The 258333-nt window shown below is 45.1% G+C and overlaps 3 protein-coding genes and 1 long non-coding RNA gene across 14 annotated transcripts; 2 read left to right on the forward strand and 2 right to left on the reverse strand.

Annotated features, from left to right (window-relative positions):
- The first annotated feature begins 834 nt into the window (after positions 1–834).
- CHIC1 (cysteine rich hydrophobic domain 1) lies at positions 835–37040 on the forward strand. The gene is made up of 6 exons (XM_030210424.1): positions 835–1028; positions 15791–15845; positions 23832–23987; positions 32945–33001; positions 33252–33311; positions 36513–37040. Exons 1-6 carry the CDS (start codon positions 874–876, stop codon positions 36561–36563), a joined length of 534 nt encoding a protein of 177 aa, XP_030066284.1. The 5' UTR covers positions 835–873; the 3' UTR covers positions 36564–37040.
- A 13460-nt stretch (positions 37041–50500) lies between these two features.
- LOC115474705 (pre-mRNA 3'-end-processing factor FIP1-like) lies at positions 50501–103542 on the forward strand. Of its 4 annotated transcripts, none has more exons than XM_030210328.1 (16): positions 50501–50630; positions 57483–57522; positions 61588–61672; positions 62221–62318; positions 64587–64645; positions 66211–66321; positions 69431–69561; positions 73743–73870; positions 75610–75715; positions 80209–80425; positions 90501–90527; positions 91953–92010; positions 92316–92371; positions 93722–93884; positions 100571–100759; positions 102325–103542. In XM_030210328.1, exons 1-16 carry the CDS (start codon positions 50555–50557, stop codon positions 102443–102445), a joined length of 1665 nt encoding a protein of 554 aa, XP_030066188.1. In that variant the 5' UTR covers positions 50501–50554; the 3' UTR covers positions 102446–103542. The 4 variants fall into 4 exon arrangements, with proteins under 4 accessions (XP_030066188.1, XP_030066189.1, XP_030066190.1 ...); XM_030210329.1 differs by having other exon boundaries at positions 64587–64618; XM_030210330.1 differs by lacking the exon at positions 61588–61672 and having other exon boundaries at positions 50580–50630; positions 62097–62318.
- LOC115474703 (ligand of Numb protein X 2-like) lies at positions 65784–198172 on the reverse strand. 8 transcript variants are annotated; one of them, XM_030210326.1, is made up of 10 exons: positions 198085–198172; positions 158500–158969; positions 140414–140640; positions 132052–132251; positions 128734–129102; positions 127274–127456; positions 124245–124407; positions 121449–121674; positions 88519–88645; positions 65784–65934 (listed from the first exon to the last, which is right to left on the reverse strand). In XM_030210326.1, the coding sequence occupies exons 2-9, from the start codon at positions 158886–158888 to the stop codon at positions 88549–88551; spliced, it is 1854 nt and encodes a 617-aa protein (XP_030066186.1). In that variant the 5' UTR covers positions 158889–158969; positions 198085–198172; the 3' UTR covers positions 65784–65934; positions 88519–88548. The 8 variants fall into 8 exon arrangements, with proteins under 8 accessions (XP_030066186.1, XP_030066185.1, XP_030066179.1 ...); XM_030210325.1 differs by lacking the exons at positions 65784–65934; positions 88519–88645 and adding exons at positions 113696–114700; positions 116631–116789 and having other exon boundaries at positions 132052–132248; XM_030210319.1 differs by lacking the exons at positions 65784–65934; positions 88519–88645 and adding exons at positions 113696–114700; positions 116631–116789.
- LOC115474706 lies at positions 111358–113121 on the reverse strand. The gene is made up of 2 exons (XR_003942891.1): positions 111894–113121; positions 111358–111828 (listed from the first exon to the last, which is right to left on the reverse strand). It is a non-coding gene; the product is annotated as an uncharacterized LOC115474706 (long non-coding RNA).
- Positions 198173–258333: the final 60161 nt, after the last annotated feature.

The raw sequence follows: 258333 nt of genomic DNA on the forward strand, positions 1-258333 counted from the left end.
CAAATTGTATTTATTTATTTATTTTGTAGCATTTGTATCCCACATTTGCAGGCTCAATGTGGCTTACATTTGCCGTAATGGCGATTGCCATTTCCGGGTAACAGAGTACAAAAGTCGTTGCATTAAGGTGCATATATACATGGTAAAGAAAAATACATTGTGGTAGTGCATATTGATTCCTGCGTGAGGATTGTAACATACATTAGGTCATCGACTGTAGAGAAACCATATTCAACATAAGGGTTTCTTTTGTTAATGATTTTAGAAAGCTATAATATGGTGATTTCCATCCCTAAAGAGCTCCTTTCTACCAAGTTATTTTTGCAATTATGTTAAAAGAAAAAGCAATATATTTACACCTTTCTCACACCTACTTTGCGCTCCTCCATTAAGAGGGAAGATACAGCGTCTGCAGTGCTCTGACAATTTATGTCACTTGATAATACACTGTGTGGTTACAGGAAAATAGTTTTTAAAAAAATAGCTAAAAAGCTCTCACTAAAAAATGTGCCCTCATACGTTCTCTCCTCACACTCTGCTTCTGAGTTTGGCAACTATAAGAATGTCCCGCGCGCTTTTCAACGTTCTTCTACTTCGGGGCCAACGGTCTCCACCAGCACGTGCACCACCTGCACCAGTGCGTTCTAGCGCGCCCCATTAACAAACCGCGTAATACCAATAAAGTTTTCTAAGGCTGACAAAAAAAAAAACACCAACCAAAACAAGTGTTGGGATTCGTGCGCAGGCGCAACGGCGTCCACAACAACTACCAGCAGCGCCAGCTACAAAAGTCTCCCAAGCAGATGAGCGACTTTTCTCGCGGCCCGTCTGTGCCTCAGCTCAGCTTTGTCACGCGGCGCGCCCGGTGACGTCATGAGCGTCCTGCTGCCCAACATGGCGGACTTCGACACAATCTATGAGCTGGACGAGGAGGAAGAGGAGGAGGTGGAGCGGGTGGTGAGCGAGGAGCGGCTGCTGCACTACACGCCGGACCCGGTAGTGGTGCGGGGCGCTGGACACATCACGGTGTAAGCGGAGGGAGCCGAGGTGGCCGCCGCCGTGCGGTTGTTGTGGTGCTGAGGAGGCGGTGTTTCCTACTAGGCCGTAGGGCTGGGCTTTCCTGACTGACAGACAGTGGCCCTGAAAGAAACTCTTTAAGGAGCGCCCTCCCCTCGCCCTTCTCTCCCTGTGTCTGCTGCCCATTTTTTTTCCCTCTCTCTCTCCTCACCCTCTTTCCTTCTTCTCTCTCGGCTGTGGCTAGGATGATTTTAGGAAAAAAAATGAAATCTGAGGAAAAAAAGTTAGTGACCGACTTCGATTTGCTACTTTGTAGCAGAGGAGTGTGGTAGCCGTGTTAGTCCACTCTTAAGGTTATCAATAGAAATCAAACAAAATAAAACGTGGAAAAGAAAATAAGATGATACCTTTTTTATTGGACATAACTTAATACATTTCTTGATTAGCTTTCGAAGGTTGCCCTTCTTCCTCAGATCGGAAATAAGCAAATGTGCTAGCTGACAGTGTATATAAGTGAAAACGTTCAAGCATTACTATGACAGTAAAATAGATACTATTGGAAATTCTACATGGAATGTTGCTACTATTGGAGATTCTACATGGAATGCTGCTATTCCAGTAGCAACATTCCATGTAGAAGGCTGCGCAGGCTTCTGTTTCTGTGAGTCTGACGTCCTGCACGTACGTGCAGGACGTCAGACTCACAGAAGCAGAAGCCTGCGCGGCCACATTGCTGATCTACAAGGGCCGACTTCTACATGGAATGTTGCTGGTGGAATAGCAACATTCCATGTAGAATCTATAGAAATCAAACAAAATAAAACATGGAAAAGAAAATAAGATGATACCTTTTTTATTGGACATAACTTAATACATTTCTTGATTAGCTTTCGAAGGTTGCCCTTCTTCCTCAGATCGGAAATAAGCAAATGTGCTAGCTGACAGTGTATATAAGTGAAAACGTTCAAGCATTACTATGACAGTAAAATAGATACTATTGGAAATTCTACATGGAATGTTGCTACTATTGGAAATTCTACATGGAATGTTGCTACTATTGGAGATTCTACATGGAATGTTGCTATTCCACTAGCAACATTCCATTTAGAAGGCTGCGCAGGCTTCTGTTTCTGTGAGTCTGACGTGCAGGACGTCAGACTCACAGAAGCAGAAGCCTGCGCGGCCACATTGCTGATCTACAAGGGCCGACTTCTACATGGAATGTTGCTGGTGGAATAGCAACATTCCATGTAGAATCTATAGAAATCAAACAAAATAAAACATGGAAAAGAAAATAAGATGATACCTTTTTTATTGGACATAACTTAATACATTTCTTGATTAGCTTTCGAAGGTTGCCCTTCTTCCTCAGATCGGAAATAAGCAAATGTGCTAGCTGACAGTGTATATAAGTGAAAACATTCAAGCATTACTATGACAGTCTGACAGGGTGGGAGGAGGGGGGTGGGTAGGAAGTATGCATGGGGACATCAAAGCATATCATTGATATTCTAACAGGGTGGGTGTGGATAGGTGAGGGGAGGGTGATCAACAGAGACATATACAGCTTTATGGTTTATAATGGGCTAGGAACCCCAGATCCTTGTTAAGTCCTTTCTGTTGGGTGTTTGATTTCTATTGATAACCTTAAGAGTGGACTAACACGGCTACCACACTCCTCTACTTTGTAGCAGAATCACAGATTGTTGAAAGATGAGAACTTTACTACCTGCTCCCCGGATGTTTATTGTTTGATATGTGCAGTATTAAGCTTTTGTCTTTCGTCTTGTTCTTTTGTTTCCTGGATACTTCACATTTTGGGGGGCATAGAGTATAAGAGTCAGCTAGATCTATAGGTGCACCCAGTACAGACCACAGTCCACAGAGGGTTAATTAGCATTGTGTTTGGCACCGCCATTCATTTAGAAATGTTGGCACCCATGGTGTACAGTCAACAGTTTTCTTTCCTGAAGAAACGGTGTGACTGAACTGGTACTGTGTAAAACATTGTCCTCTTGTACCCTTTAGGTAGGTATAACCAAAGCAAGCGATTTCTAAGCAAAACAAGAAAAAAATAAGTGTTGATTACACTGGTACTGCACCAAAAGTTATGGAGGTCAATGATCAGGGTATAAATGGAAGTTTAAGCTTAATATAATTGTCTAATCTGAAAACAAATGTACCGTGCACTAGTAATATGTCAATCAATTTGTACAGTCCTCAGTCTCAATGGTGGGGGTGAGAAAATAGATAAAAACAATAACAAACCCAACACCGTCAAATCTGAATCAAGGAGCTTCTATATAAACAGACTGGTAATGATTTCTTTCACTAAAGTCATCTTCAGTCTGATATATCTTTTATTCTTATAAACTCTAAAGCTGTGTTTTTTTTTAATTAAAAAAAAAAGACATTTAGCTTATGTAGCCTGGTTAGCTGAGTGCTGTATCGACCCACGCCAACATGGCCCATGTTTCATCATACTGCGTCAGGACTGGTCTCAATTTTATGCCTCAGCATCTCAAAATCTGTTTATCCAATTGGCCATGTTGGCGTGGGTCCGTAGAGCACCCAGCTAACCAATCTATGTAAGCTAAGTGCCTTTTTATTAAAAAGTTTTGAAAAAATAGTTTAATAAGAATAAAATATATATATGACCAAAGACGATTTTAGTGAGTCACAGGGTGAGTGCCTTGTGTGAAAGAAGTCACTGCTGAGATCTGTTTATATAGACGCTCCTTGATTAAAGATTTGATGGCGTTGGGTTTTTTTTTTATTGTTTTGAGCCTTACTACTACTTAACATTTCTAGAGCGTTACTAGGGTTACGCAGCGCTGTACAAAATAAACAAAGAAGGACGGTCCCTAATCAAAGGAGCTTACAATCTAAAGAACGAAATGTCAAGTTGGGGCAGCCTTGTAAACATAAGCATGTACATGTCTGTTTAGTATAGTGGTATTTTTTTTTAATGGGACTGTATTATGCCCTGAACAACTTTAATACACACATATGTAGCATTCTAGACATCTAGTAGGAATATATAAATAAGTTGTAGTAGTAATATCATGACCACATAAAAGATGGCAGACTTGTGATGGAGGTGGTCATGGTCCATTCAGTCTGCCCATCTTGTTTACACTTGTAACTGCTGCGCTATGCAGGTTACTCCTCTCGTCTTCCCCCCCCCCCCCCCCCCCCCCCCATGCTGTTCTGTTTAACGTTGTCATAATTACAGCAGGGAGGACACTAAGAAAAAAACTATTGTAGCTGCATTTAACTTAAAAATTAAAATTTTGACAAATAGTAACATGTCGGGAAATAAAGACTTGCACAGTCCATCTAGTCTCCTCCCCAACAAGGTGGCCAGAAGTTGAATCTAGCATTCTGCGTAGGTTCCACTTCTTCATAATTAAAACTGATATACTTAATGTCTTCTGGCCAATTTTGGGTCACAGACTATAGAAGTCTGCCTGGCACTGGTCCTATTTCCCAACAATTGGAGTTGCTTTCGAAGCCCACCCCAGCCTTCATCCTGATCTGATTTTTGCCATTTATTTATTTATTTATTTATTGCACTTGTATCCCACATTTTCCCACCTATTTGCAGGCTCTATGTGGCTTACAAAGACCTGTTATGGCATAGCCATGCCAGGGTAGAGAGTACAACAATTGGTGTTACAAAAGAAGACAAGGAAACAAGAAGATTTGGTCAAGCAGTTATAGAGAGATACATTCAGAGTAAAGGTGGATAGGTGTTGTGTTATAGTTGGTTATGTGTTCTCGTGGTAGGCCTTGTTAAAGAGATAGGGAACCAAGCCGTAGAAGTCTGCCCGACAGACTGAAAGGAGAATGTCCAGTTTTCCTCAGAAGCAGGAGGTAGCATACTTGTGGATCGCGCACCATATGTAGGCCTGTTCAGCTGCATACCCCACCTGTGATGTGGCCAAAGAGTTGGGCAAGTGATCCATCCACAGTGTTCGGACAGAAGACAGCTTAAAACCAAAAACATCCAATAAAAGCCTAGCTATGAGGAAAGCTATAGTGAAGGAAGAGGAGGAGTGGGCCTTGGACCATGACTCAGGAAAGAAGCTGAGATTAGTGAGGGGATGAGAGAAGTTGCATCTGCTCAGCTCTCACCAACAGTGAAAGATTTAATAGAAATAATTACAGACAAAATAGAAAAAAAAAAAAAAAGAGAGATTCCTGGCTCAAAATTATTGTTGATAAAGTGAAGGCACAGAGCAAAAATTAACTTGATTGCAAATACTAGGAGATAAATGTCAACAAGATTGTAAAAAAAAAAAAAAAACTACTAATATTTGATGCTGGACTATCAAAACCTAAGGGAGCAATTCTGAATGACGGACAGCTTATGGTCTAATTGTTTTAGAGCCTAGTTTCATCATGAAGCCATTGTTTTCTTCTTAATAAGTATTTAAGGCGGCCTTTTAATAAGGTGCGCTAGTGTTTTTAGTTTGTGCTAAGTGCTGAGATGCCCATAGGAATATAATGGGCATCTCGGCGTTTAGCAGCAGGTCATTTTTAGCGCACCTTAGTAAAAGATCTTCTAAATACTTAAGGAGAAAGGCAGTCAGCTTCCTATATGAATTCATGTTTGGTGAGGACATCTAAATCGGGTAGCTCCTCTTTAATTAATGCTTTTTTTTTTTTTTAACATTCAACATCATGAAGATCATATGTACGATACTGAATGTTAATTCTAAGCTGGTTTATGCAATAGTTATGTACTAATATTTGATATACCGCAAAGCCCCACCCCCATACTGATCATACTTCTTATATAAGTGTGATTTTTATCATTTGCTAAAGGGGAAAATAGTTTATTTAAGATATTGTTCTCATTTAGCCTAATAGGTGGAGAAAAATTATGAGATTGCTCATCAATTCTTGGGCAATACAACCACTCCTATTCTATTTGTAGATCATCTCTTGCTCAAAATCTCTTCAAAAGTTTCACATCAATAGCTGAGCTATCCATTATCCTCCGGATTCTATATATGGTGACTAAAGTTGTGTGCACAACTTAATTGATTAATGAACCAATCAGCACCATAATTGTCTGCTAACAACAAATTATTGGCTTTAGTTGGCATCAGTTGTGAGTTACGCACACATCATATTCTGTAACGCTGTGCGTGGAACTCCTGTAGGTGGAGATTCTATATATGGCACCTAGATTTGCATGCTGAAATCCAGGTGCATTCTAAAACTACGCATGTAACTTTATTGGCTCAACAAGCCAATCAGCATTTTTAACAGCACTTAAGCAATAATGAGCACTAATTGACAATAGTTGCAAGTTATGCGCACAACTCGGTAAGCGCGTTCTATAATGAACTGCGCCTAAATGGTGAAGCGTGCAGTTCAAACGGGGCATGTTTATGGGCATTTTGTCAGTTTTCTAAAATTTACACACATAGCTATAGAATACAGCGCAGTTTGCCTAAGCTCATGCCAGGATTTATTTCAAGTTTTTGTTGGAGTAAATGGACGTGTGCAGATTTAAGCATGAAGATATCGACTAAACGTATTCTGTATACCATGTTTAAATTTTATAGAATACATTTAGGCAAAACTGAGTTCCGTGCGGCTTTTTTAAGCGCCATATATAGAATCTGGCCCATAGTGTGTAATTTGATGGGAGTGTGGACAGGGGCCTTTCCAAGGGCATTCCCAGAATTTACTTGCATTGTTAAAGAATAGACTCGATCGGTGCCTGACAGGAGCCGGCATTTACACCTGCTTTCAGCTTAAATTTTTCAGCACCATTTTTTGGTGCTATTTATAGAATCTAGTCCTATAATGCCAAAATATTTTGGAAAGTTTTCTTAAATATTAGAGGAAATACATTGTAATAGTATCTTTTCTACATTGTACTAGAAAGAAATCTAATTTTCCACCCATTGAAATATATTTATTGGCCTTTAGGAAACATTGCAGAGCAGTCAATTACTGCTGACAAACAGATCTTGTAGTAAAATAGAAATCTAAATTTGGGAACTTTCCATTTAAAGTACTGTTGCTTGCATGTATTAAGTGTTGAGTTGTTACTCTCTTGAAATAAAGTGCTCATTTAAAAAAAAAAAAAATTAGCTGCTTTTAAGTGGAATTTCAATTTTGAGGTCTATAGTATTGGTATGACTTTAAAATCAGAACCCTCATATGATGGCAAGTTTTAGAATATTGTAAAAGAATAGCACTACTGTGGTATATTGCAATTGTTTATATAGTAATTTGATATCGGCTTGCACAACTGAGCATAAGTTCAAAAATGTTGACATCAAGATGAAGAACAGTATGAGTATGTTTGTAGTCTGACATACAAAAGTTGTGTTTTTAAGGTCGGCTTTTTTAAGGGCTGTGCTCTATGCAGAAGCTCTTTCCCTGGATAGAATTGGCTGAAATTTAGACTGGAGATAGCAGCAGATCACGTACATAGACAGGATCAGGATTCAAATATTGAAAGAAAAAATTTTAAGATCTCACAAACACAAGTTCCATGTGGCCACATTGTGTTCAATACTGGGCTGCATCAGGGACATTTAGGGCCCTGTTTACTAAGGTGAGCTACCGTTTTTAGTGACTTAGTGTATGATCATTAGTGTTCGCTGAAAATTCTAGCATGCCCTCAATATAATATTTAATAAGTATAATCATATATATAACACACAAACTAAATTAAAAAGAATAATCAACATATATAATTCTTATTAAAAGCAAATCCACATATTTATGTATTTATTTATTTACAGCATTTGTATCCCACATTTTCCCACACACAAGCAGGCTCAATGTGGCTTACAAGACAATAAGAAATAGGGTTAGGTAAGGAAGGAGTACATGTGTAAAATAAGGTACAAAATAAGAAGGATTGAAATTGTCCTTTGAGGCAATATAATGTAGAGTCTATTGTGTAGCACCAGTAGGGTAGGCTGTACAAAACAGGTCTTTAAAGATCACCGAAAGTCTTGATGATCATGCAGCGTTTTCACACAGTTCGGTAATGCATTCCACATCTGCAGTAGGAGAAATTAGCCGCGTAGGCGGTTTTCTGTTTAAGACCAATGCAACTGGGATAATGAAGATTCATATACTTACGAGACTATCTGATTCTATTCCTCGCCGGAAGATCAAGTAAATCAATCATATAACCCGGGGTCTTCACCATAGATTATTTTGTGGACCAGAGTACAGAGTATTCATATCAAGGGCCCTGTTTACTAAGGTGTGCTAGTGTTAGCGCACACTAAAGATACTAGTGCGCCTATAGCACGGCTTAGTAAACAGGGCCTTTATTTAGAATTTGTATCTCTTTATTGCTAATGTTTTTTTATTAGTCTTGATTTTATATGTATTTACTTAGTTATAAAAATCCTCTCTTTCCATTTGAGATTTGGGGCCCTGTTTACTAAGCCGTGTTGTAGGTGCGCAAACTTTTTAATGCGCGCTAAAAATCAGCACGCTAACGATAGAGACACACACTATGTGTTGCTATCATTAGTGCACTCTAAAATGTTTGCACGCCTTCAGCACGGCTTGGTGAACAGGGCCCTAAGCCAATTATCAAATGACTAAAGGATGAAAGAATAAGAATTCTTATAGTTAAAACATTTTATATACACGTATCTATAATTTAAATTTAAAAAAAACATTAAAATAAAACACACACATTCAATAAATAGACTTGGATAAGTACAATTTAAATGTAAATGGTACATAACCAAGAAAAGAGATCAAAAGTTAAAGCATTTTCAAAAACAAGCTCAAAATAAAGATAACACCTTTCACAATAAATGTTCCAAGCATCCCCGCATTGGTGAGTGAGTGGTAAAATTCAAGCTTATATGCACTAAACATGGCCACATGACCATAAAGCGCCAAAAAAAAAATCAAAATGTAAAAAATTCAACTTTTTAAATTATGGGGCCTGTAACACATGCTAACATGGATTCCACTTGACTGCTTTGTTTATTAGTTTTTGATATACCACCTTTCAAATAAAAAAAAAATCAGTGTGTAATACAGCTAGTAGACAAAGAAATGGAAAGGAACTACAGAGAAAGAAGGAAAAACAAAGTATAGATGGCTTTAAGGCTTTCTGTGGTAATACATCTGTAGCAAATTTTTCTGAGAATGGGCGGAGCATGGGCATGGAAACATTATTTTGCTAGCATGTTCTAGATAATACGCATTAACTGGATGACAGCCAAGTTAACTCTGAATCACATAGCACCTCTTACGTAGGAGTCCCTAACTTCTCCAGTTAAATCCTAGCAGTTACTGCGCGCTAATGACTATATTAGCACAAGACCTACAGTTAAAACACGCTAAAGTTCATGTTAACTCCAGAAGTGAACACCCTTTAGTGAACATTAGTGTGCTTTTAATTCAAAAACAACTTATAGGTTTCATATGTATATAGACAGAGCTGATTGTATGCTCTGAGACACGGTTCCAGTATATTTTTTGTTGTGCAAAATTCAGTATTTATTTATTTATTGCATTTGTATCCCACATTTTCCCACCTTTTTGCGGGTTCAGTGTGGCTTACAATATGAGTTAAATGTTGGAAATACAATTTGTTACAGATTGGTTATGGATTACATTTTGCAGAATTATGCGAAACAATTGAAGTGTCGTTAAGGAATGTAACAATGGAACACAAACATTGAAACATTGGAAGGAAACAATGGGAGCTTAGAGGGCGATAAAAAGGCATAAAGACATATGATATATATCTTTCTGTGATTGAATGATGTGATATTACGGGAATGAGAGTTCCGAGGTGAATGTGTGATGCATTCGTGAACAGTAGGTGTGGACTTTATGTGTTTTGGTTCTTTCCGTAAATCTTTTCGAAAAGATGGGTCTTCAATGATCTGCGGAAGGAAGCTTGCTCGTTGATTGTTCTTAAGTTGCGTGGCAGTGTATTCCAATACTGCGTGCTCATGTGAGAAAAGGTTGATGCATGTAGCGTTTTGTATTTCACGCCTTTGCAATTGGGGAAGTGGAGGTTTAGGAAGGTTTGGGATGATCTTTTGGCGTTTCTGGGTGGTAAGTCTATTAACTCAGACATGTAGGCTGGGGCTTCGCCGTGAATGATTTTGTGGACTAATGTGCATACTTTAAAAGTGATGCGTTCCTTTAGTGGAAGCCAGTGCAGTTTCTCTCATAATGGTTTTGCACTCTCATATTTTGGCTTTCCAAAGATGAGTCTGGCTGCCGTATTCTGGGCTGTTTGAAGTTTTCTCAGTGTTTGTTCTTTGCAACCTGCGTATAGTGAGTTGCAGTAATCCAGATGGCTGAGCACGAGGGATTGCACTGGGCTGTGAAAGACGGATCTTGGGATGTATGGTCTTATCCTTTTCAGTTTCCACATGCTGTAGAACATCTTTTTAGTTGTGTTGTTAGCATGAGTTTCGAGCGTTAGGTGGCGGTCGATAGTGATTCCAAGGATTTTTAGCGTTTCTGAGATTTGAAGGTTCAGGTTTGGTGTGTTTATAGCTGTGAATTCTTTTGTGTTGTATTGGGAAAACCTAAGCATTGAAGGTAGACCTAAGGGCTGTCAAAATCTGATCACAGTGATTTTGAAAACTAGTCAAGGGATATGTGAGAGTTATCCAATGAGTTATGAATGTTGTAAGAGGACACAGTTTGCTGATAGGGGAGAACTTCTACAGCCTGCACAAAAAAAAAAGTAATAATAAAAGAAGAGAATTGTTTGTTCAATCACCTTTTCAAAAAGATATCTATAATGAAGAAACACTGTCATATAATACAAAGCATGGAGCATTTTCCACCTCAAAAATCTATTGGTAGTGTATCATAGTAACATAACATAGTAGATGACGGCAGAAAAAGACCTGCACGGTCCATCCAGTCTGCCCAACAAGATAACTCATATTTGCTGCTTTTTGTGTATACCCTACTTTGATTTGTACCTGTGCTCTTCAGGGCACAGACCGTATAAGTCTGCCCAGCACTATCCTCACCTCCCCACCACCAGCCCTGCCTCCCAACCACCGGCTCTGGCACAGACCGTACAAGTCTGTCCCGCTTCCCACCACCGGCTCTGGCACAGACCGTATAAGTCTGCCCAGCACTATCCCCGCCTCCCAACCACCAGCCCCACCTCCCAATCACCGGCTCTGGCACAGGCACAGACCATATAAGTCTGCCCAGCACTATCCTCACCTCCCCAGCCCTGCCTCCCAACCCCGGCTCTGGCACAGACCGTACAAGTCTGTCCAGCACTATCCCCGCCTCCCAACCACCAGTCCCGCTTCCCACCACCGGCTCTGACACAGACCGTATAAGTCTGCCCAGCCCTACCCCCGCCTCCCAACCTCCAGCCCCGCCTCCCGATCTTGACTAAGCTCCTGAGGATCCATTCCTTCGGCACAGGATTCCTTTATGCTTATCCCACGCATGTTTGAATTCCGTTACCGTTTTCATTTCCACCACCTCCCGCGGGAGGGCATTCCAAGCATCCACTACTCTCTCCGTGAAAAAATACTTCCTGACATTTTTCTTGAGTCTGCCCCCCTTCAATCTCATTTCATGTCCTCTCGTTCTACCACCTTCCCATCTCCGGAAAAGATTCGTTTGCGGATTAATACCTTTCAAATATTTGAACGTCTGTATCCTATCACCCCTGTTTCTCCTTTCCTCCAGAGTATACATGTTTAGTTCAGCAAGTCTCTCCTCATACGTCTTGTAACGCAAATCCCATACCATTCTCGTAGCTTTTCTTTGCACCGCTTCAATTCTTTTTACATCCTTAAGATACGGCCTCCAAAACTGAACACAATACTCCAGGTGGGGTCTCACCAACGACTTATACAGGGGCATCAACACCCCCTTTCTTCTGCTGGTCACACCTCTCTTTATACAGCCTAACAACCTTCTAGCTACTGCCACCGCCTTGTCACACTGTTTCTTCGCCTTCAAATCCTCAGATACTATCACCCCAAGATCCCTCTCTCCGCCCGTACCTATCAGACTCTCCCCACCTAACACATACGTCTCCCGTGGATTTCTACTTCCTAAGTGCATCACTTTGCATTGTATAGGTGGAATAAGAATTTAAAAGATCTTATTAGCATCCTCAGCCCTGTCTAGATCCAGTAGACACACAAAAACATCATTGAACTGACATTTTCCATATGGGACCCGCTCTATATGCAGTGTTAAGATGAAAATATAACTATTCAGCCAGAGCAGGAGAAATCTTTGAACAAAGGCATTTTTCAGACTGTAAAATGGAAAGGGTAGTATACCTAACTGTATGCCCATACAGTCTTCTGTATATAGGCAAAACCAAACACCAGTTTAACAAAAGAATTACTGAACACCATATTGCAATTAAGAGGAACATTTTGGCAAAACCTTTAGTTGAACACTCAGGGGTATGTTTACTAAGGCACATTAGCAGTTTTAACGCACCTTTAAAGTTACACACATTCCTATGGGCATAGTAGCTTTTAACGTGGGTTAACTATTAACATGCATTAAAAATGCTAACACTCCTATAGTGTGCCTTAGTAAACATACCCATCAGTTTTAAAAAGTCATTGTTTTGATGAGTATTGGTTTCTGACAATATTTATGCTATATATGTCCTGGAGAGGTGGTGATACTGGTAAATCATTACAAACAGAAGAAAAATTCATTTTTCAATTTATTACTACAGTGCCACTTGAACTTCATCAGGAATCTGATCTGTCTGTGTTTTTGTAATGCCCTCCCGCGGGAGATGGTGGAAACGAAAACGGTAACGGAATTCAAACATGCGTGGGATAAACATAAAGGAATCCTGTTCAGAAGGAATGGATCCTAAGGAACTTAGCCAAGATTGGGTGGCAGAACCGGTGGCGGGAGGTGGAGATGGTGCTGGGCAGACTTATACGGTCTGTGCCGGAACCGGTAGTGGGAGGCGGGGCTGGTGGTTGGGAGGCGGGATAGTGCTGGGCAGACTTATACGATCTGTGCCCTGAAAAGGACAGGTACAAATCAAGTTAAGATATACACAAAAAGTAGCATGTGAGTTTATCTTGTTGGGCAGACTGGATGGACCGTGCAGGTCTTTTTCTGCCGTCATCTACTATGTTATATGTGTACCTGGTATTAGCCCCTGTAATATGAATATAGTTAAAACTAAGGGGGAAATTCTGTATACATCACCCAAAGTTAAGCACCGGGTGATCCACGCTAAGCTATGCTGTGAAAGGCCATTGGAATGTTTAGCGCCTAACTTTGGATTCGAGCATTTACACCCAGCTGGCAACTATGCACGAAAATGCAGGTATTCAATAACGCTGCACTTAAATTCCGGAACTGCTCCTGACCTGCTCATGTCCCTTCCCATGGCCACACCCCATTTGGAGTTGGTGCTAATAAAATTAGACACACATGGCAGATTCATATGTAACTCCTAATGACTGCTGGTTTACATTAAATTATATATTACCTGGTCAATTAGTTTGTACTTGGATCTTGAACCTACTCAAAATTGAGTGGGCAACCTATAAAGAATAAAACATGGAAAAGAAAATAAGATGATACCTTTTTTATTGGACATAACTTAATACATTTCTTGATTAGCTTTCGAAGGTTGCTCTTCTTCGTTAGATTGGAAATAAGCAAATGTTGGTAGATGACAGTATATATAAGTGAAACATAAAAGCATTTTCAGTGATAGTCTAAGAGGATGGGGGTGGATAGGTGAGAGACAGGAAGAGTCCGGTGGATGAGGGACAGGGAGATATGCATGGAGACAGGAGGGTGACAAAGCAGTACAATTTTATGGTTTATAATGGGCTAGAAAACACATATCTTTGTTAAGCCCTGTCTGGTGGGTGTCAAAATATTTAATCATTTTGACTTCAAAGGTCTTACGTTCCTTTGTTTTAAAGTTCCCTTTTAGGATTCTTACCATGAAATCACTGGTACAGTGTTCTGGTTTCATCTGAATCTAGAGTCCTGAAAACAGAACTGAACTCTCACTTATTGCTTTCAGATAACAGCAAGGTTTTTAAAATTTAATTTAAAGGGAAAGAGAATGGCATTTAATATACTGCCTTTCTGGGGTTATAATCAAAGCGGTTTACATATTATACACAGGTACTTCCTGGAGCAATAGAGGGTTAAGTGACTTGCCCAGAGTCACAAGGAGCTGCAGTGGGAATCAAACCCAGTTCCCCAGGTTCTCAGGCCACTACACTAAACATTAGGCTACTCCAAATTAATTTGGGCTTGTCCGGGGATTTTTTCCTTTTGTTGGGCAGTGGACACCTTAAAACATTTAGGCTTTGTAATTCCTCAGAACACAAACAAGACAAGTGGCAAGCAATATTAAGGCCTAAATGTTTTAAGGTGTCCCCCACCCAATGAAAGGGAAACATCCCTGGCCAATAAAGCCCAGACTCATTTGGAGTAGCCTAATGTTTAGTGCAGTGTTTATCAAAGTGGTTGTACGTGATTCAGATGTTATATTAACTCCTAAACAATTAACTCATTGGATTAATCTGTTGCAGGCCTTGCAAGTTTTGCTTGACAAATGGGGCATCTGCTTGCCAGACTTGCATTCCTACAAGATAGCATGTAATCTGTGTTCTGATTCAGATTTGGGTTTTTGATAGCAATGATTTATGTGGTGTGTTGGTGCTCCCTTGGCTTTATCTTATATTTTACATGCTAAAATGAGTTCATTGCCCCAATCAGTCCATCTCATCTTGGTGAAATCAGTATGCTGGGGATGAGGGTTGGCCCGCAAATGAGCGGGATTTATTCGGCATTGCTCTTGATATTTGCCGTTGTTGGAGAATGGGGATTTTTCTCCAGGTATGCAGAGTACAGCTTTTAAGCTCTGGCATTGTAAAGGCTTTAGGCTCGTGTTGGAGGATGAGGAAGCTCGAATAATGGATTTTGCTGTCTTAAAATGGAAATATGCTTTATCAGATCGGAATCGGTATCCATATCTGCAAATACTATAAGGATAGTCTTGAGGAAGATGACTTTGAGGAGAGATGGCCTTTACTGGCCATTAAAATGAGGGCTTGCGATTAGGGGTGGGTAAGTCTCCTTTTAGTCATACGATGGATAAATGGAGGGAGGAAATTGATGTGAATTATGGACTGGAAGATTTTCAGAAGGGGGGGGGGTGAACGGAGGAAATTGGTGGGAATTGGCCAACTTCGAGAATTACATTGTTACTGATGGTGCTTGCAAGAAATGTGGGGACATTAATAGAGGCATATTTTCAAAGCACTTTGGGAGGCTAAGTTCCATAGGTTTCTATGGAACTTTGGGAGGCTAAGTGCTTTGAAAATGAGCCTGTAAGGGTACTTGGACACATTGTATATGGGCTTGTCTGAAAATTCAGGAATATTGGACAGGGGTATAGACGCATATGACTGGCATGTTGTGTGATTTTTACCTTTGTGTGTGCGCCAAGATGAGTTGGTTAGATTGAATGAAGGAGTTGCAGGAGGAAACGCAGATTTCTGTTTTATTTGCTGCCTTAATACAAGATATTTTAATAATGAATCTGAGCTTTAAAACACTACATTAGCCTGCATAACACCCCTAGTTGAATTTATGGAATTTGCGGCCTGTTGTCTATTGAAATATTGATATATAGAAAATATAAAGCTAACATGGGAATTGTATGTGTCATTTTTCACACACATACTGCCATAATAGTGAAATAAAATGTTGGATAAAATTTGACCATTTGCTTTTATTTTTTAAGGTTTGGCTTGAGCAACAAGTTTGACCCTGAATTTCCTTCTGTTCTGACAGGGAAGGTAAGCAAATTTACACCAGTTTTTTTCTAAATGCAGAAAAAGACTTTCAATGAATGTGAAATTCTGCAAGGTTCAGTTAGATAAACTTGTGTACCACCTAACTGCTGTTCTAGACAGTTTGTTCCAGACACAAGAAATAATTCATTGGGCCTGATATTCAGACCACAGAAGTTAACTGGGCTAACTCCCGCTGTCAGCGCTGACCCCAGGTATTCAGTGATGGGCTGTTTCCAGTGACCGGCATTGAATATCTGGTTTATTTTTGGACGATTCAAACCTAACCGGACAAGCAGATATTCAGCAATGGCCAGTTAAATTTAAACTGGTCAAAGATAGGCCTGGTATTCATGTGGCCAAATATGGCCACCAAACTTAGCTGGCGATGTGCTGAAAATCGGCGTAAATTACAATGCGTGCAGTTCAAAATAAACACGTGTAGCTTAAAAGGGGCATGTTTATGGGCGTTTTGTGGGCGTTCCAAAATTTCCACGTTGGTGTAAATCCGTGTGCATAGATTTAGGCGCTATGGTATCAACTGAGTGTATTCTATACATTGCACCTAAATCGTATAGAATATGCTTAGTTCCACATGGATTTTTTATGCGCCATGTATAGAATTTTGGCCCATTATGCATATTTACAAGTTTCCCACTGTATTAAGGCCCTTTTGAGGAGTTCATGTTCTAAGGGGCTCTTGGATAAGTTGGACAGTTTCTTTGCTCCATCTGGGAACCCGCAGGTATCAGTGTCAGACCTCTACAAATTGAGAAAGTAGCCCCTCCACAGCACTATGATCGTATTGCAGCCAAATGGAATATTGAATTGGGGGTTCGATTAAAAGGGTTGGATTTGCATGTTGCCGTAACTCAAATTCCAACCAGGTTTCACACTGCCACTTACCGGGAATGCCAATTTCGCATACTAACTGGAAGCTGTTTTTCTCTGAAACAAGCATTTTATGCTGGTTGTGTAATTTCTCCACTCTGAATTGCGGTGTTTCGGTGATAATACTCTGCCTTGTGCATTTTGGCATTGCTCATTGGTACAAAGATTCTGGAATAAATTCAACATTTTTGGAGCACCTTTTGGGGAAGACCATTGTACTATGTCACCGCTGGCGATCATGTTCAGTAAATTGGAACACTGTGGCCCACTGCATTTATTGTTTTATAAAGCTAGTGTTATTGGTAAGATATTCATCCTACAACATTGGACTTTTTGCCAGTGAAAAAGCTTTTTTGTCACAAATTAATGGTGATGGAATCACATGATGCCTGTTTGACAGCCAAACAAAAAAAATTACTTTTGGGCAATTTGGGGCCCATATATTCAATACTTACCACCCCAATTACATAGTCTTATTCTTAACAAACTGAATTTGTAATTACCATCTGTACGACTGTATATGTTTGGACACCACCAATTTCACCTGGGGGGGAATGGAAGGAGGGGAGGATAGGACTTTGAGGATAGGTGTATATTGTATCCTCATGGTAGAGAGTCGGAAGAATCAAGCTCCCTCCTTACTTTTCAAGTGTTATTCCTCATGATTTTCTTATATTCTCCTGTTGGCTGTCTGCTTTGTTGCTATGTGCTAAAAATTAATAAACCTTTTTAACCTAAAATCAAAACAAGTTTTCAGAAAATATTGATTGGAGAAAGAGTAATGAGTGGCTCATCTGTGCACTGAATTATTGGATTGACTTCAGAACATCTTTGAGTTCTGTGTGTTTTATTTTTAACTCTCAAGAGTCGTCATATTCCTATACAAGGAATAAGGTCAGTAGTATAACCTGATTCTGGTAGGGGCTATTTTAAGTTTATAGTGCATCTGAATTTTCAGTTGTTGTTTAATACTGCAAAATGCATCTTGTAATATTGGGACAGAAAAAAATAGCTATTTTTCTTATCTTTTGCAATAGTTTATACTGGGGAAAGTTACCTTGTGATATATGGTACATTACCCCAGACTGCTCCAGGTGAGCAGATGAGAGACACTGAACATTAAGAAAAAAACACCATGGCTTCCTGCCCTGAGCTTTAAATAAAAAAATAAAAAAAAGGTCCTATGGAGAGATTAGCCTGCAGTGGAGGAAAGTATAGGCCATAAAGTGCACCCTCCTGTATTGTGATCTAACATGACAAGTGATTGATTAGGTCTTGATCATGATGATTGAAGGAGGCAGATCCAGCCTGCTGGGCTTTGCTCAGGCTTTTCCTCTATTTGCAGTGTCTCTTGCATCCTGTTGTAAAATATTACAACCCCCTTTAAAGATGTTTAAAAAGGAGTGGAAGAAGCCTGAAGGAAATGTCTTCTTTACAATGTGGACTGTGCAGCCAGAAGCTGTATTCTTATCTTCCTTTCTTTTGAAGACACAAACAAAAACTCTTCAAGTAACTACATTGTTTGATCCCAAAGTTTCCTAAAGCATTCCGGATTTGAATGCATCAGAATGTATGTTCATTCTGTGTCTTGCAAACCTAACAAAACGTAAATTAAAAAATCTTGTTGGAGGATTGACGCGCACAAATTAGTACCTGCTTTTTAAAGAATTTAAACAAAATACAAAACTTAGATATTTTACATACAGTCTGCTTTATGGAGAGTGAAAAACAAAGGAAAGAAAAATCCAAAAGAAACACAAGGACAGAATCTTTTTCTTCCAACAAAACACAAGAAAACCCCCAAATGATTCATTATTCATATGTTATCATTCTTCCCAAACAATATCTCTGCAAATTATGATCAAATGAAACATTTTGCGCTTTAAGAAAATCCTCCAATTTGAATAGTGTCCAGAAGAATATATCAACTCCCATCATAGGTGCCAACTCTTCCAAATGATTCAAGATGCTAAACGCAACACAAATTTCCCCTATCTGGATACTGCAAAGAGGTTGCTCAATATTGGGGGTGCTCAGTACCCAGTGCGCTCACAGAGTGGGCTCCTATGAGTCTCCCATGAAAATAGATCAAGCACTTGTAAGAAATTTAAAGAAAAAAATATCCCCCCCCCCCCCCCCCGATTCAGAATGCTGGGTTCCAGTTGTAGAAATAGAGTTTGAGCTCATGAAAGGGGGTATTTATTCGTTTATGAAAATATGATTCAAACACCTTAATTTTAGTCACTTTCAGAAGGGAAATTTGTAGGGATATCAGAGGATGATTCTAAAAATGCAAACAGTTCAAGGCTATCTGTTGGTTTCAACACATCCAGTTCCCCTTCCACGCCACTTTTTCACTAGTTTCCTAGAGGAACTATTATATAATGTGGAAATTCCAATAGTTTTGAGGAATATTTGTACCTTCTGAAAATATTTAAGTAATTTCCTATGATGAGTCTTAGGAAAATTTTTAAACAAAAACAGAACAAATTTATTTGATCTAACCAGATTTTCCGTAAACTCTTTGATGGTGAAGTTCTAAGCTGTTATTAAGACTAGAAGTTTCAGTAACCTTAAGGGTTTGCACCTGAGTCACTAATCTAGAGAGCTGAGTTTTCCATCAAACCAAACTTTTGATAATGTTCTTTTAGCTTATCCACAGTCTACTGAGAAACAATACTAATGTTTTTCAAAAAAAAGCCTAATAAGGCATCCATATTGGTCATGATTTCTAAATATCCATTAAGGACACTTCCTTCCCAGCCATTCTGTTCTCAGAGCCGGAGGAGTCCGATGGTAATGGCTGAGCAGTCACCTCAAGAAGAGGCAGCCTTCCATTCTAGGGGACCTTGTCCCTAGATGGATTAGTTGTAGTCGAGGGGACAGCCCTATCCCCTTCCAAAGAATACATGGGCTAAGTATTTGTACACCCACCCCCCCCTCCCAGGGCAGAGTGGTAGAGTTCCTTCCAAGAGATTTAAAGACCTAGAAAACTGAAGAGAGTCATCATCCTGCAAGGAAATTAAATTACTTGATTGTGGTGCTCCAAAGGCCCACACTGAGCCCTTGTACTGGTAATAGATGGTTTACTCTTAATCTTACTTTTCTTGTGTCAGCTCCACTGTTCTGAACCAATGGGTGTTATTCCTTCCTACCAGGAGGTGGAGGTAGAGAAAACTGAATTGTGCCAGTGACATCACTAGCATAAGTAGAGATGCTCCCTAGAACAATCCAGTATTTTTCTCTACCTTCAGCAGGTGGTAGGTGGTGGTGACGGTGCTCTTGTCCCTGGCCTAGCTCCCCACTGTGCTGGCCACGGCCACTCAGTGCGGTTGAGCCTAATGGTCAGTGCCACTGTGTGAGGCTTTGGCTTGGTCCTGCATGGCCTTGCCTGAGGGGTTTGGGTCTCCATTCCCCCACCTCTCTTGCCTGTTCACCCTGTTTGGGTATACTCCCCTCAGACTCCCCCTGCAGCTCCTAGGCTTTCCAAAAGTGCTCACTTCAGCAACACATATACAAAAAAAAAATTCAATTGGCCTAGCTAGCTTCATGCCCTTGGTCAAGGATAATGCTATTGTAAAGTAGTAAGTAGGGAATTTCCCTCTAGGTGCACCCAGAGAGTCGGGGACAGCAGAGATGCTGGAGCCCTGTGCCAAGATATGCCATGGCAGTCAGGCAGGCCAACATGTGTCTGCCATGTGGTAGGGAGGTTTTTCTTCCGGAGGTATGGGCAGAGAAAGTCCGGACACAGTTGCACTAGTTGTGTGATCTCCCAGAACCCTCACATGCATTTGCCACAACAGGCGCCGGGCTCTCAGAACATCCAAAGTTCTTTCTTTCTCACTCCTAGGGCGAAAATCTATCTAGCCAGTGAACCTTTTGATCCTCCTCAGCTAGCCACCATGGATGTGAGACTCCTTGGTTCAGGAGCTCACTGTCTTGGGCGTGTGGCATAGGGCATCTGGTCAAGCCAGGAGGCGTCCTGGTCCATCAACTGCTTGGGGACCCAGGCAGTCTGTCTGGCTCTGCAGGAGTTTCAGCTGCTCTTGGAAGGGAAAGTGGTCAGAGTAAAGTCAGACAATGCCATGGTGATGGCGTATATCAACAAGCAGGGTGGAACCAGGAGTCTGTTGGTGCCCCTGGAGACAACCTCTGTCGGGGGCAGAGACATATCTGCAGGCTCTCTCAGTGGTCCATATTGTGGGCAAAGACAGTGTGTAAGTGCACTTTCTCAATCGCTCTCTCCTGGATCCGAGAGAATGGGAGCTGGAGCTTCAGGCTTTCCAGCTCCTTGTGGATCTCTTGGGGGTGGGGGGGGGCTCTTCAGTTCGGTGTGAAGGCAGAATGCTTTTCATTCGCTTGGAGCGACCGGTCCTTTCACAGCCTTGACTGGTAGTGGACCCCCCCCCCCCCCCCCGTCTTCCTCCATAGCCTCTCATTGGCTGCTTGTTGCACAGGATTGCACATCATCCTCGTTTGGTCTTGCTGGTGGTGTCAAATTGGCCTTGCAGACCTTGGTATACAGATCTCTGGCGTCTGCTGGTGGAGAACCTGTTTCCACTACCCTGGGGTTAGGGTTTTCTCCAGCGAGGGCTGGTAGAGATGGAGGATTTAGATCCCTTTTGGCCACTGAGAGATGACAATTAGAGAAGTGCAGGCTTTCTTCCGCACTACTTTCTACCCTACTTCACTCCAGGAAGTCCTCTACATCCCAGGCTTATGTTGAGGTCTGCCATGTGTTTGAATCCTGGTGCGGGGAATGGTCCCTGTCTTCCCGGAGGGCTCGGGTTTCTGATACTTTGGGTTTTCTATAGCAGGTTCTGGAACAGGGGCAGGCCTTGAGCTCCCTGGAGGGAAAGGCATCTTTCTGGCTTTGCTTAGATAGCTCAGTTTCTGAAATGGGTGGTTCATCTGCACACTCCCTCTCCCTTTGTCCTTTCCTTCTTGGGAATTCAATCATATGGTCCGGACACTGTCCAGGGCTCTGTTTTAGTTCCTGCGCTTAGCTTCCAGCAAGGATCTCTCCCTCAAGACAATGTTTTTGGTGGCCAATTACCTCTGTTAGGAGGGTATCTGAATTGCAGGCTGTGTCATTTCAGGATCCCTATCTTTTGTTCTCTGAGGGTTCTGTGTCCTTGTACACGGTACCATCCTTGCTTCCAAAGGTGATGCCTCTTCATTGTGAATTGGGAGGTTTGTTTGCCCTTCAGGGTGGCGCAGCGATCATCATTAGAAGGCTGGAGGCTGCACAAGCTGGATGTCCGGAGGACGCTGCTCAAGTACCTCAAGGAGACGAAGGCCTCCATTGCGAGGTGGATTAAGACAGCTATTGAGTGCACTTACACCAGCAAGAATTGTCCAGTGCCTCAGGGGCTCAAAGCCCACTCTACTGGGACTCAGGCTGCTTCCTGGGCGGAGGATTGAGTGGTTTTTCGCAGAGCTGTCATTTTTTTGGGGGGCGGGGGGCTTGTCTTCTTCTGCCCAATAAATCTACTTTGCTACATTCCATTGGTTCAGAACAGTGAAGCTGATGCTAAGAAAGGAGAAACTGTCTTACCTGATAATTTTATTTTCTTTATTCAGCGAAACTGTTCATCTGCTTGGGCGGATGCATACTGAATTGTTCCAGGGATCACCTCTGCTTATACTGGTGATCTCACTGCTAGTAGGAAGGGAAAACGCGTATTGATTCAGAACAGAGTCACTGACTAAAGAAAATATTATCAAGTAAGACATAATTTCTCTTTTATCAGTTAACAATTGTACTGGAGATTCCCTTAATCTCCTGTTATTGGCCATATTTATTACCTCCTATGAAATGTGCAGAAATAAAGTTAAACAGAAAAGTATAAGGCGATACCTTTTTATTCAACTAGCTTAATCCATTTCTTGACTAGTTTTTGGGAGTTAAACTTCTTGAACAGGTGTTTTTTTTTTTTTTAATTACATTTGTACCCCGCGCTTTCCCACTCATGGCAGGCTCAATGCGGCTTACATGGGGCAATGGAGGATTAAGTGACTTGCCCAGAGTCACAAGGAGCTGCCTGTGCCTGAAGTGGGAATCGAACTCAGTTCCCCAGTACCAAAGTCCACCACCCTAACCACTAGGCCACTCCTCCACTGTTGCTACTATTTGAGATTCTACATGGAATGTTGCTATTCCACTAGCAACATTCCACGTAGAAGTCGGCCCTTGCAGATCACCAATGTGGCCGCGCAGGCTTCTGCTTCTGTGAGTCTGACGTCCTGCACGTACGTGCAGGACGTCAGACTCACAGAAACAGAAGCCTGCGCAGCCTTCTACATGGAATGTTGCTAGTGGAATAGCAACATTCCATGTAAAATCTCCAATAGTATCTATTTTATTTCTGTGACATTTGTACCCCGCGCTTTCCCACTCATGGCAGACTCAATGCGGCTTACATGGGGCAATGGAGGGTTAAGTGACTTGCCCAGAGTCACAAGGAGCTGCCTGTGCCGGGAATCGAACTCAGTTCCTCAGATCCCCAGGACCAAAGTCCACCACCCTAACCACTAGGCCACTCCTAGTGTTAGCTCCCAAAAGCTAGTCAAAAAATGGATTGAAGTCCAATTTAAAAAAAAAAAGGTATTGCCTTATTTGTTTATTGGCTTTGAGTGATCTAGCATGTCAGCCACACTATTTCTCACATGGAATGAAATTTGATTGATGTAATTGTAATATGATGACATAGCCAGTATGAAACAGCCAGGGTTTTTGACTCTGCCTACAATTTCATCGCTGCCCCTGTCAAATTAGATAAACATATCTTAGAATAAACAAAAAAGGAGGGAGGCCTTTAAAAAGGTGTTGCAGCAGATTTCATAGATCTAGGAATAAGACTTAGACTGGCTAAAAATAGGTGGGTTTCTGTGTTAGAAAATAATAAATAACACTGTAAATTTAACACAGCCAAATTCATGATATTCCTTGTATAAAACTTACAGCTTGTCCTTGTTTGTTTTCCAGTTTAGCTGAAGTAGTGCATTGTCTCTAGTAATTCTTCTGTGGTATTACCCATGTATTCATTGTGCTGAGAATACTTAGTGCAGACCAGTAAAGTCTGTTCTCCATTGTTTCAGGTCGCTCCAGAAGAGTTTAAGACCAGTATTGGCCGCGTGAATGCATGTCTGAAAAAGAATCTCCCAGTCAATGTAAAATGGTTACTCTGCGGCTGCTTGTGTTGCTGCTGCACGTTGGGCTGCAGCCTGTGGCCTGTTGTTTGTCTAAACAAAAGAGTAAGTACAAATTGTATAGTTTTACGACGGCAGGTGATTTACAACTGCTGCTAATGTTATGAAGCTGTGCAGATGTGTAAAGAATGAAGTAACAAAACCCTTCATTTATTAAAACCTTTCCCTTAAACTGATTAACAGAAATCATGGAACAAGTTTCACAGCTGTGTAATTTGCTAAGTAGTGTGTTTCATGATTGGTGGTTAATATTTATTCAAGCATTCTTGGAACAAGTTATGTTATATCTTTTGATTAACGTAACTTGATTGTAGTGTTATTTCTACGCATCCAAGGTGCAGTAACAATTAGAGGTGATAACCTTTTTACTGGACTAACAATACATGTATAATTAACTTTTAAGAGCTCTGGGAGGCATATTTTCAAAGCACTTAGCCTTCCAAAGTTCCATAGGTTTCTATGGAACTTTGGAAGGCTAAGTGCTTTGAAAATGAGCCCCATAGTCTCTTCATCAGGTCGGTGCAAAATATTTATTTATTTATTTATGAACATTTATACCCCGCTTTATACCTCTTAAAGCAGCCTCAAAGCGGCTTACAATGAACTGAGAAAACAAGTACAATGACAGTAAAGAGGGCAGAAGAATCTGAGGGAGAAGGGAAGGGAAAATGCACTCAAAGGCTGTGGCCAGATCAGAGGGGATGCAAGTACAATGAAAACAGATATTGATTAGATTAAAAAAACAAAGAAACAAAAAGGAAAGGTGAGAGAGTCCAAAATGGGCCATAAATATGCAAAGAACAATGTGTAACCACAGAAGTAGATTGGATTGCCACATCAATATTTGCGGTTTTTTTTTTTTTTTTCTTCCTCCTGGTTTGGTCCTCCAGCTCTATCCAAACCCGCCTCTTTTGGGCTCTGATATTGTGAACCTTCTTCTGAAACTACTTGGGTGAGAGGAAGTTCCCTTGTTTCATAACTCTGCTCGTTCCATCCACCTCGCCCACCCGTTACAGTAAAAGTCCTTAGCAGGCGCTAGAGGCCACAAACTATGGTTTTCTGTGGAACTTGGTATGTATGCAGACTGAGTCCAGCTAGTAGGTGCAGTGATGCGACATCATTCCCATCTCTTGATTGACTTGGAAATGGAACCCTGACCTTTCACATGTCCACTCACAGCATTGCCACTGACCCACCCATTTGTTTCCAAGGCTTGTAGACAAAGGGTGTCCAACCTCAGCCCTTGCCAGGTCAGGATTTCCCCAATGAATATGCATGAGAGCTATTTGCATACAATGGAGGCATCACATGCAAATAGACCTCATGCATGTTCATTGGGGAAATCCTGAAAACCCAACTGAATTGTGGCCCTCAAGTACAAAGGTTGGACAACCCTATGAGGCATATTTTCAAAGCACTTAGCCTTCCAAAGTTCTATAGAAACCTATGGAACTTTGGAAGGCTAAGTGCTAAATAAACCAATTCATTTTACTTATATAGACAAATATCATCCTTTTATTTAGCACTGATCTGGAAAACCACTATAACTCTGAAATGCTTTTTGCTTGCATATTCTGTTAGTCTATTAAAAAGATATCACCTGAGGCATTAATCACAGTAATACCTAAGGAAGGGAAGGACTCCTTATTAGCTAGCAATTGTAGACCTATTTTGTTATTAAATATTGATTATAATATTTTTACTAGAATTCTGAGAGCCAGATGCACTAAAGTCATCGTTAGAGCCATTCCCTACCGACTTCCATAGCGAATTGGTAGGGAACGGCAATGCATCAAAAAAAGGGAATGCAAATGAGCTGCTCGTTGCAGCTCACTTGCATTCTCTAATCCCTCGTAAAACGGTCGGAGAATCGGCCAGTAGAGCATGTGCAGAGCAGCCAAGCGTTATGCTGGCTGCTCTGCGCATGCCAAGGACGTCAAAAAAAAAAAAAAAAAAAGGCGACGTGCCTATGGATATCCTTTATAGTCGCCGCCGCTGCTCCCCCCTCTCTTGAAATGACAGCTTTCCTGCCATCCTCTGCAACCCCATGGCTCCGCCCCCCCCCCCCCCCCAAGGTCACCGCTGCCGCCTCCACCCGCCCCCCCTCCGTCTACCACCGGGCCCTCACAGCGCCTCTCACCCCCATGTGAAGGCGCTGCACCGGCCGCAGCATGCAACAGCTGATCGCTTGGCTTTGGGACTTCCCTTCTTTCCTCCTTGGCCCGCCCTTGTCTGACGTAAGTAACTTACCTAGGTAACTTACGTCAGACGAGAGTGGGCCAAGGAGGAAAGAAGGGAAGTCCCGAAGCCAAGCGATCAGCTGTTGCCTGCTGCGGCCGGTGCAGCGCCTTCACACGGGGCTGAGAGGCACTGTGAGGGCCCGGTAGTAGACGGAGGGGAGCGGTGGCGGCGACGACCTCGGGGGGGGGGGGGGCCATGGGATTACAGAGGATGGCGGGGAAGCTGTCATTTCAAGAGAGGAGGGAGCAGCGGCTGCAACCTGGGGGGGGCGGGGCTGCGGAAAGCTCTTTCAATGCAGGGGGGAGCGGCGGCGGCGACCTCGGGTGGGGGGGGGGGTGTCGGAAGGGAAAAAAGAAAGCAGTGCTCGACAGAGACGTCCACCGTAAGGGGAATCGGTAAACGTTAGTGCATATCATTATAATAGCCTTGCAATGGTACTGCAGCTCATTATAATGATTTGCATTCCGTTTTCGTTAGCTGCTACCGTGATCGGGAAATGGCGTTTAGTGCATGCCAGGGTTTACTACTTGCTTGTTAAGTTTAGTGCATCTGGCCCTGAGTTATAGAATAAAAGGCATAATAGGACAATTTAAATCACATGGATCAGATATGATTCATTAGAAATCATTATGGGACTTTCAGACATCACTATTTGCAAATGTATCCATCCAACACATCTGAATGCCCCTAATCACACTTGTAGAAGTTTCTAAAATTACCTCCTTAAGATTATCATCTTTTAAAGTTCTGTAGCCATGTTGAGGTCTTGAGAATGCTAGTGGCGCCCTTCGAACTGTTGCGCAAGGCGTCGGATAAAGATGTTACCCTAAAAGCGGTGTTCTTGGTGGCCATGGCGCCGGCCCGGAGTGTCTCGGAGAGTCAGGCTTTGTTGTGTCGGGATCCCTTTCTGCAATTTTCGGAGGATGGCATCACCTTGCATACAGTACCATCTTTTCTTCCAAAGGTTGTTTCAGCATTCCATCTTAATCAGATTCTCTTTCTCCTTTGTTTCGGAAGGACTACTACCCTACGGATTTTGCGACTCTTCAATTGCTGGACGTTCGGAGAGTTCTTCTGTGGTATTTGCAGTTCTCCAATGAATTTCGGTGCTCGGATCATCTCTTTGTGATCCTTTATGATTCACGATGGGGCAACGTTACGTCAAAGCCGACTATTCTGCGCTGGCTCAAAGAGGCCATTGCGTCGGTGTACATAGGACCTGGGCGAGCTCTGCCAGAGGGGCTACGTGCCCATTCTACTTGGGCCTAGGCAACTTCTTGGACAGAAACGGGTGTTCTTCCATTGGATGAGATTTGTCAGGTGGCTACTTGGATTTTGTTACATATCTTTTCAAAGCATTACAGAATAGATGTGTCTGCGCGGGAGGACGCTCACCTTGGAGCAGCAGTTTTGTCTTGGGGAGAGGCAGCTTCCCACCCTATTTAGAGATTGCTTTGGTACATCCCACCAGTTTCTGTATTCATCTGCTGCAGAGGCTAAAGAGGTAGAATTATGCCTTACCTGATCATTTTCTTTCCTTTAGTCACAGCAGATGAATCCAGGATTCCACTCTGATTTCAGCCGCGTATTTTTCATGGGCGCTGGCTGGTGCCCAGGAATTTTGTACACAGTCTCTTTCAGGTTCAGTGCTTCTGTACAAAAAAAAAATACTAAAGAAGATATCAATTGGAAGTTCACATGCTGTGCCATTTATTGGTCGTTCAGACTGCTGTTTTGCGGCTCTGGGTTTGTGAAGAAGGGTTTCAGTGTCCATGTTTTTTTTGTTTTTTTTATTAACTTCTGCTTTGTGATGAGACATATGCTAACTGATGGAGGAGCTGGCTGTCTAATACAACTCCCTTTAGTTCAGTTTCTTTATCTCCACCTGCTGGTAGACGGATACAGCCCACCAGTTTCTGGATTCATCTGCTGCGACTAAAGGAAAGAAAATTATCAGGTAAGGCATAATTTTACCATACAAATAGCCTAACAATGTGTGTGGAGGAAGGTTAAGAACTCTAATATCCCATGCCTTCTCTAAAGAACATCAAAGATTATCCCAACTGCATAAAACAAGCTTATGTATTCTACCTTGTGAGGGAGTCTGTAGGATGCCGCCCTTCAACTTAAGGATACTTCCTCACAGTGTCAAAACAGCCTTAAGATCCATGGTCCCACCCAGAGGGGGATGTGACATGGGAGGGGTGAAGCCAGAAGAGCAGGAACTAGGAAGTATAAAAACTAGGGGAACAGTCAAATTAAGGAAACAGCGATGCCCCATGGCATATGCCTCCACCGCCTATATGGGACTTGCTTACATTCAGGTAGGCCAAGCCTCACTTGGAACTTTGCAGATTTTGTATATTGACCTGAGTACTTGTGGAACCAGGCCAGGGACAAGTAAAGTGTGCTGAAAGACAGTCGGATACACAGTGGCCCTGCAGGAGCTGGCCATCTGAGGACATTTTTGCATTACGGATTGCTCTTGTCTAGAACCCACACGACACTCGGCCTTTTTCTGTCGGACTCCCTCCTTTTGGGACAAGCTTCCCCTGAACTCAGAGCTGAGCAGTCTTATTTGAAATTTAGGTCTGCCTTGAAGACCTAATTGTTTTCCTGAGCCTTCCACGCCCACTGGTAGGTTGTCTGCTTGGTGCTCAGTCCTTCCGCATGGCAGCACTCCTCTCCCCCCCCCCCCCCCCCCCCCCCCCCCTTGTCCTCTCCTGTGATGGTTGTAGTTTTTTTTTTTCCTTTTCATGGTTCCTCTTAGTTATGTGCATTAATTTGATTTTCCCCTAAGAAAGGTGGTATATCAAGTTCCCTATTAAATATTAGTTTTATGTTGCCTTTTTCTCCTTCCTGTGAATAGAACAGAGCCCCTGACTTACATCTTTTTAAATGTTATTTTCCTTTGTCTGCAACCACTGTGTGGCTTTGTCTTAGTAGGCTCCAGCCCCGTCCTTGTTCACGTTACCACGTACCTTAATTACAACTTGTGATAATCCCACTAAGAAACTGTTCCATGTAGCATTCTCCTTGACTGCTCCCTCAAACCAGTCTCTCTCTGTTTGTTTTTTGTTAGCTTCAGTTCAGGGCCAGATGCATAAAGCTTACCATCCTATTAATGTTTGCTTTAGACTGGTTCTAGCTAGAGAATGACACGGGGACGGGGATCTGCAGTAACCACGGGGACGGGGACAGAGCTTGTGGGGATGAGGACAGAGCCCATGGGAACGGGTACAAACGTCCCTGTGTCATTTTCTACTTTGAAGCCTGTTAATGAAGTTGACTGTTATTTATGTTTGAATGATTATAGAAGATATTTTGATTTTTGGGGGGGAAAAACAAGCAAACATGCTGGCCACAACTGGCAAAATTTGCATGAGGGATCCTGTAGCTTCCTGCTACCAGCACATCTTCTGAGAAGACATCTTCTATTGCAGGAAGGACTGTGGAAGACAGGAGAACTAGACTGATTCCTGAGATTGTTGATGACTTATCCACAGATTAAAAAAATCATAACAGGGCATATTTCTCCCCCACTAGGGCATACAGAATGGGTTGTATTTTGTAACCCTGGACATTTTAACAGGGTGGATTAGAATTTCTTGTGGTAGTATAAGTGAGCTATGATGAAAGGGTAGAGGGTGGTGGTGGGAGGGTTATTTTAGTTGCTTGCTATTATTATTTTCTATTTGTGATTTATAAACAACAGTTGCACAGCATATTGTTCCTTTTTATGCTTTAATTAAAAAATAAATATAAAATTATAAGTGTTCAAGGCTCCTGCAGATGAGGACAGAGCCCGCAGGGATGAGGCAGGGACGGAGACCAAACCTGCAGGGACGGGATGGGGATGGAGACAGAACCTGTGGGGATGGGGTGTGGATGGAGCACAACCCATGTCATTCTGTAGTTCTAGCCAGTCTAAAGCAAACATTTTATGTAGCTAGTAATCCACAAAGGGGTTTTCCGTGGCTTCAGCCACAGAAAACCTCATGCAATGAGCTCATTAGTATTCTTAGTAGTAAAAGAGGCCCATTTCCAACAGAAATGAAGCGGGTGCTAGCAAGGTTCCAGGGCCCCCCTCCCTCCCTCCCTCCCTCTCTCTCTCTCTGTCCTCAGAGTTCCATGCCCCCCTATCTGCCTCCCTCCCTTCCTCCGAGTTCCAAGCACCCCTCCCCCTCCCTCTCCTCCCCGGCCCTCCGAGTTCCACATCCCCGAGCCTCCTTCCCTCTCTGTGCCCTCCGAGTGGGAGCAGGATGTGTGCGGTTGGCCCTCCCCTTGGTAAGCGTCGGCTGTTATTTAAAACTTCTTACCTCGTGATCCGCCAGCAACAGTGAAGTCGAGCAGGCACGGCACTCTGGTCCCGCCCTCATTTCCTGTTTGCGGAAGGGCACGACCAGAGGCAGAGCTGAAACAAGCGAAGGCAGTGTGAAGCGCCATGCCTGCTCGACTTCACTGTTGCCGGCAGAGCACGGAGTAAAAAGTTTTAAATAACAGCCGGCACTTACGAAGGGGAGGGCCAGCCGCACACATCCTTCCACTCTGAGGGCACAGAGAGAGAGGGAGGGAGGCGTGGGAACTCAGAGGAGAGGAGGGGTGTGGAACTCGGACGGGAGTGGAAGGAGGGAGGGAGGTATGGAACTGGTGCTGGCTTCCCTTCCCAGGTCGTCGTGAATTCGGGGGAGAGGGGATTCTGTGCAGACCTCCAGAGGAGAGGGAGGGGGTGTGGAACTCGGACGGGAGTGGAAGGAGGGAGAGAGGGTGGCAGGGGGGCATGGAACTGGTGCTGGCTTCCCTTCCCAGGTCGTCGTGAACTCGGGGGGGGGGGGGGGGGGGATTCTGTGCAGACCTCCGGTGGCTGGTGCTGGCTTCCCTCCCCTCTCACTTCCCATTGGTCCGCTCTGTCATGTCATCCCCAGGGCGGACCAATGGGAAGTGTGTTACAAACCCAGGCATCCAGACGGAGGTGCAAATTATTATATAGGATGTGTATTCCAGGGAATGCACACAATCACGATACAGTATAGTAACATAGTAAATGATGGCAGTATGGTCCATTTAGTCTATTAAGGTGCCTAGAGTTGTACCTGCCGCTTCATGCAGGTTACTTCTCCTCTATGCCTTTGTTTGGGGTTGTACTTGCCATTCTGTATAGATTTCCATTCCTCTATGCCAGGGGTTCTCAACCCAGTCCTCGAGACACCCCCCCCCCCCCAAAGAAGATGCATGAAACAGATCTGCATGCACTGCCTTCATTGTGCAAATCCATCCCATGCACATCCACCTGGGCCACCTCAATCAAACACAAATAAATGATCAGCCGAAGTAAGTCGGAACATTGTTGGGAGTTCTGCTGGCCCGAAAGTAATGTCTCGTTGATGTATGTGAAACAGTAATGCAGTATGAACGATGGAAGAGAAGGAAAGGAAATTTATAGATATTTGTTGCAATAATAACAACACACTGGGTGATATTCAGCCAGTGGTGGTCAACGTTTTTTTTTTTTTTTTTTAAATGCTGACGGTGGCCGGCTGTATACCCCCAGATAGTCAATGCTAGGCCATGTGCAGACCCCAGCACTGAATATTCAGAGATAATTTTAAGTACCCTTGCCGCCAGAGCTTATGCGAGTCTTGGGCAATATTCAGCTGGGGCCCGCATAAGATAGTTATGTGGGCTATGACTGAACATAATCTAGGACTTGCATAACTGTGAAAACTGTTCGTGATGCTCTCCGAGCCCCCTGTGGCCTGCAGATAGAGGCCCCTCCTTACATTCCCCCTCCCCAAATGGCTCCCCAACCCCTGAAGTCTCGATAGGCTCCCCCAGGTCCTCCTCTGAGCAAACCCCCCTCGATCCTGTCCCTGCCAGCAACATCCTGAAAATGGCTGCCACAACCTCTCACGGCAGCCAGGTCGAAGGGGGAACGGGAGGAGGGGCTTCTTTCTGTGGTCCAGAGGGGGCTTGGAGGTTTTCACAGTTATTCGGGTCCTGGTCAGTATTTCAGTGCTTCCTAAGTTGAGCCAGGTTAACTGTGTGGGTCCCAGCACTGAATATTGCCAGCACCTGCATAACCACCTGTACCTCCCCTGACCTGCTCACTTTTAACATGGGCGGTCAGAAACGATATTCAGTGGTTTAGTGCTTCTGTATAGTGGGGGTTGGTCAGCTCAAAGCGATTTAAGCAAACAGGAGCCTCTCCTGTCCGCTTAAATCATTTAGAATATCAGGTAGACTGTTTTATTCTAGGAAAGTGCAGCTAAAATATATTTAGACCGCAAAGAAGAAACCTATGAATAAAAGGAAGCAACTGAAGTAAGAAAGGAGGCGTTGCAATGATTTCAGAAATCCAGTTGGTCATACTGCTTTAGAGTAACATTCATTATCCTACATTGTGTGCAAAGTGTACTGCTGAAAATGTGCAGGTGTAATGTGTGTATGTTAAAGGCACCTGTATAGTTGGCACCTGCTATTTAGGTGGGTTGCCAAGAGGCGGAAAGATGGGTCTATACACTTTTTGGAAAATAAGGATTAAAAAAATTACACCTTCTTCTGGTTTTGTAATCCTTTGCTAATTGCTATAGAATATCCAAGATATGAAGGGCTTGTTTTTTAATTGAGTGCATCCTCTTCTGGTCTTATTCTTAGTTTTCATTTTGTTTTTGGCCAACTGTAAGTAGGAAGTATGTGCATGCAGACAGATCTGCTTGTGATCCTGATAGAAGCTACATTAAGTCTTCGACTTTCTTTCTCAGACTAGAAGATCAATTCAGAAGCTGTTAGAATGGGAAAATAACAGATTATACCACAAGGTAAGACTTCTTTTTTTTTTTTTTTAATATAATCCTATTTAATTTGTTCGGTAAATGTGAATGCTTTGGCTGTAAATGGGTGTTGGAAAATAGAGCATTATGGTATAGGTTTCCTGCAACCCCACATTTTAAAAACAGCAGGTTCCAAATTCTTGTAGTGTTCACCATTTACGAGAGATGGGGAGAATTAGTGACATGAATTTTGTGGATAGCATAAATTAACCCTGGAATGTTTAATGTACTTCCTCAGCTTGGTTTGCACTGGAAGTTGAGTAAAAGAAAATGTGAAACTAGCAATATGATGGAGTATGTAAGTATCACTTTTCTAATTGTGCTTTTGAGCAGCTGGCCAGCACTAAACCCTGCTACATTTGAGTATTATTAAAGTAATGTTTCTGGCGTCTCAGTTTGGGGGGTGGGGGGGGGGGTGGAGATAATGTTGTACCAAATTTTCACTGTTTTGTCTGAACTGGACAGTAGCATTTGAGGAATATGTTCACACTAGCCATTAAGCCCGTAAAAACGGGCGAGATTTCCAGCTACCCTCCTCGCCGCCGCTTCCTCCGCCCTCTGTGCCGGGCCCCCTGCAATGACCTGACAGCGCCTCTCACCTCCGTGTGCACACGGAGGTGAGAGGCGCTGTCGGGTCAGTGCAGGAGGCCCGATGCGGAGGAGGGCGGGAGCTGTGGCAGGGATGGGGGGGAGGTTGGTGCGCGCGATGTTCGTTTCCAGGCGGCAGCGTCCGACAGTGAGTCTGACTCTGTTTCCCTCTCTGTTCCGCCCTCTGACCTCATCACGTCTTGACGCGAGGGCGGGACAGATGCAGATGAGTCGGTCACTTGCCGTTTATATGTTTGATGGGTCTGCTCTAAATAATACTCATCTCTTCTCACAAGTAATGGTGGCAAATTCACAGGGATTTTACCTAAACAACTAACCAGTAAAATCAGAGGCTGAAACTTTACCTCCCCCTCTATATGTGAATAAATACCTGTGCTGATTCCCAAATTGATGGGGTGAGGGGATGGTAGAACCAACACACACCATGGGGATTTCATTTTGGCCAGTGCTGCTATTAGCAGTCAGGAAAACAAGGGTGAAAAATGAGAACGTATACGTTTGCTTCAGCTCGGAAGTTCTCAATTCTGTTTCTGTTGTGACATATCTGATGTACAGTACAGTGTTAGTTTGTAACACATTGCACATAGAAGCATCATAAGGTTAGGGGGACCCTCCAATGACTTGGCAGGCTGGTTTTCTGTCACACACACTCAGGCTTTCCTCCCTCTCTCCACCCCCTCAGGCGCATATCCCCCCCCCCCCCCCTGTCAAGACTCAACTGTTTACCCTTTCAGATTTCCCTTGCTTGTTCCCCCTTTAAAATGCTTCTTCCTCCACAGCCAGCAGTGACAGTGATTGCATTCATGGGGAAAGGAGCAGGATCCAACCTTTCCAGCCCAGACTGGTGAAGAAAGAATGATGCAAAGTAGCAATAGAGATTGCAAAGATCTGGTTTCTTGCTGTATACTCGTTTCAATCAGCAGACACATGTAACTTTTACTGAAGACGCAGGGTTGGCGAAACAGTGTGCTTCAACACGCTGCTTGAGAACCACTGCTTCAACTATTCTTTTCATTCTGATGTCTCTCTTCTTTTTGTCTCCGTGGGGAATAATTTTATAAACCTGTTCCATGCATAAAATGTCATTTATAAAATTACTCCAAGGTGACACGTACATGTAGGTGTATTCTGAGGCAGAATTGCAGAGTGTATGTGGTCTTCATAAACTGTACATGTACTGTAATACTAACATTTTATACCTGATCCTGCACAGGCATAAATGTCCGTGGCTTCAGTCTAGCCACGTTTTCTGCCGGCTTACCCCTAGTATTTTGTAGAAACACCCAAGTTGCTATGTGCCTGTAAGAAATAGGCTCATGTTTATCCTCCAAACTGGGTGACCTATATAAAATACCTTTCAGTATATACACCTGTAAAGCAGTTGCAAAGTCCACAGTTGCTGAAGTACCAATAGCGCTAGACAACTTCAGGTTTTCAAAGGGAAAGCTTGCTTTGTCATCCCCGCATACATTTTATAAATGACTTGTGTGTTCTGCAGATGGGCCCAGCTTCATTAGTACTTCCCCTGCAAATGAAGGTTTGCTTTTCTCTGATCGCCATTATATTAAGGGCACCCCTCTGAGGATGCTAACAGCCTGCAAAGCTTTGCCCTTCCTAGGTAACAATCTTTTTCTTAGATTTAACCAGGAAAACGTACATCTCTATAATTAATATTTATAGTATTCTGTCACTGTGTGATGCAGTAAACAGATTGAGTAATTTACACATGACCTGAAAGTTGTTAGCAACAACAAAAGCTACGAATGTGATTGGGTACATAAATAGAGATGTGATCAGCAGGACAAGAGAATTCATATCACACCCCTAGTTCTGGAGAGCGTACTTTTTTAAGTACATTGAGGTGTCCTTTTACTAACTATGGGTGACAGTTGCCTAAGACAATGTCTTTGCACCAGTCCTGGAGACCTTGGGTCATGAGATTCAGAAGAAAGGTAATGAAATGCATCTTTACTGCAAGGGTGAGAGAGACCTGTAATGACTTAAATTGTGGAAACCATTCTGTGGCAGATACAGGGTTCAAAGATGGAATTAAAACATGGGGTGAGCACTGGCAGTTGGTGTAACTTTTGCCCAGAATAGCACATAACCAAGAAGGGAAGACAGCAAGACTGATCTAGAAAAGAAAGTGTCCGTACAGGCTTGTAGGGCTGACATCTGAGCTGAATAGTGTATATGGAAAGAACCAGATGAGGTGCATGGGCCAAAAGGTCCTTATCTGCCGTCATCTACTGTGTAACTGTATTATATGGCATGTCGAGAAGGTCCAAGGCTTGACACAATTTAAACTTGAGCACAAAGACTTGTGCAAGGGAGGTGGGGGGAAGAGGGGTTGGTGGTTGGGAGGCTAGGATAGGGGAGAGCAGACTTATACGGGGTCTGTGCCAGAGCTGGTGATGGGAGGCGGGAAATACTGCTGGGCAGACTTATACGGTCTGTGCCCTGAAAAAGACAGGTACAAATTCAAGATATGAGTTTATCTTGGGCAGACTAGATGGACCATGCAGGTCTTTTTCTGCCATCATCTACTATGTTACTATGAAATAGCCATGTTTAATGTTCAAAATATGATCACTGCTCTACACCATTAGTTCCATAGATTCATCACCTCAAAAGCCTGCCAGCTAGGATCAAACCAATAATAGTCAAAAGAAGTTATATGTACACTGGTGACCGAGGAATATATAACTTCCTCATCTTTCAGTTTTGAACCACTGCACAGATAGCATCTGTCCAGTTAGAATTTTTCACTTGATACAATTACTATACTATAGGGGTAGAAGGAGGGCAGAGCAGCCAGATTATTTGAATAGTAAGTATCAACAAAGCAATGCCAAATAAAACTGAAGTGTCTTTATTCTTAACTCCACAGGTAATACTAATAGAATTCTTACCAAAATATCCTATATTTCGACCTGACTGAAGAACCAGATTCAATCCTTTTTCATGTTACCCATCATTCCTGCCCTTAGTGCCTTGTAGATGACTTTGGAGAGAAGACGGTCTTCGTTGCCGAGTTTTACAAGAAGTATTCTTTCTAGAACGGTAGAATATCCTCCTGGCTACATTTTATTTTGTTCTTTTGTGTAAGACTACAATTTGCACATTTATTTTTTTTTATGTTCAGTGAGGCTTACATGTTTGCACTCTGAATTTGGACAAAGAAAGAAGAAACAACCTACTTGCCACTAAGGATATTATCAAAGTGCTGCTTAACACTCATTTTGAGCTTTCTGCCTTATTTCCAAGCCTCCTCTTCCCATGCTAAAATGGAAATCGCACCGCTCCTGTATGGAAACATGTAAAGAACGCTGCGTTTATCTAGAAATTAACTTGATGGCAAAGCACTTGCAACAGGCAACGCTACTTTGACCCTGCACTTTGCAAAAAGAAAACAAAACGAACACCTCATTGTATATATTAGAAGGTAAATGCAGATTTTACCTGCAAAGAATTTGTAAATATTGCCTCTGTGTAATGTAAAGCATGCTATGCCAGTGTTTACAGCATGTAATATAGCTCGTTAATGTACTGCCAACACTTCCCTATAGTTGGTTTTTCAATGATGTTAGGAGGATCCTGTTACGTGCCATTCTCCAGTAAAGCCATAATGAGTTTGTAAATACACTAAATGGATAGGTGAGCTGCACTCAAATAAGAGCATTCACTGCATTTCTTTTATATTTGTTTTTAAATAAGCTGTGTACAATAATTTTGCTCAGCATGTCTCAGAATCTCTAGATGTCTTTCATTGACCTAAAAAAAATATCATCTTGAGTTTTCCAGGGATGAAAAATGTAGGGTATCTACACTGGGGTACAACAAATGAACGTGTGTATTACTGTTAGGAAATAGAAGCCACGTTTTAGAAAATGTATAATCTGTTGTCAAAAGGAAAAAGCAAGTTATATGAATATTAGAGCTGTACCGAAAATAGCATATTTTACTATCAGGCCAAATACGAACATTGTAAAATATTATTTGGCCGAATACAAATAATGGGCATTGAGCTTTAACATAAATAATAAAAGAAGCAATGTGAAAGTTTATTTCAGTAGGATTTAGCACAGTAGAGCCGGGATTATTTGTATTCAAATTTAAATCACTATTCAGCCAAATATGAATAATGTATTTGGGGCACCTATTTGGGGCCAATTCAAATTGAATATGAATGTTGGGTACAGCCCTTATGAATATAGCATAAAAATAATGAAATGACCTGTAGCGAAGTGAAAATATTAGTTTGCAGTAAAATTGTCCATTAATAATTTATCTCCAACAAATAGCAGAAGTGTACTAGAAAAAAAATTTTTCATATGCAGTTTAAAGTAGGAGGAGATAGGGGGGAAAAAAAGCAGTGGAGGAGTGGCCTAGCGGTTAGGGTGGTGGACTTTGGTCCTGGGGAACTGAGGAACTGAGTTCGATTCCCACTTCAGGCACAGGCAGCTCCTTGTGACTCTGGGCAAGTCACTTAACCCTCCATTGCCCCATGTAAGCCACATTGAGCCTGCCATGAGTGGGAAAGCGCAGGGTACAAATGTAACAAAAATAAAATAGATACTATTGGAGATTCTACATGGAATGTTGCTACTATTGGAGATTCTACATGTAATGTTGCTACTATTGAAGATTCTACATGGAATGTTGCTACTATGGGAGATTCTACATGGAATGTTGCTATTCAGCAACATTCCATGTAGAAGGCTGCGCAGGCTTCTGTTTCTGTGAGTCTGACGTCCTGCACATACGTGCAGGACGTCAGACTCACAGAAGCAGAAGCCTGCGCGGCCACATTGGTGATCTGCAAGGGCCGACTTCTACATGGAATGTTGCTAGTGGAATAGCCACATTCCATGTATAGTAGCAACAGTGGAGGAGTGGCCTAGTGGTTAGGGTGGTGGACTCTGGTCCTGGGGAACTGAGGGACTGAGTTTGATTCCCACTTCAGGCACAGGCAGCTCCTTGTGACTCTGGGCAAGTCACTTAACCCTCCATTGCCCCATGTAAGCTGCATTGAGCCTTCCATGAGTGGGAAAGCGCAGGGTAACAAAAATAAAATAGATATTATTGGAGATTCTACATGGAATGTTGCTATTCCACTAGCAACATTCCATGTAGAAGACTGCGCAGGCTTCTGTTTCTGTGAGTCTGACGTCCTGCACGTACTTGCAGGACGTCAGGCTCGCAGAAGCCTGCGCGGCCACATTGGTGATCTGCAAGGGCCGACTTCTAGTGGAATAGCAACATTCCATGTAGAATCTCAAATAGTAGTAACAGTGGAGGAGTGGCCTAGTGGTTAGGGTGGTGGACTTTGGTCCTGGGGAACTGGGTTCGATTCCCACTTCAGGCACAGGCAGCTCCTTGTGACTCTGGGCAAGTCACTTAACCCTCCCATTGCCCCAGGTACAAATAAGTACCTGTATACAATATGTAAGCTGCATTGAGCCTGCCATGAGTGGGGAAAGTGCGGGGTACAAATGTAACAAAAAAAAAAAAGAAGGTCCACTTGGAAACCTGTGTATTAGTAAGTAAGAATACAGTACAGATAAGCTATGGCTAAGCTCTCAATGGACTGATAGTTTTCACTGTGAAAAGTGAATACAGAACTAAGTGCCCTGTCTACTAAGCCGTCCTAAGGGTGCACTGGTGTTTTTAGTGCGCGCTAATGATTAGCACACGTTAAACGTTAAGTCGCCCGTGGGAACATATGGGCGACTCTAGCGTTTAGCGCACGTTAAAAACACGCACCTTAGTAAACAGGACCCCAGGTGACAGAAAAGGTGGCTTAATAAGCCAGTGTATTTTTACAGATGCAGCAGGTTAAATGCCAGCAGCAGCCACAGCCCTGATAGTGGCAATTTGGTCTGGTCTTTCCATCCTGTTGTACTACGTAACTGAGCTAAAGGAAAAATTGTGTGTGTGTGTGTGTGTGGGGGGGGGGGGGGGGGGGTATGTAAACTTGCATTCAACCTTTACATAGGAGTTGACTGTGAGGCTGGATGTATGTCGCTTTTTCTTTCTGAAAAGCCATTTCAGCTAAAGAGCAGGCCCTGTTGTGTTTCAGTTCCTTTGTATAACTCTACTATCAAAATGTTTTTGTTTTAGGAGGGATAGGGTCAGCAGATCGCTTTTACTATGGGATTAGAACATTAAAATAATTCTTCTCTTGTATAAGCAGAAATCTCAGTTCCTCCACAAAGGACTATGTAGGTTTTTAAGAGCTCGAGTCAATGCAGTTTTTAACCATATGGAGACATTTGAGATGGCACCATCTGCTTTCCTGATGAGAGTCTGTTTGACCGTCCATATGTCTCTCATGACCTCAGGATTATGCAGGGAATATACGTCATATGACATCAACTTCTCTCATTTCCCCATTAGTCAGGGTCTAGAGATGTGCTACTGCTAAGACTCCATAAAACCCATTTTATGGGGTGAAGAGTGGAGAGAAATCTTGGTACAATGGGGGGAACTGGAAGTAAGGAAACGTTACTAGAGCAGACCTGCTCCTGAGTTTGCTTTTATCTAGGTTAGTGTGTTAGGTGGCAGGTTTCTTGGTTTCATCTTTCATCATGACCCTGAATTCATTTTAGCAGATACTCATAATGTCTGCATCTCATTTTGAACAGTTCAGAAATTGGGTTTTTAAAAAAATTTTCTTACTTTTTGGGGAAGTTGACCGCTGTTCCAATACATTTAGGTCTGTACCTAGTACTCTGCTCTCTTCCCAGAAAGTTACCTATCAGTTTTAGAATTTATCATTCATAGATCTAGAGAATGTATTAAAGGTCTCTTAAGCCACTGCTGCTATAATGTACTAAGCATTTTTCCTGCAGATTTGAAATAGGGAAGAAACCTTTAATAGGCCCCTAACGAGTGCAAATTTATCATAGAGATCAAGACACAATGACATTTTTTACCCAGTGTTTTTTGTTTGTTTTTAAAGAAGGGTTCCTACCAGTCCAACATACAACAGAGGTAACAACTGTATTATGACTGGAAAAGATAGTGCCTTCCTTATTAAAAAGAAATACTTTGTAGAGGGGTGAACAAAGGAAAATAGGTAAACCAAATTACCTGCCCCCCCCCCAAAAAAAAAAACATATAGTCTGAGATGAATTGTACATTTACCCCTCATCATTATTGCATATATTTGATATTTAAGTTGATATTTTATTCTGTTTTGTGTGTTTTTTTTGTACGTAGTGAATGTTTTTTGAAGAGTATGAGCAGACTAGAATTACTGTCAAAATGATGTACATCACCTGCAGTATGAAGTGGCTAAATCTGTCTGAATCCCAAAGATTAATTATAAAACAAGGCAGAAATGCAGTTTATTTAGAAATAGAATTCTGCTGGAATTGTGGAAAGGTTGAGTACTTTTGCTGAAAGCTAAACATTTCTTGGGTAGGGGTAGTATGCAAGGGGAGCCTTTCGTAAGTGGCAAGATCTTGTCCCTGACAAAAAACCAGGAAACATAGCCATGCCCACCATGTGTCTGTCCCATGTGCTCATTTGTCTAGAGCAGAGCTTCCATAGCATGTCTTAGGAACCCAAAAGCCAGTCCCGTTTTCTGAGTATGCGCAATAAATTTACATATACAAATGTATCTCCTACATACTTACTGTGGATATCCTGGAAACTTGACTGGCTTGGAAAGACCTGTTCTAGAAGTTACTGATAAATGGCTGCATTATTCCTTGCTTCTTGCTCAACACCTTTTTAGAGCTATAGTCATTAAGTTCATAAAACCTTCGGTAGCATAACTGAGATGGTGTACTGTGCTATTCAGTTTGGAAGCTGATTAGCAAAAGTAGCTTTATCTGGTAAGTTTTGCCATCTGATGCTAGAAAAAGTACTATTGCCTTTTAATTTTGTTTGAAGACCTCAGAACCTGTGGAGTTTGCAGCCTATGAAGAGAACAGCAGAATTTGTATAATAAAGGTTATCTTGAGGGTTCTTTTTCTAAAATACTGGGCTCTCATCTTTTTTTTTTTGGGGGGGGGGGGGGGGGACAAGGGGGTGAATTGCCTTTTTTTACATATCCCTACATGAATGTTCTATATACAGATTGATTTCAGTCAGTAAATGGTCCAAGGTTTATTGTTCTGTTGATACATTGTCATTACAGGTGTGTGAGTTGATGTATGTACATTAGTATGAATGTGGTTGTAGGTTGAGTGTTTTACTACACTTTAACGCTGGCATTTAAAGCAATAAGATGAGGTAGAACTCTTTTAATACTCAGTGTATATATTTTGGCCCAAATGTGTTCTAATCCTGTTTTCCTTTTTTTCTTTTTTTTTTAATTATCATAATTTGTAACTAGTAAGACAGATTTGCCTAAAAATCACGTCAAAAGCATTAGAGACTGAGTTCTTAATACATTTTTTTCCTTCTGTGTGTTTACAGTTAATTAAAAAAAAAAAATAAAGAACTTCTTAATTTTTCAAAAGACCTCAAACCTTGAATTGTTCAAATGAGTTGTCTTTATATGCTTTGCCTCAGGATTTTACTGCATCAACTGATGCAGGGTGAGAAAGCCATGGCCCTACAATCGGACTTGCTTAATGGGGATCCCGTTTGCCGGCTGAATGGCAGCAGCAAAGTTTAATTTAAAACAAAAATGCTGGGCTTGCAAGCTGTTTTTGAAAAGCTGTACTTATTTAGTTTACGAATCTCTTTTTTTTTAATGTTTGAGGTGCCATAAATGTTTACAGTTCTTGCAGACAAGTGTTGCATAGAGAAATATTCTTGCCTGTGAGCACAGCCCTTGTTTTCTGCATCAGTTATGTCATATTTTTATGATTTGCATATATTTGTATATTTTTATTTTAAAAAGTCATTTTCTAGCATTTTTTTCTGTTCCCACTTAATTTATTTGGCTGTTTGGGAAGGGTCAAGGGATCTTGGTGATGTGTGCTGAGAAAGGAGAACGGGAAGGGAATCTCAGGTCAGAAAATGGAGAAGAGAGCTTATGAAAGTGGGACCAGGCGAGGGGTGAATAATGAAACTCGGGGGGGGGGGGGGAAGTAGTTTTGAGATCAGAAGAGACGGGGATAATCCACTCGCACCCTTCCAACAGCTCCTCTAATCCTTACTTTCCCCATTATCTTCATGACTTGTTCCCATCTACTTGCTTACTCTGACCCTCCCCATTCACCTGTCATTGTTTTGCTCCCTCCTCTTCTCACATGTTCTTTTCTCCCCTCTCCATTATCTTATTCATTCCCCCTCATCACTTAGGGGCCCTTTTTTACTAAGCCACGTAAGTGTCTACACGTGCCCAACGTGCGCCAAAATGGAGTTACCGCACAGCATGTCTCGCGGTAATTTCATTTTTGGCGCATGGCTGAAAATTTTTATTTTCTGCCTTGCATATCGGACGCGCACCAAGTGGCATTCGGCACGTGTAGATCATAACCGCCCGGTTACCGCGTGAGACTTTACTGCAAGGTCCACGGCTGGCGGTAAGGTCTCGGGCCCAAATTGACACATGCCAATTTTCATTTTGCTGCACGTCCATTTTCGGCAAAAATTTTAAAAAGCCTTTTTTTTTTTTTTTTTTTACAGGTGTGCTGACAGTTATTCTGCGTGCGCCCAAAACCCGTGCCTACATTACCGCAGGCCATTTTTGAGTGCACTTCAGTAAAAAGACCCCTTACTCTTCAGTACCCATCATCTGCTCTTAAAGCAGCTGAGTGTTTTCGACATGCAGCATATACGTTTGTTCTTCCATGAGTATAAAGTAAGATCCTTGGCTTCCATAAAGAATATGCTTGGATACCTCAGACCCTGCTTTATCTCTAATATAGACAAACCCTTTGACATTATTCTTTTCTCACTAAAAGTGCCTATTATCCTAAACATTTTTTTCAGAAAATAATACAGGGCCTCTGTCTATCAGCAATGAATGTCTTTTACTGGAGAAAAATGCGTGAGAAAAGAATGACGCATCATAAGAGTTAACCAGAAGTTAGTTTACCAACTCATGTAGCATACATGAACATATTAAGTCATTAAGATATTCCTGAAAATCTTTTTATTTTTCACCTTTTGTAGTACAAACGCCTATATGTATAATGAAACATTTTTTTTTTAATGGTCTTAAGGGGCTAAGGGTCCCTTCTACGAAGCTGTGGTAGTGATTCCCAGCACAGCAAATGCGACTAAGCCCATTCGGTTCCTGTGTTTAATGCTTCATCTGTACAGTCTTCAGCAATTTTCTCATAGCACTTACTGAATGGGTCTGAATGTAAATCAGGTACCTTCCTTGTTTCTCAAGGATGTGGAGCATGGTAATTTTATGGGCTGCTGGTTTGGAGGATACAGTATTTAAACCAATGCTTAGCAAGGTTTAGGCAAAGGCATTTTATAGACATGCCACCCCTATCTAGTACAATTGCCTGTTGCATATGTCTTGACAGTCATATATGAAAATGAGGTGTTCTTTCTCATTTATGTTTTTTATGTTATGGTCATCTAAATTGGACTGTGATTCTGACATTTTGGAGTTGTTTTGTTTTGTTTTTATTTGTGAGTTAAAATGCTGCCAATATAGATTAGTAATCAGAGGATTTAGGTTAATTTCTTTTACAAGACCAGGGAATAAAAGCACTGCTGTTGAAAAGTGGGTGAAAATATGATATTGAACACAATTTAGTAGTTTTGGGCATTTAATATAATGGCAATAATATACTTTTCACCGTTTTACATTGCTTTAGTCTCACTACAAAAATGTTCAACGTTTGTTTTTTTAAACATCGGAATGTTTAAAATGTCTTACAAAACATGTCGCATAAGTAAGTGTGTCACCCTGGCAACCTAGAGGCATATTTTTAGGCAGCGTAGTTTTCCTTTGAGGATCATGCAAGCTGGGATAATCCTAATGGTGAAATATATGTGAGCACATTAAGTAATGTCTTAGGGAAGAAGCCAACAGTTTACATGGTGAAGACATTATTAATGACTGGGGTAGTACTGTATATGCTCCTGCTTTGGATAAAGGGTTTCCAAAGGCTTCCTGTCATGTAATTTGATGACATCTGGTAAATGATTATCTCAAAGCTTAAACCAAGAACATTCCTGAATCTGTCATAGCAAACGTTGTTTCAAATCCAGAGATAAGCATGATTGTGCCAAATGTAGGAAGATATGTACCTCTGACACCCGCTTGGTGGTGGGGGGGTTTTTTCCTTATTTGTTTATTGGTCAAGTAGAAAACTCCAAATTGCAATCAGGATCGCAAAGTTCAAATAAATGATTTTTAAATAGTCGCCTGTGGCTGAATTTACGTTTCCTGTATCCTTTACACCTGCAAATGAACTGCAGTTTTTATAAATGCACATACTCAAAAGTTGTGTGGGTTGCAGGAGGTGGGGATAGTGCTGGGCAGACTTGTACGGTCTGTGCCAGAACCGGTGGTGGGAAGCGGGGCTGGTGGTTGGGAGGCAGGGATAGTGCTGGGCAGACTTATACGGTCTGTGCCAGAGCCGGTGGTGGGAGGCGGGCCTGGTGGTTGGGAGGCGGGGAAAGTGATGGGCAGACTTGTACGGTCTGTGCCAGAACCGGTGGTGGGAAGCGGGGCTGGTGGTTGGGAGGCAGGGATAGTGCTGGGCAGACTTATACGGTCTGTGCCAGAGCCGGTGGTTGGGAGGCGGGGATAGTGCTGGGCAGACTTATACGGTCTGTGCCCTAAAGAGCACAGGTACAAATCAAAGTAGGGTATACACAAAAGCAGCAAATATGAGTTATCTTGTTGGGCAGACTGGATGGACCGTGCAGGTCATTTTCTGCCGTCATCTACTATGTTACTATGTTGTCTAAAATGTATTTCATAGTGAGCAGCAACACACACAGCACTGTCCTAAGGTTTTACATGGTAGTTTTGCCAAAGAGCTTAAACTGTACAGGAAGAAGGGAAGTGAATTACTGAATGGGGGGAGGGGGAGAATTACCATTAAGATGGGGGTTTTCTTTTAACTGTTAACCCCCAGTTATTAGTAACCAGGTCTCTTTGCATAAAATGAGACCTGCACTAAAATAGCATGAGTTAGTGGTACAATAACCCATGTTAATGGTAGTCCACATTGATAACTACACCCCTGAATGGCTGGATAAGAGAACAGAATTCAGGTTTTCAGTTTGCCATTCCATGCCTCTGACTTGATTTATCTTTTAACTAGAGCAGTACCGAATAGCATTTTTTACTATTTGGCTGAATATGAATAATGGGCATTAAGCTTTAACATAAATAATAAAAGATGCAACGGGCAATCAGAGAACATGTTTATTGCAGTAGGATTTAGCACAGTAGGGCCCCAGCTTATTCACATTTGAATTTAAAACACTATTCAGCCAAATACAAAATAATTATTTGGGGTCAAATCAAATACGAATATTCAGTAGAGCGCTCCTTTTAACTTTGGACATAAGAACTGCCCATTAGACCCAAGGTCCATCTTGTCTAGCATCCTCCTCCTAACAGTGGCCAAGCCAGGTTACAGATACCTAGCATAAAATCGTGCTACTTTTTGGGATTCTGCTACCAACCCACAACAAAATAAAAGCTCGTACTGGACGTAACTAAACGCTTCCTCCTATGATTCCCAATGTGTCTGTCACCCATGAACTTTACCATAACCTCACTCTGTATTTGTTCATACCGGTATTGGCGATTGCCTCTAGGGTACTATGTAAGCCACATTGAGCCTGCAAATAGGTGGGAAAATGTGAAATGCAACAAATAAAAAATAAATTCATCTACCAAATGGTGATATGTAACATAGATGAAGATTTCCAATTATGCAGGATCATCTATATGGTAATGGCAATTAAAATATCAAGTAGTTTTTTTGCAGTGGAAGTGCCAAAGATCAATATATGATTATATATCACTGGTAAGAGGAGACATAATTGAGAGTATAGATCCTATTATATCCAACACAGAGGACCAGAAGGTTTGAATGCAAGGGCATGAGTAAATCATACATAAGATCTAGGTGGTGTTGTATATAATATGTTGAAATCTTTTGCCCAGTGTGTGGAGGCAACCAAAAAAGGAAACAGGATGCTACGAATTATTATGAAAGGGATTCTAAATAAGACTGAAAACACTATAATGCCTCTGTATTGCTCCATGGTGAGACCTCACCTTGTGTTCAGTTCTGGTCTCCGATCTCAAAAAAAAGATACAGCAGAATTAGAAAAGGTTCAAAGAAGAGCGACCAAAATGATAGAGGGGATGGAACTCCTCCCAAATGAGGACAGGCTAAAGAGGTTAGGGGGCATATGATTGAGGTCTACAACGTCCTGAGTGGTGATTTTTTTTACTCTTTCAAAAAGTACAAAATCTAGGGGATACTTAATGAAATTACATGGAAATACTTTCAAAACAAATAGGAGGAAATATTTTTTTCACTCAAGCTCTGGAACTCTTTGCCAGAGGATGTAGTAATAGCTTATCTGCGTTTAAAAAAAAAAAAAAGGTTTGGACAAGTTCCTGGAGGAAAAGTTCATAGTCTGCTATTGATATACATAGGGAAAATTACATTACAATATACTTGTACAGCACTGATACTTTTGAATTCTTAATGGTTTACAATAACTAAAAAACCAAGACAGTCTCTTGGGAAGAAAAAACAAAAAACCAAAGAATCTTATTCAAGAACTAATTTTAACAAACTTCTTAAAAAGATAAATTTGTACATGTTTCTTGAATAAGTAAAAAGATAACTGAGCAGCAAAATATTAAAAAATCTCTTTATTCCCTTAATAGATGGAAGGATGACAAGTGAATTGTGAAATGATCTTTTATCCCTATTATTGGAAATAAATTCCATATGATCCATTATATAAATTGAGCATTCACCATTTAGGATTTTATATATAGAAAGCAAAATAATTTGAACATAATCCTCACCTCTGTAGACAACCAATGTAATTCAACAACATATGAACATTTTTTTATCCTGCTTCTGTAGTGAAAAAATGAATCGGATTGCAGTCGCCGGATAACTTGTCTAGGTACACCCAAATAGATAAGATTACAATAGTCCAACTTAGTACAAAAGCAATGCCTGTACCAATAATCTGAACTGCTCAATTTCAAAATACTTTGTGTCTTAAATTCCTCAAATGAAACAAAGAACTCTTAGTCAGAGCATTGAGTTGCCCTGGGATTGGTAGCATGGAATGTTGCTACTCTTTGAGATTCTGCAAGGAATGTTGCTACTCTTTAGGATTCTGGAATCTTGCTATTCTTTGGGTTCTACATGGAATGTTGTTACTCTGAGATTCTGCATGGATTCTTGTTATTTAGGATTCCAGAATCTTGCTATTCTTTGGGGTTCTATATGGAATGTTGCTACTATTTGAGTTTCTGCCAGGTACTTGTGACCTGGATTGGCCACCATTGGAAACAGGATACTGGGCTAGATGGACCAGTGGTCTGACCCAGGATGGCTTTTCTTATGTTCTAAATCACCTAAGTGAGCATTATGGTGTAGTATAAATTGCTACTACTCAGGTTCACCCGGCGTAGTTTACTGGGACACCAAATGGTCTTATGAAATAGGAAATATATAAAGACTGCATTACACTAGTAGAGGATGTAGGACATGTGGCGGGGCATTTTCAATATGATGTCTAAGTTGGACTTTGGATGTTTTGTGCTACATGTTCAAAATCCAAATAGAAAACATAACCATTTTCAAAACTGCAAAAGTCTATCTTTTTTTTTTTCTGAAAATGTTTGTAACAAGAGTTTGGGCTGTGCGTTTATCTTTTCAGCCCATTTTTGGGAAAAAAAAAAAAAGTACAAGTTGAAAACAAAGAAAATCAAGCCATTTGGATGTAGGAGGGGACCAGCATTTTTAGCAGACTGGTGCCCCTAGGAGAGCAGTGGGGCACTGCTGTGGATTTCATATAAATCCTCCCAGGTACACATCTAACTGTTGCTCCATTATCTTGTCTGTTGAGTCACCCAAAGCCCACTACCCCCAACTCTACACCATTGCAATAGCCCTTATGGGTGAAGGGGGCACCTATAAGTGGCTACAGTGGGTTTCTGGTGAGTTTGGGAGGGCTCACGGTTTCCACCACAAGTGTAACAGGAAGGGGGAGGTATGGGCTTGGGTTCACCTGTCTGCTGCGCACTGCACCCACCACTACACTACTCCAGGGATCGGCAAGCTGCTCTAATGGACCTTGCTATAACATCTGAGGCTGTCATTGAGGCTGGTGAGTAGTATTTGTCTTCATATTTGGGGGGGGGGGGGGGGGGGTCATTCCCGAATCCAATTCCCTCCAGTGGTCCTGGTCATTTAGGGCACCTTTTTTACGCCTTATTTATTCTGAAAAAAGATCTAGACCAAAACATTGAAGTTTTTGCCCTAGATATTTTCGTTTTGTACCATTATGGCTGTATCCAAGTGTTAGGCACAACCTAAAATCACCCTAATCCCGCCTTTGAAACGCCCCCAACATGCCCTCTTGTGATTTGGATGCACTGTGGACAAAATCATATAGACATCTGCACAACAGGGTTTCGAAAAATACTGATTTGGATGTTTTGAGTAGAAATTCATCCAAACGGTTCTTTATGACACTTTTTGGATTTTTTTCTCTTTTGAAAATGAGCTCCATAATCTCTTTGAAAAACTACAGGTCAATCGTTATCATCACTATTCCAATTTGTTTCAGACGACCACATAGATTTAATAGATTGTTTTTAAGAGTATATTTTTTGGACCTCAAAATGCTGTAAAACAAAGAAGTCGTTTGACCTTTGGCTACCCCAATTTTACAAAGTTTTGATAGTTCGGAAATCAGACAGTATATATTTAGAGGCCAGAGCCTAGAGAACAAAAATAGTGTGCTGGGTAAATGCAAATTTTCTATAAATTGTGAAAAGAAAGAAGGGTGTAATTTTCAGAGACATGGCCTAGATTCCATATTCCTTTGGATTTCCAAGAGGGCCAATGAGTTGATTACCAATTAATATTTTTGAGTTATACCATAATGGAGCATCCAAAGATAACCATCTATCTTTTGAAAATGTAGAAACAAGAGTATGTATCACAGATATGGTGGAGGTAATAATATCAGCATTGGAAGCAAGAATAGACTTGGGGATGTATGGAACCCATGTAAGTGATGAGATTCACTTTTGACCCAAGCATTGGTTAATTAATAACTCAACTGTACTTTTCTTGTTTGTGTTGATGTTAACTCATTCTTATTCATTATAAAATCAATAAAATATACATGAAAAGTGTACAATCAATTTGCATTTGGTAAAAAAAAAAAAAAAAAAACACCTTAGATTGTCAGCCCTCCTGGGACAGGGAAATACCCAGAGTACCTGAATGTAACTCACCTTGAGCTACTGCTGAAAAAGGTGTGAGCAAAATATAAATAAATAAATAACAACTTGCAAAGCACAGGCATAGTAAAAACCACATTCACAGGAAAAGAGGCAGGCAGCCAAAAACTGTTTGGGGTGGTAAAAGATCGGGTGCCGGTTCTGACCCAAGTCTATCTAATGGCTATGTTTGCCTGGGCCTTCTTGAGATTAGGGCAGGCTTGGGGCCACCTTCCCAGTGTCTGCCCTGACAAGGGGTGGGCAAGTAGGTGACCATTCTGGATGGGGGGAGGGCGGGAAAGAGATGAAGTAGGATAAGCACAAAACGTCCAGGCTGATCTGACAGGTGTACGCGGCGCTGTACAACCCAGGCCGGCTCTCAATGGGAGCCGGAGGGCGCTAGGACCTGCCCGGGATCCGGTGGTGCTGAGAACGGGAAGGGGGCGCTAGGACCTGCCGGTGCCGGCTCGGTGCTGGGGGAGGGAGGGGGGTGCGGGCCCGGGGGCTCGGGCCTTTGCTTCCTGTCTCCCTCCCTCGGCGGTGTTGTAGCCATGGCGGCCGGCGGCGGCTCAGCACCGAGAGGCGGCCGAGAGGCGGAGGAGGACGACGAGAATTGGCTGTACGGGGGTGGGTACCAGGGGAGGGGGGAGGGGCGAGGTGTGCGGGATCCCCCCCCCCGCAGGACGGGAACAGATCCTGGACCCCCAAATCCCGGGAGGAGGGGGAGGAAATCCCTACGATAAACTCCCCCTTCTTCTCCTCCTCCTCCTCTTCCTCAGAGGCTCACGGGATGCTGCGGGGGGAGAGGGGGGGGGGGGTGGAGGCATTGCTGGAATTTGGAACGGGGTAGCAGAGCCTCCCCCCCCCCCCCCATTCAGGGGCCAAACAAAAGCATCTCTCTAGTCCCGCTGCCAGTCCCTGATGTTGTGCTGGGCAAAATATTGGTGGAGCCAGAGCTCTGGTCCTCCCCATCCTGCCTGTTGTAGTGGGGAAGGGGTGAAGACTGAGCTTTGGAGCAGGGGAGGCCACAGCTCAGTGCCTGCATTTGGGATGCTGTGGTGGGGGTACCCTGGCTGTTTACCTGTGTTTGGGATGTTATGGTGGAGGTGGTGGCTACAGTCGATCAGGGCCACAGTTGAGTGGCTTTATTTGGCTGCAGGTGGCTGTGCCTGTATTTGAGATGTTATAGCAATTGTCTGAGCATTTAGTATTTGGAAAATTGATGTGGCTGAGCACCTGTATTTGGGATGTTACAGCTGAGTGGTCATGGCCCAGCACCTGTAGGTTGGGCCTATGGTGAGGGTGGCCGTGGCTGAGGACCTGTATGAGGGATGCTATGACGGGGTGGCCGCAGCTCAGTGCCTGCATTTGGGACATTCCACAGGAGTGGCAGTGGCTAGGCATCTGGATGGAGGAGTAGCCTAGTGGTTAGCGCAGCAGACTTTGATCCTGGGGAACTGATTCCCACTGCAGCTCCTTGTGACTCTGGGCAAGTCACTTAACCCTCCATTGCCCCTGGTACAAAATAAGTACCAGAATATATGTAAACTGCTTCGAATGTATTGCAAAAACCTCAGAAAGGCGGTGTGTCAAGTCCCAGTTCCCTTTCCCCCTTTTCCCGTTCCCTTATGACATCACAATATCAGAAGTGAGCCAAGTATCAGGCAATCAAGCCATTGTGACATCACTGATGAGGTTGGCTCTTATTGGTGGAATGAGTGGAGGAGTAGCCTAGTGGTTAGCGCAGCAGACTTTGATCCTGGGGAACTGATTCCCACTGCAGCTCCTTGTGACTCTGGGCAAGTCACTTCACTCTCCATTGCCCCAGGTACAAAGAAGTACCTGTATATACTATGTAAACTGCCTTGAATGTAGTTGCGAAAACCACAGAAAGGTGGTATATGAAGCAGGGGCGTAGCCAGACACCCAATTTTGGGTGGGCCTGGGCCCAGGATGGGTGGGCAGAATAACTTTGCCCTGTCCCACAAGTGGTTTGGTCTCTCCCTCTCTCGCCTGCATGCCATTTGGTCTCTCAAACATCCTTCCTCCCTGGCATGCAGCACTAATACACACTGCTCATGTTGACCCCACAGCCTTCCCTCTAATGCAACTTCCTGTTTCCGCATAGGTGGGAATACATCGGAGGGAAGGCTGTGGGGCTGTTGTGAATAATATGTATCAGTCGCTGCTCGCTGCAGGCGAAGATCTGCTATTTACAAGGTATGCAGGAGGGACAGTTGTTGGGAGTTTTTGGCTGGTGAGGCTTAGGGATCCCTGCCGGCCAAATCATAGGTGTTCTGCTACTGGGTGGGCCTGAGCCCAAAGTAAGTGGGCCTGGGTCCATCCAGGCCAACCCTTGGCTACGCCACTGATATGAAGTCTCATTCCCTATTTGGGATGTTATGGGTGGGGGTATTTACAGCTGAGTGCCTGTTTCTGGGAAGTTACAGTGGGGGTGGTGCTAGTTGAGTGCATATATTTGTGTCATTACAGCAGGGGTGGCCGCAGCGCAGTGTCTGAATTTTGGATGTTACGGCAGGAGTGCACAGGCTCAGCCCCTGTATTTATTTGTAACATTTGTATCCCACATTTTCCCACCCATTAGCAGGCTCAATGTGGCTTACATTATACCGTAAAGGCGATCGCCAAGTCCGGTAGATGTTAAACAAATACAGTTTAAAATAAGGGTCAGGTAAGGTTAGAGTAAACAGGTACAAAAAGGAACAAGGAAATGAATATATAATGTCCAATGCGTTGTAAGGTATTGATGCATTGCAGAGTTGAGGCATTTAAGTTGGGTCAGTAGGGTAGACCTTGCAAAAAACAGATAGGTCTTTAATGATCGCCTGAAGTTTTGATGGCCATGAATCGTTTTCACACTCTTTGGTAGTGCATTCCACATATGTGTACTTAAGTAAGAAAAATTCGATGCGTATGTTGATTTGTATCTGAGTCCAATGCAGCTTGGATAGTGGAGGTTCAAATAGGTACGTGACGCTCTGGTTCTGTTTCTGGTCGGAAGATCTATCAAGTCAATCATATATCCTGGGGCATCACCGTAGACAATCTTTTGGACCAAAGAGCAGATTTTGAAGGCAATGCCGATCCTTGATTGGGAGCCAGGTGTTATGGCAGATTGAGGTGTTATGGCAGGTTCGGCCCCAGTTGATTGCCTGCTTTTGATGTTACAGCAGCGGTTGGTCCCAGTTGAGTATTTGGGATGTTTGCTTGTTTATAGATGGCTATTTGGATTTAGCCTGGGCTTTTTCTGTAGTTGTTCATTGTCAGTTACATTCAGGTACAGTAGATGTCTCCTAGACCTCAGGGGGTTTACGAACTGAGTTTGTCCCTGAGGCAATGGAGGGTCAAGTGACTTCCCAAGGTCACAAAGAGTGTTGATAAGATTTGAACTCCACTTTCCCCCATCTCAGCCTGCTGCTCCGACCATTAGTCTGCTCCTCCGTTCCTACTATATTTCTAATATTATGGTAGAGGTGGCCCCAGTTGAGCTCTGTATTTTGGATGTTTATTTATAGATATTTGGATTTAGTCCATGTCTTTTCTGTAGTAGCTCAAGGCCAGATACATTCAGGCACACCAGATATTTCCCTGTCTCCAGAGAGCTTCCAGTCTGAGGGGTCCTTTTACTAAGTGCGCTGAAAAATGGCCTATGGAAGTGTAGGCGCGTGGATCCATTTTTCAGCACACCTGTAAAAAAAAATGCCTTTTAAAAAATTTTTTTTGCCAAAAATGGATGTGCAGCAAAATAAAAATTTGCGGCACATGTCCATTTTGGGTCTGAGACCTTAGCGCCAGCCATTGACCTAGCAGTAAGGTCTCACGTGTTAACCAGGCGATAATGATCTACGCACCTAGCGGACATGTGCCAGAAAATAAAAGTTATTTTTTTGGGCATGCGTATCGGACGTGTGCCAAAATGAAATTTAGTAATTTCATTTTTGGCACACGTCCGATAGAGCCACACGGTAGCCAGGCGGTAACTCCAAGTTGACACGTGTTGGGCATGTGTAGATGCTTATGCGGCTTAGTAAAAAGGCCCCTAAGTTTGTACCTGGGGCAATGGAGGGTTAAGTGACTTGCTCAAGATCACAACGAGCAAACATCAGGATTTGACCTGGTCTCCTCTGGAACTCAGCCCTCTACCTTACTCGTTAGGCTACCCTTCAACTGCCACTGTATTTGTGATGATACCAGAGAGGCCAAGTTGCCCAGTGGAGTAGCCTAGTGCAGTGGACTTTGATCCTGGGGAACTGGGTTCAATTCCCACTGCAGCTCCTTGTGACTCTGGGCAAGTCACTTAACCCTCCATTGCCCCTGGTACAAAATAAGTACCTGAACATATGTAAACCGCTTTGAATGTAGTTGCAAAAACCTCAGAAAGGCGGTATATCAAGTCCCAGTTCCCTTTCCCTATTTGAGATTCTACATGGAATGTTGCTACTATTGAGATTCTGTTGCTACTATTGGAGATTCTACATGGAATGTTGCTATTCCACTAGCAACATTCCATGTAGAAGCCTGCCCTTGCAGGTCAGCAACGCCTCTGCGAAGGCTTCTGTTTCTGTGAGTCTGACGTCCTGCACAGAAACAGAAGCCTGCGCGGCCGCATTGCTGATCTGCAAGGGCAGACTTCTACATGGAATGTTGCTAATGGAGCTAATGGAGGAGTAGCCTAGTGGTTAGTGCAGCGGACTTTGATCCTGGGGAACTGGGTTCGATTCCCACTGCAGCTCCTCGTGACTCTGGGCAAGTCACTTAACCCTCCATTGCCCTAGGTACAAAAAGTACCTGTATATATGTAAACCGCTTTGAATGCAAAATACCACAGAAAGGCGGTATATCAAGTCCCATTTCCCCTTCCCTTTTGAACTTTAATCCCAATGCAGTGTGGGACTTGTAGTACTGATTTCAATGCGCAGGATCAGGCACTACAAGTACCATTAATGCACCTGGATGGGGTGGTCGGAAATCCAGGACTGTCCCAAAACCTCCAGCCTGGAACTGGATAACTTGGCATCTCTGTGATATGATGGTGGCGATGGCCTCAACTGATTGCCTGTATTTGGGACATTATGGTGTTGGGGAGGGGGGGGGGCGCTCTGGCTGACTGCCTTTATTTTTCATAATACGGTGGGGGCGGTCCTGGTTGACTGCCTGTATTTGGGACATTATGGTGGGGGCATCCCCAGCTGAGTGCCTGATTCACCGCAACTGCCAGTTCTGTTTATTTGAACTTCCACCTTTAAGTGTTGGTACAGTTTTATTTTATTTATTTGTAGCATTTGTACCCCACATTTTCCCACCTATTTGCAGGCTCAATGTGGCTTACATTTGCCGTAGTGGCGATTGCCATTTCCGGTCTACAGAGTTGCACATGGTTTTACAGTCAGTGCGTACACACATGGTATAAGAATACGTTGTGATCTTGCGTAGGTGTCAACATTATATTGTTGCTCAGTTATCGACATTAGGGTAGCAAGTGATAGTATTTGGCAGTGAGGTTAGTCAGCATTGTGTGGTTACATAGTAATCGATTTTAGATTAGAAGTGGGGTTGTTTGTATATTAAAAGCATTGAGGTTATTCGATCGAGTGATTAAGGTCGATCCAGTCTTATTCTTCAGTCTTACTGTTTAGTAATTAGGACGTTTGTTTGTGGTATGCCTTCTTGACTAAGTCAGTTTTCAATCGTCTTCAGAAGATAGTTAAATCTTGCGTTGTTTTTATGTTCTTCGGAAGCGCGTTCCATAGTTGCGTGCAAATGTAGGAAAAACTGGTTGCGTATGTGGACTTGTATTTTAGTCCTTTGCAGTTGGGGTAATGGAGGTTGAGGAATGTGCGTGCTGATCTTTTTGCGTTCCTAGCAGGTAGGTCTATAAGGTCTGTCATGTAGGCCGGAGCTTCCCCTTGTATAATCTTCTGGACCACGGTGCAAACTTTGAACGCAATTCGTTCTTTTAATGGAAGCCAGTGTAGTTTTTCTCTTAAGGGTTTGGCGCTTTCGTATTTTGCTTTCCCAAATATGAGTCTGGCTGCTGTGTTTTGGGCTGTTTGAAGCTTCTTAATGACTTGTTCTTTGCAACCTGCGTAAATTGCATTACAGTAGTCTAGGTGACTTAGCACCATTGCTTGTACTAGGCTGCGGAATGTTTCCCTTGGGAAGTAAGGTTTGATTCTTTTAAGTTTCCACATTGCGTAGAACATTTTCTTTGTTGTGTTTTTCGCATGGTCTTCTAGTGTGAGATTTCGGTCAATTGTAACTCCCCAAATTTTCTCTCCTCCTCAGTAGGAAATTCTGCAGCCATGTTATACGCTCTAAGGGCCAAAGTCTGTTTTTCTGGCAGTGCTTTTTTGGAGGAGTAGGGAAGCCAACGTTCAAATCCCATCAATGCCCCTTGTGACCTTGGGGAAGTCAATTAACTCTCCAATGCCTCAGGGTCAGACTACCGCTGAAAAGGGTGTGCTAAATACAAATAATAATTTCTTTTAAACCCCTTTAAAAACCCCACAGTTTTGGATAGGGAAGCCTAAGACCTGGCTCTTGTACAAGGTAACGGCCAGAGAAGTCCCGTAACCATGAGTCAGGTGATCTCATTGGACCGATCCCAACACCCTTTCTCAAAGCTGTTGTAGTATTTTGACTCAATATAAGCTGTAATAATACTAATAACAGTAAACATAAAAATGTAAATAATTTGGAATATAAGCTATCAACTCCAGTCTGTGGCAATCACTGACAGGCCTGGTTTTGAGGGCAGTCGAGATATTCAAAGGAGCAGGTGAATTTTCATTATGGATCTCCTGACACATTCACCAGACTTGCATCAGAACTAAAATAAGGATAGAAATGTTAACCAAGGAGCTCAGTGGGCCAAGCAGTCAGCGATGATGGAGTGGTTTCATTCTGTCAGGACGGCTTCTTTTCTGGTGGTGGGGGTTAAGGTTGTGGGGGGGGGGGTTCTTTAAGAAGGCCACCAGGCTGTGGGACTTTGCATGAAGGCTTTTGGGGTTTTAATCGTAGGTGCCAGCTGTGTGGGTGCTGTTGGGTTAACACCCTCAATCATTTTGGAAAGTTGGCTCCTGTGGTTTTAATCGGTGATAGGTTTTCAGGGCTGTCCCGCAGACCTGAATCCCTGCATTCAGCTGTCTCCGCTCACCTGAGTTGCCAGCGTCCCTTGTGTTTCAGTGTATTGCATGGCAGGCATGGGCTGGCTGGGGACATTCCACCTCCCCCCAGAGCATCCTCTCCTGTAAACAAGGCTGGCTCTTTGTAACATCTGCTCCATACACACTGTAGCTCCCTTACCCTCTGCCTTGCTTCTAAAACTGTGTCTCTGTGCCTGACTGCTGGTCCTGCTTTTAAACTTTACTGCACATCACGAATCCATTGTCTCATTTTGGTTTCATTGTAGTCGGTGGCATAATTTCTTATCTTAATATTTCAATGTAATATTTATAGATGACAACATTGGAAAAAGAGAAGATGGAGCAATCTCGGGGTAAGACTTGTTTTTCTTTCCTTTCTGCTGAGAAATCTTTTTTTTTTATTTATTATTGAACAGATTAGAATAACCCTCAGATGGGGTGGATAAAGAGTGCCTTGGGTCCCAAGTGGTACTCCAACCATGGACCCCTCCTCCACTCCAATTTCCATTACTCTGTACTCTGAACCCATATGTTGCCCCCCCCCCCCCCCCCCCAGCCTTGGACCCCAATCTCCTTTTATCCATCACTGCCCTCAGAATATCTCAATACGTGGCTCAGCCCCTTTCACTGTAGTAGTGACCTGAGGCAGCAGTATTAGGGAAAAGAATTCTGTAAAATAATTTTCTAGCTGTGTTAGTTCACTTAAATGCACAGAAATAAAAAGTTAAGAAATAATTAGTCCGATGAAGATTTGTCTTTAATTTCTGAGAAGATATCTGCGTTTAAAGTTTTAAAAGCTCTTATACTGAATTTTCCCAGCATTGTGACTGTAAGTAAATCACAATGCTGCTGTGCTGATCGTCATCAGAACCTCTTGCAGGTGCATTAAAGTCTGCATACAGTGGAACCAGTGTCTGGATGTCTGTAGGTGTGATGACATGTGCCCAGTTTACTATCTCAGTCACGCATCAGACTGCATGTATGCTCTAAACCCTGGAACAGGGGTCCTTAAATCCAGTCCTCGAGGTCCACAACCCAACCTGGTTTTTGTGGAAATCCTGAAAACCAGGCTGAGTTGCGGACCTCGAGGGCTGGATTTGAGAACCCCTGCCCTGGAAGCTTTAAATTTAGCCTACAGAAATAATTAGCAGGAGGTGGAGCTCAGAAAGGGTTGTAACAATTTGCTAGTCTTTGAAACAGGTTTTAATTTTGGCTACACTGTTGTCTAGAAGGAAGTTAAAGTGTTACCTTTAACCTATTCCAAGGTGGAGAAAGGTTAGTGTAGCAGTGAGTCTTGGCTACATTAGGGAATTTGTTTGCTTCAGTGATTCTCAGTGGTGCCCAGAAGTTGCACAGGTGCTGGTCGATACTGGTGTCGTTCCTGCATAGCTAACTGGGCAAAGCCAGCACTGCCTTTTTTGTGGTCCTTCATGCCCAGTTAACTGTGCATCCCCCCAGGGCCACCGAGAGACTAGGCCGGGCCTGGGGCAAGGCCGCTGCCGCCCCCCGTCGCTCCCCCCGCCGCTGCAGTCCGCGGTCTCACCTGCCTGCCTCCACGGCTCCGGGCCCCCTTCATTTGTAACGGCAGTCGCAGATCGCCTCTCTTCGGGCCTTCCCTCCCGCCCTCGTCTGATGTAACTTCTGGTTTCCATGAGGGCGGGACACAGGGAGGGAAGGCCCTAAGAGAGGCGATCTGCGACTGCCGTTACGAATGAAGGGGGCCCGGAGCCAAGGAGGTAGGCAGGTGAGACCAGGGACTGCAGTGCTGGCGGCCTGACCCAGGCGCCGGGCCCCCCTTGGAGGCCCTGACCCGGGGAATTTTGCCCCCCCTCTCGGCGGCCCTGCATTCCCCAGCATTGAACATCACTAGTGCCTACATAACTCCTGACTCCACCCCCGGACCAGTTTGCAATCACAGCTGATATTCCGCAGTCCTGTCAAGTGCCATTGAATATGCTCCTGGCCCGCTCAGTGTGATTTAAGCTGTTGCTTAAACCTCACTATATACTATGAGACTTTCTGTAGTTACAGTCAGGGCTGCCGAGAGGGGTGGGGGCAGGGGGGACAAAATTCCCCGGGCCTCCAAGGGGGGCCCGGCGCTGCAGTCCCCTCCACCCGCTCCCCTCCATCCACCACCGGGCCGGCCCCCCCTGAATTCAAATCATAGCGCCTCACCTCAACCTCGCTCCGTGTGAAAGAAGCGCAGCAGCAGCAGTCTGCAGATCGCCTCCCTTCGGGCCTTCCCTCCCTGTGTCCCGCCCTCACGCAAGTTACGTCAGACGAGGAAGGGAAGGCCCGAAGGGAGGCGATCTGCAGACTGCCGCTGCTGCGCTTCTTTCACAAGGAGCGAGGTCGAGGTGAGGCGCTATGATTTGAATTCATGGGGTCCGGCCCGGTGGTGGAGGGGGGGCGGCGGGGGTGGGGCCCCGGGGGCGGACTTGCGCCGGGACTGGCCCAGTCTCTCGGCGGCTCTGGTTACAGTCAAAATGGTTTATATACAGGTACTTATTATATACCTGGAGCAATGAAGGATTAAGGGGTCCTTTTACTAAGGCGCAGTGAAAAATGGCCTGCGCTAGTTTAGGCATGTGCTTTGGATGCGCACAGGTCCATTTTTCAGCATGCCTGTAAAAAAGGGCTTTTGGGGGGGGGGCAAAAATAGATGCGTGGCAAAACAAAAATTGGCACGCGTCCGTTTTGGGCCTGAGACCTTACCGCCACCCATTCACTTAGCAGTAAGGTCTGACATGTTAACCGGGCCGTAATCGTCAGCGCACGTACCCTGCCGATTACTGCCCGGTTAGCACCATGTGGTAGAAAATAAAAAAAAGTTAGGCGCAGGAACCAGCGCCCTTTATAGTATAACAGGCCCGCCCCTAATGTTAGGCACTGCATTTACACCTCCCGAAACCTGCTGTAAGTGCTGGTGCCCGAGTGAGCCGCACAGTAACTTTTTGGAATGCCCCTGACACGTCCGTTTGTGACTGATGCGTTACTAGAGGTAGACGCCACGCCTGCTAGAATAGTGCGCAGCCAGATGTGTGTGCAAGTTCTAATGAGCGCCAATTAATTTCAGTAATCGGTTGTTAGCGCCCAATTGTTCATAGCTAGGGGCTCATTTCTCAATTAATTTGCAAAGTTTCCTAATGAGCGCCAATTAATTTCAGTAATCGGTTGTTAGCGCCCAATTGTTCATAGCTAGGGGCTCATTTCTCAATTAATTTGCAAAGTTTCCAAATGTATTCAAAAATTCTACGATGGAAAACAAACAGAGCAGATCATTGAAAACCAAAATATGTTTTATTGATGAAAATCAATAAAGCATATTTTGTTTTTCAACAATCTGCTCTGTTTTCCATCTTGGAGTTTGCAGATCGTCTGCCCCTGTGCTTTCTTGGACCTTCAAAAATTCTACCCCGCCCATCAGTTTAATATCTGGGCAGCTTACACTGCAGTACAAATAAGAGAGAGAACAGAAATGAGAGCCCAGAACAGAAGAAGGGGGTAGAACTACAATATTTTGCTAGGAAAGCGGGGGGAGGGGAAAAAGCATTAGGTAAAAGATGTGAGATTCAGGCTAGCCACCGGCGGAACCAAAGCGGGGCAGGGGTCAGTCATATGCAGTAGAGCAGTATTTCCCAAGCTAGTCCTGGAGTACCCCCTTGCCATTCAGGGTTTCAGGATATCCACGATGAATATGCATGAACTTGATTTGCATACACTGCCTCCATTATATGGAAATCTCTTTCATGCGTATTCATGGTGGATATCCTGAAAACCTGACCGGCAAGAGGTACTCCAGAAACGCACGTGCATCTCGGGCGTACACGCAAGTTTGGGTGCCATATATTGAATCCGGGGGTTAATGACTAGAGTGCCGGCATCTGAGCGTACATCCTTTGTAACTGCCAGAAATCTGTTGCTCGCTGTTCTGTATATATCTCAGAAGTGGGCGGAGTCTGGGTGGGATTCCACACGTGCGTATCTTATACAGTACTATAACTTACACACATATTTCAAGTATGGGCCTCCGAGATGGTGATCTTGCAGCTTTTGCCCAGGATTGTGAGCCGCTCCGATGGTTTGCCGAGCAGTGGTATAATACCTTGGTAATAAACTTGGAACTTACGTTTCCTTCTTAGCTGTTCCGAACCACCACCCCAAAATCTGGGGTGACAGTTACTGTGTGGCTCACTGCGGGTACTCCTGGCATCTCCACCACATAACGTGTCCTTTATCCCTGGTTACACTGCTATTCCGTAAAGGAAAACGTTTACCTACTTTCCTTTATAGAGTAGACGCCCCGTCATAGAGTTGCCCTCGAAGTGCCCATGGAGATAGGAAGCAGGCTCAGAGGACAAATGGCATGTTGTACACCTCTACATGTACCTAACGTGTGCTTGTAATGTCTGTCTCAGACACTCAGAGCCGCTGCGCCCTTTGCAAGACATCACTCAGGAGAATAGGATTGGCGTCAGTGAAGACAAACACATGTCAGAGCAGGTATGCGTCCCGTTGGACAGATCTTCAGTGACGGCACCCCTCGTGTGAACGAAAGCATGAGTTTAGGAAGCAGGCACTGGTTCGGTGCTTCAGAAAGCCACGTGCAGCCACCCCCAGGGCGGGTGGGTCTGGCCAGCACTTTTCTGAGAGCCAGCTACGGAAACTTCCAAAATCGATAGCATTGTTATGATTGCTTATTTTAACTTTTGGGTAAACAGAGGCACAAAGAGTTGTGAGGTTGTGATGCCATTTCTCTTCTGTGGCTCTCGTTGCCCTCACACTGAGCTACGCTCTCCTCCCTTTACATCTTGAACAGTCTTTGGTGCGCTTGCTGCTAAGACTGTACGAAAACTCTTTCTCAGCCAGGGAAGCTGCATGGCTGCTGTGAAATTGCTTATCCCCCCCTCTCCCGTTGACTTCACAGCATGCTGACTGACTTTACATTTCGTGTTGCATGACTGGCGTGGTATTGTGTGAGCTGTACCGTGCTGCACTCTGTGGTAGCCCTGTGTGGAAATAAGAACGGAATGTGCTCGCATCCCTCCCAGGCCCCCCAGAGTGGCGATGACGACACCGACAGTGACAGCGATGAGGACGATGTGAAAGTCACCATTGGGAACATCAAAACCGGAGCGCCTTCCTATCTGTATGTATCCTGGAGCTTGGGTGCAGGGGACCACAGTTTGATCTTGCTGTTAGCTCATTCCCTATGGTTGGGGGTGGGGGGGGGGGGGTGTTGATTTGCAGTGGTTCTCAATTTAGTTCTCTAGGACCAGCCAGCCAATCTGAAAATCAAGATATCCAAAATGAATTTGTATTAAGTAGATTTGCATACCAGGGAGGGCCACAGAACTCAGCTATTCCTCACACTCGGGGACCACGGAAACTCCCGTACATCGGCTGGGGTTTCAGACATTCACAACAAATCTCTTGTATATTTGTTGTGAATGTCTGGAACCCCAGCCGATGTACGGGAGTTTCCGTGGTCCCCCGAGTGTGGACAGCCAGTCATCAGCACTGATCAGAGGAGGTGGGAGTATGAGGAATAGCTGAGTTCTGTGGCCCTTTGGTTAATGTTCCTTCCTAACAAACCCTTTGGTTTTTAAAAAGAAATAATCTGAATGTACCTTGTTTTAATGGGTCAGTACCAACATTTACTCTGAATTATGTAATTCAAGCAAGCTCTTGGGGGGGAGGGGGTAATCAATCAATCACATCTAGTTTCTCTGTGGTTGTGCTGTGTTCAATGCAAGAACATCTGGGTGGAGGGGGAGGGCCTGGAGTGGATTCAGTGGATTTCCACATGACTCCTTTTTGAATTATTCTTATAAAACACCCACAGTCCTAGCTGGCTCTTACTCTCATAAGATTGTTACTACTCGTGTGTTCATTTTGTTATATCCTTTCGGGCCCTCTTGTTCTAGGGCTGGTACCTCTCACTTTGAAGGATATCTTAACTAGAGAATGACACTGGGACGGGGACCCGTGGTAACTGCGGGGATGGGGACGGGGACAAACTTTGTGCCCGTGTCACTTTCTACTTTGAAGCCTGTTAATCAACTGGACTGTTAATTATGTTTGTTTGATGCAGACCACAATATTTTTATTTGTTTGGAAAAACAAGCAAACGAGCTGGCCACAGCTAGCAAACTTTGCATGGTGGGTCCTGTACATCCTGCTACCAGCACATCTTCTAAGAAGACATCTTCTGTTGCAGGAGAGCTAGACTGAATCCCAAGATTGTTGATGACTTCTTATTCATCCATAGATTAAAAATCACAACAGTGCTTCATAGGGCATATTTCCCCCCTCTAGGGCATACAGAACGGGTTGTATTTTATACCCCTGGACATTTTAATAATGTGAATTAGGATTCCTTGGGGTAGTAGAAATCCTCTATTGTTGGGGTTGGAAGGGTAGAGGATGGAGGTGGGAAGGAGGGTTATTATAGCTGCTCGTTGTTATTGTTTTATATGTGCAATTTATACTCTTCAGTTGCACAACATATGGTTCCTTTTTATACTTTAATAAAAAGATTTCAATATAAAATCATAAGTGTTTGAGGCTTCTGCAGATGAGGACAGAGCCCACAGGGATGGGGCGGGGACAGAGACAGGGCCTGTGGGAACGGGGTGCAGATGGAGACAGAACCTGTGGGGATGGGGCGGGAACGGGGACAGAACCTGCGGGGATGGAGACAGGGCCTGTGGGAACGGGGTGCAGATGGAGACAGAACCTGCGGGGATGGAGACGGGGCCTGTGGGAACAGGGTGGGGATGGAGACAGAACCTGCGGGGATGGAGACGGGGCCTGTGGGAACGGGGTGCAGATGGAGACAGAACCTGCGGGGATGGAGACGGGGCCTGTGGGAACGGGGTGCAGATGGAGACAGAACCTGCGGGGATGGAGACGGGGCCTGTGGGAACGGGGTGCAGATGGAGACAGAACCTGCGGGGATGGAGACGGGGCCTGTGGGAACAGGGTGGGGATGGAGACAGAACCTGCGGGGATGGAGACGGGGCCTGTGGGAACGGGGTGCAGATGGAGACAGAACCTGCGGGGATGGAGACGGGGCCTGTGGGAACGGGGTGCAGATGGAGACAGAACCTGCGGGGATGGAGACGGGGCCTGTGGGAACGGGGTGCAGATGGAGACAGAACCTGCGGGGATGGAGACGGGGCCTGTGGGAACGGGGTGCGGATGGAGACAGAACCCGCAGGGATGGGGTGGGGACAGGTACAAAATCTGTCCCCGTGTCATTCTCTAATGTTAACATAAAGTTCAAAATGGCTGAATAAAGAACTCGCTCAGTTTCTTTAAACCTCTGTTTCGCCTTCATCTGAGCAAAGAGCGATTTCTGCAAAGGTTTTAACATTTTTAAGCACTGAGGAAGAAAATGTTCTTCTCTTTGCAGGGGAACCCCGATGAATCTGAACTTCAAAGCAGGTAGAGGCTACGGCGCATCCGTTTCAGGTCCGCTTTCTAACTTTGACATTATTGCATAACATGTGATTTTAATTGGTTTCGTTTAACAGTGAACCCTGATTGTCTTGTAAGTTGAAATATAGTGAAATAAAATACATTTGCATTAGTTAAGTGTGTATTCCCCCCCCCCCCCCCCCCCCCCCCCACACACACACGATTTAGAGATGGGAGTAACTAGCGAGGTAATTAAATTTGCTGATGACACAAAGTTATTCAAAGTCGTGAACTCGCGACAGGATTGTGAAAAATTACAGAAGGACCTTACGAGACTGGGAGACTGGGCGGCTAAATGGCAGATGACGTTTAATGTGAGCAAGTGCAAGGTGATGCATGTGGGAAAAAAGAACCCGTCATGCAAGGTTCCACATCATCTGCCATCTAGCCGCCCAGTCTCCCAGTCAGAAATATTTGGGGTGGCAACAGGGGGGCAAGCTAGGTATGGAGGGAGGCAAGCCAGTGCGATAGTTTCACACTTCATGCCCACAATATCACATACCCTTCTCCCTAATTCCCCTTTTTTTAAAATTAGCACACTTAAGAGACCAGATCCTTCTATGCATAAAGAAACCCTCTCCATCTAGTTAGTTTTCTCTTTTAACCAGTTCCCAATCCAAGGCATTGGCTCCTAGCCCTCAAGAGTCTTTCATGAAGGATTTTGTCAAACCCTTTCTGAAAATCCTATATATTATATCAAGTGGCTACCCTTTATTCACACCTTCCAAAAATGGTAGCAGTTTGGTGAGGCAAGTCTTCCCTTGGCTAAATCCATGTTGATTCTGCCCTATTAAATCATGTTTGTCTCTGTGTTCAGTAACTTTGCTTTTCATAATAGTTTCTGCTATGTTGCCCGGCACTGACATTAGGCTCGCCAATCTGTAGGTTTCCAGATCACCCTGGAACCCTCTTTAAAAACTAGCCACCCTTCAGTCTTCAGGAATTGCAGATTATTTTAATGATAGGTTTCAGTTTACTAATAGTAGATCTGCAATTTCATTTTTGAGTACTTTGGGGTGTATGCCATCCAGTTCAGGGGATTTGCTACTCTTCAGTTTGTCAATTTGACTTGTATGCAACCCTGTCCATCTCCCTGCCATGAAACAAGGATCAATGAATACCAACAGTCCTGTAAGCTGCGTAGAGCTTTATTTGGAAAGGCTGTCTGAAAATCCAAGACCATTTGAAGTATCATTGTAAAGGTGCTCCAGTGATTCAAATAAATCAGCCAAACCATATTTCAGTCAGCTTCATTTCATGGAATTTCTTCATGTCCGAAGGAGCTGTGGAAATATAATTGAAGGGGAGCCATGGCTTAATATTTTAACTAGTGAACTTTTTAAGTACCTCAAATCTTAATGTAAATTAATTTGTATTTTGGTTAAGTTTTGCATTTTAAGGTGAAGAGCTAAGCTAAAAACCATTATCCCAAGAATAATTAATTTCCAGCTAAGAGATCGATAAAGAGTTCAGATATTTATCAAGATACTTCAAGAACCTTTTGTATTAGCAAATATTAAAACATTGTTTTTGTTTTTGGTCAATTTTGCTTTTTAAAGCCAAGCTACAGTCGAAAGGGATTGATTTGGATGCTGTCGGGAACATAAATGGCCTGCCAGTGATTGAAGTGGACTTGGATTCATTCGATGAGAAGCCGTGGAGGATGCCAGGTGAGCTCTCCTTGAAGGTGGTTGGAAGGGAGGTGGCTGGCAGGGGTGAGATTGTAGAGAAGTGATGGAGGATGTGTGTGAGATGTGCTGTGGATGTAGTCATGTCATTTGTGAGGTAGTTACGGTGGCTTGACTGCATAGTGTGGCAGATACAAGAGAAATAAGACGGTGGTTCCCAGACTGTGGAGCGGGATATTAAATGGGGTCACAGTGGATGGGGGTCTCAGAAATAGGATGTTCCCGCCCTCTGGGTCCCAAATTAAGTATAGTAGACAGCATGGGGCCTAGGATCGGTGAACGTTCACGGGCCCTGAACCAGGGGCGTAGCCAGACTTCGGTGGGAGGGGGGTCCAGAGCCCGAGGTGAGGGGGCACATTTTAGCCCCCACCCCCCGCTGCCGCCAGCACCACCACGAACAACTTTGACCCCCCCTCCTGCCAATGACCCTCTCGATCCCCGCCCGTCCCCGCCGTCGCCTACTTTTGCTGGCTGAGGACCCCAACCCCCGCCAGCCGAAGTCTTCGTCCTTCGTTTGGTTTCCGAGTCTGCCGTCCTGCACATACAACATGCAGGACGTCAGACTCACAGAAACAAAACGAAGCCCAGGACGTCAGACTCGGAAACCAAACGAAGGAAGAAGACTTCGGCTGGCGGGGCTTGGGGTCCCCCGCCAGCAAAGGTAGCAGACGGCAATGGCAGGTTGGCAGCGGGAGGGGGGGGGTTGAGAGGGTCATCGAAAGAGGGGTCCAGGGCCAAATCTACAGGGGGCCCAGGCCCCCGTGGCCCCATAGTAGCTACGCCACTGTCCTGAACCCTCCTCCTGTCTGAACAGAGTACTGGGGTACACACTGCAACACAAGGCACTGTACTGAATATCACTAGTGTTGCCACACTTCTGCCTTGGCTAAATCAGGAGAAGACGAGGTCAGTGAGGGAGTGGAGGTCTGCTATTTTGTTGCTAGCGTTTGGTAAAATGGGGTCATAGTGGATGAAAGTTTGGGAAGCATTGTCCTAAGTTGTAGTTTTGCATCTGTCAAGACACACTGGCTGATTGCAAAAGACCTGTGAGTGGGCAGGAACAGCCCCCCTTCCTCAGTAGGGGCAGTGCCTTCGGTATGGGACCTAGAGTAACGGATTGGGTTAAAGATTGGTTGACTGAACAGTTTAATGTTATATCTAAGTAAGATTGATTATATAGAACAAATAGGCTAAACTATATACAAACTTTGCAGCAGAAGAAAAGAAGTTTTAATGCCCCTGTATAAGTCGTGGGTGAGGCCCCACCTGGAGTATTGTGTTCAGTTCTGGAGGCCATATCTTGCTAAGGATGTAAAAAGAATTGAAGCAGTGCAAAGAAAAGCTACGAGAATCGTACGGGATTTGCGTTCCAAGACGTATGAGGAGAGACTTGCGGACCTGAACATTTATACTCTGGAAGAAAGGAGAAACGGGTGATATGATACAGACGTTCAAATATTTGAAAGGTATTAATCCGCAAACGAACCTTTTACGGAGACGGGAAGGCGGTAGAACGAGAGGACATGAAATGAGGTTAAAGGGGGGCAGACTCAAGAAAAATGTCAGGAAGTATTTTTTCACAGAGAGAGTGGTGGATGCTTGGAATGCCCTCCCGCGGGAGGTGGTGGAGATGAAAACGGTAACGGAATTTAAAAATGCGTGGGATAAGCATAAAGGAATCCTGTGCAGAAGAAATGGATCCTCAGGAGCTTAGCCGAGATTGGGTGGCAGTATAGCGCTTCGTGAGTCTGGTAGCATCTTGGAAATGTTGAGTAGTAGTAGTGGAGCCGGTGGGGGGAGGCGGGGATAGTGCTGGGCAGACTTATACGGTCTGTGCCCTGACAATGGCAGTTACAAATCAAGGTAAGGTATACACAAAACATGGCACATATGAGTTTATCTTTTTGGGCAAACTGGATGGACCGTGCAGGTCTTTTTCTGCCATCATCTACTACTATGTTACAAGTGAACATTTACTATTTTTCTTTAAGTTCTCTCCTGAAAATGATGATCCTCACTCTATAGTTGTGGTCTAAAGAGAGCGTATAATATTCTTCTTTATGTTAAACATATTTACGACTTAGTTTAGTAGCTATATGCTTAAGCCTGTATTACGTAATCAAGTATTGTACTTGTTGGAAAAATTTGCAATAAAATTTGCAATAAAAAAAAAAATTGGTTGACTGGTAGGAGACAGAGGGTGGTGGTAAATGGAGCTTGCTCGTAAGAAAAGGATGTGGTCAGCGGAGTACCGCAGGGATCGGTCCTAGGGCCGGCTCTTTTTAACGTCTTTGTGAGCGATATTGCGGAGGGGCTGTCTGGTAAGGTTTGTCTGTTTGCGGATGATACTAAACTCTGCAACAGGGTGGAACGTGGAATAAAAGAACTTGCGATGGCTATCGATTTTATAACGTTCTCCCGCGTCAATAGAAAATCATGTGTTGGAGACCAAGAGGGTAGCCTGATTCATTTTGATGAATAAAAAGAGGTTATAATTTGTTCAGGACTGCAAGTTCTATATTCTACAGCCAACCAAAAACTAATATATGGACACTTCCAGGAAGGAGGATTTTGGCTTTAAATATCTGCTGAAATGTATGTGAAGATATGACAGCTCAAAAAGTTCAAAAAGCCGAAAGGCGTTGACTGGATTTAAGAATTGAAGAGCACGGAAATATAATAAACTGATGGGTTTATTGGAATGAAGGAACTTTTTGAAGTTATGCCCACTTGATAACTCAGGGCAGTAATTGGTTGGGTGGGGGTAATAGAACTTGAACTTTATCATCTGGTAATGTATATAAACCTGTTTGGTCAGGATAAGATTATTGTTAATGATGTAAAATGAAAGTGATGTGATAAGAGGAATCCTCAATGTGTACAAGTGAGTTAATTAATACATGCTGACAGGATTGAGCCTATGCAGTAAGCAGGAAGGAAATGTTTGTTGATTTAAGGTTTTTAATAAACTGATTGATAAAGATTTCTGGAGCACAATTTAATAAGTGAGTATTATTTTTTTTCACACCAGGAAACAGTGGAGTTTTGTGACAAAATATATTCTCCTGTGTTAACTTTTTCTCTTTCGTAGGTGCCGATTTATCAGATTATTTCAATTATGGTTTTAACGAGGACACTTGGAAAGCTTACTGTGAGAAACAGAAGCGGCTTCAGCTGGGACTGGATGCCTCACCCCCTGAAAGCGTGGAGAATATGATAACGGTATTTAGCCATCGTGTTTGTGTTCAGCCAGTCGCTGCTCAGTCTGCAACTTTCCTGAGGGTTGTAGTGGCTTGAGTCAGGAACAATAAACAGGGAAAACCTCCACGATAAGCAAAACAGACCAACAGAAGTAGAGACTGACCAACAGACAAAGCCAACTGGGGAGATGGTGCTTAAAAACGTTTTATTGATATTTGAATATATAATATGCTGTTATATATGTATGACACTTTTATATGTCCTTTTTTTACAATACTATTTGTGACCCCTGAAGCAGGCGTCCTATTACGCTGAAGCACAGACCGTGTTGGGTCCTTTGTGCAAGCAATCAATTAAACATAGTAACATAGTAGATGACAGCAGAAAAAGACCCGCATAGTCCATCCAGTCTGCCCAAGAAATGTGCCACTTTTTTGTGTATACCTTACCTTGATTTGTACCTGTCTTTTTCAGGGCACAGACCGTACAAGTCTGCCCAGCACTATCCCCGCCTCCCAACCACCAGCCCCGCCTCCCAACCACCGGCTCTGCCACCCAATCTCGGCTAAGCTTCTGAGGATCCATTTCTTCTGAACAGGATTCCTTTATGTTTATCTCACGCATTTTTTAATTCCGTTACCATTTTCATCTCCACCACCTCCCGCAGGAGGGCATTCCAAGTATCCACCACTCTCTCCGTGAAAAAATACTTCCTGGCATTTTTCTTGAGTCTGCCCCCCTTCAATCTCATTTCATGTCCTCTCGTTCTACCGCTTTCGTATCTCCGTAAAAGGTTCGTTTGCGGATTAATACCTTTCAAATATTTGAACGTCTGTATCATATCACGTTTTTAAGCACCATCTCCCGAGTGGGCTTTGTCTGTTGGTCAACCTCTACTTCTGTTGGTCGGTTGTAATGGCTGAGCATTTGTCAAAAGTTTAACTTCGAGGAATATTACTGCTAGGGGATGCTTTGGTCTGTTGGGGGTTGGAGATTAGTCGGTGCATTTCTATGGTAAAACAAGTGGCAAACTGTAATCCTTCTAAGAGCCTCTCCTGGAAATCCAGGGCGATTAAGTTGGGTGATGACACAAGTCTGTTGATCATTGCACTGGGGCTATGAATTGTTCATAGGATTATTGTTGGTGATGGGGGTGGCCTGCAGGGTCTGTGGTTTTGTAATAGATGATAGGCCAGGAGGTTTGTCATTGCTTTCTGTATTTCACTATTTCCTTATCATATTCAGTGATTTATAATTAGCTTATGCAGTCGATCCCACCTGGAGGGTAATTTTAAAAGGGGTTTTTCCTTGTGCCAAGCCTGTGTCATATGTGCAAAAGGGATATTCATAAAACTCTCAGTAACTATGCACAGTGACAAGATGGTCTGTTCTTATGTTTCCAGAGGCATTGTCTGGATATTTTATAACACATGTATTTTCCTCACAAGTACATGGGTAGCATCTAGTTGCTTTTTGGGTGCCTATTTTATAAATACACACATAGGGGCTCATTTTCAAAGCACTTAGACTTACAAAGTCCCATAGGTTACTATAAAACTTTGTTAAGTCTAAGTGCTTTAAAAATACGCCTCGTAGGCACCTATCAGGCCCTAAAAGACCAACATATTTTTATGAGAAATGACTTTGCTTGGAACATGAAGAGAGCTTTGATACAGCAGTCTTAGAAGTGGAACGTTCATTTATCCAGCTGTGATTGCCTATAGATACTTGTATTTTTACCCCTCTGTTCTGACCACATCAGAGGCTGTTACAGAATTGTTAAGAATGGTATGGGCACTCACATCCGGTTGTTACAGAGTTGTTCCAGAATGGTAGGTATGTCTGGTTGTTGCAGAGTTGTTCCGGAATGGTAGTGGTTGTTGCAGAGTTGTTCCGGAATGGTAGTGGTTGTTGCAGAGTTGTTCCAAAATGGTAGTGGTTGTTGCAGAGTTCTTCCGGAATTGTAGGACACCTATGTCTGCTTGTTGCAGAGTTGTTCCGAAAAGGTAGCAGTTGTTGCAGAGTTGTTCCGAAAAGGTAGCAGTTGTTGCAGAGTTGGTCTGAAATGGTAGTGGTTGTTGCAGAGTTCTTCCGGAATGGTAGGACACCTATGTCTGGTTGTTGCAGAGTTGTTCCAAAATGGTAGTGGTTGTTGCAGAGTTCTTCCAGAATTGTAGGACACCTATGTCTGCTTGTTGCAGAGTTGTTCCAAAATGGTAGTGGTTGTTGCAGAGTTGTTCCAAAATGGTAGTGGTTGTTGCAGAGTTCTTCCGGAATTGTAGGATACCTATGTCTGCTTGTTGCAGAGTTGTTCCGAAAAGGTAGCAGTTGTTGCAGAGTTGTTCCGAAAAGGTAGCAGTTGTTGCAGAGTTGGTCTGAAATGGTAGTGGTTGTTGCAGAGTTCTTCCGGAATGGTAGGACACCTATGTCTGGTTGTTGCAGAGTTGTTCCAAAATGGTAGTGGTTGTTGCAGAGTTCTTCCGGAATTGTAGGACACCTATGTCTGCTTGTTGCAGAATTGTTCCGAAAAGGTAGCAGTTGTTGCAGAGTTGGTCTGAAATGGTAGCGGTTGTTGCAGAGTTGTTCCAGAATGGTAGGACACCTGTGTCTGGTTGTTGCAGAGTTGTTCCGGATTGGTAGTGGTTGTTGCAGAGTTGTTCCGAAATGGTAGTGGTTGTTGCAGAGTTGTTCTGGAATGGTAGGACACCTATGTCTGGTTGTTGCAGAGTTGTTCCGGATTGGTAGTGGTTGTTGCAGAGTTGTTCCGAAATGGTAGTGGTTGTTGCAGAGTTGTTCCAGAATGGTAGCTCACCTATGTCTGGTTGTTGCAGAGTTGTTCCGAAAAGGTAGCAGTTGTTGCAGAGTTGGTCTGAAATGGTAGGACACCTATGTCTGGTTGTTGCAGAGTTGTTCCGGATTGGTAGTGGTTGTTGCAGAGTTGTTCTGGAATGGTAGTGGTTGTTGCAGAGTTCTTCTGGAATGGTAGGACACCTATGTCTGGTTGTTGCAGAGTTGTTCCGGAATGGTAGTGGTTGTTGCAGAGTTCTTCCGGAATGGTAGTGATTGTTGCAGAGTTCTTCCGGAATGGTAGGACACTTATGTCTGGTTGTTGCAGAGTTGTTCCGGAATGGTAGTGGTTGTTGCAGAGTTGTTCCGGAATTGTAGGACACCTATGTCTGGTTGTTGCAGAGTTGTTCCGGATTGGTAGTGGTTGTTGCAGAGTTATTCCGAAATGGTAGTGGTTGTTGCAGAGTTCTTCTGGAATGGTAGGACACCTATGTCTGGTTGTTGCAGAGTTCTTCTGGAATGGTGGTAGTTGTTGCAGAGTTCTCCCGGAATGGTAGGGACACTTACACCTGGTAATTGAAGATTTGTTCCGGAATAGTATGGACACCTACGCCTGGTTGTTACAGAGTTCTTCTGGAATGATATAGACACCTATGCCTAGTTAGATTTTGTTGAAGTCTTAATAAAACAGTTTGTGTCATACTGTATAATGACGGGAGGCAGTATATCTTCTTCCCTCCACTTTTCCCTCTGGTCCCAAAATTGACCCACCCAATCTATATACAGACATTTCAAAACAAGTGGATCAGGTTAATCCTGTGTTGCATTTTAAATAGCTTTAATTATATTTGAGGCCTCTGCATAAAGGAGTTTTGCAGAGTGAGTTCTTGGAGCTGCAATACAAATCCAAACCAACTACATTCAGTTTGGGTTGTGTATCTTATGATTAACTCTTACGCTAACCTAACCCTTTCTCCTAAGGTGGCTTTTACATTGCCGTGCTGTGAAGTTGGTTTATATCGAATACAGTAGATGAATCAGGTGAAGAGAGTGCTAGATTACAGGCAAATGGTCCCCGGGGGGCACAGAGAAGACTTGGTAACCATAGCTGCAGATGCACAGGGATTAATTTGGGTATTCCAGGTTACAAAATTCACCTGATATTAAGGGGTCGGTTTTTGTTGTAACTTTACAGTTGTGAAAAACCTTTTTTTTTCTCCTTCTGAATAGAGAATGACAGAAAAGGTGAACCTTTCAAGAGTCCTGTTGTGGTCCGATATTTTGACATTGTTTTGAAATCGGTTTAAAACTATTGTGCCATTCAAATGAATAAGTATTGTTTTCTAATGTGTCTTCAAATGCCTATGAAATGGACACCAGAGAGAGAAAGTGTACCTGGGAATTTTTCTTTACAGGTTCAGCAGGGAGGAGCAGGAAGTACAGAGAATGAGCCAGAGAACAGTCTTATCACCCCAGAACTTAAACTGGATTTGTCGCCGTCTCTTGTCGGAGGGCGGATGAAGGCAGGCCCTCCTCCCAACAGGTATAGCCAAGCAAATGATTTGAGCTTTCTTTTATGCATGTAACTGATGCCAGGTTAGTCCTGGTTCTCAGGGTCAGGATTTGAAGGAGACTTCCCACTCGCAACATGTGAGGAAAAGGGCAGCTTAACTGCGGTGACAGAAAAGCCATACTTTCTGATTTCCTGAATACCCATTACATTGAGCTAATTGTGAGCTGGGAAGATGGCTGATAGGCCTTCTGTTCCGCACCCTCTCCTTGAGAATGCTTTAGACCTGGCACTCTTTTGCTGGCCAGGAGTGGTTTTGAAAACAAGAGGCATGACAGAGTTATAAATACCAAGATAACAACAGAATGAAGGTGCTGGTAAGGGAAAGGCAAAGAAAGAAAGTCAGAGAGAGTGCTGTGTGAGGTGTTTTGGTGCTGCCGTGACCCTGACCCTGATCCTGCCACACTTACCCGTGGAGTGGCTTGTGGGACGGTGTCCTGCCACCCATCTAGGGTGCGTGTGCACACCACAGCCCGATTATTATAGGGCTAGTGGCAGGACAACAGAGGGGCGTGGTGGAGCAGCATCATGGTCGTTCTTAGGCAAGCCCAGCCCACCTCGAGTACCCTTGCAACTGCATCTGCCCCCATGCCCACTCCACTCCCACCCCATATGTTGCATCAGTTTAGCTATGAGTGCTTGGGATGTCTAGATCAGCTGGTTGGAAAAGTCAGTGTCGGGTCACTCAACCTTGATCATTAGGAGTTGTATTGTAACCAGATCTTGGTACTGCAACACTTTGTGCAGGGGGGAGGGAGGGGGTTTAAGTGGAGGGTATGGGGACAGATTAGGGATCCTAGTGACTAGCTGTTTGGGGGTCTTTAATTTGCTGCATACTGAAGGAACACGGTATGCTTTGTGCATTGATCGTTAGTTTGGTTGGGGATGATTGTGTTTAATTCTTCTTGTCATCTGTGTATATTTTGTAAAATATAAATTAAAAAAAAAAAAAGGATAGCTGTGAGTGTATCAGCTGCCATGTCCGAGGGTACCAGGCTGTGACTCATCAATGAGGAAGCGTGATTTTTATAACTTGTACACAGTATTGTCAGAGATGGTTACTCCACATCAGTCTGATTGGGATTAATACCATGGTAGATGTTTGTGTATGATAAGCAAACAGATTGAGTCATGTGGTTATTTGCCCCCCCCCCCCCAACCCCCACTTACAGTGCTCTTGCTCTCACTAAGATGATGTCTCTACTGTCAACCTTCAGGCTGGGACACTTACGCTGCTGTATCTCCAGTTATCACCTTTCCATGCCCTTACCACAGCCCTCTTGTGCTAAGGATATCTCTAACTAGTTAACCAGACAGACTAGACAGTCTGCATTTAATTGTTCACTATCCTTTTTTCCCTTAGAAGGGAAATGTAGCCAAGTCAGCCTGCTGTCCACACTAGGAGATCAGCCTTCTCCCTAGAATTCCAAGGTCCTACCAGCATCTTTCCCTAGGTGCTCCAAGTCAACTCTCTCGCCAACCCTTGGAGATATAAAGGTTACATGAATATCTGGATAAATCAGGCATGGGTTAATAGGTTTCTTACTGTATAGACATAAAATTTGCACAAATGAAGCATCTTGTTTAAAGCAAGGGCAGGCCAAGTCTCTTCCAGACCCTGTCTGCAAGAGAACCTTCCCGCCACCTTTGCAAATGTTACTTGACCTGGTATTTAGTGTCATTGCTGAGACAATTTGTGTACTTTACATCAGGAAGCTGGGTGGAACGATCGATGTGATTGGCGGACTTGCAGGCACTATCAGGCGAGTGGAAGGAAGGCGGAGGGATAAGCATGCATCCGAGGAGAATCCCATTCAGGTAAAGAGTTGGGTGCCTGTGTTGCAAATCGTTCCTGTAATCCCAGTTGCTTTCAGGAGATTTTCCTTCAAAATACGTGTCCGTTTCTGGGAAAGGGGGACTAAAGTCGGCAGAAACAAAAAAATGAAGTTTTAATGAATTCTGTTAGAGCAAATTATTTGTAATACAACAGTCCAAACCCCATCCTTTTATGTGAAAAAAAGAAGTTACAGAAGTTACAAACGTAATTTCTTCAGATTGCTTATGGACCCATGAAATGAAAAATTGGCCATTCTCAATATTTTGCCTTTTCCCAGAGATGGTCACATTTATTTGACTGCTCATCCCATCGCATAGTCTTAAAATCGAAAGTAATCGCAAGATAAGGACCAAACGTCTTTTGTGTATGTGATGCCTTTGCCCTTGCCAGTTGGTTAAAATTTATGACAATCGATCAGTGCAGAAACACAATAGTTTATTCCACTGGAATGTATTACTGTTGTTAAGATGGAAGTATAATTTTTCCAATGAAAGAAAATTCTGATCTGTTCTGTGTATCTATGCCTGGCACATACTCGCAAGTCGAGAAAGGGCTGCATCCCTGAGGTGGACACTGTTCTAGGTGCATATAATCTAACGTTAGCAAATATTCCCTAAAATGACTGTCACTCTAAAGTCAAAGCAGTGATTGGTGACCCCAGGAAAATAAAACAGTTCTCTGAAGATGAGTGAATTGCCCATCACACCTGTAGATGACACCAGGGCCAACCTGACGCTCACATAGCATTGCAGGAATTTCTAGAAAAGCATCTTCAGTGTGCGTGATCGAACCTGCACTGTGTCTCAGCTCATCTCTACAGACTGTTACATAGTAACATAGTAGGTGACAGCAGAAAAAGACCTGCACGGTCCAGCCAGTCTGCACAACAAGATAAATTCATATGCACTACTTTATATGTAAACCTGACCTTGATTTGTATCTACCATTTTCAGGGCACAGACCGTAGAAGTCTGCCCAGTACTAGCCCCGCCTCCCAACCACCGGTGCTGCCACCCAATCTCCGCTAAGCTTCTGAGGATCGCTTCCTTCTGAACAGGATTCCTTAATATTTATCCCATGCATTTTTGAATTCTGTTACCGTTTTCATCTCCACCATCTCCCGCGGGAGGGCATTCCAAGTACCCACCATTCTCTCCGTGAAAAAATACTTCCTGACATTTTTCTTGAGTCTGCCGCCCTTCAACCTCATTTCATGTCCTCTAGTTCTACCGCCTTCCCGTCTCTGGAACAGGTTCATTTGCGGATTAATACCTTTCAAATATTTGAACATCTGTATCATATCACCCCTGTTTCTCCTTTCCTCCAGGGTATACATGTTCAGGTCAGCAAGTCTCTCCTCGTACGTCTTGTAACGCAAATCCCATACCATTTTTGTAGCTTTTCTTTGCACCACTTCAATTCTTTTTACATCTTTAGCAAGATACGGCCTCCAAAACTGAACACAATACTCCAGGTGGGGCCTCACCAACGACTTGTACAGGGGCATCAACACCTCTTTTCTTCTGCTGGTCACTCCCCTCTCTAAACAGCCTAGCAACCTTCTACTTACGGCCACCGCGTTGTCACACTGTTTTGTCGCCTTCAGATCCTCAGATACTATCATCCCAAGATCCCTCTCCCCATCTGTACATCTCAGACTCTCACCGCCTAACACATATGTCTCCCATGGATTTCTACTCCCTAAGTGCATCACTTTGCATTTCTTCACATTGAATTTTAATTGCCGAATCTTAGACCATTCTTCTAGCTTCTGCAGATCCTTGTTCACGTTTTCCACTCCCTCCCGGGTGTCCACTCTTAGTATCATCCGCAAAAAGGCAAACTTTACCTTCTAACCCTTTGGCAATGTCACTTACAAATATATTGAACAGAATCGGCCCCAGAACCGATCCCTGAGGCACTCCACTACTCACCTTTCCCTCATCCGAGCGAATTCCATTCACCACCACCCTCTGGCGCCTGTCCGTCAACCAGTTCCTAATCCAGTTCACCACTTTGGGTCCTATCTTCAGCCCATCCAGTTTATTTAAGAGCCTCCTGTGGGGAACCGTGTCAAAAGCCTTGCTGAAATCTAAGTAGATTACGTGTATAGCACGTCCACGGTTCAATTCTCCGGTCACCCAATCAAAGAATTCAATGAGATTCGTTTGGCACGATTTCCCTTTGGTAAAACCATGTTGTCTCGGATCTTGCAACTCATTTTCTTCCAGGAAATTCACTATCCTTTCCTTCAGCATCGCTTCCATTACTTTTCCAATAATCGAAGTGAGGCTTACCGGCCTGTAGTTTCCAGCTTCTTCCCTATCACCACTTTTGTGAAGAGGGACCACCTCCGCCGTTCTCCAATCCCTCGGAACCTCTCCCGTCTCCAAGGATTTATTAAACAAATCTTTAAGAGGACCCGCCATAACCTCTCTGAGCTCCCTCAATATCCTGGGGTGGATCCCATCCGGTCCTACGGCTTTGTCCACCTTTAGTTTTTCTAGTTGTTGATACACACTCTCTTCCGTGAACGGTGCTATATCCACTCCATTCTCATATGTACTTTTGCCAATCAGTCGTGGTCCTTCTCCAGGATTTTCTTCAGTAAAAACAGAAGAAAAGTATTTGTTTAGCAAATTTGCTTTTCCTTTCATCATTATCCACATAGAGGGTTGCAGCATCTTTCAGTCTCACCTTCTGGACCGACTCCATCCTGTTTATATCTTTCCGTAGGTGCGGTCTCCAGAATTGCATACAGTACTTTAAATGGGGCTTCACCAGAGACTTGTACAAGGGCGCTATCACCTCTTTTTTTCCTGCTGCTCATCCCTCTCCTTATGCACCCAAGCATCCTTCTGGCTTTGACTGTCGCCTTTTCTACCTGTTTGGCCACCTTAAGTTCAATCACCCCCAAGTCCTTACCTTCTTTCATACCCAGAAGCGCTTCACCCCCAATATTGTACCGTTCCCTTGGATTCTTGTACCCCAAGTGCATGACCCTGAATTTCTTAGCATTAAATCTTAGTTGCTAATTATCATACCATTCTTCAAGCTTTGCTAGATCCTTCTTCATGTTATCCGCACCCTCCAGCCCTATCTTTATGTGCTAACAAATGGCTGGTTAGCTCTGAATATTGAGTTATCCAGGCATTCGCTGGCCAGCATTAAAAAAAAAAAAAAGGATGTTCAATGCTGTTGACTGGATATGGCCTGGCATTGAAGATCCGGGTTCAATACCTGCAGTGGACATTAACAGCATTGCCCACTGCCAGCTGAATATCGAACATAGTAACATAGTAGATGACGGCAGAAAAAGACTTGCATGGTCCATCCAGTCTGCCCAACAAGATAAACTCATATGTGTATACCTTACCTTGATTTGTACCTGTCTTTTTCAGGGCACAGACCGTATAAGTCTGCCCAGCACTATCCCCGCCTCCCAACCACCAGCCCCGCCTCCCACCACCGGTTCTGGCACAGACTGTATAAGTCTGCCCACCACTATACTACTACTACTACTTGACATTTCTAAAGCGCTACTAGGGTTACGCAGCGCTGTACAATTTAACATAGAAGGACAGTCCCTGCTCAAAGGAGCTTACAATCTAAAGGACAAATGTACAGTCAGTCAAATAGGGGCAGTCTAGATTTCCTGAAAGGTATAAAGGTTAGGTGCCGAAAGCAACATTGAAGAGGTGGGCTTTGAGCAAGGATTTGAAGATGGGTAGGGAGGGGGCTTGGCGTAAGGGCTCAGGAAGTTTATTCCAAGCATAGGGTGAGGCGAGGCAGAATGAGCGGAGCCTGGAGTTGGCAGTGGTGGAGAAGGGTACTGAGAGGAGGGATTTGTCCTGTGAGCGGAGGTTACGGACGGGAACGTAAGGGGAAATTAGGGTATCCCCGCCTCTCAACCACCAGTCCCGCCTCCCACCACCGGCTCTGGCACAGACCGTATAAGTCTGCCCAGCACTATCCCCACCTCCCAACCACTGGCTCTGGCACAGACCATATAAGTCTGCTTAGCACTATCCCCGCCTCCCAACCACCAGCCCCGCCTCCCACCACCGGCTCTGGCACAGACTGTATAAGTCTGCCCAGCACCATCCCCGCCTCCCAACCACCATCCCCGCCTCCCACCACCGGTTCTGGCACAGACTGTATAAGTCTGCCCACCACTATCCTCGCCTCCCAACCACCAACCCCTTTTCCCCCCACCGGCTCCGCCACACTTTCGACTAAGCTCCTGAGGAGCTTGTCCCAGCCTGAAAGGGTGTTTGAAAGGTGAAGAAACCTCTATGATTGCAGCTTTTAGTGCTGCTCACGTCCTGCTGATATGGAAGAGTTCTTCTTGTAGCTGAAGGAAACTGGATTCTCTTTGTGGGTCGTGAGACCTCTTACAGCCCTAGCATAGGAACGATTCCGAGACCCTGTTGGAGGAAGGATTCTTTTTCTCTCTTCTTTTTCTTTGAAACAGGTTCTTGGAGATCATGGAAATATACCGCAAGGAACAAATCAGCCAAACTCTCAACCTCAACAGAAACCAGCACAACCACCTCCTCCGCAGCAGCCACCACCACCGTTCGTCCCTCCAAGCGGTCCTCCCCCTCTGCCGCTCACCAGGCCGCCTCCGCCTCACTTCCTGCACCCTCCTCCGCCCGTGACTAATGTTCCTCCACCTCTGCACCCACCAGGTAATTACTAGAGCAGGGTAGGCCAGGACTGTCTAGGCAGTTGCCTCTGGGAAATGTAGGTGGCAGTATTCAGCCTATGGCAGCTGATGAGTTTTAAGCAGGTGACAGATGTGGGCAGAACTGAGCCCGAATATCTAATAACTTAACCAGAAACCTTATTACAAAATCAAAAAAACAAAAATATTAAATTAAATTAAATGTGCTCAGTTTTTTTGGGGTGCTATAGAGCACATTTAATTTAATTTAATTTTTTTGATTTTGTAATAAGGTTTCTGGTTAAGTTGTTGAGTACCAGTATTGAAACCTATTTTTAAAGAAAACCCAGAGTTTGGACAGTTCCCGAATATCTAATGCCAGGCCATGGCCCGGTTCCAGCACTGACTATCTGGTTACAGTGGCCTGCTGGAAGTTAACTGCTTACACCCCAATCTTCAGACAGGTGAGCAGTTAGCTTTATCCACTTCCTTAATCGGTTAATGGTCTAAATATTGCCAGTAACCGGCTCTGCCCATGGACCGCCCCCGTGCTAAGCGGGCACGGCAGGGGTGAATAGTTCCCGATATTCAGTGTGCTGTCTGGTTCAGAACCGCTGAACATCACCAGTTAGGCAGGCGCAAGTGATTTACCTGTCCAGGAGGCTCTTACTGGGTCATTCCATGTCAAGTGGTCTGGTGGTCCCTGCGCGACCATCACGGATTTCGATGAAATTTTCTGTGAACATTCATACAGTGGTGGAAATAAGTATTTGATCCCTTGCTGATTTTGTAAGTTTGCCCACTGACAAAGACATGAGCAGCCCATAATTGAAGGGTAGGTTATTGGTAACAGTGAGAGATAGCACATCACAAATTAAATCCGGAAAATCACATTGTGGAAAGTATATGAATTTATTTGCATTCTGCAGAGGGAAATAAGTATTTGATCCCCCACCAACCAGTAAGAGATCTGGCCCCTACAGACCAGGTAGATGCTCCAATCAACTCGTTACCTGCATGACAGACAGCTGTCGGCAATGGTCACCTGTATGAAAGACACCTGTCCACAGACTCAGTGAATCAGTCAGACTCTAACCTCTACAAAATGGCCAAGAGCAAGGAGCTGTCTAAGGATGTCAGGGACAAGATCATACACATGCACAAGGCTGGAATGGGCTACAAAACCATCAGTAAGACGCTGGGCGAGAAGGAGACAACTGTTGGTGCCATAGTAAGAAAATGGAAGAAGTACAAAATGACTGTCAATCGACAAAGATCTGGGGCTCCACGCAAAATCTCACCTCGTGGGGTATCCTTGATCATGAGGAAGGTTAGAAATCAGCCTACAACTACAAGGGGGGAACTTGTCAATGATCTCAAGGCAGCTGGGACCACTGTCACCACGAAAACCATTGGTAACACATTACGACATAACGGATTGCAATCCTGCAGTGCCCGCAAGGTCCCCCTGCTCCGGAAGGCACATGTGACGGCCCGTCTGAAGTTTGCCAGTGAACACCTGGATGATGCCGAGAGTGATTGGGAGAAGGTGCTGTGGTCAGATGAGACAAAAATTGAGCTCTTTGGCATGAACTCAACTCGCCGTGTTTGGAGGAAGAGAAATGCTGCCTATGACCCAAAGAACACCGTCCCCACTGTCAAGCATGGAGGTGGAAATGTTATGTTTTGGGGGTGTTTCTCTGCTAAGGGCACAGGACTACTTCACCGCATCAATGGGAGAATGGATGGGGCCATGTACCGTACAATTCTGAGTGACAACCTCCTTCCCTCCGCCAGGGCCTTAAAAATGGGTCGTGGCTGGGTCTTCCAGCACGACAATGACCCAAAACATACAGCCAAGGCAACAAAGGAGTGGCTCAGGAAGAAGCACATTAGGGTCATGGAGTGGCCTAGCCAGTCACCAGACCTTAATCCCATTGAAAACTTATGGAGGGAGCTGAAGCTGCGAGTTGCCAAGCGACAGCCCAGAACTCTTAATGATTTAGAGATGATCTGCAAAGAGGAGTGGACCAAAATTCCTCCTGACATGTGTGCAAACCTCATCATCAACTACAGAAGACGTCTGACCGCTGTGCTTGCCAACAAGGGTTTTGCCACCAAGTATTAGGTCTTGTTTGCCAGAGGGATTAAATACTTATTTCCCTCTGCAGAATGCAAATAAATTCATATACTTTCCACAATGTGATTTTCCGGATTTAATTTGTGATGTGCTATCTCTCACTGTTACCAATAACCTACCCTTCAATTATGGGCTGCTCATGTCTTTGTCAGTGGGCAAACTTACAAAATCAGCAAGGGATCAAATACTTATTTCCACCACTGTACATGTCCCCAGTGAACATTGGTAAAGTTTTACGTTCGCCGATGCAATACTTGCTGAGATATAGTAATCTGTTTGACCCCATACTGCAGCCTTCGCGCAGGGACCACCAGACCACTTGACATGGAATGACCCTTCTGCCAAATATCGACCCCAGGGTCGGCGGTGAGCGTTCTGCTTACTGCCACCGGCGTTATTCTTGGATATCCAATATCCGAGCTTCGGTTTATGCGGCGCCGGCTAACACGTGGCTGGTTACGTCTATATTCAGAACTTAACCAGCCATGGGTTGCTACATAGACAGGACTGTGTTTTATGCGGATCTCACTTATGCGGTTACCCTGGCCGGTTAACTGCCGAATATCGGTTCTTAACTGGTCAAGTGCCAACTCCGCCCCCCGGAATGCCGCCAAAATAACTGGTTTTCACTTAGGCACTGACCATTAATTTTCAGCGGCGTTAACCAGTTAAGTGCTGCTGTAAATTAGCAGATAGCCCTGACGCAAGTGATTTAACCGGTCAGCGGCCATTTCTGGACAGTTAAATCGTTTTGAATATCAACCAGCCCATAACTTTCATAGGACTTTTTTTTACCTTATTTTGATGGGGGGGGGGGGGGGGTTTGAGAATTTTAATTTATTTGGTTTGAAACATGCTGGAAGATTAAGAGTAGGAAAGACATTTCACGTTATTCGTAGGCGATACAGAATGTGATATTATGAAAACAGACAACGTGTCAATACTATCTGACCCTGTATCGTCTAGTCCTGCGTAACGGAAGGACCTTTGATAGTTGAACGTAATAATAATCACAGTTATATCTGCATGTTGAGTATCTTTAAAAATGCACCATAGCCCATATACTGTGGCAGACTGCGCAGATATTCAATGCCGGGCCGTTTCAGGTGACCGGCATCACTATCTGGGATTTTTGGGCTGGCTCTAACTTAACCAGGTATGTAAATATTCAGCGCTGACCGGTTAAATTAGTAGTGGGCAAAGATAGGACTGCTATATATGCAGTCCAGTTTACCCGCTAAACTTAGCTGGCCAGTACTTGAATATTCACGGATAGCAGGCTATATTGCGTGATATAGCTGGTTAGCTGCTATGCGCTGAGCTGCTGAGGGGGAGGGGCAGGGAGGTGGGAAATTTCCCTGAGCCTGGCCTCCAAGGGGGGGGCCCGGCACTGGGGGTCAGTCTCTCTCCTGCTCATGTCAGGACCCTGGCCATTCTATTAACGCGATAACCTGGTCCCGGCACACAGGAGAGAGACAGATCCCGGTGCTGGACCCCCTTGGAGAATGGGGAGGACCAGACGCACTAACGCAGGAAGGTAGGGGGTGGTGGCAGCCTGAGCGAGTGAGGGGCGGTGACGGCAGCTGCGTCTCGAGTGGGGGGGGGGGGGGGTCGGTGGCTGTGTCCTCTGTTGGAAGGGAGTGGTGGCCCTGCCTCAAGCCCAGCTTTGTCTCTTGGTGGCCCTGGCTATGCACTAATATTCATTGGAGCTAACCGGCTAGCTTACGCTGAATACTAGCTCTTAGGGCCTCTTTTATTAAGCCACACTAATGGTTCCTTCGTGGCAGTGTCGACGGAGCACGTTCAAAGTTAATGTGCTTTGCCAGCGTTACTTGACTGTGAGCCACTAGTGCAGCTCGATTAAAAAAAAAAAGGCCCTTAGCCAGCTATTTAACTGGCCAAGAGTTGTTTGTGGCTGGTTAAATAGCACTGAATATTGGCCCCTGAGAGCCCAAATTACTCATATATTCAACATCTCTGTGAGGGTAAATTTTACAACTAGTCGCCTCCTTTAGGTGCCCGAAGATGTGCAGTGGGAGCTTATTCTATGACACCTGTGTGCCCAGGTTCTGCTATAGAAAACTAGCGTAACCTGGTATTGTCACGACTAACATTTACACGACTGAAGTTACGGCAGCCATGGCGCAAGCATGGGCACTTAATGTGGCTGTTCTGTGCAGGTCTTTTTAAAGCTTCAGGTGCTCGAGGATGTTATAATGCCTTTGTATCGCTCCATGGTGCGACCACACCTCGAATAGTGTGTTCAATTCTGGTCACCGCATCTCAAAAAAGATATAGTGGAATTAGAAAAGGTAAAGAGAAGGGCAACGAAAATGATAAAGGGGATGGGACGACTTCCCTATGAGGAAAGGCTAAAGTGGCTAGGGCTCTTCAGCTTGGAGAAAAGGCGGCTGAGGGGAGGTTTGATAGAGGTCTATAAAATAATGAGTGGAACAGGCAGACGTGAAGCGTCTGTTTACGCTTTCCAAAAATACTAGGACTAGGGGCCATGTGATGAAGCTACAATGTAGTAAATTTAAAACTAATCGGAGAAACTTTTTCTTCACTCAACGTGTAATTAAACTCTGGAATTCGTTGCCAGAGAATGTGGTAAAGGCGGTTTAGCTGAGTTTAAAAAAGGTTTGGATGGCTTCCTAAAGAAAAAGGCCATAGACCGTTATTAAATGGACTTGGGGAAAATCCACTATTTCTGGGATAAGCAGTATAAAATGTTTTGTACATTTTTGGGATCTTGCCGGGTATTTGTGACCTGGATTGGCCACTGTTGGAAACAGGTTGCTGGGCTCGATGGACCTTTCGTCATTCCCAGTATGGCAATACTTATGTAGTTTGGAAACTGCTTCCATTTTTGGAAGAGAATTCTTTCTGTTTATTGGTGCAAGTTGATGTGACCCCCTTCTTTGGATCATTGCAAAGGGCTGTACTTTGTAGGGTTACCATACGTCCGGATTTCCCCGGACATGTCCTCTTTTTGAGGGCATGTCCGGGGCGTCCGGCGGATTTTGCCCGCGCCCACGTTTGTCCGGATTTCTGGACAAACGTGGGCGCGGGTGCGAGCAGGCGCGTGTGATCGGCGCCGTGGGTCTGGTGACCTGGTCTCCCGTCCCCTCCCCTTCCTTACCATGTTCCCTGGTGGTCTAGTGACGTCTTCGGGGCAGGAAAGAGCCCCCTCTTTCCTGCCCGGAGCGCTGCCTCCCCTGTCTATCATCTTTCTCGGTCTGGCTGGGGATTCAAAATGGCCGCCGAGAGTTGAACTCTCGCGAGGCCGCTTCAACTCTCGGTGGCCATTTTGAATCCCCAGCCATACCGAGGAGGATGCAGCAGGAAAGGGCAGGCAGCGCTCCGGGCAGGAAAGAGGGGGCTCTTTCCTGCCCCGAAGAGAAGACTCTACTAGACCACCAGTAAGTGAGGGGGGGGTATGTGATGGGGGGGAGGGGACTATGTGACGGGGGGGGGGGGGAATAGGGGCGGAACCCGGACCTGAAGGGGGCGTGGCAGGGGCGGGACATGAGGCACGGCGGGGTAGGGGGCGTGACATGTGTCCTCTTTTTCAGAGGACACAAAATGGTAACCCTAGTACTTTGGAGTAAATGAGCGAGCAGATGCGCTGGCTACACGTGGTTTAAAATGCCGTGGTCCGTGTGTTCTTAGATGCTCCTTTAAGATTGTTGTACTAGTTTCCTATTAGGGGTCATATTCAGTGTAAGATTCTGTCCCTGGTTTTTTAAGCTACGATTGAAGAAGAGTCACAAAGTTAGAATGCCATGTGCTCAGGGGGCCTTTGTGTTCTAGTCAGGCAATGTTGTTGAAGGGTCCTTCCATGCGTGAGGAAGAGAGGCTGAAAATTCAGAACTGTTTCTGTGGCAGCCCGCCATTTATGGAATTATGTTCCTGATCTGTGAAGGTAGAAGTGGGATTATACGGGTTTCCACGTGGGATTGCGTGGTTCCAGTTGTTTGAACTGAGTGTAGTCTGGCTGTCAAGTGTTTGAGGAAGTTCTTGTGTTTCTACTGGATCGTACGTGACTTTGATTGTATATCAGTTTGGATGACTTTTTGAGCCAAGGAAGCAGTTTAAAAACATTTCAATTAAAATAAATATCTAGATTTTTCCTCACTCCAACCTCTCAGGTTTTCTTGAATTCTCGTACTGTTTTTGCTTCCACCACCCTCTGTGCAGACATATTTCTTCACATTCCTCCCCGAGTCTATCCTCATTCACTGTCTGGATCATCATTTTGGAGACGTTTATTCAGATGCCATGGCATGAATTCTACCAAAACAGACTTAAAGAATAAAGGGTTTGCTCACAGCTGGAAGCACAGTGGGTGCACAGTCTGCAGCTGCTGCTTCAGAAGGATTCCCCCCCTCCTTAGTTTTGTTACATTTGTACCCTGCGCTTTCCCACTCATGAAAAGGCTCAGTGCGGCTTACATGGGGCAATGGAGGGTTAAGTGACTTGCCCAGAGTCACAAGGAGCTGCCTGTGCCTGAAGTGGGAATCCAACTCAGTTCCTCAGGACAAAAGTCCACCACCCTAACCACTAGGCCACTCCTACACTGTTGCTACTATTTGAGATTCTACATGTAGAAGTCGGCCCTTGCAGATCACCAATGTGGCCGCGCAGGCTTCTGCTTCTGTGAGTCTGACGTCCTGCACATACGTGCAGGACGTCAGACTCACAGAAACAGAAGCCTGCGCAGCCTTCTACATGGAATGTTGCTAGTGGAATAGCAACATTCCATGTAGAATCTCCAATAGTAGCAACATTCCATGTAGAATGTCCAATAGTAGCAACATTCCATGTAGAATCTCCAATAGTATCTATTTTATTTTTGTTACATTTGTACCCCGCGCTTTCCCACTCATGGCAGGCTCAATGCGGCTTACATGGGGCAATGGAGGGTTAAGTGACTTGCCCAGAGTCACAAGGAGCTGCCTGTGCTGGAAATCAAACTCAGTTCCTCAGGACCAAAGTCCACCACCCTAACCACTAGGCCACTCCTACACTGTTGCTACTATTTGAGATTCTACATGTAGAAGTCGGCCCTTGCAGATCACCAATGTGGCCGCGCAGGCTTCTGCTTCTGTGAGTCTGACGTCAGACTCACAGAAACGTGCAGGACGTCAGACTCACAGAAACAGAAGCCTGCGCAGCCTTCTACATGGAATGTTGCTAGTGGAATAGCAACATTCCATGTAGAATCTCCAATAGTAGCAACATTCCATGTAGAATGTCCAATAGTAGCAACATTCCATGTAGAATCTCCAATAGTATCTATTTTATTTTTGTTACATTTGTACCCCGCGCTTTCCCACTCATGGCAGGCTCAATGTGGCTTACATGGGGCAATGGAGGGTTAAGTGACTTGCCCAGAGTCACAAGGAGCTGCCTGTGCTGGAAATCAAACTCAGTTCCTCAGGACCAAAGTCCACCACCCTAACCACTAGGCCACTCCTACACTGTTGCTACTATTTGAGATTCTACATGTAGAAGTCGGCCCTTGCAGATCACCAATGTGGCCGCGCAGGCTTCTGCTTCTGTGAGTCTGACGTCCTGCACGTACGTGCAGGACGTCAGACTCACAGAAACAGAAGCCTGCGCAGCCTTCTACATGGAATGTTGCTAGTGGAATAGCAACATTCCATGTAGAATGTCCAATAGTAGCAACATTCCATGTAGAATCTCCAATAGTATCTATTTTATTTTTGTTACATTTGTACCCTGCACTTTCCCACTCATGGCAGGCTCAATGTGGCTTACATGGGGCAATGGAGGGTTAAGTGACTTGCCCAGAGTCACAAGGAGCTGCCTGTGCCTGAAGTGGGAATTGAACTCAGTTCCCCAGGACCAGAGTCCACCACCCTAACCACTAGGCCTCTCCTCCACTCCCTTCCACCCCCAAAATGGTCATTTGAAGGTCCTTAATTTGGCCATACCCCTATTCAGACGTATACCTGTGGAGGCATCCTCATTACAGTCTCCCTTCAGTGTAAGAGCATCACCTCATCGCACACCATCAGATTCCTACCATGAGGAGGAGGAGGAGGAGGAGGCAGCAGAGTCCCTTGGCAGGTATCCAACCTTCAAGAAAGGAATGTAGGAAAAACAGAATGAGTAAGGCACATGTGAGACCTGAAAGAAGTCTCCAAGGTGCCAAGAAAGAGACTGTAACCTTCTGTAAAATGCGCAGGCCCTGAGATTTCAAAAGCAGTCATATTTATTTTATTTATTTATTTGTTACATTTGTATCCCACATTTTCCCACCTATTTGCAGGCTCAATGTGGCTTACACAGTACCGTAAAGGCGTTCGCCAATTCCGGTATAAACAGTTACACAGTGATGTTGTGGTAGAATGAGGTTCATGTGGAACAGACATATTAGGGAATCGTATAGAGGAAGAGATACGTTATGTCCATTGCGTGCTTTGGTTTCGTAGTGTTGCAGGGTTCAGGTATTTAAGTTGGGTCGGTAGGGTATGCCTTTTTGAACAGGTTTGGTGCATTGCTGAATGATAAACTGGAGGAGTGGCCTAGTGGTTGGGGTGGCGGACTTTGGTTCTGGGGAACTGAGTTCGATTCCCACTTCAGGCACAGGCAGCTCCTTGTGACTCTGGGCAAGTCACTTAACCCTCCATTGCCCCATGTAAACCGCATTGAGCCTGCCATGAGTGGGAAAGCGCAGGGTACAAATGTAACAAAAATAAAATAGATACTATTGGATATTCTAAATGGAATGTTGCCACTATTGGAGATGCTACATGGAATGTTGCTATTCCACTAGCAACATTCCATGTAGAAGGCTACACAGGCTTCTGTTTCTGTGAGTCTGACGTCCTGCACGTATGTGCAGGACATCAGACTCACAGAAGCAGAAGCCTGCGCGGCCACATTGGTGATCTGCAAGGGCCGACTTCTACATGGAATGTTGCTAGTGGAATAGCAACATTCCATGTAGAATCTCAAATAGTAGCAACAGTGGAGGAGTGGCCTAGTGGTTAGGGTGGTGGACTTTGGTCCTGAGAAACTGAGTTTGATTCCCACTTCAGGCACAGGCAGCTCCTTGTGACTCTGGGCAAGTCACTTAACCCTCCATTGCCCCATGTTAAGCCGCATTGAGCCTGCCATGAGTGGGAAAGCGCAGGGTACAAATGTAACAAAAATAAAAAAATCTGGTGATGTCAGATGTATAATGCTGTACGTGTGGAGTGGCATTTTAGAAATGACTTTGAGATGTCCAAGTCAGGACATCCACACACAGGCAAGTATTTTAGAAAAGGCTCTGCCAGTGTGGAGCCCTGGCTTAGCGTCAGGAAATGCTCCCGTGAGGACTGGACATGCTCACGGTGCTGGTATCGGTGGCCTGAAGTGCTGCTGCCAATTCGCTCCTCAGCTGAGTCTAGCTCTGGATTTCTTTAGTTGATGGGGCATGGGGATCCCCCATCAGCTACAGCAGTGGCTTACCCGGCTGCTGGGAAGGAGGGGGCTGAGGCAAAAGTAGAGGGGCCAAGGCCCACCCACGGCTATTTCTCTGATAAGGATAGCTTAGAAAGCAGACTTGTTCTGCTCAGGTGCTCTGCTGCGCAGTGGCATCTTGACTCCGGTTTGAGGAGTCAGTGTATTAAGGATTGATATAAAAGGTGGAAGCCTGTGCCAGTGAGTGATGAAAGGAAACAGGGGAAGCATGGAAAACCTGGAGCCAAAGACTAAAGGAGCCTTGCCCCTCTGGTGGCTCAGAGAAGGCTTGGGGAAAGGTGAGTGCCTTATTTTTCAATGACCATTTATTTATTTCCATTTATTCATTGTATCACATTTGTGCTGTTTGCGGTATACAGCACGAATAAGACAAAGTATGCTGGCAAATACTTCATCTGTAGCTGGATTTTTCGGAATATACAAATGGTTCTAAATGTCCTCTCTTTGCTCTCTTCTTACACAGGTATGCCGCCTCCAGGACCCATCCCAGGTAGGCCTCTGTTTTTCACCTCATCCACTCATTAGAAAACCAGACAGGGCCGCCCGAGGCAGTACCTAGGTTAGAGTCCCAGCTGTCTGAGGAGCCATAGGCTTTGGCGCCCAATTTTGTTAAATTGACATCAGCCCACACCTTATTAAATCCTGCGGTAATGAAGGTAATAATTATTCAACGCATTTCTAGAGTGCTACTAGGGTTACGCAGCGCTGTACAGTTTAACCAAAACAAACCCCTCAAAAACTCCTCAGACCCTTCCCTCCCAATTGCCAGCTGCAGTTCTTTCTGGCACTGGTTTTGCAGGCTGGGGTTTGATGGTGTAGTATTACTTCAGTAGAGAAATAAATGGCATTTTGTAGGTATTTCTCATTGGGGAGGAAGAAAAGCATAGCATGTATAATGCTGCAGAGAAAACAGCCACATTTTCTCTCCTCATTGTCCAGAGTGTGAGTGATTTACCCCTGCTCCCACAGCGAGGAAGTGTTTCTGGAGCTGGAATCCAAAGAAGCCAGAAGCCTTGAGAGATGAAGCTGTCCCAGCAATGCAGTCTAGGGAAAAGGGGGGAAGGGGAGTTTGTATCTTTATGTACTACTAGTAAAAAAGGCCCATTTCTGACACAAATGAAACGGACACTAGCAAGGTTTTCCTCACAGTGTGTATGTTTGAGAGAGTGTATGTGAGAGTGACTGTGTGTGAGAGAGAGAGTGAATGTGCGAGTGTGTGTGTGTGAGAGAGAGAGAGTGAGTCTGGGTGCGAGTGTGTCTGTGAGAATGAGAGTGTGTGCAAGTGCGTATGTGAGACACAGTGTGAGAGAGAGAGTGTGTGTTTCACACAGATACAGTGTGTGCGAGAGAGAGAGAGTGTGTGTGTGAGACTGAGTGTATGAGACCAAGAGAGTGTGTGAGTGACTGTGTGACACATAGAGAGTGAATGTGATACAGTGTGAGACAGTGTGTGTGAGAGTGAGAGAAAGACATTGACTATGAGAGAGAGAGTGTGTGAGAGACAGAGATACCTCCCCCCCCAATCTCTGGTGTCAAGCCCCCCCCCCCCCCCCCTCCCTCTTTCTGGTGTCTGAGCGTTACTGTGCAGGACGCTGAGCTCTGGCTGTGCTTCAAGGAACTGACCAATCCTATTTAATAGAATGCACCTCCAACATTCTGAAGCCGAGAAACCTCGTGTGGTTGGTCACTTCTGCTTGTGACGAACCCGGAAGTATGTGATGTCAATTCAGGAGATGGATACAGAGAGCAGGAATGCCTCAGCCATGCAGTCAGCGTCAGAATGTTGGAGGTGCGTTTTATTATATAGGATGATTAGAGTGGGGGTGAGGGAAGGCTCTGTCTCAAGTGTGCAGAAACCTATATTCTCTGCTGTAATGTTGACTTGTCCCCTCCGTTTGCTCTGTTTTATCTTTAGGGTTGTTTCCTCCACCTCTGGCTCCTCCACCAGCACTTCTGATTCCCACACTTGATAGGTAAAAACCAGATTCCGTTATTGTGCTTTCATTTGAAGTGTTCAAAGTTTAACTCTTTCTGGAGTATCTCGGCTCCTTGTTCTGTTTCTCTGCATGTTACACTTTACACAATGTGCTGTCCGTGTCCTGATCCTCGGGAGCAGCGCTCTCGTCATGATCTTGGGAAGCGTGCCATTCTCCGTGGCACAGTCCTGGGACCTGTGACGGGGCCTCTAGAACCCTGGCTGCTGGAATGTAAGATTAAGAACAGCTCTGATGTGCTTTGCTATCTCTTACTGCGGCTCTCTCTTGTGTCCTTTCCAAAGCTCGTCTGCCAGCTACAACAACAGACAACCTCCTTCGTTCGGATACAGCTCCAGAGGTAACCAGGAATAAGTACTGACCAGGGACAGCCTTTTGTGGAATACAGTAAGGAGCAGACGGGGCTGCTCTGAGCCTGTGGTGGTGATTCCCAAGTACAGTCCTGGAGAAGTCCCGAAGCTTCTGGTCCTTACCTAATGGTGTCCACAATAGATGTTTGCTCTGTGCTCCCATCCATATGTTCTAGTTAATCAGCTTAATTTCTGTATGTTAAGTTACCCTGAAATTCAGATCCAGTGGGGTTCTCGAAGGCCACATCTACAATCCAGTGGCCTAAGGCAAACTCAAGAAGACTGCCCTGGCCCTTGCTTTAACTAAATTGACCCCTCATGGCAAGGTAGACATGGTGACGTTACCTCGCTGATTTCTGTATCATTTTTTTTTTATATTTGTAAAGTTTATTGAAATATATCTCAAACAGCTGTACAAATCCAAACCATTTTGTACAATAACCATCCAATATTCTCCGAACACACCCTTGGGAATTGTACAAGAAAACTTGAATGTATAACAAAATCTCTTTTCATCCCCCCCCCCCCCCCCCACCGTTCCACCCTTTAATTGTCCCTTTCCTCCCCCCTCCCCCTCAAACCTCCCATCTATTCGTGCCTAAATATCTGTTCCAAACGCTTCCATTCCTCTGCTTCAGAATTGTACCTCCCCCTTCGTTTATCTGTTAATTCCTCCAACATGGAAATTCCTCTAATTCTCCCAATCCAATTCTTCACCGCGGGCCCACCCTCCTGTTTCCAAAATGCAGCAATCGTAGTTTTTGCTGCCGCCAAGCCTATCCTCTTGAGCCTTTGTTTTCTGTATCATTTTTATAGACAGAACAAGGAAAAGATTTTCACCAGCTGTTCTGCATTTAAAAGAAATGTAATGCACATAAATAGCTTTTTATATTCCAGGAGTTCACTTTTTGTTTGGCATTGTTACTGTCTGGAGGGGGCAAAGCAAGCAATGGAGTAATGGGTGACTGCTCAGCAGGTTGGATGGGTTGAACGGGTCAGGGGTCTGTATATTCAAAATGTGATCCATCTTAAGTAGGGGTCTATCTATTCAAATATTACTTCACAGTTTTACATTACAGTGGACATTTCGAGGGGGAACGTGTGGAAATAGCATTCCCTTGTTAGCGAGGTGGCAGAATGTTGTCTTTGTTAAAGGTTGAAGGATCTAAGTAGTGCAGTTACTGAATTACTTGTCGTCAATTATATTCGATATATTGTGGGTAGGTCATGGGTCACTGGTTAACATGGGCTAAATGGGCCATGGTCAGCTTGCGTGATCCATTGCTTGCTCAGGGAGGGCGTCTTGGTCACTCAGGAGGGTTGTGTTTCCTCCATTTCAGATTCGGCTTTCGTAAGCTATCCTCCGATCTCCAGCACTCGCACGCCCTGGGTGTCGGCAGTGGATAAGGGGACGAGCAACTCTGGAGGAAGTCGCTGGGAGTATTCTCGATCCAGACGCGAGCGGGACAGAGAGAGAACACCATCTATCAGTGAATACAGCAAGTGAGTATCTGGCTGGAGGCAACTCCCCTTGCAGACGTGGCTTGCCACTGTTGCTCTCAGGTTTATTTAAAGCTACACAAACAGTCTGGCCACTTTCAGCGTTGGTATATTAATATGTCGGGAGCCCACTGGGTACACTTTAAGTGCAGTGTATTTGACTGTATATTATTTTGTGCGTAGTGTCTGGAAAATATTTATTTATTTATTTATTACATTTGTACCCCGCGCTTTCCCACACATAGCAGGCTCAATGCGGCTTACATAGTAACAGTAAAAAAAAAATACAAAGTCTAAGAGATTATACAAATTGTAGTAAACGTAATAATAATGGGGTTGACGGATAAGTAAATTGAACATAGGAGGGATTGAGTGTAGAAGGAAATGAACATTAGGAGGTAGGCGTAGGGAGGATGGAGAGGAAAAGATAAGGGGTAGCCATAAGGAGAATGGGAGACATGGTCAATGTATAACAATCGTCAGTACAGAATCATGTGGGTAGCCTTTAGTTAAATTGAATCATTGGGGTAGGCTTTCTTGAAGAGATGGGTCTTTAATGTTTTTCTGAAGGGCAAATGGCCGTTGATTGTTCGGCCTACTGCAGCAGAAACGTCTGCCTCAGCAACAACCCATATGTGTATGTTTTATTTCTCTGTTCCATGCCTTGTGTTTTTGGTTTGCTTCTCTTGTGACAGGCAGGGGGTGGGGGGGAGGAGACTTCCCTGTTAGCACGGAGGGTTATAAGAGTCCAGACCCTCTGGGTATATGGTTAAGCCTGCGTTTTGTTGATGGAGGTGGGCTGTTTGGGGTAGGGATGAGTTTAATTGTTATCTTTGTGGTATTTCTATTCCATATTTATTTGTATCCCACGTTTTCCCACCTATTTGTAGGCTCAATGTGGCTTACATAGTTCCGGAGAGCGCTTGCGGACTCTGGTGTAAACAAATACAACGTGATATTGTGGTAAAATCAAGCTCATGTGCTTGTTTTCTGTTGTCTGTATGGGATGTTTTCTTACGTATAGGTACTGGGAATAATCTTACATTCTAAATTATCTTTTGAAAGGCAGCTAAATGAGTCGGTGAAGAAGTTCTTCTTTAATCTACTTTTAAACTGAGGGCCGGAAGGGCTTTAAGTCCTTCAAGTTGTAGAACAATAGCCCAATAGTTCTAACATGGCATTTGGATTACTGCAACTAGGTAAATTTAATGAGGCTTCTCCTTTATTTCAATTATGTTTATCGAAAAGTTGAACGGGAACAAAATGAAGATCTAATTTCCAATCCAAGACAATGCCAGAAAACACCATCAAGCGAGAAGACGGCAAACAGTAATGAAGCTAAAGCAAACAGCATCCTTAAACTTGTCAGAGAGAACTAGAGTTTTGGAAAAAAAATACCCATCCTCGATAGAGGAAGAAGGCCTCCCCCCTTCCCTTCTGGTCCCACCCCAGCCGAGAACCTCATAGAGCAAGAAAGCCCTTGCGAAAAAGCACTAGGAAGCACCACTTCGTAGCCTGTTTAAAACAAGACTCCGAGCCCTGGGAGAAAGAGACTGGACATAAGCAGACCAAATCTCCAGAAAACACCGAGAGTGCCTGTAGGTGAGATGAGCCTCTCTGGCCTCCCACAACATCAGCGTGTGTAGCTGATTTCTCCACTGTCAGTGTGAGGGACCCTTCATGGCAACCCACGGCTGTTGAAGGATGCATTTCTTCCCCACTAAAGCTGCCTTACGGTGGAACAACCTAGGGCCCCTCCCTCGTGTGCCCACATCCCCCTCGCAATGCAAAATCGAGGTTGCAAAAGAGAAGGTACACGAGACCCTAACAGTTGACCAAGGTAGGCAGCTATGTCGTCCCCAAAAAGGACGTTGTATGAAGACAAGCCCAAAAGGCATGATACAAGGTACCTTCGTTGGGGCTACACTTTGCACAAGCTGGGGAGGCTGTAATCCTAGCTTTGTAGGCTCGCTGAGGGGAAAAATGAGCATGGTTTATAACCCGAAATTGACATTCTCGATAATCAGCATATCAACCGGGTGAAGTTATGCAACCCCAAAGGACGTTCCCCTTCTCACTCCCACCCTGCTTGCTGTAAGAGACCATAATCCTTTGCAGAAAAGAAAGCAGTAAACTTATCATCAGTTGGCAAATCCAATGAGTGAACATAATGAGTCAGTTGACGGTAAGGCAAAAAAAAAAAAAGCACCACCACAACACTTCAACCAAGGAGGAAGTTTGCCAAAGTTTCCCATCTGGTGTCAAGAAATGCTCAAGGAGAGAAAAGCCCTTTGCCTCCAAAGTGAGAAAAACTACATTCTCCCAGCCAGGAACAAATGCACCATTTCCATAGAAGGGTAACAAGGAAGTACAACCAGCCTAACCACCCCACATCTTGATGAATTCCTTCCAAAATTCTTTAAGGGGTCTCAAAAAGCAACTATATTTAACCTCCCTAGGCAACAGCCTATAAGGAGCATGTAGTAGGTAACTGAAGTGCCAAGGCCTAAAGAAAGCAGATTTGAGAACCCTGGGGGTATAATCATGGGTGCCCACTTCTCAAATCCAGTGGACCCAAACCCCGCCATCCTCCAGTTGCCTTACAAATAAGACAGCCACAGCTTAGATTTTCTCCCCCACCCCCCAACAAAAAGCTCAAAGCAAGACTATACGGCCTCTTCAAATCCTTCTTGAGTAATCTGATGGAGCGAACTTGCAAAACATCCAGCCACATGGGGGAAATCGTCATCCGGAATAAAAGACTCATCAAATTCTCAATCCAACACCCTCCCCCCCCCCCCACCCCCCAATAGCCAATGCCTCCAATTTTTGATAATTAAGCTTAAAGCCCGAAAGTCGCCATATTCAGTAAAGCTCTCCAATAGGACAGGCAGGGATGCATGAACGTCAGTAAGATGGACTAATAAATAAGTCATCAGTAAAGGCTGCAGTTTTAAAGTGATGAGTCCCAAGCGTAACCCCCTGAATTTCTGGGTTCCCCTGTACTTGTCTCAAAAATGGATCTAAAGTCAAAACAAATGAAAAAGGAGACAAAGGGCAACCCATTGGCACCAGGTGCTTTGCAGAGAATGCTCTGTTGTATTGCTCATTCAACTTCTTCCAACTGAATAGGGGCACCCAAAGTGTCCCCTTCAGCCAGTGTCGTAGCGAGGGTGCCTGACACCTGGGGCGGGTCGCCGCTGCGCACCCCCCCCCCCCCCCCCGGGTGCAGGGCATGGTGCCCTCCCCTCTGGAGCGCACCCCCCCCCCCGAAACGCACCCTACCTTGCAGCGGGGGGCAGGCGGGAGGGCCGATCCGCCCCCAGTGCACGTCACTGGGAGCTGCGTCGGCTCTGCTGCTTACTGCTTTCTCTGGCCCGGAACAGGAAGTAATCTGTTCCAGGGCAGAAAGAGCAGAGAACCAGCGAGCCGACACCCCCCCCCCCCCCCCAGCGCGTGCACCCGGGGCGGACCGCCCCACCGCCCCCCCTTCCTACGCCACTGCCTTCAGCCATAGAAAGCCGCGGGGCATCCACACTAGACAAATAACTGTCACTGTCCAAACCAAACTCTGAGGGGTGCGAGTACAATCGCTTGTTGAAAATGTTAAAAAGATTACTAATCTCCCCATCAGAACAAATCAGAGTCCCATCTCTCTCTTGCAGCTTCAGAATCCTGGAGAGACCCGCCCACTGCCTAGACATCCGAGCTAGTAATTTCTCGTTTTTGTTGCCATGCTTATATAATTGATATTTAAAATATTGGATCGATAGAAGCAATTCGTTCAAGGCCATCTGTGTGCTTAAAAGCTGGAGCTTATTAGGCAAAGTAGGGCAAAGCTGCAAACACACGCCAGTCGGATTGAATCTTCACTTCCAGTCTAAGGATTTCCCGATCACGTGATTTACGTTTATGACTGTAGTAACTAATAATTTCCCCATGTAACACTACTTTGGCAGCCTCCCAGAACAAGAGCGGGTCGTGCTCATGAAGGTGATTACATGCCCTGTAATCCATCCACTTTGCCAAAAGAAACTCTCGAAAAGCCTCATCATGATGGAGCTCGACTGGAATTTCCATCGTTCCCTAGGAGAGTCAGAATCCACCAAGGAACGCTGCACCCAGCATGATCACACACCTTGTAAGGGCCTATCGCCGCTTCGTCTATCGTTGGAAACAGCTCCCGGGACACTAACATCTACATGAGTACAGCATAAACAGCTGAAATGTGAATGACAGGGAGGCTCACATTTAAACACAGGTGCCCTGGCCAAAACTACAAGTGCACACTTTCACCCTGATTTCATATATGGTGCAGACCCAATTTGTATGCACAATTTAATTGACGAATGAGCCAATTAGCACTGATAATTGGGCACTAATTGGCATCAATTTAAATTTACGTGCATATGTTTAGGCACCGGAATCCACGTGTAAATTTTGGTGTGCAGATCCAAAAAGGGGCGTGGCCATGGGAGGACCATGGGCAGATCAGGGACATTCCTTGAATTTGCGTGCAGTTGGTGTAAATCCTCGTGCCTGTAATTGGGCGCGGATACCAGCGTCAAACGCTATAATTCTATTAATGGTGCCCAATGCTGAGCGCCGTTTATAGAATGCCGCTTAATGCTCATTTAATTATTAGCACCGATTTTTTGGCGTTATATACAGAATTTGGCCCTTTAGGCTGTAAATAAAGGTAAAATTATAAGAAGTAGAAATGGTATGAAGAGGAAAGGAGACCTCGGAATAAAACTCGGAGAAGACAGGAGAAAGCAAGAAATGGACAGTCTGATGTTTGCATATTTTGCTAGTTCTACTGCTGCTGCCTCCGCCATCGCTGATTTAAGCACTTCCAACTGCTCTAATTCAGGCGGCTGCCGGCTTCTGTAGATGCACCCCAGCGGCCTCAGCACAGGAGAATTTGGCAGACCCAATCCAGGGATAGCCGAGCAGAGAGCACATTACTATGTATGTTCAATATATGTGTGGCAAACCTGTCCTACAAAACCAACACCAATAAGCAGAACCAAACCACTGGACCCCAGCTTAGGAACAGCAGATTAAATGCTGCAGTGTATGGTCGAGCACCAGTGCAGAACCCATACGAAAACTACCTGATAGCAGAATGCCTAACCTTGGTCACACAAAGCAGAGATAAAAATGAACCGGGAAACTCCATGAAACCTGGGCAAAAGAGAAACAGAAATGGATTTCCTCTTGCACAGTCCAGAATACAAAATTATCAGAAATACACATTTCCCCAAAAAATAACAGAGAACATCAAAGACAAAGCAGAAAAGGAGAAGTAAGTAAAACTGCAAATCCCGGGGGAAAGAGGAGAAACAGCAGCTGGAGCAGAAAAAAAACATTGTATGCTGTCACTAGGCAAGAACTACACCTTGACCTGCTCGACCTGCTCAGTGTTATTTATCCAGGATAGGGGCGTAGCAAATTTCGTCCGGGTCCCTGGTTTGGCTGGTGGGATCCCCAACCCCCGCCAGCTGAAGCCTTCTTCAGCGCAGTCTCCAGCGCAGCCACATTCGCTGCCTGCCCCCTGCTCTTCTTTCTTCTTGCTCCTCCTGTGCACACTGACGCTCAGAGGTCTCCGGCGCAGCCGCGTTTGCTGCCTGCCTCCTGCTCTTCTTTCTTCTTGCTCCTCCTGTGCACACTGACGCTCAGAGGTCTCCGGCACAGCCACGTTCGCTGCCTGCCCCCTGCTCTTCTTTCTTCTTGCTCCTCCTGTAAACGCTGATGCTCAGCGGTCTCTGGCGCAGCAGCATTCGCAGCCTGCCCCCTGCTCTTCTTTCTTCTTGCTCCTCCTGTGCACGCTGATGCTCGCGGTCTCCGGCGCACCCACGTTCGCTGCCTGCCCCCTGCTCTTCTTTCTTCTTGCTCCTCCTGTGCACACTGACGCTCAGAGGTCTCCGGCGCAGCCACGTTTGCTGCCTGCCCCCTGCTCTTCTTTCTTCTTGCTCCTCCTGTGCACACTGACGCTCAGAGGTCTCCGGCGCAGCCGCGTTTGCTGCCTGCCCCCTGCTCTTCTTTCTTCTTGCTCCTCCTGTGCACACTGACGCTCAGAGGTCTCCGGCACAGCCGCGTTTGCTGCCTGCCCCCTGCTCTTCATGCATGCATGCACAGGAGGAGCAAGAAGAAAGAAGAGCAGGGGGCAGGCAGCAAATGCGGCTGCGCCAGAGACCGCACTGAAGAATGCTTCGGCTGGTGGGGCTTGGGGACCCCCACCAGCAAAGGTATTTGTTTGTGAGGGGGCGAGGTGGGGTGAGGCGAGGCAGGGGGTGAGGTGGTGGGGGGAGGCAAGGCGTGGCAGTGGGGCAGCACTCAAAATGTGCTCCCAACCTTGGGCTCTGGCCCTTTCCCACCATGAGGTCTGGCTATGCCCCTGATCCGGGCAAGAGTCCTTGTACTTGGTTCAATAGCACTGAACATTTACCACCATAATTTTATTTTATTGTTACTGTTCTATAAATTATTTCTTGCTTTTGCCCTTAGTCACATTGCCTTCGCGTTAGAATGATAAGGCCAGTCAAATTCTTTGAATCTGTATAGAGACGGTAGCTCACAGCGCCCCCATTCCTAATGCCAACTAATCACGATAAGGGATTTGCACTGTGGGACTCATGGGAGGGGACAGGATTCTGACAGTGTCTGTTTCTTTCCATGTTCCGAAGCGATGATGAGCGATACCATTACTACAGCCAGGAGAGAAGTTACGATTATGAGCGTGAGCGAGAGCGCGAGAGAGAGAGAGAGCGAGAGTACCGGCGAAGCAGAGACCACAGCAGAGAGAGGGAGGAGCGGCACAGGGAACGCAGGCACCGAGAGAAGGAGGAGAGCAGTAAACACAAGGCATCCAGGCGGTGAGTGACCACAAACCCTTCCCTGAAAGTCTGGGGGAACCTCGGCCTGACACTTGAATCAAACGGAGCTCCTGTACATTTAGTGTGGGTGGGGTTTGACTCTCTCTTCCCTTCAGGGTGTCCCTGGGTTCCAAACTGTTTGCCAGCAGAATGAAATTGGGCCCTACAAAGAGGGTCACTTTATTGGAGGAGTGGCCTAGTGGTTAGTGCAGTGGACTTTGATCCGGGGGAACTGAGTTCGACTCCCACTGCAGCTCCTTGTGACTCTGGGCAAGTCACTTAACCCCCCATTGCCCCTGGTACAAAATAAGTACCTGAATATATGTAAACCGCTTTGAATGTAGTTGCAAAAACCTCAGAAAGGCGGTATATCAGTTCGTTGCCGGAGAACGTGGTGAAGGCGGTTAGCTTGGCAGAGTTTAAAAAGGGGTTAGACGGTTTCCTAAAGGACAAATCCATAAACCACTACTAAACGGACTTGGAAAAAATCCACAATTCCAGGAATAACATGTACAGAATGTTTGTACGTTTGGGAAGCTTGCCAGGTGCCCTTGGCCTGGATTGGCCGCTGTCGTGGACAGGATGCTGGGCTCGATGGACCCTTGGTCTTTTCCCAGTGTGGCATTACTTATGTACTTATGTACCCCCTACATCAGTGGTTCCCAAACCTGGTCCTGGAGGCACCCCAGCCAGTCAGGTTTTCAGAATCTCCACAATGCATGCAAATCTCTCATATGAATATTCATTGTGGCAGTGGCGTAGCTGTGTGGGGCTGGGGGGGCTTAGGCCCCCGTAGATTTGCCCCTGGACCCCCCTGCCGATGACCCTCTGGACCCCCCTCCCGCCGCCAACCCTCCCCCGCCATCGCCGTGGGCTACCTTTGCTGGTGGGGGACCCCAGTCCCCGCCAGCCGAGGAGGTCCTCTTCTTCCTCCGATTCGAAGGCTTCGTTCTGTTTCTGACGTCGTGCAGGACGTCAGACTCACAGAAACAGAACGAAGCCTGGCTGATCTGCAAGACTTTGTTCTGTTTCTGTGAGTCTGACGTGCAGGACGTCAGAAACAGAATGAAGCCATCGAATCGGAGGAAGAATAGGACCTCCTCGGCTGGCGGGGATTGGGGTCCCCCCGCCAGCAAAGGTAGCCCACGGCGGGGGAGGGTTGGCGGCAGGAGGGGGGTCGAGAGGGTCGTCGGCAGGGGTCGTCAGTTGTTGGTGGTGGCGGCGGCGGTGGCTGGGGGGGGGCAAAAATGTGCCCCCTCACCTCGGGTCTGGACCGCCCTTCCGCCGAAGTCTGGCTACGCCCCTACATTGTGGATACCCTAAAAACGTGCCTCCAGGACCAGGTTTGGGAACCACTGCACTGCTCCACTGAATCTCATGCTCCTACAGATTTTTGGGGCAATCAAAATGTGAAATTGAAGCTGGGTCTTAGTGTACCTTGGGTAGATTCACTCTGATTGTACTGGTTGGAGGCCAGGAACGGGAGATGGGGAAAATGCTGAATTCATTCCTCCCCACTTTCCCAGGTTTGTGTGGATTGACTGTTTGCTGTTCTTATTAATCAGGAAACAGCACGAGAACGAAGATGGCGAAGGCCACAGACGCCACAAACACAAAAAGAACAAGCGGAGTCGAGAGGACAAAGAGGATGTAGTTTCCTTGGGAGAGCAGGACGGCAAAGAGTAACGGCTTCCACCAATGTAAAAGAGCCAGCAAGGACCAGGATGAAGCCAAAGGCTTGAGCTGGCACTCACGGCGGGCTAGAGAGCACCTGTACTGGGCTACTGACCAGAAGCCAATGCATGCCGTGAACCACCAAGCCCCTCATCAGACCCCATGGTGACTGAACTAAGGCAGCTTTGAATGGAATTGGTGTCATTAACAGGGAGCAATAACATTTCCACTTGGGGGGGGGGGGAGGGGGGAGTAGTATAGGCTAGTGACAGCCATTTCAGCGTTACAGTCCAGAGACAGATGGAATTCTGACCCCGTGATGGTTAATGTGGAGTAAATTCACCAGCTGAGGGGGGGGGGGGGTTATTAATGGGGAAGCATGAGATCTTTTAACATTACCCCTTCCATAAAAAGTGACTTCAGACAGAGCGCAGTGTGCGTCTTGTACCCATTGGTAGTAGGATCCAGTCAGAGAAGCTGAAGTCTATTTGGAGTGGACTTTGGGGAGAGGCGAGGGTCTTCCGGTTGGGAACGCATCAAGCTCTAGATTAGTTCTGAAGTTGTGGGGATTCCCTATCTTCATTGCGCAGCTAGTCAGGTTTTCAGGATCTTCAAAGTCAGATAAATATGCGTACACTCTGTCTATGTGTCATCCATAGTCACTGTGACTATCCTACCATGCTGACTGATCATGGAGTCCCAGGACCACTCTGGAAACCCCTGCATTGAACAGGCCGTCCTCCTAATCTTGGTGCTGCATACTGAAATGTTTTTAGCTTTGTTCAATCTTTGCTTAAATTTTCAATACCTGTTCTTCCAAGCAGTAAAGCTCCGTGGGCTGTTCCCTGGGACAGGAATTATTTTTACTCCACCTTGACTCACCCAGCGTTCCAGAGAGCAGTAAAGTGTCTAGTGTCATCTGTCGGACCACTCAGGATTTGTAATTGCAGACCAGGCCAGAATCCATTCAGTAATGTGGTGGGTTCTGGTCCCTTTGCTCTGTATCTTCATCCTCTGACCTCTCACTCTCCACTCCCCCTGCCCTCCAATTAAAAAAAAAATCATGGAGGGTCCTTAAAGCTTTTGTATAAATTCTGAGTATGCTTACATTTGTGCTTTTTTTTTGTATTTTTTGGAGGGGGTAAGTGGGTAATTTATTGTTCCAATCTAATTTTGGTTTGAGCATGGTGGCTCTTCCCATGTTGTAGCATAGTAAGGCAAAGAAGTCTGATGATGTCAACAGGGGTGTCCTCACTGCAGTTCAGCAACTAATCCATTAGATTATTTATACAGCCACCCCCAGCTGATCTAGCAGTTCCTCCACTATTTCACATCCTAATTTAGGGCCAGATGCACAAAGCTTACCTTGCTATAGACTGATGTAGCTAGGAATGCACAAAGGGGTTTTCCGTGGCTCTGTGTGCCATTAGCAGACACCGAGAACCCCATGCAAATGTATTACAATGAGCTCAAGCTCATTTGTAATGTAATGTGTATTGCAGGGGATGCACAGCTCCAGAGCAGCCCTAATTTATCGAGCAACTTTTACGGCTGCTCTGGAGCTGTCGGAGAGGACAGAAACACAAGCAGGAAGCTATAAAGGCTGCCTGCTTGTGCTTCCTACCTCTCACCTCCCAGCCCCCCCCCCCTTATTTTTTTTTTTTAAACCCTGCATCTTTTCTTTATTTTCCTGGTGGTCAAGTGGACCCTAACCCCCCCCCCCCCCCCCCATCCCAAACTTTTTTTTAAACTTTCCCTGGTGGTCCCCATGACCCCAGAACCTTTTTAAAAAGTTTTCCCTGGTGGTCCAGTGGACCAAACCCCTTCCTCCTGCAACCGACCCACACCCCTGCCTGTACCTTTACAATGAGGTAGAGGCAGGAGGTCAGGAGCAATGGCTCCTCCCTCCTGACTGGAACAAAATAGTGGTACTTTATATGGTGTTTAGCCCTGCCCAGTGCATCCCAGAATGCACTGGACAGGGCCTGGGTGCTGCCATTTTGTTCAGGGCGGGCCTGAAGCAGAAGGGAGGAGCTGTTGATCCTGCCCTCTTGCCTCCACCTCATTGTAAAGGTACAGGGAGGGGCAAGGGGGGGGGGGGGTGTGCACACACAGGGGAAGAGGTTCTGTCCAGTGGACCACCATGGAAATTAAAAAAGGTTCGTAGGGTCATGGGGGGGGGGGAGGTTGTGGTCCACTTGAAAAAAAGATTGGAGGGGTCGGGGAGGTCCAGTGCATCAGAGTTGTCAAGGCACAAAGGGGGATCCGTGCAGCTCATTTGCACGTGATTAACTTAATCAGCCAGTGCTGAATATTCGCTTGTGCAGTTAATTTAACACCGGCCAAAAACACCGGGATAGTCAAGGCCGGTCACTGGAAACGGCCTGGCCTCAAGTATCCAGGGTCAGTGCCGCAGCACTTACACTGCCTCCTGGGGGCTGAATCTCGGCCTCTTTGTGCTCCTGTAGCAAGAAACAAAAGCGTGACGGGAAAGTCCAGTGCACTTTTTGGCTTCAGTCGTCAGAGCTGTTGAACTTATTAAATTAACAGCTTTAGCTGAAGGAGGGAGGGTTATAGGTGCAGAAGTTGCCTCATATAATTAATTGCACAGCATACAGGTGCCTAGTGTGTGAAATCACATTCCTGCATACATGTATGAATTTGGAAAATGTGTGATCCATGGAGTAGAGACAGAAGAGGTTTTGGACTATACGTGCATACTTCTCTTGTAAAGAATGTGTGAGTAAAATGTCTCCTATTTGCACCTCTGCCCCTAAGCATGTCTGGCATGTACCTATTCTAGATGAGAAAATATAGGTATACTTTCTGGTATGAAATAAGCCCTCGGTGTCTACTAATGAAATAATTCTTCCCATCTTCAGTTTATTAACTGCTGGGGTCCTTAATTGTACTGCACTATCTATTTTTCCCTGATTGCATGGCTTACCCCCCCCCCCCCCCCCCCCCCCACACACTCGCATGCTGTAATCTGGAGTCCTAAGACTCTGGTGAGAGGGAAATGTGAGGGCCAACTCCTATCGTACGGTACCTTTGGAATGAATGAAGCCTGAGATGTTTCAAATCACAGTGCGAGTATGGGCATTAATGGGAAATGCTTGGGTCTTTAAATTTTGGAAAAGGGAAGCTGAGAGTCCTGCAATACTGTCGAGTGGGGCCAGGAAGTGGATTTATTTAAAGCCAGGCTACAACATCCTACAATTGAATGCCGTACTTTGCTACTGTTACACGGTGGCAGTAGGCTTTGTTCTATCCAAACATCTGTGCTTAGTAAAGACTCCAAATCACAATCTCCCTACCCCAACTATGTTTGATAGACCATTGTCCAGCAGCCTCATTGTGCTCCTCAGGACACAGCTGCTCGGAGGGACTGTCATCGGTGCCAAACACAATACAGATGGGCCCTCCCTGGACCAAAGGCGCTGGCTTTGATAGGGATCATTGCAACTGAATGACGGTTACTTCTGCTAGTCTGGCAGCAGACTTGGAAAATCAGTCTTCCTGTTCTCCTCCGCCACCAGTGAGACACAGGAGAGTCTTCCATTTCCGCTCTGAGGGAAGGGATATAATTATATGGAACGGTGCAGGAGACGGGCTTAGCTTAACTTTGGCATGGTTGGTTGCTGCTGTAGACATACTGAGGTATTTCCAAAACAAGAGAGAATCATGGTTTTATTTTATTTTTTTGCACATTCAAGTATTTCTAACTTCTGCCAGCACTGAGGATTGACGGTCCATGGCTTTGTCTTGCTCCTATTAAAACACTCCTGGAACGAGAGATGTTTAGTTTTGCTAACACTTTTTAGAATGTAGTTATGTAGGTAAAAATTTGCATAGTAACATAGTAGATGATGGCAGATAGAGACCTATACGGTCCATTCCAGGCTGCCCAACAAGATAAAATCATGTGATTAGGCTACATATTAATTTGTCCTTTCCATTTTCAGGGCACAAACCTTAAAAGCCTGCCCAACCCTGGCCTTGTTCTCCAGCTACTGAAGCTGTCATCAAAGCCCAACTCCAGCCATGAGCAGGGCACAGACCGTAGAAGTCTACCCAGCACTGGCTTTGCTTCCCAATTACTGGAGTTACTAAGTACCACTAAGTTTTGTTTTGATTCTGTTCTCTTTCCATACAGGATTCCTTTGTGTTTATCCCAATCATTTCTAAATTCCATTACCGTTTTCTTCTCCACCACCTCCCGCAAGAGGGCATTCCAGGTATCTACCACCCACCCTGTAAAAAAAAATACTGCCTGGATTTATTCCTGAGTCCACACCCCTGCAACCTTAATTCATGTCCTGTAGTTCTACCACCTTCCCATCTCTGGAAAAGGTTTGATTGTAGATTAATACCTTTCAAATATTTGAATGTCTGCATCATATCACCTGTCCCTCCTTTCCTCCAGGGTTCACGTGTTCAAGTCCTCAAGTCTCTCATGTGTCTTGTGATTCAAACCCTATGCCATTTTCATCCCTTTTCTCTGAACTACTTCAAGTCTTTTTAGGTCTTTAGCAAGAAACGGTCTCCAAAGCTGAACACAATATTTCAAGTGGGGCCTCACCAAAAACTTGCACAGGGGCATCAACACCTCCTTTCTTCTGATGGTTATACCCCCTCCCCTTTATGCAGCCTAACATCCCTCTGGCCATGGCCACTTTGAGATCCTTGAACACCATCACCCCAAAGTCTCTCTCCTGAGCTGTCTTTATGGCAGAAAGACAAATACTGAATTTGAACTTCTTGCTGACCAAAATTATTCTCGTGAACTCTTTCTAGATAATTATTGCTTATTGGAAGACAAAAACCTCCTTGGTAACATTTCCTCATTCTTATGCAGCCTGCGTCACTGCAGGGAATGCTTGCCATGCTCCCTAGCCACTTAAGTTAGCTCATCTGCCGTCATCTACTATGTTACTATGCAGAAGCCAGTGGATAAATGATGTGTGTGAGCAGCTCCTACACAACTCCAGATTATTTATGAGTCTTGAAAGTGGTACAGGCAGCACAGCACGTTCACAGGTCCAGGAATGGTGCAACTTCAACCCTCACCCTTTTTGATTCATTCCCTCATTCTTAAAGGCTCATAGTACCATTGGTTCTGATTTACTTATTACATTTATACCCCACATGTTCCCAACCTAGTTGCAGGCTCAATGTGGCTTACAAGTAACCATAAAGGCGTTACAAGATTGTGTTGTGGTCAGATGAGGTAGATGTGATTCAGGCGTTATTGGGTTGAGGGGAATGATGATAGTAGGTTGTCCAGTACGATCCTTGATTATGTTGTGTTGCTGGGTGTGGGGAGTTATGTTGGATCAGTGGGATAGGCTTTTTTTGAAGAGCTGAGGTTTTTAATGATTTCCTGAAGTTTAGGTGGTCGTGTATTGTTCTCACAGCATGCGGGAGTCCATTCCATAGTTGTGCGCTCATGTAGGAGAAGCTAGATGCAAATGTTGTTTTGTATTTTAATTGAGCTGGACCCCCACCAAAGAGGAAAAATTGGGTTCACAGTCTTCATCTACCATCTTAGCCTATATGAATTGTGGGTCCTGATTTGTAGCACACGTTTAAAATTAGGCTTCACTCAGGCTGTTTCTTCTCATCCCAGAACTAGATTGCTGTATCAGTTTTCCGGCGAAGCCTGGCTGAGCACTGAAATACAGTGGAGAAGTATTGCAGTACATTATTTGTACTGCTTTTCAAAAGGCTACAGCTTGGTATAACTAATGTGCCAGAACACATCATGTGGTCCCTTCCGTTTGCAGGTCCAGTGTTTAGGTAACACAGTAGCAGGCGTCTAAGAGGTTTCACACCAAAAGGCAGCTGACAAGTTCAGTTTTGGCAGGAGGATTTGTTCAGAAATCATGAGATAATTTTTCCTTCTTAAACACACAACTGTAGTGAAATCAACAGCATCTCCCACGAGACTTCAGTCTGTTGTCACTGCTCTTATCTGAGTGGTGCTTGTTGCTCAAGTGTTTCAAATTTGTGCTAATTCAAGCATTGTTTGTGTGCTTAATAATCTTCGCAGGAGAGACTTCTCAAAAGTGAAGTTACAAGCATCAAGAATAAATATAGTTTCGCACAGGTCTTCAATTATATGCTGGGTGTGAAGTCCCATGTCTACACGTCTTATAGACCAGGACCAAAAACAGCTGATGAGGACACCTGCAAAACCAAAGGCTGATACCAGCTGCTTGCAGCATCGAGGGGACCTCAGTTTCACTTCATTTTAAAAGTTATTCTCACGTTTCCAGACCTTAGAACAAATACGAACAGCTTAAGTCTATTATTCAGGCTCTGAGGCTGCTGTTCTTGGTTAAGTTCCAGCACAGGTTGTACAAGTTCCTGCTGGTTAGAAAGAGTGGTCAGGACAAAAAGAGCATTGGGAAGTGGGAAAAGGGAGGTATGCATGCTTCTAAATTGGGGCTCTATTTTGATTAACACTTTTTATTGCAGCTCCTTGGGACTCTGGGCAAGTCACTTAACCCTCCATTGCCCCAGGTACAAATAAGCACCTGTATATATTCTGTAAACCTCTTTGACTGTAGTTGCAAAAAACACAGAAAGGCTGTACATCAAGTCCCATTTCCCCTTTCCCTTTGTGCTGAGCAGTGGGGAGAGGGCACCATTTCATCTGGGCTCAATATGTGAATTCAGAAAAGGGAGGGGGAAGCTCAAGGACAACTCTAGTCCAGGATATGGTTTTTGTTCAGCAACTGCCCGAGAAATTTCCCAGCATTATGAGCTACTGTAGTGTCTTATATTTAAAACACATCCCTTTCCTCCTCTCCCCCTCCCCCCCCTAAAGTATCTGCACCATTTCTTTCTCTGCTGGTGGAACATAATAGCCATACTGGGTCAGACCAATGGTTCATCTAGCCCAGTATCCCCGTTTCCAACAGTGACCAAAGCCAGGTCACAAGTACCTGACAGAAACCCAAATAGTAGCAACATTCCATGTAGAACCCCAAAGAATAGCAAGATTCCGGAATCCTAAGAATAGCATGATTCCATTCAGAATCTCAAAGAGTAGCAACATTCCATGCTACCAATCCCAGCGCTGAGGCACTATTCTAAATACCACTGAATTCAACATCTGTATAATGAAGCCTTTATTAGGAGACTTCCAGGACTAAAACCACAATTTTCTACTGACTATGGAACAGAACCAGTCTCACTAACTACAGTATTGGGGTTGTTTCCAGATCTTTTCAATGCAATTCTAAGGCATGCACGCACACGCTGTGTTCCTGTGCAATTTAATAGGGGTGCACTTGCTCTCGGGGGAAGAGTTATACATGACATTGCTTGATTTTATAGTTGTCCCCAAACAGGCCCTACTCACACTAACCAAATACAGATGACTCGATAGTCTTTTTACAGTATAAACATACCGTACTTTCACATGTAAACACTTCCCTCCTATTTCTTCATCCTCTGTATATGTGCAGCTGCTGATTTTTATTATTGCTGATTTTTATTATTATTTTTTAAATTGTGAGTAGCATTATTGATCGTGAAACACACCACTTACCTGTCTCTCAGTGAGGTTTTTATCAAGCTCCAGCAGGTAAGGAGTCAGGAAATACTCCGACGGCCTCAGATTGGAAGGATGTATGTGGCTGCATGCTTTTCTCCCTGGGTCTCATCAGGAAAGAAAAAAATGGCCAGAGGCAGGCAAGCTACACCTTTCTCCAACATTTTTCTTATTCTGTGAACTTCTGTAGGGTAAGGGAAAATTATTGCCCTGAAGTCTGAAACGGTAAGGCCCTTGCGGGTTGGCTGGAATTCATTCTAGAGGCCGACTGAATTTGGTTACAGCGCCAAAAGCAGTCCAAAATCCTTTTTCTGTCTGGTTTCAGTTTTGGTCTAAAGGTTATTTTAATTTTCGGTTTTAGCTGAAAATGACCATGTGTTTTCAGTGGAAGCTGAAAATATGTGCTTTGTCCCATTTCCATCCTCCTCCCCCTGAATAGGAGTTGCCCCTTCTCCCAGACCCTGTGAAGGCCCCCCCTCCCCCAAGCCTATCTTACAATCCATGGTAGTCTAGAGTGATCCCGTTACTCCTGCCCATTCCGGCTCAGCTCTCAAAATGGCTGCCATGACTGGGGCATTTGCTCCTGCCCCAACTACACTAATCAACCACTTCAGTATATAGAACCCCAAGGGACTGGACAGATTACAGCAGCAGTGGCAACCTGTATACTCAGAGGGCTGCATGAATGGTCCCTACTGGGCCCTATGACCTAATATCGGAATCGGAAATGCAGAGAGCTCCATAGACCACCCGTGATAAATTTTTACTTGTTTCCATACTGCTAGAGTGGCTATTCCAAAAATACTTCTATAAAATTGCCACAACTAAGGATAAGGTTTTCTGTGTATACTTCCCATGATTTCACAGGTGGGCCGCAGATTGCTCAGCCCTGAATTAGAGCAATGGCATTGGCTTCTGGTCTTTGATGAGTAATGCATTAGGGATCTGCACACTGTGACAATACCTACGCATGCCAGTCTCTCTCATGCATATTCATTAGGAGGACTGTCCGTGTAATCTAGTGGTATTCAGAGGGCTGCCAGTTCCAACATGGGGTCTCGGCAATCGTGCAAACTAATGGAAAGAGAACAGGAAGAGCTAAAGTGCCATCTGCTCCTTCCCTGGCTAAGGAACCTAGCAAACCCCACAAAATTCGGCCAAGGATCCAGTTCAAGTACCACCACCAGTGAATTTCTCTGCTGCTGCATTATGGAAACCACACGCTGCTGGCTAAGCAGCACATAGGAAGGGAGCAGTCCAGGCTCCCACTGCGGAAACCCACGCAGCGCAGCTCTCATCAGCTGAAGTGAATGCAGGTTGGGGGAGAGGGTATGACAGAAAACAATTAAAAAGAAGGCTGTGCTGTTATTATAAAGCAGACTTTTATTTATTACTCAAAACACATCCAAACTTTCACTACTGGCCTTCAACAGGGCAGGTCTGTGAATCTCCAACTTGTTAAGACGACTGTTTGTGGATCCACACTAATTCCCTCATCACCACACGCAGCTACTTTGGTATTTACAATTTCTGCTCATTAAAAGTGATGTAAAAATAAACAGGACATCTACATTTTCCAAAGCAGCCCAGAGTAGGAAATCATATTTTTTATAAAACCCAATATCTATGAATCACGTACTGAACTTCAAAAAAATCACAAGGTAGATTAAAAATAGTTATGATACAGTATTGCCTAATATTACAACAAATAATTTATATAAAAAAAAACATTCATACAGAATTTCAAGTCTACAGTTAGGATGATTTTGGGATTAAGTGTAGTGCAAAGAGCTGGTGCGGTCACTAAGAAATCGATGCACAGCGGTTAAGGCACCTAGTGAACCTGTAAAATATTGCCTGCCAATTCACAGCAAATGTTTCACTTAATAAAACAGACACTTGTTCAGCCCCTTTCACTAACTGCAGCAGTGTGAACACATCCAGTGAGTTATTACTTGGCAGCCCTGGTGCTACATCTGCTGATGTCACAACCGCTAAACATCTAAGATTCCGATTGTACCCTTTTAATTTCTGTTGCCCTATTCTGTTGCAACGGTTCTCCACATAACCAGTTAAATTGATTTATTTTAAAGTGGGCGGTGCAATATCCTGCGTTATACGCACTCAGGAACGGAGAAAAACAAATTAACACAGCATTTCAACATAACCAACCCAACTTCCCGAGACAAGTCAAGAGTAGACTTGCATCTCAAGAGGATTCCATCACAGTTCGTGAATTTCCCTCTCTGTACCATGATAAATATCAATACACTACTAGGATAATACCCAGGCTAATTCTTCAAGTATTCTCTGGTCAGCTTGCTGGTTGAAGGCAATGTCCAAAAATGTAATGCAGAGACTTAAGTAATTGTTTCCCAATTCCCAAGGTATCACAGATGTTTAAACACACTAATTCTAATGCCACTTGCAATAAAAGGAGAAAAACAAAATCGGTGATTAAACATCATTACAAGTGATCATTTTCAACATTAATCTGCTCTTCCAATGATTAACGTGGTGAAAAAGAGCTGCTAAGAAACCTACATCAACTGGTACTTCAATATACTGTTATAATTCATGCTTCTCAAGTACTTCAAAGGTCTAGAATAAATTATCAAATGCTAAGCTGTCCTTTTGCGACAGAGCCCGTTATTCTATACAGTAGTCTGAGGAATCCCTGAGAAAGATCACTCTGGCCTCCAGGATCAATGGCCAGCTGCAGACATTAAATAAAAAAAACCCTTTCTATCCTCTGCTGCCAACAGACCCAGGAGTTGCACACAAATCTTGTGGAGACTAGGAGTTTGCTAAGGAGCGAGAGGAAAACTTCTGTGCGGCTAGAATTCTAATCTGCCCTAGAATTAAAACAAACCCCCCCCCCCCCCCCATTGTTTCTCCCCCTCCCCGCAGCAGTCTCTGCTGTTCGCCTTTCCAAGGCTGCGTGCCTGGGCTGCTCTGAAACCTTCACTAACAGAAGGATTGGAGGGGTGCCTCTTCCTAGTTCACACACTATGCCATTCAGCCAGCAGGAGGCAGACTTCAGCAACAATAAATGATGCATAGTAACATAGTAGATGACGGCAGAAAAAGACCTGCACGGTCCATCCAGTCTGCCCAACAAGATAAACTCATAAGTGCTACTTTTTGTGTATACCCTACTTTGATTTGTACCTGTCCTCTTCAGGGCACAGACCGTATAAATCTGCCCAGCACTATCCCCGCCTCCCAACCACCAGCCCCTCCTCCCAACCACCGGCTCTGGCACAGACCGTATGAGTCTGCCCAGCACTATCCCTGCCTCCCAACCACCAGTCCCGCCTCCCACCACCGGCTCTGGCACAGACAGTATAAGTCTGCCCAGCACTATCCCCGCCTCCCAACCACCAGCCCCGCCTCCCACCACCGGCTCTGGCACAGACCGTATAAGTCTGCCCAGCACTATCCCCGCCTCCCAACCACCAGCCCCGCCTCCCACCACCGGCTCTGGCACAGACCGTATGTCTGCCCAGCACTATCCCCGCCTCCCAACCACCAGTCCCGCCTCCCACCACCAGCTCTGGCACAGACCGTATAAGTCTGCCCAGCACTATCCCCGCCTCCCAACCACCAGCCCCGCCTCCCACCACCGGCTCTGGCACAGACCGTATGTCTGCCCAGCACTATCCCCGCCTCCCAACCACCAGCCCCGCCTCCCACCACCGGCTCTGGCACAGACCGTATGTCTGCCCAGCACTATCCCCACTATTATTAACTTTTCTCTATTTGGTTGTCCACCTTCCATATGCATTCTACTATGTTCAAATATCCCACCATTCACTTCATTTCTGCTGGCTGATTGCTAAAGAGTGAATTAGAACTGACCACAGCCAAAAAAATGGACAAAACCCTCAACATTCAGTCATTGCTTCTCTGACCATATTAGCACTCTCTAAAATGAATCCTGTATCCTAGGAGCACTCCAGTGTTGCTACTTAAGACTGAGATTTCTTCCTCTCGTTGGCTGATTTGTCATCAATAAATATTTCACTGATGCGACTAATTCAGTTCACCTTCACTCCTCAGCATCACTAGCTTCCAATTTTATGGATTCTTCACTTCCAATTTATTACAGTTCTTGAAACAAATGATAAAAGAGAGGCAGTGAAAACCAGCAGATAAAATAGGAGACTTGGGAGTAAGATCCTACTAATTCTGAGTAGCCAAATTTATTGACTATCCTCAACTTTCAGACTTGTTTTTCGGTGTTAATGAGCACCACCAGCTATCAAGAACGCTCCCAGTGAGATGACGGATGATCATCCACTGGACATTCTGTCATTATAGGCCCCAACATCCACATAAAAAAATGTGCATTCACCTTTCATTCATTCTCAGAGCCTAATCATTACACACACATTACAACACACACACGACTACTTGCTGATGGTCCCTGGAATGAGTATAAGGTTGAAGATGAAGGGCAATTTGTCCCAGTTCTACTACGCTACATTCCTTTGGTCTGGACATACAATCGGGTCGATATGCATCCGCTACGACAGTCTCTGAAGTCTTCCTGATGTAGCCTTTGGCGTTACACAAGGCTTCCAGGCCACGAGACCACCGCTAGAGTGACTCTGTTTCTTTGTTCCTTCAGCATAGGAATTAGCTGTGCGTTGCTCATGCCAGTAGCAGACACGCCATTCACAGCTACTATTTCATCTCCACACCTGTTTGTTAGAAGGAATGTGAATGCCATCAGTATGAGGACTGTACATACGTAAGTCACTACATATAAGAATGTATACCAAGATGAATGGTCTGATTTGAACATGATACTTAACCATAATACCTGACCTAGGGCTGGGAGGGATAGGGAATAGGGGAAGGGAGGGGGAAAGGAGACGGGGAGGGAGGGGAATAAAGAAATGTAAAACTATTGATGACAGAGGGGATTGACAAATGTTCATACTTATGTTAGAAAATGTAAAATTAGGCGTTTTGACATTTTGTACTTTTGTTGGTGGTGTTGATTCATCAATAAAAAAATAGAAATTTGAGAAAAAAAGAATTTATATCAAACTGTATATTTGTCTTAACATCCTCTCAAAAACCTGAAATTGCCTTGAGGAAGTTTCTGTGCAACAAGCACCAAGTATGGGAGATGGGGCAGATCTCGCCGTTCAACTGGGCATTCTCTCACGGGTCAGAAAGTCACTATATGCCCATTGCTTGGAGGATGGCCCAAGCTCACGAGCAGTAGACTTTGGTAGACAAACATCACAAAATAGACTTAAAGCTCAGGAAAGTCAACTGCTAGTGCTTTCTATGGGCATCTCTGCTTTGCGACTTCCAAGTCAGCCCTGCTCAGTTTTCTGTATGAAGTTTGCTTCCTCTGCCACTGCTCAGAGGAACTAAATTGTTTGGCTCTATCTAGAAAACTGGACAGACATCAGTGTTAAGCTGCGGAACTCTTCGCAGGAGGATGTGGTAACAGTGGTTAGCGTATCTGGGCTTAAAAAAGGTTTGGACAAGTTCCTGGAGGAAAAGTCCATTGTCTGTTATTGAGATGGACATGAGGAAGTCACTTCTTGCCTTGGAATTGGTAGCATGGAATGTTGCTACTCTTTGGGTTTCTGCCAGGTACTTGTGACCTGGATTGGCCACTGTGGAAACAGGATACTGGGTTAGATTGACCACTGGTCTGACCCAGTATGGCTATTCTTATGTTCTTATGAAATAAGTGGGCTCTTGATCTGGAGTGAAGGAGTAGCCTAGTGGTTAGTGCAGTAAGCTGAGATCCTGGTGTACTGGGTTTGACTATTCTTTGAGTGAAAAAGTATTTCCTCCTATTTGTTTTAAAAGTATTTCCATGTAATTTCATTGTGTCCCCTGGTCTTTGTACTTTCTGAAAGAGTGAAAAATTGATTCACTTTCACCTGTTCTACACTACTCAAGATTTTGTAGACCTCAATCACATGCCCCTCAGCTGTCCCTTTTCCAAACTGAAGAGCCCTAACCTATTTAGCCTTTCCTCAAATGACAGCAGTTCCACTCCCTTTACCAATTTGATCGCTTTTTGTTGAACCTTTTCTAAATCCGCTATATCTTTTGTGAGATACGGCGACCAGAACTGAATGCAATACTCAGGGTGAGGTCACACCATGGAGCAATACAGAGGCATTATATTTTGCATCCCTTTCCTTATAATTCCTAGCATCCGGTTTGCTTTTTTGGCCACCACTGCACACTGGGCAGAAGATTTCAACGTATTGTCTACGATGACTCCTAGATCTTTTTCTTGAGTGTTGAGTCCTAAGGTGGACCCTAGCATCAGGTAACTATGATTCGGATTATTCTTCCCAAAGAGCACCACTTTGCATTTGTCCACATTAAATTTCATTTGTCATTTGGATAGTCAGTCTTCCAGTTTCCTAAGGTCTTCCTGCAATTTTTCATTGTGGGGTCAGTGGGACATATTTCAGAATTAATGCCGTCACCGGAACACTAACATCATAGATGATAGCAAATGTCTGAAATATACGTCTGCTATAACGACCCCAACCACCCTTTCCTCAAGTCCCGGAAAAACAAAAGCTCCAGCACTTCGTTGGACAAAAGCAAGAAGCGAGAAGCATAAAAGCATACAATATGTCATACTTCAGCCTCCCGTCAAAGAACGCAGGTGTTGCGGGCACGATGGTTTTAATGAAGAAGGGCTGGTGTCCTTTGGTCTCCTCAAATCCTCCCACGATGCTGAAGCCCCAGCTTTCCCAGCTGCTTTTCTGCAGGGTGATGTCTCGGCAGTAGTGCATGGAGCTGAAAGGGAAGATGGCGTGATAAAAGTGGCCATTTACTCAAGCACGTCTTCGGAACCTCTCTATCAACATGCAGGTGGTTAGACAGTTTTATCAACGCTCTTCGACTTACCGGCAGAGATGACATTCCAAAGATAAAATACACATTAAGCACCACTTTAATATACCAATAATATGGAACCATTTCACTAGAACTGCTATTTTTCAACTAATAGAAAATGTGTGTATAGTGTAGATCAGGGAATATTCTTGTTGACGTCTAGGTTATTGCATAGACAACATGTGTCTTATTTCAAACATTAAATGATGTTCCTACGTAATCATTTCTATATTCTTGGTTTTAAAGTGAAGTCACCCCCACCACCATTTAACTAAGGCTGGTATCCTGTCTCAGCTACTGTAGTTGTCATGAGTCCTACAGATTCTTCAAGAGGCCTCTCTTCCCCGGCCCCATCTGTAGGGTGAACAAGAACCAGAAGCTGTTCTTCAGCTACTCCTCAAATGGAAGAGTAGCTTAATGATTACAGCAGGATGCAAACCAGTGAAGCCAGAGTGCAAATCCTACCAACATGCCCTAAAACTTTGGTCAAGTCTCTTTACCCTCCACTGCCTCTGGTACAGTCTTAAGGATAGTTCTACTAAAAGGTGCTACAGCATTATTTACTGCAGGTCCCATCTATTTAATATGTTACACCAGCAACATGAATTACCAAGGTACTGCATTGTAGTGCATCGAAACCTTAGCCGTCCAGGAAAGCCAAATTCATGGTCCTGCTGTTTTTTTCAACTTGGTCCCTAATGACCTTAGACACAGGAAGTTTGACACAACCAAAAGTCCCAAACTATAAACTTCCCGATTTCAAATGTTACAGAGCAGAGATGATTTTTGAATATCATAATATCAGAAGGGAATCCTTTACTTGGCGAAACTTCATTGGTTACTCATAAGGGTAAGAATAAATTTTAAGCTGCTTTTGTTTTACATGGCAAAGTCCCTAAGTATATGGAGAACTGGGGAATCTGGTAGTAACTGGCTAGGAGTTTACGATCAGAGAACAAATATTGTGTATCTTTACCTTCTGTCAAATCTGTTAGACTTAAAATTTGGTATAAGAGACTTTTCATTGGTATTCCCTCACATTTGCATATACGATATAGAAAGCTGTTTTAGTAATGTTTTGAATGTTAAGGAGAAATTGTCAAATTAAAATTGATAAATTATTATTTGCCTTGAACCAATTATTTTTTTTGGTTAAGCGGAATATAAATGTTGATGAATTAAATTAAATCCTCTGTGCTTATCCCAGGCTTTTTTTGAGTCCAGATACAGTCCTCGTCTCCACCACCTTTGCTGAGAGGCTGTTCCATGCATCAATCACCCTTTTCTGTAGAGAAATAATTTCCTTAGATTGCTCCTGAGTATCTTCTTTCACCTTTACCCTATGACCCTCATCCCAGAGCTTCCTTTCAATTGAAAGAAGCCCGCCTCCAGTGTATTTATGCCATGGAAGTAGTTAAATATTATCTGAACTCTGCTCTCCTTCCTTTCTTCTAAAGTATACATATTGAGATCTCCAAGATTGTTCCCATACGCTTTCTGAGGACGTCCACTGACCATTTTAGCAGCTGCCCTGTGGACAGAGTCCACCCTTGTTTATATCCTTTTGAAGGTGCGGTCTTCAGAAATGCAAATTGTACTCTAAGGGTCTCTTTTACAAAGCCGCGTTACCGATTGTCGGTGCTGTAATGGAAATCATGATCATTCTATATGTATATATATTAGGATTATGCTTACTCTGTTATAGAATGTACATGCTGTAGGATAATAGAATTGTATCTCACTGCAGAATAATAATTACTGAAATAAGTTGCTGAAGTTAGAAAGGTCATATATATATGTCATGCTTGTAATTAACTAGCTTGTTAGTAAGAAATAAGCCAACATCATCTTAGAAGTCCGGAATGCCAATTGACTGGGAAAATAACAGAGGTGCACGTGCCTTATCTACAGCAGCTGGAGGGGGCAAGAAGGGGATCATTATATGTTCTTTCTTCTTGACCAGAAGTACAGCACCTGGTGAGCTGGTGATGGTAAAGATAACAGTATTCTTGGATATTTAAGGTTGCAATGAATCAGTATAGTCAGATTGTGAACTGAGATTTCTTGTTCATCTATTCTCCCTGTATACAGGAATTTTACAATAAAGATATATATCTGAACCCAGAGTCTGCAGCTTCTTTGGTAAGAGGAAATTTTTCCATAACAGGTGCAGCAAACGAGAGGAAGCCCAATCAATTCCTATGGGTTTCCTTTCGTTTGCCACGCGTGAATTGCTAGCGTGGCTTTGTAAAAGAAACCCCAAATGAGGTCCAACCAGATACATACACAGAAACTCTATCGCCTCCTTTTTTATGCTAGTCATTCTTCTCCCTATGCACCCAGGCATCTTTTGGACTTTCGCTGTCATCTTCTCTATCTGCTGGCCCACCTTAACGTAATTAAATATGATCACCCCCAGATTCAACTCTTCTTTCATACCCAGAAATACTTTACCCCCTGTAAACTGAACATTTTTATTAGTACTAACCTTTAGTTGCCTCACTCTAAAACCATTGCTCAAGCTTTGTTAGATCTCTCTTCATGTTTTCCACATCTTCCAGGGCATCTACCTTGTGGCAGATATTACATAGTAACATAGTAGATGACGGCAGAAAAAGACCTGCACGGTCCATCCAGTCTGCCCAACAAGATAAACTCATATGTTCTACTTTTTGTGTATACCCTACTTTGATTTGTACCTGTCCTCTTCAGGGCACAGACCGTATAAGTCTGCCCAGCACTATCCCCGCCTCCCAACCATCAGCCCCGCCTCCCAACCACCGGCTCTGGCACAGACCGTATAAGTCTGCCCAGCACTATCCCCACCTCCCTACCACCAGCCCCTCCTCCCAACCACCGGCTCTGGCACAGAGCGTATAAGTCTGCTCAGCACTATCCCTGCCTCCCAACCACCAGCCCCGCCTCCCACCACCAGCTCTAGCACAGACCATATAAGTCTGCCCAGCACTATCCCCGCCTCCCAACCACCAGTCCCGCCTCCCACCACCGGCTCTGGCACACACCGTATAAGTCTGCCCAGCACTATTGGTAGTATCTGTAAAGGGGCAAACTTTTCCTGACAGCCGTTCCACAATATCCCTTATAAAGATGCTGAAAAGAACCGGATTAACGGCTGATCCCGGCGGCAAACCACAGGTAACATTCCTTTGCTCAGAATGAACTCTCCCACTCAACCACTTTCTAACCCAGAGAGCATACCAAGGATATTCGGTTTATTTATTATCGCCTTATATGGAGCAGAGCCAAAGGCCTTCCTGAAATCTAGGTAAACCATGTCTACTATTCCCCCTGATCTCTCCTAACAATACGCAACATGACGATGCTGCCTGCTAGGTAGTGTGTTATAAACAAAGACTTAAAATTTGAGGGTGCAAAGGGTCAGATTTAAGGAAAAGACAAAAGCACAAGAGTCCACAAGCCTGTTTGCTTTTCCAGGGTGGATGTAGTTCACCTTTTATTCTATGAATTATATTTAAGCAGTTTCAGAAAATGACAGAAAACAACTACAACCTGAAGGCTTTTCCCATCCTGTTGTCCCTACTTTTCCAAAAGGAGAAGGAAAAATGATTTTCGAAACTTGCTGCACAGTAGCGGAACACTACACCCTAGCTTCCATCTGCAGGGCCTGTCATCTTTCTTACCATTGATAATGTCTGTCACATCAGATAAGCCTCAGAGCAGTTCACAGCAAATGAAATCATGCCTAATGATGAGAGTCTGGAAGTACCGTAACAAATGCAGAAAAATAGGGGGAAAAAATTATGTTCTTAACTAATAATTTTCTTTCCTTTAATCATACCAGATCTTCAGAGCACCATTGCTTGGCTAATTGAAATACTGAACATTCCAGGCTGCACAATACCCTTAAGGGGCAGATCACTTGGAACTATGTCTCCTTCCGCTGGTGGATGGGCATAACTCATTCGTCTGGACTGGTCTGGTATAGATGACAAGGAAACCCCACTTAAAGTGACTCCAATGGACTGCGTCACTGGAGAATATGCCTCTTCTTTTACCCAAATGTAGTAAAGCCCCACTATTCAGCAGATATTTCCCTTCCCAAGGGGGCTTACCATCTATGTTTGTGCCCGAGGCACTGGAGGGTGAAGTGGGAGCACCAGTGGGATTAGAACCACGGCTTCCCTGTTGCTCTAACCATTAGCTTACTCCTCCACTCCAGCCTTGTGGGAAGTAGAGGGACCTTCCAAGCATACACAGTATAGATGGTAGAACCAAGCCTCTTTATAAGCATTTCACCCAAAAGGAGCAGGAAAACTGCTGGTACCAGTTATTTAAATATGCTTATTACCAAGAGAGTTTCCTGCTTCAGCCCTCCCTTCTCAGGCAGCAACATACAGGGAACATAGGAAGAGATAAGCTGACAGTACAGCGATCAGTGCAAAGCTGTTCTGCTCCGTAATCCAACCCCACCTCCGCTCAAGTCGCTGGCTGTGACGCTGCTAGTTACCGGAGGATTCTAGACAGGTAAATGTCAAGCTGTTGCTGTCTAAAGAGTAAACGTATAATCAAACAACTTACCTGGGGAGTGCAAGCCACATAACCCAGAGTGGTGACCACACCGAGTCATGCTCTCCGGCCGTGTCAGCGGAAGCTTCCTGGGGATCCATGGTCCCGTCTGCTGGAAGAAACTCCAGTGCTTTTAGCACTACGGCATGAGAGGCTGCATTGGACTTCAGTACTGAAACTGCCTCCGAGTAAGTGAGCTGTGTCAGATCAACTCCATTAATGCTCAAGAGTACATCTCCTGTAGATCACAAGGGACAGAGTCTGCTTACCAGTGACAGCTCAAGGTGCACCCAGAAACTTCTGTTCAAAGACATGGCCTAACTTCTTCTATGTTACTTCTATTTTTTTTTTTTGTTACATTTGTACCCCGCGCTTTCCCACTCATGGCAGGCTCAATGCGGCTTACATGGGGAAATGGAGGGTTAAGTGACTTGCCCAGAGTCACAAGGAGCTGCCTGTGCCTGAAGTGGGAATTGAACTCAGTTCCTCAGGACCAAAGTCCACCACGCTAACCACTAGGCCACTCCTCCACTGTTACTACTGTTTGAGATTCTAAATGGAATGTTGCTATTCCACTAGCAACATTCCATGTAGAAGTCGGCCCCTTGCAGATCACCAATGTGGCCGCGCAGGCTTCTATATGGAATGTTGCTAGTGGAATAGCAACATTCCATGTAGAATCTCCAATAGTAGGAACATTCCATGTAGAATCTCCAATAGTAGCAACATTCCATGTAGAATCTCCAATAGTATCTATTTTATTTTTGTTACATTTGTACCCTGCGCTTTCCCACTCATGGCAGGCTCAATGCGGCTTACATGGGGCAATGGAGGGTTAAGTGACTTGCCCAGAGTCACTATGTAATACTTTTGTAATTCTTTTTCTTTTCTTCTCATGCTCACTTCCTTTCCTATATTCGTTTGGGACTGTAAGCTAACCTGAAGCCTCTGACACAGGGGGTACAACATATACATGAACAAAGCAAAGAAACAGAGGCCATCATGCCAGCTTTTCAGCTAACAATGGATTTTCTCACAACTTTGTTAAACTTGCTTGTAAGAAGCCTGATGTATTCAGGGCTCAACACAGAAAGGTGCATAATTTTGTGGGCACCCGATACAGAAAAAGTGTTTTGTGTAGCAGGCCAACTCCACACGAAACCTTGCCTTACAGCTCAACGCATGCATATGAATGCAGTTTACTCCAACAATGAGGAGGCTATGTACGTGGAAGGCTGAAGGGCTGAGTGCAACAGCGGAGCTGTAATGCCACGTCTGAGGTGCTGTACAGCTCACCTTGCATTTCGCTCCGAGGGTCGTTTGAGGTGACGTCTTGCACTTGACCTTAGATGATCCAAGATTCCCAGTGATCTAATGGACTGAATCCCCCATGCCCTCCCTCACCAGCCTGACGACCTCCCTTGACCCTGACTCACAAGTAAGCCCTGGTACTTTAGTAGACCCCCTTGCCATCTACTTCTTTGCATTATTTGGTAGGCTGACTCCTGCAGGTACTTCAGGATGAATTGCTAGGGGTCAGGAGCTGCCATTTTGAATGAGAGCAGTGCCAGATGGAAAGAACCAGTTCAGGGAGGGGAGAGTATCCACTATACTACCAGGGATTTATTTTTTTATGTCCAGGGAAGGAGGTGTTTTTTTTTTTTTGGGGGGGGGGGGGGGGGGGAGGGATGCAACTAGACTATCAGGGCTTGTTGTGTGTGTTGAGGAGAGGGAGGGAAGATCTGGTGAGGTTTGTTTGTTTTTTTAATGTCCCCCTTCCCATCAGTGCATGAGACAGTCCCTGCAGAATACTGTGTGGCATGCACTATTTGTTTTTCTGACAATGCACGCTTTTTAATACAACAGTAATCTGCACGCTCATTGCTTACTGCGTCCAGGCAGTGAATTCTGTGGGAAGTTCATGTTAGAAGCCACATGCTCAGCCATCAGTGCACACATTTCTGAATCAACCCCTCAGTTAGCTCTTTTGACGATCCAAATGGAAAAGGTCCATCTTCCCTCAGAAAAATCCCAAACTTTCACCTTATTCCTACCCATGTAACTCCATGTGGAAATCTCAAATGTTAGGTCTCTTCATTCTGCAATACTTCCTACTAACAGTTTATTGATTGTTCCCAACTTTGATTTCTTTGGTTGCAATATTGCCTGTGACTGCCACGGTTAGATCAGAGAGGCCTGGGAATGGAGCTGGCAACTTAACCGGATCGAGGCAATATTCAGTCCACTAACCAGTTAAGTCAGCGAATAAAGTTAGGACAGCAAAAAGGCCGTCCTATCTTTACCAACTGAGTTAGCCAGGAGCCAGTCTGAATATTGGCCAGTGCCCAGTTAACTTCTGGATGACCACACTGAGTCAGAGATTCAATGCCGGAGCCTACAGAGAGCCCAGCACTGAACATCTGGGCCAAATTCAGCCTGCAGCTGTCACAGGCTTAAAAGCTGCTGATCTTCATGGGCTGAATATTGGGCTGTTTCATTCTTACGCTTACAGGACAGAATAGAAATGTAACCTAAGTTAATTGGACTGTTTTCATCTTTGCTCTCTGCTATCGACATGTTCAGAAGAGAATATAAATATATAAAATTGATATCTGCAAACAAATTTAAAAACTAAATAAAAGACAAAAAAAGCAGGATTTTTGCACTTAGTGGTAAAATAGCCCTCTTCTTGAAATGTCAAAGTTTCAACGTCATCTGCTCCCTTCCAGTACCCTGCAGCTACATTGTGAAACATTTAATGCAAAACATTAAAAGGCTTTAAACGCACTGCAACTCATCCGTGCTCACCTTTCTTAATCCGGCCATCCCGGAGAAGGCATCCGACGGGCTGCACGCTGGACACATAAATGGGAAGCTTGCTCCCCCCTCCGATGGTTATTCCCAATGACTCGCGGGGCTCCTTTCTTATTGTCACGATCTTTTCTTGGCATAAAGACCCCACAGACAATTCCTAGAAAGGAATATAAAAATCCAAATCTACATAAAACTGATACTGACCTTTCCAAATCTGAATTCAAGGCAAGTTAGTCAGGTAGAAGAAATTATTTATCTTCTCCAGAGAGCTTACAATCTAAGTTGGTAATTAAAGTAATGCAGAGTGAAGTCACTTATTCAAAGTCACAATCAGCAACAGTGCGAGATGCAGAACTTGAACCCTGGCTTCCCTGGTTCTTAGCCTTTTGCTCTCAACACTAGGCTACTCCTCAAGTCCAGCCTTGTCACACTGGGGGGGGGGGGTGGGGGGGTGTGGAGGAAGAGGAATCATTCCCAGCACACGGTACAGGTGGTGGAAGCAAAAACCTTTTTCACAGCCTTTCACCCAAACCCGGCTGTTTCTTTATGGGAAAATCACATTCCCTTCTTATTTTATCTGATGCAGCACAGTGCAGAAGCCATGTCCAATGCTCCGGAGTAGCCTAGTGGTTAGTGCAGTGGACTTTGATCCTGGGGAACTGAGTTCGATTCCCACTGCAGCTCCTTGTGACTCTGGGCAAGTCACTTAACCCTCCATTGCCCCTGGTACAAAAATAAGTACCTGAATATATGTAAACCGCTTTGAATGTAGTTGCAAAAACCTCAGAAAGGCGGTATGTTAAGTCCCAGTTCCCTTTCCCTATTTGAGATTCTACATGGAATGTTGCTATTCCACTAGCAAAATTCATTGTAGAAGTCTGCCCTTGCAGATCAGCAAAGCGGCCGCGCAGGCTTCTGTTTCTGTGAGTCTGACGTCCTGCACATACGTGCAGGACGTCAGACTCACAGAAACAGAAGCCTGTGAGGCCGCTTTGCTGATCTGCAAGGGCAGGCTTCTACACAGAATGTTGCTAGTGGAGGAGTAGCCTAGTGGTTAGTGCAGCAGACTCTGATCCTAGGGAACTGGGTTCGATTCCCACCGCAGTTCCTTGTGAGTCTGGCCAAGTCACTTAACCCTCCATTGCCCCTGGTACAAAAATAAGTACCTGAATATATGTAAACCGCTTTGAATGTAGTTGCAAAAACCTCAGAAAGGCGGTATGTTAAGTCCCAGTTCCCTTTCCCTATTTGAGATTCTACATGGAATGTTGCTATTCCACTAGCAAAATTCATTGTAGAAGTCTGCCCTTGCAGATCAGCAAAGCGGCCTCACAGGCTTCTGTTTCTGTGAGTCTGACGTCCTGCACGTATGTGCAGGACGTCAGACTCACAGAAACAGAAGCCTGTGAGGCCGCTTTGCTGATCTGCAAGGGCAGGCTTCTACACAGAATGTTGCTAGTGGAGGAGTAGCCTAGTGGTTAGTGCAGCAGACTCTGATCCTAGGGAACTGGGTTCGATTCCCACCGCAGTTCCTTGTGAGTCTGGCCAAGTCACTTAACCCTCCATTGCCCCTGGTACAAAATAAGTACCTGAATATATGTAAACCGCTTTGAATGTAGTTGCAAAAACCTCAGAAAGGCGGTATATCAAGTCCCCTTGCTTGCAGCTTCTCTACGTTTTAAATGCATGTATTCGAAACACCCGGTGTTTATTCTTAACATTCAGGAGAATTATGTGCTGTGAACCCTAATATCAGAAGCTTCAATTCCCAAGCTTGAGCTGCCAGTATTAGGCGGGAAGAAAAAAGGAGACACAACAGTCACAACATGTACTGCCCCCAAGATGAGGGGGAAACCCCCCACTCAAACTGTGCCCTGCTTCCTACAGAAACATTGAAGAGGTGGGTGTCTTATGCATTTCATTCAGTTTTTGTTTGTATTTACAAGCATAGCATAATCATGATAATACTATTTAGAACATTGATTTTTTAATGTGATATTTTGCTGTATATATATGTATATTTTGATTTATGTGACATATTATCATATATATATATATATATGTATGTTTTGATCTATCTGTTCTTTTATATATATGACTAGCCTTTGAGCCCGTAAAAACGGGCTATTATAGGAAGGGGGGGTTGAAAGGCCCGCCCCCACCGCCGAGTTTGCCGCCGCCCCTCCCCCTCCGAGTTCACGCCCCCGCACCGAGCCGTCACCACCCACCTTCCACCCGGCCGGGCCCTCACTCCGCTATTGAAACAGCGAGGGTCCGGGAACGCAGCACTCCGACATCGCCCTTCCTTCTTCTTCTCTGCCTGTCCCGCCCTCGTGTGACGTAACGTCGTCGAGGGCGGGACAGAGGCAGAGAAGAAGAAGGAAGGGCGATGTCGGCAGCTCAGCAGTGCTGCGTTCCCGGACCCTCGCTGTTTCAATAGTGGAGCGAGGGCCCGACCGGGTAGAAGGTGGGTGGCGGCGGTGACTCAGGTGGGGGGAGCGTTAGACGGCGGTGTCCCTCCCTTAGCAATGCGCAGTACAGACCCTCTGTGTTCCGCCCCCCCGTCATCACGTATTGACGTGGGGGCGGGGCAGAGGTCTGTACTGCGCATTTGCGAGTGAGTACGGTCACTCGCCGTTTCTATGTTTGATATTTACGATATATATATGTATGTTTTGATTTATCTGTTCTTTTATATACATGTAAATTCTATGGGATTTAGATTGAATATTTTTAATTTTAATTTCAATTTTAACTTTATATTTGATTATTTATTATATATTATTTTGTTTTGTAGCCCCTGAAGCAGCCCAGTAGGGCGAAACACGGCCTGTGTCGGGCTATTGTATGCATATTCTAATTTATTATTAAAATCATTTTTATCCATCAACGATCTGCTTTGTATATTTTCCTGCTTCCTACAGAGGCAGAGGTGGTCACAGGGGCAGAATGGGGAGGTCAAACTGTAGCTCCTTGAAACTCTCAAAACCCACAACCGTTAACGGACCGCCGGGAGCACTTACTCTGTGGTATGCTGCTTTCTGTCGATGTTGATGCTGGCTGGGCCTCCTCCGCTGATGTACAGGACTTCCACCATTGCTGCTGCTACTGCTACTGTTATTAGATGCACTCCCATCCTCAGATGCTTCTGCCAACGGAGTCCCAGCCTGCCTCATCACCACAAAGTTAACTCTGGTCTCGCTGGACTGAAACCAAAAGGTTGAAAGATAGGGGCAAACCTTCTGTTACAGGGTAAGTTCCATCAATAGAAAGTAGCTAAAACTAGATTCATGCCCTTTTGCTTGGCAAATGTAAAGCTGTGAACAGTACCAACTGGGCACAAGGACAGAAAACATTTCGGCAAAAGTGAAATTACTGGATCAGAAGTCTGAGCTATGGGAGGTCCTTTTAAGCTACTGAACAACAGATTTGTGTGGTCTCAGGTGGTCACAAAACATCTTTCACTCTGGATAATTCTGTTGGTGAAACAGGAAGTCACCAGTGTCTGGGTGGGTAAAAGAATGCCAGATGTTTCACAGTGCACACGCTTTTACCCACAGTAAGCACGTATTTTGGTCTGTTAACTCGCCCTAAAACATTTACTTTAACTAATACATTAAATCTACCAAAAATACCCAGTAGTCAGAGATAAAAGCCCAATGTACTAAAAACTAACTGAAAAACCCACAAAGGGGAAGGGGCACTCCTGGGTGTGGGGCAAATGTAACTGTTGAAAGGATTTGATTTTCAAATTTCCACACACACTTTTTCCCACAGACCTGACCTATACAATAAGTGAACAAGTATCCTCAAGGCAACAAAGTACTCGAATATGGCCATGACAAACTCTCCTAATGGAGAAACAATGTACAGGAGAAAACCATATTCAGGGTAATCAGAAATCAAGTCCTAGAATATGGAACCATGATAAGAGGCTGGGAGGTTTAATCCTCCATTTGGTCAGGGTTCAAATGACTAAGAGGCTCATTTTCAAAGCACTTAGCCTTCCAAAGTTCCATAGGTTTCTATGGAACTTTGGAAGGCTAAGTGCTTTGAAAATGTGCCTCTTAGTGTCCCCAAATGTGGTGGTGGAGGCAGGTCTAACATGGCATTTTCTTCCCCATTCTACAGGTCTAAAATCACAAAGGGGGTCATCCTCTGTTCATGACTCAGACCTCATGTGGACCTTGGTCCATTCCACAGCTGCCACGTCAGCTTAAGTGAAATTTTAAAAGGCAGAAAAGGACATCTACACTCAGATCAGTTCAACAATCCATCAGTATGTGCTTTACTCTGTCTTCAGCGACATTTACCCAGAAAGCTCACTAGACACGTCCCAACGCATGTGCACGTCAGCAATTACCATCCAATGAAGACATCGACCAGTGAAATCTGAATTTGTCTATGTGATTTATTTTGCCATTTGCCAAAATGACTGCTGACAAGGAGACCACAAGAGCTTCAGATCATGACATGTTCCTACCTGAATTATGTGGGCAGCAGTCTCAGGCGTGCCCTGGCGCACATCCTGCCCATTGATGGAGAGAACCTTATCGTTAAATTTCAGCTTCCCATCCTTGGCAGCCAACCCACCATCCAGCAGATCCAGAATGAAGATCCCGGCCTCATCTGTCTTTCGGATCAGTTTGATACCCAAAGGCTCCGAACGGTCCCTCTTCAGCAGGGTTACATGGATGACTTCTTTGCAGGAGCTGCTGCTGGTGTCTCTCCGAGCAGCTTTGGTGGAGAAACCCTTCTCCTGCAGTACCATGAGGCGCAGCACAGCGCATGGGTGGCGGAGCAGGGAAATGGCATGACTATGGGTAACGTTGCTGACATTAATTCCATTCACCTACAAGAGGGAACACACTCATAATATGCCACATCATGATTATAAAGCTGGGTTGTAGAATGTTTCAGATACTGCTTGCCCCAGGATTGGTAGCATGGAATGTTGCCACTCTTTGGGTTTCTGCCAGGTACTTGTGACCTGGATTGACCACTATGGGAAACAGGATACTGGGCTAGATGGACCACTGGTCTGACCCAGTATGGCTATTCTTATGTTCTCCTATAAAAGCAGGGCTCAAAAGTGTTGCCATACTGAGACAGACCGAAGGTCCATCCATCCCAGCATCCTGTTTCCAACAGTGGCCAATTCAGGTCACAAATACCTGGCAGAAACTCAGATAGTAGCAACATTCCATGTAGAACCCCAAAGAGTAGCAAGATTCTAGAATTCTAAAGAATAACAAGATTCCATGCAGAATTTCAAAGTGTAACAACATTCCATGTAGAACCCCAAAGAGTAGCAAGATTCCATTCAGAATCCCAAGTACATAAGTGTTGCCATACTGGGACAGACTGAAGGTCCATCAAGTCCAGCATCCTGTTTCCAACCGTGGCCAATCCAGGTCACAAGTACCTGGCAAGATCCCAAAACAGTACAATACATTTTATGATGCTTATCCAAGAAATAAGCAGTGGGTTTTCCCAAGTCCATTTTAATAATGGCTAATGGACTTTTCTTTTAGGAAGCTAGCCAAATCATTTTTAAACCCTGCTAAGCTGCTTTTACCACATTCTCTGGCAATAAATTCCAGAGTTTAATATCCACTCAGCTGCTTGTGCATTTTATGATTCAGGCCAGGGCTGCTGCACAGGTGAATATACCAAGTGCTAGAGCTCCATGCTACTACCATTGCCAGAAGTGGAAAAGCTCCTGAGCTGTGGCCAACCATTCCTTTGCTAACAGCGCAGCCGTCCCTGTGCATGGGACCATAGTCCCATTAGAGACTTGTCCCTGGCACATCACTGGAGAGGAACTGTACCTAAACTCCCCCCTCCCCCCCACTATATCCTCTAGGCCAGCAACAGTCCTAGTTCAGGCTACGAATACCCATGAGATGTAGGTAAACAAACATCTTTTCCTCCCATTAGTGCTCACTGGTTGGGATTCTCACTGTTTTGAAGACTGCCTACGGTACTCCTCTGTTACTTTGTCACCCAAAATTTTAAGAGAAGAACTAGGACACCTTTAGAATATGTCCCCCTTCTCCTTATAAAATTAAAAAGATGAGAGGAGCATTCACAGTCCCTGAGAGGCGTTTAAAGCCCACAATTCTGAAAGGATGAGTAACGAAGGAAAACATTCCTCATGATGTCAGATGCCAGCACTGGTTCCACGGTCCCTTCCCTTTCGCTACTGCTTCCACTACCCTCTCCAAAATAAATACAGCAGTCAGCCTCCAACCGAGGAAGGCAAAGATTTTAGAGCGGCTGAGTCAGCAAAGCAGGATGTTTGCAGGGAGCCAGCATCCTGCAACTCAGCCAATTATAGGTTATGAAATGAACAAACTAGAGGTGTTGGATGGCCATGTTCCATGTTATACAAGGTCAGGGCTATTTTCCAATTAGTGATAGTCAAAAACCACCACCTCCCCGCCCAAGCCAAACAAAGAATGTTACAGATTCGTTTATGTAAGTATCAAGATGGTTAATTATAATTCAGCAGTTCAAATGTTCTAAAACTCATGCACAACTATACTGCTGCCTAATTAATGAAATCTCCTCTTTATAAAGGAAACGGACCATCAGAGGTGAGCTTCCATAAAGCGCTAGAAGAGGTGAAACACCTTATATCATCATCAGTCCCTGCAGTTCTTTTTATCATTTTTACTTTTTCTTCAATTTTTTCTTAAATCTTTATTAATTTTCCACAAAACTTCTCACATTTACTTTTAGATATTCACTAGTATTTATCTTAAAATATTCTTCATATTATTCAGAAACTAGTAAAAAAGGCCCGTTTCGAAACGCTATGAAACGGGCGCTAGCAACGTAAATTCCCACCCATCCTCCCTTCCTTCCCTCCCGAGTTCCATACCCCTCCCCCCTCCCTCCCAGTTCAAGGGCCCCACCCGAAGCACATCCACACACCCACCCACACATATGTCCCTTCCTCCCAGTTCAAGGGCTGTCAAGCCCCTCCCACCGCGTTCCAGACTACCCCCTCCCTCACATTCAAAACCCCCCCTCCGCTTTAATGTCCCCTGCACCCCTCTACCGCGACCGTTTGTACAACACCCTTTCCTCCGAAATACCTCCCCTGAAGCCGTCACGTACCTCTGCTGAGCTGACGGATCAAGTTCTGTTCTTTCTCGGCTGCGGGGTGTGACTTCTTGATTGAGCATCTGTTGAAGTCTATGTGCGTGCGTCTGACATCAGACGCAAGCACAGAAATGCTCAGTCATGAAGCCACGCCCCGCAGCCGAGAACAGAACTTCGGATCCGTCAGCTCAGCAGAGGTACGCGACGGCTTTGTTGATGCGCCGAGCGGGGGGGGGGGGGGGGGGAGGTTGTTGCGCCACTCCCTGCCACTTGCTCTGAAGTGGCAGGGAGCGGCGCAGTGACAGCTGTTTCCCAGGCAGGGGGAGGAGTAGGGAAACACGCTCCGCGTTTCCCTACTCCTCCCCTTGCCTTGGAATCAGCTGAGAATGTGGGCGGAGCTATTAAGATGCCTACGAGCACCTCAGGCTTCAGGCTTCACTGCAAGGCTGCTGGCGTCAGAATGTTGGAGGTGCTTTTTATTATATAGGAAGGGAGATAAGCGCCTGTTTTATAAAATGTGTTTCACCTCTTCCAGCAGTTTATGGAAGCTCACGTCTGATGGCCCGTTGCCTTTATAAAGCGGAGACTTCATTAATTAGACAGCAGTAGACTTGGAAAAGCTATTTTACTACCTTCCGAATGGGCAAAGTAGGCAAGGACTGAGCACATGTCACATATGAAAACACTCTACCTCCATTATGTGGTCTCCCGGCGCTATTTTTCCATCTACAGCAGCATGAGAATCCCGAAGGACATCCTGAACAACAATACTGCCCAGAGGGGAGTCCTTCCCTCCTACAATACGTAGTCCAAGTTCTTCTTCCGGGTCCTCTCGATGAATTTCTACCATATTTGTTTCTGCCACAAGGCTAGATCTACGAGGCTGGTCTGCTGGTGAAAAGAAAAGGATCAGGAGGAGATATTCAAGGGATTCCGTTTCACATCTACAGCACACATACAGCATCCAGAGAAACAGAAACAAGTGATGCATTTCCCCTGTACTGGGCAAAATATAAAGACAATACATATACATTCCAAAAACTGACAATAACATTTTTTTTCTATTTTTGTGTGTTTTATTTTTCTAGTTCTGTTGCTCCCAGTCTCCGATTTCTGCTTTGTTTATTTTATTTTATTTATTTATTGTATTTGTACCCCACATATTTCCCACCTTTTTGCAGGCTCAATGTGGCTTACAGAGTATGGAAATGAGAACGTCATTACATGATATAAGAAGACAGTCGATCATAAGCGGAGGTGAAAGAGGAATTTAGGTAGAAGGTGTTAGGTAAGGTTGTGTGAGAGGGTTTTTTTGGTGTACTTGGGTGGTTTAAGGAATGATTTGTTTCATTGAGGATGACTTTTGTAGGCTCTGTTGAAGAGATGTGTTTTCAAAGCTCTGCGGAAGCTGGTTAGGTTGGTCATGGTTTTTAGGGCCATGGGTAGTGCGTTCCAAAACTGTGTACTTGTTCTCTCTTCACTTCTTTATGTGTCCACTTGCCATTTCTTTTCTCTCCTGGTATCATCACTTCCTCCTCTCCAAACATTGATTTTCACCTTTCAGTTTTCTTCTATTGTTTTTGTACTTCTCTATACACTAAAATTTCACACTTATTCCTTTCCATCCAGTCTTCAATTTCCCTCTTTTTACTGTACCTACCTACAGCTTTTCTTTTCTTTCTCCCTCCCCAGCCTCTTAATCCAGTTTTTCATCAACTCTCCCACCAACCTTTCTCCTGCATCTGGTTTCTAGCCCTCTTTTCCCGTATGCCCTGAGGCAGAGGTAATAAAACAGTATACACGGAGCCTTTGAGTCCTATCCTGGCTCCAAGCAAACAAGAAGTCAATGGAGGAAGAAGATGCAGCAGGCCTTCAGCACACGCCATGGGCTCAAAGACTCTACACTTATTTATTTCCACTGCTTGATAAACCTCAAGGAGTCCATAAAGGCATCTATGTGGTTAACAATAAAAGATAATGAGGGGAGGAGAAAATAGGGAAGGGAGACCAGGTCAAGAAGTAGAAGAATTAAAGGATTCAATGAACAGGTGAGTTTTGAGTAGTGTTTTTAACTCTGGATAGGAAAGTTCTATATGGATGTAAGAGGGCAGAGAGTTCCAGTTGGTTAGATTAAGAAAATTGTTTCTCGTGAGACCAGTTTCAGTTAAATGGAAGGCAGGGAGGGATGGGGCCATACGTAGGTTAATGGTGGGGGAAGAGAGGGAATGTGCTGGGTATAGGGAATAAGAAGAGAGTTGAGATACGCTGGAGCAGAAGGGAGACACAATTTGAAGACAAGGCGGAGGGTTTTGGATTTAATGCAGGCTGATACTGGAAGCCAGTGTTCTGAACAAGGAAGGGAGTAACGTGGTCAAAGCGATGGACACAATAAAGGATCTGAAGTAGAGGCTGGGAAGAGAGTGGAGAGAGCCAGGGAAAGAAGGAGATTCTGGGACAGGATTTGGCACAGGGAAGAAATGTTGGAAATACAGGCATCAGCACATTTAGTAAGTGAAAGAATGAAAGGGTCATAAAGCAAGGATAACTGTGTGAGAAGGAGACAGTTGCTCAAGATATATGATAAGCAGTCAGGGGGCAGTTAGCAGATGCTGAGATGCACTTGCTGAGGTACTCATGTTTTGCTGCGTGGACCTCAGTGCGAAAAAAGCAGAGCTGTGTGTGGAAGTTCTTGAGCATGACTTGCACCAGAGCCTCTCAGCGCGACGGAGATGCAATTGGAGAAGACGGAACTTTGGGGAGAACCGAGGTGAGTGACGGTGATGAGTGTGGGTGGAGATTAGAGGGGAGATCAGACGTTGAAGGGAAGGCAACTGTCTCCTTCTCACACAGTTATCCTTGCTTTATGACCCTTTCATTCTTTCACTTACTAAATGTGCTGATGCCTGCATTTCCAACATTTCTTCCCTGTGCCAAATCCTGTCCCAGAATCTCCTTCTTTCCCTGGCTCTCTCCACTCTCTTCCCAGCTTCTACTTCAGATCCTTTATTGTGTTCATCGCTTTGACCACGTTACTCCCTTCCTTCGTTCAGAACACTGGCTTCCAGTATCAGCCTGCATTAAATCCAAAACCCTCCGCCTAGTCTTCAAATTGTGTCTCCCTTCTGCTCCAGGGTATCTCAACTCTCTTCTTATTCCCTATACCCTATACAAGACTTGGGCAAAAAGGGACAAAGAGTGCGAGGTGGGTGGTAACGAGATTAGGGCCTCATTGCTAAGGTCCACGGTGGGGTCAGTGAGGGCGCGTGATTGCCGCCAGGGGGCAGCAGAGGCAGGGCAGGGGACACAACAGAAAGAGAGAAGCAGAGGAAAAGATCAGGGAAGGGAGGTGAGAGAGGAGTGAAGGAGAGATACAGCAGGTGAAGTGAACACCAGGTGCAATGTGTTACCCATTGAAGTTGATAAGCTAAGTGAGGCCGGTGGCAGCAGCAAGGGGAAAAAAGGAAGAAGCAGAGTCTGAATTGGGCACCCTGTCAAAAGAAACCAGACAAAAAAGGTTCCCGACATAAAAGTCCCTGACAAAATAGACTCCTGACAAAAGGGCCTGATGAAATAGATTTACTGAGAAAGTCCACAGCTTGTCACTTGAAAGTCCTGGCACCTGCCTACGACCGTCAGAAACAGAAGGAAGCCTTTTGTGAGAAGAAGAGGACCTCGGCTGGGGGGGGTTGAGGTTCCCCACCAGCAAAGGCAGGCGATGGCAGGTTGGCGGCGGGAAGGGAGGGTTGAGAGGGTTGTCGGCTGGGGGGGGGGGGGGGGCAAAGTTGGTGGTGGCAGTGGGGTCAGCAATGGCGGGGGGGGGGGCTAAAATGTACCCCTTCACCTCGGGCTCTGAACCCCCCCTCTCCCACCGAAGTCTGGCTACACCCCTCATATAACATGCACGAAGTCAGTAGTAATGCAAAATAACACTAGTATAATGTGACCAAGCAGCAAGATTATGGACTACGATTTCACCTATATTTAAATCTTCTCAGTCCTATATTCTTTTTAGGAAAATTTGAAAACACTTCTGTTTCAGAAATATGTATCCCACGCTAACTACCGATCTACTATTTATTCTTAATTATTAAATTTATTATTATGCCCCTTCTTCCCAGTTAAATGAAACTGGCTTCTTAAATAGCTGTAACCCGCTTAGAACTGTGAGGTAATAGCGGGATAGAAATCCAATTTACCATTACCATGCCAGGTTAAACCCTTCTTATTCACTCTACATAGATTTGAACTGGCCTATACGATCATGCCAGGAATGAAACAAGTCCTACACCGCTGACTTCAAACTGAAAGTCACTGCGAGAGCAGAAGGAAGACAGCAGCAGAGAGAGAGTTTGAGATTGGAGAGTCGTCATTTCACACATGGAGAAAGGAGAAAAAGCACCCGAGAACATGAATCCCCGAAAACATTCACTTCGTGGACAGAAACCAAAATGGCCTCAATTGGAGAATGACTTGAAGAGAGTGGGACTTTTCTCGAAGAGAACAAAATCAGGCTCTTCTTACCATCGCAAGTCAGATTAAAATGAAGTTTCTGGCAAATGAAAGAGGCTTCCTGGATTTCAAAGCGGGTTTCAGCTGGATTTTAAGATTCATAAAAAGAAACTGGACTTTCAGTGAAAATGAGAACCACCATAGGCTAGCAACTTCCAGATGACCGGGAGCGAAAGTTGATCAACTTCCATGAATTTGTCTCCAAATAAATCTCTGAACTCAGTATCTCTGCAATGGACGTTATCAGAACAATGGCTGCTTCAGGTACGAAAGTTGTAGCCATTGCAACCACAGGACATGAGAGGGCTTACTTGACTGTTGTCCTCAGATCCACTGCGACTAGAGTGAAATTAAAGCCGATGGTAGTTTTCAAAAGAGTTACCATGCCCTGCAAAAAAATGCACACCGGCGTGGTTGTCCACTGCAATAAGAAGGGATGGATGGACTATGACTTTATAAAAGTACAAAGCCAAGCAACAGGGATTCTATTCAAAGAAGTCCTTACTAATTTTCGATGCCATGGCTGCACACAAAGGAAAAAAAAAAAACGTTCAAAATGATAAACTCCATCGGTGCCCACATAGCTGTTATTCCTGCTGGTCTTACCTGCAAGCTACAGTCGCTAGATATAGCGGTTAACCATCCATCCATTCAAGACCTTCGTAAGAAGAGAGTGGGATGAATGGATGCGGTCTTGGATTCTTGAATTTACACCAACAAGGCGGCTGAAGCAGGCAACGTTTTTGGAAGTCTGCAAGTGGGTGGCTTCTTCCTGTGGGAAAATAACTCCAGAAACCATCCACAATGGGTTGAGAAAGGCTGGGACTATGTACGAGCACAAAGCGAGACAGATGTCGATGGCAAAAGTGAAGATAGCAATAGCAGTGATGATAATATCACTTCAGAAATTACAGAAGAACATCTATAGGCGGTTCTTAGATATTTCAATGACGATAGCGGTGAGGGAATGGACTTTGAAGAGTTCGAGGAGTCGGATGAGGATGACTGATGATGCTTGGACTGGAAAATGGTCTCTTCCAGATGACTTCACATGATTTCTTCTGAAGAGACTTTATAAAAACTGAACTGAAATACCCAGGCCTATATTCAATCAACCCTTATTCAATTTAAAGATTTATTAAATAAACTGATCACAAATTACAAGCTACGCCTTTCTATTTCATTTGTTTGAAATTTGAAAAAAAAAAAGCATGTATAGTGCGCACACAGAGATACTGCACAGCTGTCTTGTGCTTTGTAAAAAAGAGGTGTATAACACGCGTTATTTTCCTGAAAATACAGTATATATTTTCACAAGATGACTTATTTATTGCATTTGTATCCCACATTTCTCACCCATTGATAGGTTCAATGTGGCTTACATGTTTCAAGAGAGACAGTTACCGATTTCAGATTAGTTTGACGCATAGCACTTAGTACAAATGATCAGCGATTGCATAGTCTGCGTTTACAATATGTATGGGGTGGAATGGGCTGAATTGGCAAAATTGTCCATTTATGTGGTATTTCGGGTAGGTTTCAGTGGTCTCAAAAATTAGGCTGATGCTGAGGGGAAGAATTTCATGAAAAGGTGGGTCTTTAGGTTTTTTTTTCAGAAGTTCAGGTAGTTGTTCGTGAGTTTCAGGTCTTTTGGCAATGAGTTGCAGAGTTGGGTGCCTATAAAGGAGAAACTGAAGGCGTATGATGGTTTGTATTTCAGGCCCTTGCATCTGGGGTAGTGGAGGGTTAGGTATGATCTCGTTGCTTTCATCATGTTTCTTATTGGTAGATCAATTAGTTCGGTCATGTAGCCCGGTGCAAGTCCATAGATAATTCTGTGTGCGTACAGCATATCTTGAAGGCTATGCATGCATTAATTGGTAGCCTGTATAGACTTTGTAGGAGGGGTTTCGCACTTTCGAATCGTGTTTTTCCGTACATAAGTCTGGTTGCTGTGTTTTGTGTCATCTGTAGTTTTCTTATGATCTGAACTTTGCAACCTGCGTAGATTCCACTGCAGTAGTCTACGTGAGCTAGCACCATTGTTTGGATCATGTTGCAGAATATGTTCCTAGGGAAGTAAGATTTCATGCGTTTGAGTTTCCATTGTGTAGAACATTTTCTTTGTCGTGGCTTTGACTTGGTGTTCGAATGACAGGTTGCGGTCTATGGTAATGCCTACGATTTTCAGGTTGTCCGAGACTGGGAGAGATAAGCCCGAGGCATTGATGGTAGTGGTGCGTTTAGTGTTGTGTTGGGGAAGAGAGAACGAGACAATTGTGTTTTTTCTCTGTTGAGTTTTAACTTAAATGCTGATGCCCAAGATTCCATGATGGTTGTACTGTTTATGATTTCATTGGTGATTTCCGATGGATTCTTTTTGAAGGGTATATAGATTGAGATGTCATCTGAATATAGAAATGGGTTAAGGCCTTGTTTGGATAGGGATCTGGCTAGTGGGGTCATCATTAGGTTGACTAGTTTGGGTGAGAGTGGTGATCCCCGTGGCACCCCACATTCCACTTTCCAAGGTGGAGACATATCCGAGTTTGATTTTTCTTGGTAGGTCCTGGAGGTCAGAAATCCCTTGACCCAAGTAAGTACTTTTCCTGTATTGGAGAAGGAGGATGTTTTTGCCCATTTCTATTTCCTGCTTGAAAGGAGTGTAACTTGTACTGTTTCTGTACTATGGTGGGGTCTGAAGCCAGATTGAGATTCGTGCAGTATGGTGAATTTGGTGAGGTATTCTGTTAGTTGTTTGGCCACTATGCCTTCCATTGTCTTGGTTGTTAGAGGTATAGATACAATTGGCCTGTAATTTGTGATTTTGTCTGCTTTTTTCTTGGTGTCTTTTGGGATGGGTGTTAGTAGGATGTTTCCTTTATCCCATGGGAATAGGCCTTCTTGCAACATGAAATTAAGGTGGTCTTAAACAGCAACAAAGAATGTGCTGGAGTTTTAATTATATGGCCCCAGGTAAAAGAAAAATAAATAAGCACAATGGATGGAACGGTTGCAATCAATGGGCCAATGTCTTCATTTGGCCAAACTTATAAGGCTAAGGTAAGGTTAAAGCATTTGATATATCGCCTTTCTGTGGTACAACCAAAGTGTTTTGCATATTAAATACAGGTACTTTTCTCTGTCCCTAGTGGTCTCACAATCTAAAATCTCATGAATATTTATTGTTGCAACCCAGAAAATCTGAGTAGGCTGTTGGCCCCCCCCCCCCCGTGACTGCGTTTCCCACTCATGACTTAACAGATCCTCGTGGGGATGGAAGAGATGGCATCCCTTTCATTACAGCACAGCTTACTCTGCCTAATTTGAAATTAGGCTTTATTTGATACTAGTAAAAAAGCCCCGTTTCTGATGCAAATGAAACAGGGGCTAGCAAGGTTTTCTTCAGAGTGTGCATGTGGGAGTGTGTGTCCCTGCCCTCTGCCCTCTCTCCCTCCCCCTCCCCCCTTGGAGTCCAGTCCTTCAGTGTTAAGTTTCCTGCTGTTCTGTGTTTGTGTTACAGAGAGAGTGAGGGCATCTCTCTCCCCTCCCCCTCTGAGTCCTTCACTGTTACAGAGAGAGGGATTTCGTGCTGTGCTGTTTTCCTTCACTCATGGGGAAACCGGATATCTCTGGCGCTTCACACTTCCTGCTGGAGGCTTCATAGTACGTTGGTCTTGCCTTTTATATATATAGATATCATTCATAAATGTAACTTAGTTTACAGAAAAGGGTTTGTAGTGCATAGTCCTGACAACCGCACTACACCTGAGGATAACAGGAGTCCTTGTGATATATTTGTACTGGTTGACAAATCAGAATTAGTCAAAGATGCTTAAATACAGGCCTCCCAAAGTCATCCTGGAAACCCCTCCAGCCAGTTGGGTTTTCAGAATATCGACAATGAGAGATCCAATTCCCTTTCCCTTCCCAGTACATGAAAGTTGAATTAGTTCACACCTTTCTCAGTGGCTCAAAATGAGTTACATTCAGGTACAGTACGTATTTTCCTATTCCTTTTGGGCTTACGATTTAAATTTGTACCTGAGGCTACACAGCGTTAAGTGACTTGCTCAAGATCACAAGCAGCCACAGTGGGATTTGAACCCTGGCTTCCCTGGTTCTCAGCCAACACCTCTAACCGTTAGGCAACTCCTCCACTGGAAACTCAGTATATACAGATTGTTTTCATGCATATTCATTGTGGATATCCTGAAAACCCAACTGGCTGTGGGGTCCCCAGGACAAGTTTGAAAGCCCTCCTTCTAAAATAGGAGTTTACCCATGGACTAACCTTACTTTCCGCTAAGAGCATTAAGTTATGACAGAAATGTAAGGTCACATGATATGCACAAGGAGGTGGAGGAGTGGCCTAGTGGTTAGGGTGGTGGACTTTGGTCCTGAGGAACTGAGTTCAGTTCCCGGCACAGGCAGCTCCTTGTGACTCTGGGCAAGTCACTTAACCCTCCATTGCCTGCCTCATTGAGCCTGCCATGAGTGGGAAAGCGCGGGGTACAAATGTAACAAAAAAAAAAAGATCTTACCATCATCACCCTCATCAAAGGCAGGATTAACGAGCCCTGGCTCTGGTGTGCCCAGAGCCACTACTGCGGCTAGCGAGCTGTCTGCCACTAGCGCAGAGATCTTGAGTGTGAGGCTGGAGTCAGCGGGCCCATTAACTTCCACCCTGGGAATGCTCCATCTCTCTTCTCTGTAGTGATGAGTCTTTCTCCTTTCCAGCTCAGTTCTGTGCTTCTTAAAGCCAGGACATCTAATGCCAAAAACAGGAGAGGAAAAAAAAAAACCAAAAGGGTAAAAGATAGTGAACAAGTAGTGGCAGTGGAGCATAATTATAGCAACTGCTGACTCGGGCTACCACAGGATGATAAAAGTCAGCACGAGTCCACCTGATGCTGCAAAACGTGAGTTGTGTCAAATTACAAGAACGAAGGGTCCTCCGTCTCCTCAAGTTTCATATTTATTTGACATATTGCCTTTCAGACAGTTTACAACGGAAAGAAAATCGCAACACGAGTAAAAAGAGTGAACTACAACTCAAAAATAGGAAAGAAAGAAAAGGGCTTATTTTCAAAAAAGAAAAACATCTAAAAAGTGGCCTAAAGCAGCATTTAATAGGTTTTTTCGAAACCTATTTTTAGATGGTTTTCTATGAAGTCTGTCAGAAGCGCGTCCAAATCTCAAGGAGGCGTGTTCAGGCCAGGACTTGGGCGTTCCTAAGACTTAGATGTTTTTCAGCCATAAAGGAACAAAACAAAATCATCCAGGACTAAAACTTAGTTTTGAGCTAGACCTGTTTTTATAACGAGTAGGGCACAAAATGGTGCCCTAACAAACCAGAAGACCACTGGACGGAATCAGGGATAAGTACATAAGTATCGCCAAGACCAAAGGTCCATCAAGCACAGCATCCTGTTTCCAACAGTGGCCAATCCAGGTCACAAATACCTGGTAAGATCCCCAAAAAGTACAAAACATTCTATACTGCTTATCCCAGAAATAGTGGATTTTCCCCAAGTCCCCATAATCCCCCTGGTCACTAACCCCCTCTCACCCCCAAAATTTGTCATTAAGAACATTACTTGCCAGCCTCTGTGCCACGCTCAGATGTTATACACAGATCCATTAGAACAGCATGCAGGTCCCTGGAGTAGTCTAGTGTTGGGTGATGTTGGGTGATGTGCACTGCAGACTGTGAGCCCTCCAAAACTCACCAGAAACCCACTGTACCCACATATAGGTGCCCCCTTCACCCATAAGGGCTATGATAGTGGTGTACAGTTGGGGATAGCGGGTTTTGGGTGGTTCAACAGACAAGGTAAGGGAGCAATGGTGAGATGTGTACCTGGGAGCTGTTATGAATTCCACTGCAGTGCCCCCTAGGGTGCCTTATTGCTTTCCTGGGATGTCGGGGGGACCAGTCTACTAAAACTGTTGGCTCATCCTACATCCCAATGGCTTGATTTTGTGCGTTTTCACTTGGATGGTTTTTGGTGGTTTTTTCCCGAAAATGGACCAAAAAACAAAACATCCAAATCAGAAAACCTTGTATTTTCGAAAACAAAAGATAAGACGCTTTTCTTTTTTGAAAATTACCTTCTTGCCTATTCAGATTTTGGACATTTCTTGCAAAACATCCATAGTCAGACTTGGACGTCATATCGAAAATGCCCCTCTACATCTCCCAGTGTATCTCAAACACTGTGCTTTGGTAAATTATTTAAAGTGTTATCACTACCTTACATGAAACAAAAAATGCCACATTTTCTATTTCACGTTCTCTTGTTCCATTTGGATCCATCACACAAGAATAATGTTTCTGTGCCATAACCAAGTGGTGATTTTACTCCAGGAAATGTCATTTGTGTTCAGAATTTGTCTTGTTCAGAGCTGGAGGTAAAAGCTCGTGTATTAAGTACAAAGTGCCTGAAACTGCCTGCTGTATCATTCATGTGTTTTACAGATTATGGACAATGAATTCTCATTACATTTGTGATCTTCCTAAATCAAAATTCCATTTTTCTGCTCAGGGATCCAATAAAAGGTATGTTTCGAAAGCTAGCCTAATCCAGAAGCAATGAAATGGAGGGCAAGCACCGGGTTCACCTGCCAAAATGAATGCGAGCTCATGCCTCAAGAAACTGATTAGTCTATAACAGGGCTCGACTAATCCCAGGCACAGGTCATCATAGTGACTAGAAACTTGACTCTGGCGCCTGGGATTTCTGGGGCTTTTTCTTCCCAAGCTCCTTTTTTTATTTTTGTTGCGGTTGCTGCTGCCCCTGGAGCAAGAACTTCTTCCTACCTGCACCGTGAAAGTCTGAGCTGTGCAAGATCTCAAGTCTTGTAAGAGCGGTTGCCACAACTTTCAGGTATGGAACGTAGCTCTGAGGGTTGGAAGGGTGGAAGAGGGAGGAAGGCTGCCTTGCTGGGATTAAGATAGTAGGTGGGGGGGGGGAGGGGGGCTGGTTGTCTGGATTGTGAGTGCTCGCCAGCGTGGAGCTTAGGGGGGGCGGGGGTGCTGGTTGATTTGAAGGAAGTGACCAGTGCTATTGCCGGCCTGAATGCTCAGCCTTTATCCCATGCTCCTTTGGGACTAGCAGAAGAAAGGAAATCACCTTTCCATGCAGTATGGGTGCATACTCTCACCTGTTTCTGTTAAGGGTAGCCAGGAACAAGTGCTGGTGGCGTTCTTTTGATGTCTTGAGGTAAGAAAGCAACTTACTATCTAATTATTTAAACCCTTTTCAGGAGAAGAAGAAAGCCAACAGTGAACAAGGGAAGCAAAGGGGATGGAGGTGGGAGAGAAGAATTAGGACTTTACCACTATCATCCTTGCTCAAGATCAAGTTAAATTTATATATATATATATATATATATATATATATATATATATATATATATATATATATATATATATATATATATATATATACACACACACACACAGATGGGAGGGGCAGCCCTTGGAGGAGTGGCCTAGTGGTTAGGGTGGTGGACTTTGGTCCTGAGGAACTGCGTTCGATTCCCACTTCAGGCACAGGCAGCTCCTTGTGACTCTGGGCAAGTCACTTAACCCTCCATTGCCCCATGTAAGCCGCATTGAGCCTGCCATGAGTGGGAAAGCGCAGGGTACAAATGTAACAAAAATAAAATAGATACTATTCGAGATTCTACATGGAATGTTGCTACTATTGGAGATTCTACATGGAATGTTGCTATTCCACTAGCAACATTCCATGTAGAAGGCTGCGCAGGCTTCTGTTTCTGTGAGTCTGACGTCCTGCACGTGCAGGACGTCAGACTCACAGAAGCAGAAGCCTGCGCGGCCACATTGGTGATCTGCAAGGGCCGACTTCTACATGGAATGTTGCTAGTGGAATAGCAACATTCCATGTAGAATCTCAAATAGTAGCAACAGTGGAGGAGTGGCCTAGTGGTTAGGGTGGTGGACTTTGGTCCTGAGGAACTGAGTTTGATTCCCACTTCAGGCACAGGCAGCTCGTTGTGACTCTGGGCAAGTCACTTAACCCTCCATTGCCCCATGTAAGCTGCATTGAGCCTGCCATGAGTGGGAAAGCGCAGGGTACAAATGTAACAAAAATAAAATAGATACTATTGGAGATTCTACATGGAATGTTGCTACTATTGGAGATTCTACATGGAATGTTGCTATTCCACTAGCAACATTCCATGTAGAAGGCTGCGCAGGCTTCTGTTTCTGTGAGTCTGACATCCTGCACGTACGTGCAGGACGTCAGACTCACAGAAGCAGAAGCCTGCGCGGCCACATTGGTGATCTGCAAGGGCCGACTTCTACATGGAATGTTGCATGGAGGAGTGGCCTAGTGGTTAGGGTGGTGGACTTAGGTCCTGGGGAACTGAATTCCATTCCCACTTCAGGCACAGGCAGCTCCTTGTGACTCTGGGCAAGTCACTTAACCCTCCATTGCCCCATGTAAGCCGCATTGAGCCTGCCATGAGTGGGAAAGCGCGGGGTACAAATTAAAAAAAAAAAGAGGTATCCCTCTGCTCAACTGACACCCAGTTCTCCAACTGGGTCATGAGCTGCTTCAGTAACCAGTCCATGAGCTGCACAGTTCTCCCTCCCATCATCATCTGCTGGAAACAGAGAAATACTGAACATCTAAGGCTACATGGTGCCCTTAGATGGTCAAATGGCACAACCCACAGGTTCTGGAGTGGTTTGGTGAGGATGCTATAGAAAGGACTAATTTACTAAGCTTTCTTTTTCCTTGGACACAGATTGTTAGATGAACCTTAGTAAAATCAGGCCCTAAAGGAGCTATGGAGACATATTTTCAAAGCACTTAGCCTTCCAAAGTTCCATAGAAACCTATGGCACTTTGGAAGGCTAAGTGCTTTGAAAATATGTCTCAGGGTAAATCTCAGAAGAGATTTCTCCCTCCCCCCCTTCACTTCAGTGGAAATGGTGTGGGGGGGGGGGGGGGGGGCAGGGGGAAAGGAAATCTTAGCCACTGTCTCCTAAATCTAAAGAAAATTTGTCAAGGCCTAGTCTACAAGATGTCACTTGCACTAATCTAACCATGTGTTTCAAGTTAGTTGAAATAAACATAGATTATGGTACTTTTCTTCTTCTTATTATCTGTCACATTTGTATCCCACATTTTCCCACCTATTTGGAGGTTCAATGTGGCTTACATAGTACCGGAGAGGCCTTCGCAGGCTCCAGTGTGAACAAATACAGAGTGATTTGTGGTAATAAGAAGTTCATATGGGACAGTCAACGGACTGGATGTGTTCTGGCCGTTACTTGCTTTGCTTTGTTGTGTTGCCGAGATCAGTCATTTAGGTTGGATCAGTGGGTTATGCCTTCTCGACCATATTAGTCTTTAATAGTTTACGGAAGTTAAGGTGGTCGTACGTATGCAGAGATGCTGTAGTGAATGACCTCTCAGCATCACATAGGTCCCTCTCCTCTGTGATTCCCTACTGGACTCTCATCTGTGGTCAATATGTAAAGGGTCTTTGATGGGACTTAATAGGCATTAGCTCACTCCCGCAGAACACTCCCGAGTATATCCTAGCACAAAGGTTTAGAAAAAAATATATATATATACTTTTGCTTTAAAACAACAACAAAAACTTAAGGATTAACTAGATCCTTCAGCAGATGACCAACTTGTGTGTCATCTCTTACCCCCTTTAGGTTTTATTCCTAGGACTTGTCTTTTGTACATTTTTAATGCTTTAATAGAATACAAAAACCACATGTACTGAGGAACCGAGTTCGATTCCCACTTCAGGCACAGGCAGCTCCTTGTGACTCTGGGCAAGTCACTTAACCCTCCATTGCCCCATGTAAGCCGCACTGAGCCTGCCATGAGTGGGAAAGCACGGGGTAAAAAAATGTAACAAAAATAAAATAGATACTATTGGAGATTCTACATGGAATGTTGCTACTATTGGAGATTCTACATGGAATGTTGCTACTATTGAGATTCTGTTGCTACTATTGGAGATTCTACATGGAATGTTGCTACTATTGGAGATTCTACATGGAATGTTGCTATTCCACTAGCAACATTCCATGTAGAAGGCTGCGCAGGCTTCTGTTTCTGTGAGTCTGACGTCCTGCACGTACATGCAGGACGTCAGACTCACAGAAGCAGAAGCCTGCGCGGCCACATTGGTGATCTGCAAGGGCCAACTTCTACATGGAATGTTGCTAGTGGAATAGCAACATTCCATGTAGAATCTCAAATAGTAGCAACAGTGGAGGAGTGGCCTAGTGGTTAGGGTGGTGGACTATGGTCCTGGGGAACTGTGTTCGATTCCCACTTCAGGCACAGGCAGCTCCTTGTGACTCTGGGCAAGTCACTTAACCCTCCATTGCCCCATGTAAGCCGCATTGAGCCTGCCATGAGTGGGAAAGCGCAGGGTACAAATGTAACAAAAATAAAATAAAATAAATAAAGCAGATTATAAATGCCAAATTAAATTGAATTACAGTCATACCACAGTTTCTATAAATGGTCTTCTCCAAGTATCTACTTTGTCACGTTATTTTAGTGTATAATAGGGATCACAATGGCATTGCACCCCCCCCTTTTTTTTTTAAATTTAACAGTCATATTGGCTGGAGTGATTGAGCAGGAGGACCAGCCATACAATGTAAAATACTCATAAATTAAATATACCAGAAATGCAGATTTGGTTCTGGACTCAGCTTGTGCTCACCGTGCCAGAAGGGACTGGGAACACTTCAAAGGCAACTTTCACAAAGCCTCGGGGAAGGAGCCGCAGTCACACCATGCGCTTGGGTAAAGGGGCAGAGGCAAAATTTAGATTGCACAGGCATCAGGTTCTTTCGTGATGTGATTGTAACCATGTGTCAAATAAGAAAAAACAGAGAGAGCAGTTTGGCTCCCTGAGGCTCAAGGACAGGGTGGTTTTCAAGGATCTGGAGATCAGGCAGCAGGTAACACCGGCACACTTACACAAACAGTGGCAGCTTTCCAGCAAAAAATGAATTCTGTAAGCCCTCCAGCACACCAGACAGCCCTGGCTCAGGAGGTAAGCCCGTGTGACTGACACTAATCCACGTCCTTGTTATTGGTAACTCAGCTATAACTCTAATCCAGGCCTGAAGTTCATTTGATTTCATTCTCAGGCACTAGGCAAATTTCACCAACAGAGAAAACTGGTTGCTCAGGGAGTTTGGCAGCCAGAAGCCGGCCTTCCCTTTGCTCTGAATGAGGCAGCTGATGACAGAGAGAAAGTGGCTTTTGCTCACAGGATTCACAGCCCACGGGATCTTCTTTATTAGACACCTGCAACCACGCCTTCAAAGCATTTTGCAATCCTAGTTCAGTCACACTGGTTTTTGACTGCTTTCTGCTGGAAATACAGTCACATCTGACTAACGTACATTTGGCTCATTTTGCTGTAGTTGAACACACCGACATGTTTGTAGCAAAGAGATGGCAAGCACTTCCAAGTGAACGTGGCCCACCCACATATGTTACACAAGCCTTATAATTATATATCGCTTATGTTTGATTTATTCTTTCTTACACCGCCTTGAGTGCATTCTTTCAAAAAGGCGGTAAATAAATCCGAATGAATAAATAAATATGCAAACGAACAGAAAATTTAAAACAACTTCAATAGGGCCTCGACAGGGATTTTACCTGGATTCTGGCAGACGTTCAAAGGGACCGTGTCTTAAGAGAAAGGAAGTGCTAAGGTTCGGTAAGTTTTACCAGTCAGAAAATGGGAGAAAGCCCTCTAGAAAATGGAAGAAGTGTGCTGACTTCTCTTTACCCTCTCCTGACTTTTAATGTTTTCATTATAATCTGCCAGCTACAAGAGAGACAGGGGAACTGTGACTGCACGCCAGTTTTGAGTGAGGAGAAAACTGCCCACCTGCTAATGTCACCTGACAATGCTACGGGTGTGATTAAAAGGAAGAAGGGGCATGATCGGGGGGGGGGGGGGGGGGAGCTCCCCTTTGCAACCACTTCAAAAGGTACTGAAAACATTGAGCTCTCCCTATTGAAGATTTCCTGAGAGTTGGGGAAAAGGAAAGACAAAGACTAGAGGGGCTGAGATGGCTCCGAATGTCAAGAGGTGCTCCAGACCAACATTTTCAAGTTCATCCCCTCTTCTGGACATACCTCATAGACCAAGTGGAATAGGGGGTTTCACTGAGCTTCAGCAATTAATCCAGAGCAAAGAGTGGAGGTCCTAAGGACTGCATTTTTTTGAATGGCAGAAAATAAATCTGAGATGTCTTAAGGCAGCCATTTTTCTATCCTAACTTTATACGGTTGTTCCGCTGGTTAGTGGACTGAAAATGGCTGCTAACTGGCTAAGCCTGTGCCCCACCCCTAGACCACCCACAAACCAGCCGGTTTCAGCATGGGCGGTTAGAGGTGATATTCAGCATCACTCTCTGAATATCCCTGGGTAGCCCCACACAATCCATTTCATGGCAAGTCTCTTCATGGCTGTTTAATTCACTTTGAATGTTGACTCCGTAGATTTTGGTCTCTATATTGTAATTTAAACGTTTGACTCGGATGTGGGAAAAGTCACTACACTCTGGGGTGAGAAATGACCAGGCAAGTAAACCCTTTGCAGATGCATGTTTCTCTTGACGATATATGGTTAGTGGTCAAGGACTGAAATTATGCTTTGCAGTTCAATTTCCCAACTCTGTGACTTATCCAAAGAGACAGTAATCAAATCAGAGGATCAGGAAAATAAGATGGAAGAGGGAAGCTCATTTGGTTATGTTACACACACACAGATACCTTCCTTGCAAGCTGCAGGTACTGCATATATTAAAGAGCTGGGCAATCATTTATGAGACTGAAGTAACAGAGAATGATTAAATCCAGTAATCTAAGGTTTCTCAATTTCCCAGTGGTCCTATCATCTCCAGTACAGCATCTCAGGAAGTATTTTAGATAGAATTTGAAAAAAAACAAACAAAAAAAACAAAACCCAAAGCCAAGGGGGGAGGGGGAGGAGAATGGGGCCAACACAGAAGTTGCAAATCTACTACCTGCGTAAGGTATCCTTGCTGAAAACGAGGGGCAAAGAAGTATTGAATGTAATAACAGTTAATAGTTTGCAATTGATGTCCTGGAAAGATTCTAGTTTCCACGTTTAATTAGCGTTTGATATAGCGCTCAATTAGCAACCCGAGAAGTTTACAGTATTTCATAAATAATTGGAAAAAGAAGAAAAATCAGGAAAGGAATTCACATAATGATAGCAAAAGGAGGAGACACAAAAGTAAGCAGACATAATGATGCTGAGAATCCCCAATTCCCTCCCCCCCCCCCCCCCCCCCCCACGAGGCTGACAAAAGGAAGGCGCCACGGCTTGCAAATCTTGAGGTCCATCTCAAACTTTGTCAAGGAGTGTTCAGTCACACTGACTGTCCGGGCCCTTACAGCGGTAAGAGCAAAAACATGAAAGGAGGAGACAACAAGGTGATTTTGCTGGGATGAGCACAATGATCTGGAAGGTAAGGATGGCTAAACTCCTGGAGTTTGCAGTTAATAATCAGCTTCAAAATTTTATAGAAACTCATGTGCTACATTAATCTCAGCATGGTTTTCGACCCCTATCAGAGCACAGAAACCAGGGGCGTAGCTACATGGGGCCACGGGGGCCTGGGCCCCCGTAGATTTGGCCCTGGTCCCCCCTGCCGACGACCCTCTCGACCCCCCTCCCACTGCCAACCCGCCATCAACCTTTGCTGTACAACGTGCAGGATGTCAGACTCAGAAACTGAACGAAGCCTTGCGCGGGAGGAAGAGGACCTCAGCTGGCGGGGGTTGGGGTCCCCCGCCAGCAAAGGTAGGCGACGGCGGTGGCGGGTCAAGAGGGTCATCGGCAAGGGGGGGGGGTCAAAGTTGTTGGTGGTGGCGGGGTTGGCAATGGCCGGGGGGGGGAGGTCAGCGGTGCCGGGGGGGGGGGGGGGCCTAAAATGTGCTCCTTCAGTTCGGGCCCTAGACCCCCTCCCACCGAAGTCTGGCTATGCCCCTGACGAAAACACTACTGATTGTTTTGGTTTCAAAGATAAGGTATTTTCTCCACAGAGGACAACAAACCGTCTTACTGCAATTTGACATAATGGCAGCTTTTGATGCTATTAACCATTCTGTGCTCCTCTAGAAATTGGCTGAACTGGGTCTGTCAGATAACGTAATAAGATGGTTTGAACAATAGTTGAACAATAGAGTGTGAAAGGTCTTAAAGGCAGGTCATCTAGTTGGAACCCAGGCTGTGGTGTCCCTCAGGGCTCACCACTGTCACCATCACTACTTAATATCTATCTTAGTTCTCTTGGTAAAACCTTTTCAGAGATTGGGATTACTGTTCTGTCTTAAGCGGATATCATCTTCCTTTTGTATCCAGTATTAGAAAAGCTTGAGGACACTCTATCCTCTATAGTTAAGTGGGCAGTGGATCAACTTCTGAAACTAAATAAACAGAAGACTAAGATATTGTGGTTTGGTGATATAGATAATATTCCTGTTGGATCCTTATCCTTGGTCTCAGATTCCAAATTATCCTTTGATAAGCAGATTAGTGTTCTGAGTAAGAGAATCTTTTTTAGGCTTAGACAACTCCGAGCTATTAGATCCTCTCTACAATTTGAAGATTTTAGGACCTTAGCCCAGGCGGTTTTACTTCCACAACTGGATTATTGTAACTCCTTATACACTGTTGAGTTTCCAGTACATCTAAGTCGGCTGCAGTTGTTGCAGAACATTGCTGCCAGGCTGATTTACGGGTTTGGTTATTTTGATAGAGCTTTGTCCTTCATTAACGATCTTCACTGGATGTTAATACATCAGTGTAATAAGTTTAAAATAGCTTGTCTGGTTTACAAATCGATTTATGGTTCAAATTCCGACGGCCGTAAAGACCTACTTGAGATTCCTTCTTTAGGAAAAAGGATGGCGTTTTCTTCGTACATTGCAGCTGGGCTATCCTGTCTTAAAATATGTTAGATTAAAGTCAGTTCCTAGAGGTTCTTTCCCTTTTAATGAAGCGTGAATTTGGAATGAACTGCCTATGTCACTGAAAGATTTATCATCATACATATCTTTTAGAAAGGTTTTAAAAACTTTTTTTTAAGTAAATAATGGGTTATTCTGTCTAAAATGGCTATCTTTGTAACTATGTTCTATCTATGTGGAAATTCCTCTGATTACGAGAGTCTCCTTGCCTGTTAACCCTTTTGTGGAATAACGGACAGTATACAAGACTCGAATAGAATAGGTAAGGAATGAGAAGTTGGTAGAGGTATAATTGAGTGACAGAGAGATAGACTTTGTGAGAGAGAACCAAGATCTTACACATGATTCTGTTACATTACATGTCAAATTTGTATTCCGCAAAAGCCTCTGCAGTTCTATGCAGATCACAATAACCAGAATAGTTCATCCAGGAATTATAAAACCCAGCATCTCATGTTATAGATCAACCCACATTTTTCCTAAATAAAGCTGTATTAATTTGCTTACAAAATGTTAAATAATCTGTTAAAGAGTGAACTGATTTGTATTTCTGCAGGATAAGGAAGCCTTGTTGAAAACCTATTTTCAGAAAGTTAACATAGATTTTCTTGGTGGAAAAATCTCGATTTTCCCTGATATATCTAAGTGGACACAACAACGGAGAAAGAAATTTCTAGAAATGAAGACAGAAGTGCTTTCTTTACAAGCCCGTTTTCAATTACGTTTCCCATGTAAATGCTTAGTAATATTTAAAGATCAGAAGTATGTATTTTATGATGATAAACAATTGAGTGATTTTCTTAAAGCCTGGAAGGGAACTGGACAAGTCCATACACCTTAGAGGGATTATAGTTAATGAGTAAAGCCTTAAATGTAATTAGATATTATTTCCTTTTTTATGCCAATTCCCTTTGGTTATCAAAATCTTGGATCCTATCATGTGGACTAAAAATGACACCAAATGATATATTTCTTTGTAATGATTTTCTGTGTTATTCATCTGGATTAATGGCTGTTATATCTTAAAAGATTGTGTGTCTTGATAATTATTGCAAATTATAAATAAATAAAAGAGTGAACTGATGGGACAAGAGAGTTCCGAACTGAAGCCAAACTCACTGAAGGAAATCTTAATAAACACCAGCCCCCGCGATAGTTGTCTCTTTAAAAGTGGAAAAGGCCTTACCAAATATGAAGGGGCGTACCCATAGGGACCTGAAAACCATAGTACATAGTTTAAAATGAGATCTTGCAACCACTGGTAACCAGCGGAGCTTGTAAAAGTAAGGCGTAATTGATATGAGAGACAGGCCGCTAGTGCTGTGTTAGGAGTAGAGAAGTGACATGGCCAAACCTCCTAGAATTGCAAAGTAACTTAACTGCCAGATTCTGGGCAAGCTGAGGGTCTGATGTACAGATTCCTTTCAGTAGCAAGTTGCAATAATCCAAGTGGGTAAGGACAAGCGAGTGGAGAAGAACACGGACCACAGACATAGTGAACAAGGCCCCGACTGAGAAAATCATTCTTAACTTCTAGAAGCAGTGTTGAACTATACTTGATTCCTGATGGCAAAAGTCCAGGTATTGGTCAAGGACCACCCCCAGTTGTTCTATGGAATCATGGAAAGGCAGAGATACTCAAAGGTGGGATGTGTCTATGGGCAACCAAGAGGCCAGTCTATGGTCCCCTAGCCAGTCTGCAACTTTATTCAGCTTCTGGCTGAATGTTAAAATGTCCTGTGGGTTATCGCAATCTGTACGTCATCTGCATAGATGTATGCTGTCTAAAAAGGCTGACATTGCCACCTTGTCATCTTTCTTTCTGCAGCAAGTACAGTTTGGATTCAAAGCTCATTTTTTTAAAGCATATTTCTTTTTTGTGGTAAAAAGTTACAGGTTTTCTCTAGAGTTAAGGGCATCTAGTTTGGAAGGAAAAAATTTGGTTAAGATCACATTAGAAACCGAGAAAAATGTAGGCAGATAAAGACCATGTGGCCTATCCAGTCTGTCCATCCATGCCATCTACTCTCCCCATCATTCCCTTAGAGATCCTATGTACTTGTCCCAAGCTCTCTTGAATCCAGATACTGTTTCTGTCTCCACCACTTCTACCGTGTGCAGTTGGGACAAATCTCTCCTTAAATTTTCTTGTCTGTGTTTAATAAGTTAACAGGGAAACAAGTTCACTTGTACTGACCCCTTGCATTTCCCTGCTTTGCTTATTGGGAAGACTAGTATTTCCTTTTTAAACTGTTTATATTTCTAATTCCCTTCTTCCCCTTAAGGTGGTTAGTGAGTAATTTCTTTACTGTTTTGTTTTTTGTTAGTCTACTGTTGTTTCATTAACTTTGCATTTACTCACTATTTGATACGAATCTCAAAAATTTCTGAATAAAAAGTTCTCGCCTCCCTCTCCTACTAGCCATTGTGAAATGGGGAAAAAAAGTGTTTTGCCGTGAGAAGGGGGAAATTTATCATCTCCTTCAGGTAGCTATAACCAGGACAAATCACTCCTATCTGTACCCTTCTCCACCACCGCTAACTCCAGACTCCGCCCCTTCTGCCTCGCATCACCTTATGCCTGGAACAGACTTCCTGAGCCCATACGCCATGCGCCTTCCCTGCCCATTTTCAAGTCCTTACTCAAAGCCCATCTCTTCTCCCTTGCTTTTGGCGCCTAACCACCTTCCCCATTCATGATACCTACACTGACTACATAGTTTGTTACCTTTAGATTGTAAGCTCTCTTGAGCAGGGACTGTCCTTCCCCATGTTTAAACTTGTACAGCGCTGCGTAACCCTGGCAGCGCTATAGAAATGCTAAGTAGTAGTAGTAGTACTTCAGGTAGCTATCATGGGACACGTGTGCCTGTGTGACATACGATCTGCAGAAAAACAACTCTGGGCCACAGTTAACTTCCCTAAACAAGGCCAGCACCAGAGAAGTCCTCAGCTGACGCTAGGCCTCTGCTATGAGCCTGAAATAGCAGCAGCAGTGAGAGAAAAAGATCTGGAGCCAGTGACCACATGCACACCTGACAAAATTCCAAGGCAGCAAAATGCCTAATTTCAATGCACAAGGGACAAATGTCTTACTGCCTGCTACCATAATTATGCTTTCTGTATACTGAGCAGCTTAGCAATCATTAACCAGGGACAAAGGTTGTTCAGAAGATGCTGCTGTAGAAATGTTACAGGTAAATCCATTGTAATTATGTACGATGGAGCCACTCCCCAACACAGCACTGGAAGGCTCAGATTTGCTAGAAACAAAAGGCAGAAGGGGAAGCAACCAAGGGATTATAAACACACTGGCTGCTTATTAGGGAAGCAAATTAGAAAAAAGCTAGCTGATGCACAGTGAAATTTACTGGCGGATAATTTTCCTTCCTCTCATAGGAGCCAACTTTTCAAAATTATTGGGGGTGCTAAGCCCAATGGAAATGACCTCTCCCTGGACACATACAAGGAATTTTCTCAATATTGGGGGTGCTCAAGCACCCACAGCACCCACAGAGTAGGCTCCAATGCTTCCTCTTTGCACTGCTAATTGTCCCCTCACCAACCAGACCCCCATCGTCTTCACGGAAACACAAAAGTGTGAAGACAGATAAAGATCATATGGCCTTATCCAGTCTGCCCATTCATGCCATCTACTATCCCTTCCTTGAATTCAGATACTACTACTTATCATTTCTAAAGCGCTACTAGACGTACGCAGCGCTGTACACTTGAACATGAAGAGACAGTCCCTGCTCCACAGAGGTTACAGTCTAGGACAGACAAACAGGACAAACAAGAGTTAAGGGAATATTAAAGTGAGGATGATAAAATAAGGGTTCTGAACAAGTGAATAAGGGTTAGGAGTTAAAAGCAGCATCAAAAAGGTGGGATTTTAGCTTAGATTTGAAGACAGCCAGAGATGGAGCTTGACGTACCGGCTCACGAAGTCTATTCCAGGCATATGGTGCAGCAAGATAAAAGGAACGGAGTCTGGAGTTAGCAGTGGAGGAGAAGGGTGCAGATAAGAGAGATTTACCCAGTGAACGGAGTTCCCGGGGAGGAATGTAGGGAGAGATGAGAGTGGAGAGGTACTGAGGAGCTGCAGAGTGAATGCACTTATAGGTCAATGAGAGGAGTTTGAACTGTATGCGGAAACGGATAGGAAGCCAGTGAAGTGACTTGAGGAGAGGGCTAATATGAGCATAACGACACTGGCGGAATATTAGTCGTGCAGCAGAATTTTGAACAGATTGAAGAGGAGAGAGATGGCTAATTAGGAGACCTGTAAGAAGCAAGTTGCAATAGTCTAAGCGAGAGGTGATAAGAGTGTGGATGAGGGTTCTGGTAGTCTGCTCAGAAAGGAAAGGGCGAATTTTGCTGATATTATAGAGAAAGAAACGACAGGTTTTAGCAGTCTTCGTCTCCACCACTTCCACTGGGAGGCCACTGCACGAAGTCCCCACCCTTTCAGTGAAGAAGTATTCCTGAGTCTGTCCTCTTTTACCTTCATCCTATGCCCCCTTGTTCCAGAGCTTCCTTTCAATTGAAAGAGAATCACCTCCTGTGCATTTCTGCCACAGAGGTATTTAAACATCTCTATCATGTCTCCCCCTCTCTTGCCTTTCTTCTAAAGTATACAGTGGGGGAAATAAGTATTTGATCCCTTGCTGATTTTGTAAGTTTGCCCACTGACAAAGACATGAGCAGCCCATAATTGAAGGGTAGGTTATTGGTAACAGTGAGAGATAGCACATCACAAATTAAATCCGGAAAATCACATTGTGGAAAGTATATGAATTTATTTGCATTCTGCAGAGGGAAATAAGTATTTAATCCCTCTGGCAAACAAGACCTAATACTTGGTGGCAAAACCCTTGTTGGCAAGCACAGCGGTCAGACGTCTTTTGTAGTTGATGATGAGGTTTGCACACATGTCAGGAGGAATTTTGGTCCACTCCTCTTTGCAGATCATCTCTAAATCATTAAGAGTTCTGGGCTGTCACTTGGCAACTCGCATCTTCAGCTCCCTCCATAAGTTTTCAATGGGATTAAGGTCTGGTGACTGGCTAGGCCACTCCATGACCCTAATGTGCTTCTTCCTGAGCCACTCCTTTGTTGCCTTGGCTGTATGTTTTGGGTCATTGTCGTGCTGGAAGACCCAGCCACGACCCATTTTTAAGGCCCTGGCGGAGGGAAGGAGGTTGTCACTCAGAATTGTACGGTACATGGCCCCATCCATTCTCCCATTGATGCGGTGAAGTAGTCCTGTGCCCTTAGCAGAGAAACACCCCCAAAACATAACATTTCCACCTCCATGCTTGACAGTGGGGACGGTGTTCTTTGGGTCATAGGCAGCATTTCTCTTCCTCCAAACACGGCGAGTTGAGTTCATGCCAAAGAGCTCAATTTTTGTCTCATCTGACCACAGCACCTTCTCCCAATCACTCTCGGCATCATCCAGGTGTTCACTGGCAAACTTCAGACGGGCCATCACATGTGCCATCCGGAGCAGGGGGACCTTGCGGGCACTGCAGGATTGCAATCCGTTATGTCGTAATGTGTTACCAATGGTTTTCGTGGTGACAGTGGTCCCAGCTGCCTTGAGATCATTGACAAGTTCCCCCCTTGTAGTTGTAGGCTGATTTCTAACCTTCCTCATGATCAAGGATACCCCACGAGGTGAGATTTTGCGTGGAGCCCCAGATCTTTGTCGATTGACAGTCATTTTGTACTTCTTCCATTTTCTTACTATGGCACCAACAGTTGTCTCCTTCTCGCCCAGCGTCTTACTGATGGTTTTGTAGCCCATTCCAGCCTTGTGCAGGTGTATGATCTTGTCCCTGACATCCTTAGACAGCTCCTTGCTCTTGGCCATTTTGTAGAGGTTAGAGTCTGACTGATTCACTGAGTCTGTGGACAGGTGTCTTTCATACAGGTGACCATTGCCGACAGCTGTCTGTCATGCAGGTAACGAGTTGATTTGGAGCATCTACCTGGTCTGTAGGGGCCAGATCTCTTACTGGTTGGTGGGGGATCAAATACTTATTTCCCTCTGCAGAATGCAAATAAATTCATATACTTTCCACAATGTGATTTTCCGGATTTAATTTGTGATGTGCTATCTCTCACTGTTACCAATAACCTACCCTTCAATTATGGGCTGCTCATGTCTTTGTCAGTGGGCAAACTTACAAAATCAGCAAGGGATCAAATACTTATTTCCCCCACTGTACATACACTTTATGATGAACACTTTATGATGGGCAGACTGGATGGACCGTACGGGTCTTTTATCTGCTGTCATCTACTATGTTACTATGACCGAAGACCATTCTAATAGCCATCCTCTGGACCAACTCCATCCTGTTTACATCTATCTGGAGGTGTGGACTCCAGAATTGCACACAGTACTCTAAATGAGGTCTCACAGACACTTATACACAGACCTTATCACTTCCTTTTTCCTAGATATTTTGCCGTGCATGGGACCCAGCCCAAGCCTGAAACAGAGCACTCATCCCTCATGTACATCTGATCAATCTTCCCTCTTTTCCCTCCCTTTAATCCTCTGGTGCTGTGCCATTCTGGCTCCCTCCAGGTGCATGTGGCCCATGCACAGTAGCAGCCCCCGTATCCGCCAGACTCTCACGGTCCAGGTGCGTGCATATCTATAAGCAAGCTTCAACATCTCCTCTAATGAATCACCTACACCTCCCTAACAGAAGTTTTGAATTATAATTTCAGTACCATCTGGTTCCACCAAAATACACTGCACTTCTGAATACTTGCAAGACACTGGCACCCAACTTACCTTCCTGTCCCACACAACTTAACCCACCTGTCAACGACACAAAGACTCTCGTTCCCCCTTCTGGAAACTGACATGCAGTCCAGGTACCATAAACAGGCTGCCATCAGCCATTTAAACTAAACAAGAAAATCACCCCCTCCAAGGGGAAAGAGCAAGCACTTACCCCCCCGTCGTTGCCTGCTCTTAAAGAGGCACCATCCCCAGCAGTTACATTTAAAAAATAATGCAAATATTTTAGCCCTAATTAATGTGGCCCACCCACATATATTGCTCACTTAGTCAAGCTGAAAGACCACCAGGGTACGGAGAGAACATTTAGCAATAGGGGATGCTGGAGGGGTTGGGGGGGGAGGGGAATATTTTCTTCCAATGGGTTCCAAGAAACGGTTTTGAAAATATTGCTCTAGATGAACTTGCCATATTGGGCTTACTTCAAAACTCTTTGATAGTAATTATTACACAAAATAATAATACATTTTTATGCAGCCACTGTGAAAGTTGTGAAGCCTGCTTGCTCACATCCTGACACAGACCCTAACACTGTTGATTAGAGATACTTTCCTGCAAGAGAAATGCATGCTTGTCACCTCACAGGTACCTTGGAATCTCTCAAACAAAAAGACGGCTAGCTACTATGCATTTCTAGCTCAAAAATCTTCGTTTTCAGACAAAACTTATGATACAGGACTGGATGTATCCGTTTTTCTCATAGATATCAACTCTTTGCATATCCACATCATTCCCCGAGGTTACCAAAGCAAGAAGTCTGCACCTGTGGCGTAGATGAGCCTCCAGTTCACACCTCTGCATGCTGTGCTGGCATTCGGGCTGGAAGGGACAATCCACTGTTAGCTTATCCAGCAGGTTCCTCACCAAGAGGCTGGACTTCCTGCAGTGCGGAAAGCAGAGTTTTTTCCGGTCCATGGGACAGAAGTCCCGCTCCTGCAGGAAGTTCTCCAGGCACTTGGAGCAGTACGTATGCCCGCAAGGGGTGTCCACAGGCTGCAGCAAAGGCTGAAGGCAGATATGGCACACCAACTCATCATCCACCTCATCCTGAAAGTTGTAAATGTGGTTCTCAAGCAGCAGGTGAGGCTGGCCACACTCCGGACAAAGTTCACGCATTTTAACGTCTTGCTCTTGCGACTCCGGGTCTGCCATTATAAGCCAGGTCTGTAGGTTTCAGGTCAGGGAATGAAAATGTTCAGTTTGAAGTCGGGTTGTCGCCAGCATGGTCCTGTCCTGCAATGAGAAAAAAAAATAAAATATGATACTCCAAATGTTACATCACAACAGCAAAGTCAGTGCTGGGTCCTCCATTCCGAATGTGAAAATAAAATATTTGAGAACTCGCTTGTCAGAGTGGAAATTAGCTTCAGCTAGAAAAAAGTTTTCTACGATATATTTTACGACATTGAATTTAGGACATCCTATAGTGCTGTGGTGGAATTGTTTGGCATATTGGACCGAGGCAGAGGGTTATAAGTACATAAGTGTTGCCACACTGGGTCAGACCAAAGATCCATCGAGCCCAGCATCCTGTTTCCAACAGTGGCCAATCCAGGTCACAAATACCTGGCAAGATCCCAAAAATGTTCAATACATTTTATGGTGCTTATCCCAGAAATAAGCAGTGGATTTTCCCCAAGTCATTTTAATAATGGTTTACAGACTTTTCCTTAAGGAAGCCGTCCATACCTTTTTTAAACCCCACTAAGCTAACCGCCTTTACCACATTCTCTGGTTGCTGGTTCCCTAAAAGTGATGCTCATTTTCAATTTCTAGATTACTAAAGGAACTGGAGGTTCACAATCTAAGCATCGTCCCTACTATAACAAGAAATGAAGGCTCAATCAGGATTTCAGCATTATTTAAATTACCACCATCTATATAAATAATTCTCACCTCCAACGTTCTGAACCTCACTGTGTGGCAGGGAAACACTGAAGCCCTGTAGTCTTCTAGGCTGTCAGCACCACTCACTCTCACTCATAGACCCGCCCTCAGCCACGCCCCATCCACACATAATTCACAACCCCAACATTCTATAAGCAAATTTGTAGTTGCAAGATCCCATGAGTGTATGCCCCGCCCTCGCGTCACAACGTGATGACGTGGAGGGCGGGGCTATGACACTCAGCAAATCGCCAGTTCCACCGCCCTCCGATGCTACCCCCCCCAGGCACTGCGAGAAACAGCGGCCTAAGCAAATCCACCCTCCCCCCCCCCGACGCACAGCGACAAACACCGAGCTACGCAGGGGGAGGAGTGCCATCCGAACACCTGATCCGCCGGGACCCCGAGGCTGCCGCCCGCCAAAACAAAACTACCCACCTGCACCCTCCCAACGCTGCCACAGGTAAACCTTGCTAGCGCCCGTTTCATTCCTCACAGAAACGGGCCTTTTTTACTAGTATTTACATAATGAGGCTATGAAACAATATTCAGAGTGGCTCAGTAAATAGGTAAAAATGTACGTCACGTGATAGCAGTCCAAAAGTAACCTGTGACATTCCTCTCCAACCCCATTTCATCATCGTGAACACAAATTGCAAAGCACTTCACTCCTTCTGCATCGAGGTCTAGGTCTGAGCTCTGCTGCCACCATTGCAATTATGCAGAAAGATGAATGGTACAAGTCACCTCGACCAAACATAAGAATTCCTAAAACACGCAGATGACAATGAAACAATTACAGAGAAAGACGCTGGCGTCAGCTATCGAATGTTCAAACAAACCCTTGGCAAAGTTCACAGTCTGACGGTGCAATGCAGGCAGACTTTGGACACTGAGGCTGCTCCACAGGCAACATTTCCTTTTGGACTCAAAGCACAGTGGAGGGAGCAGAACTATTTGACTTTTGGAAAAAGGCTGGACGCTGGTGATAAGGTGGGAGAGTAGCGTTCCATACTTACAAAACATTATAATAAGAAATAAATCATATGTTTTATTGTCTACGTCACCTTGGATTCAGAAAGGTAAATAACAAATATGTATGCATAAATAAATCTTCTAGCAATAGCTCCGGTACACTTCAATAAGTCATGTGCCTCAAGGCTCAAGTCTGCCAGGATATGCCGAGGGCAAAGGACAGAGGCAACGTGAAGGTGAGAGAACAATTAAAACTTGCCTTTTTTTCAGAAGGTTAAAATTTAAATTCATTTCTGTGCAGCCACCAGCAGGATGGTCATGTATGCACGCACACCACCTCTTTCTACGTGCAGGGCGAGAGATCACAGTCTCAGACAAGCACCAAGGAGGCGATTCCGTAAGTGGGCACCTTTTGGGGCATCCTGACGCTGCGTGCCAAGAACCTATTCTAGAATGGCATTGGGTGCACTGGCACTACACATAATCCAGACACAGGGAGGGGCGGGGGGGAGTAACCAACAGTATTCTACAAGTTAACATGCATAAGCGGGAGCCCCACCCACGTGAACGGCCCTTCCATTTACGTGCTCTAGCACTTTTACATCCGCGTTTAGTGTCCCTGCTGCCACTTACCCATAAATGTGCAGGTATTCTGTACAATTACCCACTGTGTAGAATGTAAATGCGGCTGCCCAGTTACAGAACTGTGGGCTAGATGAACTAAGCTTTCCGAGCCAGCAACGTGGGTTTTAAACTGGTTTTAGCCAGTTTAACGTGCTCGTAAACAGGGACATGCACAAAAGGGCAATTTCCGATCACGGTAGCAGCTAACGAAAACGGAATGCAAATGATCCAAAGGCTATTATAATGAGCTGCACTACTGTTTTCCGATCCCCTTACCGTGGAAAACCTAACGAGAGGTCTGCACCTCTCGTTGGGACTGCTGTGAGGGAATCAGAAGGAAAAAAAGAAAAAGTGCTCGCCAGGGACGTCCTTCTAAAGTGCCTAACATAGACGTCCTTCACTCACAAAAACAAAAAAGGACGTCCCTGACGAGCACTTGGACGTTTGCAGCTTAAGTGAAGGGCTACTACTCTGCCTTCTCTCTCCAAAACACTCAAGGGAAGCAGCGATCAGACGGGGCTACGAGGATGCTCTCGCTTCCTGCGCTGCTTATTTGTCTTGTCCCCTGGAAATCTGGGTAGTTTAGAGGGTTTGTGTGCCTCGGATTCTGCTGTCCCCACACAGGGTGGCATCGCAGGGGCTCTTCGGCTGCTGTTTTCCTTCTGAGGAGCATGGGGAAGGGGCTGGAAGGACGTCCTTCTAAAGTGCCTAACATGGACGTCCTTCACTCAGAAAAACAAAAAAGGAAGTCCCTGATGAGCACTTGGACGTTTGCAGCTTTCTCTAGCTTTCAAAAGTTGAACGGAGTCCCTTCCTCATTGCCAGCTGAAGCTTAATGGACAATTGTGAGCCCCCCCCCCCACGGCCTCTCAGCCAATCACAGCGCGTTTAGCTGACACCAGTGACAGCTAAACGTGCTGTGATTGGCTGAGAGAGACCTGGAGGAGGGGCATAATCGTAAGAAAAAAATCTTCAAAGAATCTTCAGTGGGGGAAAAAAGTCTCATCAGACAGGCCTTTTTTTGTTGTTTTCTTGAGTGAGGCAGCCTGTGTCTGGTCCTGCACTGCTGTTCCAGCGCGGGCGACTCGCGGGAGGGTCGAGTTCATCTCCTTATTAGCCACGGCTCCTTCCCCACCTCTTGGTGCACAGCTGGTCCCTCTTCCCCAGGCATAAGGGTGGAAGCTGGGTCACTACTCCTTGTCTTGCCGGCTCAGGGAAAGAGGACAGAGATCAGCTGTGAGGCACGGGGGTCTGATTTTTTTTTAGTGAAGGACGTCCATAAAGTACGTCCTTGGCATGCAGAGAGCAACCAGCATAACGCTTGGCTGCTCTGCGCATGCTCGACCGGCTGACTGGCTTCCGAGGGAATACAGAATGCAAGTGAGCTACAACGGGCAGCTCATTTGCATTCCATTTCCTTGATGCATGGCCGTTCCCTACCGATTCGCTATGGAATCGGTAAGGGAAAGGCTCTTCCGAGGACCTTAGTGCATCTGGCCCTGTCCTTCTCATATTATTAATCATTTCAATAGCACTACTAGATGTACACATTATATGCAGGTACTTTATCTGTCCCTAGTGGGCTCACAGTCTAAAAGTTTTTGTACCTGGGGCAACGAAGGGTTAAGTGATTTGCCCAAAGGTCACAAGGAGCTGCAGTGGGAATCGAACCCAGGTCACCAGGATCCAAGCCCGCAGCACTAACCATCCGCTTACCAAATGTGTGGCTACAAGAAAAACCTAAATCTACTTTAGAGTGTACTTTTAATAAAAATCAGCCCATCTCCCCTTTCTCATTCCAACTTGGAGTTCAGCATAAAGATACATTTCCTGGAGGGCAATATGCCGTGCCTTAATGTGGCGTTCTCCTCGGCTGAGCCTTCTCCCCTAATCCCTGGTCAGAGGCAGCCTGGGAGGATCCGGGGCCCTGTGGAACGATTCATTGCAGGGCGTCATCTGCTTAAGTCAGTAGAGGCTGAAAAGCAGAGCCCTGGGCACGGCCCTGTCTCTGGGTTTGCAATCAATACTGTTCCCCCACACTCCTATCTCATGGCTTCCTTCCTTTTCACTCCAGTTATGGCTTCTTTGAGGAAAGTACAAAAGTGAAAGGAGTGCCTTGTGAGGCCTGTGAATGGCTGTGTTGACTTTTCAATGTTTACCCTGCACACAGTGATACAGTGTTGACTGTGTGTATATATTTAAAGAAAAGTCACCATTTCAGAATTCATTTCATTTAAATATATATATATATATATATATATATATATATATATATATATAGAGAGAGAGAGAGAGAGAGAGAGAGAGAGAGAGAGAGAGAGAGAGAGAGAGAGAGAGAGAGAGAGAGAGAGATTTAGAGCTGTGACTTTTTAAAAGTCTAGTCTCCAATAGGTTTCCAAACTATATATATCAAAAATAAAAAGTGGTTCTTAGACTAAATGCATGCAAATATGTATTCTCTAAATAGTCATCACGGATATCCTGTTTACAGCTCTCAACAGCCACATAAATTGCTTGAGAAAAGTCACCTTGGAGGGTCTCCTTTTCACATTTGGAAATTCTATCACCCTCCTGTGTCTATTTGGTTTTAAGTCTTTTAGCTATACAGTTCCTGATATAAGCACTAACTTCAAGGCAAACTGCCTAAGAATCCTTGAAGCAAAGAACTTAACACCTGAGAGTCAAATCGGGCCACATCTGACCCTATCGCCCATATCGAGTTTGATCTGGGATTCCCACACTTCCATTATTTTATTTTCTGACTCACTACAAACGTCAATTTTTTTTAAAATTTATTTATGTTACATTTGTACCCCGCGCTTTCCCACTCATGGTAGGCTCAATGCGGCAGGCAATGGAGGGTTAAGTGACTTGCCCAGGGTCACAAGGAGCTGCCTGTGCCGGGAATCGAACTCAGTTCCTCAGTTCCCTAGGACCAAAGTCCACCACCCTAACCACTAGGCCACTTCTCCACTGTTGCTACTATTTTGAGATTCTAGATGGAATGTTGCTATTCCACTAGCAACATTCCATGTAGAAGTCGGCCCTTGCAGATCACCAATGTGGCCACGCAGGCTTCTGCTTCTGTGAGTCTGACGTCCTGCACATACGTGCAGGACGTCAGACTCACAGAAACAGAAGCCTGCGCAGCCTTCTACATGGAATGTTGCTAGTGGAATAGCAACATTCCATGTAGAATCTCTAATAGTAGAATCTCCAATAGTAGCAACATTCCATGTAGAATCTCCAATAGTATCTATTTTATTTTTGTTACATTTGTACCCTGCGCTTTCCCACTCATGGCAGGCTCAATGCGGCTTACATGGGGCAATGGACTTGCCCAGAGTCACAAGGAGCTGCCTGTGCCTGAAGTGGGAATCAAACTCAGTTCCCCAGGACCAAAGTCCACCACCCTAACCACTAGGCCACTCCTCCACTCCATCTCCTAAACTTCAAAATTCTAGTACCAGTCCTCGTACATGGGGGGGTGGGGGGGGGGGAGGCACAGAAGCACCCAACAGACAACTTCCTGGAAAAACTTTCAAAAACAACTTCAGGTATCTTCTCTGAACTCTTTTTTTTTTTTTTAGGGAGCCTCAACCGTTAGGAGAAAAAGGAACAACTGGCAGTCGCAAAATTTCAGCGACTGAAAAGGAAACTAACCTACATCCCACTGTATCCAAGTAATACCCTCCACAGCAACTTAAGGGGTCCTTTTACTAAGGCGTGCTGAAAAATGGCCTGTGCTGGTGTAGACGCGTGTGTTGGACGTGTGCAGGTCCATTTTTCAGTGCACCTGCAAAAAAGGCCTCTTTTTTTGGCCCGAAAATGGACGTGCGGCAAAATTAAAATTGGAGTGCGTCCGTTTTGGCCCTGAGACCTTACCACCATCCACTGACCTAGCAGTAAGGTCTCAAGTATTAACTGGGTGGTAAAGGTCTATGTCCGTACCATGCAGATTACCGCCTGGTTAGCGCCGCTCACCAGAAAACGTCCGGTGCACTTAATAGACGCGCGTAAAAAGTGAAATTACCGCCCGGACCATGCCGTAGCCGGACGGTAGTTCAAAACTGACGGGCGTAGGACGTGCATAGGCGCCCACGCAGCTTAGTAAAAGGGCCCCTAAATGTTTTAAGCAGCACCAAGTCAGAATTCTCTCTCAGATTCAAGACTGAAGGCCATATGTAAGGATCAGTTGCCGTATTAAAAGCGCACACTATTCCTTCCCCAGTGCCGTACGAGATCATCAAGAATGCCGTAACAATCATTGATGCACTGGCTGAGTAACTTGAAATCGAGCAGGGCAACTGCTAGGAGCCCTGAGCGCACACGTGCAATTGAGAAGCACCGCTTAGCTTTCCACCAGTTCGACCTGCCCTAGTGCATGTAAACCAGAAGGACAGTACAGTAGAATGCCCCCTCCCCCCCACCCCCAACATGACTCTTTCCCTGTCTGGGAGGGATGAGGGAGGCAACATCAATATACTGGGACAGAGGGTGCCACCCCCCCCCCCCCCCTTCCAGGGCACCACCAGTTCTGCAAAGAAGGGGTGGATAGTGGATCCAAACACAGGATCTCTACGTGTGTGGCTCTGTACCCTCAGCAGTCCTATCCACATCCTAAGAATAAATAATGTAGAAGACAAATTCAGCAGCCATACCTGCAGGCTTAGAGAAACAAAACCTGAAATCTACTGGAGGTCCTTCTGAACACAGCCCTGACTAGCAAATCAGCTCTTTGTCCTGAGAAAGAATAAGAGATCTGTTTCCCTGTAACCGGAGAACTGGACCAGCTGCAAGAAACCTAGAGGGTGTTTCCATTTCGATATTATCTTGACAACCAAATCTATCATTAACACACACGAGGCTGAAACAGAATCACCACCTTTCGCCTGCTCCTCTACCCTGACCATGGCTCCCTTAGAGCCTGTGCAAGTGTTACTCCTGGGGGAACTGGCTCTCCTCCATTCCTCCACCTCCCTGTCCTAATCTTCACTGCTGCCCTAGGCCCAACCGATTATTTAAACTGGGAGAGGCTCAATGCAGCCACGTGCTTCAAGTGAGCAGTCAGGCCTAGGGTGGCAGAGGAGAACCTGGCTTAATGTGAAGTTCGTCACCTCCTCCTCTTGGGGCATGGAGAAAAGCAGGCAAGGCTGGGGTATGTACTGAGGGGGGGGGGGGAGGAGGAAGTACGCTTAGGGGTGTTGGGGGGGATGGGGAGGATGAGCACAGAGAACTGCGGGAGGAGAGGAGAGAGTGGTGGATGTTTGGAATGCCCTCCTGCGGGAGGTGGTGGAGATGAAAACGGTAACGGAATTCAAACATGCGTGGGATAAACATAAAGGAATCCTGTTCAGAAGAAATGGATCCTCAGGAGCTTAGCCGAGATTGGATAACAGAGCCAGTAGTGGGAGGCGGGGCTGGTGGTTGGGAGGCGGGGATAGTGCTGGGCAGACTTATACGGTCTGTGCCAGAGCCGATGGTGGGAGGCGGGGATAGTGCTGGGCAGACTTGTACGGTCTGTGCCCTGAAAAAGACAGGTACAAATCAAGGTAAGGTATACACAAAAAAGTGGCGCATTTCTTGGGCAGACTGGATGGACCGTGCAGGTCTTTTTTTGCCGTCATCTACCATGTTACTATGTATAAGGGATGGGGCCACAGCAAGGCCAAAGGTATTTCATACGGTTTGGGGGTGGGGAGAAGGCCAAGGGGGGGGGGGGGGGTGTGCGCCAGGGAGAGACCTCGGAGGACAGAAAGAATTAGGGATCTTGCCGAGAGTTAGAGGGATAGAAAACGGGGGGGGGGGGGGGGGGGGGGGGGGATGGGGTGCACTGAAAGCAGGGAGGATGAGCACAGAGAACTGCGGGAGGAGAGGAGGGCTGGCGAGAGTGGAGCATTTGAGGCCTGGAGTATTTATGCGCAAAACAATTGCAAATAAAACTAAGCAGAATTTTAAAATACTGTGTGCGGAGGGAATTTAGAAAGTTTTTCTGCAGAATTCCCCTAGGAGCAAAGTGTGCTCTATTTATTTATTTAAAACAACAACGCACAACTACCCTCATACTAGGTGGGTATGGTAAAAATATACATAATAGAACAAATCATACAAAATGTTAATATCTATACAGTATGTGTATATAATATGTAACCGCTTTGACTGTAATGATGAAATATTTTGACAATCAGCAAGACTTAAAGATCTGGGTTTCTTATCACGTTATGTTTACATTTAAAACTTGATGAATTGCCAATCTTGGCCAAGGCCAAAATAAAGGTGATGTACATAATTATAAGTCATAAAATTATTCTGTGTTGTCACCCTCTGATCACTCATCCATTTCTCCCTGTTCACACCCAAACTCCACCCACTCCTACCTTTCCTGTATTTACATTTCACATAAATAGTAACATAGTAGATGACGGCAGAAAAAGACCTGCACGGTCCATCCAGTCTGCCCAACAAGATAAACTCACATGTGCTACTTTTTGTGTATACCTTACCTTGATTTGTACCTGTCCTTTTCAGGGCACAGACTGTATAAGTCTGCCCAGCACTATCCATGCCTCCCAACCACCAGTCCCGCCTCCCACCACCAGCTCTGGCACAGACCGTATAAGTCTTCCCAGCACCATCCCCACCTCCCAACCACCAGTCCCACCTCCCACCACCGGCACTGGCACAGACCGTATAAGTCTGCCCAGCACTATCCCCGCCTCCCAACCACCAGTCCCGCCTCCCACCACCGGCACTGGCACAGACCGTATAAGTCTGCCCAGCACTATCCCCGCCCCGCCCCCCACCACCGGCTCTGGCACAGACCGTACATATTCTGATATGTCATTATTTTCTCATATCTGATCTGAAAAAGGTGATGTTGCCTTCAAAAGCTAATTCAGAAAATGTATTACGTTAATCCAATAAAAAGGTATCATCTTATTTTCTTTTCTTCGTGTTAACTCTATTTATTAACTATAACCGCAGAAAGGTGGTGCGTCACATCCTATCCCCTTTCCCTTCACGTGTAACTGCTGTTCATTTACCACATACCTGGCAAATATCTTTATCAGTGTCCTAACGGTACAAAAACATGTCATCAATCTGGTTTCTAATGTCAAGTCTTCCGTTCAAATGGTCCAGAAAGACTAAGGGGCCCCTTTTAAGAAGCTGCATTAAACAGCTAATGTGGCTTTTACGGGGCGGTAAAAAGAAGCGTTCTAAAAACAGAAGCGCATGGTAAAAATGCCACGTTAGCTGTCTAATGAAGGAGTGGGTGGGAGGAGGTGTGGTCAGCGTGACTACAGCTGTGCTACCGGGCAATCTGGTAGCAGGGTCGCTGTCAGTCCAGGGTCAGCGGTCCCCCACTCCCCCTCAAATAAATTAAGACCCGTGAGTACTACTGCGGTGGCATACCCTCCCCCCCCCCCCCCGAAACACCAATCTCTGCCACAAAGCTCTGATTCCCCATCCCCTTGCTGAACATCTGATTGCCCCCTTAGTGGCACCCCACCAGTCCAATCCCATCCTTAAAAATCAGTACTTTACCATCAGTTTAGGTAATTGTGCATAAGCGCATTGTCTCCAGCCGACACTGTTACTGCTACAAGATGATAAGTTTACGGCTGCCAATATCTAATATAATAAAACGCACCCTCAACGTTCTGAGGACAACGTTCTGAAGCCATGAAGCCATCTGATGTCACTCCCAGGCTGAAGGGTTCGTGGATTCGTGGTGTGAAGCCTTCAAGCCAGCCAGCCGTCTCTGCCCCGCCCTCGCGTCAAACGTCATGACGTCGAGGGCGGAAAAAAAAAACCAAACAAATCCGGCAGCGAAGCGTCAGGGAAGGAGGCGGCGCTCCCGACATCTAGCCTTCCCTTTGCTGTGTTCCGCCTTCTTCTGACGTCAAGGATGACGTCAAAAGAAGGCGGAACACAGCGAAGGGAAAGCTAGACGTCGGGAGCGCCGCCTCCTTCCCTGACGCTTCGCTGCCGGAACCGCCACGGAGGTAAATTTAAAAAGAAGAAAAAAACAAAAAGGGATGTTGGGGGGAGAGAAGAGGGTGGCCAGTAAAGAAGAACAATGGGAGCGGGAGGGCAGGGGAGAAACGACAGCACGGATGCGAAGGGGGGGGCATGGATGCGAAGGGGGGGGGGGGGAAAGAGGGCGGCCCAGGCTGGGACATGGGAGAGAGAGGAGCATGGATGCGAGGGGGGGTCATGGAAGGGAGAGAGGGGACTTGCTGGAAAAAGATGAATGGAGGGGCCAGGTGACAGAGGAGCATGGATGGCCATGGATTGGGACGGCAGGGCTTAGGGAAAGGGGAATTGCTGGATAGGGATGAATGAAGGGGACAGATGGGCATGGATGGATATGGATTGCAGGATGGCCCCAGGCAGAGAGGGGAAATGCTGGAAAGGGATGAATGGAGGGGGCAGGAGACAGAGTAACATGGATGGCCATGGATTGGGAGGGCAGGGCTCAGGGAAAGGGGAATTGCTGGATAGGGATGAATGAAGGGGACAGATGGGCATGGATGGATATGGATTGCAGGATGGCCCCAGGCAGAGAGGGGAAATGCTGGATAGGGATGAATGGAGGGGGCAGGTGACAGAGTAACATGGATGGCCATGGATTGGGACGGCAGGGCTTAGGGAAAGGGGAATTGCTGGATAGGGATGAATGGAGGGGACAGATGGGCATGGATGGATATGGATTGCAGGGCAGGCCTCAGGCACAGAGGGGAAATGCTGGAAAGGGATGAATGGAGGGGGCAGGAGACAGAGTAACATGGATGGCCATGGATTGGGAGGGCAGGGCTCAGGGAAAGGGGAATTGCTGGATAGGGATGAATGAAGGGGACAGATGGGCATGGATGGATATGGATTGCAGGATGGCCCCAGGCAGAGAGGGGAAATGCTGGAAAGGGATGAATGGAGGGGGCAGGGGACAGAGGAGCATGGATGGGCATGGATTGGAAGGGCAGGACTCAGGGAGAGGGGAATTGCTGGATAAGGATGAATGGAGGGAACAGATGGGCATGGATGGATATGGATTGCAGGGCAGAGCTCAGGGAGAGAGGGGAATTGCTGGATAGGGATGAATGGAGGGGGCAGGTGACAGAGGAACATGGATGGGCATGGATTGGGAGGGCAGGGCTCAGGGGGAGAGGGGAATTGCTGGAAAGGGATGAATGGAGGGGGCAGGGGACAGAGGAGCATGGATGGGCATGGATTGGGAGGGCAGGGCTCATGGAGAGAGGGGAATTGCTGGACAGGGATGAATGGAGGGGACAGATGGGCATGGATGGATATGGATTGCAGGGCAGGCCTCAGGGAGAGAGGGGAATTGCTGGATAGGGATGAATGGAGGGGACAGGTGACAGAGGAGCATGGATGGGCATGGATTGGGAGGGCAGGGCTCAGGGAGAGAGGGGAACTGCTGGAAAAGGATTAATGGAGGGGGCAGGGGACAGATGGGCATGGATTGGGAGGGCAGGGCTCACACTCTCTCTCTCATATACAATGTCTTTCTGACTCTCACTCTCACTCTCACACACTGTCTCACACTGTATCACATTCACTCTCTATGTGCCACACAGTCACTCACACACTCGCTTGGTCTCATACACTCACTCTCACAGAGAATCTGTGTCTCACACACACTCTCTCTCTCGCCCACACACACACACTCTCTCTCACACACACTTGCACACACTCTCATTCTCACACACACACTCTCTCACAAACACACTCACACCCAGACTCACTCTCTCTCTCACACACTCACACTTTCACTCTAACTCTCAAACAGTCACTCTCACATACACTCTCCCAAACATACACACTCCGAGGAAAACCTTGCTAGCGCCCGTTTCATTGGTTTGGGAAACGGGCCTTTTTTACTAGTTTCTAATAAACCAGCTTTTCTATTTTTCCTATAATATGTGACCTTTGTGTCCTATTCTTTCAGTGTGTTATCTTGGACTAAGAATTCGGATCTGAAGAGAGATGTTGTGACCCACCCATTCTAGAGCGCTACATTTCTACTTTTCGTCACCTTATTACCTTCCTTCATTGTCCGCTCTCTACCTGGGACCAGGTAACTGTGATTAGTCCCCAGAGTACCACCAGAGCATAGGGTCTTAACAGGCATTTGTAATTGCACATATTAAGAAGCAGCACCCAACAGAACTTTAAAAACAAAAACAGATATTGTTTGGTCAAGTCACAGTGGTTCAACCCTTTCCGGCAGGTTTCAAGGGTTTTACTTGCAGAACCACAATAGTGGCAAAAAAGCTAATCCTCAGAGAGTGGATTGCACATAAAGCGCCTACGCTACAGCAATGGCGCTGTAGCATGACAGACGTTATGAAATTTGAGTGGCGAATGGCAGAACTCAAACACGACTCCAGCTTCACAGAAAACGATTTCTATCGGATTTGGACTCCCTTTTGGCAGACAATACCCAAGGGGGGGGGGGTAGGGACCGAATCTTGAATCTGTAATAATGTCACTTTAAGTGGCACCCAACAGGGTTAACTATGGAACAATCTCCTGGATAGAAGGAACAAGAAGGGGGGGGAAGGGGGGTTCACTTATGATACCTAGATGGACTCATGTTAGTTAAGCGAGGCCTTATGTTTTGATAGTTAGATTAGTACTATAATAAAATCACCTCGGTTGTATACAGAAACAAGCAGACAAATTGATGTTCAGAATCTATGACTATAAGCGTGAATTGTTAGAATGAGTTACGATGTGGGGAAATAGTCATGTAAATGTTATGCTATACCACATTGTTAACTGTGAGATCCCAACCAATAAACAAACTTGAAAATAAATAAAAACAAAAACAGAGCAACTTAAAATTTACCATGCCAATATACAGGCAGCCAACGTAAGGAAATGAGAACAGGACTCTACACCCACTGCTGCTGGGTAACAGCAGGAAATCCCTCCCTGCCACAGGCTATGATCTCTATTTCCACATTATCCTCAAGCCTCCAACTCCTTCGGTACGGTTTAGTCCCTAAATCAGGACACAGAGAGGTTACCTGACCTGCTGAAGCTTACAGAAGGGCAAGTAAGGGAATCAAAATCTGGTAAAGACCACTATACCTCTATTCAAGAAATCTAGACTGCACCAACTTGACATTTCATCCTTTAGATTGTAAGCTCCTTTGAGCAAGGACTGTCCTTTTTGTTAAATTGTACAGCGCTGCGTAACCCTAGTAGCGCTCTAGAAATGTTAAGTAAAGAAGGCTGTGTAATACAGAGAGCAAAGATAAGTAGCAGTAAAGCAGAGGAAGCACACTGAAGACTTGAAAACATTTCATTGTCAGACCACACCACCCATATTTAGCATCCAAACATATTTAATGTTGCCTTACAGCATATACCACCCATGGATATTCTAGGAACAGCAAATCAGGTTTTCCAGGTTCAGCATTCTGGTCTTTCATTATATGACACAGCCGGGCCCCAGGAAATCCCTTCCAGCAACAGCGTTCAAACTTTCTTACCTGAAATTCTAGCTATTCAAAATCTTTCTGTACTCCCCCCTTGGTTCAAGCTGTGCGTCCCGTCGTCTCACTTTAGGATAAGTTTTTCTGCCTGAAGTCTGTGCTGAATCAGGGCTTCCCCTCGTATCGTATCTATTTTAGGAAACTCTCCAGACTGTCTGCAGCTTTCAGGAAACACACCTGAATCATGGCCATTGACTTGTCTGGGGACAAGTTGGAACAGGGATGCTGTGTGGTCTGCAGCCAAAACGTTGATACCCCATTCAGACACTGGATATTGAATCATATATCTATTCAATGATGACTACACATTTAAGAAAACGTTAAGTGTCTTCTGTAAGGTACAAATTCTAACTTTCTAACATTGCTTTCTGATCTTGGAATGTTTGGTGCTGTGATATTACATTGATACTGAGATTTGACAGCTTCCCTTACACAGTTTATTAGACCTTACAAAAGTCATAAGTGACCTCTCTGGCTGTCAGGAGGGACAGGGGCATTGCAGTAGTCAGATTTCTGCATTAGGAACTCAATGATCCACGGGAAAAACCTCTGTATTTCCTTGGGCCTCAGATGACCTGCAGCCACATCAGCTTAGAATATAAGAGTAGCCATACTGGGTCAGACCAATGGTCCATCTAGCCCAGTATCCTGTTTTCCAAACAGTGGCCAAGCCAGGTCACAAGTACCTGGCAGACCCAAATGGTGGCAACACGCCATCCAGTTGGGCTGACTGGATGGGCCGTACAGGTCTTTATCTGCCATCATTTACTATATTTACTATGTTACTACCAATCCCAGGGCAAGCAGTTGCTTCCCATGTCTGTCTCAATAGCAGACTATGGACTTTTCCTCCAGGAATTTGTCCAAACCTTTTTTAAACTCAGATACGCTAACCGCTGTTACCACTTCCTCCAGCAAAGAGTTCCAAAGCTTAACTATTCGTTGAGTGGAAAAATATTTCCTCCTATTTGTTTTAAAAGTATTTCAATGTAACTTCCTTGAGTGTCCCCTAGTCTTTGTACTTTTGGAACGAAAAAAAAATTGATTTACTTCTACTCGTTCTAAACCACTCAGGATTTTGTAGGATTCAATCATATCTCCCCTCGTTCGTCTCTTTTCCAACCTCTTTAGCCTTTCCTCATACGAGAGGAGTTCCATCCCTTTAACATTTTGGTTGCTCTTCTTTGAACCTTCTACGGTCTATGCCCTGAAAATGGCAAGGACAAATCAAAATCAGGAATACATATAAAGTATCACATACCATATATAATGAGTTTATCTTATTGGGCAGACTGGATAGACTGTACAGATCTTTATCTGCTGTCATCTACTATGATACTATGAAACCAGGGTCAGAAAAGTAAGAATATAAGAACACAAGAGTTGCCGTACCGGGACAGACCGAAGGTCCATTAAGCGCCGTTTCCTGTTTCCAATAGTGGCCAATTCAGGTCACAAATACCTGGCAAAATCCCAAAAGAGCAAAACAGATCCTATGCTGCTTATCTTAGAAAAAAGCAGTGGATTTTCCCAAGTCCGCCTCAACAATGGCCCATGGACTTTTCTTTCAGGAAATTAGCCGAACCTTTTTTAAACCCTGCTAAGCTAACTGCTTCCACCACATTTTCCGGCAATGAATTCCAGAGTTCAATTAGACACTGAGTGAAGAAATATTTTCTCCCACTGTTTCAAATTTATTTTTGAAACAAAGAGTAAACAAGCGATTCATGTCTAACCGTTTCACTTTCCTCAGTATTTTACATACCTCTCTCATATCTCCCCTCAGCTGTCTCTTCTCCAAAGCTGAACAGCCCTATTCACTTTAGCCTTTCCTCATAGGGAAGGCATCCCATCCCCTTGATCATTTTTGTTGCCCTTTTGTGACCTTTTCTAATTCTGCTAAATCTTTTTTGAGATGCGGTGACTAGAACTGCACACAGTATTCGAGGTGCGGTCACACCATGGAGTGAAGGTAGAAGGTATTCAGGCAGTTTTTGTGTAGGGAAGGAAAAGGATCTAAGGCCTTGCCCTCACACTAGATGGCAAAGCTCTTCCATTTGAAATTATATGCCCTCTTAGTGTAATCTTTCCTGAAAGCAGGCAGGACTCGGGAGACACCCTTATGCAGTTGAAGGGATACTAACTCTAAGCTCTCAACATCCAAGTCATGAGGGCTAGGGATTGGAGGCTGGGATGCAAAAGAAACCCATTTTTCTGAGTGCTGAGGGTCAGAAAACAGTCCAGTCTCCATGGGTCTTCAGAGGCTGACTCCATTATAGCAGGAACCATACAAATTAAATCAAAACCAAATCTTATTAACCGCTATAATCCCCTTTTCCAGGGTTCAATGCAGTGTATAAAATCTACTATAATAAAACTCACCCTCAACGTTCTGAAGACAATGTTCTGAAGTCACTCAGTCACTCCCTGAAGGGTTCATGGATTCATGGTGGTGAAGCCACAACACTGACCATGTCTCTCTGCCCCGCCCTCGCATGACGGACCAATCAGAAAAAACACCCTCAACATTCTGAAACACAAAGGACCATCACAACACCGTTCCCAGGCAACACTAGGCAACGTAAGACGGACCAATCAGAGGAAACTACGTGACAATAAGGGAGGAGCATTCCCCAGCAGAATGGCTCATTATCTGTGCAGCACGGAGAGTACAGAACCACCGCTGGAACGAGAGAAGAATATTCCTGCTGTGGGTATGTGCAAAAATAGACCGGGGGGGGGGGGGGGGGGGAGAAATTTTTAAATGCCTAATGCCAGTACTGAAGAGTACCAGAGGGCCTATAGCACAGAGTATATTTGGGATTGCTTGACATGGAGTAAGAGGAGCCGGAAAACAACGTGCCCGTCACCATCTGGGATGTGGGCGAACAGGACAAGCTGCGGCCCAGCTGGAAGGATTACCCGCGACCCAGCCAGCAGCAAACAGCGACCAAGGACAGCACAGCACATCCCCCAACCCCCAAGAAAAAACACAACAAAACAAAAAAAGACACACATCAACAACCTGCACACACACCGCACCCTCACACACACACAAAATATCTCTGTGACACATACACACACACACAAAAAAAGCCACATGCTAGCGCCCGTTTCATTGGTTTCGGAAACGGGCCTTTTTTACTAGTGTACAATAAAATGCAAATGGCAGTAGTCAGACTGCCAGAAGCCAATCTCATTCACAGCTCCTGGTCCAGGACTATCACTGTAATGACCAGACTAAAGTTAACCAGTAGGTGATGTAAAACAGGGAAAGAATTCCCAGGTAGTTCTGAACAAAGGTTCCTGGCACCAGGTCCCCGGCTCTGGTTCCAACTGAACTGGAAGCCCAAAAGGGAACAGGATGAAACTGCTGGGTCAAAAACAAAAAATAAAACCACCACAATCTGTAACAGAGTACTAAAGAAGGGTTTGAACCTCCCTAACACCTCGCGTGTGGAGTTATAGCCTAGTGGTTAGGGTTCCAGGCTGACAGCCAAGTTTCCAGGCTTATTAATCATTTGATGTACTTTCTCTCGGCAGGGAAGCTTGGTTCAAATCTTGCTTCTGCTCTTAGTGATCTTGGGAAGTCACTTAACCCTCCGTTGCCTCAGGTTCAAACGTATGATTGTGAGCCCTCCAGGGAGAAGGAAAGTACCTAACTCACTTTGAACTACTTCTGAAAAAGGTGTGAGCTAAAACAAATATCCAAATACAGTAAGTCAGCCAGCACATATTGCTCTTTAGGGGGGTTTCCATACGGTACTGCCAGCAAGTGAGCAATTAACACTTAATCATGGACTCTCACCGTGCTGGCCAACAGTGGCCCTGTGCACTGCTGCATGACTGGCCTAGACCCCACTTCTCACACAAGCTAGGGAAGGGAGACCCTGGAGAGAAATCTATTGGCCAGCATACAGTGCATCTCTGCAAGGTTGCAGAGGAACCAAATTCTAAATTGATAACGTTATCGTCTGCTGGCTCCCAGAACTTACACCAGGTTGGAAAAAGATGACTGTTAGGGGACGGACCTCCTTGATAAAGCAACTGCGAAACACGTGCCGTGTCGAAGCACTGTACCCCTATTGCCGACTATATATCAAGTCTCATTCTAAGATGAGCACTGTTTAAATCCAATTAATTTAAGATTACAAATAAGTCCTTATGGGAATTTAAATTAAGCAATATAAATTTAAGATATGTTAGGGTGGAGGCGGTTGAACCAATGACGATAGGAGTGCATAAGACTTACCGGTAAGGCAGATACACAGAGCGGCACGGCTGAGGTTCACAGATTTACACAAAAGGAATGATAAAAAATTGCATTGGGCTGGTTTCAATTGGTATTCATAAGATTGGTTGGATAACATAAAAAAAGTGTAGGTTCCAGAGGAAGCCAAAATCCATCAGCAGGGGGAAACACCACCCAAAAAAAGAAGACCAAATCCTGGCAGCATGGTGACTAACAAGGTCTGCTGGGACGGGATGACTAATACTGAGCAGCAGTGGCTCTGAAAAGACTTAATACTAAAAATCTCTTGTAACATAGTAACATAGTAGATGACGGCAGAAAAAGACCTGCATGGTCCATCTAGTCTGCCCAAGATAAACTCATATCTTGAATTTGTACCTGTCTTTTTCAGGGCACAGACCGTATAAGTCTGCCCAGCAGTATTTCCCGCCTCCCAACCACCAGTCCCGTCTCCCATCACCGGCTCTGGTACAGACCGTATAAGTCTGCCCTCCCCTATCCTAGCCTCCCAACCACCAACCCCTCTTCCCCCCACCTGCTCCGCCACCCAATTTCAGCTAAGCTTCTGAGGATCCATTCCTGCTGCACAGGATTCCTTTATGCCTATCCCACGCATGTTTGAATTCCGTTACCGTTTTCATCTCCACCACCTCCCGCGGGAGGGCATTCCAAGCATCCACCACCCTCTCCGTGAAAAAGTACACCCTGAGTGGCCAAAATCACAACTTTGAGAAAATTGACGTGAATGAAAGTAACACACACATTTATACCACTTGGAATATGTACAAAATGTGCCCTGCATAGCCAGGTCTAAATGGACGGTCCCAAAACATTCTGATGTCCGCATTATATACAAAAAGTTTGACGTTTTTACCGTTAAGGGGCTTTCGTTTTTAATTACACCTCGCCTTTTCTAGCACATGCTTTTAAAAGGAAATTGCCACCACTTAGTTGTTATTTTTGGAGGCTGAAAATGAATGATTTCAAACGATGATTCCATCCTGACCGACTCTTGGGAGTATTTCCAACAAGTACGTGGGCTTTCAGATCCCCAAAGGCCAGCGGACTCCAGTAACATTTTCCTTTTAGAATCTCTCTCTACTTCTGGAAGCAGGTGAAAGCTTGGCTCTTGTCCCAAGCCTTTAACTATCCAGTCACACATACAAGGACTAACACCGGCTGCACATACCGTAGCAGGGACTCGCTTATGCTCTGCTAGCCAAGCTGAGATCATATTCGAAAGCACCTTCCTGATCTCATGTGCAATTTTTCCTTAACTTAGTCACTCTTCAGTCTATTGAACTCCTGTTATGCTATCTTATCTGTCTGTTCCACTTTTGTTTATACCCTACGTTGTCTATTAAGATTTTAGCGTGTACATAAATGAGGTAACTTGCTAACACACTTTACAGCTAGAAAGTGGAGGAGTAGCCTAGTGGTTAGTGCAGTGGACTTTGATCCTGGGGAACTGTATTGGGCAATCAAGCCATTGTGACATCACTGATGAGGTTGGCTCTTATTGGTGGAATGAGTGGAGGAGTAGCCTAGTGGTTAGTGCAGTGGACTTTGATCCTGGGGAACTGTATCGGGCAATCAAGCCATTGTGACATCACTGATGAGGTTGGCTCTTATTGGTGGAATGAGTGGAGGAGTAGCCTAATGGTTAGTGCAGTGGACTTTGATCCTGGGGAACTGTAGGGCAATCAAGCCATTGTGACATCACTGATGAGGTTGGCTCTTATTGGTGGAATGAGTGGAGGAGTAGCCTAGTGGTTAGTGCAGTGGACTTTGATCCTGGGGAACTGTATCGGGCAATCAAGCCATTGTGACATCACTGATGAGGTTGGCTCTTATTGGTGGAATGAGTGGAGGAGTAGCCTAGTGGTTAGTGCAGTGGACTTTGATCCTGGGGAACTGTATCGGGCAATCAAGCCATTGTGACATCACTGATGAGGTTGGCTCTTATTGGTGGAATGAGTGGAGGAGTAGCCTAATGGTTAGTGCAGTGGATTTTGATCCTGGGGAACTGTATCGGGCAATCAAGCCATTGTGACATCACTGATGAGGTTGGCTCTTATTGGTGGAATGAGTTGAGGAGTAGCCTAGTGGTTAGTGCAGTGGACTTTGATCCTGGGGAACTGAGTTCAATTCCCACTGCAGCTCCTTGTGACTCTGGGTAAGTCACTTAACCCTCCATTGCCCCTGGTACAAAAATAAGAACCTGAATATATGTAAACCGCTTTGAATGTAGTTGCAAAAACCTCAGAAAGGCGGTATATCAAGTCCCCTTTCCCTTCCCTTTTAAACAGATCTGCTTTAAACAGACACTTACCAAACTTTAGACCTCATATGCCGAAACCACAGCAGAGCTAGAGGCAAACATTCCCCCCCCCCCCCCCCCCCCCCGCACCCTCCACGCTTTCCAGTCCAAAAGGAAAACAGCAAGCTTAAGCATTAGTATTTTAACAGCCTGTCTTTGTCAAACACAGCAGTAATCAAAAGCAGCTCTACTAGGTACATAACCACCTCTTAACTATACTGCAGCCCAGACAGATTTTCTAAATTACAGAACAGACTGCAGGCCCACATACCTATAACGCAGGTGCCTGCTTCTCTTTGTCTTCTAAAGTGCCTGCCAGGGAAAACAAAAATTACCCACACCAACATACAGCTCCTGCAGCTAAGTACGAACATACAGCAAGAGGAAATGGGATTCTCTTTCACAATTAATCTCTCACCTCACTAAACTTATAATTAGCTTCCGTCAATGTACAAAGGGCTAAGACGTTTTTGGAGGGGTTTTTTTTCATGTGGTAGACCGTGGTATGCCTCTCTCTGTACCGAAGAATTTCTAGCTTACACTAAGGAATCTCATTCCTGTGGGGAGGAAGGGAAAGGAGGCCGGGGATTAAAGAAGGAATCTGAAAGCGCATAACTTTGAAAGACGGCAGCTTCACCCTTCAGTTTAGTTGAAAGGCTTCAAACGCTTCTTTATTGAGAGGGCGGCAGATGCCTGGTTTAGTCTAATGGCACAGGTAGAGACAAAGCGTGACAGAATTTAAACCTGTCTGGGACAGATACAGAGAACAGCAATAAAAATGAGGAAAGGAGCTTACTGTTTGCTCAAAGGAAAGTATCGCCAAGCTACTGCAGCAGCCCAGTGGTAATTCCCTCCCTCAGCTTACACCATTTCCAGCGACGCAAAAATATTTAAATTTTTCAAGCACCGGTGTGTACCCGGCAGTAATCGGGCAGTGCCACATGCTGCCCGGTTACCGCCAGGTTAGCATGGGAGCCCTTAAGTGCTCCCCCCCCCCCCCCCCCGAAATGGCCGCAGGCAAGTGCTTCACTTGCCGCACGGTCATTTCTTGAAAAAAAAAAAAAACAAAGACCTGACTTTTACCCGCTGCAGTAAAAGGGATCCTCGGAGCACGTCACAAACAAGGGCCGACACCAGCGCAGGCCCCCTTTTGCCACAGCTTCGTAAAAGGAACCCTCAATTTAGGAATAGCTGCGATCAAGACATCCAGAGTAGCTGGATTTAAATGGGGGGGGGGGGGGGTAGATGAGTTCTTAGGGGAAAGGTCCTTAAGCAATAGGGAATCCTAAGACTTGTCTCTGTGAGGTAGCTCCAGTAAATGGATTCATTCTTGGGATCCGCCAGGTATGTTCGGAGAAGGGATGAGGCTTAGTGGAACTTTGATCCGATGCAGAATGGAACACATAGTGGTAAGGTTAGGTTGAGGGGTAACAGGTAGAAAACTTGAGGGTGGCAGCTTAATTAAAGTATATTCTCCTTCAAATACAGCTTTAGCTAATCAAAGAAGTAAAAGTAACTTCATTAGGTGACATGCACTCAGCAGCCAAGGTTACAAACCTATCAATGGCCAGATGTTCCAAACAGCCTCACTAGTTTTGATGGTAAGATCTAGAAGGGTGGACACTGGGTGCTAATCAATATTCTGTCCCACAGAACATCCGTAATTAGAGAACCTAGGGGGAGTCAGGGGTAGATATTCAGCTGCAACACCTTTCCCAATCCACAAGTTGCTCCCCTGCCTCCAGGAGGCCACCTGGATGTTGGACAAAGCAAGAGTTGTGAGAATGAAAGAGGAACAGAGGCTGCCAGTGGAGATGATGGAAAACTACCATAATTTAAATGTGCTTTGGACAGAGAAACAGAGGGCAGTGGCAGGAACAGGGTTCAGAGGCTGACTAGACAGACATGAAGGGAGAACAGATTTCGATTTTGGTTCGAGCATGGAAACTTTCATATATTTATTTATTCATTCACCTAAACAAAGTGCTAGGGAACCAGAGAGGAAGACAACCAGTCTTTATTTATATTAACTACTATGTTAAGAACCTGAATTAAATGCAGATGTAACCCATGCTAAAATAAACATTTGTATCCCACGACCTTGCAAAGAACAACTCACTAAGAAACTCCAGACCGCTCAAAACACAGCAGCCAGGCTGATATTTGGCAAATCGATGATTCGAAAGCGCCAAACCCCTCCGAGAAAAACTGCACTGGCTTCCAATCAAAGAACGTATTACCTTCAAAATCTGCACCCTGGTCCACAAAATTATCTGTGGCCAAGTCCCAAGATACATGACAGACCTCATAGACCTACCAGTCAGAAACATAAGCAGATCATCTCGAACATACCTAAACCTTCACTACCCAAACTGCAAAGGACTTAAATACCAAGCAATCTAGGCATCCAGCTTCTCCTACGTAAGCACAAAACCATGGAACGCATTGCCAAAAGCTGTGACAGCAATCTACGACCACCTTAACTTCAGGAAATCACTAAAAACCAACCTGTTCAAAAAGGCATACCCCACCGATCCAACATAAATACCTACATTCTGCAACACAGCAAAACCAAAGCTCGTAATGGCATTCAAGCTAAAACTTAACGCCGAAAAAACTCACTGCCTCATTCTTGCCTCTCCCTTTAATAAGTTCAGGCCCACCCACTTTTCAGTGCCAGGCTTTACCTTGCCCATCTCTGAAAGCCTTTAGGAAATCGCTTAAGACCTGCTTATTTGAGCAAGCCTACCACAAAGACCCTGTCCACCCTCGCTAATCTCAGGAAGCCACCAGTACGGACTGACCCATCTATTTATCTTTACCTCTCTGCCCTGCTTACCCCTTTCCTTTTATTGCACCCTGTCTATTTGTTATTCAAATGTTGTAAGCCACAATGAGCCTGCCAGAGGTGGGAAATTGTGGGATATAAGCACTGTAAAATAAATAATAATAAATAATAACCTTTCCTGTCCCCGATCCCCATGGGATGAAACACATGTACCTTTATTCGACCACGATATCACCTTGTATTTGTTACTTTACCGGACATGGTGAATGCCATTACGGTACTATGTAAGCCACATTGAGCCTGCAAACAGGTGGGGAAATGTGGGATACAAATGTAACAAATAAATAAATAAATGAGGGAGATTTAATTTGATACGGGAACATTATGAGTGAAACTAACTTATACACACAAGCCGCACTGAGCCTGCCATGAGTGGGAAAGCACAGGGTACAAATGTAACAAAAATAAAATAGATACTATTGGAGATTCTACATGGAATGTTGCTACTATTGGAGATTCTACATGGAATGTTGCAACTATTGGAGATTCTACATGGAATGTTGCAACTATTGGAGATTCTACATGGAATGTTGCAACTATTGGAGATTCTACATGGAATGTTGCTACTATTGGAGATTCTACATGGAATGTTGCTACTATTGGAGATTCTACATGGAATGTTGCTATTCCACTTGCTATTCCACTAGCAACATTCCATGCAGAAGGCTGCGCAGGCTTCTGTTTCTGTGAGTCTGACGTCCTGCACATACAGAAGCAGAAGCCTGCGCGGCCACATTGGTGATCTGCAAGGGCCAACTTCTACATGGAATGTTGCTAGTGGAATAGCAACATTCCATGTAGAATCTCAAATAGTAGCAACAGTGGAGGAGTGGCCTAGTGGTTAGCGTGGTGGATTTTGGTCCTGAGGAACTGAGTTCGATTCCCACTTCAGGCACAGCTCTTTGTGACTCTGGGCAAGTCACTTATCCCTCCATTGCCCCAGGTAAGCCACATTGAGCCTGCCATGAGTGGGAAAGCGCAGGGTACAAATGTAACAAAAATAAAATAGATACTATTGGAGATTCTACATGGAATGTTGCTACTATTGAAGATTCTACATGGAATGTTGCTACTATTGGAGGTTCTACATGGAATGTTGCTATTCCACTAGCAACATTCCATGTAGAAGGCTGCGCAGGCTTCTGTTTCTGTGAGTCTGACGTCCTGCACGTATGTGCAGGACGTCAGACTCACAGAAGCAGAAGCCTGTGCAGCCACATTGGTGATCTGCAAGGGCCGACTTCTATATGGAATGTTGCTAGTTGAATAGCAACATTCCATGTAGAATCTCAAATAGTAGCAACAGTGGAGGAGTGGCCTAGTGGTTAGGGTGGTGGACTTTGGTCCTGAGGAACTGAGTTCGATTCCCACTTCAGGCACAGGCAGCTCCTTGTGACTCTGGGCAAGTCACTTAACCCTCCATTGCCCCATGTAAGCCGCATTGAGCCTGCCATGAGTGGGAAAGCGCAGGGTACAAATGTAACAAAAAAAAAAAAAAAAAGAGCCTGCTTTCCAGAATGCATGCATGCACATCCATGATTCATACATATGCATAGATCCAGGGTTAAAACCCCCACCTCTGCCAGAATCCTCATATCCTGAAAATAGGAGTTACTATGGGGACACAGGCAGTAATCCTTCATTCACAAAATAGGCTAAGGAAAACATAAACACCTTTCCCCCCAGCCTCAAAGCACCCTCTATGGACATATGACCAGAGTCAAAACATTAAAAGTCAGTATATCTGGAGAGTAGTTCTACCTTATCAGTTTTACAATCATTCACAAAGATTCATATCCCTTCTCTTTCACTTGACTATGATAGAAATTTGAATTCCTGCTCTATTGGGTCACAGATCTCTGAGCTACTGAAACAAAGGCAGACTTAAGGGGGTCTCAGCAAGTCTAGCGATCCACTGGAATGCATGAAATGTTGGTTACACAGTTTAAATGCAGGGCTTTCACTATATTTATTTGTTGCATTTGTATCCCACATTTTCCCACCTATTTGCAGGCTCAATGTGGCTTACATAGTACCCTGATGGCGAACGCCAATTATGAGGGCCTTCTCCTGTGCCGTGCCACGCATTAAGATCAGCACATTCTGGATTTCGCTGCTACTAGATGAGTGCCTTGGGCTGCACATACTGCAGGTCATGTTTATCCGCTCCTACCCTAGCTGAGATAATATTTAACCATCTCTCTGACCTCATGTGCAACTTTCTTTAGTCACCTTACTTTCTAACTCTCTAAACTATGTTCCATCTTTGCTTATACCCTTCACTATCAGTTAAAATGCTCTGTTACATATTGTGTTGACATTGTAAGTAGTATATTATTATTATTTTTACTGCTTAAGTAGAGAGGTGTGGTAGCCGTGTTAGTCCACTCTTAAAGGTTATCAATAGAAATCAAACAAAATAAAACATGGAAAAGAAAATAAGATGATACCTTTTTTATTGGACATAACTTAATACATTTCTTGATTAGCTTTCGAAGGTTGCCCTTCTTCCTCAGATCGGAAATAAGCAAATGTGCTAGCTGACAGTGTATATAAGTGAAAACATTCAAGCATTACTATGACAGTAAAATAGATACTATTGGAGATTCTACATGGAATGTTGCTACTATTGGAGATTCTACATGGAATGTTGCTATTCCACTAGCAACATTCCATGTAGAAGGCTGCGCAGGCTTCTGTTTCTGTGAGTCTGACGTCCTGCACGTACGTGCAGGACGTCAGACTCACAGAAGCAGAAGCCTGCGCGGCCACATTGCTGATCTGCAAGGGCCGACTTCTACATGGAATGTTGCTAGTGGAATAGCAACATTCCATGTAGAATCTATAGAAATCAAACAAAATAAAACATGGAAAAGAAAATAAGATGATACCTTTTTTATTGGACATAACTTAATACATTTCTTGATTAGCTTTCGAAGGTTGCCCTTCTTCGTCAGATCGGAAATAAGCAAATGTGCTAGCTGACAGTGTATATAAGTGAAAACATTCAAGCATTACTATGACAGTCTGACAGGGTGGGAGGATGGGGGTGGGTCCCAACAGAAAGGACTTAACAAGGATCTGGGGTTCCTAACCCATTATAAACCATAAAGCTGTATGTCTCTGTTGATCACCCCACCCCTCACCTATCCACACCCATCCTGTTAGAATATCAATGAAATGCTTTGATGTCCCCATGCATACCTCCGACCCACCTCCATCCTCCCACCCTGTCAGACTGTCATAGTAATGCTTGAATGTTTTCACTTATATACACTGTCATCTACCACATTTGCTTATTTCCGATCTGAGGAAGAAGGGCAACCTTCGAAAGCTAATCAAGAAATGTATTAAGTTATGTCCAATAAAAAAGGTATCATCTTATTTTCTTTTGTCTGATTTCTATTGATATTTTTACTGCTGTAGTTGTCTATTGCTCATGTTTGATTTATTCTCACCGCCTTGAGTGAATTCCTTCAAAAAGGCGTTAAATAAACCCTAATAAATAAATAAATACTGACTTCTTGTGCTGGGGGGAGAAGGAACAGAAGGCAAGAGAGAGAGCTATGAAGGTAGTTATGCAGGGGGGGGGGAAGAGACAGAGAGCTATGGTGGTGTGAGTGCCAGGTGTTAAGAGAGATCTGTAAGTGTGTGTGTCAGGGGTTGGGAGTTTCAGAATTGATGTTTTTATACATTGTAAACCTCTCTGACATGCTCTGCATATAAGGCAGTAGATTAAGCCTAAATAAGCAATAGATAATAACGAGTAAGACTGTTGGAAAGACTAGATGGACAGTTCAGGTCTTTATCTGTCATCCTCTATGTTACTTCCAAACATTTAAATAACAGGTGCGGGGTCTGCAACAGATGCCCTATGAGAGACTTTAGAAAGCTAAACATTTATACCCTAGAGCAGGGCTTCTCACCCTAGTCTTCGGGACACAACTAGCTAGTCAGATTTTCAGGATACCCACAATGAATATGCATGAGCTAAATTTGCATACAATGGAGGTAGTACATACAACCGTACCTCATCCATATTCACTGAAAGCATGACTACTAGCTGGGTGTGTCCCAAGGACTGGGTTGAGAACCCAATATTCTAGAGGGTAGGAGAGACAGGTGAGATTATATGTATAATGTATTCAAATATTTGAAAGTGATTAATAATATTTATTTGGTACATTTGTATCCCACATTTTCCCACCTATTTGCAGGCTCAATGTGGCCTACATAGTACCGTAATGGTGAATGCCAAATACGGTAGGTATTAAACAAATACAATTAGAAAAAGGGTCAGGTAAGGTAGGGGTAAATGGGTACAATAAGGGACAAGGAAATAAGAAATAAAATGTATAAACAATGACAAGGTGATATTGTGGTAGAAAGAGGTACGTGGGTAGTAAATACAATTGGGGGAACATTAGAGAGGGGGAGGAAGAGTTAGGATATGTCCATTACGGTTTCTGGTTTCGTTATGTCGCAGGTATCCAGGTTTTTTTTATGTTGGGTCGGTGGGATATGCTTTTCTGAACACAAGAAGCAAAACTATCCCAAGGGAAAGGAAATTCTACAAGGAGACACAATATGAGGTTGGCTATGAAAGCTCTCCTGGTAGCTGTGCCATGTAGAAGTGGGACGTGCCCTGAGCTGCTCTGGCATAAATCCACTGCCGAAAGAGTTAAGGGCCAAAAAACCTCTAGTTAAGGAAAGCCACACCAGTATTAACAAAATGTCCGTATCTGAAACCAGAAGTTGTTCTAACATCAATACAGCACAATTAGCATGCAGACCAGTGGTTCCCAAACCTGGTCCTGGAGGCACCCCAGCCACTCAGGGTATCCACAATGAATATGAATATGGAACAACCTTCCTGAGCCCTTACGCCAAGCCCCCTCCCTGCCCATCTTCAAGTCTTTGCTTAAAACCCACCTCTTCAATGCTGCGTTCGGCACCTAACTCTTACCGTTCACTAAATCCAGACTGCCCCAATTTGACCGCCCCTATCGGACTGACCGTTCACTTGTCTCTTAGATTGTAAGCTCTTTGAGCAGGGACCGTCCCTCTACGTTAAATTGTACAGCGTTGCGTAACCCTAGAGGGGCTTTAGAAATGTTAAGTAGTAGTAGAGATTTGCATGCAACTCTCTCACAAGCATATTCATTATGGATACCCTGAAACCTGACTGGCTGGGGTGCCTCCAGGACCAGATTTGGGAGCCACTGAAGTAGACCACCAGGCACTTGTCCCCTACTGCAGACATCCTACATCAGCAGGAGCCATCCATGCAAAGCAAAACAAAACCGTTTGAGCAAGCAATCTGTTTTAGCGCACAAGGTCTAGATCAGTGAGCTCTTTGGGAATATCCTGCTTGACTATCAGAAAGATCAAAAACTGTCAGCAGACCACAATCTTGATACACCTCCAGTCTCCCATCACATCCTTTCTGTGCTGTTAATCATTCGACGGCCTCCATTTCCATACCTGATCGCGTCACTGTTATGGATCTTACCATAACAGTGACGGAATCTTTGTACTTTATGGATGTCGGCCAGGTATTTGCATGTTTCTGACACATCCCTTTGTTTGACTGGAATGGTCAGTTTCGTCTGGAATCACAGAGAGCCAAAACAAACAACAACAAAACACAACACTTAGAGAGCATTTACTTAAGATGGTTGTCCTGCTGTGTGGACTAACAGGGCTGGAAGGCTCAAGTCATCTCAGCACTCACAAGGTACCACTTACCACTATCAAACTGCAGAGCTGTGAAGCAATCTTGGCACAATAATTCTCGGGACTTCTGTGTAAAGTATCATTTCCACAGAATTCCATGCAGGGACCAGAAGGCTGCAATATTCGGCCAGAAGAAAGCTGAAGCTTTGGCCATAGAAAGACAGAAGGCTCAAGCAGTGTCATTCATCCACTCAACAGGAAGATGGAAGCAGGGGCACAGGTCAGAAGATGGAAGGCTCTAGTCATACTTGGAGGTTACAGTAGCCAGTGGAACAGGATAGAGAGAGCTGGGTGCAGAGTACAGCTTGTGTTGGTGAGGGGGGAATAGAAAAGGATAGCGCTGGAGGAGGGGGGAGAAGGATGAGCCTGAAGAGGGCAGAGAATGAACTTGGGGGGAGGGGTGAACCTTTGCTGAGGCAGGGCAATTCAAACTTGGGGGGGATGTTCAAGTTGAAGTTGGGGGAGGAGGAAAGAGTTGGTAAAGGTGAAACCTGTAGCGTGAGACACACCTGGAGAAGGCAATAATTGAGGGGGGGAGGGGGCGATGGCTGGGATGTCAGGCCTGGGGCCTGGGAGCAGCCTTGGAGGCCTTATCACAAGGGAATTCTGCACAAAAAATGTTCAAAATAAAATGTTATGATTTATGGCCAGAATTGCACCAGGAGTAACACTGAGAAGGTACTGTGGTAACAAAATGGATAAAAACACCAAGGCCTTGAATTTGTGAAAGTCAGATGCATACAACAAAAGTTCAATACTGGAGTAAATACAAACATCCCCTGGGCCAACTCAAATAACTTTTTTGAAGCATAGGATCATTTAATATTTAGTGAAATTTTAGCCCTCCTTTCCAAATGCTGCTCAAGGAAGCTTAGAACACCGATACAATTCAGGTACAATAAAATACATATTTTGCAGAACAGTCATACCACAGTAGAAACTGCCTCTGCACAGATTGCGTGTCTGCCAGCTGTAAGAACTGTGCACATCTGGAAACCCCAGATTTCTTGGCAGCGGCAAGTGATAATTGTTTAAGGCTTCACAGCAATATTGTGGTTTACTAGATCTTCACTAGCGTTTGCTGTTGGGACATGTCTCCTCAGCTCTGAGAATGAAACACCATTGCAGGTGCTGCCTGCACAGCAGAAAGCGAACAGAAAAGAGCCGAGCATTTCTGTACCTTTTTCAGTTTTAAAAAATGCTGTTTTAGTAGTCAGTCATTTCCTAATTAGCGACAAAATAATAGCGAACGTTCTGAAGAGCACATGCTGGAAGCCATTGTACTATGTGTGCTAACAGAAAGCCTTAGATTATCTTATGTTCAGAACCCTTATTTTATCATCCTCACTTTAACATTCCCTTATCTCTTATTTGTCCTGTTTGTCTGTCCTAATTAGATTGTAAGCTCTGTCGAGCAGGGACTGTCTCTTCATGTTCAAGTGTACAGCGCTGCGTACGTCTAGTAGCGCTACAGAAATGATAAGTAGTAGTATGGAGTAGTATGGAGAACTTGAGTCGGAGGCAGGACTCCAACTTACATAAGTGCGTGGCGGGTCGGGGGGGGGAAGGCTGTGGATCAAACAGGGATATTTTCATTAACGAGAATAATTATCAGAACAAACGTCTTTGGTCTTTAGATCTTCAGAACTAGAACTAAAAATATCATTTTTTTTTTCATAACGAAAATTGGATAAGAATTTTTTTTTTTAATGTACTACTCCAAATCGAATAAGAACTATAAGAAATTTTCATTAACGGAAATTATTGATTTGGAACGAAAATTATAAATGATGTAGACTGTGCTTTCCATCCCTCCTACTTGTGCTGGTGCACTCTTAGTGGTAGTTGGCAGGGATCCCAAGTCCTGCCAGCTGATGACGACCCCGGAAACGCTGCTCTTCCAACTCTGCAGTCTGCTGCGTCTCCTTAAGACTACTAACGCTGGCAACCACACGTGTTCAATTTTCAGCGTATGCGCAAAAAAACAACCAGATGCAGGAGTCAGCAGAGGTCAGGGTTTTTGCTCCCCATGTGGCGGTAAGAGTTCCCACGGTAAACCGGCACTGCCCGAGCACCACCGGGTTAGTGCCATGGCAAAAATTCCAAAACTATTTTTTGTTGTGCCAGAAACGGCACATGCTCAAGGTGGAGTTACTGCCGGAGGCTGTTTCACTGAGTTCTGAATCAATCAAGCGGAAAGAATTTGAAAGTCTATGAATATTAAGCATGAACACAATAGGAACTGGAACTACATCCATTCCAGAGAGTCTCTTACTGCTTTCAAACTAAGTCCAATTTCTGTATTTTTCAATGAAGTGAATATGGTTTTATTCTGTTCTATTTTCGCTAGGGAATAACTTCAGATTAAATGCGGAGGTGTTTTCTGCAACATTCATACGCAACACTGGCATAAACCCCCAACTTCCAGTCATACACGTTTACCCCAGACTCCATACACTATTTTCATACACACTTCACTAAGGGGTTAATTGATACTGTCTCGTCTTATTGTCATGGGGAATCTCTAGGAGTCTTCTTTATTCTCAACTTTAGCACAAATCTAATTAAAAACAACTGAATATTAAGTTTATGCAGATGATGTACAATTACCAAACCCGGAGTGGTGGAGACGGGCGCCGCAAGGCGTCCAGTGCGGTAACGCAACCAATCTCGGAGAAGCCTGTGGGCGTTCTCTTTTCTTTGTGAAGGACAGGGTGCCCTGGAATGGGATCACCCTGAGAGAGGGGCCCAAGCCTTGGAAAGCGTTGTGGTTCTGGCGACGTCCAGTGAGCTCTCGCTGGCCCTTGAAAATCCGAGGAACAGGGTGCAAATCTCACGCTGGGCCATACCCACCCCCGCAGCAGATCTCCAAGGTGAACAGCCTCTGGCATGTTAGAACAATGTAGGTAGGGGAAGTCAGCAAGACAGATCTGTAACTTCAGGATAAGGACTGGATCTAAGGCCTGGGTGCTCACCGCAGCTGGATGAGGCACTGCCCTGCATACCCCGTTGGGCAGCGGCAACTCTGGACACGAACCGGGCTCTTCCCGTGGATCGCCTCAGCTACGGCAGGCGCCTCTCCCCCCCACCTCATCCCCTCCCCGAGCGGAGATGGCAGGCAGGCCAGCCAGCATTCTGCCTCAGCCAGCGCCAAGCAGCTGACTTAGAACTGGTGTGGACTGGGGGATTCTGTTTAATTAAAACAAAACATCACAAAGGCCCACAGCAGGTGCTGACGCAATGTGATTTCTGTCCAGTGCTCTACCTGTAATGCTAGTAGCTGATACAGGTATATCTGTAGAGGTAATAAATTCTGGCTTAAAGGAGATCAAAGAAGAGTGCCTAAAAACCAAATCCAATTTGCAGTTAAATCACTTGTGCTAAAACAGAATCTACCAGTTTACATGGAGGCCATGGTTCTGAGAGGATAAGGTAAAAAATCTCAGAATAATGCTGGACTAGCCGTTGAGCCCGTAAAAACGGGTTAGTAAAGGAAGGGGGGGTTGAAAGGCCCCTCCCCCCCCCCCGGAGTCCCCTCTGCCACCCCTCTACCCGGGCCGGGTACCTGACTTCACTATTCAAACCGCCGGAACGCAGCACACAGCTCATCTGAGCTGCCGTCAGCCTTCCTTCTTCTCTGCGTGTGTTCCGCCCTCGTGTGACGTAACGTCGGCGAGGGCGGGACACAGGCAGTTAAGGAAGGCCAACGGCAGCTCAGATGAGCTGTGTGCTGCGTTCCGGCGGTTTGAATAGTGAAGCCAGGTACCCGGGCCGGGTGGAGGGTGGGTGGCGGCGGCGACTCCGGGTGGGTGGGGGGAGCGGTAGCGGCAACCCTGGGGGGGGGGGGAGCGGTGGCGACGGCAGTTCCCTCATTCGCAGGTGCGCAGGTTCCCTCTCTGTCACGCTCCCGTCATCACGTATTGACGCGGGGGCGAGACAGAGAGGGTCTCTACTGCGCATTTGCGAGTGACTACGCCTCTTGCCATTTATATGTTTGATGTGAGCCTGAGCATGGAAGTGCTCATTAGCTTACTAAAAGGAATTCTTTCCCACCTCCGAGTTAGTCATCAGATGTGCTCTTTTATATGCCAAACTCATACACATTAGTAGGGTCTCTAGCATTAAATAAACTATTAAACTCCATAAAATTAAAACAAAACAAAAAAATGCAGCTTAAAGCACTGATTTTAAACATACAGCTTAATGATCAAAGCATCAAATATACCCCCAGTCAACCCATACCGCTCTGCTTAGTCTTCTCAGTGGACAAAGAAGCAGAATAGAAAGTTTTTCCTGTGCTGCTCCACAGATCTTGAATGCTTTGCCCAAGACCCCACATCCAATGCAAAATTCCGCAGTCTAAGAAGGGGTTAAAAAGCTGCTTACTTACCCACACAAATCCAGAAAAGCCACCAGAAATTGGTTGAAAACAGAAGAGAATCTAGGTAGAAACCCCTCAGAGAAAAAAATTGCATTGGCTCCCTCTAAAAGATCGATTTACATTCAAAACCTGCACCCTGGTTCATAAAATTATTCATGGCGAGGCTCCGATATATACGTCAGACCTCATAGACCTACCAGCAAGGAACACAAAAAGATCATCACGCTCATTCCTGAACCTCCATTACCCCAATTGCAAAGGACTCAAATACAAATCAATATGTGCAACTAGCTTCTCCTACACCCTGCACACAAATACGGAATGCATTACCAAACACCATAAAAACAACGCACGACTTGGCAACCTTCCGGAAATTATTAATGATTAAACTGTTCAAAGAAGCTTATCATAAAGATCCTTCTTAAATGAACTGACACCAAAAGTTTTACCAGAACAAGGTTACCATGGATCTCTTCCTATTTGTTTACTATAATCATAATGTCAATATTGAACGTTACACATTACTCTTGTCCTCTTATACCTGAAATTATTTGTGTATCTATTTGCTTCTAATTTATTTTATATTTTCTGTACTTTAAATGCAATAATATTCTGTATTTCTCCTTCCGGAAATGGCGATCGCCATTACGGCATAATGTAAGCCACATTGAGCCTGCAAAGAGGTGGGAAAATGTGGGATACAAATGCAATAAATAAATAAATTTAAGCAGGAAAGAGGTACAAGGCCCCGGGTCCAATGGTGGCCCCTGGAGACTTCTGGTGGGGCCCCCATCATCATTCTGGTTCCTCCCCCCTCCCCCACTACTCTCTGCCTCTCTAACCAAGCTCATGACAGAAAGAGGAAAGTGGACAAGAGAAAGATCTGCATGCTTGAAGGACAAGATATCTCTGAATAGATGAAGATTATGCATTTACTACTACTACTTGACATTTCTAAAGCGCTACTAGGGTTACGCAGCGCTATACAATTTAACATAGAAGGCCAGTCCCTGCTCAAAGGAGCTTACAATCTAAAGGACAAATGTACAGTCAGTCAAATAGGGGCAGTCTAGATTTCCTGAAAGGTATAAAGGTTAGGTGCCGAAAGCAACATTGAAGAGGTGGGCTTTGAGCAAGGATTTGAAGATGGGTAGAGAGGGGGCTTGGCGTAAGGGCTCAGGAAGTTGATTCCAAGCATAGGGTGAGGCGAGGCAGAATGAGCGGAGCCTGGAGTTGGCGGTGGTGGAGAAGGGTACTGAGAGGAGGGATTTATCCTGTGAGCGGAGGTTTCGGGCGTGAACGTAAGGGGAAATGAGGGTAGAGAGGTAATGAGGGGCTGCAGACTGAGTGCATTTGTAGGTATGAAGGAGAAGTTTGAACTGTATGCGGTATCTGATTGGAAGCCAGTGAAGTGACCTGAGAAGAGGGGTGATATGAGTATATTGGTTCAGGCGGAACATAAGACGTGCAGCAGAGTTCTGAACAGATTGAAGGGGGGATAGATGGCTAAGTGGGAGGCATGCCCACCTCCTTGAGGATACCACCAATGAAAAGTCTGAAGACAGGTTGGTGGGGTAGATATCACTGACACACACTAGTCAGCTGTTTGTCACAACCCCAAATAGGAACATACCTGGCAGTTCTCCTTCAGCTTATTTGGTTCCAAAGTGTCCCGAATTTAAAAATGAGTGAAAACAACTGCATTTAGCAAGATATGATATACTTCACAAATTGGGGGTGGGGAGAATACTGCATACTGTAAATTTGTGTTTCTAGAATAACGCTGGTACTCCATGCAGGGTAGGGAAAGCCTCTAAATCACTGCTTCTCAACCCTCTCCTAAAGATATATCTAGCCAGCTGGGTTTTCATGATTACCACAATCAATACGCATGAGACTGTTTTGCATATAATGGGTCTCTGTAATAAGCAAACTTATCTCATGCATATTCACTGTGGATATCCTGAAAACCTGACTTGCTGGGGCGCCTCCAGGACCAGGTTTGGGAACCAGTGCTCTAGGGGTAAGTAGCATGGAATCTATACACTATATGGGAATCCCGTAAGATACTTGTGATCTGGATTGTCCATTGTTGGAAACTTGATAACAGGCTTGAAAAACCTTCAATCTGACTCAGGGGCTGCTTCTTAGAACTCCCGCAGTACAGCCAACAGTACACACCCCTTACCGCCAGAACAGTGCAGAAAAATAGCTCTCCAGTGCTCAAAGGAAATGATATTCAAATTATGTGCGTGTTGTAAAAGTGAGAGCAAGGGGAGGAACATATACACGCAGAAGAGTTTTGAACCGTGCACCACACATTACTGCCACTCTTCTGCACCCTTAAATATAAGCTTTTCTCTCTTTTTTTTTTTTTTTACTTGGAAGTCTAATATTTAAGCACAGAAAACAGGCGCCAATGTGTGCTTTTCACTTTTGGATTTGCCTGGACTCATGCACATTTCTTTCTCAGTACCAGCGCTTACAGGTTTGCACAAGCGCTCTTCTGCAGTGGCGTAGCAAGGGGGGGCGGGAGGGGCGGTCCGTCCCAGGTGTCAGCTCGGGGGCGGGGGTGCTCCCTGCCAGCTCCCCATCCCGCTTGCAGCACGATGACACCCCCCCCCCCCCCGACCAGTGCCTACCCTCCTCAGCTCCCGCACCCTACCTTTAAAGAAATTTCCGAAGCCGTGGAGAGGCGAGGTGCAGCGCCTCACGCCTGCATGTAAAAGAAGCGTGGATCCTCATCGGGCCTTCCCTCACGCTGTCTGTCCCGCCCTCCGCTGACACAACTTCCTATTTCCGCAAGGGCGGGACAGACAGCGTGAGGGAAGGCCCGATGAGGATCCACGCTTCTTTTACATGCAGGGGCGAGGCGCTGCGCCTCGCCTCTCCACGGCTTCGGAAATTTCTTTAAAGGTAGGGTGCGGGAGCTGGTTGGAGGGAGCTGAGGAGGGTAGGCACTGGGTTGGGGGGGGGTGTTGATGTGCCGAGGGGGGGTGTCATCGTGCTGCACCCGGGGGGGGGGGAAACTTCGAACCGCCCCGGGTAACAGCCCTCCTTGCTACGCCACTGCTCTTCTGCTTCCAAAAGAAATCAAAACCAGCAGATTTTAAGCTGGAAATCAAAAGAAATCCTCTCTTCAAGCCATCCACCGCCAGCTTCAAGCTGGTTGTTATTTTTACAGCAGTGAGAGCTGGGTTTGTTTGTGCACTGTTCTTCGTGTATTAGGAGGGCATAGCAAATGACCTCATTAACATCAATTTAACTACATTTCAATACGATTTGCACCCATTCCTGCCACACATGTTGTTTCCAGCACTAGAACCCTCTGAGCATTGATTAAGGCGCTAATGGGCAACACCACCAGCACTGTGTTCTGAGAATCAGCCCCTCAGTATGGCAAACTTATGGTATATTATCGGGTACTTAAAGTACTAAAAAGGTCTTTAATATTTTGAGGAAGTTTATTCTGTTTTATGTGTTTTTCGGAAGAAACCAGAGACACTAGTAAAGTACCAGAATGGATCTACAAATACGATTTGAAACTTAGGAATAATAATGCATTCTGCTTTGAATTTAAAATGGAATGTGCAAAAAGTGATTAAAGATGTTTATTTTAATTGCATGTACTCAGAAGATTAAAACCTTGCTCAGTCATAGCAATTTCAGAAAAGTGATCCGGAACATCATTACACCTTGTTTTGACTACTGTAATGGATGAATGCTTGGTCTCAAAAGGACTCAATTACGAGCCTTACAACTAGCTCAAAACGTGGTGTTGACAGGAATACGATCACATTAATCGAGAGAACCACACTGGTTGCCGATTGAACAAAGGATTAAATTTAAGGTGTTAAGCTCGATGTTTAAGATATAAAATAGACTAGTCTCCTCTATTGGCATCAAACCTACATGTACCTGCCTAGACGATCATTGAGATCTGGAGAGCAATACTTGTCAGATGTGGCTTCATACCAAGTCATTAGATTGGAGGAACAGATGAAAAAGATCTTTGTAGTTGGACCAATGTTTTGGAATAGAATCCCAAAATGATTGAGACAGCATCAGAGTCTGACTGAATTTAAACTTTACTATTTATTGAGGCCTATGATGGACCCTAACTTGTTCAATATTAGAAGCAGAACACATTGATATATTTTGGTATTGGAGCATTGGGCATAATGTATATTAAAAAGTGAATCACGTCTGTTTTGAGTTTGTTAGTTTTATGAACTGCATTACTGTAGTGACAGCAGCTGACCTTACGGAGTTTAAAGGGGGTTTGGCCAGATTCTGAGGGAAAGGTCCACTGAACATTATTAAAAATTTTTAAAAATTTTTGTTTGTTTTTGGGGTTTTTTTAATGGGTTTTGCCAGGTTCTTGAAGCCTGGATTGGCCGCTGTCAGAGACAGGATGCTGGGCTTGATGGACCCTTGGTCTTTTCCTAGTATGGCGGTGCTTATGTTCTTATGTACTGTGTACGTAATTTTGAAATCTGCCTAGAACTTTGGCGATAGTGCAGAATATAATTTTTTAATACATACATTTTTTTAAAATACCTAATAAAGGTGTTTTTAAGAAAACAGCCCCCAGACTGGAATTGATATTATATGTGTGTGTGTATATATATATACTTTTTTTTTTTTTTTTTTAATGTAGAGCAGTGTGAAATTTTTCCTAGTATGATCAGGCAGTCAGGGTCTTGGAGGGTAGGTAGGGAAACCAGGTTACCCATGTACCTGAACTTCTTTTTGTTCATTGACTGATTTTTATTTTTATTTTATTTTTTTACAAATTCAATATGTGTCATTGTGGACTGTCAGGCTCAACCCCCCCCCCCCCTCCCGGTGAATCACAGGTTACATAAGTTCCCCCACCCCTCACCTATCCACACCCATCCTGTTAGAATATCAATGATATGCTTTGATGTCCCCATGCATACCTCCTACCCACCCCCCTCCTCACACCCTGTCAGACTGTCATAGTAATGCTTGAATGTTTTCACTTATATACACTGTCAGCTAGCACATTTGCTTATTTCCGATCTGAGGAAGAAGGGCAACCTTCGAAAGCTAATCAAGAAATGTATTAAGTTATGTCCAATAAAAAAGGTATCATCTTATTTTCTTTTCCATGTTTTATTTTGTTTGATTTCTATTGAAATCTGCCTAGAACTTTGGCGATAGTGCAGAATATAATTTTTTAATACATACATTTTTTTAAAAATACCTAATAAAGGTGTTTTTAAGAAAACAGCCCCCAGACTGGAATTGATATTGTGTGTGTGTGTGTGTGTTTTTTTTTTTTTTAAGTAGAGCAGTGAAATTTTTCCTAGTATGATCAGGCAGTCAGGGTCTTGGAGGGTAGGTAGGGAAACCAGGTTACCCATGTACCTGAACTTCTTTTTGTTCAATGACTGATTTTTATTATTTTTTTACAAATTCCATCTGTGCCATCGAGGACTGTCAGGCTCAACCCCCCCCCCCCCGGTGAATCACAGGTTACATAAGTTCCCATAGCAACTTAATCAAGTCGTATCTCTGGATGATTTTAGCTTCTCTAGCAGAAATGTGGAAGTCCTTTTCTGACCTTCTCCCAGTACAACTGAACTGAGACTCGAGCCAGGCATTAAAACATAAAAAGCGACAGCAAAACAAACCAGATCCTGGAGGGATCAAGCTCAGAAGGGGCAGGTGTCAAAAAAACCGCATTCTTTTCCTGTGTAATGTCTGTAAAGCTTTAAAAGAGCTAACGAGTCCCAGGCATTCCGGGTCCCCCTCTCTTTCTTCAAGCTCCTACCTGAAGTCACCGCCACAAGCCTGGTCCTCTGTCTGACACGGCGCCTCTCTCCCTCCTCGGCTCTCTGGCTGCCTCCAGTCCCGCCCTGCCACTGACTCTGCCAGAAACGGGAAGTTGCGTCAGAGGAGGGCGGAAGGTTGGCGATGGGGAAAACGTTGCGTCAGAAGAAGGCGGCACGCACAAGCAAGGACGTTAGACTGGAGAACGGAGGACGGCAGGCACCTATCTGGCCCATGATGTGGGCTGAAGCCGCTGGGCGGAGCTTGCTGCCATTTTAGTTCACTCAAAACAATAGCGAAAGATTATTGGAAATAACGGGACTGCCTATGCTTCGTGGTCCTTCTGTAAAAAGTCTGAAGCTGTTCTACTTGGATAGGCAGTGCCTTAAAAGATGGAGAGTAAAGAACCTTTTTTGGTTTTTACTTATTTGACCGCTTTTTTATTGATTTGAAAGTTTCCCATGTATAGATATATACTAAACAGCTTACAAAAATTATTGTAGCTGGTATAGGGTTACCATATTTTGTCTCCCAAAAAGGAGGACATATGCCCCGCCCCCACCACACACCCCGCCCCTTTCACACCCTTGCTCCGCCCCCTGTCACATTTTCCCCTCCCCCCATCACCCCCCTCCCCTTACCTTACTATCGCCCTGGTGGTCTAGTGACTTCTTCAGGGCAAGAAAGAGCTCCCCTCTTTCCTGCCCGGAGCGCTGCCCTGCATGCATCCTTCCTGTTGGTGATCTCGGCGCCAATTCAAAATGGCCGCCGAGAGTTGAAGTCTCACGAGGTCACTTCAACTCTCGGTGGCCATTTTGAATCGGCACCGAGATCACCAACAGGAAGGATGCATGCAGGGCAGCACTCCAGGCAGGAAAGAGGGGCTCTTTCCTGCCCCGAAGGCGGAAGAGGTCGCTAGACCACCAGGGCAGTAGTAACTAAGGGGAGGGGAGGCTAGCAATCTGTCCATTTGTCCGGATTTCTGGACAAACGGGCAGGCTGGCAGGCCGGCCCGCCCACCAGCCTGCCCGTTTGTCCAGAAATCCAGGCAAACGGGCAGATTGGCAAAACTCGCCCGGTTGCCCAGACATGTCCTCAAAAAGAGGACATGTCCGGGTAAATCCGGACATATGGTAACCCTAAGCTGGTAGAAACAAGCTGTAATAAACTCTGGGGCCCTTTTATAAAAGTGTGCAGAAAAATGGTCTGCAGTAATGTTTTGTGCTGCTTGCTACTGTATTTGGTGGTGTATTGTTTGCCTGCCTAATAAAGTCAGACTCATCTATATGCAAACAAAAAAAAATGCCTTTTACAACCAGACATGAAAAGAAATAAATATTTACAACAGAACTGGACAATGTTGACACATTTAGGCTGTCTCTGGACTGAACTTCTGCATAAAGGAAGCTTTTCCCTCATTATTCAATACCTGTCTTTTGAAATAGTAGTAATAATCAAAAATTCTAGTGCATTTTTATAATATTCCACTGCATTCCACAAAACAAAAGGAGCAAGTCCTCATGTACCATCTGGGCAGAGTTCTATGGTCTGTGCCCTGAAAATGGCAAATACAAATCAAGGTCAGGTATACATATAAAATAGCACATATGTGTTTATCTTGTTGGGCAGACTGGATGGACCGTACAGATCTTTCTCTGCCGTCATCTACTATTTTCGAAAAAGAAGGACGCCCATCTTTCGACACAAACCGGAAGATGGACGTCCTCACAGGGTCATCCAAATCGGTATAATCAAAAGCCAATTTTGAACGTCCCCAACTGCTTTCCGTCGCAGGGATGGCTAAAGTTCAAGGGGGCGTGTCGGAGGCGTAGTGAAGGCAGGACTTGGGTGTGCCTAACACTAGGACGTCCTCGACCCATAATCGAAAGAAACAAGGACGTCCAGGACGAACACTTGGACGACTTTACCTGGTCTTGTTTTTCTTACGACCAAGGCACAAAAAGGTGCCCGAAATGACCGGATGACCACCGGAGAGAATCGGGGATGACCTCTTGTACATTATTCTCTTGGTGAAGTTTGGTCTAATAGGACAATAAGGAAAGTAACATTTTATTCACACCTGTTAATTTCCTTTCCTACAGTCTGGGATCTGCCATGGAAGACTACTGTATTAGGGATTATTTAGGGGTTTCATTCTGTTCCTTCCTTGCTTGAAGCTGGGAATTATGGTCACTAATAATAATGTTCTGCAGGGGTTATCCCTATGAGGAGAGTTATTTGGTCTGGATGCTATACTACTTGAGCAAAGCACATACTGAAGATTCCAGCCCAGCCCTTTTTATGAGGTAGGGCTTTCCCTGTTTCCTCCTCTCTTTTCTGAGCTTTCATCTCTATCCTTTGACTGTATCTCTGTTCTTTGAATGATGGAGTTCCTTTCTGTTGGTTTGTTCATTTCATTGTACACCTTTCTGATTCTACTGAAGGACAGTATATCAAGTCTAAATAGCCGAGATTGGGTGCCAGAGCCGGTGGTGGGAGGCGGGGCTGGTGGTTAGGAGGCAGGGATAGTGCTGGGCAGACTTATACGGTCTGTGCCCTGAAGAGGACAGGTACAAATCAAAGTAGGGTATACACAAAAAGTCGCACATATGAGTTTATCTTGTTGGGCAGACTGGATGGACCGTGCAGGTCTTTTTCTGCCGTCATCTACTATGTTAAATAAACTAAAGTGATTCCATCAGGCACCAGCTCTTACACTACTGATGTTACTGGAAACATTCAGACTCCTCTACCTTCATCTGGTTAGGAAGAGACACAACCCATTGGTATGGACTGGTCTAGTAGGACTCAAGGAAAGGGAATGAACAGGTATGAATATATTTCACCACTCATCTTGTGTTAGGTTTTTTTTCTATGGGGTTTGCTTTACTAAAGCTTTTTTTTTTTTCTTCTTATTTCGAGACGATGGTCAGGTCCTAAATCTCTCTTGGTTGATTTGCCTTATTGTTGTGTTCTTAAATTTGCTGCAATTCAGTTCTTTACATGCAGTGAAAAACCTTATTAGATTAATGTAAGGATTTCCCAAGAATGTTTCTGCATAAGCTTTTCAGGCATTGTGGTTACGTTAGGTGACAATTTTTCATCCTTGCTCATGAAAAGCAACTGAATTCAGTTTTATTTTACTCACTTTCGAGTTTTTTTTTTTTTTACTCTCTTTCTAATTTTCACAACAGGTTTATCACGAGGGAAGGTTCAATGAGTTCGAGTTGGTTCCTACAGTACATGACATCAAGATGAACTGTCAGAAGTGCTGGAGGTGCTGGTGGAAGGTTGCCAGATTGTGAAAACAATGCTAACTTTGTTTCACCCCCATCCTCCTTCTCCAGAGCACTGGAAAATTACATTGTAGGAAGGAAGGGACCTATTCCATTGGAACAGTTGAAACACAAAACATGTATAGTGACTTTGAGTTTATTTATGTGAGTGTCATCTAATGCACTTGACATTACTTTAAGACAGGCTATGGGAGATTTCAAGGTAAAATAGTTTCCCACCTGTGGCAGTTAAAGGGGCAGTAAATTTGAAAGCACGTTGGTTGTCAGGCGCCAATCGGCTTCCATATTCCATGCGCACGCTTATGCGGAGTCTTTCCTGCAGAGGAGAATGGTATGGGATTTGCGTTACAAGACGTATGAGGAGAGACTTGCGGACCTGAACATGTATACCCTGGAGGAAAGGAGAAACAGGGGTGATGTGATACAGACGTTCAAATATTTGAAAAGTATTAATCCACAAACGAACCTTTTCCGGAGGTGCGAAGGCAGTAGAACGAGAGGACATGAAATAAGATTGAAAGGGGGCAGACTCAAGAAAAATGTCAGTAAGTATTTTTTCACGGAGAGAGTAGTGGATGCTTGGAATGCCCTCCCGCGGGAGGTGGTGGAAATGAAAACGGTAACAGAATTCAAACACGCGTGGGATAAACATAGAGGAATCCTATTCAGAAGGAATGGATCCTAAAGAGCTTAGACGAGATTGGGTGGCAAAGCCGGTGGCGGGAGACGGAGATGGTGCTGGGCAGACTTATACGGTCTGTGCCCTGAAAAGGACAGGTACAAATCAAGGTAAGGTATACACAAAAAGTAGCACATGTGAGTTTATCTTGTTGGGCAGACTGGATTGACTGTGCAGGTCTTTTTCTGCCGTCATCTACTATGTTACCTGTGCAAACAGGTTGTGGAACCCATTATAACACCTCGGGCTCTGTTTACTAAGGCACGTTAGTGTTTTTAACGCCCCTACAATTAGCACACGCACTAACCATGTAGGCGCCTATAAGGATATTGTAGGCACATATATGGTTAACCGCGTGTTAACCATGTACGTGCCTTTTCCCGGAGATGGGAAGACGGTAGAACTAGAGGACATGAAATAAGATTGAAAAGGGGCAGACTCAAGAAAAATGTCAGTAAGTATTTTTTCACGGAGAGAGTGGTGGATACTTGGAATGCCCTCCCGCGGGAGGTGGTGGAGATGAAAACAGTATCGGAATTCAAACATGCGTGGGATAAACAGAAAGGAATCCTGTTCAGAAGGAATGGATCCTCAAAAGCTTAGCCATGATTGGGTGGCGGAGCCGGTGGTGGCAGGCGGGGCTGGTGGTTTGGAGGCGGGGCTAGTGCTGGGCAGACTTCTACAGTCTGTGCCCTGAAAATGACAGATACAAATCAAGGTAAGGTATACACAAAAAGTAGCACATATGAGTTTATCTTGTTGAGCAGACTGGATGGACCGTGCAGGTCTTTTCATCTACTATGTTACTATGTTAAAGACACGCATCTATAACATGGCTTAGTAAAAAGGGCCCTTCATCTGCAAACATGCTGAAGAACTAAACCCAAAACAAAATGTAAAGTAATAGAAATTTGAAAAGGCCATGGAAGCACTTCACTTAGATGAGTTGTTTTCATACACGTCTTCAACATTTGTCAAAATATCATAAGAATGTAGCAGAAACGCTTTTCAGCCTTTATATAGACAAGCTGTAATGGCCAGCTTAAATTCATACGCCAAACATTTAGAAGGAAGTTGAATTGGGTATTTCATAGTCATTTGTGTAGTTAACTAGAAATCCAGAAATACTAGGACAAATTTCTATTGTATTTTTGCTGTCTGAATTTAATATTCATTTTCCTTTCTTTTCTAGGATGCCCTGTGGAACGCTGGAAGTGATGGACTTAGCAGGCCGAGTCTCAGAGCTCCTGCGGTAAAGCCAAAAGTGCAGATCCCATACCGCTGGAACAGTGCAGAGACATAGCTCTCCGATGTTCAAAGCAGTGGTGTAGCTACATGGGGCCACAGGGGCCTGGGCCCCCCCCCCCAAATTTCTTCTGGGCCCCTGGTTTTGCTGGCGGGGGTCCCCAACTGCAATGCTAGAAAACTTCAGTCTTTAATCTTACTCTTTGGGATGGGCCACCCTTGACATCTCTGAATACATGAGAAAGTCCCCACTTATAATATTTTTTTTTTTTTCATTTTTGTTACATTTGTACCCTGCGCTTTCCCACTCATGGCAGGCTGAATGCAGCTTACATGGGGCAATGGAGGGTTAAGTGACTTGCCCAGAGACACAAGGAGCTGCCTGTGCCTGAAGTGGGAATCCAACTCAGTTCCCCAGGACCAAAGTCCACCACCCTAACCACTAGGCCACTCCTCCACTGTTGCTACTATTTGAGATTGTACATGGAATGTTGCTATTCCACTAGAAGTCGACCCTTGCAGATCACCAATGTGGCCGCGCAGGCTTCTGCTTCTGTGAGTCTGACATGCTCACAGAAACAGAAGCCTGCGCAGCCTTCTACATGGAATGTTGCTAGTGGAATAGTAGAATCTCCAATAGTAGCAACATTCCATGTAGAATCTCCAATAGTATCTATTTTATTTTTGTTACATTTGTACCCTGCGCTTTCCCACTCATGGCAGGCTCAATGGTCACCATTCCTCCCTCCCTCCGCCGCCACCTCACCATTCTCTGCCACCACAATTTAATACCTTGGCTGGCGGGGGTCCCCAACCCCCGCTAGCTGAAACCTTGATCCAGTGCCGGTCTCAGCACCACCGTGTTACCTGCCCTACTGGACAGGGGTTACAAACTTGAGGTGTGTACAGGGACATAATCTGGTCCCCACCCCACTTGTCCCCAGTCAATTCTATTCCATCCCCACCCCACCCCATTGTATTGATACTGTCCCTTCACCATCCCATCAATTTTTTTCCATCCCCGCATCCTCCCCATCATATTGGTACCATCCCCTCACCATCCCCCCATTTTTTTCCCATCCCTGTACCCAGCCCACATTTAAAAGATCTTGTACATTCAAGCAAAACATAAAATGCATCCTATAACTTGTTAAAATTTAACAAAACAAAAAGGCACAACTTTGTAAATATTCAAGAAAAACACACTGTTTATTAACATGGACTGTGAGAAAACAATCATTTCAAACTATGCAAAAATAGTAAACCATCTACAGAGCCAGAGCTCAGTTCCATTTTACGTTCCTCGACTGTTCGTCCTTAAACTGAAAAGAACGTTCTGATGATGAGCGGGTGACAGACGTTCTGAGCACAGAGCAGGCAACGTGTGTCAGTTTCGGCCACACATGGGACCTCTGTTGCCAGTAGGTAGTAAGAGACGAGCAGAATTCCTTGTCTGAGCTCGATATGTATGTATATCCATTTCGATCACAGAAGCTGCTTCCTGGCCCTTGAATGAGTCTCAAAACAAACATCTGCCTCTGAGTCTTCTCGTTTTGGACGTTTTGTTGGCGGTTCGCCAACTGACTGCACCTCGACTACAGCTTGATCTGCTGTCAGTGTTCAAAGTCTGTTTATGGCACTGTTCCACCCTTCCTTTTAATAATTTTGTAAGCGATATTGCTGAAGATCAGCTTCAGTTTTTGATGGCTGGAGTCCATGAGAGAGTAAGAGATTGAGATTATGACCTGACAACCTATCCAGACCTCCTCGCAAAATGCTACTTTCATATTAGCTGCATTATCAGTCACACAGATTAGACTAGCTTGGTGGAGATTATATTCTGCCAAAATGCTTGAAACAAATGTTACATAAGAACATAAGAGTAGCCATGCTGGGTCAGACCAATGGTCCATCTAGCCCAGTATCCTCTTTTCCAAACAGTAACCAAGCCACCTGGCAGAAACCCAAACCGTGGCAGGACTTCATACTACAAATCCCAGGGCAAGCAGTTGCTTCCCACGTCTGTCTCAATAGCAGACTATGGACTTTTCCTTGAGGAATTTGTCCAAACCTTTTTTAAACCCAGATACACTAACCTCCAGCAAAGAGTTCCAGAGCTTAACTATTCGTTGAGTGAAAAAAATATTTCCTCCTATTTGTTTTAAAAGTATTTCCATGTAACTTCCTCGAGTGTCCCCTAGTCTTTGGAATGAGAAAAAAAATCGATTCACTTCTACTCATTCTACACCACTCAGGCTTTTGTAGACCTCAATCATGTCTCCCCTCATCCATCTCTTTTCCAAGATGAAGATCCCTAACATCTTTAGCCTTTCCTCAAAGGAGAGGAGTTGCATCCCCTTTATCATTTTTGGTTGCTCTTCTTTGAACCTTTTCTAATTTTGCTATATCTTTTTGAGATACGGTAACCAGAACTGAACACAATACTGACGGTGCGGACGCACCATGGAGCGATACAAAGGCATTATAGTATTTTCAGTCTTATTCACCATCCCTTTTCTAATAATTCCTAGCATCCTGTTTGCTTTTTTTGGCCACCACCGCACACTGTGCAGAAGATTTCAGCATATGATCTACAACGACACCCAGATCTTTTTCTTGTGCTTTGACCTCCAGTTGTTTTATTTTATTTTATTTATTGCACTTGTATCCCACATTTTCCCACCTATTAGCAGGCTCAATGTGGCTTACAAAGACCTGTTATGGCATCACCATTTCAGGGTACAAAAGATACAATTGGTGTTACAAAGATATCGACGCTAACAAGTCGATCTAATCAGCAATTATGGAGATAAGACAATCAGAATAAGAGAGGGTGTGGTGATGTGTTGTGGATTAGTTATGGATTCTCGTTTATCAGTGGTCTCCCTTGTTTCAAAATGACTAAACATAGTAGATGACGGCAGAAAAAGACCTGCACGGTCCATCCAGTCTGCCCAAGAAGATAAATTCATATGTGCTACTTTTTTATTTGTACTGTCCTCTTCAGTGCACAGACTGTATAAGTCTGGCCAGCCCTATCCCCGCCTCCCAACCACCAGCTCAGGCACAGACCCTATAAGTCTGCCCAGCACTATCCCCGCCTCCCAACTACCAGTCCCGCCTCCCACCACCAGCTCTGGTACAGACCTTATAAGTCTGCCCAGCACTATCCCTGCCTCCCACCACCGGCTCTGGCACAGACCGTATAAGTCTGCCCAGCACTATCCCCGCCGCCCAACCACCAGCCCCGGCACAGACCGTATAAGTCTGCCCAGCACTAGCCCCGCCTCCCAACCACCAGCTCTGCCACCCATTCTAGGCTAAACTCCTGAGGATCCCTTCCTGTCGTGAGTTAACGACTTCAAATAACTTTGTGTCATCAGCAAATTTAATTACCTCGCTAGTTACTCCCATCTCTAAATCATTTATAAATATATTAAAAAGCAGCGGTCCTAGCACAGACCCCTGAGGAACCCCACTAACTACCCTTCTCCATTGTGAATACTGCCCATTTAACCCCACTCTTCTTTCCTATCCTTCAACCAGTTTTTAATCCACAACAGGACATTTCCTAAACACATGCATCAATTTTCTTCAACGTGAGCTAACGTGAGCTTCTCTTTCAATTTTTTTTTTTTAAGATGAGGTGATGGTGTCAAGTTTCTGAGTCAAGGTGTGCATGGGAATGTAATCTGGTCCCCATTCCCATTCATTTCCAATCCATCCCCTCCCAACCCCATTCACTTTTGATTTATCCCCGCGGTAGTAATGACATTTTGGCTCCATCCCCGTGGATATCTGAGAATTTCCCATTGTCCCCGGTCCTGTGCACATCTCTATTCAAACACAGATCGACTATGCCAAAGCCACTTGCCCCATTTTTATTCAGATCTGAAGGTAGGATAGCCAAGTTGTGTACATCAGAATTGAAACCTGTGAAACTCAGGATCAGAGAGATGGCATTTGCCATGTTCCTCCAGGTTAGAAGGTGAGAGAAAAGCTAAAAAATAAATTAGCCTTCAGAGATATTTATTTTTTGTCCAGGGTAAATATCTGAAAACGCGCCTCAAGCTATACTAAAAGCTGCTGGCACTGGAACAGAGGCTTATTGAGGGCTTTGGAACAGGAGGAGCAATTGAAACAGTAGCTTCCTTTGTGGAAAGTGGTGTGCAAAGGACATAGTACGTAAGATCCTAGAGCTGAAAGTTCTTTTAATTCACTACAGTACAGAGGTGTAAGACCGAGAGATACCTGTCAACAAGTAAAAAGAAAACCATGGTTTATAGACTGTTAGTAGACAGCTGTAAGTATTATTATTATTATTTGTAGCATTTGTATCCCACATTTTCCCACCCATTTGCAGGCTCAATGTGGCTTACATTATGCCGTAATGGCGATCGCCATTTCCGGGTCGAGAATTACAAATGATGTTACCTTAAGGTGCATACATGGTAAAATATGATACAATTTGATATTGCATAGAGGTTTCTAAGTGATAGAGTTAATTATAGCATAAGTTAGATAGTCCATTATAAAGACATAGGCAATAAAGTGATAGAGCGTGTTGCGTGATTTTCATTAGTAGTCATTTGGTATCAAGAGCATCTGGCTCATTCATGCTGAGTCAGAAATTTACAAACTTAAAAGTATCATATCCTCTCAGGCAAGCAGGCGTTCTGTCCATTTCAGCTGGTCAGTTACACCAGCTACAGCAAACTAAAGCTAACTAGGAAAGCTTCCTGCAAGCTGGTAAAGCTGTATGGTAAGCGGCTCTATCTAGACAGCCAATCAGTCTCCTCGCTGTTAGTGATGAGGAACCATTTGCATCTGTAACTTGGTAGGGGATTTTGTACAAGGCTGAGCATCTCTTAAACTTCTGTCAAAACCATTGTCTAGTGGTGTTCCTAGGTCAGCTACCACCTGGGGCAGATAGCCGCTGCACTCCCCCCCCCCCCCCAGTGCATCACCCCCCCCCCCCCAAATCATGACACCTCCCTCCCCAGGAGCATCACCTCAACCCATAAGTACATAAGTACTGCCATATTGGGACAGACCAAAGGTCCATCAAGCCCAGCACCCTGTTTCCAACAGTTGCCAGTCCAGGTCACCAATAACTGGCAAGATCCCAAGCGCATCGCTCTTACCTCCTGGGGTTGCAGAGAGCAGCCGCACAACTGTCGGCTCCGCTGGTTACCTGCCCTGGAACAGGAAGTAACGTCAGAGGGAGCAGGGAACTGGCGGGGCCGACAGCTGAGTGGCTGCTCCCTGCACCCCCTTGCGGTGTAGATCTGGGGCAGACCGCCCCAACTGTCACACCCTTGGTACGCCACCGCCATTGTCCAACAAATTCCATACAAATGTATAGTGAAATATGGTTTTGTGAAGTATATTTTTCAATCCTCCAGTCACCTTTATTAATCCTTAGAGGGAACTTTGAGTGTAGATTTGTGTCTGGATCATAAAGCTTTTTTTGCTACTTTTTGATAAGGAAAGGAAAATGGGACTTGATATACTGCCTTTCTGAGGTTTTTGCAACTACATTCAAAGCGGTTTACATATATTCAGGTACTTATTTTGTACCAGGGGCAATGGAGGGTTAAGTGACTTGCCCAGGGTCACAAGGAGCTGCAGTGGGAATTGAACACAGTTCCCTAGGATCAAAGTCCACTGCACTAACCACTAGGCTACTCCTCCACTCCTCTGGCGGAGGAGGAGTGTGCTCCCTGCTGTTTGGTTTTTTGGCAGGAACAGTTTCCTGCCTGATTGATTTGATATCGGAGATCCTTGGTTGCTCCGATGCCCAGGAGTCTGACCCATCTGAGGATGACCCCATTTTGGATGTTCTGGCTTAGCCCCCAAATCTTCTGCTTTGCAAAGTTCTTCCCAAGGGATGCTAGAGGAGTTCGAGTCCCCAGAATGGGGTCCCAGGGGGTCCACAGGTTTGGACTGGTTGTATACTTTTGCCCCCAAGGTGAATGCCCTTGTCACAGCTGTGACAAAAAAGGCCATTCAGCTCTCAAGAAGCTTCATAAAAGCACAGTGGGGTAGCAGTTCAAGCTCAGCTTTTACACAGACTCTGTTAGTGTGCAGGCTTCTGTGGTGTAGGGTTATGCAGCGTTGGTTTTAGAAGATGCCCAAATCTTCTAAAGCTTCTCACCTGGGATGGGAGCTAGGTGCCATTCTAGGGGTGGGGGTCACTTCATGACAACCAGGTGTCCGGTGATCTCAGCTGTGTTCTTTTCAAGGACCCAAATGAGCAGGGGCCTCAGGGCTTACTGGGACTCCTGTGGGACCCAGATAAGGGTACATGGAGTCCCTCGAGGGTTTGTGTAGGGAGCAGGTTGTCTCTCTTCCACCATAAGTGGGCCGTCATTGCCTTGGATCAATGACCCTAGAGGGGATCAAGCATGGCTACATCCTATAGCTATCCAGTTTGTTACCTCACATCTTCATAATATTTCCCTATGCTTGGAGGCATTCTTGCTTATTTGGCAGTGCCTCCTGGAGCTAGGAGAGGTGGGGCAGGGGCTGGGGCAGTACTCCATTTGTGTCATGGTTCCTTTCAGCCTATTCAGAGCTTCAAAGGAATTAATGCTTGCCTTGGAGTTCGGCATTTCAAAAAGAGATGCCGTATTCAATTTGCCTTGGTTTGCCTAGGCAAATCCTGATCTCCCTTGAACTCACAGAGGCTTTCCCCTCCATGTCCTCTTCAGAGAGAACCACAAACACTATCTCCATTTTTCTTGTGTCCTAGGTCACCATTCCAGTTTCTGACCTTGTCCTTTGGGCTGGCAACTGCTCCATTCACCTTCTTCAAGGTTCTAGTTTGTGGGGCAGCTCCCCTGTGGTATTGGGGGACCTGAGGCAACCCAGTGATGGATTCTGAGTTTAACCTTTCAGGCCATTGTGCTGCTGGAGTGCCTAGGTGGGGTGGTGAATTCTGCCATAACTCACCTCTCTCCCACTAGGTTCTGGAGTTCTTGGGAGTCTGGTTCAACCTGATACAGGGATCTGTGTTCTGTCCGGACAAGGCAAAGCTAATCTTCAGGCCCAGAAGCACAGCCTGTATGAACAGGAGAGTCCTTCAATCTGGAATTACCTGTAGCTACTGGGGTCCAAGGTGGTGACCCTGCAGCTGGTGCTTTCAGTGTGCACTCATATGTCCCCCCCCCCCCTTCAATCAGTGCCTTTGTCTTCCTGGGTGCTGACCTTTTTTGGTTTTTGACTTCCAGTTTCTACTTCCAGAGTGCAACACAGTTTGGACTGGCAGGACAGTCCCAGTCTTCTTCTTCTGAGCGTTCTTTTGTCCTGCTGGATTGGGTAGTGGTCACCACTGATTCAAGTCTCCTTGGTTGGGGAACTTGCTGTTTGTGTCGAGTAGCAAAAGGATGTTGGTCTCCACTTGGGTTTGCTTGGTCCAACATCTGTCTGTAGACCCAAGCAGTCACAGTGGTTCTGATGGAGTTCCTTCCCCTGCTTCGGAGAAGGGCGTCCAAGTGACGGTGGACAGTGTTACAGTGGGTAGTCTATATCGACAAGAGTCAAGCGGTAGCCTTCAACTCTGTGTGAGTTTGTTGGCCTTGTTGGTGGTCCACAGCACCATATAACACAATGTTGCAGCAGACTTCTTCTGTTGGTCTCTCCTGGATCCAGGGAAGTGGGAACTGGGTCAGGTGGTCTTCAGCTCCTTATGGACCATGGATATGGCTGGTTGTTGACCTCATGGCTTTGAGTGGCAGTGCCAGAGCTGAACACTTTTCAGTCTTTTAAGTTGGTGAATTGTCTTGTCAAGGGATCATCTCCAGCAAACCTGCTGGTTCTCATTTTACTGTACACGATTGCTAGTGGATTTCTGCGTTCTGATATCTGAATGAAAAGGCTGACTAGAGATATAGACAAAAGTATTGAACTGATTCACAAGCTTCCTCTCCCTGAATACATATGTGGTTTAGGATAAAACTTAATTTGCAGGTGTCAAATGCTCCTACACTGTGTTTGTAACGTGGTAACAAGCCTTGATCAGGGTAACTGGTAGAGATGTGCATTTGTTGTTTTGTTAACGTATCTTAAAAATATTAATACGTGGAAAATTGATTTATCCTAGTCATTAATGCACATACAATTGATCTCTGCAAGTTAAAGTTGTAATGTGTCTAAAAAAAATAAAAAATTGTGTGAAACAAACTGAACCTCCCCCCTCCGAAAACTGAGGAAAAAGCCAATATGAACAGTGGTACCACTACTGTGTGCTTCCCACATGCCAAAATGCAGTACTGAGGGACGCGCTCAGGCACCCTGCGGTAGTTCAGGTATCTGCACCTGGCCATTAATGGGAAAAATGGAAATACTAAAAGTGGCCTCAGCACATGGGGAAACTCACGCACTAAGCATAACACGTGGCCTCTTTTAGTGCAACTTAGGAAAGGGCTGCAAAATAAATTCAACGTTTTGGGGCATGCACACATGCCTAGTATTTGGTTCGCTAGAAGAGATCCCGCCCTCCCAATTATGTCTTTATCCAAGTCTGATCCGCCAGGGGAAAAAAGAACATCAAAACATTTACTGGTCTTTAATTAAATATAAGTAACTTTAATTATTTAGATTATTTTTACGTTCTGCACAGAAACCATGGTGTGCTGGGTTGAACAATGACTCTATTATAATGGTAAGCACTGAAAGTTGCGCTTTGAATACAGTTTCTAAATTGTCTTTTGAGTTATGCCACACAGGTTTTGTAAACAGGGCACACAGATAGATAAATAAATGTCAGAATTTATATGTAATGCTCCAGTATTAAGCATGTAGTTCTGTGTGGCTAGAAAATCTGTAAGGGTAATTTTTGTAGCAAAAAAGGAGTGATTATGCTGTTGAGATGAAATAATTGTTCTTAAGTTTTAACTGGATTTCCTCCCTCAATTATAGTATTTTCTTCTCACAAGGAAGACTTGTTCTAATACCCAATAACTATACAAAAATCTTTCTCCGGAAAGGATGATAGATACCCGTCTGCGCCAGAAGTTGCCACACTTTATAGAGAGGGGCACAAGAGAAATTCTGTGGCACCCTGGTACCATTACGTTTACATCCTTCACTCTCTGCTTATCTTGGATATATTGAGGCATATTTTCAAAGCACTTTGGGAGGCTAAGTTCCATAGGTTTCTATGGAACTTTGGGAGGCTAAGTGCTTTGAGAATGAGCCCGATTGTGAGATTCCCCATGGTATAAGACAGCAGAGCAATTTGACCCCTTCCGAACATTCAGGAGATAAAAAAAAAGTGAGTATGGGAAGCATGAATCCTAATGAGGAATGGATCTATGGAATCCTAGCAGACATTGGGTGGTGACGCCAGTATTTGGAGAATAAAACCGGTGCAGGGCAGACTTTTATGATCTGTGCCCCAAGAAAGGCAGGGACAAATCAAACTCGGGTATACATATAAAGTATCACATACCATGTAAAATGAGTTTATCTTGTTGGGCAGACTGCATGGGCCGTAAGGTCTTTATCTGTCGTCATTTACTATGTTACTATGTAATGAGGTCTTTTAAAGATAGGATGTATGAACCCCCCTCCCTAAAAACAAAACAGGGTAAAGCAGGCTGTAGAGAGAGAGAGAGAGAGAGAGAGAGAGAGAGAGAGAGAGAGAGAGAGAGAGAGAGAGTTACAGAGAAGACATTTAAAAATGGTACGAAGGAATTCTTGGAACTGGAAAGAGTTTCAGAGAAGTACATTTCTTGCAACAGAGGAGTTCAAAGGAGATCTGGAAAGAACAAAAATGTCAGACCCCAAAAAAGTTAAGCAACTTTGCTCCTGTGAAGGAAGCATTTGAAAAATAAATCCTGTGTGAGACTTCATAAGGATAATTGTACCATGGCTTGTCCTGGAACTACTTTAGATCTTGTCTTCACTAGAGGGCAGGATTTGGTGTGAGGGGCAATGGTGATAGGGCTGCTTGGCAGTAGTAATCATAATGCAATCAAATTTATCATAATCACTAGAAAAAAAAGACACAGAGCAAAACTACTGCTGTAGTTAATATTAAAAGGGAAGACTGCGAGAATGCGGAAATGAACTAGGAAAAGAAACCTAAAAGGAGAACCCATAAAGTTGAAAGCATATACGAGATGTGGATACTTTAATAATACCATCTTTCATGCCCAAACAAGATATATTCTATGCATTAGAAAATGTCAAAGAAAGACCAGACTGCTGTCAGTAGGGTTAAAGGGTGGTGTGAAAGTAGCTGTTATCAGCTATGATGATCTGCTTTCAGTGTTTTGAAAGATGCCCAAGTGTTTTGAAAATGCGTAAGCACTGGTCACTCTCCTTTCAAACTTTAGAAAGGAAATTTCTCGGCAAATCTCGGTTTGAGTCAGCTAAACCCTTACGAGAGAAGCTCCACTGGCTCCCGATAAAGGAACGTATTGAATTCAAAATTTGCGCACTAACCCACAAGATCGTATACGGGGACGCTCCAGGTTATATGTTCAGCTTGATTGAACTGCCTCCCAGAAACTCCAGAAAACCATCACGTACTTATCTTAATCTCCACTATCCTAACTGCAAGAATCTAAGATATAAATTGCTCTTCGCCTCCTCGTTCTGCTTCATGAGCCCTCGTTACTGGAATGCTCTGCCTCCAGTGTTAAAAGAGACTACCGACCACATTCAATTCAAGAAATTTCTCAAAACTTATCTATGTGAAAGAACCTACTTTTCTGCTACTTAATTCCCCTGCTGTCCCGCATTTGTCCTCCCTGCTGTCTCCCCCCCCCCCTCAAAAAAAGTTCCTTTGCACTCTATTCCGCCATTGTATTATTATGCTAAATGTTGTTAGCCACATAGAGCCTGCTATGTTGGGAATATGTGGGATACAAATGTTCTAAAATAAATAAATATTCGGTGCGAATGGTTAAAAAGACAGGCCAAAAGAGAAATGAAAAAGCTGTCATTGAGGCAAAAAAACATAATAATAAAAAAAAAAATCACTTTTTTTAAAAGTACATGAGAAGCAAGAAGCCTGAGGGAGAGTTGGTTCAATCATTGTTTGACCAAGGAGTAAAGGGGACACTTGGGGAGATAAGGCCATAAGTGGAAGAACTAAATTAATTTTTTGTTCTCGTCTTATTGAGGAAGATGTTGAGAGGTACCTACAGTGGAAGCAGTCTTTGATGGTGGTGATTTGGACGAACTGAAGCACATCAAATTGATCCTGGAAGATAAAAGAGCAAATTGACAAACTAAATAGAGGTAATTTAACTGGACTGGATGGTATGCACCCTAGGGTTCTAGAAGAATCCAAAATGAAATTGCAGACGTCCTAGAAGCAGTCTAACTATCATTACAATTGTGTCTGGTACCCAAGGATTGAAGGATGGCCAATGTAATGCCAAAAAGGGCTCTAGGGGTGATCCAGAAAACCATCCATCAATCAGGAAGTTCGGTGTTGGTTGTGGGCAAAAAAGTAAAAGAATCTGAAAAACAAAATTATTGAAGACAGGGATAGACATGTCATAATGGTTCAGAGACAACATGGATTTAGTAGTGGAAATCTTGCCATACTAATCTGTTGGTGCTTACATTTATGAATTAATTTATTTATCCAGACATTTGATTTACCACAAATTGAGCCTATACAGGCAACTCTGCGGTTTACAACAATATTATTTATGGCGAAGCCCCGGGATACATGACTGACCTCATAGACCTACCAACCAGAAACACAGTCGTATCAACACGTACATATTTAAATCTCCACTACCCAAGCTGTAAAGGACTCAAATACAAATCAACTTATGCATCCAGCTTCTCCTACATAAGCACACAACTGTGGAACGCATTACCAAAAGCTGTGAAAACAACATACGACCATCTCAACTTCCAGAAATTACTAAAGACCAACCTGTTCAAAAAGGCATATCCTACCGACCCAACTAAAGTGTCTGAACCCTGCAACACCATGTAACTAAAGCTTGTAATGAACACTATATAACTTTTCTTCTCTACGATTCCCAATGTGTCTGTAACATATGAACCTTATTCAACTATAACATGACTTTGTACTTGCTTTCTACCGGAGTTGGCAAACGCCTTCACGGTACTATGTAAGCCACATTGAGCCTGCAAATAGGTGGGAAAATGTGGGATACAAATGCAACAAATAATAAATAAAACAAAATTATTCTTTTGTAGCTGAGGGTGGAAGTAGAAGAGAAAGAAAAAGAAGAGAAAGTGGAGGAGTGGCCTAGTGGTTAGGGTGGTGGACTTTGGTCCCGAGGAACTGAGTTCAATTCCCTGCACAGGCAGCTCCTTGTGACTCTGGGCAAGTCACTTAACCCTCCATTGCCCACCACATTGAGCCTGCCATGAGTAGGAAAGCGTGGGGTACAAATGTAAAAAAACCCCAAAAACAATCAAGCAGAGGGAACATATAATAGGTGAACATCTATGGAGAGATGTGGCAGGAGCTGAAAGCAAAGATGAAGATTGCCAAAGCCCAGCAACAGACCAGAGGAGGTCCATCCATGGAGTGGCAGGTGCCCAGGAGTGCCAGTGGGACTATCTGTCCCAGGAGCTCTTTTCCTAATTACTGTTTTTGTCCCAGTCTCAACAACTAAGACCCAGAGTTGAGGTGTAAGGAGCTGATCACTCCAATGCATCTCAAACACTCAGATCAGGTATTTTGATTTTGAACTTCTTTCTGGAAAGCAGTTTCTAAATTTGCTCTCTTGGAGGAGTGAGAAGAGCAAATCCCCCCTCCCCCCCTTTTGCCCCTTTAAACTAGGAGGTGTTTATCTAAAGGAGACGTTGGATAATGTTTTTTTATGGAAACCAGGGCAAGATACACAGGTAGTATTTAGATCAAGTACGGATCAATGAACTGTGATGTGATGAAAGGAAACTTTTTGAATATATCTTGCAGAGTCTGTGGAGAGGACTTTGCCTCTGTGCTCCTGCTGGGTAATTCTAAAGGAGAAAGACAGGAGATTTGAGCTAAGGACTTTTACAATGCACATTTTTCTTGGACTTTGATTGAAATGTACCCTTCCCTTATCTTGCTAGACCAAACTGATGAATTATGCTACCCCAACCTGCAGATGGAAGCAGACAACAATGACGTTTTCAGTGACACCACCAGTATAAGGGGTGATACAGCAATGAAACTTACCAGATGCTTCAGGTTAGACTGGTGCTGCAGGATTCTTCAAGGCAGGCCTGACTCCCAAGGGCACAATCATGGCCTGTGACCCTGTGGTTGGGTCCCTTTGACTGGTGTTTGCTCCCAGGGATTAGTTCACAGACTTTTCATGGTGGAGTCTGGAGGGTTCCATGCCCTCCTGAGTCTCAGCCTCTGTGTTTTCAGTGCCATTTGTCCCCGCCCCCCTTTCCCTCTCAGGGGTGCTTCTGTAACAGAAAAGAAAAAGACCCATTAGTGTCTCCTGGAGCCCCAATTGCTGGCCTGCAAGCCCCAACAGTGAGGCCATGTCTGGCATTGGTCCTGCAGTGCCAGTGCCATCCGAGTATTGTAATTTTGGGGTGACCTTCTCTTGCCCCAGTAGAAGAGTGGCCTTGTGCAGGGGGTGGTAGATAGTAGACCCTGAGGCATCTTGTATTCCCCCCCTTTTTCTCCCCTTACACACACACACCTTGACTATGTCTTAAAAATGGGAGGGGGGAAGGGTAAAGACAGGCAAAAGCCTGTGTGAGACACACAGGGGAGCTCTCTGGTGGCAGGTGAGACTGTGGAGAAAACCTGGGAGCTGGAGGTTAGGTACCAGAGGACAGTGGAGCAGGTAAGCTGGTGGTGCTTCAAACTATGGTAGGCAGTCAGCTGCAGGGGAAGCCTCCATGAGGCTTGTACTGTGGTTGGGGGTTACTGGGCCTACAAGGGGACCATGGCGGTGCTTTCAGGAGCAGCAGGAGGAATCTGTTCACACTGGAAGAAAGAGCACTTGTGCCTGCTGGAACTCCCACCGGTGGGCACAGTGGCCATTGTGTCCAATGGCCATATGTTCCTGCACAGATTAAGGCAGCTTGGTGATTCTGGTGGGTTCCTCTTGAGGGGAGGTAGCAGGTGTCTGTGGAGCTATGGGACATTGGACACCAACAGAAGTAACAGGGCATCAGAGCATTTCATCTGAAGGTCTTCTTCAGTGCACCCCAGTTTGTTCCAGCCAACTTTGAGCTCAGGTTATTACACAAGTTTAGTGTAACTGGCAATTTTGATAAGTGTTTTTTTTTTTTAAAGTGAGGGTGCAGTCTGAAGTGACCTCCGAGATACATTAGATTTTGTTCATGGCACAATTTTTGACCAAGAAGAAAAAAGTTATTTTTGCTGCATGTACATGAGGTAGATCATAGAAGACTGGAACTTTGAGTAAGTTGTCAGGTTTGACAGTATGGTTGAATTGTAGCCATATCGACATTGATCGCTATTCAGTACCTTAGAGAATTTTGACAGAAGTTTATTTAAATCATTTTGTATCACAACCTCAATTGGGGAAGTCGTAAGGAATTATTATAGCAATAACAGAATTCCTTGGCTTAAGATATTTTTACAAAAAAAGAGCAAAAGGATTATCAAAACACTTGTACTTCAGCGAAGGTTTTAAGGGAGCTTTCCGAATACAGTTCTGCATGTGTAAGTCTGCCTTTGTTCCACAGAGAAAAAAAAACCCCTCTGGATTAAGCAAACCTGGAAATCTTGTATTATTCCTTCTAACCCAGTGGAAGTTGGGAAGAATTATACAAAAGGGGTTGAGAATGTCAGTCTGGGGCAAAATAACTCTCTGACAATGTAACAGAATGGAATGAAACTTGGTATGAAGGAAAACCACTAAACAGAACAATTTTGAAAATGGCCCAAATTGGATGGGGTTTGTAGAGGAATAAGCCCTACTTTCACCTCACACAAAAAAAAAGGCCCAATGCATTTCTGTGGGAGAAGGCACTCCCAACTTCTGTAGCATAAAAAGATTAATGGAATGGGTTGAAACTTGACATGTAGAAAAAAAGACACGCGGAGGGGCATAATCGAATGGGGCACCCAAGTTTTCCTGAGGGCGTCTTTGTAGGATGTCCCGGTGAAGGGGCGGAGAAACCCGTATTATCGAAACAAGATGGGTGTCCATCTTTCGTTTCGATAATACGGTCAGGGATGCCCAAATCTCAACATTTAGGTCGACCTTAGAGATGGTCGTCCCCGGTTTTCAGCGATAATGGAAACTGAGGACGCCCATCTCAGAAACGACCAAATCCAAGCCCTTTGGTCATGGGAGGAGCCAGCATTCATAGTGCACTGTTCCCCCTGACATGCCAGGACACCAACCAGGCACCCTAAGGGGCACTGCAGTAGACTAACTAATGCACTAACTGAATGGAAAAAGGCATGCAGTGGTCACTAACCACCTCCCACCCCGAAAAAAAACGTTAAAAACTTTTGTCTTTTTTTTTTAGAGTATGGGTGAAGGACGTCCTTTACTATGCCTCTGTCCCTGCGATGGCAGTTGAGGATGTCCAAAATGTGGATGATTCTGTGAGAAGGATGTCCATGCCTTTGCTATGCCTCTGACACCCACTTCATTTATTTATTTGGATTACAAGTAGCAGTAGTGGGATTTAAATTGGCTACCTCTGGATTGCAAGACCAGTGCTCTAACCACTAGGCCACTCCTCCACTCCATGCCCTTGAAATTTGGCTGTCCCTGTGGGGGGGGGGGCCGTTGAGGATGTCCAAAATGTTTGAAAGAAGGACGTCCATGCCTTCATTATGTCTCCGCTGAGACACACATACCTCCCCCCAGGGACCTGCATACTGCCCCCCCCCCCAGGGACAGCCAAATTTCAAGGGAGTGGAGTGGAGGAGTGGCCTAGTGGTTAGAGCACTGGTCTTGCAATCCAGAGGTGGCTGGTTCAAATTCCACTGCTGCTACTTGTGATCCAAAATCCAAATAAATAAATAAAGGGGGTGTCAGAGGCATAGCAAAGGCACGGACATCCTTCTCACAGAAACATCTGCATTTTGGACATCCTTCACCCATACTCTGAAAAAAAAAAGACAAAAGTTTTGAAAGTTGTTTTTTTTCAGGGTGGGAGTTGGTTAGTGACCATTGGGGGAGTCAGGGGAGGTCAGCCCTGATTCCCTCCGGTGGTCATCTGGTCATTTAGGGCACATCTTTGTGGCTTGGTCGTAACAAAAAAAGGACCAGGTAAAGTCAGCCAAATGTTCATCAGGAACACCCTTCTTTTTTCCATTATTACTTGAGGACGCCCATCTGTTAGGCACACCTCAGTCCCGCCTTCACTACACCTCCAACACACCACCAGGAACTTTGGTCATCCCCGTGACAGGAAGGGAAAGTGAAATGGGACTTGATATACCGCCTTTCTGAGTTTTTTTTTGCAACTACATTCAATTAGGGGGAGCATTGGTGGGCCCACTGGACCACCAGAGTATTTTTTGGAGGGGGGGTTGGGATATCCACTGGACCACCTGGGATGTAACATAGTAACATAGTAGATGACGGCAGAAAAAGACCTGCACGGTCCATCCAGTCTGCCCAACAAGACAACTCATATGTGCTACTTTTTGTGTATACCCTACTTTGATTTGTACCTGTGTTCTTCAGGGCACAGACCGTATAAGTCTGTCCAGCACTATCCCCGCCTCCCAACCACCGGCTCTGGCAAAGACCGTATAAGTCTGCCCAGCACTATCCCCGCCTCTCAACCACCAGCCCCGCCTCCCACCACTGGCTCTGGCACAGACCGTATAAGTCTGCCCAGCACTATCCCCGCCTCCCAACCACCGGCTCTGGCAAAGACCGTATAAGTCTGCCCAGCACTATCCCCGCCTCTCAACCACCAGCCCCGCCTCCCACCACTGGCTCTGGCACAGACCGTATAAGTCTGCCCAGCACTATCCCTGCCTTCCAACCACCAGTCCTGCCTCCCACCACCGGCTCTGGCACAGACCGTATAAGTCTGCCCAGCACTGGGGGTCTATTGGACCACCAGAATGTTTGTAAGTTTGGGGGGTTCACCAGACTACTAGGGATTTTGTTTAGGTTGGGAGGGGGAGGCTCAGGCACAGAAGGGGCTTGGGGGTAAGGGGCTGTGGCGTGCTGCTGACTTTCCTGTCAATGACTGAGCCAATTAGCGCTCAGGCATTGACAGGAAAGTTAGCATGGGACTCCAACAAGAGCTGTCGGTAGCTTTTAATCACTAGGGCAGGGGTTTTCCATGCACTGGTTTCCTGTGCATTTTGCACAGAATTGCTAATGAGCTTGTTTTAATACTAGTGAGCTCATTAGCATGGCACTTTCAGTGCATGGTAAAGCAGTTGCCAAAAGCCTCTGTGCATTGGCTGCACAATAACGTTTCATTTAGACTGGCTAAAACTAGTCAAAATTAAACGTTGCAAGCATAGTTTGCTTTGAGCATCTCCCCCTGAATCTTTAAAATTGCTCTTTCATCACCTTTCCTAATCAGACACACAAAAAGCAAACACACGTACCAGCACAGAAACACACACCAGACTCCCGTTCCTTTTATCTTGCTGCACCATATGCCTGGAATAGACTTCCTGAGCCGGTACGTCAAGCTCCATCTCTGGCCGTCTTCAAATCTAAGCTAAAAGCCCACCTTTTTGATGCTGCTTTTAACTCCTAACCCTTATTCGCTTGTTCAGAACCCTTATTTCATCATCCTCACTTTAATATTCCCTTATCCCTTGTTTGTCCTGTTTGTCTGTCCTAATTAGATTGTAAGCTCTGTCGAGCAGGGACTGTCTCTTCATGTTCAAGTGTACAGCGCTGCGTACGTCTAGTAGCGCTTTAGAAATGATAAGTAGTAGTAGTAGTAACATGTACACACACTCCTACCAACCCCCTCCCCCCCCCCAAACACACATGAATTTACATGCAGAGAGGTAGGAAAGGATTCCATGATCCATGGCAACACCTGCTTTCCCCACTTGTTTTTCTTCCCCAGTGACGTGTGCATTGCTCAAAGTGGTATAGCCATGGGTGAGCAGGGGCCCATCCACTTTGGACTCAGGCCCACCCAGCAGTGGCATAAGTGGTGGGGATGCCTAAGTCCCACTGGCTGAAGACCTGCTCTGCCAGAACCTCCTAGACCATCTGGGCACTGGAAGTTGGCAGTGTGCTCCTAGCCATTGACGCTGGCACCTACTGGGCATGCTAAGTATCTTAGTGGAGAGACATTATTATATTTCAGAGCTATATATTAAAAACACAAACACACACACACGCTTTAATGGTTTTGCCTGTTTATGAACTTCTTGATTTAACCATTTTTATTTCTCTGTTTATCACCCTCCTCTCACCTACCCACACCCATCTTATTAGAATATCAACGAAATGCTTTGATGTCCCCATGCATACCCCCACCCTCCCACTCTGTCAGACTGTCAAAGTAATGCTTTGATGTTTCTCTTATATATACTACCTGCTACCTCATTTGCTTATTTCCGATCTGAGGAAGAAGGGCAACCTTCAAAAGCTAATCAAGAAATGTATTAAGTTATGTCCAATAAAAAAGGTATCATCTTATTTTCTTTTCCATGTGTTATTTTGTTTGATTTCTATTGATAACCATTTTTAGAGTAACCAAAGTTTCTCTAGTGTGTTTTATGTGTAAGCTCAATGCGGCAGAGACTGTCTCTTATATGTGCTGCTATAGCCCTGATCACATCTTGTGGCATTATATCCATGACTACCTTTCTGCTTTGATACAGACCATGTCATGCATGCATCAGGTATTGCATTGTCCCAGTCAATGCTGCCCCCTACAGACTAATTTGAGAATTTCACTAGTTGCACATGGATGAAAGGGATAAGATTCCACCTCTGTCCAAGTCCCAAATTTCTCCTGTCCCTCTTATGCTCAGTGACTAAATACTTTGTGCTACTCTTTGGGCAGCTTTGGAGCTTTTGATGAGGAGGTAGTGTTGAGTGGAGTGAAAAATTCCGGGACTGAATCCAAATCCCTCTTCTTTTGGTTGTGTCCTATCATTCTGACATTAAAATTACTAGCTAAGTGTTTTTTTCCCCTTTAGACATGGCTTCATCCATGTTTCTGAAGGATTATAATTGTGAAATGCTATGTGACTTCATTGCATTAATACTAGGATGTGATGGCATTGCAAATTAATCATTTGGATTTTATGTGGGTTAAAAAATAGAGATTAAAAAGTAAGCAATGCCTTCTCAGTTTCTAAGAACATAAGATTTGCTATATCGGGTCAGACCAAAGGTTCATCTAGCCCAACATCCTGTTTCCAACAGTGGTCAATCTATGTCACAAGTACCTGGCAGGGTCCCCAGAAGTAGCAAAACAGCATGCTACTTACTCCAGAGATAAACAGTGGCTTTCCCCAGAAACATTTTAATAATGATTTATGGCTTTAGGAATGGAGGAGTGGCCTAGTGGTTAGGGTGGTGAACTTTGGTCCTGGGGAACTGAGTTCAATTCCACTTCAGGCACAGGCAGCTCCTTGTGACTCTGGGCAAGTCACTTAACCCTCCATTGCCCCATGTAAGCTGCATTGAGCCTGCCATGAGTGGGAAAGCGCAGGGTACAAATGTAACAAAAATAAAATAGATACTAGTGGAGATTCTACATGGAAAGTTGCTACTATTAGAGATTCTACATGGAATGTTGCTATTCCACTAGCAACATTCCATGTAGAATCTCAAATAGTAGCAACAGTGGAGGAGTGGCCTAGTGGTTAGGTTGGTGGACTTTGGTCCTGAGGAACTGAGTTCAATTCCCACTTCAGGCACAGGCAGCTCCTTGTGACTCTGGGCAAGTCACTTAACCCTCCATTGCCCCCTGTAAGCCATATTGAGCCTGCCATGAGTGGGAAAGCACAGGGTACAAATGTAACAAAAATAAAATTTTCCCCCCAGGAATTTGTCCAAACCTAAATAACTGCTTTTATCTCAACCTCTGTCAACAAGGTCCAGACCTTAACTATTAATTGAGCAGAAAAAAAATATTTTCTCCGACTTGTTTTAAACGTACTACTTTGTAAAGTCAGACTGCTATTGTATTTCTCCCTCAGCCTTATCTTTTCCAAGCTGAAGAGGCCCAAATTCTTTAGGCTTTACTCACATGTAGATTTTCTAATGGGTTCACATGGATTTTACAATAGCATAATTCTTTCTTGTTAATGACAGCAGCAAAGGCCCAGTTGACCTACTTAATTGTTTCCTTTGGTTCTATATTCTTTTGAGTAGATATTTTAAAATTCTTTTCTAGTGTCCACCATCTTTGGTGCTAGACTATTCCAGGGCTCCTCTAACTCTGATTTTTTTTTAAAGTTTCATGTGTAATCTGACACCCGTTTTGAAGGTGGTTGTTTCATTTTTCAAATCCTACAGGGTTTCACCTCTGAACTGCCGACTAAGACCGCTTCGCTACGTCTGGTCCAGTCTAACAGACTGAAAGAACAACTGATGCTAGCGTCACCCTTTCAAAAGTCAACTCGATATCAGAAGATTTACAGCTCTGTATTCCCCGTACTTGCCGTTAAAATACACCACCCACTATCCTTTCTTATAATATTTTTGATCTCATACATTACAACAATGATATCTAAGTTTCTCATACCTCACACTAACACTCTCTGCTTTTGTCTCACCTAGATTGTAAACCGCACTGAACCCTGGAAAGGGGATATTAGTGGTGTAGAAGAATTGATTTGAATTATATCAGTTCCAGCCCATAGCACCTTCTGAAGGGGCAGACTGGCCATTTGGGCAACCGGGCAGTGCCCGAGGGCCCAGAGGCTCTAGGGGGCCAAGAGGCTCTGCCCGCTGCATGGAGCCCTGGTGGTTTAGTGGCCACTGCTGCTATTCTCCCTGGTTCCATGGGAAGTCTTGGCAACCATTTTGTAAACACGGTGCCATTGCCCCAGGTACAAATAAGTACCTGTATGTACTATATAAACTGCTTTGAATGTAGTTGCAAAAACCACAGAAAGGCTGTATATCAAGTCCCATTTCCCTATTTGATATTCTACAAGGAATGTTGGTAGTGGAGGTCACAGGGGCGTAGCCAGACAACAGATTTTGGGTGGGCCTAGGCAAGAAGTGGGTGGGCACCAAGTGTTCTCCCACCACCAAAATAATATCTCAACTGACAGGAAAACGCTTCTTTCCACCTTAGCAGTCTGCAGCAGGCATGCGCTGAAAACTGAGCATGCTCAGGTGCCGGTACCGTGGAGAGCAGCACTTTTGTTAGCATCAGGGGGAAGTCTTCAGCTGGCCAAGCTTGGGATCCCCACCAGCTACCGCTAAACATGTGCTACTGTTGGGGGGGGGGCTGCGCCCTAAATGGGTGGGCTCTGGCCCACCCAGGCCCACCTGTGGCTACGCCACTGGTGGAGGAGTAGCTAAACAGATGTACATGTATCACTCTGCTATCTTCACATCGTGCTGACGAGCCATATGGAAACATGGAGCCTGACAGCAGTTCAGGATCAGAAGGCACATCTAGACCATCTATTTTCTTTATGCCACTACATACCACTGTTTTTTTTTTAACTGGAAGAGAGGGGGCCACAGAATGCGTCATGGTGGGCTTGAAGATGTTTGCTTTGATAACACTTCCTTTGCAACTAGGGCTGCTGCGTGCTTTGTTGAATTCTTACTGCCTCGTTCTCCATCACTTCCCCAGGAGGCCATTCCATATATCCACCACCCTTTCTGTGAAGATGTATTTTCTGACGTTACGTTACTCATGAACCTTAGTCCCTTGGAACCTAATATTATGTCCTCTTTTTAGAATTTTGTTAGAGACACTCAAATACCACAAAAGAATCTCAGAAGCCTATCAAGCCACACACCCCCCTTTCCCCATATACCTGTGTAGGTCTTTACGTCTTGATTCGTAAGGGCAGCCTAGATGGGTCTCATTTGCCATTGGAATCTGTTTCTTTCCACAGTTGTCAGAGCCTCAAAATGTGTTGGATTATTCTTGATTTTTATTATTGCACAGCGGTAAAGTTTCCTTCTCTGTCAGTTTTAATCTGGATTGGCTTAACCAGTTATCAAACCAGACGGTCACCTAGGGTGTCACACTTCTTGGGGGGTGGGGCAAGAAAGAACAGCTGCAGTCAAAGCAAAGCAATAGGTCCTGACAGTCCCACCAGGGGTGTAGCCAGACACCCAATTTTGGGTGGGCCTGGGCCCAAGATGAGTGGGCAGAAGAACTCCGCCCTGTCCCACAAGTGATTTGATCTCTCCCTCTCTCACCTGCATGCCATATGGTTTCTCAAACATCCCCCTCCCCCGCATACCTGTTAAATAGCAGATTTTCATCGGCAGTGAGCAGCAACTAATACACACTGTTCATGTTGGCCCCACAGTCTTCCCTCTGATGCAACTTCCTGTTTCCGCATAGGCGGGAATACATCAGAGGGAAGGCTGTGGGGCCGGTGCAAGCAGTATGTATCAGTTGCTGTTCGCTGCAGGCGAAGATCTGCTATTTACAAGGTACTGTATGCAGGAGGGACAGTTGTTGGGACTTGGGAGTTTTTGGCTGGTGGGGCTTGGGAATCCCTGGCAGCCACATACATCATAGGTCTGCTGCTACTGGGTGGGCCTGAGCCCAAAGTGAGTCCCACAGCTCAAAAATCCATCAGCCCAAACTTTTACCTGTAGGGAGGATCTGCCCTGGCATGTAAGTTACTGATTTTTGGAAACTTAGCCTTGAGGGTATATAGAAGTGGAAGTACGACATCCAGTTAAGTGCTTTAAAAGGGCTGTTCTAAGAGGGTAGGTATTTTGATGATCAGGACAGTTGAGTTTAATTATCAAAATCTTGGGGATAGGGAGTGCAGGGGGGGAGGTGCAAGGCTGAAGTTTTAGATTAGATTTAATAACTTAGGGGAGGGGGGTCTTTTACTAAACCTTAACTCCAGCTATCTGCAGCAGGGCCCATAGGAATAAAATGGGCCCTGCTGCAGATAATTCAAGCTAAGCTTTAGTAAAAGACCTACTTAATATACTGCATTTTTGCTTGGCATCAAACCGGTTTACAAATTAAGAACACTGAATACAATGCAAGGGTTTTGAGCATCCTAGGCACCAGCCCTGGCTTTAATATATTTTTAAACAAATTTTAGGCCTGATATTCCGCTTGCCCACTTAACGCATACAAGTTGAGAACCAGCTCTAGTGTTTAACTTTGTGGTGATTGCGTCAACCCATCGATGCATAGCTTAGGTCTGCAAACAAAAAAAAAACAGTCCTAACTTATGTGTAAAAGTTATACACAGATCCCTGGATTCTATTTGAAGCACAGCGAGTTGCGCTCGTTAAATTGGTCGCACGTCCAATTGAATAATGAGCCAGTGATGATAATTGACCGATAATAACCAATTATCAGCACTAATTGGCAATAATTGGAATTTATGCTTGTATCTTTTTAGGCATATTCTAACAAGAAATGTGCGTAGCTGAAAAGGGGGGCATGGCCACGGGAGGAGTGTGGGCGTGTCAGGAGTGTTCCACAAATATACACGCGTGGTTATAGAATTCGGAGGATGCGCTTACATTTAGGTGTGGGTATTTACACCAGGTTTTCCGCACCTGACTGTAGGCGTATTCCTCAGCCCTAAACGCTATTCTATAAACTGCAAATAACTTTAGGCGCAGTTTAAAAAGAGTGTTAAGTGCTATTTTTGGATGTGCCTATTTTTTAAATGCCATTTTTTAAAATTATATTTGTACCCCACGCTTTCCCACTCATGGCAGGCTCAATGCGGCTTACATGGGGCAATGGAGGGTTAAGTGACTTGCCCAGAGTCACAAGGAGCTGCCTGTGCCTGAAGTGGGAATTGAACTCAGTTCCCTAGGACCAAAGTCCACCACCCTAACCACTAGGCCACTCCTCCACTATTGCTACTATTTGAGATTCTACATGGAATGTTGCTATTCCACTAGAAGTCAGCCCTTGCAGATCACCAATGTGGCCGCACAGGCTTCTGCTTCTGTGAGTCTGACGTCAGACTCACAAAAACAGAAGCCTGCGCAGCCTTCTACATGGAATGTTGCTAGTGGAATAGCAACATTCCATGTAGAATCTCCAATAGTAGCAACATTCCATGTAGAATCTCCAATAGTATCTATTTTATTTTTGTTACATTTGTACCCCGCACTTTCCCACTCATGGCAGGCTCAATGCGGCTTACATGGGGCAATGGAGGGTTAAGTGACTTGCCCAGAGTCACAAGGAGCTGCCTGTGCTTGAAGTGGGAATCAAACTCAGTTCCCCAGGACCAAAGTCCACCACCCTAATCACCCTAACCACTGGTTAACCACCCTAACCACTGGTCTGGAGTGGCTAAATGTTCTGCCCTCCATATAACATTTTGGCCAGTCCCTGGCCTAACCCCATCCCCAAGTTAATACAACGTTCATGCGTACAAGCTGTGCTTTACCTATATGTGTAACAAATATTTTTTTAAGCTTATTTGGTTAGGAACCCACTCCATAAGGTTTTTAAAATATCAGGCCCTTTGTTTTCAGAGCTGACAGAGGGTTGAGAAAGTGGAGGAGTGGCCTAGTGGTTAGAGTGGTGGACTTTGGTCCTGAGGAACTGAGTTTGATTCCCACTTCAGGCACAGGCGGCTCCTTGTGACTCTGGGCCAGTCACTTAACCCTCCATTGCCCCAGGTACAAATAAGTACCTGTATATAATATGTAAGCCACATTGAACCTGCCAGGAGTGGGAAAGTGTGGGGTACAAATGTAAAAAAAAAAAAAAGGAGGCTAGTGATGACCCAAAACGCTGTTTATTGAGTCACTGCTTCCGTTGTCTAGGACACTGTGGCCACCAGCAAGAGGTCAGGAGCCTACTAGAGGCAGGCTTGTTCCTCAAGCTGAGAGTTGATTTAATGTGACAGATCTGGTTTGTTTTCTTAGCAGTGTTTCTGTGGATTTAATGCCTTTAATTGTGCCACTTTGTAAACTGGACACAGTTCCTGACAGAGATCAAAGGGCAGTTTATCAGCTGAGGGGGCTCCCCAGAGGATCATCCTGACAAAGGCCTATCTGTCTTTCAGGAGCAGAGCAGACAAACAATAGCCCAGATTCCCCTTCAGCCTGACACTAATTTGGATATCAAACCCTGGCCTTCTGTTGCTCTTCAGATGTAAAAGCCACCACGCAATTAAAACACACATCAGAACATCATCTGGCCCCTTCCCAGTCTTTATTGCTTCCTTTTTCTGTTTTATGCTTGGGTTTCATTTTTTGTTTTGTTCTTACCCAATATATTCCATTCTTTGTGTTATTCTACTATGTTTTGTAATCAGAGGAAGGGGGCACCTTTTTTATTATGATAATCCCCCCCCCCCCACACACACACTTCTCCAAGTCCCTTTCCTGACAGTGTGCATCCTTGTAACCCCTGCATGGAGATCTGATGAAGATCTACTCGTCACTTGTCTGTGCTGTATTCCTGCTCTACACCAATTAACATAGGCAGCCGAGACCCCCTCGGGCCTATAGGTTCTTTGATATAACAATAATCCTACAACAATGACACGTCACATGGTATTTATTTAACATGGCACAACTCGGCCGCAGCTTTATTTATATACAAAACATCATAACCCTGGGTACACCCAAGCCGATCCAGCCTACTACTACTACTTAACATTTCTAAAGCGCTACTAGGGTTACGCAGCGCTGTACAATTTAACATTTTATTTTATTTTTGTTACATTTGTACCCCGCACTTTCCCACTCATGGCAGGCTCAATGCGGCTTACATGGGGCAATGGAGGGTTAAGTGACTTGCCCAGAGTCACAAGGAGCTGCCTGTGCCTGAAGTGGGAATCGAAATCGAACTCAGTTCCTCAGGACCAAAGTCCACCACCCTAACCACTAGGCCACTCCTCCACTGTTGCTACTATTTGAGATTCTACATGGAATGTTGCTATTCCACTAGCAACATTCCATGTAGAAGTCGGCCGTTGCAGATCACCAATGTGGCCGCGCAGGCTTCTGCTTCTGTGAGTCTGACGTCCTGCACGTACGTGCAGGACGTCAGACTCACAGAAACAGAAGCCTGCGCAGCTTTCTACATGGAATGTTGCTAGTGGAATAGCAACATTCCATGTAGAATCTCCAATAGTAGCAACAGAATCTCAGTAGTAGCAACATTCCATGTAGAATCTCCAATAGTATCTATTTTATTTTTGTTACATTTGTACCCTGCGCTTTCCCACTCATGGCAGGCTCAATGCGGCTTACATGGGGCAATGGAGGGTTAAGTGACTTGCCCAGAGTCACAAGGAGCTGCCTGTGCCTGAAGTGGGAATCAAACTCAGTTCCGCAGGACCAAAGTCCACCACCCTAACCACTAGGCTACTCCTCATGGAAGGACAGTCCCTGCTCGAAGAGCTTACAATCTAAAAGACAAATGTCTGGCTCATTATCCAAACCCAGTCCGCCGTCATAGCAAGACTGGCCAATCGTAAACCCAGCTCCCCGCTGCACCACAAGGGAGCTCAACCGTAAGCGCAGCTACCCCAGCTGCCTAGCTTATACCATCAGGCTTGGGTACCACGCCAAAGCTGCGACAATAATATACAGGTACAATTCACATAAAAACCGGGGGGAGGGGGGGAGGCTGGGTGCAGACTGGTGCCCGGACGCCTGAAGAGGTCGTCCGGGCTTCGCCCAGGGGTTTTTAACCCCTTCTATCTCTCCTCCCCTGTCAGCGGGGTGCCCTTGGACGGCGGGAACGTGCCCGCCCCGCTTGCACCCTGCTGGCCCCGGCGCGCATGCCCATCAGGGCACGGCGCCATGTTATATGCAGCTCCGTGCACCCATGGGCACTACGTCTTTCTTGAAGTGCTTGCCAGCTCAGCTCATTCCTTGTAGTGACAGCTCTAGGTGCAGGGGACACAAGCCATAGCTCCCTGTAGTACCTGGTTACCATGGCCTGGTCCATTAGATGGAGTAGGCAATATAGGTAACTGTCTCTGGGACGTAACATACCTTTTTTTTGGGGGGGGGGAGGGGGCATTCTACACTGCAGCTGCCACCACAGCTGCTACAGTGATAGCAGTTGTAACTTCTTGCATGACCACTACTGTTCCACCACAAACTAACAAGAAAGGAAACCCATGTCTTTGTTAAATCCTATCCCATCATCTTCTGATCACCCATCCATCTCTGCCTCTGATTCCCCCCCCCCCCCCCCCCCGCCCTTTCCCCCCTGCTGGAATGCTTTTATGAGTTCCTTACATATTCTAGGATTGTCATTTTTTGCTCATTCTGTCCTGACCTGAGGAAGTGAATTTTAACAGTTAGTAACATAGTAAATGACGACAGATAAAGATCTGAACAGTCCATCTAGTCTGCCCAACAAAATAAACTCATTTTACATGGTATGTAATACTTTATATGTATACCCAAGTTTGATTTGTCCTTGCCATTCTCAGGGCACAGACTGTAGAAGTCTGCCCAGCACTGTTCTTGTACTAAAAGGTCTGAAGATTCTGGAATCCTAAAGAGTTACAAGATTCTGGAATCCCAATTAGTAGCAACATTCCATGTAGAACCCCAAAGAGTAACATAGTAGCATAGTAAATGATGACAGATAAAGACCTGTACAGTCCATCCAGTCTACCCAACAAGATAAGCTCATTTTATATGGTATGTAATACTTTATATGTATACCCAAGTTTGATTTGTCCCTGCCTTTCTCACAGGCAGATGATCAAAAGCAAACGCCGGCGCTAGAGGCTGTTAGCGCCATACTAGTGCCGGCGTTTGCTAGCAACTCATGATCAGAGCCCTCGAGCGCGTGAAACAACGCGCTCGAGGGCTCTTAGCGCAAGTAGCATGCAAATGCATGCTAATCAGCGCTTAACACATTCATCCCCAATGATCAGCAACCAGCACGCCAAAGATTGGATCGCTGGCCGCGACAAACCCTACGCCAGATCATTGGGGAGGAATGGTGAGCCCTGTCCAGCATGCATTTTGCGGCGTCGAAAGAAGAGGAGGGAAGCAGGCTGTGTCCCTCCTCCAACCTAGGTAAGGGGGCCGGGTGGGCAGAGAGGGAGGGCGGGTGGCGGATAGAGTGACAGGTCCATCACACAGGGACCCTTGTCAATGCTGGGGGTTGGGTTGGGGAGGAGGGACCGGTGGTGCAGCGGACCTCCAGCCCCCCTGTCGCTGGGGGGGGGGCTTGGTCGGCGCCCACTGGACCACCAGGGACCATTTGCTGGGTGGTTGGGGGAGCTGGAGACCCACTGGATCTCCAGCCCTCCCTGAACCTGGGGGGGGATTGTCAGGGGGACCCAATCTCCGCTAAGTTCCATAGATCCATTCCTTCTAAACAGGATTCCTTTGTGTTTATCCCACACATGTTTGAATTCCATTACCGTTTTAATCTCCACCACCTCCCACGGGAGGGCATTCCACATATCCACCACCCCCTCCATGAAAAAGTACTTCCTGACATTAGTCCTGAGTCTGCTCCCCTTCAACCTCAATTCATGTCCTCTAGTTCTGCCACCTTCCTATCTCCGGAAAAGGTTCATTTGCAGATTAATACCTTTCAAATATTTGAACGTCTGTATCATGTCACCCCTGTTTCTCCTTTCCTCCAAAGGTATACATGTTCAGGTCGGCAAGTCTCTCCTCGTACGGTTTTTCAATGCAAATCCCATTCCATTTTCATAGCTTTTCTTTGTACCACTTCCAGTTGAAAGCTAATCAGAAATGTATTAGGTTCAATAAAAAGGTATCACCCTATATATTTTATTGATTTTTTTGTTTTTATTTATTAACCTTTATTATCCCTCATGCAACCAAAACTTCTGTTGGGTCCCTTCTCCCAGTCTGCCTGGGCTGGTACAATGGGACTGAACCTGGACTCTATGTCTGGCAACCAGGAAAACCCTTGGCTTGCAATGAACAATGCCTTTATACTATCCCCAGCCCTGGCCATCACTGGAAGCAAAAGACAGGCCTGGGAATTGAGCCCAGGTCTTTTACTTGGCAATGCATAGCACTTGTTACTGAAGAATGTAAAAGCCAATAGAAAATGTTGGCATGATTTGGGTTTCTGCCAGGTACTTGTGACCTGGCTTGGTCACTGTTGGAAGCAGGATATTGGGCTACATAGAACATTGGTCTGACTCGGTATGGCTACTCTTGTTCTTATGTTGTCAATTTATAAGCAAATAAAATTGAGCTGACTTTCAGCAGGAGTGAGGAAGTGGAAGAGATTGTTATAACCATATTAACCTTCAGTGGAGGTCATGCCCTGTGATGACCCTAGATAGCACATGACAGATCTTTATTGCATAGAACATGAAAGGATGGGAAATAGAAGTACCATGGAAAAGTAGAATTCGGCATCTATTCAGGCAGGGAGAGTAACAATGGAAGCAAGGGGTTGCCCATAGAATTTCTCCACCCAGTCATTCACTCTCCCATTCAGACCTCTTCATACTGTCTGAAGTGACCTTTCACCTGCAGCTCATTTACACTTAAGAAACAAACAGAAGGGGTCTCAAATGTACAAATGACACAAGCTAACACCTTTCATTTGCTCCTGACCGGATTCAGGCTTGAAGGGCAGGGAAGGTGTATGAAGTTTACATAGTGGATGCAAGAGAGAGTGAATGATAAGTATGGGCAGACTAGATAGGCCATATGGCCTTTATCTGCCATCATTGTCTGTGGTTTTGTGGTCCATAGGGTACCTTTTTGGGATGGGGCTGGGTTTGTCTGTGGAGCTTGCCCTGTTGCCGCCTGTGCTGTGACTGTTCTGTAATTGCAGTGTGAGTGTCCGTGGCCCTGGTAGTTCATTCTTCATACTCTACATTTTGAGTGTGTATGTTGTGTGCAAACCTTGCACTGCTGCTGCCTGTTCAGTGGCAGAACAGTATGTGATGTGTGTGTGTAGCTTGCATTGTCGTTGCCTGTTCTGTGGCAGGACAGTATGTGATGTGTGTGTGTAGCTTGCATTGTTGCTGCCTGTTCAGTGGCAGAACAATATGTGGTGTGCAAAGCTTACACTGCTGATTCCTGTTCTGTGGCAGGACTGTATGTGGTGTGTGTGTGTGTGTATGTGTAGCTTGCATTGTTGTTGCCTGTTCTGTGGCAGGACAGTATGTGATGTGTGTGTGTAGCTTACATTGTTGCTGTTTGTGTTGCCACTGTTCTGGGGTGGGGGGGGGGGGGGGGGGAAGGCTTGCAGTGCTGTTCCTTGTATTATGGTGGGACAGTAGGTGGGAGTGAGGGCTGGAGTTTGACACTAACCTAAAGCTACACAGAATGGGACAAAATCCCAACAGAAAACCTGCAGCTCCAGTTCTGCAAACAGATAGTCTGCACACATAGAAACAGGATGCAGAGCAGAATTAGAACGTTTCCCCTTACACTCACAATAATAAAAAAAAAAAGTATAAAAATCTGTGCCAAACACTCCCTCTACTAACAAACACTATGACGTAACACAACCCCCTGGAAAAAGTGCACTCAACACATATATAGCAAACCTACCCTACCAAACTAACATTAACACCCAGAACCCACACAGACAGAGGCAAGCCAAACACTGTAGTGTACCCTAGTGCACCCTAAAATAGGCAGCCATGACACCCTAACTCAGCCCCGAGTCCCCATACCACAGTGTAATGAAAACACCACGCACTGCATTTTCCTTATGATAACGCAGTGATTGGCCATGCAGATCTAGTCATCAGGGTACCCGAGCCAAACTTAAAAGCAACCAATAATAGCTTCCAGTTTGCCATGGACCAGCAAGGCTGCTTAATACTCTCGGTATTGCCCACAGGACACCCTCATTTATTTAGATTTTGCTCACACCTTTTTCAGCGAGGCTCCAAGAGGCAGTCATTCCCACTGTGTCACTTTATGATATCAATGTCATAAGTACATAAGTATTGCCTTACTGGGACAGACCAAAGGTCCATCAAGCCCAGCATGTTGTTTCCAACAGTGGCCAATCCAGGTCACAAATACCTGGCAAGATCCCAAAAAAGTACAAAACATTCTATACTGCTTATCCCAGAAATAGTGGATTTTCCCCAAGTCATTCTAATAATGGTCTATGGACTTTTCCTTTAGGAAGCCTTTTTTAAATTCTGCTAAGCTAATCGCCTTTAACACATTCTCTGGCAACAAATTCCCAGGCTCCAGTACCACCACTCTCTCAGCTACCACACTTGCATATGAAAGACTGAAAATATTGGGGTGGGGGGGGGGGATTTCTCATATGCCCACTGCCTTGGTTTGCAGTGTCTTCAGCGGGGTGCCTAGGTTGTAGCAGGAAGAGTTTCTCCGCACCATTCTGGGCACCCCACTAGCCTCCTTCAGACTGGGGTATGGGCTGTTCCAGGTGCATGGTGCCATGTTACCGGTGGTTCTGTGAACCTTGGACACTTCATTTCATTATATACATCCAAATACAGAACAAACTAAACTGTTAACAATGTCCTGCACAGAAACTATACACTAGCAGGATACTTGGCCAGGGATGGGTCGGGGTGTCATGGCTTCCTATGTTATAACTAGTTCTCTATTAACCAAGAAGGTTCCATTCAGCTAACTGAACTTCTGTCTCTTTGTAGGATGGCTGTATACTGCTGACCTGTGCAGAGAATACATAGAGGCACTGGGGAGTGGGCTTGGAAGAGGGCATTTCCTGTCCTCCCCGTCTGTGTAAAACAGGTCTGGGCAGGAAGGAAGCTGCCAACTCCACCCTGGGACATTCTCAGAGGGGCTGAGAGGGAGCCCTCCTTTGATCTTCAGAGGGCAGCAGGTGCTTCCCTCAGGAGGACCAACACTTGCAGGCCTGGCTCCTGTCTTCATCCCCTCTAGTCAAACTCCCTCCTCCTAAACCTGGAGAAACAAGCCCGTTCAGCCCAGAGTTGCTCCAAGGCCTTGTTTACAGGCTCCCAAATTCAAGAAAGAGAAGTGAACATCAAACACAGCCCATCTTTTTTGATGTGGTCCAGAGATGCTATCTCTGCCCTGGTAGTGTTCCCTGTTTGACACATGTCCTTTTGCAGGCCTCTAACTAGTCATCTTAATCTTCAAAGCCAGAAGTGTGGGGGGGATCTGTGTGGAGCTGGCACAAGTGCCAGGACAGGAGACTAAATTTTATGTCTCTTCCCCACCTCTTCTGTTTCTTTCCACATTTGTTGAATCAGTCCTCCTCCCCCCTTTACTTTTTTTTTGTTTTTTTTGTTGTTCTTTTCACCAGTCACTTTGGTAAGAGCTGCCCTGCTGGCTGTCAGGAATCTGGACCCAGCTCTGGCAGGCTGGGACTCTTTGAAGTGAAGGGGAGGCACTGCGGATGGGTCTCACCCCCTCAGAGTGGCATTTTTTTTTTTCTTTCACTGCAGATTCATTCAGGAAGAGCCAGGGCTCTTTTATGTGGACCTAATAACAGCAATGTGTGAATTACTTCAGAGGAATTAGAAAAGCCAGCCAAGCTTTTGTGATTTTTATGAAGGGGAGGGTTAACTGGGAATGTGTTTCATGTTCTGGATAAACCCTCTCTCAGCCCACATGCCTTCCTCACAACTCTGTTCTGAAGGAGTAAAGTCAAGAGGTCAGTTGCCCTGTAGACCATTTGGATATGCACAATTTAAGGTCCTCAACCAACAAACTGTAGATCAGTACTCAACAAATCCCAGGCACCATGTCACTATGGTGACTAGGAATTACCCTTTGTTGCCTGGGATTTTCCTGCCTTATGTGTTTGTATCTATCTATCTATCTATCTATCTATCTATCTATCTATCTATCTATCTATCTATCTATCTATCTATCTGCTCAATCTGATTGACCTTCCAACCAGAAATATGTCTGAATCTTCGCAAAATTACCTCAACCTGCATTACCCCAACTGCAAAGACCTCAAGTACAAAACCTATTATGGATCCAACTTCTTCCTAGGCAGCCAACTCTGGAATGCCCTCCTCCCCAGACCTATCTGATCAATCTGTGACTATCTACCCTTCCAAAAAGCACTAAAAACCTATTTATTCAAGCAAGCCTACCCAAATGACCCAAACTAATCTGATGAACCCATCTACTGTACACCCATGTGACAAAAACATTGACCCTTACTATATCTCCCAACCTACTCCCTTATCCATTACCTATCTCTCCCTACTCTTCACCTCTACTCTATCTTTCCGATATATTTAACCTTACCTTCTCTTACAATATTCTGTATTCCCTATTACTATGTAAGCCGCATTGAGCCTGCTTTGAGTGGGAAAGCGCGGGTAATAATAAAATAATAATCTATCTATTTCAGCTGTATTCCTATCCTTGATTACCTTGCAAAAGAAAACCAGCCTACCTATTGGGAATTGTGGGGATTGTGACCTGTTTATGGCCGGAGCAGAAAATGGCAAACCCCAAAAAGCTGCAACAGAGACCTTCCCAAAGGGGTTGGGGAAAGGGTGAGACTGTAAGCGAGACCTGCCTAATTGTAGCCCACTGCTTTCAGTAGTGGGAGCTAATTGAAGATCAGAGGGAGGGGGCTTTAGTGGCAAGTTGTAGGGGGAGTTCATATGCAGTCATAGCAGTCCACTTTTCAAAATAATTGGGGATGGTACACTCATCACAAGCGAATGCTTCCTGGTCACAGTAAAGACGTTCGCTCAATATTAGGGGTGCTCAAGCACCCACAGAGCTGGCACCTAGGTATGCAGTTCTAGTGAGTGTTGGCGTTTTGAAGGGTTTGCAAGCATAGATGCAACCCATCTACTTCAGATGCTCCAAAGCCTTCAACTCTGTCAAGTAGTTGAAAGTCCTGCAGCCCATATTTGCACCGTAGGTTGCCCATTTCTCGTAAATGGCTTGGATATACTGCTGCAAGCTCAGGAAAAAGGTCCCCTTCCTGCTGCACCTAAACTACAAGTAGATATTTTCCAAGGCTTCCTACAAGTTATTAAGAAAAGAATCCAGACCCACATCTGATAAGTGAAATTGATCCCTCCAGTATAAACCCCTAAAATTAATGTGCCCAGGCCCATAACTGATAATGTTCTAAAAAATATTGGCAAAACCTGGGATTATGTCCACATGAGATATCATTACCCCCTTCTCCTTTCTTGGGGAAGTACAAATGTAATTTGGACTGGGCAAGGGATGGACCTACTTACTCTACACAGGGCCAAGAGTACAAAGACTAGGGGACACCCAAGGAAGTTACATGGAAATACTTTTAAAACAAATAAGAAGAAATATTTTTTTCCCTCGATGAATAGTTAAGCTCTGGTACTCTTTGCCAGAGGATGTGGTAACAGTGGTTAGTGTATCTGGGTTTAAAAAAGGTTTGGACAAATTCCTGGAGGAAATGTTCATAGTCTGCTATTGAGGCAGACTTGGGAAGCCACTGCTTACACTGGGATTTGTAGTATGGAATGTTGCTACCAGTGGCGTAGGAAGGGGGGGCAGTGGGGCGGTCCGCCCCGGGTGCACGCCGCTGGGGGGCGTCGGCGCCTGTTCTGGGCCAGAGAGAGCAAGGAACCAGCGAGGCGCCAACACCCCCCAGCGGCATGCACTCGGTGGATTGGCCCTCCCGCCCGCCCCTCACCGCCTTCCAGGTATGTTCTCGCGGGGATGGGGGTTGCGCTACGGAGGGGGGAGGGTGCATCGCGCTGCAACCCGCCCCGGGTGTCAGCTGCCCTCGCGATGCCACTGGTTGCTACTCTGAGATTCTGCATGGAATCTTGCTACTCTTTAGGATTCCAGAATCTTGCTATTCTTTGGGGTTCTACATGGAATGTTGCTACTCTTTGAGATTCTGCATGGAATCTTGTCACTCTTTAGGATTTCAGGATCTTGCTATTCTTTGGGGTTCTACATGGAATGTTGCCACCATTTGAGTTTCTGCCAGGTACTTGTGACCTGGCTTGGCCACTGTTTGGAAAACAGGATACTGGGCTAGATGGACCAGTGGTCTGACCCAGGATGGCTACTCTTATGTTCTTATGTAGTGCTCATGTTGCGTAACATGCCTGGACAGATCGGCTATGCCATGACCAGTGGAAACCACTCCAAGAAGAGAACCGGACTATTTGTTTGTGGTCAGTCCCACAGCCACCCATGCTTGCGGCCACTCAGCCACGTGCCAAGCACCCTTGCAATAAAGCCCAAACTAACCTCCCCGCCTGCATTTGGAAAGAGCTCTAATCTGGCACTGAAAGTAGAGTATGCTTGCTATACAAACACTCCATCAAAACTGCCCAGGAATGCCTCTAGCATGCTCCTCCCTTATAAAACGGTGTTTCTTGACGATGCCAGACATGGCTGCCGACAGGTGCTGAATGAAGGGTTGCCCCATCGGGATAAACCTGCAGGCTAAATTGAGGCTGCTCACCCAGAACAGCGCTGGAGGAAAGCTTCTGCTGGCGGGGCTTGGGGACCCTTGCCGGCCAAACCAGAGGCTCCGAAGCCCTGTGTCTGCTCCTCCCCAGCCTTTAAGGGGGGGCCCAGCGCTGGAGTTCTCTCTCTCCTGTTCCTGTCAGGATGTGATCACCCGTCAAGAGCAGGAGAGAGACAGACCCCGGTGCTGGGCCCCCCTTGCAGGCTGGTCCTGGGGGAATCTTGCCCCCCCCCCTCTCGGCAGCCTTGGTGGTGGGATTCCGGCCTAGGAGCCTTTCTTTCTTTAAATGTCTCTCTTCCTGTCACAGTGTGAGCTAATCTTGGTCACCAGGGTGATGTGCACTGTTTTTGTTTTTTTCTGTCAGCACACACTTTTAAATGCTGCAGCAGGGCCAGCACGGGGAGGGGGTTGCAATCAGGGCGATTGCCCTGGGCCCCCCATTGCTGCAGGAATTCCCAGCCTCCTTTGGGGACACTTCCTGAATTTGCATGCCATTAGTTTACTGTATGGGAAGTAAAAGATTTTAGTGTGTGCGTTACTGAAACGTTGTTCTTTCTAACACAGGGCTTTTTAGATCGTGCCCTGAGGACTGTAAGCCCTCTCAGGAGCAGAGACCCGGATATCAATTTTAAGTCATGGCTTTGGAAAGTAAAAATCAGGATTGCAGTGCGATTGTCCCACTGTGCCATTCCACTTGTGCTCTGCCTTGGGACAGCATAGAGCAGCTGTGGAGAGGACTGACACCATGGGTAGAAGACCCCCTGCAGGGCAGACACAAGCTGAAGGCAAACAGGCCACCCTCTGCAGGAAAGAGAAGCCTGGGCCCTGCTGAGATACAGAGTAAGGGGCAGGGAAGAAAGAGCCGCTGCTGCTCATTTGTGATCACAGCTGGAAGATCTTTGTGCTTCTGGGGAAAGGGAGGGGCAGCTCTTTTTCTTCTCTGCTCAGGGGCCCCCCATCCTCAAAACCTAACACTAGCATTAAAGGCAATTAGTGCCGGACTAGCATGCATATTTATTTATTTAGATTTTCCTCACACCTTTTTCAGTAGTAGCTCAAGGTGAGTTGCATTCAGGTACTCTGGATATTAATGTACGCAGCATGTTCCGAGGAGGAAAGGAGGAACAGGGGTGATATGATACAGACGTTCAAATATTTGAAAGGTATTAATCCACAAACAAATCTTTTCCAGAGATGGGAAGACGGTAGAACGAGAGGACATGAAATGAGGTTGAAGGGGGGCAGACTCAAAAAAGATGTCAGGAAGTATTTTTTTCACGGAGAGGGTGGTGGATGCTTGGAATGCCCTCCCCCGGGAGGTGGTGGAAATGAAAACGGTAACGGAATTCAAACATGCGTGGGATATGCATAAAGGAATCCTGTGCAGTAGGAATGGATCCTCAGAAGCGTAGCCGAAATTGGGTGGCGGAGCAGGTGGGGGGGGGGGGGGGGGGGGGGGAAGAGGGGTTGGTGGTTGGGAGGCGAGGATAGTGGAGGGCAGACTTCTATGGTCTGTGCCAGAGCCGGTGATGGGAGGCGGGACTGGTGGTTGGGAGGCGAGAAATACTGCTGGGCAGACTTGTACGGTCTGTGCCCTGAATAAGGCAGGTACAAATCAAGGTAAGACATACACATATGAGTTGTCTTGTTGGGCAGACTGGATGGACTGTGCAGGTCTTTTCCTGCCGTCATCTACTGAGGCATATTTTCAAAGCACTTAGCCTCCCAAAGTTCCATAGAAACCTATGGAACTTAGCCTCCCAAAGTGCTTTGAAAATAAGCCTGTATGTGACTGTAGCTCAGGTATTAACGTGCACGCCAATGATGGCTGCAAATTGTATTTAAAGTGTGTTGAAATGGATGTCACTGAACCCTCCCAATGCTCAGACAACAGTGCAGAAAAAAACGCTGGCCTTAATGTTGAAAACTTTCTGCCAGCTCAGGGTAGCGTTGAAGGTTTTGAAGAGAGGATTTCTTCTGAATTTCTTGATTAGCTTTCGAAGGTTCCGATCTGAGGAAGAAGGGCAACCTTCGAAAGCTAATCAAGAAATGTATTAAGTTATGTCCAATAAAAAAGGTATCATCTTATTTTCTTTTCCATGTTTTATTTTGTTTGATTTCTATTGATAACCTTAAGAGTGGACTAACACGGCTACCACACTCCTCTACTTCTGAATTTCTGAAGTTAAACTGCCAGTTTTGTGTTGCTTTGGAAGTGGCAGGAAGCCAGTGCAGCCTCTAAGCGCTGATAGTGAAAAGTGAAAAGAATGCTGTGGCACTTGTCAGTGGTGTTCCTTGGTCAGCAGGCACCCAGGGGCCGGGCGGATCGCCGCTGCGCATCCCCCCTGGGTGCAACATTGTCACCCCCCCCCGGCGCATCATCTCAAGACACCCCCTCTTGCCTCTTACCTCTTGGGGTGCTGGTTGCTTCCGCGTGGCTGTCAGCTCCGCCGGTTCCCTGCTCCCTCTGCAATCCAGAGGTGGCCAGTTCAAATCCCACTGCTACTCCTTGTGACCTTGGGCAAGTCACTTAACCCTCAATTGCCTTAGGTACAAACTTAGATTGTGAGCCCTCCCGGGACAGGGAAATATCCAGAGTACCTGAATGTAACTCACTTTAAGCTACTACTGAAAAAGGTGTGAGCAAAATCTAAATAAATAAATAAAGATTCTAGAATTCTAAAGAATAACAAGATTCCATTCAGAATTTCAAAGTGTAGCAATATTCCATGTAGAACCCCAAAGAGTAACAAGATTCTTTGGGGTGGAGGAGTGGCCTAGTGGTTAGAGCACCAGTCTTGTAATCCAGAGGTAACCAGTTCAAATCCCACTGCTGCTGTTTGTGACCTTGGGCAAGTCACTTAACCCTCCATTGCCTCAGGTACAAACTTAGATTGTGAGCCCTCCCAGAACAGGGAAATATCCAGAGTACCTGAATGTAACTCACTTTAAGCTACTACTGAAAAAGGTGTGAGCAAAATCTAAATAAATAAATAAAGATTCTAGAATTCTAAAGAATAACAAGATTCCATGCAGAATTTCAAAGTGTAGCAACATTCCATGTAGAACCCCAAAGAGTAACAAGATTCTTTGGGGTGGAGGAGTGGCCTAGTGGTTAGAGCACCAGTCTTGTAATCCAGAGGTGGCCAGTTCAAATCCCACTGCTGCTCCTTGTGAGCTTCAGTAAGTCACTTAACCCTCCATGGCCTCAGGTCCAAACTTAGATTGTGAGCCCTCCTGGGACAGAGAAATATCCAGAGTACCTGAATGTAACTCACCCTGAGCTACTACTGACAAAGGTGTGAGCAAAATCTAAATAAATAAAAAGTGATATCTTTTATTAGAAACTGTTGTATACATACAATGGATAATCAAGCTTTCCATATATCACTTAAGAGATGTGGAGGGGCATTTTCAACTTTAGACATTTTGCAAAAAACATCCAAAATCTGAATAAAAAAGAAGTTCATTTTCCAAAAAGAAAAATGTCTATCTTTTGTTTTAGAAAATACTGTTTCTAACAAGGTTTTGTGCTTCGGACATTTAGTTCTTTGGTCAATTTTCAAAACAAAAACATCCAAGTGAAAATCAAGCCATTGGGATGTAGCATTTTTAGTAGACTGGTCTCCCAGACAAAACATGCTCACCATTGCTCCCTTATCTTGTCTGCTGAGCCCCCCAAAACCAATCCCAAACCCACTGCCCACAGCTGTACATAATAGCCCTTATGGGTGAAGGGGTGAAAGGGGCGCCTGTATGTGGGTACAGTGGGTTTGTGATGAGTTTTGGATGGCTCACAGTTTCCCCCACAAATGTGACAGGTAGAGGGAGATAGGGACCAGAGTCCCCGACACCATGGTACACTGCACTGACCACTACATTACTCCAGGGACCTGCATGCTGCTCTAATAGACCTCGCTCTAACATCTGAGCTGTCATAGAGGCTGCTAAATCATATTTGTATTCACATTTGAATGGTAGGGAGTCAGTGAACACTGGGGGGGGGGGGGGTTATTGGGGGGTCACCCCTGATTCCCTCCAGTGGTCATCTGTTCATTTAGGGCACCCTTTTGTGCCTTATTCGTTATAAATGGAAAATGTAGGAAGCAGATCGTTAAAAGACAAAACGTAGTTTATTAATAAAACACCAATTAGAATATATATATACACACACACAAATAGCCCGACACAGGCCGTGTTTTGCCCAACAGGGCTGCTTCAGGGGCTACAAAAGAAATAATATAATAAAATAGAAACATATTTATTTATTTATTGCATTTGTATCCCACATTTTCCCACCTTTTTGCAGGCTCAATGTGGCTTACAATCAACAAGAATGGTGGAAATAAGTTAGAATTAGACAATTTGTGTTACAGTAGGATCTTGGGTAACAAGATAATGAAAAAAAGAACATGATCGTGGTATAGCAAGAAGGTATTGTAAGACATTTCCGATTATATGTGGCGGAGTTGTGTATAATCACATTGGTTGATCTTTGTGGTATGCCTTGTTAAAGAGATGGGTCTTCAGTAGTTTGCGGAAGTTCGTTAATTCGTAGATCGTTTTTAAGTAAATAGGTATGTATACATATCAATATATATAAACGGCGAGTGACCGTACTCACCGCAAATGCGCAGTAGAGACTTCCCTCTCTGTCCCGCCCCCGCGTCAATACGTGATGACGGGGGGGGGGCGGGACAGAGAGGGAAACTGCGCCGCCGACGTTGCTACCGCTCCCCCCCCCACTCGGAGTCGCCGCCGCCACCCCTCCACCTGGCCCGGGCCCTCTCTTCCCTTCTGAACTTACAGATCCATTCGCCGAACGCAGCAACGCACATCAGCTGAGCTGCAGTGAGCCCTTCCTTCTTTGCCTGTGGCCCCGCCCTCCTGTGACGTAACGTCAGCGAGGGCGGGACACACACAGGCAGAGAAGGAAGGGGCAGCTCAGCTGATGTGCGTTGCTGCGTTCAGCGAATGGATCTGTAAGTTCAGAAGGGAAGAGAGGGCCCGGACCAGGTGGAGGGGTGGCGGCGGCGGCGACGACTTCGCAGGGGGGAGGGGAGCGGTGGTGACCGCGGGGGGAGGAAAACCTCTATACCAGCCCGTTTTTACGGGCTCAACGGCTAGTAAAATATAAAAGTTAACATAAAAAATATATTTAGCATAAAAACATGTATATGAAATATATGACACCAAAATCCCACATTAAAAATAATCACATAGATCAAATCGAATGCATAGTCAAATGAAGAACTATATGATCTATTTATATTATCTATTAATATAACACAGTATCTCTATATATAAAAGGCACCTCCAACGTTCTATGAAGCCTCCAACCGGAACTTTGAAGCGGGCGAGATATCCGGTTTGCCCAAGAGTGTGTGCCCCGCCCTTGTGTCACAACGTCATGACGATGAGGGCGGAGCAAACACACTCCACGAAACGCCATCTCCCCCTGCCCCTCGCCGGCCATTTTTCACATGCACACCGCATCGCGGAGCGCCGACGACAGCAGCGGACAGGTCCCTGGAGGGGGTTAGGGGACAGCTGGATCCCTGGCCATGGGTGGCTGCAGGGGGGGCCGGGGGATGGAGCGACAGCAGCGGACAGGTGCCTGCCTGCAGGGGGGTTGGGGGACAGCTGGATCCCTGGCCATGGGTGGCTGCAGGGGGGGCCGGGGAACAGGACGATCGCTGCACACAAAAACCTTCTAGCGCCCGTTTCATCTCTCAAAGAAATGGGCCTTTTTTGCTAGTAACTAATAAAATAATATACAAAGAGTACTAAAAAGACAACTGTCCTGGACTACTATCAAGCAGTAAACATATTAATTGACTAGTATTCCATCACTAGAAGCCATTGGCATAATCAAATATGAATCAAAAGACACCCACCTACACAACAATCCTTTACTGTCAAGTATAATGGATACTTCCAACACAAATCTGAAGATGGCCGGCGATCTCCTGAAACCGGCCAAATCGGTATTATCAAAAGCTGATTTTGGCTGGCTACGCCCAGTGGCGTAGCAAGGGCGGGGCGGTGGGGGCGGTCCGCCCCAGGTGTCAATGGGTGGGGGGGTGGTGCATCCGTCCACCCCCTCCCGGCGCAGCGCCTCCCCCCCAACACGGTCCCCACCTGTCTACAAGCTCCATCCATCTGCAGCGCTGCTGTAAAAATCGCTTCGTCAGCCCTTTCCTCACTCACTCTGTCCCACCCTTGAGGAAATAGGAAGTTACGTCAGAGGGCGGGAGAGAGTGAGTGAGGGAAGGGCCGATGAAGCGATTTTTACAGCAGCGCAGCAGATGGATGGAGCTCGTAGACAGGTGGGGACCGTGTCAGGGTGGCGCTATGCCGGTGGGGGGGGATCCACGCCGGTGGGGGGGGGTGTCGTGTTGGTCTGCACCCGGGGGGGGGGGGGATGCAGCAGCGATCCGCCCCGGGTGGCAGCCGCCCCCGCTACGTCACTGGTACATGGCATGGATGGGCAGACTGGATAGGCCCTTAGGGTCTTTATCTGCCTACATTTTTCTCTGTTTCTCTGTTTTCCTGTCCAATACCAGTGTAATGATGCCTGCACTGGAATCTGCTGCAGATCGGCATAGCACAATCATCCTTCATTTACTCACGTTAATAATGTTGGGAATGGAAGCCGGATGAACTTTTGAATATTGCCAACATGGTTCAGGGCTGAAATTTAAATCTGAATTGATCTAAACTTGTTTTTGTTTGTTTCTGCTAACACAGCTGCTGTGAAGAAGATGACTGCAGATAGTTAATTAAGATTACTGGAATGGTTATCCTATGATCGCATCCCGTGGGAGGCTGTGATTTGGGAAAAAGAGCAGCTGGTTTAAAAATCAGTCCTCTCTCTCTGTTCTGTATTTTGTAATGTGCTACCATGATGATGGAAACCAGACCTTTTTCTAATGTGACAAACTCTGGAGGGACTTCAAGCAAAATCTTGGCAAAGGTAGGGCGGGCCGCTTGCCCACCTACTCTGCTAAGAGCACCTGCCATAATGGCAACTACATTTGATAAGCTGGAATAGCAGAGAAAGCACCCTCCTGTCCTTTTTTAAAAGGGGGTGTAAAGCAGTTACGTATCTTTATTTGGATCAGCATGAGAATCAATATTTCCCATGTTGCTTCCTGTTGTTTCCCCCCAAAATGATAGGAAAAAAAAAGGTTTACTACCCCCATCACAAATACTGCCAACTCTTTGCAAAGTGTGCACATAATTTACAACATTGCCAGAAAAGAAAAAAAATGAATTAAAAGAAAATACATTCTTGTAATGACCATGAAAAACTAAAGGAAAGCATACCCAGAATGTCCCTCTGTGGCAGGTGGACACTGGTCAACACCTGGTGGACTGGGAGCTCCCTCTAGTGGTCTCAAGTAATGCTGCAGGCAGAAAATTCAAAGCAGGTGGTAATCAATAGAAGTAAAACAAAATAAAACATGGAAAAGAAAATAAGATGATACCTTTTTTATTGGACATAACTTAATACATTTCTTGATTAGCTTTCGAAGGTTGCCCTTCTTCCTCAGATCGGAAATAAGCAAATGTTGGTAAATGACAGTGTATATAAGTGAAAACATTCAAGCATTACTATGACAGTAAAATAGATACTATTGGAGATTCTACATGGAATGTTGCTACTCTTGGAGATTCTACATGGAATGTTGCTATTCCACTAGCAACATTCCATGTAGAAGGCTGCGCAGGCTTCTGTTTCTGTGAGTCTGACGTCCTGCACGTATGTGCAGGACGTCAGACTCACAGAAGCAGAAGCCTGCGCGGCCACATTGCTGATCTACAAGGGCTGACTTCTACATGGAATGTTGCTAGTGGAATAGCAACATTCCATGTAGAATCTATAGAAATCAAACAAAATAAAACATGGAAAAGAAAATAAGATGATACCTTTTTTATTGGACATAACTTAATACATTTCTTGATTAGCTTTCAAAGGTTGCCCTGGGGAGTTTGCCCTCTCCCTTTCAAGAAATCTTTTTTTTTTAATTGTCTTTACACTTTCACAAGTATGAACTTGTATCAGAAACCAATACAAAATGTCAAGACAACAGCTAATCCTAGCAATAAAACTGACAACCAAAGTCCACGTCTATTAAAGAGGGTCCACAGGAAAATCATATCAATTGATTCAGAATGCTGCAGCAAGAATCATAGAAGGTTGCAAGTGACGTGACCACATCACACCATTTTTTGCAAAAGCTTCATTGGCTACCAGTACAATACAGGGCTATGTCTGATCTTCAAGGCCCTTAAAGGAAATGGCCCAGAATAGTGAAGATCAAGATGACCCTCTACACACTTCCCCCCACCTCTGAAGGGGTATTCCTTACCACACCCTCTCCAAAAGACATTGCATGATGTGATACTCACAAGCGAGCCTTCTCCGGAGTAGCCCCCACACTTCGGAATGGACTCCCTGAAAGGTTCTGCTTAACACAGTGTGCTGCTGCGGCTAGGAAAGCGAATAGAATGTTGGGTATTATTAGGAAAGGTATGGAAAACAGGTGTGAGGATGTTATAATGCTGTTGTATCGCTCCATGGTGTGACCGCACTTTGAGTATTCTGTTCAATTCTGGTCGCCGCATCTCAAGAAAGATATAGTAGAATTGGAAAAGGTGCAGCGAAGGGCAACTAAAATGATAGCGGGGATGGGACGATTTCCCTATGAGGAAAGGCTAAGGAGGCTAGGGCTTTTCAGCTTGGAGAAGAGACGGCTGAGGGGAGACATGATGGAGGCATATAAAATAATGAGTGGAGAGAAACAGGTGGATGTGAAGCATCTGTTCACGCTTTCCAAAAATACTAGGACTAGGGGACATGCGATGAAACTACAGTGTAGTAAATTTAAAACAAATCGGAGAAAAGTTTTCTTCACCCAATGCATAATTAAACTCTGGAATTCGTTGCCGGAGAACGTGGTGAAGGCGGTTAGCTTAGCGGAGTTTAAAAAGGGGTTAGACGGTTTCCTAAAGGACAAGTCCATAAACCACTACTAAATGGACTTGGGAAAAATCCACAATTCCAGGAATAACATGTGTAGAATGTTTGTACATTTGGGAAGCTCGCCAGGTGCCCTTGGCCTGGATTGGCCGCTGTCGTGGACAGGATGCTGGGCTCGATGGACCCTTGGTCTTTTCCTAGTGTGCCATTACTTATGTACTTATTTCTACTTCAGAAAGCAGTGAGAGCTTGGCTCTTCAGCTAGGCCTTTAATGAAAGAAGTAACTAACTTCTTAGTCTCTCACACACACAGGGAGTGACATGGGCTGCACATACTGCAGCAAGACATGTTTATCCACTCCTACCCTAGCTGAGATAACATTTAATCATCTCTCTGACCTCATGTGAACTTTCTTTAATCACCTTGTTTTCTAACTCCTCTTACTCTCGTACCTATCTATATGTTCCATCTTTGCTTATACCCTAAGCTGTCTGTTAAAATGTTCTATTATGTGTTGTGTTGACATTGTCAGTAGTATATTATGCCATACTTTGTATTGTTATTTGAATATTTTTACTACTGTAATTGTCTATTGCTCATGTTTGATTTATTCTTACTGTACACCGCCTTGAGTGAATTCTTTCAAAAATGGCAGTAAATAAATCCTAATAAAAAAAAAAAAAGAAAATGAACCATTTATTTATTTTTGTTACATTTGTACCCCAGTGCTTTCCCACTCATGGCAGGCTCAATGTGGCTTACATATTGTATACAGGTACTTATTTGTACCTGGGACAATGGAGGGTTAAGTCACTTGCCCAGAGTCACAAGGAGCTGCTTGTGCCTGAAGTGGGAATCAAACTCAGTTCCTCAGGACCAAAGTCCACCACCCTAACCACTAGGCCACTCCTCCACTGTTGCTACTATTTGAGATTCCACTAGCAACATTCCATGTAGAAGTCGGCCCTTGCAGATCAGCAATGTGGCTGCGCAGGCTTCTGCTTCTGTGAGTCTGACGTCCTGCACATACGTGCAGGACGTCAGACTCACAGAAACAGAAGCCTGCGCAGCCTTCTACATGGAATGTTGCTAGTGGAATAGCAACATTCCATGTAGAATCTCCAATAGTATCTATTTTATTTTTGTTACATTTGTACCCTGCGCTTTCCCACTCATGGCAGGCTCAATGCGGCTTACATGGGGCAATGGAGGGTTAAGTGACTTGCCCAGAGTCACAAGGAGCTGCCTGTGCCTGAAGTGGGAATTGAACTCAGCTCCTCAGGACCAAGGTCCACCACCCTAACCACTAGGCCACTCCTCCACTGTTGCTAATATTTGAGATTCTACATGGAATGTTGCTATTCCACTTAGCAACATTCTATGTACAAGTCGGCCCTTGCAGACGTACGTGCAGGACATCAGACTCACAGAAACAGAAGCCTGCGCATCCTTCTACATGGAATAGCAACATTCCATAGAAGCTCCAATAGTATCTATTTTATTTTTGTTACATTTGTACCCTGCGTTTTCCCACTCATGGCAGGCTCAATGCGGCTTACATGGGGCAATGGATGGTTAAGTGACTTGCCCAGAGTCACAAGGAGCTGCCTGTGCCTGAAGTGGGAATCGAACTCAGTTCCTCAGGACCAAAGTCCACCACCCTAACCACTAGGCCACTCCTCCACTCCATAAAAGACGCCACACGAAAATGCCCAAAGGTCTTCTCTGTATAAAGAAAGCCCCTACCAGTTTTAACCACGCAGAAATAAAACTACCATTAGAATGATTTGACAGCATCATTCAAGTCTATACATAATGAGGCAGAACCTCAATATAAACCCCACACCCCCAATTCTCTGCTACACACCCCTCATCTCCCAACAACAGAGCTGGAAAGTTTTCCCATACAACTCACCATAGGGATAAGAAATATATTTAAACTGTGATGTCACCTCAGGAACGGCAACACTTAGTCCTTTCACTGCTAACCTGCGAAAAAAAAGATACGCAGAACTTATCCAGAAAATTTCCATACCATAACAGCACTAACTCTCAGCACGTGAACAACACCCTACCTACGAAAAGGAAGCCGACTGCAAGTGATTCTTTCACAGGAACGACCTGCTAGCAGAATCCCTCATTAGGGGATGAGGCGACTGACTAAATCACACATAACTCAGACACTGAATCCACACGCCGCCTGCACATTAACCAGGTCAGGTTTCCCTCAAATGAATCATCCACTTTTATCTATCTCAGCTCCTTTGTTATACCCTCCACATATCCTCTGCTTATTTAGATGTTTTGATGTGCATTTTGTTAGAGACATGATACTTGTGATGCTAATTATATGAATGCATTACTATCAGGCTCATTTTCGAAAGAGGACGTCCATCTTTCAACATAAATCGGAACATGGATGTCCATCTCCCAGAAACGTCCAAATCGGTATAATTGAAACCCGATTTTGGACGTCTCCAACTGCAGTCCATAGCAAGGAAGTCCAAATTTCAAGGGGGCGAAGGCGGGACTTGGGCGTGCCTAACACTTGGATGTCTTTGAGCCATAATCGAAAAAAAGCAAGGATGCCCATGACGATCACTTGGAGTTTTCACCATCGGTCTCCTCTTGCTCTAGTTCCTCCCACTTTTCTTCCCCTTGCCAGTCCATAGGTTCCGCCCCACACCCATTGGTCAGCTGCTCTCCATTTGCTTGATTGGGCAGGTTCAGAACTCCTTCCCTCATCCTGGCTCTCTGGGACCAGGTTTTCCAACTCCCTTCTCTTGCCCTTCTCCTGACCTCCTCTGTGGGCTGTTGGGGATTGAAGTTCCTGTTTCTAACATGGGACCTACTCAGGGGCTGCTGGGAATTGTAGTCTTTTCCTTTTCTCCAATCCCCCAGGGGAAAAGACTCCTTCCTTTCTCTTCCCAGTCTCCCTCCCTCTCGAGCCTCCTCGTTCCTCCATGTGCCTTCATTCTCCCTCTCACCCCTCACACTAGGCGTTTCATAACAACCCCCAATTATTGATGTTTCAGAGCTCATTATTCAATTAATTGGTGTGCGCACAACTTTCAGGGCACAAATCTGGACACCATATATAAAATCTGTGGGTTTAACATATAAGTGTACAGTCGTGCAGGTAAGCACTAGTATTCTATGCATTAACAGCTGTGTTATAGAGCAAGTGGGTATAGGTCTGATTTTCAATAAGACCTTATGCAGTTATTTTTTTTTTTTTGTTACATTTGTACCCCACGCTTTCCCACTCATGGCAGGCTCAATGCAGCGGGCAATGGAGGGTTAAGTGACTTGCCCAGAGTCACAAGGAGCTGCCTGTGCTGGGAATCGAACTCAGTTCCTCAGGACCAAAGTCCACCACCCTAACCACTAGGCCACTCCTCCACTGACGTCAACCTTATAAGTCTTTTAAAACTTCCAGTGATTATATACAGAACTTTATGCATAGAATGAGGTTAGGGGTGGCCCATGGCAGGTCCTGGAGGTTAGTGGCTAGAGCACCGGTCTTGATATCCAAAGGTGCCTGGTTGAAATCCCACTGCTGCTCCTTGTGATCTTGGGCAAGTCACTTAACCCTCCATTGCCTCAGGTACACAATTAGATTGTGAACCCTGCCTGGAAATACCCAGTGTACCTGAGTGTAACTCATCTTGAGCTGCTACTAAAAAAAGGTGTGAGCAAAATCCACATAAAGAAATAAATAATCTGTTTCACATTAAAATTCAGCTGCTAATTGGCTAAGTTATCCATTTAAACTAGGTCAGTGAAATAGCAGGCCTAACTCAAACAGATAGGTGTTCTGTCCCCACTGGTGTGGATGTATCCTTGCATGTGACCAATTTCCTCCAGTCACTGACCTGCCAGGTGCATACTTTGACTCCATTGGTCACTTCTTCAGTTCCAAATCTGATGGGTATTTTCTGGAACCCTCTCTGCAGAGCAGAATTGTCCATCTTGGGCTCACAAGCAAGCTATTCACAAGGACTAGGAGGGCATGCGATGAAGCTACAATGTAGTAAATTTAAAACGAATCGGACAAAATGTTTCTTCACTCAACGTGTAATTAAACTCTGGAATTCATTGCCAGAGAATGTGGTAAAGGCAGTTAGCTTAGCGGAGTTTAAAAAAGGTTTGGACTGCTTCCTAAAGGAAAAGTCCATAGACCGTTATTAAATGGACTTGGGGAAAATCCACTCTTTCTGGGATAAGCAGTATAAAATGTTTTGTACTTTTTTGGGATCTTGCCAGGTATCTGTGACCTGGATTGGCCACTGTTGGAAACAGGATGCTGGGCTCGATGGACCTTTGGTCTGTCCCAGTATGGCAACACTTATGTACTTGGGATTCTGAATGGAATCTTGCTACTCTTTGGGATTCTACATGGAATCTTGACACTCTTTAGGATTCCAGAATCTTGCTACTCTTTGGGGTTCTACATGGAATGTTTCTACTATTTGAGTTTCTGCCAGGTATTTGTGACCTGGATTGGGCACTGTTGGAAACAGGATGCTGGGCTTGATGGACCTTTGGTCTTTCCCAGTATGGCAATACTTATGTACTTAAGTACTCTGACCCTCTTTTCCCTCTGAAGAAAGTATTCTCTCTTTTTCTATTTTTTTTGCCAGTGTCCAACATACCTCTTTCAGTGGCCCTTTTACAAAGACGCACTGAAAAATGGTCTGTAGCAGTGTAGACACGTGTTTTGGGCGCACGCAGAATCATTTTTCAGTGCACCTGTAAAAAAATGCCTTTAAAACATTTTTGCCGAAAATGGACGTGCGGCAAAATGAAAATTGCCACACGTCCATTTTGACGTGTGGCAATTGACCTAGCGGTAAGGTCTCATGCGGTAACCGGGCGGTAATGACCTACGCGTGTCAAATGCCACTTGGCGCGTGCCCAATATACGCATCCGAAAATAAAAATTATTTTTCAGACGCGCGTATCGGATGCGTGCCAAAAATGATATTACCGCAAGAGCCACGCAGTAGCCGGGCGGTAACTCCCATTTTGGCGTGCGTTGGGTGCGCGCAAACGCTTATGCGGCTTAGTAAAAGGGCCCCTCGATGGTTCCTGCATCTATCCAGTCAACAAACAGAGATCCTTTCCCACTAAAGTTTAACCTCCAACTCTGCAATATTTCAGAGTCCATCTTTCTAGTCTGGCAGTCTGTCAACCTCATCATCCAGTTTCAAGGACACATCCTGCCTGGACAGAACTCCTGTTTTCAACCACCTGCCTGTAATACGTTATCTGGTTGTCTTATTTGCTATAAACAGTTGTAAATTAAGAAAAATGAGTCTGCCTTGGGATGCTGGGTTGGGAGTGGAGGAGTCGCCTAGTGGTTAGTGCAGCAGACTTTGATCCTGGGGAACTGAGTTCAATTCCCACTGCAGCTCTTTGGGACTCTGGGCAAGTCACTTAACCCTCCATTGCCCCTGGTACAAAATAAGTACCTGTATATCCTTTGTAAACCACTTTGAATGTAGTTGCAAAAACCACAGAAAGGCAGTATGTCAAGTTCCATTTCCCTATTTGAGATTCTACTTAAAGTGCCCTCTGCTCCCACCACCCCTCACTCTCTCCTCAAACACTAGCTGACTACTTCCGCGATAAAGTGCAGAAGATAAACCTTGAACTCACTTCCAAGCCTTCTCCTCCCTGTGACTTCTTAACCCACTCCCTCAACCAACCTAACCTGACCTCCTTCTCCTCCTTCCCTGAGATCACCGAAGAGGAAACTGCTCGCCTTCTTTCTTCCTCTAAGTGCACCACCTGTTCCTCTGATCCCATTCCCACCAATCTGCTTACCAACATCTCTCCTACAGTTAACCCCTCAATCTGTCACATCCTCAACCACTGCTACTGTCCCTGACACCTTCAAGCACGCTGTAGTCACACCACTTCTCAAAAAACCATCACTTGACCCCACCTGTCCCTCCAATTACCGCCCCATCTCCCTTCTACCCTTCCTCTCCAAATTACTTGAACGCGCTGTCCACAGCCGCTGCCTTGATTTCCTCTCCTCTCAAGCCGTCCTTGATCCGCTTCAATCTGGCTTTCGCCCACTACACTCAACAGAAACAGCTCTCTCCAAAGTCTGCAATGACCTGTTCCTGGCCAAATCCAAAGGTCACTATTCCATCCTCATCCTCCTCGACCTATCTGCCGCCTTCGACACCGTCAATCATAATTTACTTCTTGACACACTGTCCTCATTCAGGTTCCAGGGCTCCGTCCTCTCCTGGTTCTCCTCGTATCTTTCCCAACGCACCTTCAGAGTATTTTCTAATGGCTCTTCTTCCACCCCCGTCCTGCTCTCTGTTGGGGTTCCTCAAGGATCTGTCCTTGGACCGCTTCTTTTCTCGATATACACCTCTTCCCTGGGTTCGCTGATCTCATCACATGGTTTCCAGTACCATCTCTATGCTGATGACACCCAGCTTTACCTCTCCACTCCCGACATCACAGTCGAAACCCAGGCCAAAGTTTCGGCCTGCCTCTCAGACATCGCTGCCTGGATGTCCAACCGGCATCTGAAATTGAACATGGCAAAGACTGAGCTCCTTGTCTTTCCACCCAAACCCTCCTCTCCTCTTCCCCCACTTTCCGTCTCTGTTGACAATGCCCTCATCCTCCCTGTCTCTTCAGCCCGCAATCTCGGAGTCATTTTCGACTCCTCCCTCTCCTTCTCTGCCCATATCCAACAGACAGCCAAGACCTGTCGCTTCTTCCTCTATAATATTAGCAAAATTCGCCCATTCCTCTCTGAACAGACCACCCGAACCCTCGTCCACTCGCTCGTTACCTCTCGTCTTGACTATTGCAACCTTCTCCTCGCTGGTCTCCCGCTTAGCCACCTATCCCCCCTCCAATCTGTCCAAAATTCCGCCGCACGTCTTATCTACCGCGTGAACCGATACTCTCATATCACCCCTCTCCTCAAGTCGCTTCACTGGCTCCCGATCCGCTACCGTATACAATTCAAGCTTCTCCTATTGACCTTCAAGTGCACTCAATCTGCAGCCCCCCATTACCTCTCTACCCTCCTCTCCCCGTATGTTCCCACCCGTAACCTCCGCTCTCAGGACAAATCACTCCTATCTGTACCCTTCTCCACCACCGCTAACTCCAGACTCCGCCCCTTCTGCCTCGCATCACCTTATGCCTGGAACAGACTACCCGAGCCTATACGCCATGCGCCCTCCCTGCCCATTTTCAAGTCCTTACTTAAAGCCCATCTCTTCTCCCTTGCTTTTGGCGCATAACCACCTTCCCCATTCATGATACCTACACTGACTACTTAGTTTGTTACCTTTAGATTGTAAGCTCTCTTGAGCAGGGACTGTCCTCCCCATGTTTAAACTTGTACAGCGCTGCGTAACCCTGGCAGCGCTATAGAAATGCTAAGTAGTAGTACTAGTAGTAGTAGGAATGTTGCTACTATTGGAAATTCTGTTGCTGCTATTTGAGATTCTACATGGAATGTTGCTATTCCACTAGCAACATTCCATGTAGATCAGCAACATGGCTGCGCAGGCTTCTGCTTCTGTGAGTCTGACGTCCTGCACGTATGTGCAAGATGTCAGACTCACAGAAACAGAAGCCTGTGTGGCCGCATTGCTGATCTGCAAGGGCAGGCTTCTACATGGAATGTTGCTAGTGGAGGAGTAGCCTAGTGGTTAGTGCAGTGGACTTTGATCCCTGGGAACTCAGTCCGATTCCCACTGCAGCTCCTTGTGACTCTGGGCAAATCACTTAACCCTCCATTGCCCCTGGTACAAAATAAGTACCTGAATATATGTAAACCGCTTTGAATGTAGTTGCAAAAACCTCAGAAAGGTGGTATATCAAGTCCCATTTCCCTTTCCCCCTTTCCCTTATGACATCACAATATCAGAAGTGAGCCAAGTATTGGGCAATCAAGCCATTGTGACATCACTGATGAGGTTGACTCTTATTGGTGGAATGAGTGGAGGAGTAGCCTAGTGGTTAGTGCAGTGGACTTTGATCCTGGGGAACTGTTTGATTCCCACTGCAGCTCCTTGTGACCAGTGTTGCCAGGTGGGCGGTTTTACCGCCCAATTGGGCGGTTTTCCGCGACCCGCCGCGGGAAATTTTTGCCCGCGGCGGGTTGCGGTTTTTTGGGCTGGTTTTTGTGCTTCGGGCGGTTTTTTTAGGTGGCTTTTTCGGCCGCGGTGGGCGGGGTTAGTGACGTTTTTGGGCGGGGTTAGTGACGTGGGAGGCGGGGTTAGTGACGTGGGAGGCGGGGTTAGTGACGGGGAAGGCGGGGCCGATGACGGCGGGGGCGGGGTTGATGACGGCGGGGGCGGGGGTGATGACGCGGGGGCGGGGGTGTCAGGGGCGGGGTTTGAGTTTGGGCGGGTTTTGGGCTGGATTTTGGGCTCCTTTAGGCTGGAAAAATATTTTCCACCTGGCAACCCTGCTTGTGACTCTGAGCAAGTCACTTAACCCTCCATTGCCCCTGGTACAAAATAAATACCTGAATATATGTAAACCAAGTTGCAAAATACCACAGAAAGGCAGTATATCAAGTCCCATTTCCCTTTCCCGTTAGTTAGTTGTTTAATAATGCGTGGATATATATTTTAAGAACAGAATAAAAGGTGCTGGAGCTGCTCACAAATAAACCCACGTTCAGCGGGGCTATTTAAATCTATAGCTCTATTGACCAAGCACTACCATCAACCCTTCAGGTTATCTTGTGGCAGCCACCAGTGAAAATCAAGCCCTCTGTTTTCCAAGTTACAACTTTTCATCCCTGCCCACCTCAAGCTGTTCCTGAAAGGCTCACACATTTCACTTTTTTTTTTTAAATTTGTACCCCCGCTTTTCCCACTCATGGCAGGCTCAATGCAGCTTAGGTACTTATTTGTACCTGGGGCAATGGAGGGTTAAGTGACTTGCCCAAAGTCACAAGGAGCTGCCTGTGCCAGCAGTGGGAATCAAACCCAGTTCCCCAGGACCAAAGTCCACCACCCTAGCCACTAGGCCACTCCTCCACTTGAGGTTCTACATGGAATGTTGCTATTAGCAACATTCCATGTAGAAGTCGGCCCTTGCAGATCACCAATGTGGCCGCGCAGGCTTCTGCTTCTGTGAGTCTGACGTCCTGCACGTATGTGCAGGACGTCAGACTCACAGAAGCCTGCGCAGCCTTCTACATGGAATGTTTCTAGTGGAATAGCAACATTCCATGTAGAATCTCCCATAGTATCTATTTTATTTTTGTTACATTTGTACCCTGCGCTTTCCCACTCATGGCAAGCTCAATGCGGCTTACATGGGGCAATGGAGGGTTAAGTGACTTGCCCAGAGTCACAAGGAGCTGCCTGTGCCTGCAGTGGGAATCAGACTCAGTTCCTCAGGACCAAAGTCCACCACCCTAATCACTAGGCCACTCCTCCACTGTTGCTACTATTTGAGATTCTACATGGAATGTTGCTATTCCACTAGCAACATTCCATGTAGAAGTTGGCCCTTGCAGATCACCAATGTGGCCGCTCAGGCTTCTGCTTCTGTGAGTCTGACGTCCTGCACATCCTGACGTCAGACTCACAGAAACAGAAGCCTGCGCAGCCTTCTACATGGAATGTTGCTAGTGGAATAGCAACATTCCATGTAGAATCTCCAATAGTAGCAACATTCCGTATAGAATCTCCAATAGTATCTATTTTATTTTTGTTACATTTGTACCCCACGCTTTCCCACTCATGGCAGGCTCAATGTGGCTTACATGGGGCAATGGAGGGTTAAGTGACTTGCCCAGAGTCACAAGGAGCTGCCTGTGCCTGCAGTGGGAATCAAACCCAGTTCCCCAGGACCAAAGTCCACCACTCTAACCACAAGGCCACTCCTCCAGTACACTACACTCCACTTCAGGGATGGCCTACCTAACTTGTACCTGCTTTATTGGAAGGTTTGGGGAAATCCTTATAATATCGGCACAAAAGTGAAACCTTTCCTTTGACAGAGCTCTAGTGATCACCTCTGTGGAAACCATTAACCATGTTGGTGACTTACACAGTCTTGCTGTCCTGTTATACTTCCTTGTGATATCAGCAAGTAGTAAACCAGACCCTCTTGTGGAAATAAGACCACCCTCTCCACTTAATTTCATTCGCTTAGGGGGTCTTTTACTAAAGCTTAGCTCAGGTTATCTGCAGCAGGGCCTATTTTATTCCTATGGGCCCTGCTACTACTACTTAACATTTCTAAAGCGCTACCAGGGTTAATCAGCGCTGTAGAATTTTAAATGAGGAAGGACAGTCCCTGCTCAAAAGAGCTTACAATCTAAAAGACAAGTATGCAGTCAATCAAATGGGGCAGTGTAGGTTTGCTGAATAGAGGTAAGTGGTTATGTGCCGAAAGCTACAGTGAAGAGGTGGGCTTTGAGTAAGGATTTGAAGATGGGCAGGGAGGGCGCATGGCGCATGGGTTTGGGAAGTTTATTCCAAGCACAGGGTGAGGCGCGGCAGAAGGGGCGGAGTCTGGAGTTGGCGGTGGCGGAGAAGGGTACTGAAAGGAGGGATTTGTCTTGAGAGCGGAGGTTACGGGTAGGAACGTAA

This window comes from Microcaecilia unicolor, chromosome 7, assembly GCF_901765095.1.
Source record: "Microcaecilia unicolor chromosome 7, aMicUni1.1, whole genome shotgun sequence".
Classification (NCBI taxonomy): domain Eukaryota; kingdom Metazoa; phylum Chordata; class Amphibia; order Gymnophiona; family Siphonopidae; genus Microcaecilia; species Microcaecilia unicolor.

Bases quoted from the DNA above. Each gene is read 5' to 3' on its own strand.
- LOC115474703 (XM_030210319.1), bottom strand. From the start codon at position 158,888: ATGGCAGACCCGGAGTCGCAAGAGCAAGACGTTAAAATGCGTGAACTT. The intron at 116,790-121,448 runs GTAAGTTGTTTG...CTTCCCTTTCAG, and splicing joins ATGTGGCTTGCACTCCCCAG to CTCCATGCACTACTGCCGAG. The intron at 114,701-116,630 runs GTATGACATATT...TCTAACAAACAG, and splicing joins TTCTTTGACGGGAGGCTGAA to GTGTGGAGATGAAATAGTAG.
- LOC115474705 (XM_030210328.1), top strand. From the start codon at position 50,555: ATGGCGGCCGGCGGCGGCTCAGCACCGAGAGGCGGCCGAGAGGCGGAG. The intron at 73,871-75,609 runs GTATAGCCAAGC...ACTTTACATCAG, and splicing joins GCAGGCCCTCCTCCCAACAG to GAAGCTGGGTGGAACGATCG. The intron at 100,760-102,324 runs GTGAGTGACCAC...CTTATTAATCAG, and splicing joins AAACACAAGGCATCCAGGCG to GAAACAGCACGAGAACGAAG.
- CHIC1 (XM_030210424.1), top strand. From the start codon at position 874: ATGAGCGTCCTGCTGCCCAACATGGCGGACTTCGACACAATCTATGAG. The intron at 15,846-23,831 runs GTAAGCAAATTT...CCATTGTTTCAG, and splicing joins CTTCTGTTCTGACAGGGAAG to GTCGCTCCAGAAGAGTTTAA. The intron at 33,002-33,251 runs GTAAGACTTCTT...GTACTTCCTCAG, and splicing joins ATAACAGATTATACCACAAG to CTTGGTTTGCACTGGAAGTT.